Source organism: Mustela lutreola, chromosome 17 (assembly GCF_030435805.1).
Source record: "Mustela lutreola isolate mMusLut2 chromosome 17, mMusLut2.pri, whole genome shotgun sequence".
Classification (NCBI taxonomy): Eukaryota; Metazoa; Chordata; class Mammalia; order Carnivora; family Mustelidae; genus Mustela; species Mustela lutreola.
Window position 1 is genome coordinate 40655558 of NC_081306.1, and position 278704 is coordinate 40934261.

At 48.4% G+C, this 278704-nt stretch overlaps 15 protein-coding genes and 3 long non-coding RNA genes across 31 annotated transcripts; 9 read left to right on the plus strand and 9 right to left on the minus strand.

The window, feature by feature from the left end:
* Window positions 1-7361: 7361 nt before the first annotated feature.
* TRIM4 (tripartite motif containing 4) lies at window positions 7362-26698 on the minus strand. Its single transcript, XM_059153851.1, has 6 exons — window positions 26063-26698; window positions 19470-19565; window positions 18606-18836; window positions 13999-14021; window positions 13665-13762; window positions 7362-9338 (listed from the first exon to the last, which is right to left on the minus strand). Exons 1-6 carry the CDS (start codon window positions 26633-26635, stop codon window positions 8755-8757), a joined length of 1605 nt encoding a protein of 534 aa, XP_059009834.1. The 5' UTR covers window positions 26636-26698; the 3' UTR covers window positions 7362-8754.
* Window positions 26699-30757: 4059 nt separating this feature from the next.
* GJC3 (gap junction protein gamma 3) lies at window positions 30758-37925 on the minus strand. Its single transcript, XM_059153866.1, has 3 exons — window positions 37079-37925; window positions 31620-32398; window positions 30758-31313 (listed from the first exon to the last, which is right to left on the minus strand). The coding sequence occupies exons 2-3, from the start codon at window positions 32395-32397 to the stop codon at window positions 31306-31308; spliced, it is 786 nt and encodes a 261-aa protein (XP_059009849.1). The 5' UTR covers window position 32398; window positions 37079-37925; the 3' UTR covers window positions 30758-31305.
* Window positions 37926-39836: 1911 nt separating this feature from the next.
* On the plus strand, window positions 39837-40480 carry LOC131819122 (large ribosomal subunit protein uL22-like). Its single transcript, XM_059153874.1, has one exon. It carries the CDS (start codon window positions 39961-39963, stop codon window positions 40399-40401), a length of 441 nt encoding a protein of 146 aa, XP_059009857.1. The 5' UTR covers window positions 39837-39960; the 3' UTR covers window positions 40402-40480.
* Window positions 40481-51513: 11033 nt separating this feature from the next.
* LOC131819128 (uncharacterized) lies at window positions 51514-71553 on the minus strand. 2 transcript variants are annotated; one of them, XR_009349066.1, is made up of 3 exons: window positions 67382-71549; window positions 53559-57076; window positions 51514-51688 (listed from the first exon to the last, which is right to left on the minus strand). It is a non-coding gene; the product is annotated as an uncharacterized LOC131819128 (long non-coding RNA). The 2 variants fall into 2 exon arrangements; XR_009349065.1 differs by lacking the exon at window positions 51514-51688 and having other exon boundaries at window positions 53924-57076; window positions 67382-71553.
* AZGP1 (alpha-2-glycoprotein 1, zinc-binding) lies at window positions 60290-66182 on the plus strand. Its single transcript, XM_059153863.1, has 4 exons — window positions 60290-60446; window positions 62594-62854; window positions 64802-65077; window positions 65601-66182. The coding sequence occupies exons 1-4, from the start codon at window positions 60371-60373 to the stop codon at window positions 65954-65956; spliced, it is 969 nt and encodes a 322-aa protein (XP_059009846.1). The 5' UTR covers window positions 60290-60370; the 3' UTR covers window positions 65957-66182.
* Window positions 63600-67033, minus strand: LOC131819126 (uncharacterized). 6 transcript variants are annotated; one of them, XR_009349062.1, is made up of 5 exons: window positions 66795-67033; window positions 65376-65485; window positions 64133-65114; window positions 63711-63792; window positions 63600-63630 (listed from the first exon to the last, which is right to left on the minus strand). It is a non-coding gene; the product is annotated as an uncharacterized LOC131819126 (long non-coding RNA). The 6 variants fall into 6 exon arrangements; XR_009349064.1 differs by having other exon boundaries at window positions 64011-65114; XR_009349061.1 differs by having other exon boundaries at window positions 63600-63792.
* An 8792-nt stretch (window positions 71554-80345) lies between the features above and the next one.
* On the minus strand, window positions 80346-91480 carry LOC131819129 (uncharacterized). Its single transcript, XR_009349067.1, has 3 exons — window positions 90674-91480; window positions 82142-82242; window positions 80346-81976 (listed from the first exon to the last, which is right to left on the minus strand). It is a non-coding gene; the product is annotated as an uncharacterized LOC131819129 (long non-coding RNA).
* Window positions 91481-100120: 8640 nt separating this feature from the next.
* Window positions 100121-163336, plus strand: LOC131819125 (zinc finger protein with KRAB and SCAN domains 1-like). Its single transcript, XM_059153878.1, is given in 8 exon segments — window positions 100121-100629; window positions 110443-110958; window positions 111205-111358; window positions 113579-113670; window positions 113950-114076; window positions 116466-117303; window positions 146211-146815; window positions 161353-163336. Coding segments are annotated over 7 exon segments (2994 nt in total). The 5' UTR covers window positions 100121-100629; window positions 110443-110532; the 3' UTR covers window positions 162105-163336.
* On the plus strand, window positions 132438-146164 carry LOC131819123 (zinc finger and SCAN domain-containing protein 21-like). Its single transcript, XM_059153875.1, has 3 exons — window positions 132438-132597; window positions 143123-143611; window positions 145976-146164. The coding sequence occupies exons 2-3, from the start codon at window positions 143222-143224 to the stop codon at window positions 146009-146011; spliced, it is 426 nt and encodes a 141-aa protein (XP_059009858.1). The 5' UTR covers window positions 132438-132597; window positions 143123-143221; the 3' UTR covers window positions 146012-146164.
* On the plus strand, window positions 153104-165992 carry ZNF3 (zinc finger protein 3). 2 transcript variants are annotated; one of them, XM_059153877.1, is made up of 6 exons: window positions 153104-153243; window positions 154423-154543; window positions 157549-157661; window positions 158879-158970; window positions 159236-159362; window positions 165162-165992. In XM_059153877.1, the coding sequence occupies exons 3-6, from the start codon at window positions 157607-157609 to the stop codon at window positions 165188-165190; spliced, it is 303 nt and encodes a 100-aa protein (XP_059009860.1). In that variant the 5' UTR covers window positions 153104-153243; window positions 154423-154543; window positions 157549-157606; the 3' UTR covers window positions 165191-165992. The 2 variants fall into 2 exon arrangements, with proteins under 2 accessions (XP_059009860.1, XP_059009859.1); XM_059153876.1 differs by lacking the exon at window positions 165162-165992 and adding an exon at window positions 163642-163802.
* Window positions 165993-180445: 14453 nt separating this feature from the next.
* COPS6 (COP9 signalosome subunit 6) lies at window positions 180446-183142 on the plus strand. The gene is made up of 10 exons (XM_059153862.1): window positions 180446-180584; window positions 180806-180931; window positions 181139-181270; window positions 181605-181693; window positions 181784-181846; window positions 182150-182197; window positions 182274-182388; window positions 182474-182566; window positions 182674-182774; window positions 182882-183142. Exons 1-10 carry the CDS (start codon window positions 180461-180463, stop codon window positions 183020-183022), a joined length of 1032 nt encoding a protein of 343 aa, XP_059009845.1. The 5' UTR covers window positions 180446-180460; the 3' UTR covers window positions 183023-183142.
* An 870-nt stretch (window positions 183143-184012) lies between these two features.
* Window positions 184013-191253, minus strand: MCM7 (minichromosome maintenance complex component 7). 3 transcript variants are annotated; one of them, XM_059153842.1, is made up of 16 exons: window positions 190191-190340; window positions 189999-190095; window positions 189826-189905; window positions 189374-189538; window positions 189081-189205; window positions 188826-189006; window positions 188385-188522; window positions 187971-188120; window positions 187708-187822; window positions 187484-187615; window positions 187146-187229; window positions 186508-186901; window positions 186194-186277; window positions 185427-185595; window positions 184522-184631; window positions 184013-184379 (listed from the first exon to the last, which is right to left on the minus strand). In XM_059153842.1, exons 4-16 carry the CDS (start codon window positions 189506-189508, stop codon window positions 184178-184180), a joined length of 2019 nt encoding a protein of 672 aa, XP_059009825.1. In that variant the 5' UTR covers window positions 189509-189538; window positions 189826-189905; window positions 189999-190095; window positions 190191-190340; the 3' UTR covers window positions 184013-184177. The 3 variants fall into 3 exon arrangements, with proteins under 3 accessions (XP_059009825.1, XP_059009824.1, XP_059009826.1); XM_059153841.1 differs by lacking the exons at window positions 189999-190095; window positions 190191-190340 and adding an exon at window positions 191099-191253; XM_059153843.1 differs by lacking the exon at window positions 189999-190095 and having other exon boundaries at window positions 190191-190343.
* Window positions 191254-191385: 132 nt separating this feature from the next.
* On the plus strand, window positions 191386-195376 carry AP4M1 (adaptor related protein complex 4 subunit mu 1). 2 transcript variants are annotated; one of them, XM_059153859.1, is made up of 15 exons: window positions 191386-191601; window positions 191703-191791; window positions 192130-192236; window positions 192322-192418; window positions 192552-192662; window positions 192741-192821; window positions 193029-193091; window positions 193199-193265; window positions 193371-193424; window positions 193561-193667; window positions 193769-193863; window positions 194131-194175; window positions 194396-194446; window positions 194578-194689; window positions 194827-195376. In XM_059153859.1, the coding sequence occupies exons 1-15, from the start codon at window positions 191544-191546 to the stop codon at window positions 195046-195048; spliced, it is 1359 nt and encodes a 452-aa protein (XP_059009842.1). In that variant the 5' UTR covers window positions 191386-191543; the 3' UTR covers window positions 195049-195376. The 2 variants fall into 2 exon arrangements, with proteins under 2 accessions (XP_059009842.1, XP_059009843.1); XM_059153860.1 differs by lacking the exon at window positions 192130-192236 and having other exon boundaries at window positions 191387-191601.
* On the minus strand, window positions 195241-204320 carry TAF6 (TATA-box binding protein associated factor 6). 2 transcript variants are annotated; one of them, XM_059153844.1, is made up of 15 exons: window positions 204163-204320; window positions 200095-200310; window positions 199904-199990; window positions 199604-199757; window positions 199371-199427; window positions 199150-199269; window positions 198789-198934; window positions 198616-198693; window positions 198408-198509; window positions 198134-198316; window positions 197403-197477; window positions 197156-197281; window positions 196477-196650; window positions 196039-196236; window positions 195241-195803 (listed from the first exon to the last, which is right to left on the minus strand). In XM_059153844.1, exons 2-15 carry the CDS (start codon window positions 200248-200250, stop codon window positions 195423-195425), a joined length of 2037 nt encoding a protein of 678 aa, XP_059009827.1. In that variant the 5' UTR covers window positions 200251-200310; window positions 204163-204320; the 3' UTR covers window positions 195241-195422. The 2 variants fall into 2 exon arrangements, with proteins under 2 accessions (XP_059009827.1, XP_059009828.1); XM_059153845.1 differs by having other exon boundaries at window positions 204057-204176.
* A 134-nt stretch (window positions 204321-204454) lies between these two features.
* On the plus strand, window positions 204455-208709 carry CNPY4 (canopy FGF signaling regulator 4). Its single transcript, XM_059153869.1, has 6 exons — window positions 204455-204716; window positions 206527-206653; window positions 206751-206847; window positions 207080-207202; window positions 207710-207827; window positions 207922-208709. The coding sequence occupies exons 1-6, from the start codon at window positions 204602-204604 to the stop codon at window positions 208071-208073; spliced, it is 732 nt and encodes a 243-aa protein (XP_059009852.1). The 5' UTR covers window positions 204455-204601; the 3' UTR covers window positions 208074-208709.
* A 136-nt stretch (window positions 208710-208845) lies between these two features.
* MBLAC1 (metallo-beta-lactamase domain containing 1) lies at window positions 208846-212201 on the plus strand. The gene has a single exon (XM_059153868.1). The coding sequence runs from the start codon at window positions 209390-209392 to the stop codon at window positions 210140-210142; it is 753 nt and encodes a 250-aa protein (XP_059009851.1). The 5' UTR covers window positions 208846-209389; the 3' UTR covers window positions 210143-212201.
* Window positions 211708-237010, minus strand: LOC131819121 (paired immunoglobulin-like type 2 receptor beta). Of its 3 annotated transcripts, none has more exons than XM_059153871.1 (4): window positions 236764-237010; window positions 236049-236435; window positions 229454-229651; window positions 211708-211793 (listed from the first exon to the last, which is right to left on the minus strand). In XM_059153871.1, the coding sequence occupies exons 1-4, from the start codon at window positions 236816-236818 to the stop codon at window positions 211726-211728; spliced, it is 708 nt and encodes a 235-aa protein (XP_059009854.1). In that variant the 5' UTR covers window positions 236819-237010; the 3' UTR covers window positions 211708-211725. The 3 variants fall into 3 exon arrangements, with proteins under 3 accessions (XP_059009854.1, XP_059009855.1, XP_059009853.1); XM_059153872.1 differs by lacking the exon at window positions 211708-211793 and adding an exon at window positions 225755-226202 and having other exon boundaries at window positions 236764-237008; XM_059153870.1 differs by lacking the exon at window positions 211708-211793 and adding an exon at window positions 226144-227240.
* An 8948-nt stretch (window positions 237011-245958) lies between these two features.
* On the minus strand, window positions 245959-255453 carry LOC131819399 (NXPE family member 3-like). The gene is made up of 4 exons (XM_059154458.1): window positions 254663-255453; window positions 249911-249984; window positions 249592-249804; window positions 245959-247605 (listed from the first exon to the last, which is right to left on the minus strand). The coding sequence occupies exons 1-4, from the start codon at window positions 255451-255453 to the stop codon at window positions 247073-247075; spliced, it is 1611 nt and encodes a 536-aa protein (XP_059010441.1). The 3' UTR covers window positions 245959-247072.
* Between the last annotated feature and the right edge of the window lie 23251 nt (window positions 255454-278704).

The window sequence follows — 278704 nt, forward strand, 5'->3', positions numbered from 1 at the left end:
TTCCCCCATGGGACTTACAGATAAAGCAAATAAGTAAACAAATATTTCATGTTGGACTAAGAGTTTGTGCTAAGTGATATCATCGTGACCATACTCAAGTGACATAAAACAAAACTTATACTATAGTAAAGAAAGGGCACGGTATCATAGCAATGAATGGGCTAGAACTGACTTCAGAATCAGTTAGATTCAGTAACATGAATAATGTGTCTACTTTTCCCATTGTTCATCTTGGCTTGAGTCTCTGTGTTGATATTCACTCAGGCATTTTTATTTAGAGGGTATACATACAGCTGGAAGTATATATACATACTTTAGGCTTCCCATCCAATGTTCTACCACCTCCAATTCAGAAAAATTCAAGGGAAAATCTGTTCAACAGTTCAGCCTGGTGGCCACTCCCTGAAGTAATCACTGTGTGCCAGAGCCCGAAGTAAAATAATGCACTTGCCTAGGACAGGTGCCCATCTCTTACAGGGGCTAGAGAAGTAGGGTGGTAATGGAACCCAGAATCAAATGGATCTGGAGCAAAGTGATATCACAAAGAAACTATAGTTGTGAAGGTGTGACTTCAACAGAAGTAGGGAAAGAGTCTATAAAAGATAAAACAGTGCATGCCCCCTACTAAAGTGTGATAGGGAAGAATTCACTATGCTAGAGTAAACCAGGGAGGCCATTATATTAGAATGGGTCATATGGGAAAGCATCTTTAAAGAAGTGGCATCGGATCACCTAGGTGGCTCAGTTGGTTAAGTGTCTAACTTGTGATTTTGACTACAGGTCATGAGATCCAGCCCCATGTGGGGCTCACACTCAGCAGCGAGTCTGCTTGGGATTCCTTCTCTCTCTCTGCCCTTCCCTTCACACATGTGCACTCACTCTCTCTCTTTCTCAAATACATAAATCTAGAAAGAAAGAAAGAAAGAAAGAAAGAAAGAAAGAAAGAAAGAAAGAAAGAAAGAAAGAAAGAAAGAAAGAGAAAGAAAGAGAAAGAAAGAAGCGAGCCCCTAAGCTAAGATCTCTAAATCAGGGTAAGGCTTAACCAGGTAATCAAGAGCAAAAAGAGGTCCAGATAAAAGCCAAGACTTGTAAAATCCCTGAGCTGAGACAATTCATGGCGTGCTTGAGGAGCCGAAAGGAAGCCAAAGTGATAGGAGCTACAGTGAGGAGACAGAGGTAAGAAATGACATCAGGGAAGTATGCATGAGTCCAAAAAGAGAAAAAGCAAGACCTTGAGGATTTTATTCAGAGTTTTAAAAAATCTTCTAAACAAAGGAGTAGCAAGATAAAACTTAACACGTTTTAAAGTTCACACTAGATGATGCGTAAGGGATACGGACAGAAGCAGGGACAGAAGGGATACGGACAGAAGCCTCAACCATATATGAGGCTGTTGTTCTATCTCAAGGAGAAACAATAGTGTTTCAGACTAAGTTTGTAGTGGGAAATAATTTCATGGTATTTTAGGAGGGTGCCATTAACATAACCTGATGATTTATTTAATGTGGGAGATGAGCATAAGGAACTCTCACAATAGAAGACTGAAAAAACCATATCTTTTTTAAAAACCATATTTAGGGGCGCCTGGGTGGCTCAGTGGGTTAAGGCCTCTGTCTTCGGCTCAGGTCATGATCCCAGGGTCCTGGGATCGAGCCCTGCATGGGGCTCTCTGCTCAGCAGGGAGGCTGCTTCCTCCTCTCTCTCTGTCTGCCTCTCTGCCTACTTGTGATCTCTGTCTGTCAAATAAATAAATAAAATCTTTAAAAATAAAAAGAAAATAACAGCAGTTACAGAATGTAAGCAACAACACTTAATAAAGAAAATTATAGGAAATACAAGGAGATATAGAGAGTTGCTGGAGGAGGAAAACCTTAATCCACCGCTCAGTCTAAGAAAGATTAGGGGGACAAAGACATAAATCAAGACTAAAGAAAAGAGAAATACTTAACCAACACAAGAAGATCTCCCTCATCAGTCTCCTGAGAGAACCTGTGTGGTGCAATGATTCAGCAGAGGATTATAGGGCCAGAGACCCTGAGTTCAAATCCCAGTTCTACTACTTACTGGCTATTTCTCAGGCAAGTTTCTTCAGCAGCTGTTCTTATTCCCTCTTGAAAAATGATGGTGAAAATAATCTATACTTCACAGAGTTTTATGAGAATTCAGTAAGTTAAATGTCTAAAACCCATCGAATAGTTTCATGGTGCCTGTTGCATGATGAGTGCTATGTAACTGTAAGCTCTTATTATCCATGAAAATATGTCCTCTATGAGGACAGTGATTTGTCTGTTTCCTTCACTGATGTATTCTCAGCACCTAAAACGGGATTTGAGTTTTATGACCACAAAGAATTTCATAGAACCACATTACCAAGAGTGGTTAGGGAAAAAGCCAGAAATTTAACTTATCTGTTTGAATTTCTCTGCTCCTACAGCTGCTTTACTTTGTGATAATGTATATTACACATTCAAGTTACACAATTTAATTAGAATGTGACAAGTATTAAGGTCCTCAAGAAATCCAGTTATGTAAAACCTGTTGTCTAGTGAAAACAGAATCAGAACAAGAGGAAATGAGATGGTTCAAGCATAAGAAAAATCCTTTTCTAGTTGAGTAAAATATCCTTGTAGGGACTTCTGCTTCTGAAGATGGATTGACATGCGTGAGATTTTCCCTTCTGCCTAAAAGAACTAAAAAAAAAAAAAAAACTGCTCAAAATGTATGAAACCACAATTTAAGACAATGGACATCAGGTGTTTTTTTAAAAAGGACAGTGAGGGCACCTGGGTGGCTCAGTCAGTTGAGCATCTGTCTTTGGCTCGAGTCATGATCCCAGGATTCTGGGATCAAGTCCCACATTGGGTTCGTTGCTCAATGGAGAGTCTGCTTCTCCCTCTGTCCCTCCCTCCCCCACTCGTGCTCACTCTCTCAAAAACAAATAATCTTTTTTAAAAAATTAAAAAGGACATAGATCCCTGCCTTGAGAGTTTCAGGCTTCAGTGCTGGAAGAAACCAGTGGAAACAAGCCAACCCCCTGAGTTGAGAAGATAAGAGTCGATAATCTGAAAATTCCAAATTTATTGGAATTTTAGAGCAGAGTATGTGAAAGAGAAAAACTGCACAGAGAGTGAAACCCAGGGATGTGCAGGAGCTTTCCCTTGGATATTTAGCAGAATACTGATGAGCATTTGTGTTTGATGCAACTTCCTAAAGTTTGGAACCGTACTTGGACCTGGGCCAGGCCAGGAGTAGTGCCTGTTCTCACCACCAAACCGGAAAACCAGTTTCAAAGTATTGGTGTGATATGCTGAAGGCTCTTGAGGAATAATCAGGCATAGACTACACCCTGCTATGGTTCTGCCTAGAAAATCCTAAAAAGTAAGACCCCAAAGGATTCAATTCCCAATACCCTAACTGCGTTCCAGAATAAAGCTCAAAAGTATTTGTAGTAATACAAAAATATCCAGGACACAACAAGGTAAAATTCACAAGGTCTAGCACCCAGTGAAAAATTAGAAAGCATGCAAAGAAACAGGAAAATATTACCCATAATAAATGGAAAAATCTGTGACTTGAAACCAACCCAGAACTGATATTCAATATACCAATTTGAAGTATCTTATTGACTATGTTGTTTAGATCAGACAGAACTAGCAAAGACCTTAGACTTACTACAACTGTATTCTGTTCAAAATGCTAAAGGAAAGATTAGGCATGTTAGTAGAGACAAAGATAAAACACAAACACAAACACATACACACACACACTACATTTCTAGCAATGAAAGCTACAATGTCTATAATGAAAAATAATTCAGAATAACTAGCAGCAAATTGGACATTGCAAAAGAAAATATTGGTGTATGAAGACATAGCAATAAAAGCTATCCAAAATGAAATGAGACAGAAAAAAGTCTAAACTAAAAAATCAATGAGCAGAGCATCTCTGAGCTTATCAACCTTAAACAGCCTAATATACATATAACTGGAGTCCTGAAAGAGCAGAGAGAGAAGGGATAGAAAACAGAGTCAATTATCATATGGTTTCACTTATTTGTGGAGCATAACAAATAGCATGGAGGACAAGGGGAGATGGAGAGGAGAAGGGAGTTGAGGGAAACTGGAAGGGGAGGTGAACCATGAGAGACTATGGACTCTGAAAAACAATCTGAGGGTTTTGAAGAGGTGGGGGTGGGAGGTTGGGGGAACCAGGTGGTGGGTACTAGAGAGTGCACGGATTGCATGGAGCACTGGGTGTGGTGCAAAAACAATGAACACTGTTACGCTGAAAAGAAATAAAAATTTTTTTTTTAAGATTTTATTTATTTGATAGAGAGAAATCACAAGTAGACGGAGAGGCAGACAGAGAGAGAGAGGGGAAGCAGGATCCCTGCTGAGCAGAGAGCCCGATGCGGGACTCGACCCCAGGACCCTGAGATCATGACCCGAGCCGAAGGCAGCGGCTTAACCCACTGAGCCACCCAGGTGCCCCGAAATAAAAAAAATTTTTAAAAAAAGAAAAAAGACTTATTTTGCTAAGCATGATATGCTCTAGTTCCATCCACGTTGTCGCAAATGGCAAGATTTCATTTCTTTTGATGGCTGCATAGTATTCCATTGTGTATGGATGTGTGGAAGACCACATCTTTATCCATTCATCTGTTGATGGACATCTAGGTTCTTTCCATAGTTTGGCTATTATGGACATTGCTGCTATAAACATTCGGGTGCACGTGCCCCTTTGGATCACTACGTTTGTATCTTTAGGGTAAATACCCAGTAGTGCAATTGCTGGGTCATAGGGCAGTTCTATTTTCAACATTTTGAGGAACCTCCATTCTTTTTCCTATAATCTTTTGCTTTCTTGATAATAGCCATCCAAATAAATGTGAGGCAATATCTCATTGCAGTTTCAATTTGATTTTCCTGATGATTAGTCATTGGAGCACTTTTCCCATGTACCTGTTGGCCATTTGTATGTCTTCTTTGGGAAAATGTCTAGACCCAGACCCTTTGCCCTTTTTTAATAGGGTTATTTGATTTTTGGTATTGAGTGGTACAAAAGCAAAAATAAACTTTTGGGACTTCATCAAAATAGAAATTCCTTATATATTTTTGTTACTAACCATTTATCAGATCATGGTTTGCAAGTGTTTTTTCCCATTCCATAGGTTGCCTTTTCATTTTTTGATTATTTGCTTTGCTGTGCAACATTTTAGTTCTACGTAATCCAATTTGTTGTTTTGGGGGGGGGGGGTTATTTTGTTTGTTTTTGGTTTTGTTTTGCTTTTGCTACCTGTACTTTTGGTGTCATAACTAAGAAATCATTGCGAAGGCCAAGATTTTTCCTCTATGTTTTCTTCTAGGTGTTTTACAGCTTCAGATCTTACATCTAATTCTTTAAACCATTTTAAGTTTTTTTGTGTAAGAGTCTAATTTCCCAAAAACCACTTATTGAAGAGCCTATAATTTTCTTATTCTGTATTCTTGCCACCCTTGTTGAAGAAAAATTGACCAAAACATCAAATTTAAAGCCTTTTATTTTTTTAATAGAAGTATAGCTCTAAGGAGACCCAAAAGATAAAACAAAAATTCTAAATATTTTATCAGCTCAAAAGAAAGCACTAGAAGAGTAATAGAGAAAAACCAAAAGGGTTTTAAAACCAGCAAGCTGATAGATTTAAACTCAACTATATTAATAACTTCATTAAATGTGTGGCATGTATTGCATGGAGCACTGGGTGTGGTGCGTAAACAATGAATCTTGGAACACTGAAAAAAATACAATTACAAAAAAAATCAAAAAAATAAACACCAATTTTATACAGTGCAAGTGCAGTTTGAAAGATGGCCAAGATCATCTGGAGAAAGTGTAGGATAGTCATTGCCAAATTGTCTTCTGGGAAGTCTCAGTTGCTGCTCCCTGGGCTTGTTTCCATGGTGAGTAAGCTTGAGAAATCCTGTGTAAGTCATAACGTATTAACATGGTAAAGACTCAGAGAAATCCTTAGGTAACGTTTGAAAACTACTACGAGTTCATTCTCAATCCTGTTTGTACGTCAGAAGCATCATAAGAGTTTAGTCCACTTTTAGTAAATATGATACCTGTCTCCCATCCCATACCTGAGAGGGGCAATATCAAGACACCTAAGAGGAGAAAAAAAAAAATTATTAAATAGGTAGAGAAAGAGTATTTTTCTCAGTAAAAGATGCAAGTTCTTTAATAATAATGAAGGAAGCCAGAATGCGTCGGCCCAAAATCGGTCTCTCTGGCATAACAATCATTTTGAGCTAAAGGCAATTAAGAGCAGCAAACCCAGGAAAAGCTCCTCCTTTCCTGCCCAACGGCAGGAAATCAATTCCTTTCCTGGAGACCACGCCAACAAGGAATCTGCAAACATTTAGTCCATCTGTTTTCTCACCTGCATTTACTTTGCCGAACTCTGCCATCCTTTGCCGGCTAAGACTGTTTTTCCGGTGTCCTGCCATTTCTCCGCAAGTGTACTGTTCTTTGTTAAAAAGTATTACGTCAGCCAGAATTCGAAGCCTCCACTTTGAGTAACTCTTCATTTGGGGTTTTTTTCCTGCATGGTGTGTGCTGTGTGTGTTAATAAGCTGTCTTTCCCTTATTAATCTGACTTTTTGTTAGAGCCCCAGCTGCAAACCTAAGACTGGAAGTCAAGTTTGCCTCCCCACCATAATATGAAGGTGGGCTCATGAAGCCTTGAGAAAGGAGGAAATGGTTTGGAATCACTGCCACCAGAGATGTGAAAGGAAGTCCAGGGATGAAAAAATGAAGAAGTTGGTTCACCAAGCAGCTCAAAAGCCCACCTGAAGTCAGAGGGCAAGACTTTGTAATAGAACCAGTCAACCTGGCTCAACATCCCCAGAGGAGAAAGGTAGTGATGGGTTTCCCAAGGACTGGAAATGAGTATGCTAGATACTGTAAGAAGTCCTGAAGGGCGAGGGTACTGGTTTCCTAAGGCTCTGTAACAAACCACAAACCAGGTGGCTTGACATGACACAAGGTTATTGTCTCACGGTTCTAGAGGCTAGAAGTCTAAAAATCAAGGTGTTGGTGGGGCCATGCTCCTTTGGAAGCTTCTAGGGAAGGGTTCTTCCTTGCTTTCTCCAACTTCAAGCAGCCTCAGGTGGCTTGTGGTAACCTCACCCCGGTCTCTCCCTCTCCCTTGTGAGAAGCCCAGTTCAATCACTACCAGTAAAATTTACTGAAAATCTGGGAGGAAATCCATTACAGTGCTAGAAGTGGTGAGATTATCAATCATTTTCAGCTTCTTCACACTTTTTGTATGTTCCAAATTTTCTGTTATAAGTGCCTTTTACAACCAGAAAGAAACAATCTTTACTTTTATTTTTTTTAAGACTTTATTTATTTCAGAGACAGAGATACAGCCAGAGGGAATACAAGCAGGGGGAGTGGGAGAGGGAGAAGCAGTCTTCCCGCCAAGCAGGGAGCCCGATGCAGGACTCAATGCCAGGACCCCGAGATCATGACCTGAGCCAAAGGCAGATCCTTAAAAACTGAGCCACCTAGACGCCCACCATTATTTTTAAAATAATTACCCAGCACCTGTTACAATCTGCTGAGGGCTTATAATCTAAAGAAGGTAAAATGGGGGAAAGTGCATAGATTAAAAATGTGTAACAAAGACAATGCTGACCTATAATCAGTATTCAATAAATGCTTACAAATAAACACGGAAAAGAGCACACGGTTTTAGCTCAGATCTGGATTTAAGCCCAACACTCCCATCCGCCAGCTAACCTTGACTAAGTTACTCCAAAATTCTGTTTTCCTACTTACAAGAGGATTTTAATTTCCCTGTCCCACCAAGCTTCTGCAGGAAAGTGTTACCGAAGAGGCCAGCAGCACAGTCTGAGTCTGAGCCCTTAGCAAGTGCCTCCCCCTATTTTAGGTGTGACATTAATTCGTTGCATAAACAATGTAAGAATCTGACAGACGGGTGACAAAATGAACATAGTGAGGGCACAGACACGGCCAGGTGAAGAGGAGTAACCGTGCAGGCAGAGTAAGGGAAGATGTCCTCAACTTTCTGATCCAGAAAAGTAAGCGGTATCAGTACTTCCAGGACAGAAGAAGAATTATATGACTGAACAGAAATGGAGTCTACAAAGTTGTCCAGTTTCAGGGAAAGTGAGACAATCCTATACCAAAAGACAACCTTAATTCCCTTATATGATAAGAGAGCAATCATCTCCCATAGTAAGTTTCCGATTAAGGAAATTCCAACAGCCCAAAATGCCAACAGAGACCCTATTTCTTCCTCCTCTGCACTGTCACTGTGCTCTCCTCAGTTCCTAGACGGCTGCTAACATCAGAAGAGGGGCTGTGCCTCCTCAAACACCTTTTTTAAAGCTACAGAAAATCTTTCCCCAGAATCACCTGGAATGTCTCATTCCAGCTCACTGGCCAGCACTGCCGCCCAGGGGCCGCCCAGGGACGGTGCTCAGCCAACAGTTCCCTCAGGAAGAACCAGAAGAGAAGGTGAGGAATGGAGCCAGTGGCTGTTGGAAAAGCAGCCGACGGGGTCCGCCATCCCGGTGTGTGCAGAGCTCACGCAAAGAGCAGAACAGAACATGAAACTGAAATCCGAGCGGACAGGACGGGTGTGCCCCTGGGCCAGTATCCAGGAAATGACAGAAGAGGGCCAGGGGATGCCTGTCCCCAGGCCGGGGTACCGGGGGAGATTCCTGGGGCAGGGGAAGAAGAGGCTCATTTCCCACCCGTCACTGCCGGGATGACTAAAGACGCTAATGGACTCAACCAAAAAAATGGCCGGAGGCGGGAGACCGGACAGGAGAAGGTGTGCAGATGTGCGCCATCTACAGCACTATAGAAAGAGATGTCCCTGGCCCCGAAGTCTAGGAAAACGCCCACCCGGTGAAGAGCGGGCTCCTGCTTGGTAGGGCTTCCAGGAGAGCCTGTCAGGGGCTGACAGCCAGCAGAACCCCAGGAGAGAGCCCAGATGCCCCGATGGGGGCACATTTCTGAAGCATCGACGAGCCCCATGACGTCCTCCCGGCACACCCCCACAGCAATCTCCAGGCCATCTCGGCTCTCAACTTCCCAGTAATGTTTCCCTGAAGTGAAAATGTTTTTTCCCAAAACACAGGGTAAGTGCTGAAATCTGTCCACGAACGGTGCGTTCTTCTGAGAATTCCTCCATCCGCTAAAGTAGCTCCAGGCTGAGGAAATCAAGGGCCAAGAACTGGCTGATGCTCCATTTTTCACGAATCGCCCGTCCTGGGAGAAGACGAGCTTGGGATGAGCCGTGCCTTCAGCGACACTTACAGCCACTGCAGAGAAAATGACAGTGGCCATTTAGAACGTGACAGCTTCCCAGCAGCCCTCCTCCAGAAGCATCCCTTTCCCAGCCTCAGTGGTGTGCATCTCCAGACAAGAACTCTTAGCGATGAGACACCCACCCCCCCCACCCCGCAGCGCCTCTCAACTCATCCTTGGCCGGGCCTGGCAGGCCCCAGTGTGGCCTTAGCATGGTGAAATCTTCATTCCCTTCTTCTCCAAAGGACTAAGACCTAAAAACAGGCAGCTCGTTAGTTCGTGGCCCCGAGTCTTCACAATCAGCATCAAACTGGGAGAAACATGACCAGATTCTGACTTGCTCAATCAGGACCAGACCAAGATGGCGGACTGGCTGGTGCTTTGCACTGGGACACAGAGGTGACACTATTAACAAGTTTTCTCTTCATTCGTTCCAGTTGTTCACTGGGCATCTCCAAGGGGCCCCTGACCATTCAAAGTCCCCCTCCATCCTCTTGGGACTCCTACCCCTTCCCATGCAGACATCTTCTTGTCCTCTGTGTTCTCTGAGCAGCAAGGGCGCTACCTCTACCCGAACACTCACACCCTTGAAATCTTAAGGTTATCTGACTCCTATTTCTCTCTGACCCTGAACAGGTTATTCGTCACAAGTCCTATTAACGCCACCTCTGAAACAGCACTCAGATTCTCTGCCTCTTCTCCATCTCACTGCCACCATCTTCACTCAGACCTCTAGCACCCCCCGCTTTAACGGTCTCTCTGACCTCCCTCCGGGCCTCCCAAACCTCTTCCTCCCAGACTCTCCATGTCTCTCTAGTTTACCAAGCCGTATTTTTTTCATTATGTTCAGTTAGCCAACATATAGTACATCATTAGTTTCTGATGGAGTGTCCAACAATTCACTATTTGCGTATAAACTCAGAATTTTTAATTTTTTTTATAAAAATATAATGTATTATTAGCCCCGGGGTACAGGTCTGTGAATCGCCAGATTTACGCACTTCACAGCACTCACCATAGCAGATACCCTCCCCAATGTCCATAACCCCACCACCCTCTCCCTACCTCCTTTCCCTCAGCAACCCTGTTTGTTTTGTGAGATTAAGAGTCTCTTGTGGTTTGTCTCCCTCCCGATCCCATCTTGTTTCATTTATTCTTTTCCTACCCCCCAAACCTCCCACGTGGCATCTCCACTTCCTCATATCAGGGAGGTCATATGACAGTTGTCTTTCTCCGACTGACCTATTTCGCTAACATAATACCCTCTAGTTCCATCCACGTCGTCACAAATGGCAAGATTTCATTTCTTTTGATGGCTGCGTAGTATTCCATTGTATATATAGGCCACATATTCTTTATCCATTCATCTGTTGATAGACATCTAGGTTCTTTCCATAGTTTGGCTATTGTGGACATTGTTGCTATAAACATTCGGGGGCACGTGCCCCTTCGGATCACTACGTTTGTATCTTTGGGGTAAAGACCCAGTAGTAACACCCAGAATTTTTTAAATCAGGAATGGATATTAGGTTTTAACAAATGCTTTTTCGGCATCTACTGAAGTGATCATATAGGTTTCCTTTTTTTAGTTTGCTAATATAAATTACACTGGTTTTTCAAATGTTAAATCAACCTGCTTTTCTAAAGTAAAACCCGTTCAGTTATGATGCTTTATCTATAAATATGTTGTTAGGTTCAATTTGCTAAAATTACCTTCAGAATTCTTCTGTGTCCATGAAGGACACTGATCTATAGCCCTTTTCTCTTGTAATGTCTGTCTGATTTGGGTATCATGATAATGCAGACCATGCAGACTGAATTAGGCATTGTTCCCTCTTTAGTGTTTTGTTAAGAGTTCATGTAGAATGGATATTTATTTCTTATACGATTGGTAAATTCAGAGAAATGGGACATCATCTTTTTTTTTCATTTAACATGTTCCTTTCCTCTTCTTGCATCAAAAATGTTCTCTTTACCCTGGTTTTGGTGTAGTTCCCCTCATATTTCTTGTGCTGAGGGCTTATCAACCTTATTTAATCTGTGGACTTATGGTCTTCACCAAATTTGGAAAATTTGGAGACTTTTTTTTTTAAGATTTTATTTATTTGAGAGAAAGAGAGAAAAAAAAAAAGGAGTGGGACCAGGAGGAGCAGAGAGAAAAGCAGACTCCCCGCTGAGGAGGGAGCCCGACATAGGGCTTGATCCCAGGACCCTGAGATCATGACCTGAGCTGAAGGCAGCCATATAACTGAATGAGCCACCCTGGGGCCCTGGGGCCATTATTCCTTCAGATATAACTGAATGAGCCACCCTGGGGCCCTGGGGCCATTATTCCTTCAGATATTTTCCCCGTCTCATCCCCATCCTACCCGTCTCCTCAAGGACCCCACTTACCACCCATAAGCCTGCATGAGACTGTCCTCCAGCTCACCCAGGCTCTTTTCACGTTTTAAGGGTTTTTTTCTGCATTCGTTTTGAACCTTCCACTGGTGCACCTTCAAATTCAATCATCTTTTTTTCTATTAATCCCAACCAGTGGGTTCTTCTCCATCACTGTAGTTTTACCTCCAGAGGTTTGATCTGAGACTTTTTTTTAGATCTTCCACGTCTCCAAATACCTCTTATAGGATAGCTGATTAAAGTCCTTCTGTGCTTATTCTAACATCTGGGTCAATCCTGGGTCAATTTCAATCTATTATTCTCATCATGTGTCATACTTTCCGACCTTTTTGCATGCCTGGTCATCTTTGACTGGATTTCAGACATTGTGACGATCTCAGACATCAGGTACTCATTTTTAAAAATCTTCTTGAGGGGCACCTGGGTGGCTCAGTGGGTTAAGCCTTTGCCTTAGGCTCAGGTCATGATCTCAGTGTCCTGGGATCGAGCCCCGCATCGGGCTCTCTGCTCAGCAGGGAGCCTGCTTTCCCCTCTTTTTCTGCCTGCCTCTCTGCCTACTTGTGATCTCTCTCTCTGTCAAATAAATAAATAAAATCTTTAAAAAATAAAAAATAAAAATAATAAAATCTTCTTGAGCTTTGTCCTGGGATGCAGTTACCTGGAAATAATTTGATCCTTTCAGAGCTGGTGTTATGATTTATAAGGTGGGTCCACTAATGAGGCAATATTTTCCCAGGAATTAGGAGTTTTCTAGTCAGGCTGCTAGGACCGGACATTGTTTGGGCTCTGTGGGAGCACTAGGAACTGTTCCTTCTAATCATTTTGGAAACGTCCTTCCTCAGCCTAAGGTGGTTTTTCACAAGCATCTGCTGGTCAGTATTCTGCTAAATACTCAGGGGCCACCTCTGTAGATCACCGCCCCCAGGATGGCTCTCTCCTCGCCAGTACTCTGGCCAGTGCTCTCCAAGCTCTCCCAGCTCTGTCCTCCCTGGGCTCAACCCACTCCTCCACCTGGCTGCGCCTCCACGACCCCCCCCCCGCCCCCTGCGATGGCCCGGAAGCCCGTCAGGCTGGAGGCTGGAGCCATCCCAGAGCTCACCTCATCTGTTTTGCCTTTCCTTGTCCTGTACTGCCTGCCTGACATCCAGGGTCGGGAAAACAGTTACTTCAGGTGCTGTGTCTGTCTTGCTTTAGTTTGTGCAGCTAGCTAAGTTTCAGGCCGAAGCGGAAATCCGGGCCCCATTACTTCATCTTAGTAGACAGCTACCACCACAGGGTTCCTCATCAGTGATGCGCACGAGAGAACTGCCTGTGTCGTGTTTACAACACCGACAAGCCTCAGCATGTCCCCGGAGATCCAGTCACCTTATCTTCAGACTTTCCTACACTCACCGTATCCACCTCAGTTCCTGCCTTTCCCCACAACGTACCTTACAGTTTAGTCACTTCGGATACCCTTCCTCCGTTCTCTCCACAGCTTAGCTCTTGCTGCTCCCTCTGCTTACACGAGTATACCTCCATTTTCCACTTGGCAAACTCCTATTCGTCCCTCAAATCCCAGAACGATGTCACCTTTGTGTGAAAACTTCCCTACTTCATCCCCAACAGAGCTCTTTCTCTGACCTCCCATGGTATCTTACTCGTACCATGAAAAACAGGAAATCCCACTATGTTACGGCAAATGATAGGAGTCTCTCTCTCCAGTTTACTTACATTCTTAGAATAGGTCTTTTTCTTTCTGTATCGCTAGCAGCTAATAATGCATGGTTTACCTTAAGTGAATGTTTCCTGAATGAAGCATATAGCCAGGTATTCTAGTTATCATCATTTTTCCTGACCCTCCTGCTGGCCCTATGTTCTATTTCTTCTTTCTTTTCTAGACTCTTCTCAGTGCTTATTCTCTTATATTAAAGATTTCTGGGAGATGCAAGCTTGCTTACCTTGCAATCGCTTCAGCATTTCCTTCATCATTGGAATCTGGCACACATTCTTCACCATTAAAACTTCAGGGGAATAGTCCACATCCTGGTTCTCACTCCTAAGGAAAGCAGAGAAGGCTACGCTTTTTCGGAGACAACTCGGGCAGCCAAGGCCCCCAACTCCCACTGAGAGCTCCAAGCCCAAGCTTAGACCACCACGTGCCCATTCCCCCTTGTGAAAGCGAGCGGTGGAAATTCCTCCTCCACCGACTCTCAGGTGTGCCCAGACTGCTCTCTGGAGCCCAGGCCTGTCTCCCCTCCACTCAGGACCCCGTGAAAAAGCAGCAGCTCATACCTGGTCAACAGATCTTTTGGATTCTGTGAAGAGAAGAAAAACATAAGCAAGTTACGTCTCCTCCTCCCAAGATCTGATACTCAATTTTGTGAGCAGGTGTTTTACATCAGTCGCGTTTGCTAATGTCACGGGTGATCTCATGCTGCCAAACCCAATGGACTGAACACACAGTGTCTTTTTCCTCGCAGGACCCCTCTGCGCTGTTCAACAATGGTAACCAATCCCTTTCTTGAAACCCTACTCCTCTTCCTTTGGCACTTCGACACGAATTCTCTCCTGGCTTTTTGCCTACTTCTCCATCCATTCTCTTTCACCCACAGACAGTAACAAGTGTTGGTGAGAATGTGGTGAGGATACAAAATGGTCAGCCTCTTCGGAAAATAGTTTGGTAGTTTCTAACAAATTAAATATACGATACAGCCTGGCAATTCCGCTCCTACCGTCCACCCAAGAGAAACAAAAGTGTATGTCCAGACAAAGAGGGGCGGGCGACTGTTCACATCAGCATCATCCATTATAGCCAAAAGGTGGAAAAACCCAAATGTGCATCAGTTCATGAGCCAATCCACAAAATGTGACATATTTTATAGTGAAATACTATTCGGGAATAAAAAAAGGAATATAAATACAATACTAACGAATGCTACAACATGAATGAGCCTCAGAAACAGTATAAATGAAAGATTCCATACACAAAAGATCACAGACTGTATGACTCTATCTACAGAAATACTTAGAAAAGGAAATCTAGAGTCAGAAACCAGACTGTCTGAGGCTGGAAGCAGCAACAGAGATCAGCTATAAACAAGCACCATGTGGTCTTATTGGGGAGATGGAAATGTTTTAGAACTGGACTTTGGTAAGCCCAGTTCCACAACCAAGACTTCCACAACTTGGTAAAATCACTTACTTAGCTACAAAAAAGTACACCTCAAATGGGTGAATTATAAGATATGTACATGATACCTTAAGAAAGCCTTAGAAAAAAGAAGTATCAAAATGGTTAATCGCCACATGAAAAGGTACTCAAACTCTTGGTCAGTAGGGGAACGCAGCTACCGTTGGAGCGGGGCGCAGGGGTGCTGACTGAGGGCCTGAGCTAACATGCTGCTGCATCTGGGACGGCTGACATAGAAGACCTGACAATGCGAAATAGGGCCAAGCGGACAGGGCCACGGGCTCTCTCTCTCTCTCACTGCCAGGAACCATGGCAACTGGTGCAAGCACTTTGGGAAATGGTTTGGGACATGAACCAACATCCGCCCTCTGACCAGGAACTGCTTTCACAGACACACAACAGACAGAAAGGTGGACCACGTTCCTAACTGCTTTTCTGTGACAGTAAAAGCCGCCCCTGAGCTGTGACAACCAAAAATGTCTCCAACACTGCCCGTGGGGAGCACAAGATCTCTCCAGGCTGCAAAGTGCTCCGCAGTGATGGACAAACAACCATCGACAGTGACATGGGTTAGTCACACAACATGATGTCAGGAAAAAGCAGCACGTACTGAAGACTCTTGTTCAAAAACAGGCAAGACAAAACTGCATGAGAAGTCCAGAGGAAGAGCAGCCTCACAGAAAAGGGAAGGGGTGTTGATGGAGCCATGCGGGGGGTGTCTAGCACCCTGGCCCAAGCTACTCGTCCTATCACTTCATTTGGCTGGTGTTTCCATAGATGGGTCCCTTGGTGATAATCTGTCAAGTTTATGATTTATTGTATTGCACTGTATTAAAAATGATGCCATCTGAATCCGTGGACACAGTAATACTTACAGGGGAAAGTAAAGCTTAAAAACATTTACCAGCAAAAGAAAGGGTCAGTGTAGATGGGCTAAGCATGCCAGTTCTGGAGGCTGAGAAAGAACCAGAGCTAAAGAGCAACCCCAAGAACTAATTAAGAAAATAACAATTATAGGGGCACCTGGGTGGTTCAGTGGGTTAAGCTTCTGTGTTCAGCTCGAGTCATGATCCCAGGGTCCTGGGATCGAGCCCTGCATCAGGCTTTCTGCTCAGCAGGGAGCCTGCTTCCCCCTCTCTCTCTGTCTGCCTCTCTGCCTACTTTTGATCTCTAATAAATAAAATCTTTTTTAAAAAAAGAAAATAAGAATCATAAAAATTGGAAGAGCAGATGTTAATGATGTCATTGAAGCATTAATGGTAGTGGTAATGGTGTTAGAAGAACCTGGATTTCCATCACTGGAGGAAGGAATGGCAAAATGTGGTGGATGGACACATGGGTCCAAGGTACATACGGCAATAGAAATGGATCTTAAAGACACAGTGCCTAAGGAAAAAAGCAAGGGGAAGAATGCAGTAAGATTAAATCAATGAATAAATTAAAAACACATAAACCAAAGCAATACTGTAGTATTGTGCAAGAACACATTCAAGTAAGAGGTAAAATTTAGGAACAACGGTATTTTTTTGATGTTCCTATAGTTCTTTTTTTTTTTTTTTTTAATGTGTCTATAGTTACAAGAATGGAAGTGACTTAAAGGCTAAAAATGAAGGAATAAAGGAAAAAATGGATGGGTGAACACATCAGTAAAATAAGTTCTCTTAGGCCCTGAGATACCATGATCCAGTTCTATGTTCGTGAAACATTTCCCTACCCTTGCCCTTATTTTGGCTGATAGACGTTTTTTGTAAGCCTTCTGGTTCATGTGCACCTTTGAGGTTTCAGATTCTGAGCAGATATTAAATCTATATTGAAAAAACTATTTAAATGTGTTATTTCAAAGATTCTGCTAAAGTACACATTTGGATATGTAACCAGAACTTCAAGGTTCAAGCACGTTGAGAAAGTTCCAGACAATTCTTATAAATTATTACACTTAGATGGCATATAACATCCCGCTAGCAACCTCCTGCTGAAAGTAACTGGTGAGTGGGTTCCTATGTCTCTCTTCCTTAAAGGTAGAAGAGAATGTTGTCTCTTGATAAGCAAAAAAGGTAGAAAGTGGAGCACCTGGGTGGCTCAATGGGTTAAGATTGAAGCAGTGATCAAAAACCTCCCAAAAAACAAGAGCCCAGGACCTGACGGATTCCTTGGGGAATTCTACCAAACTTTCTAAAGAAGAAATAACACCTATTCTCCTGAAGCTGTTTCAAAAAATTGAAGCGGAAGGAAAACTTCCAGACTCTTTTTATGAAGCCAGCCTTACCCTGATCCCCAAACCAGGCAAAGACCCCACCAAAAAGGAGAATTTCAGACCAATATCACTGATGAATATGGATGCCAAGATTCTCAACAAGATCCTAGCAAACAGGATCCAACAGCACATTAAAAAGATTATCCACCATGATCACGTGGGATTCATCCCTGGGCTACAAGGATGGTTCAACATTTGCAAATCAATCAATGTGATAGAACAAATTGATAAGGGAAGAGAGAAGAGCCACATACATGGTCCTCTCAATTGATGCAGAAAAAGCCTCTGCCTTCAGCTCGGGTCCTGATACCAGAGTCCTGGGATCGAGCCCCTTGGGCCCTTTCTCTCTCTTTCTCTGATAAATAAATAAAATCTTTTTTTTTTTTTTTAAATGTAATCACAGATTGAAGGACCCCTTCAATAGTTCTTTCCTCTTCGGTCACATATGGAAGAAAGAGAGGTTCTGAGGGCTCTAAGACCAAAGGCGAATCAACCCAGCAGAAAAAAAGAGACCGTTACAAATGTTAGATCCTACCCGAAAATGGAAAGAGCTAGAAGGACATTTACCTGATGAGGATACAAAGGTAAAAGACTTACTGCTAATAAAGTGGCCTAGAAGTCCCAAATCTAAGGACTAATGAATTACTTTTTTTTTTAACTTTTTTTTCTTTAGGAGGCTCCATGCCCAATGTGGGGCTTGAACTCTCAACCCTAGGATCAAGACCACATGCTCTGCTAACTGACCCAGCCAGACCCTCCTAAGTTGCTAGATATTAGAAATTATTTAAATGAATGTTATCAATCAAAATCTGGGACTAAGAGCAAAGTTCTTATCAAGTTATGATCATAATGATTAAAAATTAGTTAGAGGGCGCCTGGGTGGCACAGTCAGTTAAGCGTCTGCCTTCAGCTCAGGTCATGATCCCGGGATCCTGAGATCCAGCCCTTTGCCGGGCTCCCTGCTCAGTGGGGAGCCTGCTTCTTCTCTCCCTCTGCCTGCCACTCTGCCTGCTTATACTCTCTAATAAATAAATAAAATCTTCAAAAAATAATAATAAATTAGTAAAAAAAGATAAATGTATCTTAAAAACTGTCCAGACAGTTATCTACTTTGTGATTTTTAGGTGTGCTTTGTTTTGCTACTCTAACCAAGAATTACAAATGGACAAATACGATGAATGGAAAAGTCTCAGATGCGCTTCAGATCCTAGACAAACCGTGGGCCCCAGTGAACCCTGGTGTCTCATAATACCTGAGCTCAGCACACCTGACTTTCACAGTCATTACCCTTGAAAGGTGAATCTTTGGTTCTTTGATGATAGTAGCAACATAATCACCAAAGGAGAGAAAACATTTCTTCTCCGACACCCACTCCCGAGGAAAGGCCCATAGCTCTGAAGACCAGCGGAGCCCCGGGAGCGCCGCTCGGAACCGCCCCCCCCCCCCCGGCCTCACCTGGAGCAGCTCCAGGGTCGAGCTCTCGCTCTTCTCCCTGACCTCCGAGATGAGCTGCTTCAGGGACGTGATTTTCTGATGGAGCTTTAACGTGTTCTCATTCTGCTTCTTCGTCGTCTCTTCTTCTTCTTCGCTCAGTCTCTGAAGAAACAGCTGCTCTTCTTCCTCCAGAAAGAGGTGCAGCTTTGCGAAATCGGCGCTCAGTCTCACCCGCTGGTTCTTCATCTTCTCCTACAGCCACAGGAGATGCGCTCAGCCCTGGCCCGGACTCGCCGAGCGCACGACACAGCCCATGGGGCTCCCATCCTGATCTCCGCCCCCAGAGAGCCCCAGCCCGGCCCACACCCCCCAGACTTCTGTTCATCTAGTTCTAGGACGTGGCATCTCTGCACTAGCCTGTAGAGTATGAGTTCGTGTTTCCTAACAGGGGAGGCTCTCCCACTGATGGCAACGCCTCGTGCGTATGCCCTTTGAGCTAGAATACACTTTCACATTCAGTATTTAGTTCAGCCTCCAGGACACCGACAGTTTAGTGTTGTTAAACCTTTCAATGTGCAGCAGAGCGCATCGCGCCTCCCAACTAAATGAGTCTCTCTCAAAGCAAAGCGCGTTTACTCTCCATGATGCTGTGGGCCCAAACCAGCAACGACCTAGGAATATAGTTAGGAGAAAGTGGGAAGCAGAGGGGCACTAGCTTAGAGACGTGGGGATAAAGCATGTGAAAGTCCCATCCCCCGAAACCACAGGTCAGTAGAGAGCCTGTCACCTGTTCTGTCACCTCATCGGCAAGGAGCCTGACAACTCTTCCCAACACCACCAAGGGGCCTCCGGGGCAAGCACTGCCCCCTCGGCTTCTGCTGTTACCTTCCACGCGGTGGCATTCTTCACCTCGATGTCCTGAAAGTACATGGCTTTCTTCATCTTGTCCTTCAGACTGCACTGAGCCTTAAGCAGCTTTTCCTGTGGCAGAAACGCTTATCAGAGAATTCCCCCTCTCCGCCAGCACCCTGCCTGTTCAAAAGCTAAAAGCCACTACCTAATCCAAACAGGGAACAAGATGGAGAAAATGTTCAGGACAGCTACAGACCGAGGCATAAAAAGTATTCCGGGCTGGGGGCGCCTGGGTGGCTCAGTGGGTTAAGCCGCTGCCTTCGGCTCAGGTCATGATCTCGGGGTCCTGGGATCGAGTCCCGCATCGGGCTCTCTCTGCTCAGCAGGGAGCCTGCTTCCTCCTCTCTCTCTCTGCCTCTCTGCCCACTTGTGATTTCTCTCTGTCAAATAAATAAATAAAAATCTTTAAAAAAAAAATTAAAAAAAAAAAAAAAAAAAAAAAAAAAAAAAAAGTATTCCGGGCTGAAACCTTCACAACACTATAAGAGTCACTATACAGAGTCTGCCTATTGGGTTGGAAAAAAATGAAAACTATTAAATAAAGGATTAATAAATACCTAATATCGGCAAGGGAAGCCTCTGATACTGCAGTGGTGACAGATTTTTGTAAAAAGGTGCCATCGTCCGTTCAATTGGCCAACATCTAGTACACCATTAGTAATTTTTTAAAAATTAATTAATTAATCAATTCTCATGCAAGAAAAAGACCAAAAACAAACAAAAGAAAGGTGCCATCTTTGTGAAGGGTAACCGAAAGGACTGAGAATCATTTAAAATGCATAAGCCTACTTCCAATAACCTGCGCGATGAAGCACTGGCAAAAATAATACGTGTTAATAGGTATAGTACTGTTCTCTGCAGCATGGTTCATTATCCATCAACGGGGAATTATTAAATAAATTATGGTGTTTTGCTACTCTAATGCCAATCTCAGGTAGCTCTCGATATACTGACATCGTTAAGTTAAAAAAAACTAAGCTGTTAGACAATAGTATTGTATAACTTTGTTTTGAAAAGAAAAAATATGAATGTATTTATGTGTGTTTTATTTACTTTAGAGAGAGAGAGTGGTAATGCCTGAGCAGGGCAGGGAGCAGAGAGCGAGCACGGCAGGCGGATGCCCCGCTGAGCGTGGAGCCCTCCACCAGGCCCAATCCCATCACCCCGAGACCAGGACTTGAAATGAAATCAAGAGCCGATGCTCAATCAACTGAGCCACCCAGGTACCCCTGGGTGTATGTTAGTATTTAAATAGGAGGAAAGGCTAGAAGAATACATACCTAAGTATTATTAACACTGGTTATTTCTGTGGAAGAGAAATGTCTTGGAAATTGGGGCAAGGGGACTAAAAATTTCATAAATTTCTGTTTTGCTTGATTTTCTACATGAGGCATGTACCATTTTGTAACTTAAAAACCTGAATGATGGGGTGCCTGGGTGGCTCAGTTGGTTAAGCCGCTACTTTTGGCTCAGGTCATGATCCCAGGTTCTAGGGATCAAGTCCCATAACAGGCTCCTTGCTCACTGGGGAGCCTGCTTCTCCCTCTGCCTGCTGCTCCCCCTGCTTGTGCTGCCTCTGTCAAATAAATAAATAAAATCTTTATAAATACATACATTTATACCTGAATGACCTGTTAAAAAAATAAAAGGAGTCAATCGGCATTAACAGGGTGGTCTGTGGAGGGGAAGCACCTGGTAGCAGAAGGTCAAACGTGACCTCAGACAGCAGCAGGCAGGTTAGAGGTGTACACACAAGAGGAAAACGGGCAGGTGGGGGGCCCGGGTGGCTCAGTGGGTTTGGCATCTGCCTTCAGTTCAGGTCATGATCCCGGAGTTCCGAAACAGGGATCAAGCCCTGCCTTGGGCTCCCCGCTCAGCGGGCAGTCGGCTTCTCCCTCTGCTGCCCATCCTCCAACCCCTCATGCTCTCACTCTCTCTCAAATAAATAAGTAAAATCTTTTTAAAAGGGGGGCAGGGCACACCTGGGTGGCTCAGTGGGTTAAGCCTCTGCCTTCAGCTCGATCGTGGTCTCAGGGTCCTGAGATCGAGCCCCACATCGGGGATCTCTGCTCAGCAGGGAACCTGCTTCTCCTCTCTCCCTCTGCCTGCCTCTCTGCCTACTTGTGATCTCTCTCTCTCTCTGTCAAATAAATAAATAAAATCTTAAAAAAAAAAAAAAAGGAAAACCAACAGGAACTGGTAACCAGATGTCTACAGGAGGAAGGAGTCCAGATTTAGCCTGTGGTTTCTGGCTTGACAACTAGAAGGAAGGACTGTAAGCTATTTACCAAATTAGGAAATACAGGGAAATGAGCGGTATGTAAATGAAATTAAAGGTGGGAAATCATATTTGACTTGAAAATTTGAGTTTGAGCTGTGTGGGGGATATGCCAATGGGTACAGTTAGTTAGCAGCTAAGGGTCAAGAAAGAGCTCCACAGGGCACCGGGGTGGCTTAGCCGGTTAAGCGTCTGCCTTGGGCTCAGGTCATGATCCCAAGGTCCTAGAATTAAGCCCACGTCAGGCTCCCTGCTCAGAGGAGGAGTCTGCTTCTCCCTCTCCCTCTGCCTCTCCCCCTACCCTCATATGCTCTCTCTCTCAAATAAATAAAATCTTTTTAAAAAGGGGGGGGGGTGCCTGGGTGGCTCAGTGGGTTAAAGCCTCTGCCTTCGGTTCAAGTCATGATCCCAAGGTCCTGGGATCGAGCCCCACATTGGGCTCTCTGCTTAGCAGGGAGCCTGCTTCCTCCTCTCTCTCTGCTGCCTCTCTGCCTACTTGTGATCTCTGTCTGTCAAATGAATAAATAAAATCTTAAGAGAGAGAGAGAGAGAGACCTGAGCTGCAGAAGCAGATTGCGGGGGTAGAGCACCGGCAGCAGCTGAAGCCAGGGTGTAAGTAAAATCCCCCAGTAAGAGTCTATCAAGAAGGGGGTCCAGGCTGGAACTGGGAACAACTGCATTTAAAGGAGGTGTAGAGGATGAAAATCCTGCCAAGAAGCTGAGTGGTGGCCAGTGAAAAACCAAAAAAGGATGGCTTCTTCAACACCAAAGCAATAGAAAATGTAAATAAAATCTGGCAAAGACTGCCAAAGGCCGCAGAGTGGCCTAGGGCAGCTTCCTGAAGAGTGAATGCGTGTCAAAATAAAAAGCTAAAAGAAAAAGAAATGAACAGAACTCAGAAATAAGCATGACAAGGTTTTTTTTAATTCTTCCCTAGGAAAAGCATGAAAACTAGTATGTATCACTTGTCTTCTGATCATTTTCAAAAAACAAAGGCTAAAACAAAGTGAGGTCACTGGAAAGAGCGACGGCTCCAAAGCTGGCGAGGCTGTGGTGCACCCAGGGCTCTCACAGGACTCGGGTGGCCATGTCAAGGGCAACAGCAGCTCTAGGCATAGGTCTGGCATCAGACTAAAGACACATCAATCCCAGGCCCAGCGGTTCTACTACTAGGTGTGCGTCCACAAAAAGACCTGTATGAGATACATCAGTTCTATTCCTAAGAGCCAAAAACTAGACACAGCTTAGGTACGCAGGGAGAGAAAGATGCGTAAACTGCGCTACGGTCACAGAAAAGAATACGATGCAGCAGTAAAAAGAAACAGGCTACTGATGCACACAAAATGGGTGAATCCCAAGATACACTGAGCAAAAGGAGCCTGTAGAGAGAAGTACAGACTATAAGATTCCATTTATGTGAAGTTCCAGAACAGGCAAAAGTCATGTTCGGTAGAAAAAAAATTAGAACAGTGGTAGGGTTGAGGGAGGGGGGAGAGATTAACTGAGAAGTGGGTGACAGAGCTTCTGGGGTGATGATACTGTTACCTTTTTTTTTTTTTTAAGATTTTACTTTTAAGTAATCTCCACACCCAGTCTGGGGCTTGAACTTGCAAATCCGAGATCAAGAAACACGGGCTCCACCGACTGAACCCATCAGGAGCCCTGGGAATGTTGCTTATCTTGAGAAGGATTTGGGGTGCCCAGGGATATGCATTTGTCCAAGCTCAGCAAATGTGCACTAAAGATGTGCATATTTAATTGTATTAAATGTAACTTCAAAAAATACCACAAACACATGTTAAGTGTGATTAATGTATGCAAGTGAAAATGTAGGAGGAAGTCTGCAATTAACTTTAAATGCCTCTGGGGTGCCTGGGTGGCTCAGGTCATGATCCCAGCGTCCTGGGATCGAGCTCCACATCGGGCTCTCTGCTCAGCGGGGAGCCTGCTTCCTCCTCTCCCTCTCTCTGCCTGCCTCTCCACCTCCTTGTGATCTGTCAAATAAAAAATTAAATCTTAAAAAAAAAAAAAAACTTTAAATGTCTCAAAAGGAAGTAAGAATTGATGGACACAGAGAAAAGATGGATAGGTAGGCAATACACAGTGTAAAATGCTAATGGCAGAATCTAGATGAGGGTCTACTGGTGTTATAAAATTTATGATTGCTTGGAAACTGCATATTAAAATGAGGGGGGGAGGGATGAAATTAGGTTGTGCATCACCAAATCACCTGTGCAGATTTCTTTCTAATACAGTGTCGTCTAACATGTAATCCATTTATTACCCTTAATTGTTAACTTAAATAGGTATATAATCCTGCTACTTCAGAAGCTATTTCCAGTAATTTTATTCCTTTATCAATGATATAACTGTTACTTTGTGATCACTGTCAAATCTGATGTATTGATCAGAGAGCTGTTTTGAATGGCACCAAGATTTCTTTTCAAGTTTTCACTTTTACTTAATAATGAAAAAACAATCATCTTTTAAATAGAATTTCTCAATTTTTTAAAAGCCCTTAACAATTCCAGTATGCATGAAATATCCCATATCGTTGGTTCTAGTCCAAGACTCTACCTAAGTCTTTTGGAATCCTGCCACAGTTGGAATCTGACTAGGACCCATGAATAAAACCGGGCATTCTAGGGACATTAGAAAACTCGTTCCCTGCAATAACAGAAACTGCCACAAGGTGGCAGGAGGGCAACACCAAGCAGTTCTTCAACACTAATTCCCAGCGCTCTTCCTCCCCCTACATTCCAGAAGAACTGAGCAACTTCCAGTCTTCGCACAATTATCACATGCCATTTTAAGCCACCATACCGAGGAATATACTGTTCCCTTGGCCTGAATATCCCCTCCCTACCTACTGTACTCACCCTTCAAGAGTGAGTTCACATTCAGCTCGGTGAAACCATTTCTGACTCCCCACTGACTCCTCACTGAGGAAGCCATGTCCTTCATACAAACTTGGATAATCCACTCACATACTGAAATTTTTGGTCTGCGTGCTGTGTCCCCTTCAAGACAAGGGCTCTTTCTTATCCGTTTATGTCCAGATCCTAGAACAATGCCTAGTACCTAGTACCTAGACAGTACAAAGGTACTGAGTGGACGTACACTTTGTACTGCCACTTTGCATATTGTGCCACTTTGCACAATTGATAAAACTGTGCAGCATGGGGCGCCTGGGTGGCTCAGCCTCGGGCTCTCTGCTCAGCAGGGGGCCTGCTTCCTCCTCTCTCTCTCTCTGCCTGCCTCTCCGCCTACTTGTGATCTATATCTGTCAAAAAAAATAAAAAAATAAAATCTTTTTTAAAAATCCTTTAAAAAAAATAACTGTACAGCATTTTATAGTTTATAAAACACTTTAACTTGTATCATTAAACCCGTGTATTCAGCCAGTACTTACTAGAAACCAATTCTGTTGGAGACCACTGGCGTTACACCATAGAAGGGGGTAGGACTACTCTGGAAAGGATGATCAAGGAAGGTCTTCAAGCTCAAAGCTAAAAAGATGTAAAGGATGGAAGGTCGGGATAGAGAAAGAACAGGCTTGAAACAAAAGCAAGAAGACAGTGGGGCTGGAGCAGAATACATAAACTGATTTATGCAACGGAAACTCCTTAACCCATAAAATAGGTAGCACAGATAATCTCCAAATTCAAACATTACGTGATTTTCCCCAACTGATGGAGGAAGCTGGGAACAAATCCCAGCTTCATCCCTCCATGCCTGACATTTCCCAAATCATCAGCTGTCTGTTACACCTGTAGGTATACACCTGCACGGTGCAAAACAGCCCCCCTTGGCCAGGTGAGCACCCCAAATGTGGATGGTCCCAACTGACACGTGCCATGCATGTAAACACAGATTTCAATGGCCTATTATGAAAAACCAAAGTAAAATATCTCACTGATAACTTTTCATAGCTATTAGCAACACCTGTTTCTTTGTACCACTAGGAAAGTTTTATTACATACGTGGCTTGCATCCTGTTTCTATCGGACAGCACGGGCATACACCCTGTCGGTGTGGCTGTCTTATTAAACTAGGAGCTGCCGGGAGCCCGTATCTTGAAAATTCTATGCAGACCCTCCCCATCCCAGTTTTAAGCCCCGCTCTGAGGATCTATGCGATGAGGATCTTAGCTTCTTTGCACCTGGTAGGCAGGGTGGGGGCTGTACTCTCAAGGGGAACAGCAGCCACCTCGCGGGTGCTTGGATGAGCATGAGGTCAACGGTAAGCCTCCCCGGGAAGAGCTGCAGCCCCGCTACGGCCCGCTCACCCGGTAGCTGCAGGAGGCCTCGTCGATGGGCGCCATGGTGTGCCCCTGGTGCTCCTGGGACTCCCTGCACACCAAGCACACGGGCCGCTGGTCGTCCTCGCAGAAGAGCCGCAGCGCTTCCCAGTGGCGGCTGCACTGGCCGGGGGGCACTGGGCCCTGGCGCTGGCGCCGCGTCCTCTCGATCAGCCGGGCCAGGGCCCAGTTGGGCCGTAGCGAGGAGAACGGCGACGGCTGGCGGCACTCGGGGCAGGGGAACGAGCCGCCGCCTGGCCCCCAGCTGCGGAGCAGGCAGCCGCGACAGAAGTTGTGGCCGCACTCGATGGACACCGGGTCCTCGAAATAGTCCAGGCAGATGGAGCAGGTCAGGTCTTCCTGCAGGTCCTCGGCTTCCATGCCGCTTCTCTGCGTCGGGGTCGGGGTCGGGGTCGGGGTCGGAGTCGCGGCGAGGCGCGGGCGCGGGCGCGGGCGCGGCCGACTCTCCGCGGGCGGCTGGTTGGGGAAAGAGCGGCGGCTCCCCTGGGGGCTCGGGACCCCGGTCGGGCGCGCGCCGGTGGGGCGGCGGCTCTTCCTCATGCGCGCGCTGCAGGTTCTGAGCGCGAGCACGGCCGCCGCAGGATTTCCGCGACGCGAGGGCGCGCCGGGGCGGTCCGGGCCTGGCCGCGGGGCACGACGGGACGCGCGCCGCGCCTCGGGCGGACGATAGAGCTGCGGAGCTCGCTCCCGAACGCCTAGAGAGGACGCGAGGAGCCCTCGCCAGCCCTCCTCCAGCCCTCGCTGGAGGAGCCAAGCCGGGAGGCGCCCGTGAGGCTGCGCGGCCCTTCACGCCGGAGAGGTGAGGTCCGCGTTCGCTTGCGGCGCGGGGAGACTTGAGTTCTGACTTCCTCGGCGAGCTGCAGCCCGGCGGTCGGGCATTCTGGGCGTGCGGCAGCCCCAGGGCTCGGAGGACCAGAGGGGTTTGTGCAGCTGGGCCTGGAGTGGGGGACGAGGAAGGCGCTGGGCCTGTTAAGCTTGCGCTCCCCCAAGTCCGTTCTTTTCATTCGTTCTTCGGTCTGCAAGACCTCCGGACTTCGTTCTCGGTCTCCAAGACCTCCGGACTTCGTTCTCGGTCTCCAACCGCAAGGGCTAGTTGAGTTCTTGGAAAGGCAGGATTCTCGACTTGCCCCCGTGAAGCCCACATATTCTGGTGTTGGAGGAGCTGGATACATTGAAGAGCCAGTGTTCGGAGAGGCGAGCCGGAGAGGGAGTGTTTAGCCCGCACGAGCTAGTGGGGAGAGGGGCTGTTCACCCTGTCACCTTGATTTCTCTCTTTCTTTCCAAGCCCAGGAGACCAACACCACGTCAAAGCAGCTCATTCTAGAGCGTGGGACACACCCAGCGCAGATAAGGCTACTGACAGTTAAATCAGGGTAAAGAATCTAGGGTTAGATGATCCTACCCGGACAGGAGACTTCCCACCAGTGTCTTAGGTTGTTCAGCTCTCGACAGGTCTGTGGGTATGGGATGCTTTAAGCCACCTCGGGGTGATCTGCGAGAGTGGCTCTTACCGAAGATGCTAGAAGGGAGCAGATCCTGTAGCTGCAGCCCTAGCTGCTGGAGCAATTCCCGACCCTCCTACCTGAGGAGGTTGCGCCCAGAACAAAGCCTGGGGAGTGGAGCTGTAAGTGTCCTAAGGAGGACATCAAGAATAATCTGATGGGACCAGAACGTGGGTGGAAGGGAAATCAGTTTTTTCTTTAAGTGGGAGTGGTTAGGATTGGGAGGCGTGCATAGATCCGTTTTGGTACCCAACTTGAACAACCACCACTTTGCTATCTCAAGAAACATGCATTGAGACTTTCAGCAAACAATATACTTGCCTATTTCAGGGAACTATACGTTTCCCGTCCTTGGATTTTTTTATTTTATTCTTGTCACTTTATTCCTTTTCTTATGAATGAAATTTTTAAATTCCTCCTCTGTCCCAATATCAGATACTGCCCTTCCCATAATATGCTCAATAAGTAGTTCTCAAATGTCTAATTAAGTGACTTGGAATGGGGTTCCTGTGATCTCTGCGTTGAGGGTTTTGACGAAAGACAGAATATCTACTTTTTTTAGATGTTCATACAACAAATAAATGCATTTTCTTTGAAAATTGAAAGCTGTATTGAGAAGGAATCTGAGTCTTATTATGGACCAAGCAGGAAGAAGTGCTCTCTTCAGTTGCTGATTTTTGCCGTGAATGTGATATTAGCATGAATGTGTCTGTATGTCTGCCTGTTACTGAGTGGCAAACATAAGGTCCTTTGACACCTTAAGGTCCTTATGGCGTCCATCCCGCTGTACTCCAGAGATGAACTTCTGTCTTTACTGAAAATATTGAGGACTGCTAAGTGACAATTTTATTCATATGGGGTCAGGACACCCCAAATAGCTGAACAACCTTGAGAAAGAAGGATGACGTAAGAGGATTCACCCTTCCCAGTTTCAGACCTTATTCCAAACCTACAACAATCACAACATGCGGTGCTGGGATAGGGATAAACTACAAATCAATGGAAGAGAATTGAGAGTCCAGAAACAACTGCTAAACATTGGCAAGCAATGGATTTGCAACAAGGATGCCGAAAATCATGGAAGAAAGATGGGCTTTTCAGCAAATGGTGTTGGGACAACTGGATATCCACATGCAAAAGAATGAAGTTGAAGCCTTATACCATATGTAAGAATTAACTGAAAATCAGATCTAAATGTAAAGCTGAAACTGTAAAACTCTTAGAAGGAAACATAGGTGTCCATCCACACCGCCTAGGATTAGGCATCAGTTTCTTTAAAATAACACCAAAATCACAAACAGCAAAAGAAAAACTGGTAAGTTGAATTTCTTCAAAATTAAAAACTTGTGCCTCGAAGGACACAATCAGCGAAGTAAAAGACAGCCCACTGAATGCGTGAAGGGAAATCCTATAGCCTATATAATCCTAAATACCCAGAATATATATCTGGAGCTAGTACCCAGAATATGTAAAGAACTCAACAACAGAGGTACAAACAACCCGATTAAAAAATGGCCAAAGGATCTGAGTAGACATTTCTCCAAAGAAAATATACCAATAGTCAATAAGCACATGAAAAGACCCTCAATATCATTAGGGAAATGCAAATCGTAGCACAATGGGACACCTCTTCACCCCCCTAGGATGGCTATAATTTAAAAAGAGAAAGGAAAAATGAGAGAGAAAAAGAAAAGGAAAGTAGGAAGGATATAACCAAGTGTTGGCGAGGATGTGGATAAATTGGAACTGATTTATACATTGCTCCTGGGAATGAAAATCCTGCTCCTGCTGTGGAAAATAGCTAAAAAGAGTCACTGTATTCACCAGCAATTCTGCTCTTAGGTATTTACTCAAGAGAATGGAAAAACATACATCCACACAAGAACTAGTATATGAATGTTAGTAGCACCATTATTCCTAATAGCCAACAAGTAGAAACAGTTCAAATGTCCATGAACTAAAAAGTGGACCAAAATGTGTAGTAAGCCATACAACGAAATCATTAAACCATAAAAAGGAGTGAAAGAAACCAGTCACAAAGACCAAGTATTGAATGACTGATTCCGTATATATGAAAGGTCCAGAATAGGAAAATTTATATAGAGAGAAATATACGGAGAGAAAGTTTATCAGTGGTTGCTTAAGTTTTGGGGAGCATGGAGGTTTGGGGGTAAAAAGGGTTGTAGCGTTTCTTTTTGAGTTGATGAAAATGTCCTAAAATTGTACTCATAAATGTACAACTCTGTGATTATACTAAAAGCCGTTGAATTGTATGCTTCAAGTGGATGAATTATGTGTTATGTGAACTAGATTCCAATAAAGCCGTTTAAAAAGGATTATCAAGAGTGAATTCCGAATGATGACATTTGCTACCTGCCCCCCATCCTTGGTCACTTGGCTGGACTCTGGTTAGAGTAGAGGAGGGATTCTTTATAAAAACAGTTGAGTAGCAGAAAGAAAAATTATTAATTTCCTAGTTGCTGGTCCCTTGAGGGACCAAATATCTTTCTTTAGGAATGAGCCTTCCTGATTTACTCTGGGATAATTTGGTACTCAGAAGGAGAAAACAAAACAGGTAACTGTTCTTTGTTGAGAATTTGAGGGCAGGAAGAACTGAGGGGAAAGCTGCTTCTTCTGTAGAAAGGTGGGGGGCTACAATCCCCTCGGGCAGATGGGACAGAGAGACTCAAGAGAAGAGAAGCTTGGGACACCTGGGTGGTTCAGTGGGTTAAGCCTCTGCCTTCGGCTCAGGTCGTGATCTCAGGGTCCTGGGATCAAGCCCCGCATCAGGCTCTCTGCTCAATAGGGAGCTTGCTTCCCCACATGTCTCTCTCTGCCTGCCTTTCTGCCTGCTTGTGATCTCTCTCTCTGTGTCAAATAAATAAATAAAATCTTTTTAAAAAGAGTAAGAAAAGAGAAGCTTGATATTTAGCTTTAAATTGTCTGTCGAATCATACTGTGATGCAATCATACTCCCTTCCTGTTACCCCTGAACCAGCAGGAAAACTCTCCTGTCTTTTCTGGATGGAAATGAGGGGTCTGCGTTTAAAAAGTAGGCATTTGGCCCTTCGTGTGAGTTGCTGCTGGGCTGGAGACAAAGCCAGCTGCTGTGCGCCAAGTGGAAGACAAGAATTGAGCAGAGGTCAAGCTGGCAGTGGCCCCAAGTCCTTTTAAGCCTCCGAATTCACAGTGATCCTGCCTACAGGATGCGGCCGGGTGTTCGAATAAATCAGATCTGAATGTTAAAGGATGCTAGATTAGAGATGCAAAGAAGGCTAGTCTGAATATGACAAACACTGTGGGGCTGGGGACATCCAGAGGTGACAGGACTTGGAAGCTGGGGGGGAGCTGAGAGCGTGGAACCAAGGGGAGGGGTAAGTAGAGTCACCTCGACAGGAAGGTGGTGTTGAGCAACAGGGATGCCAACAGCAACAGGTGTTTATTACAGGGGAGAAGCACAGTTTTATGGAGGCCTCTGCCGGCTGACTCTGGAACCAAGCCCGTGATAACTGCCTCCGACACCAGAAGATTCTGCAGGGAAGGCAGGAGCGGGAGTTCTCCCAGGAAGCGCTTCAGGCAGCATGGCCCGCCGTGGCCCTTGGAGATGCTTCAACAGCCTCTGCTTTGTCACAGAAGTAAATCCCCACTCACTGGATGTGCAGAAGAAGATCCAGTCTTAGGTTCCCTTCCGAGGTGAGGCAGGTGACTTCATAACTCTGCAAAGTAGAGAAGCAAGCAGGAGCTGAGACTTTTTCTAAGTATAAAGAGGCTTAAGTGGAAAGGCGGGAGGTAGACTGACTGAGCGCCCTGGTCCTGGCTGGTCGGAAGGAATGGTCAAACCGATGGGGGTGGGGTGGGGGATGGGCTGGAAACGGGTCAGAAGACATCTGCCTAGAACCTGGTTTTCTGTTTTGTAACACGCGGGAGGGGTGCCTCCCAGGGGTAGAGGGACCTGCCGTGGGAGATCATGAGGACAGAGACCTCAGAAGCAGGAAGAAGGGGGGACATCAGTGCCTTCTCACCTGCTTCTCGGAACGGTTCTTTGGCTTCCACTGGCTGGAAGCTATCAGTCGGTTCCTTGTGTTTTTTGGTGCTCTCTGCAGTTGGGCAGTAGTTAGAAGGAGGAGACTGGTGCTTCCAGGTCCTCCAGCATCTCCCCAGACCCAGGAGCACAAGCTCCAGAAGAGTAAACAAGAGACAGAGCCCGCTGACCCCAAACATGGTCCTGAGGAAGATGGTCTTCTCAAAGGGGCGGGACAGGTAACAGGTTGTACTACCCAGGCAAGGCTCCTGACGGCAGACAAAGGAGCTGGGCACCTTGAGCCCATACAGATGGTACTGCACCCCCAAGGCTGCCCCCTCCAGGACCAGCCGTACCCCCAGCTGTGCCACATAGGCCCAGAGCAACCTGGGGCTTCCCGCCCTGGAGGCATCTCTGCTCTTCTCCCCTTGGTGAATCAGCATCTCCTCCTTCACCTTCCCTGATTCTTCCCAATGCCAGATCAGATGATACAGAGTAAAACCCACATAGAGGGCGCTGGGCACAGCCACCAAGATGACCTGGAAGGCCCAGAAGCGCAGCGGGGAGAAGGGGCGGGAGGCATCGTAGCAGACGACCTTGCAGCCCGCCTGCTGAGTGTGGCACAGGAATTCGCTCTGCTCGTCGCCGTAGATCCCGGGCCCGCTGGCAGCCAGCAGCACGAGGCGGGATCCCAGGAGCACAGGAAGCAGGAGGCGCCCCACAGCGGTGGCATGCCGGCTCTCTTCAGCCAGCAGCTGCCTCAGGAACCTGCCGCACATTCTGTTAGAGAGACAGGATGATAACGAGGGCGGGCGTGTTGCTCCCGGTCCTTGGGAGCAGGGCAAGGCCACCTCTTCACTGTGAATCCAAGGAGAGGTAAAGCAAGCCCTCCTGCTCCTTCCAAGGACCTGGCTGATTTATTACCGAGACTGACCGCTCCTAGTTCCAGGTAACGGAGTCATCTCTGTAAATGAGTGGATGTGGGGACGGCTCTCTCTTCTGCCCCCTTATGTACCGTGTGGGAGACCAGGCTTGGTGTGCATCACCCTCTTTGCCTCCATCCCTCGGTCCCTTAACCAAAGGCTAGTCAGAGTCCAGAGAATTGCTTCCCCAGTTGACGGCCACCAGGCCTGGGCCGACTGTGGTCAGTGGCACCTGACACAGTCAGGGCTGACCCCAGGGGACCAAGCATTGTCATGCCCCCTGCTTTTCTCCGGCACCAAGCCCCAGCTGCTCGCAGGGGTGGGGGTCTGGCCTCTGCTCCCAGATGGAGATATAATCAGGGCAGGGGGCTCGCTGTGGATCTACTGAACAGAATGTCAAGGCCCTCCTGAGTCTGGTGTTCTTGAGACCCACCCCGCTTTGGAAAAGGAGAACGTTTTTAAGGAAAACCCAGCAGAATCCACTCAGTGAATGTAATTAGGTGTGAGGCCAGAGCCAGAGCTGGCTGGATAAAAACTTGAAATTCCACCTGCTTTGTGCATTGTTCCTTGGGCTCATCGCTCCCACGTGGCGAAAGGGGGCCCTGGTCAGGAACAGACTTCAGGAATCCCTCAGTCCTCGGGACAGACGAGCATCCGGGCTGCAAGCCCGTGCTTGTCACCCCACGGAGCCCTCCTCCATGTCTAGCCGCTGTTTCCCACCGTCCCTGTTCCGCCCAAACTCTTACACACTGATCCCCTCAGTCGCAGAAGACCCTGTGAACCTTTTACTCCCCACGGAAAATAGAGATTGACGGGGAACCAAGGAGCCCCCGCTCTTGGGCCTCTGCCTTCCATAGCATCATCATTGAGAGAGAAGCTGCCCTGCACTTGCCCAAGGCCATGCTCCCTCCCAGACCTGCATCCTTAGGCCCTTCTGGCTGCAACAAGGACTTACCCACCCTTGTTTCCGCTCTGCACTTGCTTAGGCACCTGTCTCCCCTTTGACGGAATTTCTAACTTTTGGACACAGGAGCAAATGAGACACACCTAATTTTGCATCGTATCAGCTTCCCGATTAAAACACCTGGAAAGACGTGCAAGGCCATTGAAATGGGCTTCGTTTTATAAATGGCAGTTGACCCTTGAACAGCGTGGGGGTTGGGACACTGACCCCTCTACAGTCAAAAATCCGCCTATAACCTTTGGCTCCTCCCCCAAACTTAGCTACTTAAGCCTTCTGATGAGCAAAAGCCTTACCAACAACATAAATAGTCAATTCACACACATTTTGTATGTTATGGGTACCATATGCTGCATTCTTACAGGAGAAGTTGGCTACAGAGAAGAAAATGTTACTGAGAAAATCCTAAGGAAGAGAAAATACATTCACAGTAGAGTATGTATATTGGGAAAAAACCCATGTGGAGATGTGAGGTAGGGACAGGGGCAGCTGCAGCGACCGGCCTCGCCCCAGGACAATGGTGTGCCACAGCATGGGGGCCTCCGCCCAACAGTGGCAGCTGCCAGGTGACTCCTCAGGCAGGGATGGCCACCTCCAGGAGCTGCCTTGAGGAGGGGTCCGTGCCCAGTGGGTAGGAACCCAGGGCCCACGCCTGCCCTGGCAAGTCTGAGCCCCACATTGGGCTGGAGATTACTTTTTAAAAAATCCACATACAAGTGGCCCAGCAGGGTTCACATCCGTGTTGTTCAAGGGTCACCCATATAGATAAGGACAAGCTGTTATGCTGATGCTTAGGCAGAATGGTCACTTCTGTGCTGTAGAAAGGGTCGGATTGAGATGCTTCCAAGGGGACCATTAAAAAGGGCTTAATTGACCAGAGAACCATGCCACCATCCACCAGCCATGAGAAACCATATTTGGAGCCACTACCAGTCGGAGTTCAAGCCTCTTCTACCTGCTTCTCAGTCCTAGGTTTCTACCTCCATCATAGACTATGAAAAATCAGAAGTATATCAAACCACTGAAGATTCTTCCCCATAAAATTGGGTTAAAATCTTTTAGAAGAAATCTATTTTCAGTCCTTAGAAAGGCAAAATTGGCCTCTCATGATTAAAGATGGCAGAATGAAGATAGAGATTTATCCCCTCTCATCCCTGAGACCCCTTGAAAACAAGAATGGGTGGATCTTTAAGTGTTTAAACTCACTACAAACAAGAGATATCACCAGTAGCACAAGGACAATCCACTTTGAAAGCAAATCAGACTGTGGTTTTGGCCAGCACAGCAGGTTATTCTTCTGGAATTCAGAGAAAGAAAAGGAATCATTGAAAATAAGAAAAGACAAATAGATACGGGAAATCTGTGTCCTAATTTCAAAATCAAGACCACAATAAAGCACAGTCACTAGCTTGTTTATTGGATGAGAAAACACTTGGTGACGTGCCTGGGAAAGAGAGCAGTTGCTCCATAAATGTTTGTGTTTGGAGAGGATCGGACACAACAAAAGGTTGTGTTTGGAGAGATCCTGAGTTCCACGGCGGACCAGAAGGAAGGCCGGCTTCCAATGCTGGCCATGGGTCCCAGCCTCAGCACCAGTGATATTTGGGGCCTAAGCATTTTGTTTGGATGCATAGTGAGACATTTGGCAGCATTCCTGGGCTGGGTCCACTAGATGCCAGCAGCACGCTTCTCCTCTCCAACCCCCAGATGTCTCCGGACACTGCTGAATGTCCCCTGGGGGCCGATTCACCCCTGGCTGAGAACCACAGCCTCAGGAGGACACTGGCCCATCACTGCTCCAGTTCTGAAAGGCAAGACCTCCATACTGGCACATCTCAGAGGGCTGGCATTTGATGGGACATGATGATCAGCCCGTTTCTGGGCTGCTTGCACATCCTCCCTCCACAAGCTCTGTCTGTGAGGAAGTCTGCAGCCCCTCCCTGCCTCATTCTTCCGCAAGGTCCTTGCACTTAGGGGAGGCAGCCCCGGCTGCTGGGGGGCTCCTGCCCTGGTTCTCCCGGAGCATTGCCAGACTAAAGACTAATATGGTAAATTCTCAAATCTGGCTCTCAGCCTCACTTCATTTCAAAGGGCAGACCCAGCACACTCTAAATGCATTTCCAGTATTCCCAGGAAACCTGGGATCTAACACAGAGCAGGCTTGGCATAGTCCGATGCTGGGAGATAGAGTAATTCTTTTTTTTTTTTTTTTTTTTTTTTTTTAAGATTCTGTTTATTTGAGAGAGAGAGCACAAGCAGGGGGAGGCAGAAGGACAGAGGGAGAGGGAAAAGCAGATGAGCAGGGAGCCCATGTGGAGCTTGATCCCAGGACCCCGGGATCATGACCTGAGCCAAATGCAGACACTCGACTGACTGAGCCACCCAGACGACCCGGATTTTGAGGCATTCTTGGAGGCCCTATCTCTGGCTCTTCTCTCTCTCCTGTGCCCACCACAGATCCATAACCAGACACCTAACATCTTCTGAGAGGCTCTGGGACCTGAACTGGGGTCTCCAGAGCTCACCAGAGAACTTGGAGATTTGGGAGGGAGAGAGGAAAAAGCAGGACTAAAGGACTTGATTTGAAGCTGCCATTTCTAATTCTGAGCCCCCTTCTGATCCTCTCCCCTGTGACACCACAAATTCTGGGACCTCGTGGAAGGTTCACAGAAAATCGTGCTCCATCTCCTAAAGTCTTCAGACCGAAGGGTTTTTCCTTAAAAATCCAGGACCTAAACACAGGCCTGTGTCCTCCCTCATCCCCTGCTTTCTTGGGAGCCCATGGTTCCCCCGTCTGTTAGCCCTCTGGCTTCATTCTCTGAGACCCACACTGGCTTCCCACAAACACATCTGCAGCTTTGCCCAGGGATCCTGAGCCCCTGAGCTAGAGCTGGACCAGGCAAGCTGAGGGCTCATTCTTCTTTTCAAGACTCACTCAAGGACACCACTCTGTTTCCAGGAGTGGACAAATAGTTTGAAAATAAATCTTTACGGAAGGAGTTGGAAGGATCTGAACACTGTCCAGATTTTAGTTGATAAAGCAATACCCATGAGCTCAAGATTTGGAGGAGGGTGGAAAGCCCAGAGTATGATGGGATTTTCAAACGTGTAAATAGTTTGTTTGTTTGTTTGTTTGTTTGTTTTAATTCCATCATGATTTTGCTAAGAATTTTTCTAAGCATCTCTATTCTTTGGGAGAAGAATTTCAGGATTCCGGTGGTATCAAAAGCTCTCTCAGCCAAGTAAGGCATGAGGAAGAGATGTGCCCCTGAGGACAGCACTGGACCCGGCTCATTGCTCCCATAGTTCCCCATCTGGCCTGGAAAACATTCCAGACTTTTTACCCAAAATGTGATCCCCTGATGCACTGGCATTTCCAGGAATGCAAGTTCTCAGGCTGCATTCCAGGCTTAGCAAATCAAATCTGAATTGTAGTAATACCCCACCACCACCACCCCGCCGGTCCCTGGCAGTTGCATTTGAGTTAGAGACACCCAGTGTAGCACCCAGGCAACCCCCACTCCTGCTCCCCGCAGAGCCCTGGGCCAGCCCAGCTGCCCTCTGCCCAGCACTCACCTGGCAGCACCAGCAAGAGCACCAACAGCAGGGGAACAGGCAGGCAGAGTCCTCAGGCTGGAGCCAGCAGGGTCCCGACTCTCCCCCAGGCCCTGCCTCCAGCCACCACCCACGTCTTCCCCCTCCCCTCTTCATTCCTGGCAGCCTGAGCGGAGGGTATGAGAGTGGCAGCTGGAGGAGCAGGCAGCCCTGCTGTTGAAAAAGGGGCTCTGGAAAATAACCCTCTTGTTGCGGGTGAGGCTACCTCTTCCAGGTATACTGAAGTAGGGGTTTTGGAAATCATCTGGAAGGAGAGCAATGGCCTCAGCAGGGGGGGAAGGGGCAGGGCTCACAGGCAACAACAGATAGAATTTCTAGAAGTTTAAATCTCTACAAAGCCCCCCACTCTCCTGGGCAAAGTATCCAAAGGATACGTTTACCCACAAAAGAATGTGCGTGTGCGTGTGTGTGTGTGTGTGTGTGTGTGTGTGACTTGGCTGGGAGAAATAGCCCAGGCTTCCCCTCAGCGTGGTGGGCGTCTGCTCCACGTCCCTCAGCAGTTTAGGGAGCCCAGCCCTCTCCCCCAGTCCCAGAGAGAACTGCAACACCTGCCTGCACCCAGTCCTGTCCCCATTGCTGGAGCCAGGAGCCCCTTCAGAGGAAGGAAGGGGCAAGGCTGGGTCCGCAGGCAGTGGGTAAGAGAACAACCCTTGACCAGAGCCAACCCTGCTCTCTTAAAGGAGAGCTGGAGGGCCCCTCGGTTCCAGATGCTGCCCCTGTGGGCCTTTGGGGCATCGTTCCCTATCTCCTTGACAGTTTGCCGAATGATTTTTCTTTTTTTTTAAACCTTGGAGCCTTTTCACTCCTCCAGGGGATTCCATTAAGCAAGATATAAGTTGGCATCTTTATGTTCACATCTGGTCCACAGGATATTTGCATACATCCTTAGAGCCAAAAAACTCTAAGCATACAGTTCCAATGCAGTCCCATCTCCTCCCCTTCATCTGCGGGAGAGCCTCTCTCTTGCCTTTTTCACTTTTCAGGCAGGAGTCGATGAACATGTCCTAGTTCCCCTTTCTAGGCTTAGGATGAAGGAAGTGACAGAGCTTGAGAATGACATAATCATTATGTATTCATCTATTTAGGGCTTTTTTTTCCCCTTGAAATATTTCATCTCAGGGGCACCTGGGTGGCTCAGTTGGTTGGGCGTCTGCCTTCGGTTCAGGTCATGATCCCAGAGTCCTGGGATTGAGCCCCACATCGGGCTCCCTACTCAGCAGGGAGCCTGCTTCTCCCTCTCCCTCCGCCTGCTGCTCTGCCTACTTGTGCTCTCTCTGTGTCAAATAAATAATAATCTTTAAAAAAATATATTTCATCTCAGATTAGCAAATCACATCAGAATATCATACATGTTGTATTTTTTAAAACATTATATCTCGAAACCCCAAGTTTCCAACTTAAGCCCTGTTACACTAACATTTATTCAGTACTTAGTAAGTAAATGGCGAATTTTCTAAGTGCTAGATGGCTACTAATTCACTTATCCCCCATGACAACCTCATGATGTAAGTCTGTTATCCTCTTTTACAGAGGAGAGAGGTGATGTATCTTATTCAAGGTTGACCAGCTAGTGAGTTGGAGAAGTTGGAATTTGAATAGACAGTGTGGTTACAGATGGCAAACCCTTAAACACTACAGTATGACTAGCTTCCCCATTATTCAAATCAGCACCTTTGAAAGTGCTTCTGACTGTAAACCCATTGTAATTTCGTACTCTCAAGAAAATTAAAATCTTCTCCTTATATGTTCTACACTTCACTGACTAACTTGACCATTCGTCCTGGATCCCAACCAAAAACTTGGGCATCATCACCGACAACCTCTCCTTCATAGACCAGCATCTTCTCAACTAATATTCATTGGGTGTATGTGTGTATATATCAAATTCTGTTCGTTCATTCATTCATCCACCAATGGAATCTGGATTGCTTTCAAACCTTCTTGGTGATTGTGAATAGGGCTGCTGTGAACACAGGTGTGCCAAATTTCCTTCTTCTAGAAACACAACCTTCTGTAGTTATTCTACCGGGGAACTGTCGGGGGTAAACTCTTTTCATCCTCTTTGGTCTTAAAGTGCTTTCATTTTATCCTCAATCTTGAATTATTATTTAGTTGGCTAGAGAATTCTTGACTGATGGTTATTTTCTTTCAGAACTTTAAAGGTATTATTTAATTGCCTTCTCCTATCTAGAGGGTTTTTGTCTTTTCTGTAAAATGCCTATAGTAGACCACATGATGCCCCCCAAGATACCCACATCATAATCCCCAGAGCCTGTGAATGTTGCCTTATATCGGAAATGGGATATGTGATTAAGTTAAGGATCCTGAGATGTGGGCACTCATGGATTGTCTGAGTGGGCCTGATGACACCACAGAATTCCTTATAAAAAGGAGGCAAAAGGGGGCGCCTGGGTGGCTCAGAGGGTTAAAGCCTCTGCCTTCGGCTCAGGTCTTGATCCCAGGGTCCTGGGTTAGAGCCCCACATCAGGCTCTCTGCTCAGCTGAGTCTGCTTCCCCTACTCTCTCTCTGCCTACCTCTCTGCCTACTTGTGATCTCTGTCTGTCAAATAAATAAATCAAATCTTTAAAAAAAAAAAAAAAGCTGTCTGTTCTAATAGAAATTATGGTAATAGAGTTGATTATATTAAGAGACACTTTCAGCCAATAGTGAATTTGGTAAGAAATTTCCTCGTGCTCTTCCTCTCAGCGGCCTGGGGTGACCTCTGAAAATCATTTGCTATCCGCTTGACCCGGAAAACCCTACGAAATCATGCAAGTCAAGAGGTTCAAATCTCCGTGTTCACTTTAAGAACACACATGAAACTGCTCAGGCCATCAAGGGTATGCATATCCGAAAAGTCACCAAGTATCTGAAAGACGTCACTTTGCAGAAGCAGTGTGTGCCATTCCGTCACTACAGTGGTGGAGTTGGTAGGTGTGCCCAGGCCAAACAGTGGGGCGGGACACGAGGTCGGTGGCCCAAGAAGAGTGCTGAATTTTTACTGCACATGCTTACAAATGCAGAGAGTAATGTTGAACTTAAGGGTTTAGATGTCGATTCCCTGGTCATTGAGCACATTCAGGTGAACAAAGCCCCCAAGATGTGGCGTAGGACTTACAGGGCTCATGGTCGCATTAACCCATACATGAGCTCTCCCTGCCACACTGAGATGATCCTTACTGAAAAAGAGCAGATTGTTCCTAAACCAGAAGAGGAGGTTGCACAGAAGAAAAAGATATCCCAGAGGAAACTGAAGAAACAAAAACTTACGGCCCAAGAGTAAATTTGCACAGAATAAATGCAAATAAAAATTTTAAAAAATAATAAAATTTCTTCATGAGGAGCCTGAGTGGCACAGTCGGCTAAGCATCTGACTCTTGGTTTCAGCTGTGGTCATCATCTCAGGGTTGTGAGATCAAACCCCATGCTGGGTGTGAAGGCCACCTTAAAAAAAAAATAAAAGTAAAAGTAAAATAGCCAGAGATGAATTTATGTTGAAATTTTGACTTTTTGGGAGCAGCTGGGTGGCTCAGTTGGTTAAACATCTGTCTTCAGCTCAGGTTGTGATCCCAGGGTCCTGGGATTGGTATTGAGCCCCGTGTCTGGGCTCCTTGCTCAATGGGAAGCCTGCTTCTCCCTTTCCCTCTGTCTACTGCTCACACTGCTTGTGCGCTCTCTCTCTCTGTCAAATGAATATATAAAATCATAAAAAAAGAAAAAGAAATTAGAACATTTTGAAATACAAGTCAATAATAATTATTTTAATCATTATATATTTATATATGCTCGATGCGTATATAGAGAGATATATAGATTTATAGATGTAAATTTTTAATTCCAGGAGAGTTAACATGCAGTGTTAATATTAGTTTCAAATGTATGATATAGTGATTTGACAATTCTATACATTATTCACTGCTAGTTATGATAAGGATTTTACACATATTTCTAACATTGAATCAGTTTGTATACTAATCAGATCAATAGCTTCTTACCACATAACAAAATCTATGTTATTTTGCTCTGCTAACTATACTACATCTGGTTCAATGGTTAAAAATTGAGGCTCCTATGGGCGCCTGGGTGGCTCAGTGGGTTAAAGCCTCTACCTTCAGCTCAGGTCGTGATCTCAGTGTCCTGGGATGGAGCCCCACATCGGGCTCTCTGCTCCGCGGGGAACCTGCTTCCTCCTCTTTTTCTGTCTGCCTCTCTGCCTACTTGTGATCTCCGTCTATCAAATAAATAAAATAAAATCTTTTTTAAAAAATTGGGGCTCTTACTGGGTTAATTTTTCAGTGGTCCACCGCTGTCTGTTATTATCCATTCTATTATCCATTATTGAGGGCCCAGACTAATGAATTCAGTGGGAATACAATGGAGACCACTCCCATGCATTTCGTAATTATTTGTAGATGCCCCTGATTTCTGCTATTTCTCCTACGATGTAATATTGTTTTCCATTTACTATCTTGGCCGAGTGTGAATTTGTGGGGAGAAGGGTTCATTTAGCCTTTGCGACCCACATTTGACCCTTGAACGGTGCATGGGTTAGGGACACTGACCCCTGTGCCTTTGAAAACCCATGTATAACTTTTGACTCTCCAAAAACTCAACCAGTAATAGAACTGCAAGAGATCATTTTTATTGCAATACGCCATTTCCTGGAGAGAGGAACTGCTCTCTGGGAGATGATTAGCATCTGATGTTTTATTTTTTTTTTAAGATTTTATTTATTTATTTGACAGAGAGAAAGATCACAGGTAGGCAGAGAGGCAGGCAGAGAGAGAGGAAGAAGCAGGCTCCCTGCTGAGCAGAGCCCAACGTGGGGCTCCATCCCAGGACCCTGGAATCATGACCCGAGCCGAAGGCAGAGGCTTTAACCCACTGAGCCACCCAGGCGCCCCAGCATCTGATGTTTTAAATGGGTACTCACACTTGAGTTCACCTCAGTAGCAACAGGAAGTGGTTATGAAATCATGACGGTAAAATATGTACTGCAGCTAATTTTGTGCAGTTAGGATTTAAGACCACATCTTTACATGTGTTTACATTTCTCTTGATTGCAAATAGCACCGTGTATAGTCTGCAAGTGTGTGTGTAAGTTTTGATAAATTTTAACTTTTTAAAATAAGATTTGTGGGGGCACCTAACTGGCTCACTCAGTGGAGCATATGACTCTTAATCTCCGGGTTGTGAGTTCAAGCCCCATATTGGGTGTAGAGATTACTTCTTTAAAAATCTTAAAAAAATAAAATAAAATAGACCCATGATTTTTCATGGTAGTAAATGATAAAACAGATTGTATCTACATATATGATATACCTTTTACTTAATATTTTCAATATTTCTAGGCTATATGGTTCATCTGTGACTCAAAAGTTTTCAAATTGTTTCAAATCTCCCCCAAAATGTTTCCAATATGTTTATTGAAATTATCTTCAAATAAGGCTAAAGACATCCTACTGAAGAGTGAATGGGTCCATCAGGAAATTAAAGAATAATTTTAAAAATTCATGGAAACAAATGAAAATGAAAACTCAACTGTTCAGAGCACTTGGGATTCAACAAAGGCAGACCTAAGAGGGAAGTATATAGCAATACAAGCCTTTCTCAAGAAATAGGAAAAGTCTGGGGCACCTGGATGGCTCAGTGGGTTAAAGCCTCTGCCTTCAGCTCAGGTCATGATCCCAGGGTCCTGGGATCAAGCCCCGCATCGGGCTCTCTGTGCAGCAGGGAGCCTGCTTCCTCCTCTTTCTCTGCCTGCTTCTCTGTGATCTCCGTCTGTCAAATAAATAAATAAAATTAAAAAAAAAAAAAGAAATAGGAAAGGTCTCAAATATACAACCTAACCCTACACCTAAAGGAGCTGGAGAGAGAAAAGCAAATAAAGCCTAAACTCAGCAGGGGAAGAGAAAAAATAAAGATTAGAGCAGAAGTCAATGAAATAGAAACTGAAACAACAGTAGAACAGAACAACGAAACTAGGAACTGGTTTGCTAAAAGAATTAATAAGATTGCTAACCTTACCCCAGCCAGACTTATCAAAAAGAAAATAGAAAGGACCCAATTTAATAAAATTATCAGTGAAAGAGGAGAGATCACAACCAATACCAAAGAAATACAATTATAAGAACATATTATGAGCAACTATATGCCAACAAATCAGGCAATCTGGAAGAAATGGATGCATTCCTAGAAAAGTATAAACTACCAAAACTGAAACAGGAAGAAATGGAAAACCTGAACAGACCCATAACCAGTAAGGAAATTGAAGCAGTCATCAAACACTCCCAACAAACCAGAGTCCAGGACTGGATGGCTTCCCAGGGAAATTCTACCAAACATTTACAGAAGAATTAATATTTATTCTTCTGAAGCTTTTTCAGAAAGTAGAAATGGAAGGGAAACTTCTAAGCTCTTTCTATGGTTTTGATCCCAAAACCAGACAAACATCTCACCAGAAAGGAGAACTACAGACCAATATCCCCAATGAATACAGATGCAAAAATCCTCACCAAAATGCTAACCAGTAGGATCCAACAGTACATTAACAGGATTATTCACCACAACCAAGTGAGATTTATTCCTGGGCTGGAAGGTGGTTCAACATCTGCAAATCAATCAAGGTAGTATACTACATTAATGAAAGGGATAAGAACCATATGATCCTCTCAATAGTTGCAGAAAAAGCATTTGATAAAGTATAGCGTCCTTTTTTGATTAAAACTCTCCACAGTGTAGGGATAGAAGGCACGTACCTCAATATCATAAAAGCCATCTATGAAAAAACCATAGCAAATATCATTCTCACTGGAAAAAAGACTGAGAGCTTTCCCCCTAAGGTCAGGAACACAGCAGGGATGCCCACTCTCACCACTGCTGTTCAACATAGTACTAGAAGTCCTAGCCCTAGCAATCAGACAACAAAAAGAAAAAAAAAGGGCATCCGAATTGGCAAAGAAGATGTCAAACTCCCACTCTTCACAGATGACATGATACTCTATGTGGAAAACCCAAAAGACTCCACCCTCAAATTGGTAGAACTCATACAGGAGTTCAGGAACGTGGCAGGATATAAAAATCAATGTACAGAAATCAGTTGCATTTCTATACACTAACAATGAAACAGAAGAAAGGGAAATTAAGGACTTGATCCCATTTACGATTGCACCAAAACCCATAAGATACTTAGTAATAAACCCAACCAAAGAGGCAAAGGATCTGTACTCAGAAAACTATGGTACACTCATGAAATAAATTGAGGAAGACCCAAAGAAATGAAAAAACGTTCCATGCTCATGGATTGGAAGAACAAATATTGTAAAAATGTCTATGCTACCTAGAACAGTCTACACATTTAATGCAATCCCTATCAAAATACCATCAACTTCTTTCAAAGAAATGGAACAAGTAATCCTAAAATTTGTATGGAACCAGAAAAGATGCCAAAAAGCCAAAAGGATGTTGGAAAAGAAAACCAAAGCTGGTAGCATCACAATGCCAGACTTCAAACTCTATTACAAAGCTGTAATCATCAATACAGTATGGTGCTGGTACAAAAACAGACACATAGATCCATAGAATAGAATAGACAGACCCTCAACTCTGTGGTCAGCTAATTGTCGACAAAGCAGGAAAGAATATCCAATGGAAAAATGACAGTCTCTTCAATTGGTGTTGGGAAAATTGGACAGCCACAAGCAGAAGAATGAAACTGGACCATTTTCTTACACCATGCACAAAGATAAATGGATGAAAGACCTAAATGTGAGACAAGAATCCATCAAAATTGTAGAGGAGAACACAGGGAGAAACCGCTTTGACCTTGGCCAGAGCATCTACTTGTTAGACACATCTCCAAAGGCAAGGGAAACAAAGGCCAAAATAAACTATTGGGACTTCATCAAGAAAAAAAGCTTTGGCACAGCAAAGGAAACAGTCGACAAGACCAAAAGAAAAACAACCGAATGGGAGTAGATATTTGCAAATGTCTTATCAGATAAAGGGCTAATACCCAAAATCTATAAAGAACTTATCAAACTCAACACCCAAAGAACAAATAATCCAATCAAAAAATGGGCAGAAGACATGAGCAGACATTTCTCCAAAGAAGACATCCAAATAGCCAACAGACACATGATAAAATGCTCAACATCCCTCAACATCAGGGAAATACAAATCAAAACCACAATGAGATACCACCTTACACCAGCCTGATGGCTAAAATTAGTAAGTCAGGCAATGGCAGATGTTGGCAAGGATGCGGATAAAGGGGAACACCCTTACACTATTGGTGGGAATGCAAGCTGGTGCTGCCACTCTGGAAAACAGTATGGAGGTTCCTCAAAAAGTTGAAAAGTGCTACCTTATGACCCATCAACACACTACTGGGTATTTATCCTAAACATACAAATGTAGTGGTCCAAAGAGGTACCTGTACCCCAATGTTTATAGCAGCAGTGTCCACAATAGCCAGACTGTGGAAAGAGCCCAATGTCCATTGACAGATGAATGAATAAAGAAGATGTGGTATATATACACAATGGAATACTACTCAGCCACCAAAAAAAATGAAATCTTGCCATTTGCAGCAACATGGATGGTACTAGAGAATATTACGCTAAGCAAAATAAGTCCATCAGAGAAAGACAATTATCATATGCTTTCACTCATGTGGAATTTAAGCAACAAAACAGAGGTTAATGAGGGGAACAGAGAAAAAATAAAACAAGATGAAATCAGAGAGGGAGACAAACCATAAAATTTATGCCTAATCATAGAGGCAAAAAAAAAAAAAAAAAGAAAATGTTCCAGTTCTGTGGGAGGATAGGGTAACTGGGTGATGACACTAAGGAGGGCATGTGAAGTAATGAGCCCTGTGTATTATATAAGACTGATGAATCACCGACTTCTACCTCTGAAACTAATAATACATTTTTGTTAATTAATTGAATTTAAATTTTAAAAAATATATATATTGCAATTTAAAAAAAAAAAAAAGAAAAGAAAAAAATCTTCATATAAGTGGACCCACACAGTTCAAACCCAAACAACGTAGGTTTGAAGGGTCAATTGTAATAGTATTACTCCATTGGTCAAGGAACCTATGTTGGATTTAGCCACACACTAAGCTTATCCATCCTAATTTTACATTCTGGAGCATGGAAAGTGGCTACCATATGGGACTACCATATGGGTAGAGCCAGTGACTATAAGATGTACTAGGAGAGAGAACTGGACCAGGTCTCCATTTATTGCCAGACCTCCATATGCATTATGGTGGAGTGTCCTCAGGCTTGTCAGTGTCACGTCGAATCATGTATCCAACTGTCCTCAGAAGATTTCAGGATTCCCCTTCCCTGTTGCATGGCTTCTTTGAGTAAATGGCCGTAGGTTACCATGGGGAAACACTCAGGGAATCACTACTACATACACCTGACATGACTCTGTCCACATGGAGCTCCAACTGCATCTTCAATCAATAGGCTCTCCGTCTAACTTACTTAAAATTAACAGTGCTCAGAACTAACTTGGCTCAGAAACCTGTCAAGAGCTTAGGATTTGCATGAAGGTGGCTTTTCTTGATCTCTCTTTTTTTTTTTTAAGATTTTATTTATTTTTTTTAAAGGTTTAATTTATTTATTTGATAAAGATCACAAGTAGGCAGAGAGGTAGGCAGAGAGAGAGGAGGAAGCAGGCTCCCCGCTGAGCAGAGAGCCTGATGCAGGACTCGATCCCAGGACCCTGAGATCATGACCTGAGTGGCATGACCTGAAGGCAGTGGCTTAACCCACTGAGCCACCCAGGCGCCCAAGACTTCACTCCTTTTTATTGCTAAATAATATTCTATTGCATGGATATACCATTTTTATTTATTCATTCATCAGTTAATGGGCATTTTGGTTGTGCCCCTTTTCAGATAATGCCACTGTGAATATTTGTGTACAAGCTTTTGTGTGGACCTGGGTTTTCATTTATAGAAAATTGATATTTAACTTTTTGAAGAACTGACAGATTGTTTTCCAAAGTGGCAGCAACATTTTACATTCCCAGTGGCAATGTAGATTTTTCATTTTCTCCATATACTTTCCAGCACTTTTTTCCCAACTATTAGGGTATAATTGACATATAATAGCATGCGATGTAAAGTATACTACGCGATGATTTAATATACATATACATTACAGAATGTTTACCCCAATAAGGTTAGTTAACTCATCCTTTACCTCACAATTGATAATTACCATTTTTTTGTTATTGTTGTTGATGTTATGGCAGGAACGTTATAGTTCTCCTCACAGCAACTTCCAAGTAGACAATACAGTATTTAACTATAGTCACTTACTCCTGTTATAACGGACAGTACCCTTTGACCAACATCTCCCCATGTCCCTCACCCCTCAGGCCCTGGCAGCCGCCATTCTACTCTCTGTTTCTATGAGTTCAGTGTTTTTAAATTCTGCATATATGTGAGAGCATGGAGTATTTCTCTTTTCTTATCTGGTTCATTTCACTTAGCATAATGCCCTCCAAGCCCATCCATGTCATCACAAACAGCAGGCTGTCCTTCATTTTCATGGCTGAATAACATTTCAGTATGTCCACATGCGTGCACACACACGGAGTGTGTGTGTGTGTGTGTGTGTGTGTGTGTGCCATTTCGCTTATTCGTTCATCCATAGATGGACATTTAAGTTGTCTCCACACTGTGGCTATTGTAAATAATGCTGCAGTGAACATGGGAGTTCAGAGATCTCTTTGAGGTCCTGATTTCATTTTCTTTGGATATATTCCCAGATGTGGAATTGCTAAAGAACAATGCACTTTGTTTTTCTTTGTCTTGTTTTGTTGTTTAGTTTTGAAAAACCATCATACTCTTTTCCATAGTGTTTAAATTCCCACCAGTGGTGCCCCAGGGTTCTCTTTCTCCACATCCAAACCAAGATTTATTGCCTCTTGTCTTTTTCATAACAGCCATTCCAACAGGTGTGAGATGATACCCCACTGTGGTTTTTACCAGCATTTCCCTGATGATTGGTAATGTTGAGCGCCTTTTGATATATTTGTTGGCCATTTGTGTATCTTCTCTGTGGGAAAAAAAAAAAAAGGCTATTCAAGTCCTCACACATTGTAGTTTATTTATTTATTTTAGTAATCTCTACACTCAGCATGGGACTTGAACTCATAACTCTGAGATCAAGAGTCACACGCTCTTCTGATGGAGCCATCCAGGCGCCTCCCTCTGCACATTTTTAATTTGGATTGTTTGGGAGGTGTTTTTGCTAGCAAGTTATACGAGTTGCTTATATATATTGGATATTAACCCACTATTAGAGTTTGCAAGTATTTTCTCCCATTCCAAAGGTTATGTTTCCATTTTCCTAATTGTTTCTTTTGCTCTACAGAAACATTTTACTTTGATGTTGAATGATGCTTGTCCTTTTAGTGTCATATCCAAAAAATCATTGCCAAGATAAATCTCAAGGAGATTTTTCCCTATATTTTCTCCTGGGAGTTCTACAGTTTCAGGTCTTATGTTTAGGTCATCAATTCATTTTCAGCTAATTTTTGCGAGCAGTGTAGTAAGACAGAGGTCCAGTTTCGTTCTTTTACAAGTGAATATTCAATTTTTGCAACACCATTTATTAACGAGATTATCCTTCCCTCATTGAGTATGCTTGGTTTTCTTGTCAAATATTAGTTGGCTATATATGCATGGGTTTATTTCTGGGTTCTTGATTCTGTTCCATTGGTCGCTGTGTCTGTTTTTAATGCCAGTTCTATACCCTCTGATTACTATAAGCTTTATAATGCGGCTTGAAATCAGGAAGTGTGAGGCCGCAAGCTTTGTTCTTCTCAAGATTGCTTTGGCTGTTTGGGGTCTTTTGTGGTTCCGTACAAATCAAAGCTTTGCTTTTTCTATTTCTATGAAAAATGCTGTTAGAATTTTGATAGAGATTGCATTGAATCTATAGACGGATTTGGGTAGTATGGGCATTTTAACAAAATTAACTTTCCCAATCCATGAACATGGAGTATATTTCCAATTATTCATCTCTTCAGTTTCATTTATCAAGACTTATTATAGTATTTTGTATAAAGATCCTTCAGGGGCACCTGGGTGGCTCAGTCGTTAAGCGTCTGCCTTCAGCTCGGGTCATGATCCCAGGGTCCTGGGATCGAGCCCCACATCGGGCTCCCTGCTTGGAGGGAAGCTTGCTTCTCCCTCTCCCTCTCCCACTCCCCCAGCTTGTGTTCCCTCTCTCACTGCATCTCCCTGTCAAATAAATAAAATCTTTAAAAATAATAATAAGTTAAAAAATAAAGAACCTTCAGTCCCTTGGTTAAATTTATTTACAAGTATCTTATTGTTTCTTATGCTATTATAAGTGGAATTGTTTATTTCTTTTTCATCCAGTTCATTGTTGGTATATAGAAACACAGCTCATTTTTGTATGTTGATTTTGTATTCTGCAACTTTACTGAACTCGTTGATCAGTTCTAACATGTTTTGGGTAGGGTCTCTAGGCTTTTCTATACACTAGATCTTGTCATCAGCAAATAGAAACAGTTTGACTTCTACCTTTCCACTTGGATACATTTTATTTCTCTTTCTTGCCTAATTGCTCTGGCTCCCACTACTATTTCCACTACTATGCTGAATAGGAGTGGTGATAAGATCATTTTTTCTTGTTTCCAATCTTAGAGGGAAAGCATTCAACCCTATCACTGTTGAGTATGATGTTAGCCAAGGGTTTATCATACATCGCTTTTATTATGTTGAGATGTGTACCTTCTGTACCCAACTTTTTGAGAGTTTTTGTCATGAAAGGGCACTGAATTTTGTCAAATGCTTTTTCTGTATCAATTAGGTGATCATATGATGTTTGTCTTTCATTCTATTAATATAATTTCATCACACTTATTGCTTTGTATATATTGCAGCAACCTTGCATCCCAGGGATAAATTCCACTTGGTCATGGTGTCCGATGCTTTTAATTTGCTGTTGAATTTAGTTTGCTAGTATTTTGTTGAGAATTTTTGCATTTATATGCATTAGGGTTATTGGTCTATAGTTTCTTTTCTTGTAATATCCTTGTCTGGTTTTGCTATCAAAGTAATGCTAACCTTGTAAAATTATTTTGGAGGTATTTCCTCCTTTTCTATATTTTGGAAGAGTTTGAGAAGGACTGGCATTAATTTTTTTCATTTTTGGTAAAATTCACCTGCAAAGCCATCTGGTCTTAGACTTTAATATTGGGGGATTTTTTGGTCACTAATTCAATTTCCTTACTTACCATTGATCTGCTGTTCAGATTTTCTATTCATGATTCAGATTTGGTAGCTCATATGTTTCTAGGAATTTATCCATTTCTCCTAGGTTGTCCAATTTGTTGTTATATAATTGTTCATAATAGTGTCCTATGCTCCTTTGTATTTTGGGTATCCATTGTAATATGTCCTTTCTTGTTTGTAATTTTGTGGAGTCCTCTCTTTTTTTCTTGGAAGCCTAGCTAAAGTTTTGTTCTTTTGATTTATCTTTTCAAAAAAAGCAGCTCTTAGTTTCACTGCCCTTTTCTCTTGTGTTTCTGATCTCTATTTCATTTCCTTCTGCTCTGGAAGAGGCAGGATGGGAGCTAAAGGTGACTCTAGGGTCAGAGTCTTCCCTCTCTGCCAAATAGCTTCTCAAGGAAGAGCACTGAGTTAGGTGGCTTTAGCACCTAACTTAGCACTGAGCTAGGTGCCTTTAGCACATCTTTGCTTACAGCATGTGATTGTCTCCTTGGAAACCAAGAGCTATGACCCTGCATTCAGGGCTATGCAGATGGTCCAGCCAGAGTGACCAAAGTCCTTGTCTAAATGTCTGAAGTGGGGGTGGGAAGTGGGGAGGTGCACAGAGCCCAAGGAATAGGGGCACTTTTCAAAGTTGGATGAATTTCTCCAGATTCCTCAAAGGCTCCATTTATAAATGTCCTCAGTGCCCGGGTCAGTGTGGGTATCAGAGGAGGAGGCTAAGTTTGGTGCCGGGGGGGTTGGGGAGAGAGGGTTTTTGCCTAGTTGTTTCTAAGCCTCTGATAAGACGCTAAAGCACCAGACAAACTTCTCTTTCACAATAAGTTTCTGAGGATTGGTGCCAGGAAAGAAGCCCCTGAGGGTAAAGAGAACTCGCATCCCACTCCTTTATTCCGCCAAACAGTGCGCTCTTTGAGACCAGCCTCCTCCCCCAGCCATACGGTGATGGCCTGTGCCCTGACCTGGAGCAGCAGCGTGCAGGGATCGCCCAAGGGTGAGGGGTAGAAAGAAGTGTGGAGGCCTGGCGTCTCTTTATCCACTAGGACCGGCAAAATCTTTCCTCCCTCCTTCCTTCCTTTTCCACAGCTGGATGTCTCTATCTGGTTTTGAGTGAGAAACAACTACGGGCAAGGGCTGAGGAGGGGTCAGCAGATGGAAAGCGGCAGAACAAGAAGGAAGACACCTGCTCAGAGAACGGAATACAGCAGCACTGCACCTGGGATACTGCCCGACCGGGAGCGCTCAGCCAGTCCTACACCCATCATCACATGAACATCTGGAAGAAACAAAAATATAAACTAATAATTTCTTAAGATTAAAAATCTGTGATATTATCAAATAGTCAACAAATGCATTTCTCACCAGTATGGCAAGAATTCAACTTAGCAGCAAGTTTACTCAAAGAACTGGTGATACAGAGGCAGCACCCTGGTCTTTTTTTTCCATGCTGAATCCCATCTGGCTCATTACCAGCATTTCTAGAAAATTCTCCTTCCTGAACTTTGTACCACATAAAGCTTTGCAAGCTCTTGCCCCATTCAAACATGCAATGCTAGGAGGCTCACAGGAAGAAAGGCCTGGAGACCAGAGGCCATGAATAGCTGTTGATCCCAAAGACCAAGATTTTCCTCCTTGACCTTCTGCTGCCCCACAGTGGGACTCACACTTGACCCATACGTCAAAGTGTTCTCCACTTCGGCAGGTCCTTAACCTGTGACTTCCATTATACAAGATTTTCCAGATCTAGTGAAGTCTTCCCCAGTTCTTAGGTCCTGCCCCACTCCCAACAATCAGACCTTCTTTCTCCATGATTATAAAGGCAGGAAGCCCTGGGGTCCTAGAACCAAGTGGTGGGGATGGAGGACAAGAAGAAAGCCAAGTTCATTCGACTAGGTTCATAAGACCATGATGTCTTTAGATATCATGGACTATTCCAAGGAGAGACGATGGCAGCAGACTGAGTACTATGCTATTTCCACAAGCTCAAGGAGCAATCCCTAGTAGGCATGAAAACAGGAGTTAGGAAAGAAATATCAGAACCCCAATGATCAACAAAAAACACAGGTAAAAATATGCAGAGACTCTGCACCCCACCCCACCCCACAATGCATCTCCGCCTTCCCTGTCATATTCCCTTCCTCACTTCCAGACTCTCAGCTCTCACATGGGAAGTGGTGTCAGAATCAGCACTCATCCAGGTAGATCTGACCAAACCCCCGACCCATCTGAGGCTGACCCCACTTTAGAAAGCATCAGACTCACCCCTGCGCAGGGTTGGTGGGTAGAAAATGAGCGACTTTGGGGTCATTCTGACCCCATTCTGGGGTCATTCATGTGGTGGCTCTGCTAGTCACTAGATACTTCACAGTGGCTTAATCAAGCGACTTAATCATCTGGACTACTTTGCATTAACAATTCCTCTTAACAGTTATTGTGAGAATTCCAATTTTTAAAAACTGGCCTGTGTAAGGTCCATGTGAACAAGGGATGGCATTTCTCTCGACCCATCCTGTTTCCCCCATTGCCAAGGACATTGCTCAGCATTTACAGTCTTCTCATTAAACACGGTCCAGAGTTCACAGTCCATTTAGAGTTTTCCCTGAATGAATTCCTTTCCGTCGACTGTTACAGCCACATGGAACCCGAAGGATCCTCCAGGCTATTTTACATAAGAGGAAGTGGACTCAGAATGCATCATGTCTGTGGGTCATACAAACTGTAAGATGCCAAGCAAGACAAGGGGCCAGTTCCTCAGACCCCATAAGTTGTTGATACCAAGGCACAAAATTAAGAGCAAAGAGTGGGATTCAAGAACAAAACATCCCCATAGCTGCAAAGAATCTCCAGGAGGATGAATCAGGGAAAGAGCCTGGACTATGTCTCCTACGCAGGCATGATTAAGGCACAGAGGACTGGAAAGGACTTTGCCTGGGACAGAAAAGTTGAGTTCAGAAGTCATTAGTGACAGAGGTGACAGATAAAGAGAGAAAGAGGAAAACACTAGGTGATTATAATAGATGGCATTTATCAAGGAAGGACTATGTCCTGGGTACCTGTAATCATATTTAATTCACACCCCGAAACACCTCTGTGACAAAGCTATTACTATAATTAGCAATGAGGAAACTGAAACACAGAGGAATTACCTAATTTGCTGAAGGTCGCAAATTTAGTAGGTGGTGGTGAGCTGGGATCAAACGCAGACAGGTTGTCCATGAAACCAGGATCACTAAGCAAAACTTCCACCGTGTTAAACGTTACTGTTTTGAATAATCAGAAAGAGTGAAGAGGCAGCCCTAGTTAGGGATCATATTGATCCCAGAGAGTGTCTGTTCAGAGAGGATAAAATAACGGAGTGTTATTGAAAATGGGTGGGGTTGATGAGGAGGTCTGGAAATTGGGAATGGGGGAGAATAGTAAAAGAATAAAGGAGCTCACATAATCACTCTACCACCCCACAACTGGACAGTTGAACTCTTCAGTCGAATGCAAAGAAAAATTGCAAGTAATATAAAGATTAAGAATAGGTTTTTATTTGGTTTTGGAACACCTACGAATATTGTTGTGTCGGGTTCCGTCAATATTCACAAGATATCCAAGGAAATAAATTCTGTTCAACTGACAGAGGAGCGTCCGCAGGTCTGATGTCTCTCTCCCAGCCACGCGTAAGCGCCCTCTTGTGGCAAATGGGATATCACCTCTAAGGCTCAAGAAACACCCATCTGAGTGGCAATGTCTGGCTTGGACCAGAAGTAAGGACACTAGGTGTGCAGGTCCGCCACAGCTCCAGGGGGCCAGCAGTGAGGGCTTGATCACCCTGTTCGCCCTGCGGTGGTAGACCAGCTTTCCCAAAATTGCACCAGCATATCAGTGCTGCTCACTTCCTTCCCTGCTCAACCCCCCTCTACCAAGACTGGAGCACACAGGCGGGTTGGTCACCTCGGCACACAGAAGCCCCCCTGCCAGCAGGGATCCAAATGCAGACGGGAGGGACATGGGACCATCCCCTCTGGCAAGGGCTTGTCAGAGTTTGGGATTTAACCCTACTGGAGCCCATATATTAACCTGTTATTGTTTCATGGATGCTGGCAGAAGACAGGAGAACTCTGGGACATAGACAAAGGACTGTGGGTCATGGCAAGGCAAGCAGTATGAGCATCATGTTGACCAGGGTTGCCCTGCACCCCTAAATCCCAGACAGTAACTCTAAAGGAATGCAAGCGGATGCTCCACAGGCAGTAGGCTTGGGGTACAGTCAAGGAACACTGACCTTGAGGAATGCATGCTTTTCCAGTGAGTTATCATGAATCCCATCTTTCTCCAAAAGTCATCTCTTAAGGTCGCTCACTGCAAACACTGCCCTGAGATATGGCCCAGATAAAGATCACACAAGGCTTGGCGTTGTAAGAACATGCAGGAAACTCAAGGCCCATGGCAGATTGCCCTGCCCCAATGCACCCTTGACCGTGCCACCCCCACCTCTGTGCTGGGTTAACCAGTTGTCGGTGCGAGCTCTGCCGCTCACAAAATGATTGCTCCTACTGGTGAGGCAGGGTCACATCCAAAAGGCGCTCCCACAGTTCTCTTTGGTGACTCTCTGCATGTGTTGAGACAAGATTAATATGATTGGTGAGGAGGTTGCTGTTGAATAGAACATAGAAAGGTGGGGCGCCTGAGCCTGGGTAACTCAGTGGGTTAAGCCTCAGCCTTTGGCTCAGGTCATTATCCCAGGGTCTTGGGATCGAGTCCTGCATCAGGCTCTCTGCTCAGCAGGGAGCCTGCTTCCTCCATTCTCTCTGCCTCTCTGTGATCTCCATCTGTCAAATAAATAAATAAAATCTTAAAAAAAAATTAGAGCCCTGAGATCAAGAGTCACGTGCTCCACTGACTGAGCCACCCAGGCACCCACTGAACATTTATTTTATTATTTTTTAAAAGATTTTATTTGTTTATTTATTTATTTAAGAGAGAGAGAGAGAGTTAGGAAGAGGGAGAGAGAATCTGAAGCAGACTCCACACTGAGTGCAGAGCCTGACTTGGGACTAAATCTCACAACCCTGAGATCATGACCCTCCACGAGTTGGATGTTCAACTGACTAAAGCATCCAGGCACCCCCGGAAATTTATTTTAAACAAAAAACTAACTCAACCGTCAACTGCTTTTATAGCTTTATAGGCTAAAATCACTAATAAAAAAATGTTAAGAAACACAGCAGAGATGGAAATGAGGCCAGACTAGCTGGCGGCGGAGCAGGGGCTACATTCAGGGTCTTGCTCCTTCTGCAGAATTTGAACTGAGAGCTCTAGAGTAAAAAATTTAAAAAGCAGGGTAGTGTTCTGGAGATACACCTACCCCAATGAATGGATTCATCAAATTCAACAAAGAAATCCTAGCCTGCATGACCTTGGACCCTGTAGACCTGGACGCCAATCAGAAGTGGGAATCTGAGAACATCCCAGTCAAGTGGCTAAGGCCTGCCTGGAGGAGGAAAGCCCTGATATACTCGGAGGGATCACCTGCTCCCGGGACTAAGTGTTCAGTGCTCCCTGTGTTCTACTCACCAGCAATGAGCAAGAGGAGGGTCAAGAAACCTTGACAAGAGGGGACATAGCATGTCAAAGACCCAGTGGAAGAGAAAGAGGGCTTCAAAGTATGGAATGATGTTCCTCAGAATCCTACTTAACCCACTAAAAATAATTCCTTTTTTTTTTTTAAGATTTTATTTATTTATTTGACAGAGAGAGAGAGATCACAAGTAGGCAGAGGGTGGGGCAGGGGGGAAGCAGGCTCCCTGATGAGCAGAGAGCCCTATGTGGGGCTCGATCCCAAGACCCTGAGCCAAAGGCAGAGGCTTAATCCACTGAGCCACCCAGGCGCCCCTAACCCACTAAAACTAATTCTTAAAAGCTCTGCATTCAGGACAAGAATGAGAACAGGGAAGGACATTGCCGGCTCACTCCTGACCCTCAAGGAAGGTACCTAAGTTCAGATTCTGTCCTTATCTTGAGCTCCCCAGGGAGAAACTTGCCTGGTTAAGCCCCATGGAACTTTTGCTTCTCTCTCTCATTCGTAGTTTTTCTCATGCCTAATTGGGTGCACAACATGTGAAAATACTGTCTTTGATACTTGGTCATGGAAGAGAAACCAAATAACTCAGAAGGAAACAATTCAGCCAGTGGTATTTCAAAGCAACTTCTGGCCCCTTGAACAAATTTGAAAAAACCACATGACAGGAGAAAAATTTCAGATCAATAACGAAACCCAAAGTCCACAGGAACAGACCAAGCTAAGGCAGACTGGAATGCGAGTTCCCACCCCCCCACAGCAGGAGAGATGGGTTGGGGTAGGCAGGGTGTGGGAACCTCTAGAGACCCCAGTCCTGGCCAGCTCTGGGGGAAGGGGAGAGGGACCCAGAGCCACTCAGACACCCAGAGAAGTTTCCTGGAGGGATTCAGATTTCAGAGAAGGAAGTGAAGGCTAAGACAGCTGCCAAAAAGAGAGAAAAGATTGTTCTTCACCAGTGGGGCGTGAGTGGCGGAGGGGAGGGCCACAGGGGCCTGACAAGGGACATGAGTGATGGTGGGGATGGGCGGTGGGCATCACCAGCCACACCAGGGAGGATGAGGGGCCTAGAGGAGCAAATGCGGATCCTTCCACGAGCACCTCCTGCCCGCCCAACAGAGAACCAGCAACAGATTCTCCTGCAGGCAGGACCAAGTTCAAGTGGGCTCTGAGAACACCCCACCCCAAGAGGACCTCATTGCCACAAACTGTCTTCTTCTTGGCAATTCCTCAGCCACTTTGGAATTGCATATCGCTCTATATTGGCGGACCACTCTGCAAACAGCCCATCAGCCCCAAGTGTACGTGGGAAGACCTGTGTTTCCATGTAATTGACTCCCTTCATATCCTCCGTATTTTATTTTATGCATTTAAAATTATCTTGGGGGTCGCCTGGATGGCTTGGTCAGTTAAGCATCTGACTCTTGATTTCCGCTCAGGTCTTAATCCCAGGGTCTTGAGTTCAAGCCCTGCGCTGGGCTCCATGCTGGGTGTAATGGAGACTACTTTAAAAAAGAGAAAACTATCTTGAAAGAAAATAAAGTTTTGAATTAAAAAAAAATTTTAATTATCTTGAGGTTAACTGGCAAGGGAGGAGATGACAGAAAAGGCCAAGAACCACTGAGTAGAGGGTGGGGTACGCAGAGCCCACAGGATGTTAGGGGCAAGACGCAGGAGTGGGATGTGGCTCATTCATTGGATGGTATTGGATATTCGTTGGATTGGGGCCCTCCAGAACCTGATTCCAACCTCCCTTTTGAATTTGTCACCCCACCTGTCCAACCCCTCAATCTTCATGAGCCCAGTTTGCACCAAATTGGCCTTAGTGACCCTCACATAGGTCTGGCACCATTTGCCTTTGCTCATGTATCCGTTGGTCTATTTTTGTAAGTGTTATTTGATTGTCTTTCTCTCTGTCAAGCAATGGGCCAAGCACTAGGGACAGAAAAACGAACACGACAGACACCATCCCTGTCCTTACACAATTTGTCCTTTATCTGCCAACAGAATTTGGCATTTCTGAGGCACCTCACTGGCTCAGTCGATGGAGCATGCAACTCGGGATTCTGGGGCTGTGAGTTCGAGCCCTGGACTGGGTGTAGAGGCTACTTTAAAATAAGATTTTTTAAGTAGTCTCCATGCCTAGCGTGGAGCCCAACCTGGACCTTGAACTCAAAACCCTGAGATCAAGACCTGAGCTGAGACCGAGAATTGGACATTTAATTGAACACAACTGACTGAGCCACCCAGGTGCCCCTAAAAATGAAATTTAAATAATATTTAAAATATTTAAATAAATAATTTAAATAAAATTTTAAAAATATGTGTGTGTGTGTATATATATATATATCCTGTTCCATGCCCTGTTCAACCACAACATCTCCCATGCTGCCTTTTTCCTGACTTCCAGATTTGAGTTCCTTCTCTAATAATGTCTTATTGGCATGATCATAGGAGAGCGGCAGGAAAGTCCTGACCCCTCTTAGTTATTAGATTTATTAGGTTTTCGGGGTGCCTCAGTGGCTCAGTCAGTTAAGCGTCTGCCTTCAGCTCAGGTCATGATCCCAGGGTCTGGGGATCGAGTCCCCCATCTGATTCCCTGCTCAGCGGGGGGCCCGCTTCTCCCTCTCTCTCTCTGCCTGCTGCTCTGCCTACTTGTGCGCTCTCTCTTTCTCTCTCTCTCTGATAAATAAATAAATAAATCTTTTTTAAAAGATTTATTAGGTTTTTGTAATTAGGTTATGCAACCTGATTTTCTGTTGTTCAGTTCTAATCATTAATCAGTGTTGGGTTTTCGTGTTTCATCGTTGCAATTGCAAAAGACAAAAGATTCTTTCCACACTGTCATAGAAAACTGCCTGATTTTCAGGCTGTGCTTGAAGTCAGTAATTCTTGCTTCTGAATCTACACTCTTTTTCTTCAGGCTCTCCAACGCTTCTGGACTCTACCCTCCCAGGCTTTGGTCCCTGATTTCCTTAAGCCTTTCACACTGTCCTATGGTAGCAGCTGCTTAGGACCTAAAATCTTGCCTTCATTGAGCACTTCCCTCTGGCCGACCACCAGAGATAACTCAGGTGTTTAGCCCTCCGCAGAGTAAAACCACAGCCTGCAAGAAAGTTCCCGAAACATCTGGATCGTGTCTTCATTCAGCCACAGTCCGGCCCCATGGTCAAGTCCAGTTACCCTTCCTCCATCTCCCTGTCCCAGTTTCATTATCAGTCAGGATCCTCAGTTGCTGAAACGGAATCTATTTCTGACTTGTAGCAGAAAATAAACAGATTTATCGGTTAGCCCTCAGAATCAACGGAGAGACGGGAAAACCCCGGCTCAGAGTTAGGCGGGAGAAGCACAGGGGAAAATCACGCCACAGAGCAAGTCCTGTGAACACACACCGCTGCCAGCTGTATGGACAAATGACACCCCCTCACCGGACGTGGGAACCCCTACAGCTTGTAGCCCCGCGGCTTCCAGGACACGGCAGTGACAGCCGCTGCTGAGCTCCCCAGAAAGGGGAACTTTGCCTTCTTCTTTGCTTCATTAATACCAGCCTCAGCATCCGGGGCGCCAGCGTCTGCTGGACCAAGCCCAAAGGGGAATCAGGCTTCTTCTGCCTCCATGATGGAAAGCCCTGGATTCCCCAAGCATAGAAAGGGGTTGGGGGGGGGGGCGGGCAGGGGTGCCTGGCTGGCTCTGTCGGTTGAGGATCCCACTCTTGCTTTCGTGATCTCAGGGTTGTACGATCAAGCCCCACGTCCGGCTCTTGGTGCTCAGCTAGGAGTCTGCTAGGGGTTCTCTTCCTCTTCCTCTCCCTGCGCCCCTCCCCCGCACGTGTAAATATACACACTCTCTCTCTCAAATAAATAAATAATTTTTTTTTTTTTTAAAGAAAACAGAAGGAAAAGGAAGGAAGAGAGGGAGCCAGAGATGTGGATGTGCTCTGTGCAGAACGCCAGTGTGCAGGGTGGGACCCCCTCTCTGGCCATGTGCAGAGCTTTTCCAGAGGGCGTCTGACAACACCCCAGTCCCCCCACTGAAAGGAACACACACCCCAGGCATCTGCCACTTAACAGCCCCCCTCCCCTCCTCCCTCACCCACTTGCATTCTGTCACCCGGGGGACGCACAAAGTCCCAGCCTGCAGCCAGCTGTTGTGGCTCTCAGTCTACACCCTGTCCATGAACTGGCTGAGGGCCACCTCTGCCCCGGGTGGCTTGTGCACCCTTCTCTGTCACTGTCAGAGGAGGAGCCTGTCCTGCAGGCTCATTGGCTGTGAAGTCACCTTTCCCAGGCTGGGCTCACAGCCCAACCATTCCTATAACTACACCTGGCTTTATTTCCAAGTAGTCTGCTCCGAGCTCTACCACCACGGCAGTCCAGAACCTTCCGGTCAGGCAGCATGGACACAATGGTGTCTGTCCTGCTGTCCCTGCTACTTCTTCTGGGGCCTGCAGTCCCTCAGGAAACCCAAGCTGGTGAGTAAGGAAGCCAGGGTGGCTCTGAGGGACAGATGGGCTGGAGAAGGACCTCTAGTGCAGCGGAGATTCCCAAGGATACTGTGGGAAGAGGTGTCCCAGGCTGTCACCTAACTCAGCTCCCAAACTTCAAAAAGGATTGAGGGAGCCTCTGGAGTCATGCTAAATGAGGCTTTAGAGAATCAGAAGCTAAAACCCTTAGCTTACAAAGGAGCAAAACCAAGACCAGAGAGGTGAAGTGACCTGGCCAGGGTCACACAGCCAGGACAGTGCAGGAGCCACACAAGTAGAACATCCTGTTCCTTCCTTTCTTCCAGTGGCTGGATGAGTCTGTCTGGCTCACAGAGAAAAAGGGAACAACCCTAAGCAGCAGATGTGAAGGCAGGTTAACTGCAGGGTTGTAGAAGGAAGTCTGTCCCCTCCCCCTTGCCATCAGACCACAGTGCTGCCCATTAGCCCTGAAGGCAAGTTAGGGGGAAAGAAGCCAGCTGGAATCTGGGAAGCACCAGAGTCCACACTAGAATAGGAAAACGGGCTGTTTCATGACCACCAATTTCAGGATGAAGAAATGAAAAGTAAACTGTGCATGTTTGAAATTTGTGACACTTAAAAACTATGAGAATATATGTTTTATTTTAAAATGCTAATCAGTGGGGCGCCTGGGTAGCTCAGTGGGTTAAAGCCTCTGCCTTTGGCTCAGGTCACGATCCCAGGTCCTGTAATTGAATCCCGTATCGGGCTCTCTGCTCAGCAGGGAGCCTGCTTCCCCCACTCTCTCTCTGCCTGCCTCTCTGCCTACTTGTGATCTCTCTGTGAGTCTAATAAATAAATAAAATCTTTTTTAAAAATTAAAAATAAAATAAAATGTTAATCGCATCCTACACCAAAATCTGTATTAGTCAGGGTTCTCCAGAGAAACAGAACAAAGATATATAGATATATATAGAGAGAAAGAGATTGATTTTAAGGAACTGGCTAGCACAATTGAAATCTGCAGGCTGGAGATGTGGAGAAGAGTCAGTGTTGTTGCCTTGAGTCCAAAGGCAATCTGAAGGCAGAAAGGCAGAATTCTTCTTTGGGGAACTGGGCTTCTTTCTTGTGGCCTTCAACTGATTAGATGAGGTCCACCCACTGCTAAGGGTAATTTGCTTTACACAAGGTCTAAAGTTAATCACATTTAGAAACTAGTCACCAAGAATAATTTCAGCACTTGATCTAGGAATCTGCCATATGACCTCCAATGTTATTAAAATCAATATGAATTGTATCACAAATTAATTATTGGAAATGCTCCCTGCTCTCCAAGTCCCTGCCAAAATGCAAGGTGCAACCCTGGGAATTCTGAGATCCAGATCCTGCTCTTACCTGTGCCAGTCCATTCTAAGTCATCTCCTGAGTTTTCTGGTAAATTCTTCCTATGCATTCGAATTCTATGTCTTAGACTAGGTTATGCTTCAGTAACAAAGTTTTTAGTGGCTTACCCTAACAAATGTTTAATTCTTGCTCGTGTAAAGTGAAAACAGACAAGGCAACTTTCCTGTCTTCCCTGAGGTGACTCAGGAATCTGGCCTATTTGCATCTTGGGACTCCTGTTTTCATCCTGAAGTCTCCACAGTCATCACATTAAAAAAAAAAAAGAAAGAGGTACCTGGGTGGTTCAGTCAGTTAAGCATCTGCCTTCAGTTCAGATCATAATCTCAGAGTCCTGGGATCGAGCCCCATGCCAGGCTCTCTGCTCAGTGGGTAGTCTGCTTCTCCTTCTCCACCTGCCTGCCTCTCTGCCTACTTGTGCGTTATATAAATAAAATCCTTAAAAATAAATAAATGAATGAGCAAATGAGTTCATAGGGCCTCAGACCAGAAAAAAGACCTCATTCCCTCTCACATCCCCAGAACTCAATAGCATGATCCCAACATACGTACAAGGAGGCTGAAAAATCTGATCTTGTGTGTCAAGAAGAAACAGTGCAGTGAAAACACAGATGGTGTCTAAAGTACCATCCCCAGGATAGACATAGGGCCCTTTTCACTTGAATGAGCTTCCAGAGGGGCCCAGAGGCCACGGCCCCCTCCCTGGCCTTCCGCTGCCCCATGTTGGGCCTCCCCTGCATGGACCCCACACCTCCAAGTGCTCTCCTCTTTTTCAGGGCCTTACTCTCTGAGCTTCTTCTACACCGGGCTCTCCAGGCCCAGGGACGGCTTCCCCAGCTTCCAGGCCACAGCCTACCTCAATGACCAGGATTTCTTTCACTATGACAGTGAAGACAGGAAGGCCATCCCTCAGTACCCCTGGAGCCGGATGGAAGGACTAGAGGACTGGGAGAAGGAGAGTGAACTCCAGAAGGCCAGGGAGAAGATCTTCATGGCGACCCTGACGGACATCATGGACTACTACAAGGACAAAGAAGGTCAGTGAACAGTAGACTGCGGGGGGGGGGGGGGGGTGTCTTAGCTCAACGGGCAGCCCTGCAGGGGTAAGTGGAAAGGGGTCAGCAGGATGGAAATAACAGAGATGAGAGTAGAAATTCGCAGGCACTCTGCATCCCCCCCACCCCCACGGCGCACCTGCATCCCCCCCACCCCACAGCGCACCTGCATCCCCCCCACCCCACAGCGCACCTGCATCCCCCCCACCCCACCTGCATCCCCCCCACCCCCACAGCGCACCTGCATCCCCCCACCCCCACAGCGCACCTGCACCCCCCCACCCCACAGCGCACCTGCATCCCCCCCACCCCCACAGCACACCTGCACCCCCCCACCCCCACAGCGCACCTGCATCCCCCCCACCCCACAGCGCACCTGCGTCCCCCCCACCCCACAGCACACCTGCACCCCCCCACCCCCACAGCGCACCTGCATCCCCCCCACCCCCACAGCGCACCTGCATCCCCCCCACCCCACAGCGCACCTGCATCCCCCCCACCCCCACAGCGCACCTGCTCTCCTCCTGCCTCATCTTATCCCCATCCTCACTCCCAGGCCTCGGGTCTCCCAGGAAGTGACGTCAGAGTCAGCGCCCATCCAGGCACCCGTCACCTCTCCGCCCCACACTCCGACCTGCCTGAGGCTGATCCTACTGTAGAAGGCATCAGGCTCCCCTGCCGAGGGATGTCAGGGAGGGAGGGAGCTAACCCCAGAGTCAATCAGATCTGGTTCGCATCGTGTCGCGGCCAGTCATTAGCTGTTTGACAGTGAGCATGTTCTTAATAACCTGGTCTGAACCCACGAACCAGAACCTCCAAGAGATTCCATAAAACTTACCTCTGCCAATTGCATGAAGGCTAGAACCTCGTCGGTCTTGGTCTCCCTGATCGTCCCATCACCTGGGACGGCCACGAATAACCTGCTCCGGTGAAATATATTGAATGATTGAGAGAAAATGCCTCACACAATCCGTGGCCCATACTGGGAGCTCAGCAGGGACTGACTTCAAAGCCACACACTGATAGAGTTACATGAAGTCCTGAAGACCTTCCTGACTGTAAGGAACAGACTCGGGAGGCCTCATGGACTTATGGTAGGAGGAAGATGGGGAGCCGGGACACCCCCATCCCCACCTACTGTGTGCCGGGCACGGGTGCTGACGCCGGCTGGTAGCGCTCCCAGCAACCCTCTGAACCCGTACATGGCCGCTGCTGTTGGCAAGCGGAGAAGACCAAAGCAGGGGGAGGTTAAATGCTCACGTTCAAGCCAGGTCGGCGCTCAGAGAGATCTGCAGTTTGAGCCCAGGGAGCTGGAGATCAGAGCCTGAGCCCACAGCGCTAATCGGTATCAGGTCCCCACCGGTCGTGTCCCCCCTCCCAGAGGAGGCCAGGTTCCAAGACTTGTGGCTCCCTGGGCAGAGAGGGGGCTCGGAGATTCCTGATGAGGATAGCAAACCCCAGGAAAGAGTTTACCCAATTGGTGACATCCGCTCCACTTAGAACAGAGGAAAAAAAGGAGAGATTAGGGAATCTGTGTTAAACTCCAAGTAATTTGTTTAACTTGGAGATGGCACTTCAGTGTGGTTCTGTGGGGTTCCTAAGAACCCCCAGGGTATTCGCAGTTCACTAACCGCGGGAACAGGGGAGCTGGGAACAGGGTATGTGGTCTGGTCTCCCTGACCCTCCCCGCCAGGAAGGATGCATTTTAGCCCAGAGGGGCCTGAAACACCAAACCAAAGCACCTTTCCGTCTTCTGCTCTATGACTGGCTCATAACTCATTCGCCAAAACATAGGGACCACGTGCTTAGATCTCCAAAACCTTGCTTCCTGTTGTTTCTGCAAACTGAGTAGCACTGAAAGTTATTAAAACACAGTGCAGTGCGTGCCAAGCTGACTAACTTCCCCGGGGGTGGCCGGGGAGGGTGCAGGGTCTCACACCTTTCAGGGAATGTTTGGCTGTGAGCTGCGGAATGACAAAAACAGCGGAGCATTCTGGAGGTATGCCTATGACGGAAGGAACTTCATCGAGTTCAACAAAGAAATCCCCGCCTGGGTCCCCCAGGACCCCGCCGCTCTGATCACCAAGCAGAAGTGGGAGGCGGAAGAAGTGTACGTGCTGCGGGCCAAGGCTTACCTGGAAGAGGAGTGCCCCGCGATGCTGCGGAGGTTCCTGCAACACGGCAAGACCTACCTGGACCGACAAGGTACCCCGCTTCCTCTGTCCTGCTCCCCCGAGCTGAGCTGAGAAAGACCAAGGTGATCTCAGGCTGGGAGTGGGGTTGGGGGGTTTGGGGGGGTCATCTCTGCCCAATCCCACGGTGGTGTCTCTAGGACGATGCCTCCAGGCAGAGCCGAGCATGAAGGCAGGTGTGGGAAATGCCTGCCTGTCACAGCCTGGTTGTCGCAAGCCTTGGGTTTGGGAAGCAGTGAGAACGAGGGCCCTGCAGAGCAGGAAGGGGTCTGATGGATAGAGCCACGGGAGGAGGCAGCCCCAAAACTCACCCAGAAGTCTGGGAACGGGACGGGGAGCCCAAGGCCAGTGGCGGTCATTCCACGATCCAACGGGAGGCTCCTGGGAACCCTCGGCCTTCCCTGATCTTCGCCAAGTTTCCCTGGGGAGACAGACACAGAGCTTGGAGTTCTGCTCATCACTGACGCCCAGAAAGGGGAGGGAGCAGGGAGCCATCGAGAGCAGGCTCTCGCTATCCACGCTCTGTCCCTCCACAGATCCCCCCTCCGTGTCCATCACCAGCCACGGGACCCCAGGAGAAACTCAGACACTTAAGTGCCGGGCTGATGGCTTCTACCCACGAGAAATTGAGCTGCACTGGATTCATGGGGGCGATACACAGGAGACTGAGTCGGGGGGAGACGTGCTTCCCAGCGGAAACAGCACTTACCAGTCCTGGGTGGTGATGTCAGCTTCCCCGCAGGACGGAGCCCTGGACTCCTACTCCTGCCGCGTGAAGCACAGCAGCCTGGCCCAGCCCCTCACTGTGCTGTGGCCTGGAGCGAGGGCTGATGGCTCCGAGGGCTCCCAGGGACAGGAGCCACCCCACCCCCTGGCAGGAGAGACGAGCTAGGGGTCCGAGCTAGGGGTCCGGTGGTGAGTTCAGACACTCAGAGGAGGGAAGACTCAATACCGGCCCCTGAGCTGACTCTGGGCTGAACTGACTTGCAAAGCCCCATGATCTGATCTGTCTGATCTAATCGAATCAAATCAACAGTAATCCCCTTGCCTAGCACCCAGTGTAGAAAAGCATTTTTAAAAGGACATGATATAAAAATGGGAGTAGATATGACCCTTCATCCTGTTTTCCTAAGCCTTCATTCATCTGAAATTCTTGCTATCAACTCAAAGCATCCTGCCCTGGGGGACGGGGGGTGGTCCCTCTGTGCGTGGCGTGGACCCTCGGACCTTGTTCAAGAGCCCACTGGGGACATCTCCTCTGTTGTGAAGTTATAGACCCTCTTTAACACAAACCCATGTCTCTTCTGTGCCTCAGTGGTCCAGACACACCTCCTCCCTGAGACGGAGCCCTCCTCCATTCCAGGGGCTTGACCTTCCGCACACCTTTGGGTCTTGGAAACTCCCCAGACCATAGCTAATTGGTTTCCTTCCAAATTCACTTGAATGTGTTTTTGTTTTGTTTTGTTTTTTAACCCAGTTACCCACCACCCTCCACGGGTTTAAAACCCCAAAAGACACAGCAGGGCTCCCACACCTGACCTTTCTATGGAGCCCATTTGTGGGCTTTCCCTCCCCAGCCTGGCCTCCAAGCTGAGCTCCTTAAGGAAATCACCCCGAGCATCCAGAACTCTGAGCCAACCCTTACTCTTTCTTGAGAGCCTGAATGTGAAGGTTCGACTTGTTATTTTTGATACTTTGACCCGGTACAGAAATCAAAGCCAAGGAAATACCTCCTCAGTCTGTGCGAAATCCACATTCCTCTCCTCTGGAACCGGATGAGAAGAAACAAAAAACAAAAAACAAAACTCCTGTTTGAACAGTAGAGGCTGCAGAAGGAAACAATCCACATGGTCAAGAAGGGAAAATATAGCCATGAACAGATAAAGAAAACCACATGACGGGAGAAGAATTTCAGATCAATAAAGAAACCCAAAGTCCACAGGAGCAGGCCAAGCTAAGGCAGACTGGAATGGGGTGGGCAGGGGGAGGGAACCTCTGGAGACCCCAGTCCTGGCCAGCTCTGGGGAAAGGGGAGAGGGACCCAGAGCCACTCAGACACCCAGAGAAGTTTCCTGGAGGGATTCAGATTTCAGAGAAGGAAGTGAAGGCCAAGACAGCTGCCAAGAAGAGAGAAAAGATTGTTCCTGATCAGTGGGGCGTGAGTGGCGGAGGGGAGGGCCACAGGGGCCTGACAAGGGACATGAGTGATGGTGGGGATGGGCTGTGGGCATCACTGGGCACACCAGGGAGGATGAGGGGCCTAGAGGAGCAAATGCAGATCCTTCCACAAGCATCTCCTGCCCGCCCAACAGAGAACCACCAGTGAGGGCATCTGGGTGGCTCAGTGGGTTAAGCCTCTGCCTTCGGCTCAGGTCATGATCTCAGGGTCTTGAGATCAAGCCCTACGTGGGACTCTGCTCAGCGGGGAGCCTGCTTCCCCCTCCCCCTCTGCCTTCCTCTCTGCCTACTTGTGATCTCTCTCGGTCTGTCAAATAAATAAATAAAATCTTTTAAAAAAGAGAGAGAGAGAGAGAGAACCAGCAACAGATTCTCCTGCAGGCAGGACCAAGTTCAAGTGCTCTTTGAGGATGTCCCACCCCAGGAGGACCTCATTGCCACAAACTCTCTCCTTGGCCATTCCTCAGTCACTTAGTACTACCTTGTTTCTCTCGAAGATTCCTCTGGAGACAATTCACCAGCTAGACATTAAGGATGGAGGGCTTGGGTTTATGCAGGAGATGTCACCAGGGTACAGAACTTAACTGTAGTCGCTGTTAAGGTCCTCTCCAATTTGGCTGAACGCTGCCTTTCAAACCGGCTTGTCACTAGAACTTGACAAACAGATACATTTAGAGTTCTCCATTTCCTTTGCTCATGTATTGGTGCATTCACTCAAGAATTCTATGTTGAGTATTTATTTTCTGCTTTGGTACTCTAATAAAGACCAAGCAGAACAAGTGGGTGCCTCCCCTCCCTGCATGGAGTTTACCCCACTTCTGCTTATTAAAACAATACCCTCCATCAAGGCTCAACCCACATCTTACCTCCTCCTGGGACCACCACCATGATCACTAGTTCCAACATAGACTCGTCCATGCTGTGATGTCTCTCAGAAATCTCAGGGAAGATTTCCAGAAAGACAGTGAGTAAAGCCAATGACCACACCATCTCAGCATCCCAGACCATTCTCCTTTTTGTTCCTTTTCCAAGCGAAAGGAAAAGAATCAAAGATGGGTGTATCTGGGGAAAGAGCATTTGGGGCAGAGGGCACAGCAAATGCCCAGTCCCTAGGGCAGGAACAATCATGGTGTTTGAAAGGCAGAATAAGGACCAGTGGGTGGGACCATCATGAACACGAGGAGAGTCAGAAGATGTTGAAAAGGCTGGTAATGGTCAGATCCTGTAAGGAAGGCATGGTTAGCCTTGGGAAGGAGTTTCTACTGCCAATGGCCTCACCTGGTAGGTTCTAACCAAGATGGCAATAGGATTTACTTTAGTTTTTTGGTTTTTTGTTTTGTTTTCTTTTTTAAAGATCTTATTTATTTGAGAGCGAGAGAGAGGAGGAGCAGGGAGAGGGCCAGAGGGACAGGGAGAAGTATCCTCCCCGCTGAGCAGGGACTCAATTCGTGGATGCTGAGATCATGACCTGAGCCGAGGTTAGAGGATTAACCCACTGAGCCACCCAAGCGCCCCTGCTTTAGGGTGTTAAAACATCGCTTTGGCTGCTGTGTGAGGAAGAGACAATGGTGACACAGGATGGAAACAGGGAGACCAGAAACAAATCCGGGGGAAGGACTAGCACTGGAATAGACTGGGATGGGCGCAGCTGTGCCGGTAGCAAGCAGCCAGAGTTCAGGATACATTCTGGACATCAAGCCTGAAGGATTCGCAGATGGACCCAACGAGCCCTGAGTTTGCCGAGGGGTTAGCCATGAGCTGCGCGGAGAAGACTGGAGCGGTGACTCAAATTCGAGTCCCAGGTCTTGGATCTGAGTCATTTCCGGAGGTCCCCTGCTGGCAGGCTGTGTCTCACGCAGCCTCCAGCCTGAGCCCCCCCGGGATGGCTCTCACGCCACCTGATCCCTACTGCCCCTGGAAGCTTCCTGCTTCTCACCTGAGGACACATTTTCAAGATGACCCACCCGGAATAGAATACTCCCAGTCCCCGCCCGGGTTCCCAGTGTAACTCCCGCCCAGAGCCAGCCTCCAAACCAGTCCGTGCTAGTCCTTTCTGCTGCGTCCTTCCTCGCTCTTACGGCTGAGATCTCTGTCTTCTCTCCCACCGGCCCTAGGGGCAAGCTAAGGTCCCAGTTTCGCCCCCACGTTGGCATCCTCCCCCTACCGGACCCCACCCTCCCTGCACACTCTCGGACGAGCAGCTCCTTCCAGACGCTTCTCCTCCCCCGCCCTCCAGACGCGGCTTCGGCGTGGTCCACGCGCCCCCTCGTGGTGGAAAGACAAAGGTGCAGGCTGGTCGCGCTCCCCTGGGCGGGGTCTCCCCCACGCCTGAGCGCGAGGAAACGTACAAGCACGCCTGGAACCCAGGAAGCCAAGGTGGCTGGGTTTATATTCCTGACAACAGCAGAGCTCCGAGAAGCAGAAATGCTTTCAACATGGTTGGTGAATTACTGCTTTCGATCAGAGAGAGGAAAAGATCTACTGAACGCTTCCGTGAAGCCCCCTTCGCCCTGCTCCTGCCGGTAGCTGCCCCAGAGTTTGTTTCCTTCTGCAGACCTGATCCGTTGCTCTCAGGCCTGCTCTGGTTCAAGGGCTTGCGTTTGGCTTTGAACTTCAAACCCCAGTGCCAACTTCAGGGAGTTACCTTACTTAATGAAACATTAGCACATTCCCATTAATGTCAAGAATAAAACAGAATCCCTATTTCCACAACTATTCAGGATTTTTCTGGAACTTCTAAGTTAATTCCTTAACACAAAAGGAAATGAGTACAAATATTAACCACCATGAAATGAACTGACGCTTATTAGCAGACGCTCTGCCTTCCTACCCACAACACTCAAGAAAATCAATGTCAGGGGCGCCTGGGTGGTTCAGTGGGTTAAGCCTCTGCCTTCGGCTCAGGTCATGATCTCAGGGTCCTGGGATCAAGCCCCGCATCAGGCTCTATGCTCAGCAGGGAGCCTGCTTCATCCTCTCTCTCTGCCTGCCTCTCTGCCTACATGTAATCTGTCAAATAAATAAACAAAATCTTTTAAAAAAGGTAAAAAAAATAAAGAAAATCAATGGCCAATTCCCTGAAGTAAGTCAAAGACTTCAGAAATGTGGGTGACAAGCAAATACACAAGATCAATAGATTGCATATATACCAACAACACATCGTTGGGAAATATTAAAGAAAAAAGGAAACCCAACCACAATCTCTTGAAAAGGAGTACAAATAAAGTGCCCAGGAATGACTAGATGTTTTCCTCCAGGTTGATGGGTCAGTGGAGCATGGCAGCTCTTGATGTCAGGGTTTTGAGTTCGAGCCACGCAATGGGTGTGGAGCCTACTTTAATTAAATAAATAGGGTTTTTTTTAAGATTTTATTTATTTATTTGGCAGACAGAGATGAGAAGCAGGCAGAGGGGGGTGGGGAAGCAGGCTTCCTGCTGAGCAGAGAGCCATACTCGGGGCTTGATCCCAGGATCCTGGAATCATGACCTGAGCCGAAGGCAGAGGCTTTAACCCACTGAGCCACCCAGATGCCCCTAAATAGGGTTTTTTTTTTAAAGAAGAAGAAAGAAGCCCAAAGCAAAAGCAAAATGTTTCCCAGGTAGTAATGTTGCTTAGGGACCATCCAGGTAGACAATTTCCTTAAACTAAAGCTGCCTGGCTGGAAAATTAAATATTAATAGCTGTACGTTAATAGTTGAAAGGAAATGTGGGAGCCTGAGGGTGACCCCAAAATAGTTTCCGTATACATGGTGTTCTCACTTCTCTATGGACCATTGACTGCCTTGCCTTATCTCAGTCATGCTGTCCCACAGGTGCCTCCTAGGCTCACAACACCTGCCAAGGAAGCAGTCCGCTTCCCTGGACCCTTGAGCACCCAGGCCTCACTTGGGCGAGTCAGTGTCAGTGTCAGATTTCCTTCTCAGGCTAAGCGGCAGAACTGTCCCCTATCAAGATTCAAAAAGATACTTTCTATCTAGGCGGTAGGCTCCGCTGCAGTTGCACCGTATTGCCACGAGAGGGCACTATGTGCCATGCTAACGGATTGGGAGAGGTTCTCCCAGGAGCTTTAAGGATGCGTAGGGCTCATGAGAAGCCTGGTTGGCGCGGCTCCTCAACTATGTTTCCAGATCCCTTTTATAATTAGGAGGTCATCTCACTTCGTTTTCACAGCTGCCCCCCAAACATTTCCACCTGAATATCCTGAAGACCCCCTCAGAATCGCGAATTCAAATACCAGCGTGATCTTCCCCCTCCAACCCTTCCCTAGAGGAAACCAGAACAATTTCCCCTCTTCCCCTACCCCCTCCCTACCCCCTCCCTCCTCCGTCTCCCCGCTTCTCCTCTTCCCTCTTCTCCCGCTCCTCCCTTTCCCCCTCCTCTTGATTTCTCCATCTCCATTGAGGGCATCCTTACCCTCCTAACCATCCAAACTAAGACCTTTCGTTCCTGTCCCCTCCCTTTCGTCCCAGACAGCCTAGATGTCACCAAAACCAAAATACGCTCTCACTCCCGACCTTTTCTCCACCCAGATTGCTCCTGTCTGACTGTGCCTCCCTGGGGTAGTGTGCAGTCCTCCCCAGTCTCTGGCCTTTCCTATCATCCTTGCTGCCCTGACAAAACAGGTGAGATCATGTCATTTCCTTCTTTAAAGGTCAAGAAAGGTGGAAAAACCCAAGTGTCCATAGAAGAGTGACTAGGTAAACAAAATGGGGTCTAGCTGTACAGTGGAGTATTACTCAACCTTTAAGAAGTAGGAAATTTCAGAGGCACCTGGGTGGCTCAGTCAGTTAAGTGGCTGCCTTGTGCGGAAGTCGTGATCTCAGGGTCCTGGGATGGAGCCCCACATCGGGCTCCCTGCTCAGAGGGGCATCTGATTTACCCTTTCCCTCTGCCTCCGCTGCTGTTTGTGCTCTCTCGAATTCTCTCTCTCATATAAATAAATAAAATCTTTTTTTTAGATTTTATTCATTTATTTATTTGACAGAGAAACAGAGATCACAAGTAGGCAGAGAGGCAGAGAGAGAGGAGGAAGCAGGCTCCCTGCTGAGCAGAGAGCCCAATGCGGGGCTCGATCCCAGGACCCTGAGATCATGACCTGAGCTGAAGGCAGAGGCTTAACCCACTGAGCCACCCAGGTGCCCCAAATAAATAAAATCTTAAAAAAAAAAAAAAGGGTAGGAAATTCTAACACATGCTACAACACGGATGAACCTTGAGAACATCATGCTAAGGGACAGCAGGATTGTCCCTTGGATTCTTCCAGAATGAACTGTTGGACCCAGATAGTTTTATCAATAGGCCAGGCTTTTGAGACAGCTGTCCCAGCACGTGGCCAAGGATGTGACAGAGGGATCTACTTCTAACATATGCTGGTTTGAGCTAAACCTTTACGTCACACTTCCCTGGTCTCTAATGTCCACTTTTTTTTTTTTTTTAACTTTACTCTCACATCATTTTTCAAATATACAATGTAATATTTTTTTAAGATTTTATTTATTTATTTGATAGAGAGAGTTCACAGTAGACAGATAGGCAGGCAGAGAGAGAGAGGGGGAAGCAGGCTCCCTGCTGAGCAGAGATCCTGATGCGGGACTCGATCCCAGGATCCTGAGATCATGACCTGAGCCAAAGGCAGCGGCTTAACCCACTGAGCCACCCAAGCGCCCCTAATGTCCACTTTTTTAAAGATTTTATTTATTTATTTATTTGACAGACAGAGATCACAAGTAGGCAGAGAGGCAGTCAGAGAGAGGGGGTAGCAGACTCCCCGCTGAGCAGAGAGCTGGATGCGGGGCTCCATCCCAGGACTCTGTGATCATGATCCAAGCTGAAGGCAGAGGCTTTAACCCACTGAGCCACCCAGGCGCCCCTCTAATGTCCATTTTTAATGAAGGGAAATTTCTGGGTTGAGTTTACTTTTCTGAGTAGATCTTTCTCCTGAAAGCAAGGGAAGTTCTCCATCTTCATTCTCTACTTGGGAATAGCTTTGCCTAAAAAGTAAAAGGCTGGCATTCAGGTTTCAAAACAAGGCTTTTTGGCTTTGGTTACTGCAAATTTGTGGAAGTTGCTTCGTGCCGCTAAGGGGACACACCAGTGGGGAGTTAGTCAGCTCCGGCGCCGCTGCTGGATCTTACAGATCCTATGTGAGCACTCTAGGCAAATTATTTATGCTCTTGGGTTTGTTTTTGTTTTTTAAAGACTTTATTTATTTATTTATTTATTTATTTGAGAGAGCACGAGCAGGGTTTTGATCAGCTCAAGGCATGATCTCAGGATCCTAGGAATCAAGCCCTTCTGCGCGGGGGGGTTTGGGGGGGTTTGCTTGCGATTCTCTCTGTCTCTCTCTCTCTCTGCCCCTCTCCTGCTTGCATGCATTCAAGCTCTCTCTCTCAAATAAATAAATCTTTAAAATAAAATAAAATGTCAGCCATCAACAAGCTTGTGGTTCTGCTGCTGCTGTCGTCAGTCTGATTAGCCCATCAGGACCCAAAGAATTAAAATAGTGCTTCCTGATGTAAATATAATGCAAGCACGTATGAAACATTAAATTTTCTGGTAGCCACATTTTGACAAGCGGGAAGACACAGGTGGAATGAACCTTAATGCTATATTTTATTTAACGTGGTATGTCCTAAATATCACTTCCACATACACATTTTAAAATTATTTTAAAGCTATTCAGTGATACACTTTGCACTTAAAATTAAAATATTTAAATTATTCATTTTAAGTGTTATTGATGTATCTTAGGTTTACCTCCCTTTTTTACATATGAAGTCTTTGAAATCCAGTGTGTGTTTTACGTCAGAGGACACCTTGATTGCAATTAGACTCATGTCACGCATTCAGTAGTCACATGTGGGGACCAATGCCTATGCTGTTGGTAAAAGTCGGATTAGAATCTTAAGCCAAAGAAGATATTAACGAAGAACATTGCCAAATCCAAACCCCCACTGATCAAACAGAATGCAATGACTTTTCACAAAGCTGCATTTCTAGTCCTACTGTGGCAAGAGCTGAGGAAAGAGGGAAGGAATTCTCACATATTTGGGTGACCGTTTTCCTCTGCTGTGAATTGTTTAAAGCCAAATGAAGTCTTTTTTTTTTTTTTTTTTTTTTTTTTTTTTTTGACAGATAGAGATCACAAGTAGGCAGAGAGGCAGGCAGAGAGAGAGGAGGAAGCAGGCTCCCCGCTGAGCAGACAGTCCCACTCAGGGCTCGATCCCAGGGCTCCATCCCAGGACCCTGGGATCATGACCTGAGCTGAATGCAGAGGCTTTAACCAACTGAGCCACCCAGGCGCCCCAGTCCTTTTTTTTTTTTTTAAGGTTTATTTATTTGGGGGGTGGCGGAGAGAGAGAAAGCACACGTGCATGAGCCTGAGTGGGAGAGGCAGATGGAGAAGGAGAGAGAATCCCAAGACCGCTCCGCACTGAGTACAGAGCCCAACAAGGGGCTCCATCCCAGCACCCTGAGACAGCTGAAACCAACAGTCCTACGCTTAGCCATCTGAGCCACCCAGGTGCTTCCCATTGCTCCAATGAAGTCTTGAACCTTCTTTAAATGTATTTTTCCCCAGGGTAGCTTTGCTAATGTTTCTTTAGGCTTGAGTTACAACTGGAAGCATCCCCCCATATGCTAGGATTTCTGACCAATGTAAAATCTTCAGATGTGTAAGAGGTCCTGATAACTGCCTGTGTGCCTTTAGCCACATTTACTATTTTCAGGCGGGTCCTGAAAATAGTAAATGTATTTTACTATGTAAAATGGCTAATTGGGTTTTCCTCCAATGTAATTTTTTTTTTCTAAGTGATCTCTACACCCAACATGGGGCTTGAACTCACAACTCTGAGATCAAGAGTTGCTTGCTCTACTGACTGAGCCAGTCAGACATTGTTTAATTTTTTCTTTTAAGAGAATACATAGATCCCCCTACCTCCATTGAGGTATAATTGACATATAACATCGTGTAAGTTCAGGATGTACAGTGTGATAGTTTGATACACTTATATATCGCAAAATGATGACCACCATAGGATCAGTGTCAGACTTTCCTTCCTTTTTCGGGCCAAGTAATACTCCATTGTATGCATAGGCCACATTTTGTTTATATCCATTGGTCAGTAGACACTGGGTTGCTTCTGCTTTGCGGCTGCTGTAAATCATGTTGCTATGAACACAGGTATACAGTATCTCTTCATGCCCTTGGTTTAAATTCTCTGGGGCATACACCCAGCAGCGGAATTGCCGGATCCCATGTTTTGGATCTTTTGAGGAGCTGTCCACTGTTTTCCACAGCGGCTGTGCAGTTCTTTACCTCCCCACCAGCCATGCACAAGGGTTCCAATTTCTCCATTTGCTATTTGGAGTTTTTTGGTTTTTGGTTTTTGGCTAGTAGCCATCCTCATGGGTAGGAGATGGACTTCTCTGAATTCTTGCACACACCATTTGGTCGATCTTGGTGTTTTGTTTTGTTTTAATATTTATTTATTTGACAGGCAGAAATTAGAAGTAGGCAGAGAAGCAGTCAGAGAGGAGGAAGCAGGCTCCCTGCCGAGCAGAGGGCCCGATGCGGGGCTCGATCCCAGGACCCTGGGATCATGACCTGAGCCGAAGGCAGAGGCTTTAACCCACTGAGCCACCCAGGTGCCCCTGTTTTGTTTTGTTTTTAATCTTTTTAAAATTTTTGTGGGTTTTTTTTTTTTTCCATTTGGTCGATTTTTGAAACTGTTCGATATTTCCTGCCATTTGAACACGTCGGTTTTACATTTCCAGGGCGTTCATTTCGGATGAGAGACAGCCCCAGGCAGGGGCAAGGGCCCCAGGCCGCGGTGGCACAAGTCCTGGGTTCTGACTCAGCTGTCGCCGGGAGACCCTGCGCAGCGGAGAAGTTTCTCCAGGGCTCGTTTGCTCCTCCTCTGCGGGAAGCCGGCAAGATCAGTAACTACATCGCGCTCCAGCCCCGCAGCGGAAACGCAGGCCCGGATACAGGTGAAGTGGACACTCTCCCCCACAGGTGAGTTCCTGGATTCCAGCTCCATTTTTTTCCTTTCGACTCATTTTGCTGCCCCAGGCTGGGGTACACGCCCCCACCCCGGGAGTACTGTCCGGGGTCTGGCGTGGTCCGGTCCCGGACGCCCAGCGAGCCTGGGGAACCACCGAGAGACGAGACCTCCCGGGTCCTAGAGAGGGCGCCGCTACAGGCCGACGGGGCCGCACTTCCGGCCTTTGTGTGTTTGCGGGTGACGGCGGCCCGGGGGGGTCAGTTCTCTGAGCTTCGGCCGCCGCGGTCCCTGCTGTCGCGTGGCTCGGCGCTCCTTCCCTCCCCCCGCCCCCGGGCCGAGGCAGACGCGCGGCGCGGGGCTCGGCGTCACTTGGGGGACCCCTGAGGAGGCCCGACTGTCCGCCGCGGGGGCCGCGTCTCTACCTGTCCCCGCGTACCGGCCTCGCCATTCAGTTGTGCCCTCGGCCGGCGAGGAACCTTCCAAGACTAGGGGTGCGGTGGGGGCGGGGCCCGCGGTTTGACCCCTCGTTCCGCCCCAGAATGCGGGCCAAACCCGCTCTCTGCCTGATCCGCGTTGCTGCGCAGGGCGGGTCGTTTTTGAAAAGAAACGGTTGTTGAACTGCGGGACGAGCTCTGGATCCCTCGACTCTGCGTTTTCATGGTTCCAGGCACACTTAGCACCCCGCGCTCTGGGCGAGGACGGGGAGGAGGAGTGAGGACTCCCTAGGCTCTCGTCTGTCCCAGCCGGGGGGACCCTAGCAAGGGAACGGACGGGTATATACGGACGGGTGTGTTCCGTGTATCTACGGACACGGTGTGAGATGCACCCGAGAGCGGGCGCGAAGCTCTCCGGGCATCCCGGCGGGGCGACTCGGTGAGGCGGCTGCTGTCGCGAAGGGGGGCTGGGGGCGCAGCTGTGGAACCGCCTACCGGCCTGGAACATTCCAGGTGGGGCTGGAGCAAAAGCCCAAAGGTGGAAAGGTGGGGGCGGGGGGGGGGGCTGCCGGGAGAGGGGTGAATATTTCAACACCATCCGGATCAATGTTAATTCTGTGCTGGGTTGTGGAGATTGCAGAATGTGTATGACCACAAGGCCCCACCCCGGAGATTGTTAAAACGCATCTGCTGGAAATAACCGAGACTCTTAAAAAATAAATAAATAAAAGTAAATAAAAACACCTGGTTTTGTTTTCTAGAGGTAGTGTGGATTCCGCTTAACAGGCTGTGTGACCTCGGGCAATTTTCTTAATCTTTCGGATCCTCAGGTCCTTGTTTCTAAAGGGGGATAATAATAGTATTTAATAGGGACCAGTGAATGCGGTAATAACTATAAGCACCTGCCTGAAATGTGTGGCAGGTACTCAAGGTTCTCCTAGGATAGGATGAAATAGGATAGCATAGGATCGTCCTATATCTTTCCGCACTTGAGTTGAAGTGATGGCCCTCCTTATTTTTTTCTTGTATAGCCCAGACATCTGGCACTTTTCTTGGTGTCTTTCTTTTTTTATTATTATTACTAATGTATAATGTATTATTTGTTTCAAGGGTACAGGTCTGTGTCTTGGTGCCTTTGTTTCTGTTCTGCTTTTTTTTTTTTTTTTTTTTTTAAAGATTTATTTATTTATTTATTTGACAGAGAGAAATCACAAGTAGGCAGAGAGGCAGGCAGAGAGAGAGAGAGGAGGAAGCAGGCTCCCTGCTGAGCAGAGAGCCCGATGCGGGACTCGATCCCAGGACCCTGAGATCATGACCTGAGCCGAAGGCAGCGGCTTAACCACTGAGCCACCCAGGCGCCCATCTGTTCTGCTTTTTCAAGACTTGTTTCTTTGACTAGACTTTCTCCTTTCATTTCTTTTTCGGGTTTGAACTCAAGTGTATTCTTCTTCTTCTTTGGGCTTATATACAGACCTTTCTGCTGAATTGTGATCTATGCGTTCCTAAGAACTTGATATTCTGCAAATCTTCATCCCCCCTCCAAATCACTCAAAATAGGTCCAAGGCTAATAGAGTTGGGGAGACTCCTCAAAACTATATATTTTGGGGGGTGCCTTAGGTTACACAGTTATCTGACTCTTTGCTTTGGCTCAGGTGGTGATCTCAGGGTCCTGAGATTGAGTCCCATGTTGGACTCTACGCTCAGCAAGGCATCTGCTTGAGATTCTCCCTCTCCTTCTGCCCCCTCCCACTCACATTCTCTCCATCTATCTATCTATATATAGATAAGTTTTTGTTTTTGTTTTTTGTAACCAGAACTTAAGAGAAAACAGTAACAAGCCTAATTTAGAGTGTTGGCACAGAGGCACCTGGCTGGCTCAGTCAATAGAATATGGGACTCTCGATCTCAGGGTGGTCAGTTCAAGCCCCATGTTGGGTGTGGAGCCTACTTCAAAATAAAATAAAATGTTGGCACACTTTAAAAAGTCATTGAATTCCTCATAAGTAAAGGGATACTGTAAGGTACAGGAATATATGTTTTAAAGATTTTTATTTATGTATTTGATAGAGATCACAAGTAGGGAGAGAGGCAGGCAGAGAGAGGGGGAAGCAGGCCCCTGGCTGAGCAGAGAGCCCAACACGCGGCTTGATCCCAGGACTCTGGGATCACAACCTGAGCCGAAGGCAGAGGCTTAACCCACTGAGCCACCCAGGTGCCCCAGGAATATATATTTTTTAATAAAGGGAGAGGTACCTGGATTGCTCATTTGCTTAACTGTCCAAGTCCTGGTTTGGGCTAAGTCATGATCTCATGAGTTGTGGGATCAACCCACACATCCAGCTCCTCACTGTGGGGCCGGGGCAGGGGAATCCACTTGAAAGTTTCTCTCACTCTGTCCTTCCCTGGGGCTCGAGCTCGCTCCCTCTCTCAAAATAAATCTTTTTTTTTTTTTCCCAAGATTTTATTTACTTGACAGAGAGAGACACAGTGAGAGAGGGAACACAAGCAGGGGGAGTGGAAGAGGGAGAAGCAGGCTTCCTGCCAAGCAGGGAGCCCAACGCGGTCCGATCCCAGGACCCTGGGATCATGACCTGAGCCAAAGGAAGACGCTTAATGACTGAGCCATCCAGGCACCCTCAAAATCTTTTTTAAAAATTATAAATAGGGGGCACCTGGGTGGCTCCATGGGTTAAGCCTCTGCCTTCAGCTCAGGTCATGATCTCAGGGTCTTGGGATCGAGCCGACATCAGGCTCAGCAGGGAGCCTGCTTCTTCCTTTTTCTCTCTCTGCCTGCCCCTCTCTCTCTCTCTCTCTCTCTCTCTGTCAGATAAATAAACAAAATCTTTTCTTAAAAAATGATAAATAAATAAAGGACGGGCCTGGCTGGCTCCGTCGATAGAGCATGTGACTGTTGATCTGAGGGTCAAGTGTTCAAACCCCATATGGGGTGAAAGATTACTTTTAAAAAATACATAAGTAAATAAAAGAGTAAACCCCCTACAAATGGCCAACAGGCACATGAAAAGATGCTCAACAGCCCTAATCATTAGGAAATGCAAATCAAAACCACAATGAGGCATCACACCACACCTGTTAGAATGGCTGTCCACAAGAAGATAAGACCTAACAAGCTGGTGAGGATGTGGAGAAGAGAAGCCTCATGCACTGTTGGTGGAGCATAAACCGGTGCAGCCACTATGAAGAATAGAGAAGTATGGCAGTTTCTCACAAAATTTAAAATAGCTACCTATTTTTTAAATTTTTTAATTTAAATACAATTAGCCAATATATAGAACATCATTAGTTTCAGATGTAGAGTTCAATAATTCATAAGTTGCATATAACACCCACTGCTCATGGTCTCTTTAATGCCCATCACCCAGTTACCCCATTCCCGCCAACAACCTCATGTCTAGCAACCCTGTTTCTTTCCTGTAGTTAAGAGTCTCTCACGGTTTGTCTCCCTCTGGTTTCCTCCCATTCCGTTTTTCCCTCCCTTCCCCATGATGCTCTGCACTGTTTCTTATATTCCTCATATGAGTGAAACCATATGATAATTGTCTTCCTCTGATTGACTTTTTTTTTTTAAGATTTTTTATTTATTTATTTGACAGACAGAGATCACAAGTAGGCAGAGAGGCAGGCAGAGAGAGAGAGAAGCAGACTCTCCACCAAGAAGAGAGCCCAATGCGGGGCTTGATCCCAGGACCCTGAGATCACGACCTGAGCTGAAGGCAGAGGCTTTAACCCACTGAGCCACTCAGGTGCCCCTGACTTATTTCTTTTAAAGATTTTTATTTATTTATTTGACAGAGAGATAAAGAGCACAAGTAGGCAGAAGAGCAAACAGAGAGAGAGGGGGAGGCAGGGTCCCCACTGAGCAGAGAGCCTGATGTGGGGCTGGATCCCAGGACCCTGGGATCATGACCTGAGCTGAAGGCAATCACCTAACCCACTGAGCCACCCAGTCACTCCTGAATGATTTATTTTGCCCAGGTTCATACCCTCCAGTTCCATCCATCTTGATGTAAATGATGAGTGTCCATCCTTCTGATGTCTGAATAATATTCCCTTGTGTGTGTGTGTGTGTACATACATATATGTATGTGTGTTGTACATACACACACACACACACACACCACAACTTCCTTCTCCATTCATTCATCAGTGGACATCTCGGATCTTTCTGTAGTTTGGCTATTGTGGAAATTGCTGAACAGCTACCTATTTTTACTATATGATCTAGCAATTCCATTTCTGGGTGTTTATCTAAAGGAAATGAAATCACTGTCTCCAAAAGCTATCTATACCCATGTGTTGTTCATCATGGCATTATTTACAATAACCAACACATGGAAGCAAACTAGTGTCCTTCTGTAGATAAATGGATGAAGAAAATGTCAGATACACAGACACACACACACACACACACACACACACACGTATATATGATGGAGTATTATTCAGCCATAGAAAAGAAGTAAATCCTGTTTGCAACAATACAACTGGACATTGAGTCATCATGTTAAGTGAAACAAGTCACACGCAGAAAGACATATTTATGATCTTACTTACATGTAAAATCTAAAAAAAAGAACAGAAACAAATCTAGAAACAAATCTAAAAAAGATCTAGAAACAGAACAGATTGGTGATCGCCAGAGGCTTAGAGATTGAGGAAAATGAGTAAAGGTGGTCAAAAGGTACAAACTTCCAATTATAAGGCAATTTCTGGCAGTGTAATGTTCAGTATGGTGCCTATAGTTGGCAATACTGTATTGTATATTTGAAAGTTGCTGAGAGAGTCAATCTTAAAAGTTCTTATCACAAGAAAAAAATTTTTGTAACTATGTATGGTGGTGAATGTTAACTTATTGCAGTGACTATTTTGCAATATATACATTTATCAAATCATTACATCCTACACCTTAAACTAATACAATGTGTCCGTTATATACCAGTAGAACTGGGAAGATCGTTTAAAAGAAAAGGAGCTGGGGGGCCTGGGTGGTTCAGTCGGTTAAGCATCCGACTCTTGATTTCGGCTCAGGTCGTGATCTCAGTAGCAGGGTAGAGCCTCGAGCTGGGCTTCATGTGCTCAGTGAGGAGTTGGCTTGGGATTCTTTCTCTCTCTCCCTCTGCCCCTTCCCCAACTAAAATAAATAAATAAAATCTTAAAAAAAAAAAAAAAAAAAAAAAAGAAAGGCAGGTGTGGAGTGCCTGCTTGGCTTAGTCAGTGGCAACTCTCGATCTTGGGGTGATGAGATCAAGCCTCATGTTGGGCACGGAGCCTACCTAAAATTAACAAGAAAAAAGGGGTATAATTAAAAAGGAGCAGATAGCTTGACTCATAGGCTGAGAGGTGAGGTTGAGGCCTTTGAGTTAGGGAGACATGAGCACATACATGGAGATCGGAGCCAACCGTGCAATAAGTCTTTCCAAAATAAAGCAGGTAGCTACCTGAGCTGCCAGGAGGGAAGAAGGGTGTGTGCTGTCCTCAAGTGGCCCACCGCTTGCCGAATTCAGCTTTCCTCCTGTGCTTTGCTTCCGGGTGCTGTTGCCTAGCAGCACAAGACGTTAATTAACATGCTGAGAAAACTTGCCCAGAATCAACAGGACTTGCCCTTTCGCTCACACCTTTCTCCCCCTTTACCAAGCGTCTGTGTGTTAATCACACCCCCCAGGAACATATTCTAGCGAAGCAGACTATCCCGCTTTCTTCTGCTCCTTTCGTAACCTCTCAAACTACTTTTTTTCTTAAATGCTTTTTTTTTTTTTTTTCTTAAATGCTCAGGAGGGGGTATGATGGATAATCAATTTTGCTTCTAGAGCGGAGATGCGCAGTGATCAGAAACTGGGAAAACGCGTGGGAGACAAGGGTGGGCGGATGAGATTGAAGTATACACTGTACGAGTTACCAGCGCCTCAATGACAGGTTCAGAGGACAGCAGCCCGACCCACCTGCCTCCTCCTCTCTCACCCTCCCCCTGCCGAGCCCCACCCCCACCTCCCCATCCCCTACCCCTGAAGGCTTTGGCCCAAAAGCAGGAGCTAAGCAGGATACAGCTAATCTGGCACCTCTTTGTCACCACCTCAGGGAAACACCCCCACACCCCCGACAGCTACCCCTCCCCCCACCCCTGTCCTCAGCGCCACCCTTTCCTGCCTGTCACTGCTCACCATCAGGCAGCCATGCGCACAGGCACACAAGTCCCTTCCTTATGTCCCTGCCACAGGGACATTTTCCATCACCCGCCTTTACCTTAGGAAAGGTGCTGCCCTCTACCATCTCATGCTCTTTCCCTGTTTGTGAATTTCAATATAACACTAATCATGCACGACTTGACCAAGGATTATCCAGAGATACAAAGGCATTGGGAAGAGAGAAGGCCACAAACACTCACATGAAATGACCGGGCGGGGGTGGGGGGAGCTACGAACACCTCAATCATTTATTTTATTTTTTTAAAAGATTTTATTTATTTATTTGACAGGCAGAGATCACAAGTAGACAGAGAGGCAGGCAGAGAGAGAGAGAGGGAAGCAGGCTCCCTGCAGAGCAGAGAGCCCCAATGCGGGACTCGATCCCAGGACCTGAGATCATGACCTGAGCTGAAGGCAGCGGCTTAACCCACTGAGCCACCCAGGTGCCCTCAATCATTTATTTTAAATAACCATTTATATGTTAGTATTTTACTCTTGTGATACTTTGTTGTGGATGTAATTTTTTTCTGCACGCAACCCACATTTATTGGCTTCTTGCTAATGTTTTGAGAAATAACACTTTTAATCACTCTGCATGGAAATCTGGCTAAAATTTATGACGCTTTCCTGTGGGGATGTGATTTAACTCATTTTTCCTGCCTCAGTCAACATGACACACAACCTTTACACAGTGACGTCCTCGGGGACATTGTGGGTTCTTTGCCCAACATGAAGTGATCCTACCTACATAACTTTCTTAGATTCTCTGTACATTTCTTTTCAAAGAAAATGTAAGCTGAAACCTCATATACTCAGAAAATTTGCTCAATTAAACATGAATCCTGCTTTCATGTCACTTACTACAATAGTCTCTCAGGTTTTTTTAAAAGTTATTTCTAGTGACTCAAGAAGTCTGAATTTGTTTAAAATTCAACCCTTGGCACAACCCTTTCCATATGCCCACCATTTTAAAAACATGGTTCAACACAAATATTTACCTTGTAATGTTCAAAGAGGAACCCCGAGCCTCTCTAAAAATAAAACAAATAAACTCTGTCCTTTGCTTGGAACTTAGTGCTTATTTCTCAAACCTTATTGCAAACTTCCCTGGTATTTCTGACCCTATTTATGTAGTCAGTGTATTTACAAGACTGAAGTGACACATGCACACTTGTTTTCCAATTTCCTTTTGGGCAGTGGTTATAAAAACATTATTCGGTGAATCCACTCTGTCCCCTGTCATGGCTTATCCCACTGGTCCCACCTGGAACATTAAAACGCCCTCTTTGTGGGAGCAGGTCTGTAATCGCAGTCTGATCTCCACCACGGGTTTCTGCTGCTGTAAAGGGACTGGAGGTAAAAAAAAAACAACCACTGGCAGATGACTGCTCTTTGAAGGAAGTTCCTTTCCCAAGGGCTCTGTCTGTGTTATAACATTGCCCAGTCATACTGTGCCCCAAAGGAGCAGTCCTATACTACTAGCCTATTGCGGAGCCTGGGTTTGTCTGTTTTTAATTAGGACATAATACTTGAGGGATCAGGGGCACCTGGGTGGCTCAGTGGGTTAAAGCCTCTGCCTTCGGCTCAGGTCATGATTCTAGGGTCCTGGGATTGAGCCCCACATCGGGCTCTCTGCTCGGCTGGGAGCCTGCTTCCCCCTCTCTCTCTCTGCCTGCCTCTCTGCCTACTTGTGATCTCTCTCCCTGTGTCAAATGAATAAATAAAATCTTTAAAAACAATACTTGAGGGATCAGTGAGATAGGACAGAGGAAACCCCTGTGGACACTGTGTAGCAGTAACACACATTAACAAACACAAAGTGTTAAGCACCTGCTGAGAACGAGGAAAGCTACTCCATACTTTGTATCCATGACACGATCACTTTTAAAACCCAGAACAACCCTGGGAGGTTGGCATATCATGCCCAGAACCTTAATGAGGAAACAGAGGGGCAGACAGCTCGGCCAGTGAGTCAAGCCAGCTCAGGTTCAAGGCTCGGGCTCTTTTTGCTAAAAGCCTTCTCCAGATAGAGCCTCTTCTTTTCCTCTCTACCCAGAATGAAGACAAGAGCTGTCTTTCAGATGCTTAACCACCAGCGGAGGGCACGGCAGGAATTCATCAGGGCTCCGGAGGCTGGCTGAGAGGCACGACATGTCTCCCAGACCTGCGCGTGCATTTTAGAACAAACTCCAGCCTGTCTGGAAAGCCCCTGAGCTGTGTGCATTTGGGGAAGTTTTGCTACGTAATGTAGAAGAGGAAAATTAAGGTGTTGGAGATAAAGGGTAGTATGACCTCGCATTCGGAAACAGCCAGAGATGACAGAATATTCCTTCCAAGAAGCTCTGTCTTCTTCCTCTTCCAAATGATAGATGACGTGGAAAACCTGAAGGACTTAATTGCTTTTTGAAAATTGCCGAATGATGCCGCCTCTTAAAATGATTTTAACTAAACTGACCTGTCGTCGGGACTAAGACTGGCTCAGTGAGACCAGCTATCTACCTGCTCAACTTGTAACATGTGGGACTTCCAGGGCAGTAGGGGTTCAGGGGGAGACGCCCAAAATGTGCCACTTGGGCATAAAGATTATTTCAAGTTAAGGGGCACCTGGGTGGCTCAGTCAGTTAAGCATCTGCTTCGGCTTGGGTCATGATCCCAGGGTCTTGGGATTGAGCCCCACATCAGGCTCCCTGCTCAGCAAGGAGCCTGCTTCTCCCTCTCCCTCTGCCTACCACTCCCCCTGCTTGTGCTCCCGCTCTCTCTCTGTCAAATAAATAAATAAAATCTTTTTTTTAAGGTTTTATTTATTTATTTGACACAGAGAGAGAGATCACAAGTAGGCAGAGAGGTAGGCAGAGAGAGAGGGGAAGCAGGCTCCCTACTGAGCCGAGAGCCCGATGTGGGGCTCGATCCCAGGACCCTGAGATCATGACCTGAGCTGAAGGCAGACGTTTAACCTACTGAGCCACCCAGGTGCCCCAAATAAAATCTTTTTTTTTTTTAATTGCCAAACAACAGCGACAAAACAAAAAAATGGGGGAGGGAGGCTTAAAAAATGGGGAGAAAAAAAGTCCTTTTTTTGTCTTTTTTAGTTTTGTTTTTAAGATTTTTTTTTTTTTATGTATTTGACAGAGAAAGAGGCAATACAAGGCAGGGAGAGTGGGAGAGGGAGAAGCAGGCTTGCTGCTGAGCAGAGAGCCTGACACAGGGCTCAATCCCAGGACCCTGGGATCATGACCTGAGCCAAAGGCAGATGCTTAACAGCTGAGCCACCCAGGCGCCCCTCTTTTTTAGGTTTTGAGAATAATTTGATCTATATCCCGAGCACAGCTATGTATTTTACTCTTTAGAAAAATCCTGGCATTCTTTTGGAGTGCCCGGCTGGCTTGGTGGGTAGAGCATGTGACTTTTGATCTCAGGGTTGTAAGTTCGAGCCCCATGTTAGGTGTAGAGATTACTCGAAAATAAAATCTTTTCAGGGCACCTGGGTGGCTCAGTCAGTTGAGTGTCCAACTCTTGATGTTGGCTCAGGTCGTGATCTCAGAGTCACGAGATCAAGTCCTATGTTGGGCTCATGCTGGCCTTGGAGTCTGCTGAAGATTCTCTCTCTTCCTCTCCCCCTGCCCCCTCCCTGCCTCAAATAAATAAATAAATCTTTTTAAAAAATGAAATATTTAAAGAAAAATAAAAGGAATGAAGAGGGGGTGGCAGGGAGGAGAAGGAGGAAGGAGAAGAGGAAAAAGAAAAATCCTAGGGGCGCCTGGGTGGCTCAGTGGGTTAAGCCGCTGCCTTCGGCTCAGGTCATGATCTCAGGGTCCTGGGATCGAGTCCCGCATCGGGCTCTCTGCTCGGCAGAGAGCCTGCTTCCTCCCCTCTCTCTCTGCCTGCCTCTCTGCCTACTTGTGATCTCTCTCTGTCAAGTAAATAAATAAATAAATAAAAGAAAAATCCTAGAGCTCTTTCTTCCTGCTCCAAAATGCCCAGGCTGCTATCCCAGCTCCGTCACACCTGTCACCTCAGGACATCTGTCTCCCATCAGCAGCACTCAGGGAGCCCTAGACCCAATGTCAGCCCCAGCTCCACCCCATGTCGGGTCTCCTGCTGCTGGAGCCCATCTCTCTCCCAAGTACACTTTCTTTGGGTGTCCCATATCCTTCCATAAGCCTCCCGAGACAGAGTGCCCACCGAGTAAAGAAATATTTTGAGATCTTGCATATCTGAAAATGTCCTTCTGCTCTCATCACCCTTTTTCCGGTGTGGGTATAAAATTCGAGTTTGGACACTATTTTTCCTTGGGATTTTGTCTTCTAACTTTCAGTGTTGCCGTTAAGAAATCCGGGAGCATTCTGATTCTTAGTTCTCCAAAGGAGACTGCTTTTTTTTGTTTTTTTTAAAGATTTTATTTATTTATTTGACAGAGAGAAATCACAAGCAGACGGAGAGGCAGGCAGAGAGGGAGATAGAAGGAAGCAGGCTCCCCGCTGAGCAGAGAGCCCGATGCAGGACTCGATTCCAGGACCCCGAGATCATGACCTGAGCCGAAGGCAGCGGCTTAATCCACTGAGCCACCCAGGCGCCCCCCCCCCTTTTTTTTTTGAAATTTCTGGAAACCTTTGGATAGTAAATTTCACATCCATGAGTAGGTGTTCTTTCTTTCTTTCCAAGATTCATTTATTGAAAAGATGGTTTTTATTTAGTTGAGAGAGAGTGCACCAGAGGGGATAGGAGCAGAGGGAGAGGAAGAAACAGACTCCCGGGTGAGCAGAGAGCCCAGTGAGGGATCCTGATCTGAGCCAAAGGCAGAAGCTTAACCGACTGAACCACCCAGGCACCCCCTCCACCAAATTCACTTTCACCGAGCATGCAGCAGGCTGTGCGTGTTTGGGATTTCTTTGACATTTTCCTAAATTCTTCTATTGCGGATTCCGCGCCCGCGCCCCCGCCCTCGCCGACTTGGCCTCCTCCGTTCTCTTTCCGAAATTTCGGAAACTCAGCTGTGGGAGCTCCTGGGTTGACTTCTTCAATTTTCATATGTTTTTCACTCAGACTTCCAAACTCTTGGCCTTTTCATTTTTCTTTTTCTTTTTTTTTTTTTAAGATTTTATTTATTTATTTGACAGACAGAGATCACAAGTAGGCAGAGAGGCAGGCAGAGAGAGAGGGGGGAGGAAGCAGGTTCCCTGCTGAGCAGAGAACCCGATGCGGGACTCGATCCCAGGACCCTGAGATCATGACCTGAGCTGAAGGCAGTGGCTTTAACCCACTGAGCCACCCAGGAGCCCCAAGTCCTTTTCATTCTAATTGCTGGCATATTTCCTTCACCTCTCCTAAGCGTTCATCTTTGCCTAATATTATTTCCCAAGATACTCCTTCTGTTTTCTGAATGTTCCTTTTATAGAGCATCCTGCAATTTCTTCTCCTATCTCTGCAGACAGAGTGCAGAGGTTTGGTTAAATGTTCCCTTCTGCTCCCGCGTCTGTCACAGTTTCCTGGTTTTTCTCTTCTGTGGCCTGCTGATACAGAAACGGGCTAAAGATGGCCCCTGGGTTGTTTACCTCGAGGCAGGCTCAAAGCCCACCAGCGCTAAACTCAAATTCTTACACATCCTACTGGTTTGAACACAGACACCCAAACGTATTTTTAGTCATGGAGAGCCTGCCTGCTTTGCAAAATTGCACCCAACATCCATTAGCTCTAGATAAGACCAACCCCAGGGCAATAAAAGCCCCCAAGCCAATCCTGCTTTTAGGATTTCCTGACCCAGAAGACCCCCCCACTGTGCTGGTGGGTGACCTCTCCTAGACAGGAAAGTCCTCTGTCCTAGTCCTCTCTCTCCTGAGTGCTCTTTTGCCCTACTCCCCATTCCCCACCCCCACCCCGTGCTGCCGCTGAGTCTGCAAGGTCCCTTTCATGCAATCCTGTGCACGGTCCACCCAGTAAAACACGTTGGAAGGCACTGTCACGTGGTGTCCTGTCTTCTGGATCAGCCCCAATCGGGGGCTCTCACCGCACGCAGCCTTAAAATAAGGGCTTTCCTCAAACGTCTTGGCTGTCCATTCACACATGTTGGCGTGGGACTCGTGGAAGCTCCCTTGCAAAGCTCTGCGTGTGGGCAGGCTTTGTCCCCTGTGAGCTTCCCTTAGATGATCTGGTGGGACCTTGACTCCCAACTGTCAGTGTCTTCATCCTGTCTCTTGGTCTGTTGGGGGGGGGGGGGGAGCGGGTACCATCCAGTCTCCCTCCCCAGGAGCCCAAGGCTGGCTGGATGCCTTCACTCTAGATTGGGGGATGGGGGCTTGACCTTTGAAGGGTGGGACCAGGGAAAGCAGGACCAATGGAGGGACGGTGGGTCTGAGAGGCCACGCCCATCAGGCTACCCACCAGACCCTGCTGGCCCTGGGGACACCAGGCCCAGAAGAGGGGTGGGTGCTACATCAAACACTAGGGAGTCAATGAATATCTACCTCCAGGACGGTGGCACCCTCCCCCTAAGCGCATGCCTCTTCCTAGAACAGGAGATGGCAAACTTTTTTTTTTGGAAAGGGCCAGATGGTGAATATTTTAGGCTTTTCAGTCCACATGGTTGATGTCACAACTACCCAACTCAGCCACCGCAGGGCGGAAGCAACCGCAGCCTCTCTGTGAATGACCGATCGTGGCTGCATTCCAGAATCACTTTATTTATGGACACTGAAATTTGAATTTAATCTAATTTTCACATGTGGCAAGAGTGCCTGACGACACAGGGCTCGATCCCAGGCCGAATCATGACCTGTGCCGATGGCAGACCCTTCCTCAACTGAGCCCCCAGGTGCCCCTTTTTTCAACAATTAAAACATGGAATTCTTAGCTCTCTGACTACAGAAACAAGTGGTGAGCTGATTTTGGCCCAGGGGCAGAAGTTTAAGGACCCCTCCCCCTTCCTAGAATATCATCATTAAGAGATTATCGTCAAAATCCTCTGACCCTAGGGGCGCCAGGGGGGTTCAGTCAGTTAGGCATCTGACTCTTGGTTTTGGCTCGGGTCATCATCCCCTGGTTGTGAGATTGAGACCCCATCGGACTCCGTATTAGGCACGAGTATGCTTGATAATTCTCTCTCCCTCTCACTCATTTTCTCTCTCTCTCTCTCAAATACATGAATCAGTCTTTTTTTAAAAAAGATTTTACTTATTTATTTATTTATATGACAGACAGAGATCACACGTAGACAGAGAGGCAGGCAAAGCTGGAGGAGGAAGCAGACTCCCCGCTGAGCAGAGAGCTGGATGCAGGGCTCGATCCCAGGACCCTGAGATCATAACCGGAGGGGAAGGCCGAGGCTTTAACCCACTGAGCCACCCATGGGCCCTCAAATACATAAATAAGTCTTTAAAAAAATCCTCTTTCCCTGTCTTACTCTTCCCCTTAGCGAAGCCTCCCAGTGCTCATTTTTGTCTGTAGGTATAAGGGTTACAGGTTTCCTCCTTCCCCCACGCATGGAAATTTAGACATTTATGAAATGCCTCGGAGTGGAAGCCGTGGTAACAGGAACTCCAAGACCCGCTGCCAAGTTCTCCCCGGGGTGGAACAAGTTGTTGATTGTTCTCTTTCCCTGGATTTTAACCAAGGTGATAAATGAGGATCCGGGGGAGGAGAGCTCTGGGAAAGGTGGAGGCTCGGAGCGAGAGCCCTGACTCCCAGGCCACGGGCTCATCTGAGTCAGAGCCTCTGTTTCCAGCAATAAAGCCTGTTCTAGGTAAGCCAGTACCTGTCTAGTCTCGACTTCCACATCAAGGAAAGATGTCCTACCTTTCTGAGTCGCAGGGGCAGGATGGAGTTTGGCACAGAGAAGAGGTCCTTCTGCCACTTGGTGTGTTTTTCTGTGCAAGTCCCTTCTGCTTGCCGAGTCTCACTTTCTTTATCTGGAAAGTGGGAGTAACCACTCCGACCTTGCTGGGTAGCAGTGTGCATTAATAGACTAACATACCTGAAGTTCCTGTCCCATGGAGGGAGCTCAACGAATGGCAGAGAGTATGATTCTAATTTATCCAGACAAGGAATCTCAGAGAGGTTAAGGCACCATCCAAAGGGCACACAGCTCATTGCAGGGTGGAGGCAGGAATATAATCTGTTTTCTCAACCTCCCAAGTAATATTCTTTCTTCTATCCTGAGCTGGAGGGTTTAGTCCCACCCAGGGACCCCAGGCTTAGTCCTTTTTTTGAAAAAAGTGTCGGAACTGCAGGATATCAGCCTTCATTCCCTCCCTGGTTTCTGCTGCAGGGGACAGACCCTTTCCTCTGGTGGTTAGACACAGCAACGCTGATGCCCCCACATCATACAGTATGGGGAGTTGCTGGGTACCGTCCCTCGGCCACCTCCGCTTGCCACCCTCCAGCACGTCTCTCTCCCCTCACCCCCTCCCGGATGCAGGCTCCCTTCCTCTGGGCTGGGCCACTCTGCTGGACAGTTACAAAGATTCTTTGTAATGTGTTTGCGTGGGGAAGAGGGAGAGCAGGGCCTGGCCGTCCTCAAACCACTTGGGCTGCCAGCCCTGTTTACACAGAGAAGGAGCCAAAACAGATGACCCTGTTGCTTGGGGGCCCAGATTGAAGACAGAGCCCCCGTGCAGAGCCCCTGGCTGAGGCTCCTTGTTTCTGGGCTACACCACACAGAAGCAGCATGGGGGCTCCTCTTACCCAGGGAGGCCTGTTTACTCTGCTGGGTGACAGATGTTTGCACAGGGAGGGAGGTGGTGTTGGCCATCTGGCTCTTCTCTAGCAGAGCCTTTTGGCAGGGGGAGCATTTGCAGGTCAGGCACCGGCTGTGTTCTAGGGCCTCTAGGGAGGCAACCCCCTGACAACAGGCTTTCTGAAGAGATGGGTGTCTCTTCTTTGAGCCTGAACGTGGACAATTTGGGGGAAAAATGTAAAAAACAGTACTGGGTTTGGTTTTTTTGTTTTTTGGGTTTTTTTTTTTCCTTTTAATTGAGACGTACACCAGACAAATTGTTCAGGATCTTTCCCTCAGTTGCATTTTGCAAGTTTGGGAGAAAGGCAGTTTTCAGCACGTAAAGAATGGTGATGTTTGCCACCTGTAAGGTGACTTGTGGTTTAAAAAGCATGGTCACGGGTGCCTGGCTGAGCTCAGTCAGTAGAGTCTTAATCACGAGTTTGAGCCCCACGTTGGGTGTAGAGATTACTTTAAAAAATGAATTTAAAAAACAATTTATAAAGCAATGTCATATCCACCATGATCCTCAGGACAGCAGAGTGGGTAGCTGTGGGCAAAATCACCCTGATTCTACAGAGAAGGAATGCACACTTTGAGAGGTCAAGTTGCTTGCGCAAAACCACACACCGAGCAAGAGGTGGAGGCCAAGTGACTACAGTTTGCATGCTCTTTTTTCATGGAGCGCACCCCCCTACCTCCCCACTTGGCTATAAATCGAGATGTACAGAGATCTTGTTCCAACCTGTAACCACATCATGGCAGGTGACTCCCGGGAGAGAGCATTGCATTTTGGGGACACGGTGGAAGTCTTAGCAATGAGCCTCAAGGGCACTGTGCAAGGACCATGGGTCTGTCCCGGGGTGTCCTGATGGGGCGTTCCGTGGGTGCCAGATGGATGGAGAGCCTGGGGACCAACCGCGTGAAACTGTGTAACATACACACCGTACTCGTCCACCAGCAGAGTCATGGAGGCGAGCATGCGAAGTACAGTATCCCTGAAATTTGCCTCCACGTCCCTCCCCAACCCCCGCACCCCCGTCTCCTCTTGGGCTGTGGCTCCCTCTGTTCAAACCCCAGTGTGTCTCCCTGAAGCCACTAGCTGGGCTCCACCTACCATCCTGGCTACTTCTTCCCGGCCCTTTATCCTCCCTTTGACAAGCCCAGACACCAAACTAGGGTTAGGTTAGCCCAGCCTCCTCCCTTTCTCTCTTCATCTCTGTCCCTTACGTCCAGCTCAAGCCAAATTGCTGTGCCGTGTGTGACTGATTGATACTCCTCAGCTCTGTCCCCGCCACCCTCAGCCCAGCCCCTGCACCTGACTCAGCCACCGGCCCCGCCCCCTGGGCTCCCCTTTCCCACTGTCCCACCCTGGCCCTCCTCTCTTCTTGCCAGTTTATCCTTCAGTGACCACTTTTCTAGAACGACTAGTGCGTCCCTGAGTTTTGCAGCTTGTAGAGCACATCTGCATGCGTACCCGCGGACATCCACTCGTCCTGTTCAGAAGTTAGCTCCTCCTCCCCACCGGATCTCCGCTCATCTCTGCCCAAGCCACCGAACCTGTGGGTTTTCTTTTTGTCTTTGCGTTCAGTGCCTCTCCCTCGGCCTGCCGTCCTCCCGCCAACCAACCTGCCTGTCATTACTTTCCCGATAAAATGCTATTTATAAGCGTTCAAGTATTCTTCCTAATGCAAATTCCTAATGCTTCGCTTCCTCCAAAAATTCCAACCCGCCCTCTCCTGGGTGCTTCCTTATTCTTTGCTGACATTCAGTGCCTGTCGTAGATTGTTAAAATCGGGCTGTGACTCCCTGGAACCGGAAGCTTTAGGGATCACCTGGCTGGGAATGGCAGGTCCCCGAAGTCTGTTCCTCCAGTGGGCTTCCTCACCCTGCAAGGTCCCTGCAAGAGTGAGGATCCCCTCCCTTGACAGACTGCTCTGAAGTTTAGAGGAAGCTCTGGGCTCTGGGGTTGGTTCAGCGGCTCTCCAGGCTCTGGCCTGACTCCGAGATGCATCTCTATGCGTGTATCTTTCTCCTCTGCCATTTGCCCTATACCAAAGGCAATTTGGGGGAGACCCTGTAAAGATTTTTTATTTCTTTTTTTCTTTTTCGAGAAAGAGAGCAGAGAGAGATACAGGAGTGGGGGTGGGCAGAGGGAGAGGGAGAAGCAGACTCCCCACATTGCTTGGAGGCCAATGCGGGGCTTGATCCCAGAACCCTGGGATCATGACCTGAGCCAAAGGCAGATGCTTAACCCACTGAGCCACCCAGAGGCCCCCTGGGAGGAGGCACTGTTATAAATGACTCTCAGTCTCCCTGTGATTGATGCTCCGATGATGATCGGAGAAGCCTTAGTATTATGAGGACATAATTTCAGAGAGGGTCGTGCAAAATTTGCATACGCCTTGGGGAAATGAAAGGCCAGATCTGGGAACACGGCCCAGTGGTATCAGTGTCTTCTTTACTTTGGCTCTTAAAGGGTGAGGAAGGCCACCCTGTTGCGGCTGGCTGCTGGCCAGAGCCACTGGAGTTGTAGTGAGCTCTCCTACAACCCTGCCCCCTCTGTGTGCGGTAGACAGGGGCTGCCTGTCGCTGACATACAGGCAGGAAGGGCTGGCGGTTGGGCCTACACGTGCAGCCTAAGCCCATGGGTCATTCAACAGTCCAGAGCCCTCAACCCATCTTGCGTTCCGTGTGAGTCCGGAAATATAATCATGATAGCAGAGGCGCTGCTAGCCACCTGGTTCACAGCATGGCACGGACTCTGCCTGTGGTTTGACGTGGATCAGTTCAGCTAGAGCCTCTTTGCAGCCTGATGCTGGTATAATCCCAGTTCTGCAGAAAAACTGAGGCTCCAAGAGGTCACATAACTAGCCTGAGAGAACACAGTACAGATAAGATTAGAACCAGCGCCATCTGAACCCTACTGTGACCTTCTAGAGTGACCTTCTGCTGGGACCCACTGGTCAGCTGGGTTCCCTTACATCCTTCCCTGATATGAATGGGCCTTTCAAGACGGGGAGCTCCCCTGCAGGAGAATCACCAGTGGTCCCAACTGAGCAAAACCGAGCTGGCCTGGACTTCCTCCTCCCTCTGGGTCACCTTGTTGCAGTCCAACCACTGTTCTAAGCATAAGGATCAGAATCCCTACATTTAAAATGTAAACACAGACTTGTACCCCCTGGGGCTAATAATACATTATATGTTAATAAAAAATTAATTAATTAATTAATTTAAAAATTTTACACTAACTCCAAAACATATCTGCTCTCCCATGTTCATTGCAGCATTATTTATAATAACCAAGACATGGAAATAACCCAATTTATTGATGTATACATATCATGTGCATTTATGTGTATATATTACATTTATGTATGTATATGTATATGTATTATTTATGTATACATAAATGTAACATATATAGTGTACATATATGTATATATATTTATATACACAGATAGATAAATATGCTCCTACAATGGAATACTATTCAGCCATAAAAAATGAAATCTTTCCATTTGGTACCACAAGGGTGAACCTCAAGGACATTATGCTCAGTGAAATAAGTCTGACAGAGAAAGACAAATGACATATGTATGAGCCCACTTATGTGTGGAATCGAGGGTTAAAAAAGGTTCATAAATACAGAGAACAGATTGGTGGTTGCCAGAGGGGGCTAAGGTAGGGGATTAAGCAAAATGGGTAAAAGAGGTCAAAGGTACAAACTTCAAGTTATAAAATAAATAAGGGGCACCTGGATGGTTCAGTTGGTTGAGTGACTGACCAACTCTTGATGTTAGCTCAGGTCATGATCTCAGAGTCGTGGGAATGAGCCCATGTCAGGATCTACACTCAGCGTAGATCTTTCTCTGCCCCTCCCCCCCAATTGTACATGCACACTCTCTCTCTCTCAAATAGATAAATTAATAAAAAAATAAATAAGTTATGAGGACATGATGTGCAGCATGGCAACTAATGTTAATTGCATGTATTACATATGTGAAATTTGCCAAGAGAGTAGATCCTAAAAGATCTCATCAAAAGAAAAACATGTAACTATGGTGGGGTGCCTGGGTGGCTCAGTGGGTTAAAGCCTCTGCCTTCAGCTCAGGTCATGATCCCAGAGTCCTAGGATCAAGCCCCACATCTGGCTCTCTGCTCAACAGGGAGCCTGCTCCCTTCTCTCTCTCTGCCTGCCTCTCTGCCTACTTGTGATCTCTGTCTGTCAAATGAATAAATAAAATCTTAAAAAAAAAAAAAAAAAGGATACAGAGACACAGCAGGAAGGCCACGTGAAGGTACATGGACGGGACAGAGAAGACAGCCATCTACAAACCAAGGAAAGAGGCCTCAGAACGAACCAGGCCTGCTGATACCCTCTCTCCCGGGCTCCTACTTCAATCTAAGCCAACCTCGCTCTTGCAGAACCTAGAGGACAAGCTTCCAAGGCTCCTTCCCTGTGTTGTTAATCTCCTTCTCCCTGTACTCTGGCTTGTCCAGGTGCCTGGAAGGCAAAGCCCTGTGCCCAGGTGTCCTAGTCTTTGCAGAGGAAGCCATGCCTCTTGCTTCATGTTTGGACTGTGTGCTGCTGTCCATGGCCAAGACTTGCTCAACTGCTATTGAACTACACTCTTGGATCATTCGGAGTTCACAGCCCCTGAGGAGCCCTGGGCCTTGCTCACCACTATTGCTGTCAAAAGCTCCATCTTCCACATCCAGTCCTTTCCTACCTATTTTTTCCAGATGTTCCATCATGGATGGTGGCTACAGAATGTGTTGTAGACTTTTCCATCTGCATGCAGAACATTTGGCCCTATTACATTTTAACTCACCCATTCCTTGTTTGGAGCATGGGTGTTGGGACAAGGGTTGCTTTTCCTCCTTCAACGTCCAAGTTAACGCTGTTGGCTTAGGGTCATGTACAAATCCAACTTTCTGTTCCCAACATTCCCATATATAACGTTGATAAAACAGGAAACAGTTTGCATAAAGTACCTATAAAAGGATCCTGTTGAACAGGAAATGGGAGAGAACCCAGTAACAGCTGGCTCTGGAGAGTACATTCAAAGTTGCTGGGAGTTTGTTAATATGATTTGGGTCTGTTAATTTAACCAACTAAAAATTCCGTCCAACTCTGCCCTTCCCTGGCTTCCATCCAATCAGCAAGCACTCATGGAGGGCTTGTCCCACCAGAATAAGATCCATAAACACATTATCTTCTCTATAAAGTAGTATCTCTAGGTATTTGTCCTTTGTTTTTTGTTTTGTTTTGTTTTTCGTTTAAGTCAGTGAATTAATATATAATATATTACTGGTTTCAGAGGTAGAGGTCAGTGATTCATCAGTCTTATAAAACACCCAGTGATCATGGCCTCACGTACTCTCCTTAATGTCCATCACCCACTTACCCCGTCCCTCCACCCTTCTCCCCTCCAGCAACTCTCAGTTTGTTTCCCGTGTTTAAGAGTCTATTATGGTTGGTCTCCTGGTATTTGTCCTTTGTACTCTGCTTGAGCTTTTTCATTCTAGTGTTCTAAGATCATGATCAAGCCTCTTTTAATCCAGCCACGCCATCTGTAATTTTTCAGACTCACAAGTCTTAAATATATATCCTCCTAGACTTCCACTTCTGGCCATATGGCAGCCAAGATGAGCAGAGAAACCCTCCCCATATAGCGCACTGAGAAATGATGGGTTTCATGCAAAAACCATCTTCTACTTACTCATGAATGAGCTGATGGGAAAGTAAGGGAATTCTTTGGAGACCAGAAATGACAAGAAAGCCGTCATCCAGTGGGATAAGCACATCCTCAGAGAGACTTTTCCCTGGACTGTCTGCTCTTCTCTGGCACCCAGAATATGGGTTTTAATAGGCCACATGTAAGGGGGAATGGGAGACAAAGCCAGGGATTGAGTCTTCTGCCTAAAGCTAGGAATCTCAAAGGACAACACCACAAAAGGTGAATGAAAGTAAAACCCACACCAGAGAAGACCATGGGAATATGTTGCTATTTTGGGTCTTGGAAAATTCCTAAGCACAAGGCCACCCTGACAAAGGTTTGGTACCTGAAATCACACTGAGTGACCAAAAGGATCTCCAAGTACATTTTTTAAAAGATTTTATTTTTAAGGGCATCTAAAATCTGTTAGGCATCTGACTTCAGCTCTGGTCATGATCTCAGGGTTCTGGGATCGAGCCCCATGTCAGGCTTCACGCTCATCGGGAAATCAAGTCATACCTCTCCCTCTCCCTCTGCCTCTCTCCAGCTTGTACTCTCTCTCAAATAAATAAAATACATTTTTAAAAGATTTTATTTATTCATTTTGACAGAGACACAGTGAGAGAGGAAAGAGAAGCAGGAGGAGTGGGAGAGGGAGAAGCAGACTGCCGGCCGAGCAGGGAGCCCAATGTGGGGCTTGATCCCAGGACCCTGAGATCATGACCTGAGCCGAAGGCAGAGACTTTAACCCACTGAACCACTCAGGCACCCCCCAATAAAATATTTTTTTAAAAGAGTTTATTTTTAAGTAATCTACACACCCAGCATGGGACCCGAACTCACAACCCTGAGATCAAGAGCTTTGTGCTCCACCAGTGAGCCAGCCCTCTAGCTACATTTAGCTAATAGTGACCCCAATGTATTCATGTTTCTGGGTACAAGAGTGAATCAAACAGATTCTCACTCTAGACCCAGCACCCACCTGGCTCCCACAGGGAGAACCCTGAGTAGCTCACAACAGGAAATCACTAGATACTTGAGAAAACACCCCAAGAGCCCTAGTGCCTGATGTCAGCAGCGCACTTGGAGATGTGTCCCCTTCAGAATTAACCCCACCAGTTTTCCCAAGCAAGAGCCCACAGTTTCTGGAGTGCCCTTCCGAAACTTTTCCTTGTTCTGGGCAACCTGCCAGGCCTAAAGTACATTGTTTCTTTGTAATAGTAAATCATTACATTTAATGGTACTTCGAGTTCTTTCGAAACTCTTATGCGGATGTCACCTGATCTCACTACCAGGGCTATTCTCCAGTAGGTGTAGAACCTTGGGGTCACCAGCACGATTTCATGTAGACCCTCTGACTACGTGTGGGACCAACAATCTTATTTCTTGGATTCTGTCCTTAGGAAATAATCCGAGATGTCTTTAATGATCATGGGCACAGATGTTTTGCTTTTCCCGTAATGCCACCACCACAGTGTCTTCTTTGGTTCTTGTCTCTTTCCCCCCATCCTGATGTCATTGCTGTGATTTCCTCTTCTGGTCTAGATTATGATATAAATAACAATAATCGTGGTAAGTAACATTGAGTGTTCACCATGTGCCAAGTGCTTTGCTGTGAACTTTATACACATTCAGTCATTTAACTCACACAGAGACATTGTGAGGTTGGCGTCACCATGATCAGCTACCAGTTATTATCAATAATTATCAAATATTGTAATTATTAGTAATTAACTATATCATTTTACAGATTAAAAAACTGAAAGCTTAGAGAGAGGTTATTAAAAAGCCCCAAACATGGGGCAGCTGCGTGGCTCAATCAGTTATGCGTCTGCCTTCAGCTCCGGTCCTGAACCCAGGGTTCTAGGATCCAAGCCGGCATTAGGCACCTCGGTTGGCAGGAAGCCTGCCTGTCTCTCTCCCTCTGCTTTCCCCCCTGCTTGTTCTCTCTCTCATGTCAAATAAATAAATAAAATCTTTAAAAAATAATAATATAAATAAAAAAGATATGACATATATCTGAAAGCGGAGCGAAAAGGGGTAAGTGGTGATAGGTAGATATTTAAAATCTTTAAATAAAGATTTTATTTATTTATTTGACAGACAGATCGCAAGTAGGCAGAGAGGCAGGGGGTGGGGGGGGGTAGCGGGAAGCAGGCTTCCTGCTGAGCAGAGAGCCTGATGTGGGGCTCCATCCTAGGACCTTGAGACCACGACCCACCCGACAGGAGCTGAAGGCAGAGGCTTTAACCCACTGAGCCACCCAGGCGCCCCCTGTAATTGCTTTTTAGTTTTCAAGTTTTTTGGGTTTTTTTCCCCCCAAGTGATCCCTCCCAAGGGATAGGAGTCATGGATCCACTGCTAAGTTCAGTCCTTCTCCTGAACTTGACTTGGAACACAGAGCAAATCTGCAGCCGTTAAAGCCCAGCGAGCCTTGCAGCACAGAAAGTGGAGCAAGGTTGAATTTCTCAGGTAAAAGTGAAAGCCAGGGTTGTTGTAGGTTGTGAAAGCACCCGGAGGGCGAAAGTTTTCAGAGTAAGCTCCTTTCAAACTGTTGTAGTAGCATATGCCACATGGACAAAACACGTGCTATATATATAGACATAATCAATCAATCAATCTATCTATCTATCTATCATCTATCTATCTATATCTACGTTGATTGTGGAAATACATCCTATGTCCACAGGCCAAAATATTTGAAAACACCACGCGCTCCATTGGACGACGTCTCCGGGGCCAGAGAGAAGCTGGCAGCGCAGGTTTGTGAAACCAGACACCCCGGCTTCATTTTGCTCGCCTTCTGTTGACACACCCTTGCTTCAGCGGCTCTGCCACAGGCATGCAATTACCAAGAATTATTATTGCTTGATAATAGCTATAATTACTGGATGGAAAACACAGGAGAAATCGAATTATCATATGGACTGCTGTGGGAGCCGGGCAGCCTGGTTGTCTGTGGGACTTCGGAACCCCGCCTCGCGTCGGTCCCCCGCGTTAACTCCCGGCGCACAAGCCGGGCGGGGGGAGCCTCGCGGCTGGGAGCTTGAGCCGAGCACCGAGACCCGGAGCCGGGTCCAGCGATTCGGCAACCGAGATGCAAAATCCTCCCGCGCTCCTAGAGAGAACCCGGAAGTGCAGCGCAGTCCCGGAAGGCGAGGTGCTGACACACTTCCGGCCTTTGTGACTCATTGTGTCTGTGTCGAGGCGTCGGGAGGGCCTAGGTCCGTGTGCAGCGCCCTTCGGCCGGCCTGAGCCCCAGAGTCAGCTCCCCTTTCTCGCCCAGCGCCCCCAGGCCGCTCCCGGGGCTCACGGTGAGACTTGGGGCCGGCCTCTGGGGAAGGCGGGCGGCGCCGCAGGGTGTGTGCGTGAGGGTGGGCTCTGCAGCTGCGGCCCCGGGGTCCCCTCCAGGAGGCTCGGACGGAATGTGGAGAGAGCCCAAGCCCCTGTCCGTCCCCAGACCCGGCGGTTGGAAGCGCCGTCCCCCGGGAGACGTCCCAATGCGCCCCAACCCGCTCCCCGGGCCCAGGCTGGGAGGGGGCGAGGGTCTAGGGGTCGGGGGTGCACGGAGACCTGGGGAGAAGCGGTCTGCGGACCCCTTCCGGGCCCCTCGCCCGCAGTGTCATCATTGTCACTTGACGTTTCTGAGAACCGGGTTCGCGATCGAGCCGACCCCTGTCTGATATTACTGCCATCCCTTCGTCGCTTTGCTTTGATTCCAGTGAAAGGGTTTGGGGAGTTTGTTGTTGTTGTTGTTTCTTTTTTCGGGGTCCTTCAGGACCTCAAGGTGAAAAATGCGGAAGGCTGAGCAATGGACACGTTCCGAGGTGCCGCTTACGTGTTTCCAAATCACCTGCTTCTCACCCCACCCCCACCCCCAAGCGGTTATTAAAAGAGTATTTGAAGCTTAGAGTGGATAAAGACGTGATTTGGATTTTATACATCCCACGCGCTTTCTGTCCTGCGGAATATTTTGAAGACCTTTAAAAATGATCTGTCCGGAAGATTAGGTGGATTTTTCTTTTCCCCGGTTCTGGATTACTCACTGCTTATCTTGGAGCGGGTGAAGAGTGAAGGGAGTTTGTGGAAATTGCACCAGGCCACTAGGAGACTGATGGCCTGAGTGACCTTGGATAGTACTCTTCTCCAGCTCTCAGTTTTGTCATCTTTGAATAAAATGAACTTGATTTTCTCAAAGGCCCTTCCAACTTTGAAAGTATTTGGTCCGTGTAACTGAAAAATTCAGCCACAGTTCAGCCTGACACGGCGCCCCTCCCCTCCCTTTCCTGCAGTGCCTCTGGCACACAATAAGATACTTTCATTATAGAGAGTGGCTGTTACATGGCCTGGGACCAAAGAAAGCATTTATTGTACAGGCCAGTGCAGGGCGGATTGGAGGTGGTCAGTAAATACTTGTTGAATGGAATTGTGGAGCATTCATTGTAACCAGATCAACGAAGTACTGTTGGTATATATGCTGGCCAAATGTGGAGAAATGGCTTACATTACATAGGGAACCAGAATGACAATTTGCCCCAGAATATATCTCCGAGTTTGTGTTGTCTCTGAATTATCATGCAAGATGCCTGTTAGTTATTTCAGGCCGTTTTCACCAGTGTTAATGTATAAACAAGGAAACTAGCTACTTAATATACATAGTCTTTTACTGATTCTCTGCTTGATCTAAACATTTAATTTTTTTCTGACTTTATATTGCATCTAAATACAATTAGGTGAGTGGTTATGTTAAATTTTACCTTGTCATTCTGAGGTACTCGGTATTCTTTGGGTAGGTGGCTGTCTTTTAAAGGGAGCCTTTTCATATTTAAAAAAAATATTGGGGGACGCCTAGGTGGCTCAGTCAGTTGTGTCTGCCTTTGGCCCTTCAGCTCAGGTCATGATCCCAGGGTCCTGGCATCGAGACCCGGGTTGGGCTCCCTCCCTACTCTGTGGGGAGCCTGCTTCTCCCTCTGCTGCTCCCCCTGCTTGTTTTCTCTTGCATTCTCTCTCTCTCAGATACATAAAATCTTAAATTTTTTTTTTTTTTTTTTAAAGCTCTGTTCAGAAATCGGGATGGGGTGGGATGCAGTTTGTTTAAACTTTCAAGACTGTGCCCTAGAAAAGACTGGCCTGTTTAGAAGACAGCCTTTGAAATAAACTGAGCTTGTAACTCCAAGCCCTTTTTGTAAGAAAATTGTTGATATTCATCCTCGGTGAAAACCAGTTGCTGGGGGTAATCTTATCTAAATCGGATAGGGTGTCAGAATGTTTTTCAGCTCGGAGGGATCCCAGAGGTAGTTTTCTGCTCCCCTCCCCCATGTGACAGATAAGGATACTAAGTGCCAGAGAGGTTAAATAACTCACTTGGGGTGTGTAACTTATTTTGGGAGACTAGAATGTAGGTATTCCAACCTTCGCTGCTTTCAGTATTATAGGACTTCTCCTGTTGCTTAGTCTTTTAAGCGGGCTGAGAATTGTAAAGCACAGTTATCTCTCTTACTATTTACTGAAAAAATTAAAGCACCTCTCTCTTGCCTACCAAATGCTGGACCCTGTTTTAAGTGCTTTATATCAGAGCGCATGGAAGCCTCTGCCTTCAGCTCAGATCATGATCTCAGAGTCCTGGAATCGAGCCCCGCATAGGGCTCTCTGCTCGGCAAGGTGTCTGCTTCCCCCTCTCTCTCTGCCTGCCTCTCTGCCTACTTAGGATCTCTCTGTCAAATAAATAAAATCTTAAAAAAAAAAAAAAAAAGTGCTTTATATCTGTTAACTCATGTAATCTGCACAACCCTGTGAGGAGAGGAACGTTTTATCCGCATTGCACAAATGCAGAGAGAGGTTAACCTGCCTAAAATTATCGGCTGGTAAGTGGTGGTTCAGCTTATTGAAACTCTTCCAGGTAGCCCCTGGGGCTAGAATTTGAGGGAAGTATTGAGTGCTGCAGGCGTGGGCACAAAAATAGTAACACCACAAATTCAGTCAATTAATTCTTAAAAACTAATGTTCGCAGGGAATGGTACTAAGTGGTCCAAGAGGTACAAAGAAGCCTGGCCTAGGGAGTCTGGCTAGCTCAGTTGGTGGAGCGGGTGACTCTTCTCAGGTTGGTGGGTTCGAGCCCCACTTTGGGCGTAGAGTAGAGCTTACTTTAGTAAGGAAACAAAGAAGCATACCCCTAGCACTAGTCCAGTTGAGGAAGGAGCATGAAAATTTAAATTACAGAGAAAGATAAGAACTTTCCATGGCAGATGCTTGGCAGAGAGCATTTGGGCCAGAAGTTTAGAGAGAGGAGAAAAGATTGTTTGCTGAGATTGTCTGAGAAACCTAAAGTAAAACCCAGCCCTTCAACTGCCATTGGGACTTTTTCTTCCCCAGCGCAGGAGCAGAAATGTCCAGAGTTGGGGAAGAGGACCTGCCAACAGGGGGAAGAGGGAATGTGCCCGCACCCTCATCTCTGTCCCTTTGGGTCTCTCTTCCTCTTCAGTCTCTTCCTTTTGAGTCCCACTGACTCCAGAAGTATCCCACTCTTTTTTTTTTTTATACCCCCCCAACAAGCAAGCTCTTGGGGGTTGAACTCACAACCCCGATATCAAGAGTTGCACGCTCCACCGACTGAACCAGCCAACTGCCCCCCAAAATATCGCACTCTTTAAAACTCTGGTCTAGGGACGCCTGGGTGGCTCAGTTGATTAAGCAGCTGCCTTCGGCTCAGGTCATGATCCCAGCGTCCTGGGATCGAGTCCCACATCGGGCTCCTTGCTCCGCAGGGAGCCTGCTTCTCCCTCTGACTCTGCCTGCCACTCTGCCTGTGCTCGCTCTTGCGCTCTCTCTCTCTCTCTCTCTCTGACAAATAAATAAATAAAATCTTAAAAAAAATAAAAAAATAAAAAATAAATAAAACTCTGGTCTACGTGCAACACAGATCAAGATTCCTTTCCTTTTTCCTCCTTAGTATAGCTGAGACGGGTAAAATTTTCATAAAAAGAGAGTTTTGTGATGCTAGGCTAGTTTCCGCATCTGTCCTGCTCAATTTTCCTGTTGGATGGTCCCCCCCCACCACCCCGTTAGATTTGACATGATTCCTACTCGCATCTCCTGCTGTGTCTCCTTAGCCACACTGCTCTCTGGTAAAAACAGCGGGTGACAGATGAGGCCCATTCTGGGTCATCATCCTTCCTCAGCCCCCCTCTTGAAAAGAATGTGTGTGTACCCAGTAGCTTTTGCTTACCGCACGTGTTGGGACAGAATGAGCTCGGTATGGTGGTTAGAGCTTGAACTGAGGGGTCCCACAGACGGAATTTCAAATCCTGGCTCTACCCTTTAATTGCTGTATGACCTTGGGTGTGTTCTTTAACATCAGTAAACTTGAGTTTTGGCAGTGTAAAGTGAGGTGATAATAGTAGCTGCTCTCTGCTGAGACTGTTCCGTGCAAAACTTCATATCTGGTCCACAGACAGCACTCAGTGAGCCCTTACTGTTAGGCCTCTGAGTGAATGTTCTTGAATTGAACAATGATGAGGGGGGAGTGGCAGTTCAGCTAAGCTCTGAAGAATGAGGAGGATGTCAAAAGGCAGAGGAGACTGGGAGAGGAAATGCCAGACGCTGCTGCACCGGGAGACATGGATGGCGATCAGAATCCAAGGCCTCATTAGAAGATGCTCGTTTTGTGGTTAGAAAAGGCTCACACGGGAGAGGGGAAGAAGTCGATGATGGACTGTGAACTGTGAGGGGAAGCTAGGACCAGGTACTGGGGGAGTGATGCCTGGAAGGCATCGGGTTTTGGTAAAAAATAATCTGAGAGTAAGGTAGGGCATGTAGTAGTGGGAAGGGGGACCTGATGGATCTTGATCATTCTCCCCGGTGCTTGGAGACCAAGCAAGGAATTCAGTTCTCCTTGAATCCATGTAAGGAGAGGAATCCAGGCAGGTGAGATCCTGGGTTTTAGTGACTAAGGTATTAGTAGAATATCTGATCACTAATTGCCACTAACGGGAAATAAGTGGCAGGGGGAGAGGTGCTATTTTGAGTACTTCTTGTTTTTGGAATTAAACTGCCAGGTCCTCTAACGGGTAAGTACAAAGACGACTTTTCCGTCTTCGAGGGGCTTAGAATTTAGTTGGGAAGTGATAGAAACTGCAGCCCAGATAATATGAAGAGAATATATGTGACATAAATAAGAAGAAAGATCGAGGGTGTTCAGAAGAGGAAGGTATCTTATTTAATTTGGAATATCAAGAGAGATTCTGTATTTTGAAGAGTAAGTACAAATTGGACCAACAAAGTTGTTATGGTGGGAAATTGTGCACAGCAGAGGCTTGAAGAGGGAACATCACACCTTGTGCGAAGGGAACATAAATGGCCAGATGGGCTGAAATGTGTGTGTGTCTGTGTGTGTGTCTGTGTGTGTCTGTGTGTGCGCGCATGTGCATGCAGAGTGGGGGAGTCACTACTAACAAAAGTCGTGGGAGATCAGACTGGAAAAGTAGACTAAGGTGTATTCTTTGAACATGAACTTGGTAGATTCACTGACTCTAATTGAGGGGAAGGAGGGAATGACCAGAAGCATTCTTTGACAATACTGCACCAACCTCGGTTAACAAATCGTGTTGGACTGGGGAGAAATTGCAGCTGGGAAACCAGGGGACCCTGTCACCAGTCTAGACGGGAGATGGGGAGCCTGAATTAGGGTGGTAGAAAGTAATCGTGGGAGGCATAGCAGGAAAAGGTAGTCTTTCTTTTGACTTTGCAGAATGAAATTAGAGAAACTAAGGCTCATAGGAATTATTTAGCCTCTAGTTGAGAAGAAGCTAGGAGTGATCTCTCGGCCTGCCCACTCACTGCCTCTTCCGGTGGAGGAAGCGTTCCCAGGGAGGTCTTGGCCATTCTGATGCCCCAGCTCCAGGGTGCCTCTTGCTAGAAGCTGCCTTGTTGACACATGAGTTATTTCGCTAGCTCCTCTAGCGCTGGTGTTGAAACCTCCTTAGAACGGTTGGCACGTTCTGCTTTGTACTATAATTATTTATGTAAAAATGGGAGTCATCTCTGTGTTCCCCGCAGTCTAGGAGGACACTGCCTACTGTAGATCTGGAGATGTTTAGGAATTTGAATGATTGTAGCTGGAAGGACTTTACAAAAGCCACTCTGAAGTTGAGAAACATCTGTTTTACTGCAGCAAGGACAGTGGGTGCAGAACTGGTCTGAAGGAAATCAGCGGGCAGGGCTGGAGGATGGTTTGCCCTGGGCTTCACCAGCTTAAAAATCATGGGGAAAAAAAGGACTGAATCCTCACATTCTCTCAGTTTATATAGAAAGCCTTTTTGGAGGTAGTGTTTTTTTTTTTTTTTAAATCATCCTCATAGTCTGCTACTTTAATAAGGACTTTAATTTTTTTTCTTTTTATTATTTATTTATTTATTTAAAAGATTTTATTTATTTATTTGATAGAGATCACAAGTAGATGGAGAGGCAGGCAGAGAGAGAGAGAGATGGAAGCAGGCTCCCTGTTGAGCAGAGAGCCCGACGCGGGACTCGATCCCAGGACCCTGAGATCATGACCTGAGCCGAAGGCAGCGGCCTAACCCACTGAGCCACCCATGCGCCTGAGGACTTTAATTTTTTTTTAAGGGCAAAAAAGTTAAGATAGAAAAACTAATCTGTGTGGTAAATCTCAGATTAAAGTCATAGTTTTTGCCACTGAAACAGTCCTCACTTTGGTGTCACGTATGCTAGAGCTAGAATGATACGGAGAAGATGAACGTGGCCTCCGCACAGGGATGCCCTGCAAATTCATGAAGTGTACTGCTAAAGACAAAACGAAACAAAAAACAGTCCTCTCCCAACCTGTTTTTGGACACACACTCCTATCTGTAAAAATTACTTTAAAAATTGTATACATGCACTCTTATCCCAGCATTTTGTATAATAAAACCAAAAAAATACATTAAATTGTGCTATTGAAAAATAATTTTTGTGCTTTAAATGCACGAGATTCCTTTTCCATCAAAATTATTTATAATCTTTTTCATGAGAGCCATGTAATTAAAATTTCCTTGCTAGTTTAAAATTCCTGACTTGAGGGGCGCCTGGGTGGCTCCCTTGGTTAAGTGTCTGCCTTTGGCTCAGGTCATGATCTCAGGGTCCTGGGATGGAGCCCTGTGTCTGGCTCCCTGCTCAGCGGGGAGTCTGCTTCTCCCTCTGCCCCTCCTCACCACTTATGTCGTCTCTCTCGAATAAATAAAATCTCAAAAATATAAATAAATAAAATTTCTGGCTTTGGATGGTACAGCTGTTGGATGCTCTGTTTCTAAATCTTGAATTTGGTGCTGTTGAATTGAAAAAGAAAACCACAAAGATTTGTCAATTCAGGTGGAAGAAAACACATTGTCAGCTCCGCTTAGTAACTCATGACTGGTCCTGTCCACCGTGCTAAATTTTGGTTGTTGAAATTCAGCTAGTGCATCTCCATTTCCCATACCTTTAAATCACCTGTTCTTAAAAACTCATCAAAAGGTGGGATGCCTGGCTGGCTCAGTCAGTAGGGCATGATCAATGGTTCAAGCCCCACATTGGGCATAGAGCCTACTTAAAAAAAAAAAAAAAAAATCAAAAGGTGTTTCATGTTTTAAAAACCAGATTTTTAAGATTCATAAAATTCTTCATTTGGAGGATTTTAAACAGTAGAAATTATTTACTTGTTTTTCAAATGTATAGATGATGAAGTTTTTCTGGGATACTGAGTATCATTTTTGGCAGTAAAAATTACATAACAGTGGAACTGTTTCCCAGCATAGGACTGTTACCATAATAGTCTTTTTATTTATTTATTTATTTATTTATTTATTTATTTGACAGAGAGAACACAAGCAGGCAGAGTAGTAGGTAGAGAGAGAGAGGAAGAAGCAGGGTTCCCACTGAGCAAGGAGCCGGATGTGGGACTCGATTCCAGGACCCTTGGGATCATGACCTGACCCAAAGGCAGTTGCTTAACCAACTGAGCCACTCAAGTGCCCCATAATAGTCTTTTGTAACATTTTTTCCAGCTACTTTGTTACTTATTGGTTGACATCTTGTTTGATTTTAGATTGACATTGGTTTTTACTTCCTAATCTGGGTGAGTAAGACCTTTCTGTAGATAGAAGCTTCATCTGTACAATTTGTTTCTTCACAGGTATCTGCACCATTAGCATCTCCTCAAATTGCCAAAGTCTTTAGGCTGCCAAAGTCTTTAGGCTGCTTGTCTTTTTTCTTTTCTTTTGAGCTGTAATCGACATATAACGATATGGGAGTTGCAGGTATACAAAGTAATGATTTGATATTTGGGCAGAATGATCATAGTTAATCTAGTTAACATCTAGAAAAAAATATCAGATTTTTTTTTTTTGCTTTTTTTTTAACATAAAGATTTTTTTTAAAGATTTTCCTTATTTATTTGAGAGAGAGAGCACAAGCAGAGGGTCAGCAGAGGGAGAGGGAAAAGCAGACTCCCTACAGAGCAGGCAGCTCGATGTGGGACTCGATCCTGGAACTCTACGATCATGACCTGAGCCAAAGGCAAACACTAAACCAGCTGAGCCACCCAGGCACCCAGAATGTTTTTTCTTGTGATGAGAATTTTTAAGATCACTTGGCAACTTTCAGATAACACGACACAGTATTACTAACTCTGGTCACCACTGTGTGTATTATATCCTGTGGCTCATTTATTTGAGACCCGGAAGTCTCTCATTTGACCCCCTTCGCCCAGCCCCCGTTCTTCTCTCTTATGAAAGCAGGATTCATTCAATGTAGATAAAATAATCTGTTATTCCACATAACCGGTCTCAGATAAACTGGGAAATGCCACAGTACCTAAGAGTGAGCATGCGAAACAAGAGCACTTTGGCAGCTCTCTGTGGGGGAGGGAGGCTCCCACTTTTTCCTTGGGATGCACTCAGTGACATGGGACCGGTCAGCATTGAACCAAGGGAGGGTGTTGGTGGCAGTCACAACGCGCCATCTGTAAAATGGCACTAGTGGTTGTGCCTCCTTGCTGGGGCTGCTGGGGGAGGAAAGAAGATGATGCGAGGACTGCTTGAAGCCTGATGCCTGGCGCCCGCTAAGGCTCTTCTCTCACCGGGCTGAGTGCTTAAGTGTCTGGTGTCCTAACCTGCCATCCCCCAGAAGGTTAGGTGTTCAGACTCACGCAGAGTCCCGAGGCTCGAATTGGCCTAGTGGAGGTTTTTCTCTGCAAACCATTTTTTTTTTTTTTTTTTTAAGAATTTCTTTACCCGAGGGACGCCTGGGTGGCTCAGTTGGTTAAGCAGCTGCCTTCGGCTCAGGTCATGATCCCAGGGTCCTGGGATCAAGTCCCACATCAGGCTCCTTGCTCGGCAGAGAGCCTGCTTCTCCCTCTGCCTCTGCCTGCCTCTCTGTCTGCCTGTGCTCGCTCGCTCTCTCTCCCTCTGTCTCTGACAAATAAATAAAATCTTTAAAAAAAAAAAACAAAAAAAAGAATTTCTTTACCCAAGGGGCACCTGGGTGGCTCATTGGGGTAAGCCTCTGCCTTCAGCTTGGGTCATGATCTCAGGGTCCTGGGATCGAGCCCCACATTGGGCTCTCTGCTTAGCAGGACCCTGCTTCCCCCTGTCTCTCTGCCTGCTGCTCTGCCTACTTGCGATCTCTCTGTGTATCAAATAAATAAATACAATCTTTTAAAATCATTTTCTTTACCTGAGAGAAATGGAGACAGCACAGGCAGGGGGAGGGGTAGAGGGAGAGGGCCTAGCAGACTCCCTGCTGGGCTGGGAGCCCAACACGGGGCTCGATCCCAAGACCCTGAGACCATGACCTAAGCCTAATCAGGCGCTTAACTGACTGAGCCTCCCGGGCACCCCTTTTAAGATTTTAAGTAATCCCTACACCCAGTGTGGAGCTCAAACTCAGCACCCCAAGATCACTCCCGACCGAGGCAGCCAGGAGCCCCTCTGCAAACCTTAATATATAAAGTGACCGTGAAAACAGTGCACCTCTGGAGGCTTTTTCTTTTGCCTTTCAGAGGTGTTTTCAGTGCCTCGATGTCCAGCTCTGTGTGAAGTGCTAATAACACAGGTCACTTCTCATAAAAGTACTAATAATTTTGTTTCCTGTGTCAGGAACGGCACCGAAACATACCAGCGAACATCTCCTAGGCCAGGAAGGAGAGCACAGATCCTGTTTGGATCAAGTCCACCCCCTGAGCCTGAATGATGACTGCAGAGTCCAGGGAAGCCACAGGTCTGTCCCCCCAGGCTGCCCAAGAGAAGGATGGGATCGTGATAGTGAAGGTAGAAGAAGAAGATGAAGAAGACCACATGTGGGGGCAGGATTCTGGCCTGCAGGAGACGCCGCCTCCCGACCCGGAGATTTTCCGCCAGCGGTTCAGGCACTTCTGTTACCAGAACACTTTTGGGCCTCGGGAGGCTCTGAGTCGACTGAAAGAACTTTGTCATCAGTGGCTCCGGCCAGAGATCAACACCAAGGAGCAGATCCTGGAGCTGCTGGTGCTGGAGCAGTTCCTTTCCATCCTGCCCAAGGAGCTCCAAGTCTGGCTGCAGGAATACCGTCCCGATAATGGGGAGGAGGCCGTGACCCTCCTGGAAGATTTGGAGCTTGATTTATCAGGACAGCAGGTAAGACGAGGTGAAACCGATTCTCTGTAAGTAGCGCCTGGGCTTTAAGCTTGGGGCAAAGAGCAGGTTACAGTGGAAAGCTGGCACTCGTCGTCCTTGTGGTGGTGACTTTCTGCTCTGCTTGGATGCTGAAAGGTGTGCCGGCCTCCTGCTCCTGCGTCCAGGGGTCCGCTTACCAGCTTTTGGTTTGTTTAAATTCCTGTTTTAAAAGTGATTTACCCACAAGCCCACCCTGTTTATCCTCAGGTGCCAGGTCAAGTTCATGGACCTGAGATGCTCGCAAGGGGGATGGTGCCTCTGGATCCAGTGCAGGAGTCCTCGAGCTTTGACCTTCATCATGAGGCCACCCAGTCCCATTTCAAGCATTCAGCTCGGAAACCTCGCCTCTTACAGTCACGCGGTAAGAAGCAAGGTTTCATGTGGGGAAAAAAACCAGCTGGGTGGGGGTGCCCTTACTGTGTTGCTGAGGGCCTGTAGTTAAAAAAAAAAAAAATGATGGGTTTTTTTTTTAAATCATTATACATTATAGTCAGTATTACTAAATATGGGGAGAATCTAATTTACAGACCAACCTCAGAAGATAATGTTACTGAGAAGGTAAATGAAATGTATGTCATGAACTTTGGTGGACATTACATTATTCTTGGAGTTGTTAGCATTTTGAATGTCCAGCAGTTTTGTTGTTTTTTTTTTTTTAACACAAAATTGCTGGGAAGAGGTATTATATTTCCAGCCTGGGTTTTAAAACACTGGCTAATATCATAAGTTACCTTGAAAAGGATCATTTTTAATTTTATTTTATTTTATTTTTAATTTTATTTATTTGTTAGTCAGAGATCTCAAGTAGGCAGAGAGGCAGGCAGAGAGAGAGAGATGAGGAAACAGGCTCCCTCCCAAGCAGAGAGATTGATGGAGGACTTGGTCCCAGGACCCCAGGATCATTACCTGAGCTGAAAGCAGAGGCTTAACCCACTGAGCCATCCAGGCGCCCTGAAAAGGATCGTTTTTTAAAATACATTTTATTAATGTATAAAAATGTAGTATAGCCTCTTTTTCTCTCTTTCAGAAATTTTAAACAGAAAAGGATGGAAAAAACATTTTGTTTTTGTTTGAGGAACATGAGAAAAATCATTTCAAGGTCATACGTAAAAATCAGTTTAAATTTTTTTTTCCTTTCAGGGAAATACTAACAATATCCTTAACTAATTTAGAAATCAAAGTAGGTGTGTAGACTGTCAGTAAAAATAAGAACATTAAAAATCCCATTGTTCAAGAAGCGTGGATAGATGCACATTTCTCAACCAGGGTTCATTTGTGATGACATTTAAGGCTGGAATACTAGAACTTCAGAAAATATTCTCCTCTTGTGCATTCTGGAGAAATCTGTAAATCACTGCGTTGTGATGATTGATCCACCACTGTCCATCCAGTCACGCTCGTGTCCTGTACAGGGTTTGGGAGGTTTTTCCATGCTCTGCACGGAGGGAATCAGAAAATTGAAGAGGATATTGGTAGCTTTCAGTGCCAGATTAGAGCTTCCTGTCCCCAGCGTAGCAGTTTTAGAAACCTGGGCACGGACCGTTGATGCTTCGTAAATAGTTTTGCAGGGAATTCAGCCATACGACTTTACCCCCAAATCCCTCTCAGGGCTGTTCTTCCAGAGTCTTTTTCCTAATTCTCAGAAGGTAAAAATGCTAACTACTTGGTCTTTCTGCACATTTTGCTTTAGCTTGCTTTATAACTGTATGGCTTGAAATAGTTACAAGGTTTAGTAATCAGTTTCAAATTCATTTCTCTTACGTCTTTGCAGCTCAGTAACATCATCTGTTTATCCAGTAACATTTCCAAATCTAATACAGCTGGGCAAGGGAAGATTTTAATTTTTGCCGTTTAAAAATCTGTATAGTTGTTCTTACACATGGCCTAGTGGATCGTGTGTGACCATCAGCAGTGATCGTCTGCTAGACATCTTGTCTTAGGTCAGTGCCGACCCACATTTCTGCGAACTAGCAAATGTCTCATCGACATTTGAACCTTATAGAACGTTTAGTCAGAAAACTGTGGCTAAGTGAGGGAGAAAAGTAGGAGGACCAAAAATGGCCAGAAAGGACCCACTCTTTGTGCCCTGTGTTTCAAGATATTACCACTAAAGATTGTTAACGCTCGTGTTATATTTTCCACAACTCAAGGAGATTGTGATGCTCTGGTGCTGTTCCTTGGACTGGAGAAAATTAAATGGTGAGCCAGACTTGAATCATGGACCGGAAGTTACCCACTTCCATAGATAAGGAAGACTAGGAAACCGGGTTGTAATTCTGGCTCTGCTACTCTTAGCTGTGTGACATTAGGCAAGTCATTGACTTTCTAGGTGTTTGGTTTCCCTCTCTTTAAATGAAAGGGATTGGACCAGGTGATTTTAAGGACCCTTTTATGACTCCTTGTGACGTGGAATAGCAGAGGTCATACTTTCTCTTCGTTAGCTTCTCTGCAGTTACCTACTCTGTAGTTGAACACTGAACATCACACGTGCTGGGACAGGAAAGAGAGGCCCCGGGCCCTTCTTGGAGGGGAGGCCCAGAGCAGAGCTGGTTTTACTCACAGCTCCTTTCTCCTCCCTCAGCTCTCCCTGCCACCCATGTTCCTGCCCCTCATCACGAGGGGAGTCCCAGAGACCAGGCGATGGCATCTGCACTATTCACAGCAGATTCCCAGGTGAGCGGTGGGCCCCTCTGCCTTCCTGAGACCCTCGTGTCTGCCTCTCTTCCTGGAGCTCTTTTAGCTCCCTCCACCCCGGACACCATCTTGATGCCCCTTCCCACAGAGTGGCCCCAGTCCCGCCCTCCCCATCCACCAGAACCTGGCATGATCACCTTTTCTTTCCCAGCATCCTGTAGGTTTGCAGTCAGCTCTGTCCCTGACTCCCAAGTTTGGGTGACGGGATTGTCCCTGAGCTTTGGGAGAACTGAGTGTGGGGATCTCGTATTATTTCAGGCAATGGTGAAGATCGAGGACATGGCCGTGTCCCTCATCCTGGAGGAATGGGGATGTCAGAACCTGGCCCGGAGGAATCTCAATAGGGACAACAGGCAGGAGAATTATGGGAACGTGTTTTCCCAGGGTAAGACTGATGCAGGACTATTGTCTAAGATTGTTTTGCATCTTCTTTTTTTCGTTAGTTTTGGGATTTCTGATGTGTTCACTTCAGAGTTGACAAGGATTGAGAGGCTACTGAGCCCCTTTTCTTCAGGCTAGATAGAGCGGGAGCACATTTGTGTTCGCTTAACCCTCAGAGCCTGAAACCGTGAGTCCCTGATTCCAAGTGGATTTTTTTACTTTTAGGTAGTTTTTGCTGTTCGAAATCAGAAATACTCTTTTAAGTTCTGAGTTCTCACCTCTTCAGCCATTCTTCTCCAGTCCCCATCAGTTGTAGCGTAGGCGCCTCTGTCAAGGGGATGGATTCTGTATTTCCTATTCTAGAGGTCCGAGTGAGACCTAATCATCATCAGTCTAATCCTAACCTAGGACCGCATTCTTGGACTTAACAGTCATCCTTCCGTGGGCTTTCTGTCTTCTTCCATCCCATGAGCACTGCTCCCAGGCAGCTTTGTGTTAACTCATGACTTGTCCCTTACAATTAGGATTCCCCATTTCCAAACCTAATGGTGATCTTCTGCGGAGAAGTCTGCTCCTGGACGTGTAGTAAGAACAAAAACAAGCTCTCAGAGGCATCAACCATATAAGACAAGGTGACACAACTGACACACATTCCCATTTGTCCCCTTCCCTCTATCCCCGGAAGATCGTACTGCAAAGCAGCTCTCAAATGAGTTGTGTCATGGGATAGCCACAGTGAGACTTCTGCCCGGGAGGACAGAGGGAGGGTGAGTGAAGGGAGCTGAAGAAAGAAAGTTACTAAAGAAGCCTCAGGTTTTATTTTGAACCATAGACCTAATCGAGTGGTGGTTTCTTGGTACTTGCTCTTTGAACCAGATTCTGAAAATTAAGCCCAAGAACTGATCTGTGTTTCTGAGCTGGGTATTACCTACCCCATGATAACTTCAAAAAGCAAACACTAGTTGCAGACGGTCTGGGAATTATCCCAGTAACCAAGGACTTTGGCTTGGAATTCAAAAGAAGTGGACAGATTTCCTTCTCTTATGACTGGTTCGGTATTTCTAGTGATTTCATCACTAAAGTCAGGGCGTAGGTACTACTCAGCTTTCCGTGGTTGCATTCAGGGGCCTCTGTGGGGTAGTGCAGGCCCACCTAGAAAGGGCTCTTAAAGCCTGCTAAACAAAGAATAGAATTGTAGTAACTTGGGTTTTTTCCTAGATAAATGTGAACGGCTATAAAATAGTGCATGTACATTGGACAGTTTTCATTCTCAATTTAAAAATAACAACAGATTGAATCTAACTGCAATAAAGATGTACTTCAGTGTTTTAATGTGCTGGTTTAATGACGGGATCAGCTTTGCACTTGTAAAATTTGGGTTTTTTACATCATCTCCTTCGTGGGCCATATCCAGAATTGTTTCCAGTTTCTTTTCTGTTCTCGGGTGTTCTCCCTGGTCTGTCAGTGAAGGTTTTAGTTACGTTTACTAATGCCCCAGTCAGCTGCTTCCTCACCCTCATCTGTGACAATGGAGCGCTGGCAGCTCTGTGCTACTCTCTCTGGAAGAGAGAAATTCCTGTGTCTGAAGACCGCTGTAACTTGCCAAGGCCAGAGCTCCTGTGCTGTCCACTCACTGTGGACTTGTTAAAAATCTCACAGAACCAGAGTATTCACTTTTCCTTTATTAACTATGTATATGTCTTCCTTTGTGGGCTAGTACCACTTACCGTTTCTACGAGGGACCTCTCTATTCCCTTTGTTCAAACTCATACTTAATATTAGAAACAGAACATGATGTTTTGTTTTGTTTTGTTTTGTTTTTTAAGATTTTATTTATTTGACAGAGATCACAAATAGGCAGAGAGGCAGATAGAGAGAGAGGGAAGCAGGCTCCCCGCTGAGCAGAGAGCCCGATGCAGGGCTCGATCCCAGGACCCTGGGACCATGACCTGAGCCGAAAGCAGAGGCTTTAACCCACTGAGCCACCCAGGTGCCCCACATGATTTTTTTTTTAATGTATATTCCTTATATTAATTACTGGATGATCAAATCCTACAACTGTGAATTGTGACCCCTTATGTTACTTTGTTCCTCTCCCTTCCTTCCCTAACTTGTTCTGCTCCCTCTGGTCTCCCCCCGCCCCCCTCCCATTTGTGCATTCCCACCCTCTCCCAGTGCTCCCTCTGCTGTCCTCCCATTCAGCCCGCCCTCTCCTTCCCTAACTCTGCTCCCTTTTGTCCCGATTCATTCCCCTGTTTTTCTCCGATTTCATCTCCGATTAATACTGCAAGGTCATTTTGCAGGCAAGTAGAAGCTTCCGGGAAAACAGTGTCAGTTGATTAACCCACATATTCAAAAGAAAATGGTGCCATTTGTATTTTCTATTGTGTCAGGTTGTGAAAACAGGAGTGAGAATGAGGAGTCAACCTCAAAGGCTGAAGTTGCAGAAGACTCAGCGCCACGTGGGGAGACAACAGGAAGATTCCAGAAAGATTTTGGAGAGAAACGTGAACAGCAGGGCAGAACAGTAGAAAGGCAACAGAGAAACCCTGAGGAAAAAACTGGAAGAGAAAAAAAAGATTCAGGCCCAGCTACGGTCAAGGAAAAAAAACCCACCGCGGGCGAGAGAGGTCCAAGGGAGAAGGGTAAAGGTTTGGGAAGAAGTTTCAGCCTGAGTTCAAACTTTAACACCCCTGAAGAAGCTCCAACAGGAGCGAAGTCCCACAGATGTGATGAATGTGGTAAATGCTTCACGAGGAGTTCAAGCCTTATTCGCCATAAAATAATCCATACCGGGGAAAAGCCCTATGAATGTAGTGAGTGTGGGAAAGCCTTCAGCCTCAACTCCAACCTGGTCCTGCATCAGAGAATCCACACCGGAGAGAAACCTCATGAATGTAACGAGTGCGGCAAAGCCTTCAGTCACAGTTCGAATCTCATTCTCCATCAGCGGATCCACTCTGGGGAGAAGCCCTATGAATGTAACGAGTGTGGGAAGGCCTTCAGCCAGAGCTCAGACCTGACTAAGCATCAGAGGATCCACACGGGGGAGAAACCCTATGAATGTAGTGAGTGCGGGAAAGCTTTCAACCGAAACTCGTACCTTATTTTGCATCGGAGAATTCACACCCGAGAAAAGCCCTATAAGTGCACTAAGTGCGGCAAGGCCTTCACGCGGAGCTCGACCCTCACTCTGCATCACAGGATCCACACCAGAGAGCGGGCCTCCGAGTACAGCCCTGCCTCCCTTGATGCATTCGGCGCCTTCCTGAAAAGCTGTGTGTAGAGTGAGAGTTCCAGAATTCGTCAACAAGCCATTTCCCCCTTTTGTTTCCAAAAACTGCTTCAGAGATGTGTGCCCACGGAGGGGAAAAAAAAGAAGGGCTCAACAGATTAAAAGGAAAAAAACTCACACTTCAGGATCCTTGTAGTTCCATCAGCAGTGTTCCGCCTTTGCATCGTCTGGTGGGCGTGTAATCCTCCCACACGATCCCTGCAGGGAAAAGCTAGTCCTATGGAGAATCCACACACTCTTTCCACACAAGATAAAAGCACACATACAGTCAGACGTCCAGCTTTTCAGTAATGAGGATACCTTTAAGGCGCTCTCGGACTCAGCAACCACAACATAGAATCGAAAGATTAAGATTGGCTCCAGGAAAGCCATACTGGGGTTTTTTAAGCTGCTTTCCGCAAACAAGCCCTACTTGGCCAACATCTTGGTATACCTTATTTCTCAAAAAAAAAAAAAAAAAAAAAAGAGGAATCGCTAAAATAAACTGCATTGGGACGTGCTGCTCAACCTAGTTATATATACACGTTAAGTTATATATATGATCACTGGTAGCCTGCCAAAGCTATAGAAATCTAGGACTGTGCTGATCGGTGTCAAACCAAAGATTTCTAGCTCTTCCTGAAAGAGGGTATGTGCACCAGTCTACAGTTCCAAAGGACCGCAACAAATGTAGATGGTTCTATCCTCATCGCTGAGATAAATCCTCCTGAAACGGCAACAATGATTCGAAACCCTTCTCCCCCTGCTTGAAATCCCGAAAGCACTGTCGCACTCCAAAATGCATTTCTCCACAAGTTAGCGCTTGATTGATCATAGACTGTCTTATACTTCTCTGTTGTCTTGTGTATGCGGGTTTTCATCACGCCCCCTCCCCAGAGAGATGCTTCGATTGTCAGGGGATCCGTCTGTATCCTGACAGCACTGGACACGGTGCTGAACACGTAAGAGGCACTCGTTCCACCTGACTTCCAGCAGGACTTCTACGCTTCCGGTGAAGTCCTTTGTCAATCGTGAGTACCTGAAGTAGGGTAGCCTGGCCCAGCTTGTGAAGCCGACCTTCGGAGTGCGAGCATGCTACAGCTCTAAGGTCTGACTCTCCTTTTGTCCTGACTAGAAGAAAGCCGCTGGCTAGCTGCCTGCATAGACTCTTCTACACACAGATCTGTGAATAAATACCATGGAATGTCAGAAACGACTCTCTTGTCATCATCTTCAGAAAAATAGCAACTGTTCCTAAGGCCGTGTCCTGATACCTTTCTGGGGCAAAAATATCTTAGCCAGAATTCTCTTCAGTCAGCTGATGGACAACGTGATCATTTAGGCACTTTCTGAATCCTTTGTAACTAAATAATACAGTGCAAAAGATGTGATTTTTTTTTTTATTGCTTTTCAGAACAAGGAAAGGTGTGGAGTGCGTTTTTCCACCCCCATACTTTCCAGAAGCTTTGCAAAGGTATTTGATGCCGTTAGCTGGCAATTACTGTGTTCATTGCTCCGAGTTCACCGACAAGCGACAAGCTGAGATGTGGTTGGTCATCTCACACCTGGACTGCACAGGGTCTTCTCTGTTTCTCATCCCTGAAGGCAGAAGGTGGGGGGAAAGCAGGAAGAAGCAACACGCCCCCTAGAAACTAATGACAGACGGTTTTCGGGTACACACCCGGGGGAGCCAGGAATCATGGGCGACGTAGGCAGCCCTCAGGGCCTTGGGTGGAGAGGTCTCTGCTCTTGAGAGTGTGTAGATGGTGGTGGACAGCCCCGCAGGAACTTAGAAGCAGACCAAGAGCAGACCCGAAGACTCTGCCCCTAACCGGAGAGCACCAGGTAGAGTTTGAGTTTATCCCTCAAGAAACAACGAAAACTCACCCTCCACCAGCTGTTCGCCGACCGACCACTCGAGCCCAGCGGCCTGCTGGGCTTTAGGGGGAGCCAGCGAGTGGGGGCAGCTGGGGCCTCAGCTCCAGACCAGACTTCCATTCTGCGCAGCAGCGAGTCTCTGGCCTCTCTCAGTGACTGGGACCATCCATGACCTTCCTGGAGCTCCGGAGCCGGTCCGCCAGCGTTGCCTGCGGAGGCGTCCAGGAGGTCCGGCGGCGGCGGAGGAAAAGCTCTGAAGGTGTGCAGCGGCCAGTGAGCCGCCGCGGAGGGTTCGCTCGCCACCGCCGACACTCGCCCCCGGGAAGCCCTGAGAGCTCTGAGGCGCCTCGGTCCCGGGGACCGCGCACAGCGCCGACTGTTCTGGAGAGGCAGCGAGCCCCGCCTGTGGCTGCTTCCACGTGGGCCTCTCCAGAGCCGCAGCCGCGCGCTGGCCTCACGCAGCCCTCGGCTGTGTTTTAGAAAGTCCAGCGCCACCTGCGCCTCGCGTTTCTGTCCCGCGCGCCAGCCACGAGGTGGTCCCCAGGGTTGCCCGGGGTCTGTGGCCGGCGCCCTCCCTTCAAGCAGCCACCCGAAAACGCGCTCTTTGAAGAAGCCAGGCTCCGGCTGCTCGTGAAAACCCGTTCACGTCGCGTCCATTCCTCGGCTGCCCAGTGCGAAGCGTAACTGGGTCATGGTCAGACGGGCTCGCCTCGGCTCCTCAGCGCCGGGATGTTCAGAAGCGCGTGACCGGCTGCAGTGTGTTCACAGCTGAAGAACTCCGTAGTTAACCATTAGCATGCTCGTTGACCTAATGGAAGTTTTTGAAGGTTCTTCAGAATATGCCTTATGAAAGAAGCCTTGCCAGGACAAGAAGTGCAGTTCTTCAGATTGCGGGGAATTTGTTTCTGCTCCGGCCTGGCAGGCAAAGCGACAGCCTGAGACTACAGACCTCTGAGGCATCCTGATTAGTAAGAACCTTAGTATTCAATCAAAGGCATAAAAGTGAGACTGTGCAAACTTTGTACAGAGAGTTCGCCGTGTTTGACGTGTGTGACAGTTGACATCTCACATACATCAGAGAATTCATTCCAGAAAGGAACCTCATGAATGCGATTCATGTGGCAAAGCCTTCCATGCGGTCTCAGCCCTTAGCATCAGAAAGCTTACGCTGTAAATATACTTTATTAATATTGTATGTGAGGGAAACTTTCACGTATACCACTTGTTGCTTCGGACAGAAAATGAATTCCGTTAGTCTGTTCCAATCATGTGATGACTTTCAGAAACACTGCAGAGGAAGCTCGATCTTAACCCCAGAGGATCCACAGAAGAAGAAAAAGAAGAAGAAAAAAAAGTGGGGAAATGCTAAAAAGAAGGCAAAAATTGTTCATGCTGAGTACTTCTGTATATTTTGTATGACCACAATGTCTGTGTCTGTGTTTTGTACCTCTGGCCCCGGTTGTTACTCTGTATATTCCCTGTAGACAGATAATGTATTTTATTTTAATCTATTTGACAGAACACATCACTCCAAAAGAGCAAAGTTTTGGAGTGAGTAGTGAAGGGGGTGGTGGTGGGCATAGACAGAAAGTCCATTTACAGACCTGAAGTGGGGGACTATGAGAGAAAACCTTCATAGTTTGGTGCTTACCAAATCTGGAGAGGAAATTAGGAAGTTTCCTTAGGAGAGACAGGTTAATAGGGCCCTCAAGTGGAACAGTTCCTAGAAACATACAGCTTCTTGGGTGTTTTCTCTTCAAAGCCAGAAAGCAAACCCCTTAGCTGCCAGCTCACCATTCCAGGCAAAGAAAATGGGTTCTCTGAGCTTCCGGGGGGGAGAGGGGCTTCTCCATGAATTGAGAATGGAGAGTGCCCTGGAAAGGCCAGTGGGACCACTTAACCTGACCAGTCAGTGGAAACCATAGTCCTGCTTCCCCTACTAACTCATCTTCATGCTTAGGAAATTTGGGATAGCAAAGCAGCAAGATGGGCCCTTTCCTGGAAAATGGGCATGGATACATCCACTTCCTGGCATGGCAGGAAGTTATTCTGACAAGGCTGGAGAAACATTTTTATATTCCCTTTGGCTGCGCTCCTGTGTACCTTCCCTGCCCCCAACTTTCTTCCCTGGGTTGTTCCTTCCCCACGACTGTTGAAAGGCTTTTGAAGATTTGTAGCTGTGAAGGAATTTTTTCCTCCTTTTTATCCTAGAGTTGATCGCCTTTTCTTCCAGGGTCTGGTCACCCTGAAGTCCTCATCAGAAGCTAGCTAGCCAGGTTCATCCTACCATACTCATGAAACATTCGTTACGCGAATTGGAGTAACAGTATTAAAACGTAGTCAGACAGTGACAGCAATACTTACCAGAGGGGCCATGGTTTTGTGTGTCCCACTCTGAGCAACTTCTCAGAAATATTTATGAGGGGGCTGGGTTCCCCATCTGGGAAACCAAATGAAGGTCTGCAGATTGCAAAGTGAAATGTAGAATCAGAGAAGAGGAAATTAAGTGGTATAAATAGATCTTTTTATAGAAGTTAGAGTAGATTTTTATTTCAACTACTACTGGAGAATTCAATAAACATTATTTGAAAAGCTTTCCTAACATAGGTTTAGGTTTTGTTTTTAGAATGGACACACTACTGTACATTTAAAAGCAGTTACTTATTTTGCTACTCAAATTAATTTTTTATTCTATCTGAAGATGAAATTATCTGTTTTACTTTTCAAAGCTTTGTAAAACAAACTTGAAGTTCTAGGGAGGCTAAGCCATCTCCAATTCTGCAGGTCACACAAAAGTTGGAGAAACACTTCGAACGTCTCATCCGACAGAATGTCTTAACGTGAGAACATAGTTTTCATATTGTCTGGTCCTGTTTTCACAGCGGATACCACAAACCTCATGTTTTTCTCTTTATCCTGAAACAGTGAAAGGTAAGGAGAGTCATTAGGTTGACTTCTAAGCAATGTTATTTCAACAGCTTTAAAAGAAATGTCTTTAAGATTTCTCCCCTCCATTAAAGAATCATGCCTCATCTAAGAGTTACACAGTGGTCAGCAGAGCTAATTGGTCCTAAAGTGAAACTTTCTCCCTTCCACAAGCACTCATTAAACAGTGAGGCTGAGTGTTTTAAGGTACTGGGGGGGGGGGGGGGAATGAGACCTGTGAGTGAAAGGTGGCATTAAAACTCGGATTTCATTCCGGTTTCAGATTTGGGTTTTAAGTTCCTTGGGTCCAGGGAAGGGATTAGACAGTTGCAGGCGCCCCCACTCAGGTGGGTCTGTGCTCGCTTGCCTTCCCCCTCACCTTAACCTCAACAGTTTAGGTAAGGTTTCTTTCTGCCCTAGCAAGGACAAAGCATGTTAGGCTTAGAGCTGCTTCTGCTAGTAGCCGGGGTTCTTCCGTGAGATCAAATAGATGGGGGGAGGGGGGACAGTGGACGGTGATTGTGCAGGAAAATCTTGGTCTAAAAATAATGAGTTTAAGGGGGGGGTACGTTGCAAGGAAAATCAGCGATTATTTTAAAATGAACATATGTATTTTTATTAACTTGTAGTTAAATATAGATTATTACAACCAGGTCGACATGATAAGCCTAAATCTATATAGAGAGCTAACTCAGGCATTGTCTTGTTTATCTGTAGACTGGGTAAGACAAACCTTTCCTGTGTTGTCAGTCCCTAGTTTCTTAGTTTAGAATAAATTAGACCAAAAGAAGAAACTCGTCTTTGTATACCTGCGAATTAAGTTATTACTGTTGAAACCTGGCCTTTCATTTCACTAGTTGTAGAAGAGTCCAGATGCTTGGTAGATGTTCAGTAGGTGATTTTTAAATTGAATCTGTTCATTTAAAATCCTCATTAACCTTTCTAGGAAGGCTGCTTTGAGTAATTAATGGAATCTTAGAGGAAAAGTGGTTTGTTTTTTAAAAAGCTAGGGGACTCCTCTATTGGAAATAATTTGAAAACTTGATGGAGGACTAAAGTTTCCATCACGAGAAATGGGAGCAAATTACCATTTACATGCCTTTATAGTCAATGGTCCATTTTAGGAGGCTGGTGGTGTCTGACAAATGTTAGAGCAGATGGGGAAGGAAATTGTGGGGAATTGTAATAAATATCTCTTTATGTCGTTTCTCTTCTGGGTCATGGTAAAACAATAAATTATCACCTTTAGGTGGCAATGTTGGTGGCTTTTGTTTTTTCTCACTCTTGGTTGCATAAATGCTCACATTTTGGATGAGGCAAAAAAAAAAAAAAAAAAAAAAACCACATAATTTCAAAGGTAAAAACTGGAACTGTGACCCACAGGCCCTCCTCGCGCAATGAACATGTTCTCCTTCCTGTGAGCTTTCAAGTTCTAGGTAGCTTCTTGGAAGGGGGCAGCCAGATCAAAAAACCGTGGAGTAAAGTAGCTTTCAGTGATTCCCCCCCAAATACAATCTTCTCAGAAGATGGAACCGTTAAAGTAAAACCTTTGACCGATTTATGAAACTCAGAAAAAAACAGAACACCCTAGTAGTCAGCCTGTGATCTGATAGTTCAAACTTGGACACTGACCTCTCACCCAATAACCTGGTTTTGTTATTGCATAATATAGTGAAACAAACTCCGATTGTTTTTGTTACTTTGTCTCATTTAAATAAATGATTTATTCGCCCTATTTAGAGACCAGAATCAAGGCACAAAGTGTTCTATCTGCTTTGGTTTCAGGGTCCTGAAGGAATACTAACTCTTCCCTGCTTGCTTTCCAGGGCATTAGTGGAATAAACAATTATTTTTAACTTGAAATAAGTAAAAGATGGCACGTTGGGGGAGGTTATTTTTCTGCGTTGATCTTCACAGTTCAGGGGAAGTTCACCTTTTCCTGGGCCACTGGCCTGGCCTGGGCCCCCCAGAAAGCAGAAACTAAAGTGAGGGCTTGTGTGCCTTAGGAAGTGATTCCAGAGAACCAAATTGAGGGACAGGGCAGGCAGAAATGGGGAAAAATCTAACACGTTCTTGAACTTGGTCACTGCTGTGGAGGATGGGGTCGGTGGCAGATTCTGGCCCTGAGCTGATAAAATCAGCCTTGGGGTCCCAGCTTCCCCACATGCCAGGGCAGGGCAGAGCGGCTGGACTCCTCCAGGAACCGGTTTAAAAAAAAAAAAAAAAAAAATCAGCCTTGGGCACAGAGAGGACAGTGCCTTAACTGCAGCCCTCAGGACACACAAAAGTCAAGGACTAGGGTTCCTTCCAGGAGCTTCAACTTTCCACTCTGTGCAGACCCACAGTCTCTGTGCAGTCAAACCTGGTGGCTGCCACCCCTGCCTCTATGCCTGAACCTTCCTCACAGCTGCCCGAGGGAAACGCAGATGTGGGTTCCCGGCGCGGGTGTCTCCCGATCGCCAAAGCCCCATGCCGATCATGGTCACTCTCCGCAGATGCCCCTCTGTGTTCCTTCCCAAGGGCCCGAGGTCCCTGGGAAACGCTTCACCCGCTGGTCCTTCCTGCTCCCTGGAGCCCCTGGCCTTGCTCTCTGGTGCCTCCATGCCCCTCCTCACCCTGAAACACCTGTAACCTTAAGGAGCAAGACAGTCTTTCGTTTGACTGTCCTTTCCTCTTGATGACCAAATTCCTTTCCCGAATGGACCATGACCACATCTCTCCACTGCCTAGCTCCCTCTTTTTTTTTTTTTTTTTTAAGACTTCATTTATTTATTTGACAGAGATCACAAGTAGGCAGAGAGGCAGGCAGAGAGAGGGGGAAGCAGGCTCCCTGCTGAGCAGAGAGCCCGATGCGGGGCTCGATCCCAGGATCCTCAGATCATGACCTGAACTGAAGGCAGAGGCTTAACCCACTGAGCCACCCAGGCGCCCCTGCCTAGCTCCCTCTTAAAGCTCCGGGAATTCAGCTCTTCCCCAACCACTTAAACCACGTCACAATAGATCGCGGGTGTTCTTGACAGCATTTTCTCTCATCTCCATTCTCCCTTTTCTAGAACGTTTGGCCATTTCCTTGAAACTCTTGTCAGTGGCTTTGTCCTTCAGCCTCTCTCTCTCCTTCACTCACAAATGATAACCATGAATTTTCTCTAACCCACACAGTTTTGCAAAGATGGTTGCCTCGTTTTACAAGTGCAGAAACGAGCCCAGGACATGAAGCAGCTTACCAGATAAATGGCAGAGCTGGATTTTATTGTATTTTCTGTAAGTTTACTTACTTATTTTTAAGCAATCTCTACACCCAACGCGGGGCTTGAATTGACAACCTAAGGTCAAGAGTCGCAGGCTCCACTGAGGCGGGCAGGCGCGCCCAGAGCCGGATCTTCGAGCGTGTGACTCTAGCAACAACCGGATTCTTTCCACTGCTTCATTGTCCCCTGTTCTCCTTTATGAGCTCAATTCTCCCTCCTTCATAAGTCACTTGCGTGATCCCACAGCTACGTTTATGGAGCAGCCTAGCACAGTGGTTAACTGTTCACAGGCATTAAGTGGACGATCGAATCCTTTACCCACCACGTACTCACTGTATCTTAGTTACCTCACTGCAAAATGGGCGCATTTTGCATTAAATGAGCCATTATGTAAAGCATGGACAACCGTGCCTGACCTAAGTGTGCCAAAAATATTACCTGTTCGTACTTCCTCTGGGGCCTCTCAATCTTCTCGATGTTTATTTACCCCTCACTAAAGTCTCATTTTTTAAAAATGAAACATGCTGGCATGTCCTCCATCCCACGAGTCCCTGAAACACATGTAACCTTGAAATCAGGTATTTGTGAAGTTGGGGACCCTAGCTCTGGGCCCATTTCAGTCCCAAATGTTAGGTACAAAATTTCACATGGCCTCTGGGCTTCTCTCAAGTTCCCCCCCCCCACCCCCTCAGCTGATGTGTGTCCCTTTGCAATCCCAGATCCTCCAAGGAGCCGGATTTCCCCCAGAATAATGGAAATTGCTGCCCAGGCTTAAGCAGCCTTACTTGTCCTAAGCCACCCGAGTCCCTCTGCTAGTAGTCACCGCAGCCCCCAAGTCTAAAGCATGGCCTCCACTCCAGATTCTTGAGTCTCCCCTACCTGCATTATCTTAATATTGTGTGCCCGAAACTTGCTTCTGGATTCCACATTTTAAAAGAGAAACGATCCAAGTGCAGGATAAGGAAAGCAAACCACCTCGTCTGTCCAACAAAGGATTTCCCTAGTGAGGAGAAAACTCACTGGGAACTTGGTCTCTGCCCTCAAATATCTGAAGAGGGATGCGAGAGGGACTCGGTTTGCTCTGCATGAGTCCAAGACATAGGAACAAAAGTCCTTTTCAACAAACATTATTGTCAGGCCATGCACAAGGAATAAGAAAAGGAAAGAGGTACGTCAACGAGCAGGGCAGATAATGGAGGCAGCTCTCGTGGCTCCCAGGACTCGGACAAATTAGAAAAAGGGACCCCTTGCTCAGGACACTTACTTGACTGCCTTGTGTTGGCAAGTTGTGATAACCATAAAGTTCACTGATCACTCCCTGATAAGGTGAATGGTGGCCCCGGGATGGTGCAGGGAGTTGCACAAGTGGGAGCAGCCTTTGTGGAAACCACAGGCAGAAGAAAGAACCTGGTGCAGAACCAGCCAGAGCTGCATCAATCCAGGCTTTGGGCTGGGGGACATCAGGGGACCCGCACAGGAAGGGATTTTGCATGAAGGAGGGCTGGGCCAGATGTCCTTCGTGATCTCCTTCTATTCTAAGAGAATGCAAATGTTTCCGGGTTCTTCCAAAAATGAGGGGAACAGCTTGCAACCTACTCTTGTAAAAGTCTTGGCAGGAAGCTTTACCCTCTCTTATTATTTTTTTTTTAATCTTTTTTTTTTTTTTTTTTTTTGGAGAGAGCCAGCACAGGGACAAGTGGAGAGAGGGGCGGAGGGAGTGGGAGAGAGACTGTCAAGCAGACGCCCCTCTGAGCACGACCAGGTCTAGGGGCTCAGAGGTGGGACTCCATCTCATGACCCTGAGATCAGGATGTGAGCGGAAGTCGAGTTAGAGAGGCTTGGGGCACCTGGGTGGCTCAGTTGTTAAGGGTCTGCCTTCAGATGGGGTCATGATCCCAAGGTCCTGGGATTGAACCCCACATTCGGGCTCCCTGCTCACCAGAAGCCTGCTTCTCCCCCTCCCACTCCCCCTGCCTGTGTCCCCTCTTTCGTTCTTTCTGTCAAATAAATAAATAAAATCTTTAAAAAGAGAGAGAGAGAGAGGCTTAACCAACCAAGCCACCCAGGCATCCCTAACCTCTCTTAATAAGGAAAAGGCAGGGGCTCTCACCAGAGAGGGCAGAACTAAAAACAAGGGTCTGTGACAGGTGGAGCCACATCTCTATCCCTGGGGAAGGGGGGAAGAGGGTAACATTAAACTAGAGAGAAGATCAGAAACAATATAAGAATGTTGAAGATTACAAATCTCTTACTGTCGGGGTAGTCAGTTACACAGCTGGTTCACTTTCATGTGATCCAAATGCTTTAAAGTTGTCAGAGAATGTGCAGCACCTGGCTGGCTCAGTTGGTAGAGCTTACAACTCTTGACCTCAAGGTTGTGACTTTGAACCCCACACTGCTGGTAGGGATTTCTTAAAAAGTTGTCAGAGGAGGTAGTGTTTTGTCTGTCTTCCAGGTAATCAAGTTGCAGATCTAAATTTCCCAAGGCTCACTAGCCACAGGGCTCTAGCTGTAAGCTACGGGTTGTCTAACTACATCACTCTGCTTGTATTCTCTTTTCCTTTAATTTTCTTTTTTTTTTCTTTCTTAATATTTAAATTTTTTTAAGTAATCTCTGCACCCAACATGGAGCTCAAACTCACAACCCTGAGATCGAGCATTGCATGCTCTTCCAACCGAGACAGCCATGCATCCCTCCTTTCATTTCTTTAGCTGAATGAATGTCTTTGCAGCTCCCCAACATGTGGTACATGCGGACTCCTTTTGGGAAATAAAAAAGCAAGTTTTCACAGCTGTCCTTGGTGAGAAGTTTGCCCGGCCCTGTTCTAGAAGAGGTCGAGGTACGATTACCCTCTACTGACCAAGCATAGTGACAGCAGCAAAAATAAGCAGGGCCAGAATGTGCAAGCAAGATCTAGAAAGCCACCATATGAGGGAGAAACATGACCACCACGCTGCTGGAAGGGGAAGGAGGAAGCTAGAGCCTACAGTAACCACTGGTAGATTTTTTTTCCTTTCCAGACTTCAGCCACAAGAGATGCTTTTTTCTTTCTTTTTTCTTTTTTTTTTTTTTTAAGATTTTATTTATTTGCTTGACAGAGAGAGAGAGAGAGTAGGCAGAGAGGCAGGCAGAGAGAGAGGGGGAAGCAGGCTCCCTACTGAGCAGAGAGGTTGATGTGGGGCTCGATCCCAGAACCCTGAGACCATGATCTGAGCTGAAGGCAGAGGCTTAGCCCACTGAGCCACCCACATGCCCCTCTTTTTCTCTTTCAAGACAAAAGACAGTTTGGTAGCGTAGAGAAAGATGGGAATGTGGAGGTCATTTAGAAACTGTGGACCCCCCAAGGGCCTTAGATCAGTTCGAATATTTTACAGTCCAAGATGAGTGTATGTGCCACCAAAGCAAGCGTGTATGGTCCAAGATTCAGAAGCAACCTTCAGATAAGATCATGGAACGGTGTAGGAGATCGCTGGGACATCATAGTGTTCAAATATTTTGAAGGACTGACAAGAAGAATGACTGCATTTTGTGAGAGAACAAGGCCGATCCAGACCAGGTTCAAAACTGCTCTGAAGAGGAAATGTAGTTAAGACACCACAGTGAGCCACTAGGTGAGGTAGCTAACGACTCATTTGCTTTCTTATGGTTGTACCATATGGTCATCGTTATATATATATATATTTTTAAAGATTTTATTTATTTATTTGACAGAGAGAAATCACAAGTAGATGGAGAGGCAGGCAGAGAGAGAGAGAGGGAAGCAGGCTCCCTGCCAAGCAGAGAGCCCGATGCGGGACTCAATCCCAGGACCCTGAGATCATGACCTGAGCCGAAGGCAGCGGCTTAACCCACTGAGCCACCCAGGCGCCCTGGTCATCGTTATATTAATGGAAGAAAAGAATAGCTCATCCTGAGTTAACTTGCTATGATATAGGATGATTTGGATAGCATATTGATCTTTCTGATGCTATTTTTTTTTAAAGATTTTATTTATTTATTTGACAGAAATTACAAGTACACTGAGAGGCAGTCAGAGAGAGAGAAGGAAGCAGGCTCCCTGCTGAGCAGAGAGTCTGACGCGGGACTCTATCCCGAGACTCGATCCCAGGACCCTGAGATCATGACCCGAGCCAGCGGCTTAATCCACTGAGCCACCCAGGCGCCCCACCTGCTATTTTTAAAAATCTATTGAGATATAGTAAGGACATAGGATTGAATCAGAGAATCTTGACCTACTCTCAGGTCCATTTTCCCCTCCTCTCAGGTCCACTACTAACTAGCTCACTCATGTGCCTTGGATCTGACCTCCCCAGGCACTTTGTTTCTTCACCTGAAAACCAGAGCTTAACCAGATCATCCTTAAGGTCTATTTTGGCATTAATATTTTCCAACTCTGGGCCTCTTTTCTTTTTTTTTTTTTTTAAGATTTTCTAAAATTAACTTTTTTGAGAGAGAGAGAGTGAGTGAGCGCACAAGCAGGGGGAGGGGCAGAGGGAAAAGGAGAGAATCTCAAGCTGACCCCCAGCTGAATGCAGAGCCCAATGCGGGGCTCGATCTCATGACCCTGAGATCATGACCTGGGTCAAAATCAAGAGCCGGACACTCAACAGTCTAAGCAACCCAGGCACCCCTCCTTTGCTTTAGAAAGAGCAACAAGGCTAGAAATGGAAAGATTTCTTTCAAGCCTCAACATCACAGCTCACTAGTTTCATGGCTAGGCAGAGACCTTTTTGACTAAGAGGCTGGATAGAGCACTATCAAGGCATCAACACACATGCAACTCACTCAAGTGATTCTGTTCCCTTCAACCATCTCTTCCTCCAGTCTAATTCTGAGACAGCAGAGTGCCTAAAAGCATAGGCTTTGGAGAAAGAGCCAGGTTTGAATCTTGCTTTCCCACAGATCACTTTGTATGACCCTGGTCAAGGTACTTACTTTTCTGTGCTGGTGCTTATAGTTTCCTGGCATGTATTTTACAGGGGAAGTATTCTCAGGACTGTAATATTTCATAGGATTGATATCATGAGGATACATGTGTATAGATTGTTTCCAAAGTTGGTCACTACATTATCTCCCATCCCCATCCCCTTTCGCAATGTGACCAAGAAATAGAGTCTGTCTTTTCTTCCCCTTGAATCTGGCCCAGTGGCCCAACAATCTAACATGGTGGAAATGATGTTGTGTGATTTCCAAGGCTGAGCCCTAACCATCGGCAAGTTCTACCCTGACCTCCTCAGGAAACCAGTCACATCATGAGGAAGCCCAGGGAGCCATGGGGAGATACTCACACAGGAACGCTGAACCCCCAGGCCGACATCCCCGGCTGAGCTTCCAATCTGTGGGTCACCATCAACTGCCAGCCCTCCCAGCTGCTTAGCTGACACCCCAGGAAGCAGGAGAACCCAGCCAATCCACAGATTTGTCAGCTTGTATGAGAAATGATGATTGTTGTGTTAAGTCACTAAGTTTTGAGTTTTTTAATGTAGCAACAAGGAAGCGAAACCAAGTCTTAGCAGTACCTTGCCCATAATAAGTGTTCTAAGGACATATATGGAGGGAACACGACCAGCGAAGGAGTGCTGTGAAAGGACTGAAAGTCAAGGAGAAACCAATAGGAGTATGGGGCAAGCTGTAGGAAGATGTTAAAGGTCATCTAGCGCAAAAATGCCCTCTGCAGTATTCCTGTCCTCCTGTCCTCCGGGCTCTCCCACCTCTCCAAGACAGCGCCAGATGATACAGGAGGTGGCCACTTTGAGTAACTCCATTAGGAGCTTCTTCCTTATACTGAACTTTTCTAGCATTTCCATTCACTGGTCTTAGTTCTGAATTCCGGGGTCCTATAAAACACATTTCTTTTGGAAATGACAACTCTTTACATATTTGGAAACTATGACTACTTTGTTCCCCATTTTCCCCTCCTCTTCTCCTACCTAAAGAAAGGAAAAATTCTCCAGATTCTCTCCAGTGAAATGGTATGGTGTTCAGATCTCACACCCTCCAATTTGCCCATTTCTGGGCCACCATTAGTTTTTGGGTGCCTCTTAACAGGTGGCAGCCAGAATCCACCCATCTTAGATGTCTGACCATGCATGGGGCAATGAATGAATGAAACAAGACTGACCATGTGATGACGGTTGAAACTGGCCAGTTGGTACATGCAGGCTAGCTGTCATCCTCTCTACGTCTTTGAAAAAAAAAAAGGGGGAGGGCGCCGGGGTGGCTCAGTGGGTTAAAGCCTCTGCCTTTGGCTCAGGTCATGATCTCAGGGTCCCGGGATCCAGCCCCGCACTGGGCTCTCTGCTCCGGCGGGGAGCCTACTTCCTCCTCTATCTCTGCCTGTCTCTCTGCCTACTTGTGATCTGTCTGATAAATAAATAAAATCTTAAAAAAAAGAAAAAGAAAAAAAAAGTAACGACCCCCCCAAAAAGAGGGGGAAATAATACCATGTTTCTATAAAGTTAGGGTGCATTTAGGAAGGGAATTTCACGTGTAGGCATGTATGCTGTCCTTCCGCATGTGCGCCTTTTGAGTGGATCAGGTCAAAATCAAACTCAGTGGGGGCTGGAGGGGGTGTGCAGAAATAAACATGGAATCTAGTCTGGACCCTGCGACCGAGCGGAAGCAGCGGGAGAAAGCGGTAGGCAGAGACTTCTTTCACAAGCCCCCCAGCATCAGGAGCACCTTAGAAGGCAGCAGCCTCTGAGATTTCTGCCCAGAATTCTGTTCCGATTGATGCCACCGGGACTCAAGTCTGACAGTGATCACTCAGTCTCTGGCTTCGTGAGCCAAACGTGGGGCTCCGTGTCCATAAACGTGGATCAAGTGACGGGCCCGGGTCAAGGGTGAACCCGGCTCTTAAGTCCAGGAGGGAACGCTCTCCCTGGACGGGGACGTCGGGGATCGCGTGGGAGAACTGCCAAAGCCTTGACCTGGTTGGCATTTCCTTGGTTAAAAGGGGGTAGGTGGGTGGAACTAGGTCCTTGTTTCCGTAGTGGAGCGACTCCTCCTGTCCCTAAGGCGCCTCGACCCCCGACGAACCCGAGACACCGAGACGAAAAGAGGACTTTCCCACTTCCTAGAGGGACCGCTATGGCCCCGTTAGACCCCCCCCCGCGGGGGCGGGGCTCTGACGCACTTCCGGCTGCGCCGGCCTCGGGGTGCGTCGAGGTGTCCGAGCGCTTCGAGCGGTTTCAAATCCGGTGAGTCTGTCGGTTCCTGGTTCGCGTGGCGGGCGAGAGAGGGAGCCTTGGCCGAAAGGGTTCGGGGAGGGAGGAGTAGGTTGAGCAGCTGTGGCCTCTGGAGAACCCCCGCGGACCGGTCCCGGGAGGTCTTCAGGGAGGAGCCGCGTGCTCCTGCCCAGCCCCAGGTAGTGGAGGCGCCAGCTCCCGGGAAAGCCTTTTTCTCCCCGCCCCGGGGGTTTCACAAAGAAACTGCCTCATTCTCGTTCCAGAGCTGTTTTTCTGTGCTCTGCCTGTCAGTCGGACCCGAGTTGCCTTCTCTTTTTTTTTCCCCTGGCTCTCCGTAGGAAATCCGAGCTCAGGACTAATCGATGAGAACATGCCTGAGGGGCTTGGGGACCTGCTGTGGGAAACCGAGCCTCATTAGAAGTCCCGGGTCGTGACTCCTCCAAGACGGGGAATAGTACCGTTGGGCTTTGTTCAGATTAGAAAGCACACACACAACAGGCATCTGCTCGAATTTGGAAATGCATGTTTACTTTACCGTTTATAAATAGTTGGGCGAGACCAAGGTGATCTGGTGGGTGAGGTTCTTGGAAACCTATGTTATGTAAGGAGCAGTTGAAAGAACTGTGAAGAAGGGAGTTGAGAGCCAAAAAGCAGTTATTTTCAGGGGTTGGAAGGCTGCTGTGAAGAAAGTAGGTGCTGCCACAGTAGAATTCTGTGCCTCAGTTACCAAATGTGCCTGCCTACGGGTTTTCAGGTACACAAGGTATGTGTTAAAGGCATTCTAGAATTAGTTGGTAAGTACCACTCAGTTGTTAGAATCTGTGATAATTTGTTTTATTTATGCCTCATCTTGTTTCATAATGGATTTGGGACACTATTTAATATTATTAGAGTATACATTTTGGGAAATTGTCATAAACAGAGGGGAAGAAACCCACAAGACCGTGGAAACGGAAACGATTCTCTTCTGGTTATGGTAGCACGAGTTCCTTTTGCTAAACGTTCTCGGTAGCCTAAAGAAAGTAGTTCACTGTGGGACACCTGGTTAAGCATCTGCCTTCGGCTTGGGTCATGATCCTGGGGTCTTGGGATCCAGCCCCACATTGGACTTCCTGCTCACTGGGAGCCTGCTTCTCCCTCTCCTACCCGCTTGTGCTCTCTCACAATTTCTATCACTCTCCATCTCTCTCTCTCAAATAAATGAATGAAATCTTTAAAAAAAAAAAAAAAAAGTTCACTGTGGTTGAAGACAGTGTGATTTAGTAATGAAGCTTTTTTTTTTTAAGATTTTATTTATTTATTTGACAGAGAGAGAAAGATCACAAGTAGGCAGAGAGGCAGGCAGAGAGAGGAGGAAGCAGGCTCCCTGCTGAGCAGAAAGCCTGATGCGGGGCTCGATCCCACGACCCTGAGATCATGACCTGAGCCGAAGGCAGAGGCTTAACCCACTGAGCCACCCAGACGCCCCAGTAATGAAGCTTCTTGTTTTCTATCCACATGCTTTTGATTTTATAAACACTTTGTTAAGAAGACTTCAGAAGCCTGGGAGCCTGGCTGACTGACTGTTAGTAGAACATGTGACTCTTGATCTCAAGGTCATGAGTTCAAGCCCCACACTGGGCTTGGAGCTTACAGTCAATCAATCAATAAATCTCAAAAAAAAAAAAAAAAAAAAAAAAAAGGAAAAATTCAGAAGCCAAGGCCTGGAGGGCATCCCTGAGTGAACCTTTAGGCACACCCAACATGACCAAATGTGAAATAACTGGCTTGCTGCGGGGCGGGGGGAGGGAATCAAGATTGAGCATTATTGCATTTTTTTAAAAAAATCATTGCCAGTCTGATAGATAGATGGAAGCATTTTGTTGAAGCTTTAATTTTCATGTCTTTTATTATAACTAAGGTTAAATAATCTTTTTGTGTATTTATTATTAAGCTGAGATTTAAAAAACAAATAGAAATCTGCCCTGAAAATTGAGCACTGATGAGACGGTGTGAGGAGGCAGAGGCCGGGCTGTGACTTTAGTGGGCCAAACAGGGAAATTAATAAAATGGTTGTAAACAGTTCTATGCAGATTTGTATGCTAAACCTCTGCTGGTACTAGACTTAACAAGTGTGAAACTTCGATTTTTCCGAGGAGGGAACTTAGTTGCTAAAGGCAGGCTGCTGCATAATGGGGCACTTTAGCATGAATGGTATTTTGAGTTAAAAGCAATTGAAACCCAGCAGATTCAGGGAAGGCTCTTCACCTTTCTCCTCAAGAGCCCGGCTATACCAGAAAGAGAGCTATTAAAAGAGATTGTTCTTTATATAAAAAACCTGTATAATAGGGCACCCTTTGTTTTCCAAACATCTCTCACCTTCCTGCTGATGATTTTCCTCATCTTAGTATCCTCAGACCCCCTTCTTAGCTCAGGTTGTTATTTAAGCCTCCATGTTGCCTGACTGCCTTCGGAGTTTCATGTCTATGTGAGTCCCTGTACATACAAAGCTGAATTTGATTTTCTCCTGTTGAATTTTTTTTTTTTTTAAGGTAAGCGCTATGCCGAATGTGGGGCTCATACAACCCCGAGATCAAGAGTCACATGCTTTTCTGACTGAGCCAGCCAGGTGTCCCCACCTCCCCAATCTTTTTTTCTTAATTTTTAATAAAAAATAAATCAGTAAACCTCTGCTGGTAGCCTTTGAGCTTTGGAGTTGGAGTTGCCAAACTGGAAAATGACTTGTGTGATTTCAAAGGAGGATAAGATTGTCATAACGTTGTCAACTAGTTAAAAGTGTTTGATAAAAGTAAAAGTAAACATTGTGTAATGTTAGAAACTTGATTTTCAAGGGTGTTTGGGTGGCTCAGTGGGTTAAGCCTTTGTCTTCGGCTCAGGTCGTGATCTCAGGGTCCTGGGATTGAGCCCCGCATCAGGCTCTCTGCTGGGTGGTGGGCCTGGTTCCCCCCCTATCTCTGCCTGCCTCTCTGCCTACTTGTGATCTCTGTCAAATAAATAAATAAAGTCATTTAAAAAATCACAAGTAGGCAGAGGGGGTGGAAGCAGGCTCCCTTCTGAGCAGAGAGCCCAAGATGGGGCTTGATCCCAGGACCCTGAGATCATGACCTGAGCCAAAGGCAGAGGCTCAACCCACTGAGACACCCAGGCACCCTAAGCAGGCACCTTTTTAAAAAAATAATTGTAAAAGAAAAACGCTTCATAACTTTTTAAAAACTATCTCATGAACTCTAACAATGGTCTGCTTCAACATCATAAGTATTGAAGTTAACAGCTAACATATTTTTCTTTACTATCACTCCGTAATAGAATAGCATTTATAAAAGCTGCTTTACCCCCACTTCCCCATATTTTAAAAATTTAAGTATTTTATTCTATTGTTTTTTAAGATTTTATTTTATTTTTAAAGATTGACTTACTTATTTGAGAGAGGGAGCGCACGCGCACACACAGGGAGAGGTGTGGAGTGAGAAGGAAGGATCTCAAGCAGACGCACTGCTGAGTGCAGAACCCGATGTGGGGCTCGATGACACAACCCTGAGATCGTGACCTGAGCCAAGATCAAGAATTGGCCGCTTAACTGACCGAGTCACCCAGGTGCCCCCAAAGATTTTTTTTTAAGTGATACCTGTACCCAGTGTAGGGCTCAAACTCACAACCCTGAAATCAAGAGTCACATGCACTGCTGACTAAGCCAGTCAGGCACCCTGTAAATGTTTTATCTTAGAATAGTAGATATTTCTAGGAAAGCTCAAAGATCGTACAGAACTCGCATTCATCTCTTCTCCAGTTACTCTTAACTGCTTACGTCACTGTCTACATTTGTCACAACCAGGGAACCAACGCTGGTACATTACATGAACTAAGCTGCACAATTTCTTGGAATTTCACTAGTTTTTCCCTAATATCCTTTTTCCGTTCCAGGATCCCATCTAGGGCACCACATTATATTTGTCTTCAAGTCCGCTTAGTGCCCCCTGATCAGTGACAGTTTCTCAGGCTTTCCTTGTTTTTGATGACCTTGATAGTTTGGAGACGTACAGGTCAGATAACCTATAGCATGGCCCTCAGGGCGGGTGTGGAGGAGGAAGGCCATAGAGGTAATGTGCCTTTGTGGCTGTTCTCATCAACAAAGCCACCGGTGATGTTGACCTTGGTGAGCCGGTTCCCCTTCCCGGTGAGTGCTTGCCTTCAGCCCCTTCCATACTCTCCTTGTGGAAGCAAGTTCCTAAGTGCAGTCCACCTTCTTGACAAAGGAGTATCCACGTAAATAAGTTCTGGATATGGTATTTGTCTCTTTTCCTGTTTTCATTCCCACCCCCCGCCCCTTACGGAGCGTGGACAGAAAATGACTTCCGCTTCCAGATTATAACCCAGTACTGTATTTTGTTGCTCAGATTGTTTCAGCTGGGATCATGGAACTTTTTGTCACCACAGGACACTCCAGGCTCATTTTATATGCTCCCCAGCCTAGAATCAACCATTTCTTCATTTTCTAGTAGTTTTTTATTGGAGAATGATACTTAGAAACCAAGACCAGGGCTCTGGGGGTGCTGATTGTGGGATGTCATTGCTTCTAAACCTTCACAGCAGACAGAGCTAGGAAATAAATGTCTGTATACTAACTCCTGTGCACACCTTTACCCAATCCTGTATTCACCTGCAACTGTAGTAAACTAAGCAGGACTTTATGCTGCTTCTGTATTTTTTTAGCTTAAATTTGTACTGGAAATTTTTTCTTAAGATTTTATTATTTGAGAGAGAGGGAGCATGAGTTGGGGACAGGGGGAGACTCCCCGCTGAGCAAGGAGCCTGATGCGGGGCTCAGTCCCAGGACCCTGGGATCGAGACCTGAGCTGAAGGCAGAGGCTTAACCAATTGAGCCGTCCAGGTGCCCTGTCCTTATATTTTTTTTAAGCCCAATTTTATAGTTTTTACCCCGTGAGTAGCCCCAAAGATCCAGATATGGCATTCATTCTTTCCACAGATAACTCAGTACCTGCAAATACTGGGCATATTGTAGGTATTTGGAAATAGTAGAAAAAGAAAACAGTTGAAAGTCCCCGCCCTCAGGAGTTGATATTCAAGAGGGAAACATGGTTTCTGTTTTTCGTTTTTGTTTTTCTAAAGGGTAGGAGCACCAGGCTCGCTCAGCCGGAAGAACACAGGACTCCCAATCTTGGGGTTGTGGGTTTGAGCTCCGTGTTAGGTCTAGAGGTAAGTGATATGGAGGGAAAGTGTCGATTAGGAGAATAAGGAGTTCTGGGGTGAGGGAGGGTTGTGTGTGTTTCAAAAGAGGGTGACCAGGGCTGGCTCAGCGAGAACATAGGAGTACAGACCAGCCATTTGTAGTCTGGAGGAAGCATTAGGCAGAGGAACAACAAATGCCTTGAGGTGCCTCACACGTTCGGGTAACAGTGTGGTTGCGGTGGAATGAACGAGAGAGAGGTAGATGAAATTAGAGACAACAGTGCTGAGACCTTTGACGCCTTGTTGGCCTCTGTGATGACCTTGCCTTTTCCTCTTGAGACACCGCCTTGGAAGGCGTGAGCAGAGGAATGCTGTGATCTGACTTGAGTTTTAACAGATCCCTCTGGCTGCTCGTTGGCAATACACTGAGGGCCCGGGAAGAGCTTCAGAGGCTCTTACAGAGCACGGGCCACAGCTGATGGAATGGGATGGCAGTGCTGGAGGCAGTGAGAATTGGTTGAGCCTTGGGTCTTTTGGATATAGAGCTCACAGGATTTGCTTACAAATTACATGTAGAATGTGAAGGAGGAGTCTGTGGAATTAACCAGGTTTTTTGGTCCACGAAAACAGAATGGTAGAGTTGCCATTAACTGAGATGAACAGTTTTGGGGGCGATGGTGGGGACTGCAGTTTGGGACACGTTAAACTTGAGGTACCATTGCACATGCTGGTGGCGACAGCAAGTAGTGGTTGGTCTTAAGAGTCTAGAGTTCAGAGGAGAGGTCCAGGCTGGAGATGCCCTGGCCGTGGGGATGGCAGTTTCTAGCCTTGTGACCGGATGAAATCTCCAAGCAGGATGAATGCAGTGAGGACAGAGACACCTGGCCCTTCGCTCATTTGTGGTCTTGCAAAGACATGAATTTAAATTGTGGGCAGCATCTATGGGAAACTTTCTTAAGATTTTTTTGTTTTCGAGTAATCTCTGTACCCAGTGTGGGGCTCAGACTTACAACTCCGAGATCAAGAGTCACACACTCGACCAACTGAGCTGGACAAGCGCCCCAACTTTTTCTTTATTTGTCTCTGTGTACATGTTTTTCAGAGGTCGTTATGTGATCTGTGGGTTTGGATATGCCCCTCTGGGAACAGAGGCCCAGGAATGATAGGTCACTCCCTCTTTTTTTTTTTTTTAAAGATTTTATTTATTTATTTGACAGAGAGAAATCACAAGTAGATGGAGAGGCAGGCAGAGAGAGAGAGAAGGAAGCAGGCTCCCTGCTGAGCAGAGAGCCCGATGCGGGCCTAGATCCCAGGACCCTGAGATCATGACCCGAGCCGAAGGCAGCGGCTTAACCCACTGAGCCACCCAGGCGCCCAGGTCACTCCCTCTTTAATGCCACCTGTGTTCTGGAACTCCTCGTGTCTTGCTGAGTTTCCCAAGCGTGATCCCAGAAACTGAGCAGCCCAAATGGATTCCAGGGTCTGTTGGAACAGTGTCCTGTTGTAGGTTTGCCCTGCTCTGGGTGGAGTGTGAAATTTTGTAACCGGTTACGAAAAAGCATTTCAGCACTTCTGAGCATTTCAGATGAATGCTTCTGGCACTGCTACCTCTGTTATTTTGAGGTTATTTTAGCCTTGAGTGCTAGTGCCTTTATTTTAGGAAACGAGCTGGTGTGCTCCTATCCCGGCTGTTGTCAAGTTATCCTGAACTTGGGCACCCCAGCAGTGTGTTGGGTGTGTGGGGCAGCAGGAGGGAGTGGGTGGTGCTGATTCTGGTTCACCCTATCAGGATCTCGGTTGACATATCATAGGATGCTTCAGAATGGGTTATGGTGGAGGGGAGTCCCAAGTACTGGCATCCCTAGAATTCTGAACTAATTATAATTAGCAGCCGATAATTACTGCATTTCTCCTAAGAGGTTACATACTGAGGTTCTAGTGCTAGGATCCCATTTCTTTTTTAATTACCAGAATTGGCAATTCGTATAAAATATATGTTTTTCATGTGTGTTTTCTAAAGGTTTGAAACTAAATAACTTAATACAAAACTCAATACAAAAGCTATAATGTACATTTGTGGTGGGGGTTTAATGTGGTGTGGCATTGCTTTTTTGTATTCTAGGGGTCGTTTTATTTTTGGAGGGCATGAAGTTTGGGCTTTGGTAGGAAAACCTGTTTTGTTTGTCTTTAATGATACTCTGATTTTCTGATAAGGAAGTAATAATACCCATTATAGAAAATTTGGGAAATAAAAAAAGAATCTGAAAAACTGAGGTCAGGGACTCTTGGGTGCCTCAGTCAGTTAAGCATCTGCCTTCCCCTCAGGTCATAATCCCAGGATTCGAGGGATCGAGCCCCACATCAGGCTCCTTGCTCAGTGGGGAGTCTGCTTCTTCCTCTCCTTCTGCTCTCACCCCCTTCCCGCACATTCTCTCTCTTAAAATCTTAAAATCTTAAAAATAAGTACATATAAAAAATAAAACCTGAAGTCAGCTATAACCCAGCAATATCACTATTCGCATATTACCCTTTATCCTTTGCTGTGATTATGGGGCCATATGTGAGACTTGATATCCGAGTGATACAAGCCAGATCTGTAGAAAACGATGTGCATATGAGCCATGAGCATACTCAGGTTTTTATTTGCATTTTTATTTTTTTCATACTCAAGTTTTTAAATGCTTTAGATTTAGATTATCTGTGATTCCTGTTTCCTCATCTTATTTCCTCATCTGTGAGCCATTTATGCCTCCTTGTTATTAGGGGCACTACCCTTGTTATCAACTTGTTTTGCATAACAAAAACCCACATAGGTTTTTTTTTTTTTTTTTTTTAAGATTTTATTTATTTATTTGACAGAGATCACAAGGAGGCAGAGAGGCAGGCAGAGAGAGAGAGAGGGAAGCAGGTTCCCCGCTGAGCAGAGAGCCCAATGTGGGACTCAATCCCAGGACCCTGAGACCATGACCTGAGCTGAAGGCAGAGGCTTAACCCACTGAGCCACCCAGGCTCCCAAACCCACATAGGTTTTTATCTGTTTGGTTCTTTGTTGAGACTTCGGCTGGAGTTTTCCTGCTGTCGGTTATCCATACCCAGAATGGGACATCTATGAGACATGACGAGTGCTGCTTACGGTTTGGAAACATGCTCAGGAAAGCCAATCACAGCATGGAGGGCTAATTTATGCACGTTTCTTTCAGAGTATGTGTAATGAATACTGATATTTACAGTCTGATTCTGATATCTCTTTACTCATGTATTTTCCGTCTCCCGCACAAACTTGCAAGCTCCGTGGGGGTGGGAGCGCGTCTAGTTTTCCCATCACCGCACCCCCAGCACCAAGCCCACGGCAGGCCTCCGAGTGGATGTTGAATGAATGGACTTCACTTGTTTGCCAAATGAGGAAAATTGAAGTAATTGTATTTACTGCACATATTTTTGATGTTCCAATGTATCAACTGACTGACATATTTAAAATATTTAAAATTTTATTTATTTATTTATTTATTTATTTGACAGACAGAGATCACAGGTAGGCAGAGAGGCAGGCGGAGAGAGAGGAGGAAGCAGGCTCCCTGCTGAGCAGAGAGCCCGATGTGGGGCTCGATCCCAGGACCCTGAGATCATGATCTAAGCCGAAGGCAGATGCTTTAACCCACTGAGCCACCCAGGCGCCCCTAAAATATTTAATATTTAAAAAAAAATACTTTTAAGCATTTTGTATTTGTATAATTTACTGAGTTTAATTTTTTTTTCCAGTTTCTTCTCAGCAATATATATCTCATTAAAATGAATACCTCTGTAAGAGTATAGGTTACTGTTAGTTTAATCTCTGTCATTCCAATTGTCCTTCTGTGAAACCTAAAGGTAAAGGACATTTAAAAACTTGCATGTGCCCTACTTAAAAGTAGGTCAGGTGAGGCTCAAAATTACATCATTGGGGCACCTGGGTGGCTCAGTCAGTCACTTAAGCACCGGACTCTTGGTTTCAGCTCAGTTTATGATCTCAGGGTCGTGGGGTCAGCCTTTGTAGGGCTCCAAGCTTAGTGCAGAGTCTGCTTGTCTCCCCCTGCCTCCTACATGCTCGCAGTCTCTCTCTCAAATAAATAAATGGAATCTTTGAAACAGATTTTTAAAAATTACATCATTAGTTATAATCAATTATTATTTTTTAAAAGGTTTTATTTATTTATTTGACAGAGATCACAAGTAGGCAGACAGGCAGGCAGAGAGAGAGGGGGAAGCAGGCTCCCTGCTGAGCAGAGAGCCTGATGTGGGCTTGATCCCAGGACCCTGGGATCATGACTGAGCTGAAGGCAGAGGGTTTAACCCACTGAGCCACCCAGGCGCCCTTATTCAATTATTTTAAAATACTCTAGTTAATTCCAGCCTTCTAGTACAATTCCTGGTTATGCTGACTCGCCCCATCATTTGACTAGCTTTTTTTTTGTTTTTTTGGTTTTTTTTTTTTTTTTTTTTTTTTTTGGTAAAGTAGGGGGTTTGATGTGGGGCTTGAACTCACAACCCTGAGATCAAGAGTCTCATGCCCTACTGACTGAGCCAGCCATGAACCCTTGGCTAGCAAATTAAATTTTTAGTATTGAAGCTCAAAGTTTTGGATTTAGAAAGGCTGCATTTGGCCTCTCGATGTTCTTTTGAAATCTCAGGAATTATAAGATTTTTTTTTTTTAAGATTTTATTTATTTATTTGACAGACACAGCGAGAGTGGGAACACAAGCAGGGGGAGTGGGAGAGGAGGAAGCAGGCTTCCTACTGAGCAGGGAGCTTGATGTGGGGCTTGATCCCAGGAGCCTGAGATCATGACCTGAGCAGAAGGCAGAGGCTTAACCCACTGAGCCACCCAGGTGCCCCGGGGTTGTAAGATTCTGAAAGTTTTTGGAGCAAAGTTAATTTAAAATCATTTTAAAATTATAACATTGTGCACTTTTTATTAGAGTAGAGACAAAGTAAGATTAAGTAGGATATCCCGAGCCGCCTCCTGAATGAGTTTGAACCGTAATTTTTTTTTTTTAAGATTTCATTTATTTATTTGACAGAGATGCAGAGGGGGGAACACAAGCAGGGGGAGTGGGAGAGGGAGAAGGAGGCTTCCCGCTGAGCAGGGAGCCTGATGCAGGGCTCGATTCCAGGGCCCCGGAATCATGACCCGAGCTGAAGGCAGCTGCTTAAGAGCTGAGCCACCTGGGCGCCCTTGAAAAATAATTTTTGTGATAGTTTTATAGTGGCCATAATTTCCACAATTTTGTCTGCTAAAGGTGTGGCTGTCAAGACCTAAAAGGCATCTTTTTTTTTTCTTTTTTCTGTAATTTATGGTAAATATTTTTTCAGGTTTAACGTGTAGCCCTGAAGAACCAGAAACCCGAAGGAACCGATACTGCTGCTCCACAGAGTCCCACCTGTAGTGAGGCTGTTTCTGGAATCGGTGCGATGACCAAGGTTTTGGGCACAGCTGCAGTTCGGGGCCCTCGGCCTCCACGGGAGAGGGGGCCTCTGGTGGTTAAAGATGAGGACGAAGAGGAAAGGCAGGGCCTTCCTAGTCTGGAGGTGTTCCGCCAGCGCTTCCGGCAGTTTGGCTACCATGACACACCTGGTCCCCGGGAGGCCCTGAGCCAGCTCCGGGTGCTGTGCTGTGAGTGGCTGAGGCCCGAGATCCACACCAAGGAGCAGATCCTGGAGCTGCTGGTGCTGGAGCAGTTCCTGACCATCCTGCCCCAGGAGCTCCAGGCCTGGGTGCAGGAGCACTGCCCGGAGAGCGCCGAAGAGGCCGTCACTCTCCTAGAGGATCTGGAGCAGGAACTGGACGAGCCAGCACAGCAGGTAGACTGGGGAGACCTCACATGCTGTGAGGCTGGGAATGGAGCACGCTGGGCAGGACTGGGCTTATGTGTCCAGTGGGAGGAGCTGAGTAGAAATTTCTGCTGACTTAGATCACGTTGCCTCCTGTTTCCCTTCTCCTGTCCGCTCTTGATCCTTAGCTGTGGACGTGTTTGCTTTCTTTTTCCAAGCGGTTGTGCTTTAGCTCTCCTGGGGCTTGCTTTCCTTCTGCAGTGGACCCTTGAACAACACAGGGGTTAGGGTTGTTAACCTCCCCCCACCTTCCAGCACACGTTCGTTTGAAAATCCCAGTTTAACTTTTTTGATTCCCCCAAAGCTTAACTTCTAAATGGCCTCCTGTTGACTGGAAGCTTTACCGATAACATACATAGCCAATTAACACTTATTTTGTACGTTATGTGTGTTATATGCCTTGTTCTTATAATAAAGTAAGCTAGAGAAAGGAAAACATTAAGAAAACCGTAAGAAGAGTAAGTACATTTACTGTACTGTTTGTATCAAAAAAAAAAAAAAAATACACGTATAAGTGGGCCTGTGTAGTTCAGCCTCGTGTTCAGGGATCACCTGTAGTTCTGAGATGAGCTGTGCACAAACCCCACCGTTCCTGGTTGTCTCGAGGTCTCACCTCCTCCAAAGGAACAGCAACAGGTGTGGGAGAAGAGGTCCTCAGGAACAGCAACGCTTCCAAGCAGCGCACAGCCCCAGTCTGCGGAGACCAGTCACAAAAGCGAGGGTTGGGAGCCCTTGTACATCCAGGAGACTGGGGAAGAGGAGGATCTCACTCCAGAGCTGAGAAAGAGTCAAGGTAGGGACTGTCTGCCATGCTGTGTGCTTGGTGCCCCCGCACCTTTGTGGTGGAAGAAACAGAATAATTCTAATTACTGGTTGTGAGGCACTGCCCCTAGACTGACTTGCCTGGTCTGGGTGCCTAGGCAGGACGAGTGCCTCCCCTTCCTCCCAAGTGCGTCTCACGCAGAGAGTCAGCGTGGGGACAGGATGTACTCTTAAAAGGGTTGGTCAGAGTGAGTTTAAAAGCAGGACTGTTTGGGGCACCTGGATGGCTCAGTCAGTTGAAGCGTCTGCCTTCCCATCGGGTCATGATCCCAGGGTCCTGGGATCAGGTCCCACATCAGGCTCCTTGCTCCGTGGGGAGCCTGCTTCTCCCTCTGTCTGCCGCTCCCCTTGCTTGTGCTCTCTCTGTCTGTGCCAAAGAAAAGCTGTAAAAAAAAGTTGGGGGGCACTGTTCACAGAGGTGTAATAGGTTGAAGGAACAGTGATAGGTGATGCTTGTTCATTTGTCAATGACTGAACGAAGGAGCTGTTAAAATCAGCATGGGATTGTGCAGAAATGGTCCCAGGTAAATTCTTTTCAGCTTCTGCCTCATAAGGTTATTTAAAATATTTTGCTTATTTATTGAGCTACTTATTTCCCACACGTAGTACACGGCCGCTTGAAGGAAAGTCTGTGCATGTAGCCAGGCGACTGCTCATCACCCAGAGTGAAAGGGACACGGATCTGTCGCTGCCGGTGGTCAGGACAAAGAGATGGTAGAGTGGAGAGGGAGCTCCAGGGACCAGGGAAGGGGCTAAGAGGAAAGAACTGTGTTGACAGAGACTTCTGTACTCCTGGGGGGGCCAGCAGGTCTCAGGGCGCCCCTGGTTCAGTGTGGATTTCTCTTACTCCCCTTTTTCGTGTGTGCGCTTGAAAGTGTGGCGGCCTCGTGTAGTGCTCTGAAAAAGATGGTTGGCTTCAGTCTGGTTTTAGCAGTATTAACTTGAGAACCGAAAGAGGCATGAGACACAGCCGCTGTCGGGTACATGCTGGGAATCAGACGCTTCTGGGAGGTGAGCACTTTGATGTAAAGACGATCTGGGACTAGCCTGGTCCTCTTTTGTTGCTTTTATAGTCCACTTCCGTGAGCACGTGGATCTCATGAGTTTGCCACTGGCCTCATCTCCCTTAATTACCCTGTTAATTTTCCTTAATCAACTTGGACCGTTCGGCACTGTTTCTTACCTGTTGTTTGTGCCTGACCATCACCCCGCTCCTTTGCTCCTGTCCCAGGAGGCTTGGTGTGGCCCTCCTGCCCTCTTTATGTGAAGCTCTTCTCCCGGCAGAGAAAGCTGTGTGTTCGTCATACTGTCGTAGCTGCTGCTGGACTGGGGGCTGGTGTGGAAGCCTCGGACTGCAAGCTTGGTCTGGTGGTGACTTGTGTCCGTGTCGTGTTGTGATGTGCCACCGAGCAGTACTTGCTCCCAACGTCAGCTGACGTTTCTGTTTCTCCTTCAGGTTCCTTCTCAGAAAATAAAACAACTGACCTGCCCTTACTCTGCTTCTTGTTTCAGATCGTAACTCGAACACCCAGAATGAGGACTCCATAGATGAGCAGAAAAGTTCTGAAGAGTCTCAGGAACTCAAAAGGGAGGTTACTCCCATGGTCGTTGCCAGTAAATGTGAGGCCAGGTTAGAAAGGCAGTGGGCAAACCTTGAAAAGGAAAGAGGAACAAAAACTCCTCTTCTAGACAAAGGTTCCAAGAAAGGCAGAGAATTGATTCCCACTAAACCTGCCCCAGGAGAGAGGCGTTACATCTGTGCCGAGTGCGGAAAAGCCTTTAGTAATAGCTCAAATCTTACCAAGCACCGGAGAACGCACACTGGGGAGAAGCCCTATGTGTGCACCAAATGTGGGAAAGCTTTCAGCCACAGCTCAAACCTGACCCTCCATTACAGAACACACTTGGTGGACCGGCCCTATGACTGTAAGTGTGGGAAAGCCTTTGGTCAGAGCTCAGACCTCCTTAAACATCAGCGAATGCACACGGAAGAGGCGCCCTATCAGTGTAAAGATTGCGGAAAAGCTTTCAGTGGAAAAGGCAGCCTCATCCGACACTATCGGATCCACACTGGGGAGAAACCTTACCAGTGTAACGAGTGTGGAAAGAGCTTTAGCCAGCACGCAGGTCTCAGTTCTCACCAGAGGCTCCACACCGGAGAGAAGCCGTACAAATGTAAGGAGTGTGGGAAAGCCTTCAACCACAGCTCAAATTTTAATAAACACCATAGAATCCATACCGGGGAGAAACCCTACTGGTGTAATCACTGTGGAAAAACCTTCTGTAGTAAGTCCAATCTTTCCAAACATCAGCGAGTCCACACCGGAGAGGGAGAAGGGCTTTAAGTGTCAAGTAATGCTCTCTCGGTGGCGTTTGTTTTTATTAAACTTTAGCCCTTGGATGCTAGGGAGAAGCCCAATAATTGCGATATAAACTCTAGTCATAGATTTTGTTTCACTCGACATCAAGGGGTGCCGGAGGAGAGGGTGTTCAGTGGTGGCACCATGGGAAGGTGGCGCTGGTGGGCCGCTGAGCGCGGTCCCCTCACAACGCTTTGGGTCCCATCAGCCAGGCCGGCACTGCTTCTTGTATAGTTGAGTATATCCCATATAATTAAGGAAGAAGCACTGAAACTGTTTAACCGTTTTAACATATATTAAAGAAATAGGATTTGTAAAGAATCGAACCACATGGAACGCAATTTAATCTGATTCGGAATAAACTTATAACATCTTGTAAACTTGCCTCCGGACTGTTTCATGGTGTGTTGGTTACTGAATACTGTTCTCAAGAGAGGAAACTATTCCTACTGGTTTTAGCTTCGGGGAGATTTGGATTTGGGGTAATTAGAATTTTTCATGCTCCTGAAAGTATGGATCAGGAAATTGGGGTAGAGCAGCTGCATCTTGGTCTACGTTGTGCTTTATTTTATTTTATTTTATTTTTTTTTTTTTCTGTATGCCAAACACATTGTTTTCATCGGGGAGGACATTTGTCAGCCTTGTGTGCGTTTTGATTGTATATGCCTCGGCCACAGTCTGAAAATCTGACTCTGAAGTTTCCTTCTATAAACCTCACACCTCATTAAGATCCAGCATGATTCCTTTAAGTCCATCCTGTCTGTCCCCTGCCTGGAGTCAGGTGAGATCTTTGCTTGGTCTCCAAGAAGAGCCTAATCTCCTATAGCAAGGAGGGGAGGGAGATGTGTTTGTTGGGCTGGAGGCTTCTGGAGAATTGGGGGCTTGAGGTACTCGAGCACACCTCCCCAGATGTCCCATGCATCAGCATCCGAGTCTATCTCCCAGTTGGGGCCCAGAGTTTGGGGATAAATGACTTGACAAGACTTGGCATTTAGCTGTCTCTGCAGTTCTGCCACCCTCGCAGTCGGCCGTGAGCTGGTGTTCAGGCCCGTCTGCTCTTGCTACAGAAGATGGGGATCTCTCTTAATCCCTCCTGTGGGCGACTAGGGCTTTCACAACATGCCCTGAAATGATAATTGGCCGAACTAAGCCTGTAATTTTCTTTCTTCAAAGCTTGAGAGAGAAACTGGAGTCCTCGTAATTGCCGCTATGCCAATAATGTTTCAAGTTCTAGGACTACTACAGAAGCTAATGCTTCCTTTTCTACCTGAATCTCATCCCCTGCCGTAACTGGTGGGAACCTTCCTGACAGGCTCCTCTTACTAACCTTCTGACCAGTGAGTGACCTGTTCCCGGGATCCCATCCTGAGGGCGCCCGTTTCTAGGGCCACTTCCAGCACCGACTGTTAACAGGTTGGATTTCCCCTGAAACAGCCCGTGGCAAGGGCTTAAGGGCAGATAGTTTATTTAGGGAGATGATTCCAGGAAGCCAGGTATGAAGGAGCAGGAAAGGAGGGAAGGATGAAACCCAAGAGCGGGTGCACTGTTGAGCCGGTGGCTTCTGTAGGCACCTAGTACTCGAATCTGGGGACCTTTACAGAACAACACAACAAACGGGAGCAACTGGTATACCCGAGTTCTGCTCCCATCTCAGTGACCAGCTGTGGTTAGGATGCAGTGCCTTCTTCGCTCCGGCAGAGTGGCTGAGAACCCCTGGTAGACAGGGAAGAAACTGTCCCCAGGGGCTTTGAGGCTGTTGGTCTGAAGATGCTGTGAGTCACGCCCCCCCATATCACCCAAATATGCATCTTCACACACATGCAGGCAAATGCACAAGACTTACATTTGGAGTCTACATAATACTGGGGGCATACTTACACAAAAAATGATTCAGTGTTTATCTGAAATTCAGATTTTTTGCTGGGCATCGTGAATCTTACAGTCCCGCCCCTGGCATCTGAAGGCAGCAGTGCTTCCAACGGTTTGTCTCCCCAAATGTGGTAAAATCTGATGAACTGAGGGGACTCACTTACACCTGTAAAATGTATATTTGTGGATGAGATGGCAGCTTTGTGCATCCCAGGAAATACACCGTGACTATAAAATCTAGAATAGCCCTTCAGTACTAGCCTGGAAATCAGAGCAGTGGCCCTTTCCTTGCAGACCGCCTCCAAAATTCTCTCTGGTGGAGATTGCCTGCTGCTAGGAGACAGAAGTGTCCGATCTAGCTTGAGATGGGAAATAACACATAGCTGTTTGCACATTTCTGTGTAATGGCTTAATTTCACCCCGTCCAGTCTGTCTACCATAACTTACATATAGTCCAAGTATATGATTCAAAAATACGATTCTAGATGAATAAACCAATTTTCACTCTTACTACTACATTTATAGTAATATCAGAGCTAATATATGTTCACATTTCACTTTTTTCAACCTTTTAAATTGTAAAATACACAACAAAATGTACCATGGTATACACCTTAAAAATATATAACTTATTAAAGACATGTAAGCTTTAAATTCATCCCAAGCTAATAGAAAAGATCTCATTTTAGGGGGTACCTGGGTGGTTCAGTTGGTTGGGTGTCTGCCTTCGGGACAAGTCATGATCCCAGGGCCCTGGGATCGACCCCCCCATTGGGGTCCCTGCTCAGCATGGAGTCTGCTTCTCCCTCTCCCTCTGCTCCTCACCCCCCTCCCACCCAGCTCATACTCTCTCACTCTCTCAAATAAATGAAATCTTTAAAAAAAAGAAAACATCTCGGGGCACCTGGATGGCTCAGTGGGTTAAGCCTCTGCCTTCAGCTCAGGTCATGATCTCAGGGTCCTGGGATCAAGACCCACATTGGGCTCTCTGCTCAGCGGAGGGCCTGCTTCCCCCTCTCTCTCTACCTGCCTCTCTGAGTACTTGTGATCTCTCTGTCAAATGAAATCTTTAAAAAAAAAAATCTCCTTTTAATTTTTTTAAAGATTTTATTTATTTATTGAAGAGAAGGAGAGCTGGGGTAGCGGGGAGAACAGAGGGAGAAAGACAAGCAGGCTCTACCCTCGGCACAGAACTCAACGCAGGGCTCAGTCCCACGACTCTGAGAGCAAATCAGGAGTTTGGATGCTCGACCCGCTGAGCCACCCAGGCGCCCCTGGAAATAAAATTTTTAAAAAGGGGGCAGCATTAAAGACAGTGATGGGGAAAAAAAGGCTAAAAATTTTACACTTTATTCAGTAATTGTATCATTTCTATGAATACTGTATTGTTATTTTGAGAACTATTTACTTGAAATGCCAGAAAAAATAAACCATTATATTTATTTAGTTTGAAATGAAGGGGGCATCTGGCTGGCTCAGTCAGTAGAGCATGTGACTCGATCTCAGGGTCTTGATTCTGAGCCCCATGTTGGGGGTAGAGATTACTTTAAAAAAGTTTTTTTGGGGGGAACACCTGACTCGATTAAGTGTTTGATTTCAGCTCGGGTCCTGGAGTCCCAGGATCAAGCCCCATGTCGGGCTCCCTGTAAAGCAGGGTATCTGCTTACCCTCTCTCCCTGCTCCTTCTCTCACTCTCTCTCTCTCAAATAAATAAATAAAATCTTTTAAAAGTTTTTAAGCTTTTTTTTTTTTTTTTAATGAAGGTTTACCCATAGAAAATAAAGGAGTATAGTTCTACAAAAGAATTCAAAAATGGACTGGCAGTATCAATGTAACTCATTCCTTTACAATAAGATACCTTTTTTTATTTCTGTCCAAGAGCAGTTGCCCAGAAATAATGTGAACCCCAATATGTTTGTATTTCCCCCTCCCACCCCAACTATGTGGCACCAGTGTTCCTCAGAGAAATAGCTAATTTTATATTTAGAAAAAAGTGAACCTGAGGATTTTGTGCCAAAAGGCTTTCAGATTCAATGAGGTTCTATTGGAATGACACTGGGACCAATCTGAAATGAGCTCACACTGGGACACCTGGGTGGCTCAGTCAGCTAAACATTTGACTTTGGTTCTGGTCATGACCCCAGGTCCTGGGATCGAGTCCTGCCTTGGGCTCCTCGCTCAACCAGGAGTCCCCTTCTCCCTCTGCCTGCCGCTCCCCCTGCTTGTGCTCTCTGTCTGAGCTGTCAGTTGACTGTCATATATGTAGTCTAAGAAGCCAGATCTGGGGTGGGAAACCGGACTATCTTCATCAGGAGGGAAGATGGCTGTGAAGGGCACCCTCTCCAAGGGAGCAATTTTAAAGGTATATAGATAAAAAATATAAGGCTCTGGCAATTGATTCTCTCAAAACGAGCTGTCTACACAGACACTCTGAGAATATTTGTGTTCTCCATCCCCCATCCCTACCTGGAATTTTGGTCATATCCTTGTCTGAAAACAGCTGTATTTTGACACAAGACCCCAGTGAGGACACCAGTGCCCTTCCTTCTATTGACTTTTTGTAGGCTTACTTTTTTACTCTTATTTTTTCCTTTTTTTTTTAGATAAATGCTTTACAGAAGTTCAAACACTCCCTTTCCCACTTTGGGGGATTGCCTCATGCCTCCCCTAGGTGACTTATGACACTCCGAAGAATAAGGCCATTCAGAGCATGGCCTTCGAGAACTTGCTGGGAATTACCCAGCTGGCTGGGCTCTGGGGCAAACAGCAACCATGAGCTACAAATTGACTTCTCAGCCCCAGAGTGAGAGAGTTAGTTGATAGCACGAACGTGCTGGGTCGTCAGAGCTGTTCCTTTCGGATTGTCATTAGGAGACCTTTTGCAGAACAAACCATCCCGCTTTGAGGAGACCATTTCCGCCCTGTTCTTGCCTCTCCACTGCCTCCTTCCTCGTCTCTGTTCTTCTTGTCCTGGAGGTAGAAGTGGAAGAAAAAGGAATTGAGGAGAGTTTAAAAACAAATAAAATATCAGGGTGGGGAGAGACAGAGAGAGAGAGAGAGAGAGAGAGAGTGTGTGTGTGTGTGTGTGTGTGTGTGTGTTGTGTTTTGGTGGAGAGGGGTTGGGTATGGAGTTTACTGAGTGGCTTGGCTATCCCAAGCATTTGCTCAAATTCTCACTGTGGTCTGCAAGGACTGCACACCGGTCCCGCCCTCACCCATCTCAGGCCACCCCTCAAGTGGTATTAGAGATTGTGCATTGCTCTGTCCTGCCCCCAGGCTTTTGTCCTGGCTGTTACCTCTGCCTGGCGGTCCCTTTCCCCCCCGCGGCCCTGCAGTACCTCTGGAAAGTCTCCTTTCCTAGCAGTTTCCCTATTTTGCCGGAATTAGTCACTTAAATTACTGTGCTTAGACTGCCGTCCCGGGAGAGTGAGAGCTGCTGCATTCGCACAAGGGACTGTCGGCGCCATCAAGTCGGGATACAGTGCAAGCGGAATAAATGGGAGGCAGAGCCGGAAGGGGCACCAGGAGCGCCCTCGTTACTCAGAGTATCACAAGATTTCATTCCGTACGTGCCCTGGAAGGATTTGATTCCGACACTTATGGGACTACTCCTGTGAGGGCATAAAAGTGAGCAAACCTGGGTGGCTCAGTGGGTTAAAGCCTCTGCCTTTGGCTCAGGTCATGACCCGCAGCACCGCAGCATCGGGCTCTCTGCTTGGCAGGAATCCTGCTTCCCCCTCTGTCTGCCTGCGTCTCTGCCTATCTGTGATCTCTGCCAAATAAAATAAATTTCTTTAAAAATCTTAAAAAAAAAAAAAAAAAAAAAGTGAGCAAACCACGAACCACGAAGCCTTTCCCTCTCGCCCCCAAGCCTTTCACACATTTGGCTCCAATTTCCCCGAGTTTGTTTTCTCTCATCGCTTGTATAGGATTTGCCCTCACGGGAACTCTCTGATGGGCTGGAACATTCTCTTCGGATTTTAAAGGGGGTATTTTTTACATGAAACAAACACAAAACTCGGTTTATTTGGACATTTCAAATAAAGGTGAATTTTTTTCTAGTGATGAAAACTTCGAAGTCTTCCTGCTGGCTGCGGGTGGGCTCGGTACCCCGACCGCTCTGGCAAGGTGCGTTTTCCTCTGCCCTCGCCGACACGCGGGATACCCACGCCGCCCCCGCCTCCTCGGGTCTGCGGCGCCCGAACTTGCGCCCTGAGGCCGAGGGGCGCGGCGCTTCGCCCCGCCCGGCCATCAGGGGGCGCGCGGCGGCGGGCGGGAGCTCCAGGGCGGGCGTTGGCGTCAGCGCGGGAGCCGCGCGGCCTAGGCCGGGAGTTAGCGAATCACCGAGAGGCGAACTCCTCCAGAGTTCCTAGAGAGAACAAGTGGGCGTGGGGGCTGCGGGGATGGGATGGGTAGTGAAAAGGTCCGACCCGGAAGCGAAATAGAGAGAACTTCCGTTCTTTGTTCTGTCCCGGTGTGTGGGTCTGTGACAGGGTCCAACGGGGCCTGGTCTGTGTCCGGCCCCCCAAATCTCCCGTCCCTGCCCCCAGGGTGAGTCCGGTGGCCCCCGGGGCTCTCGGTGAGACGGAGGCTGTGCCCGCCAGGGAAAGGGGTGGTGTCCGCGCCGCTGCGGCCCGCGGGGTCCCCAGGCCAGCCCGGAGCAGGATGCCGGGAGGCGCCGCTCCCTCCCCCGCAGCCGCTCCCCGACTCCGCTTCCCCGGGGACCTCCCTCTGCCAAACGGGGCCCTGCTAGGAGGGGAGGAAAGGGGCTCGAGTTCTGGGCTTGTGACTGCTCAGCTCGAGCCCATAAAAGTTCCAGTGTGGCTGCAAACGGGCCGCTGTCTTTAGAACAGCTGATGACAGCTCCCCTAACTTGGTAATTCTCCCAGACGCTTTTATTTGGTGTTAACACAGTGATTCGCGCCAGTGGCAGGAGAAGTCTGTACTTCGCCGGCTCTGAGATCTGAGTAGGAGTTCACGAAGTGTTCGCAGTTAGAACTAGGTCTGGGATGCGGGGCGGGAGCGGGGGAGTTTGCGGTGCAAACTTAGATCCCGGGAATAATCCCGCTGGCGCTCAATCGAGTTCCTTACGGGGAATGATAAAAGTCGCAAGTCGCGTCTGGCTCCCGCTTTCAATTGTGTTAGATCCCTGACGTGGGATTGAACGCAGATGGATGTTTCCGCTCCGAATGGCATTCATCAGCTCCAGGCGAGGCTAGGCAGGGTGATGAACCCGAAATATATGGGATAATGAGAGGAGCTAAAGGTTCTTATCCACAAGAAGAGACGAGTATGGACAGTGAGCATCATGTGGTTTGCAGGCGTTTGAGGAACGGTTGTGTGGGAGGAGAAAATTCTACTCTTGAAGCTTCTTATGGCAGGGTGCGGGGCCTCTGTAAGGTGGAGGGGATAGATTTTCACTTTACCAACCCAAAACCTTTCTGGTGGTGAAGCTTTACATCAACAGACCGGACTCTGTCCTGAAGTCGAGAGTTTCTCGCAAGTTAGGGGTCAAAACATTGAGAACTTGAGAAGGCATTTCTTTCACTTGGGTGAGAGGTTAACCTGGAGAACCTTCAGTGGCCTTTGAGCTCTCCAGGGTTGCAACACAGATAACCAGTTGTGTCTTAATTGTGTTGATTAATTGATGTTCTCTTCTTTTCCTTGTATTTGAGTAGAAATGAAGTTTACATGAATATTTTTAATTCTTTCCCCCCCTTAATCGTACAGCACTGCCATCAACTTAAATTAGAATTCCCAGCAACTTGCACAGAGGCTTCCAAATCCCCGATAATTGCTACTCTGGTCTTCTAGGACCTAACTCCAAAGAAGGAAGGAAAGATTCCAGCAGGTAAAGCTTTTCATGACTTGTTCTTACTGCCAGGTCATCTTTGTGAGTCCCTAGGAGCAGCTTTAGGGAGAGGCGTTGGCAGAGCAGGGCAGGGTAGGGCCCTGCCTGGACCTGAAGCTGTGGGGGCACAATGGAGATTTTTCTATGAGAAACATTGTGTGCTGATGCAGACACTGGGGACTTGTTCTTAACAATATGCCTTTGAGTTCCAGCTTTGGGTAACCCAGCTGTGAGGAGGGAGGCTTGCTTTTTCCCTCTGGAGTCAGAGCCTCTGAGTTTCCTTTCTAAAGAGAGTTTGGATTGAGAGCTGATTTGTTGGACGCGTCTGCTTATAAACAGTCCTGGAAATCGTAAAGTTGGTTGATAGGGACAAAAGATGGCTGGCTCTGAGACAGAGTGGAAGGGACCCTGGGAGGAGGGCGCTCGTGGCACCTTGATTGCCCCTGGGCCTGGCTCACGGCTCATTCAGTGCCTTTCTCTGTATAAAGGCATCGGTGGGCATTCTGTACCCCCTTGTTGCCCAAACACTAGAGGTCTGTGAACTCTTGACTCTCAGGGCCCCTCCCCTTTTTATGCTTATGTGAATGCAACTGTCTGTAATGATAAAGCAGATATGGTTCACGTACCTTTCAGTAGTGCTTTGCGATGTAGTGACACTCAACAGTGGTTTGTTACGTGAGCAAATAAAGAGGGAGGTAGACAAAATCCAGGGCTTTCTTTTCTTTTCTCTTGCCCAAGTGTAAGAAAGTTCTGGTGGCTGTTTTGTCTGTTCTTGGCCTGTTGATTCTTGTCACAGCATTCGAGTATGGAGTAGAATCTTCTACCTGAGATCCAAACCTTTGTCTAGATACTCACACATTCTGTTTTATTCAGTAGAGCCACAGAGAACAGACCTCTCTTGATTGTCATAGCATCTGGGGAATGGGGACATCAGCAGGGATAAAAATGGAGTAATAAGTAATTTTTTTTTTAAGATTTTATTGATTTGACAGAGAAAGAAATCACAAGTAGGTAGGAGGCAGGCAGAGAGAGAGGGGGAAGCAGGCTCCCCGCTGAGCAAAGAGCCCAATGTGGGGCTTGATCCCAGAACCTTGGGATCATGACCTGAGCCAAAGACAGAGGCTTTAACCACTGAGCCACCCAGAGGCCCCAATAAGTAATCTTATGTGCTTTTGTTTTTTTTTAAAGTGTTGGTTCCTGTGTCAGGGACTTCTATTCCTACCCAAGGACATGTATTAGAGAAAAGGGAGATAGAAAGAAGGCCCGCTGCTCCCTGTGGTGACACTGCACTGAGGCCCACAGAGGGGCCCCATCCCCCAGCAACATCCTGCCTTCGGCTGAGACTGGAAGCAGACAGCTGTCTCAGAAAGGGCAGGAAGCATTTCTCTAATATAATTAATAGATTGGAGCTATTTGCCCTAGTTCTGGGTGTCAACTCTTATATCCCCAGGGTTATTTATTTATTTAAAGATTTTATTGATTTATTTGACAGAGATCACAAGTAGGCAGAGAGGCAGGCAGAGAAGGGTGGGGGGGGAGGGCCGGGGAGGTGTGAAGCAGGCGCCTGCTGAGCAGGGAGCCTGGTGCAGGGCTGGATCCCAGGACCCTGATATCATGACCTGAGCCTAAGGCAGAGGCCCTGTCCACTGAGCCACCGAGGCGCCCTCCCCAGGGTTTTTTAAATGAGAGACGGAGAACTCATGAAGTTTCACTGATCTCTTTTTTTATTTGGGTGCTGTTTTGTGACCCCTTTTCTTCAAAGTGTTGTACACCCTCAGTGTAATACAACAGCTAATAACCTAATAAAGTAAATTTTTTTTTTCTGTTGGCTCTACTGTTTATGAGGTTAGTTTAAAAAAATCTGTAAACAGAAGCACCTGGGTGTCTCAGTCGGTTAAGCCTCTGACTCTTGATCTTAGGTCTGATCTCAGGATCCTGAGTTGAAGCCCCACATTTACTTAAAAATAAAAAAAAATTTTAAAGATATTATTTATTTATTTGACACAGAGAGATCACAAGTAGGCAGAGAGGGAGAAGCAGGCTCCCCGACGAGCAGAGAACCTGATGCGGGGCTTAATCCCAGCACCCTGGGATCATGACTTGGGCCGAAGGCAGAGGCCTTAATCCACTGAACCACCCAGGTGCCTCTACCACAAACATTCTTAACAGTTTATACAGTACAGGGCACCTGGGTGACTCAGTGATTGGGCGACTGCCTTTGGCTCAGGTCATGATCCTGGAGTCCTGAGATCGAGTCCCACGTCGGGCTTCCTTGCTCAGGAGGGAGTCTCCTTCTCCCACTGACCACTCCTCTCACTCTCTCTCTCTCCCTCTCAAATAAATAAATAAGTAAATAAAATCTTTTTTTTTTTTTTTTTTAAGATTTTATTTGTTTATTTGACAGACAGAGATCACAAGTAGGCAGAGAGGCAGGCAGAGAGAGAGAGGAGGAAGCAGGCTCCCTGCTGAGCAGAGAGCCCGATGCGGGGCTCGATCCCAGGACCCTGGGATCATGACCTGAGCCGAAGGCAGAGGCTTTAACCCACTGAGCCAGCCAGGCGCCCAAGTAAATAAAATCTTAAAGAAAAAAAAGTTTATACAGTACATACACATTTTGCAACATCTGTGTGTACATACTTTTACACTTGATCCTTTTTTTTTTTCCTCCAGATTTCAGTTGCTGGTTAGTATTTCATTCTGTTAGTGTCCTTGTCGCCAGGGTTCCATGTTTTCTTGTTGTTACAAATATCACTGGGTGTGTTGTGGGAGCCAAAGGTGGAATATTGTTCAGGAACAGGGGCCCTTTCCGTGGTGCTCATGGAATCTCACCAAAGGGAGCAAGGGCAGTCCTCACCAGGATCTGGAAGGCTGTCCTGGTTGCTGCGATTCCTCTTGATAATCTTGGGTACTAACTGAAATGCTAGCTCCGGGGAGGTGGGTTTGTTGTTGTTGTTGTTGTTTAATTTTATTTTTTTATCATTGAACCTTGGACTCTACTTCTGCAGTGCTTCCTGCTGAGTCTGCAGACAGTAGACCGGAGGCCCAGAACTTCTAGCCCTACTCATGGAAACTCAGGCCGATTGTGTATCTCAGGAACCGCAGGCCCTGCTTGAGAGTGGTAAGAAACAGATTCATTTATTCTTGCATTCAGCCATTCAGCAGTCGCGCTGCCCGTCTTGCTCACAGGGAACCGTGCTAACCCCTGGAATCCAGGTGCGGCTAAGACACAGTTCTTCCCAGCTTACAGCCTAGTGGGAAAGCTGACTGAGGCCAACAACGGATGTTGGTGGACTTGACAGCCGAGGCATTTGTGAAGGGCCGTTGGGATCTCGTGCAGGATTAAGAAAACCGTGACGCAGTCACAGAATTCCAGGCGCGTGGCAGCAACTGACCTGTAGTCCTACTTTGTGTTCTCTAGGAGCAGACTCTTACGGGAGGCTCTTGGGAAATCACTTTGTAGGTCACAGGCTTGAGGATGAAATGAGCATTCGTATTCTGCTGTCGTGGCCTATGCCATTGACTTTGGAGCCAATTGCCATCGAAGGGGTATACTAATCAGGAGAAAGCATTTAAGGATCTCTTTGTCCCGTCGATTATACACAGTCTTGTGTCTCTAGGGGTTTAGAGTCTCTCAGGGACAAATACGTTAATTTAAGAATTATAGAAGAAAAGATGTGATCAAGCCCAGAAACAGGAAACATTTGTAGTGTTTAGGGGCTCCTGGGTGGCTCAGTGGGTTAAAGCCTCTGCCTTTGGCTCAGGTCATGATCCCAGGGTTCTGGGTTCGAGCCCCGCATCGGGCTCTCTGCTTGGCGGGGAGCCTGCTTCCCCCTCTCTCTCTGCCTGCCTCCCTGACTGTTTGTGACCTCTGTCAAATAAATAAATAAAATTTTTTTAAAAAAAGGAAACATTTGTAGTGTTTAGATTTGACCTGGGGGTAAAGAGAAAGAATGGGCACTGTGGTGTTCAGTCGGGGTTGGGTGAGGCTGCTGGTTTCCTCTGGTCTAAGAGACCTTTGTGCACAAGTTCGAGTTCAGAGATGCGGGGAGGGGTGGAAGGGACGGGAGCGGGATTGTCTGCGTTGCTGGCCAGGCTTGGGAGAAAGAACAAGAAGGTGCTTCTCACCAGCGGGTGGACTGGGCCGGTTTCTGGGAGGGCACAGTGACCGGACAGAAAGGAAGGGCCCTGGAGCTTGAGAGCAGGATGCACAGAGCTTTGGACACCTCACCTCCCGAGGGAGTGAGTCCTAGGTTGTCCTAGGACCCTGTGACGTCTCTAGGTTGGGAGGCCACAGAGCAGATGGGTTCACTCGTGGACCCTTTTCTCGCCCTTTAGCTCTTCCTTCCTCGAAAGTTCCTGCATTTTCCAACAAGGACAGCCTGGGGGATGAGATGTTGGCAGCTGCGCTCCTGAAGGCCAAGTCCCAGGTGAGCTGTGGTTCCCTTTATCCTTCTTTTCCTTCCGTCTTCGTGGAAACATTTGTGCCGTGACATCCACTCTGTGCCCCAAACCGTGATTCCCTCCATTGGGAACATGGTCCTTTCTGCTGAATAACGGACCCCTCTTCCTCCGCCGTAACCTGCTTTCCCCGCCCTCTTAGATACTCCTGATTCCTCCCCATCCCCAATCATTTTTGGTGCTGCTGGTCCCGTCCCTTACCCTGAAATTGCATGCGAGACCGTGTTGTTACAGGAGTTGGTGACGTTTGAGGACGTAGCTGTGTACTTCATCCGGAAGGAGTGGAAACGTTTGGAGCCTGCTCAGAGGGACCTCTATAGGGATGTGATGCTGGAGAATTACGGGAATGTGTTCTCGCTGGGTAAGGAGTTAATGCTTTCTCAGTCAAACTCCCTTGGCATTTCTTTGTTTCCTTGTGGGCTAGGGACACTTGAGTCACAAAATGATCAGCCGAGGATTGACGTAGTCTCAGGAGATTCTGACGACAATACCAATAGTAACTCCTGCTTGTAGAGTAATTGGCAGTTTATAAAGAGCTTTCCTCTACGTTGTCTCATGGAAACCTCCCAATAACGCAGTAACGGAGGTCGCTAGTGTTCTGCTTGTGAGGAAAGAGAAGTCAGAGGTCCTCAGTGCTGCACGGGTGGTGCTAGCAAGTAGCAGGCCTCGAGCCCTGGTCTTCCAGCTCCAAATCTGCTGCTTTTTTGCCTTGTAATTTCTTCATGTATAATAATTCAGAGCCTTTTCCAAAAGATGAACATCTCAGGATCCCTAAACACGTGTGGTTCTGCTCTGTGCCCACGTGCACATTCTGGAACTCCTCCTTCCCTTCTCCGTGTACCACCTCGAGGAATCTGTGGCTTTGTTCAGAACCAGTGCGGCTGCAGCTCCCGGAGAAGTTTCTCTGCTTATTTCAGGGAGCAGCTGGCGTCTTTAACCTTTAGTCTGTGGACTTAACTCCTTGTCCATCACGTACCTCAGCGAAAACATTGTCTGGGCGGTCCGGGGCGTCTCCCTCACTCCCACTGGAGACTGCCTGCCCGTTTCCGTGCTGGCCCCTGACATCCAAGGTGCAGAACCCAGCTCTGGGACCACTTGGTATGAGCCGGACTTGTCCCATGGGGAGGATTTCCGTTTCTGAATTTTGACACAATCTTTGGGCTGCCCTGAGAGGAAGAGCTAGGGGTGCTGGGTTCCAAGGGAGCTGAGAACAGCAGGGTCCGGAGGGACGCCTGTTCAGGTGAGAGAGAAACAGCTGTTTCTGTTCTCTGACGCCCACCGCCCTGTCTTTACTTCTTCAAATATTGACAGACTAAAAATGCTCACTGTCTAGACCCTTTTCATCCTCCTCTGCTCAGAGCGCCCTTTGAAAACCCTAAAGCAGTGAAAATAAGGAAGTCAGACAAGAAGACGGTTTATGATCCTCACATCTTAGCCCAGCCTTTGAGGCCTCGGGCCCAGAGGCGGACTGAGTTCCGTCTTTTGCCTGTTTCCGTGGATTTGGAGTGTGTGGCTTGCTGGATGTCGTTCTTTTCAAGTGGGGCTGTGGCAGTCTCTGTGGCCTCCCCTTTGTCGCTTCTTCCTGCTCCGCGACTATTTCCCATCACCCTTCTGCGCTCGCTTGCTTATGTTTCTTCTCCTCTGTCTTCTGGAAGCCACCATCTCCGCACTTGCATTTCCAGCATCTGACCTCCGTGAGGAGTTTGCCACTTCGTTAAACAAGCATGTCCGTTCTCTTCTGTTTCTGGTTCCCGCCCCTGCCGGGTCTGTCTTCCTCTTCTCCCATCTCCAGCCTTCCCCATGCTTCCAGCTCTTTCCACTTTGATTTTGCTACTTGCCTTTCTCCTTCCTGATTTCCTCGACGCTGATCTCTCTGTGTGCTCCAGCTGGCCCCAGCCCGGGCAGGTCTGCACGCAGATGAGAGGCATGTGCTTTTAGCCCTGTCAACACCCTTGTCGTCATTATCCTGCCCGCTGGTCTCGATCCTTTCTTCCGCAAGGACCAAGTGATGTTTGTATTTTGTATTGTGCCAGATGGTGAGACCAGAACTGAGCACGATCAAGAAATTTCTGAAGATACAGGATCACATGGGGTGCTGTTGGGAAGATTCCAAAAGGGTATTTCTCAGGGTCTTAAATTCAAAGACGCCTATGACCAAGAAGTCGGTCTTAAGAGGCAACTGGGGAGCTCCTCTGGAGAAAGACTGACCAGGAAGATACAAGATTTCGGTCAAGTGACGGATGAGGAAAAGCTAACCCCTGTGGGAGAGAGAAGTGAGAAATACAATGATTTTGGGAACAGCCTCGCTGTGAGTTCTAACCTTATTTCGCATCAGAGACTTCCTGTGGGAGACAGACCCCACAAGTGCGATGAATGTAGCAAGAGCTTTAATCGAACTTCAGACCTCATTCAGCATCAGAGAATCCACACTGGGGAGAAGCCCTATGAATGTAGTGAGTGCGGGAAGGCCTTCAGCCAGAGCTCGCACCTCATTCAGCATCAGAGAATCCACACCGGAGAGAAGCCGTACGAATGTAGCGATTGTGGGAAGACCTTCAGCTGCAGCTCTGCGCTCATCCTCCATCGAAGGATCCACACCGGGGAGAAGCCCTACGAATGTAGCGAATGCGGGAAGACCTTTAGCTGGAGCTCTACCCTTACTCATCACCAGAGAATCCACACTGGAGAGAAACCGTACGCCTGTAACGAGTGCGGGAAGGCCTTCAGTCGGAGCTCTACCCTCATCCATCACCAGAGAATCCACACTGGAGAGAAGCCCTATGAATGTCACGAGTGCGGGAAGGCCTTCAGCCAGAGCTCGCACCTCTATCAGCACCAGAGAATCCACACTGGAGAGAAGCCCTATGAATGTATGGAATGCGGAGGAAAGTTTACCTACAGTTCAGGCCTTATTCAGCATCAAAGAATCCACACGGGGGAGAATCCCTATGAATGTAGTGAGTGTGGGAAAGCCTTTCGGTACAGCTCAGCTCTGGTCCGCCATCAGAGAATTCACACTGGAGAGAAGCCTTTGAATGTAATGGGAATGAGCAAAAGTTCTCTCAGAGTCGCTGCCGAGCTCAGCATCAGAGAGTCTACCTGAGAGAGAGCCGCGCACCTGTTTTTCTCACTTCCTCTGAGTCTAACAAGCTCCTGCCTTACTACATAAGGATGAACATCTTAGAACGTGTCCCTTCCGGCTCAGACCTTTCGCTTTAGAGAACGGGGCAGATGGGGGGAAGATCATCCCGGCACACCCTCGTGACAAGCTACCTGGTCACTTTCCCCCAGGAGTGACACCCGGAAGCGAGCGGCAGGTTGAGTGCTAGGAAGGCCAGGGAAGCTCTGGGACCGGTCACCTTCCATTTTGGAAGGGAGTTTGCACTAGCCCGTTTCTCTCACACCACAGGAGCCTTTCCTTCCGAGGTGGGGAGTGGAAGCACAGTAGGAAGAAAATTCCAAGGACTCCTCTGGTTGGAGTCCATGTAGTCGGCACCGAAGGCACTGGAAAGAATGTTCCGGGTCCTGCTGTTTGCTAACAAGGGGACACAGAGGCTGTCTTTCAAAGCCACTGTCCCTAATCCAGCTTTAGGTTCTGGTAAGGAACCTTTGCTATTTGTTGTTACTTTTTTTGTTCCATGATTTTGTCAATTAATGGAAATTTGGTGCGAGGGATTTGTTATTTTATTGGGGGGCTGTTCCATGAGGTTTTCTGGGATAACTGTATTTTGGGGGGCTCTTGGAGCAGCAAGCCCGTTTCCAAGAGCAGCGAGGCGGTTTTGTTGGGAGAGCTCCTGTCCTTCTCCACTGTGATGGGTCTGATTGGGAAATCCATCTGATGAAGAAAGTCTCACAGGGGAAGGATTGAAAGCATTAGCGTTGGCCTGCTTCTGTCCTCTCTCGCTGTTCCTCTCCCCGCTCCTGTGCTGAAAAGTGATTTAATCCAAACCCCCAGTTGCTAAGACTAGAATGCTTTCAAGGAGCTCACTCAGCCAGCTTGCCCTGCCCTCCGTCACCTATGACCTGTGACATCGGGCCCCAGCAGCCGGACCTCCCGTGACCCCATCTCTGACTTCGGTAGCAAAGGAAGTGCAAAGCCCAGAGAAGGGGAGTCTCTGGCCTGACCTGGCCACCAGGCTCCTTGCTGGGTTAGGCTGGAGCTTCCGAGGGTGCCCAGCTGAAGGGATGATCTTTCGTTCTGTTTTCCCAATCCTGCTCATCCTGTAGCATAAACGAAGTGCACTATTAAACAGAATAGTTTTCTAGAAGGAGAGATTGAGTGTGTTTCTATGCAGGAGCCAAATTTATTTGAATTAAAATAGGAAATCGTGAGTATAACTGGAATCTTTAAAATTTACTCGTAAGTTTTTTTTTTTTTAAACTGTTTTTCTTTCACACACATACGACCTCTGGCTGTCAAGACTCCTGTCCTATTTTAGGTACCGCCACAGACTCAGTCACGCACACATTTGCTCCCAGCTCGTACCCACATGTTGGATTTCGTGTGTGGCTTGTCATTCTGTGTGGACCAGAAACCCAAACTAGAAAGGAGTTACTGGGTGGGCGGGGGGGGGGGGGGGCTTACCAGCGTGTACTTGGGTTTTGGGTCGCAGGGGGCATATGTAGATTTCTTGTTCCAGCTGTGGGCGAGAGGAAGTCATTCATGGAGAAGGCGGAGAGGAAGGTGTTACGGAGAAGTTGGGGAACTGTCTGGAACTGCCGTCTGAAGACCTTGGAGCATATGTTGTGATCGACCTCCCAATATGTTTTTGATTTCTTAAAGCTGTAATGAAACCCCCCACTCTTTTGGCTTTTCTTTGAGATTCGGCCGTGGACTATCCCTGTTTACAATCACTAGGCTGCTTGTCAGTCATGCAGGTTTCTGAACCCCCAAATCAGACCTGTCAGCTAATTTCTGAGGTTAGAGCCTAAAAACGTCCACTGAAAAGGAAGAACCAGTAATGGAACAGAAAATATTTCTGGAAGGAGAGGAGCAGGGTCTTGTAAAATATTGTATGTTTTAGAGAAGAGGCTCCGGGCAGGACCATTTTTTGGAGTTGGGGGAGGCACTGAGCATGGCCACTGCCGTGGAGATTGAGACTGTGGAGGTCTAGGAAAGACCCCCGCACAGGTCAAACTGCTAGGCCATGAACAGTTAGCATAGACAAGAACCAGACACTTCTCTGCCCGCACGCTGGTCCCTCGTGCTCCTTCAGAGCATCTCCATGAGACCTGGGAATGATCTCAACCGCTGTATGAAAGTAGTATTTATTTTTTACATCTCTTTGAAGCTGCCAGAGCATTTTATTCATCTGGTTTTCCTGATTATTCCTGTCTCCCATTATGATTCTTCCTCTCAGTCCCTGAGTATTTTTTTTCTTTTTTTTTAGTCCCCGAGTATTTCTTTTTTTTTTTTTTTTTAAAGATTTTATTTATTTATTTGACAGAGAGAAATCACAAGTAGATGGAGAGGCAGGCAGAGAGAGAGGGAAGCAGGCTCCCTGCAGAGCAGAGAGCCCCATGTGGGGCTCGATCCCAGGACCCTGAGATCATGACCTGAGCCGAAGGCAGCGGCTTAACCCACCGAGCCACCCAGGCGCCCCAGTCCCCGAGTATTTCTTAATGCTGGGTTATGATACCCGTTTGTCTCTTCCTTTACTGTTACCCGTAGAACCACTTACTCCTGTGGTCTCAACTCTTATCTGTACAAATAAGTTTTAAATCTGTTCCTGTGCTCCTAACCTGTCCCAGGTTCCAGCCTTGGGTCTCCGGCAGACGGCTGGGCATTCGTACTTGGACCTCTGAAAGTTTCAAGTTCAGGTGTTTTCACAAACCAGATACATCTTTACCATAAACTGCCCCCTCTCAGAATTGCTGTAAACTCCGGGTCAGACGGCCCGAGTTTTCTTTGGTTACTGTCGTCCTGCAGCTGACCGGCGTCAAGTCCTGGGCAGGCGCGGTGGGCCGTGAGTGGAGAGAGATTATTGTCGCAGGGAGGGTTTCATCAGAGTTGAGGTCCTGGGGGAGGTGGGATTTCCAAGTGGTGGTAGCAATAGTAGCCGACACATGGCATGTCCCCTGCCTGGCCCTCTTCCAAGTGGTTTTCTGATGTTAAATCCTGTAATCCTCACAACCCTGTGTGGGGTACCCCATCTTACAGACGAAGAAACCATTGAACTTGCCAGATGAGACATGACCGTGAGCTCAGAGACTGGAAGACCCTGCGTTGCTCTAGTTGGCGGGAGGCTGCACCCCCGGCCCGGACGGCTCCCGTGTGAGGTGGGGAGGCGTGTGTGGAGAGAACCTCACCCAGGCGACCTCCTTGCCTTGTCCCTTAACGATTCTACAACCTCTGGTGGTCTAGCTTCCATCGCCGCTAAGCCTAGAGTACAGGCCCTTCTTTCTTCTCCCCTGGGTTATATAAATAATTTCCTCATGGATTGTTCTGTTTATTTTCTCTCCGTCTTCCTAGAGCTCTGCACCTGTCTTGTCACTCCTTCAGTGGCTTGTCCCTTAAAAGAAGAAAATTCGAGCTCCTGAGTCCTATAGTGAGGGCCCACCCCTCCTCGCCCACCTAACAAAGCCCTTTGCACCCCTGTGCACCTTTGCAAACCTCGAGAGCTTCACCTTCTCTGTGGAGCCTTTCCAGGGATTGTGCCTGTCCCTCCCCACACCCTCCACCCCTCAAGTTCATTGCCCACGAGCCACCTCTGTGTCTTGTGTGTACTCCTGTGCTTACTCGTTGTTGGGTCATGTATCTGACTCCCTCCCTGTGTTGGTGAACTCGACATTTTCACACGTTTCTACCACAAATAAGCATTGCTTTCTTAATCAGAAAACAGTAAATATTGGGGCGCCTGGGTGCCTCAGTGGGTTAACCCTCTGCCTTTGTCTCAGGTCATGATCCCAGAATCCTGGGGTTGAGCCCCACATCGGGCTCTCTGCTCAGTGGGGAGCCTGCTTCCCCCTTTCTCTCTGCCTCCTTGTGATCTTTGTCAAAACAATAAAAATAAAATCTTTTTTAAAACAATTAAAAAGAAAATAGTAAATATTAAGAAAGTGAAAATAGGGGCACCTAGGTGGCTCAGTTGCTTGAGCGACTGATTCTTGATTTCGGCTCAGTTCATGATCTCAGGGGCGTGAGATCGAGCCCCCTGAAGGGCTCAGTGCTCAGTGGGATGTCTGCTGGAGATCCTCTCTTGCTGTCCCTTGGCCCCTGCCGTCTCTAAAATAAATAAATCTTTGGGCGCCTGGGTGGCTCAGTGGATTAAGCTGCTGCCTTCGGCTCAGGTCGTGATCTCAGGGTCCTGGGATCGAGTCCTGCATCGGGCTCTCTGCTCAGCAGGGAGCCTGCTTCCTCCTCTCTCTCTCTCTCTCTCTCTGCTTGCCTCTCTGCCTACTTGTGATCTCTGTCAAATAAATAAGTAAAATCTTTAAAAAACAAAAAAAAATAAATAAAATAAAGTAAATAAATCTTAAAAAAAAAAAAAAAGTAGCAAGAGACAACATCCACTGAACACTTAGTATGTGTCAGGCATTGTTCTAAGTACTTTATGTCACTTAATTCAATCATCACAATTCTGTGACAGTAACTCCTTTTCTTGCCCCCGTCTCTATTCCCTTTCCTCAGGAAAGGAGGAAGGAAGGAGGGACAGCGAGGAGCCCCCCAGGCGCACAGTACGTGGTGCCGTGAGGCCCAAAGGCGTTTGGAGCCCCCAGCCCGGGCTTCATCTTCTCCCTCTCCCCAGCAATGTGAGGAGGAAGGTGCTGGCCGCCTTCCAGGACGAGCGGGGGCACTGCGATCTAGGAAGGAATCTGTGTTCTGGAAATCAGATCATCAGATGTGAGGGGCTCTTCTACAAAATCCTGGATCCTTAATACACTTGAAATCCTGATAGAAAATCTGGCTGCATTAAAAAAAAAAAAAGGAAAATTTGGCTGCCTTTAATACACAAGGGTACCTGATGGCATGAATCTTTTCATGTCAAGCCCCATCTGACCCTCATAAGCAGCCTCTCCTGAGCAGCAGCACGAGGGGCGCCCCGGGGACTCTCGGCTTAAGCCACCAGCTTTTGATTTCGGCTCAGCCCATCATCTCAGCATCGTGCACTGGGCGCTACCCTTGGCATGGAGTCTGCGTGAGATTATCTCCCTCTGCTCCTCTCCCTGCTCAGGCTCGCTCTCTCAAATAAATAAAATCTGAAAAAAGAAAAAAGAAAAGAAAAGCAGCCTGTGTAGACATTCAGGGGCCAGGGTTCACCTCAGTGTGGATCCCCGCTGCTCTACCGAGGCTCACCCCTTGGCAAAGGCTCTGTGTGCCTTACACTCCCTTAATTGCTTGATGGCTTGTGTTTATTTGTGTGTGTGTTTATTTACTTATATTTTTTTAATTATTTTTTTAAAAAGATTTTATTTATTTATTCGACAGAGATCACAAGCAGGCAGAGAGGCAGGCAGAGAGAGAGAGAAGAGGAAGCAGGCTCCCTGCAGAGCAGACAGCCTGATACGGGGCTCAATCCCAGGACCCTGAAATCATGACCTGAGCCGAAGGCAGAGGCTTTTAACCCCCTGAGCCACCCAGGCGCCCCTATTTTTATTATTTTTTTAAAGATTTATTTACTTGACGTCAAGCACAAGCAGGGGGAGCAGCAGGCAGAGGGAGAAACGGGGATCCACCCCAGGACCCCCAATCCTGACCCGAGCTGAAGGCAGACGCTTAACCCGCTGAGCCGCCCAGACGCCCCGTGTTTGTGTTTTTAAATACCCACTGTATTATCATCCATTCACTGCACAGTTTACCCATTGGAAGTGTACAGTTCAGTGGTTTTTAGTATTCAGAGCTCTCCAGGATCACCAGAATCAATTTGAGAACATTTTCATCACCCCAAAGAGACTCCATACCCTTTGGCTGTCACTCCCCCCTCCCCACCAAAATCCCTCAGCCCCTGGCAACTACCCATCCACTGTCCATCTCTCTGGATTTGTCTATTCTAGACATTTCCCGTGAATGGGATCGCCATGGCACAATAGGAGGCCTGTTGTGTCTGGCTTCTTTGGCTTCTCATGACGATGTCAAGCTTCATTCATGTGCGTTGCCATGTGAATCTACCCTCCATCCTTGTTAACGGCTGAACAACCCTCCATTGTATCCATTTGCCAGCCTGTTCATTCTCTCCTCCGCTGGGGGCCATTTGGGGCTGTTGCCACATTTGGGCCATTAAGAATGATGTGCGATGAACGTCGTGTACCGGTTTTTGTCCGGTTGTGTGTTTTTATTTCTCTTGGGTATAGACTCAGGATAGGAATTTCTGGGTCAAATGCTTTATTTAACCTTTTGAGAGAATGCCAGACACTCTTCCCAAGTGGTTGTCCCACGTTACATGCCCACCAGCAGTTAGTTATGGGCTCCTGATTTTTCTGTATCCTCCACGGCCCTTGCCACTATCCTTATTATATAGCGGTTCTACTTGGGCGCGAAGTGCTCTCATTCTGGTTTGATTTGCATTTCTCTGACGGCTAGCATCTTTCCCCTTGCTTGTAGTATCTTTTTTCCCCGTGGATTTCATTTATATGAAAGAGAGCCCCACGTGTGTGCGGGCAAGCGGCAGATGGCGAGGAAGAAGCAGACTCCCTTCTGAGTGGGGAGCCCGACGCAGGGCTAGATCCCAGAACCCTGCAATCCTGAACTGAGCCAAGGGCAGCTGCTTAACCAACCTAGCCACCCAGGTGACCCCCGTTTGTGTTCTTTTTTGGGAGAAATGTCTATTCAGACCCTTTGCCTATCTTTTAATTGGTTGGGTTTTTATTATTGAGTTGTAGGATACGGTTTAGGTGTAAGCCTTATCAGATATGCCTGATTTACAAAAATTTTCTGCCATTCTATAGGTTCTCCTTTCACTTTTTTTTAAAAGATTGTATTTATTTATTTGACTGAGAGAGATCACAAGTCGGTAGGGTTGGGGGGAAGCAGGCTCTCTGCTAAGCAGAGAGCTTGATGCGCGGCTGGATCCCAGGACCCTGAGCTGAAGGCAGAGGCTTAACTCACTGAGCCACCCAGGCGCCCGTCCTTTGACTTTCTTAATGGTGTCCTTTGAAGCCAGAAATTTTTAATTTTGGTGGTGTCCAGTTTGTCCATTTATCTTTTGGTTCCTTATGCTTTGGGTGTCAGTAGTTAGGGTTCTCCAGAAAAGCAGAAACGATAGGATATAGAGTGATACAGAAGAGGGGGGACTTGTCGTGGGAATTAGCTCCTGCGCCATGATATCCCACTTACAGTCTGAGTCCGAAGGGCCGGTGTAACTCCCAGAGACTGAAGGTCTGAGAAGCCAGGACAACCCCGGTGCCAGAGGGCAGAGGAGGGTTGAGATGGAGGGAGGAGAGAGGCACCTGTTCTCTGCTGCTTTGTTCTGTTGAGGCCCTCAGCCCTGAAGCTGATGCCTGTTCACACTGGCAAGGGCAGGTCTTCTTGACTCAGTCTGTTTGAATGCGAGTCCCTCGGCAGCCACCCTCACAGATGCACCCAGGAACAACTTACCAGCTCTCTGGGCATCCCTTAGCCATGTAAAATTATCCCTCCCCGTGTACCAAGAAACCGTCGCTGGTGGGAATAGAAAATGGTGCAGCAGTCCCGGAAAAGTTGGGCCGTTCTGCAGGGGTTCCGTGAATCTGTACACGTGCTAAAATTTGTAGAACTGGAAAACGGAAGAAAAACTCACTGCATGATCATTTAAAAAAAATTTTTTTTTCTTTAAAGATTATACTTATTCAGGAGAGACAGGGAGAGAGAGAGGCAGAGGCTGAGAGAAGTAGGCCCCCCACTGAGCAGGGAGCCCTGCAGGGGACTCATCCCAGGACCCTGGGATCATGATCTGAGCCAAAGGCAGATGCTTAACCCACTGAGGCAGCCGAATGCCCTCATTTTAAAACATTTTAAAATTTAAAGTAACTGCCTCATGGATTGTTGAGTAGACAAAATAATGTATGTCCAGTGCGGAACACAGTGCACTTGACGGGCTCCTGATGTTCAAGGGCAGGTTGATTTGGTGAGACAGGAAGCACGCTGTATGGGAAAGGCGGGGCTGACAGCTAGGGAAGAGGGCTTGAGAAGCCCTGGTTGGTGGGCAGCACTGATCAGAGGGGTGCGGAGCGGGTGATGGGGTCCCGCGAAGCCCACACGTCCTGCCAGATGGAGAGGCCCCCGCCCCAGGCTGGCACGGAAGCGGGAGACGGTCAGACCGACTGCTCGGGTGGGGAGCACAGGGATCACGGGGATTGCTGCGACAGCCCCTCCCCTGCCAGACCAGCCTCCAGACCCAGGGGGCGGGAGGTGGGGGTGGTGTGTGGGGAGGTGTGGCCCTCCCCAGCGACCCCCGTCCAAGCAGTGCGGGACTTGCTCCTCTGGCCCCCTCTGACCCCGGGAGGCTGCAGACTGTGGTGCCGCGCGGCACATGGGCCGGATTCCTGGATCCGAGCACACCCGCACACTGCCCAGGTGGGGTCAGGCCTTTGCGGGCAGGGCCTGCAATGCTCAGGTTCCCTACACACCCCCACCCCCACCCGAGGGGGACTTCGATGCATAACCAAGTTTGGGGACCCGGACTTCACTCCCCTTGCCGGCCAGCTGGCAGTGCGCACGGTGGATTCCGGGGGAAGTGGGAAAGCCACAGCGCGCTCGCTCGCTTCCCGGCCTGTTCATCCATCCAGTCCTTTCCCTGCCGCTTGCTCGGTAGAACACGCACCCCATTGGGGACGTTTCCCGACCCCCTGAATCCCTGCGGCCAGCGACTGAAAGCTCCCTGTCTAAACCCGTCACCTTCGGGCCAGGCAGGCTAGAGCTGACATGCTGGCCCTGGGCCAGGTCGCGGTTGGGGTCACGGCTGCAGGGAGCTGAGGCTGAGGCCCAGCTCCCGGGAGGACAGCGCGACTTGCCCGGCCTCTACCCACGGAAGTCCACGGAAGTTAACTCACCAAAGCGGGACGAGTGGCTCTGCTGGCCAGAGTGTGTCCCTGTACAGGAGACAAGCTTGCAGGATGGAGACAGGGGAGTCTTTCATGGTGGAGAAACCGGGGGTGCGCTCATCTCCGGCTGGAGAGGACCCGGTGTGTAGGGGAAGGAGGGCAGGTGGCCGAGGAGAGGGTGCCCCCGGGAGGATGGCGGGAGACCCTGGTGAGGGTCAGACCGGGAAGGGCCTTTCATGGCAAGCTGAGTTCTGTCTCACCTTCTGCCGGGTCTCAGCAAGTTGGAGGTTTACAAGCAAGTTGATCCTGTGAAAAACTCAAGAGTGCTTGTCTGTAGCTGAGCAAGATCCACTGGGCCTGACAGCAAAGCCCCCTGGGTCCGAGGTGGTGCAGGTGCGGCGTGGGATGTGAGAGCCATTGCACCCCGGGAGGGACAAGCAGGGAGAACCATGGGCTGGGGGGGCGTGGGGGCCGGGCAGTGGCAGAGGCCAGCCCACACTCCCGTGCTCAGGGAAAACGGGGAAGGGCCATGCCAGGGAAGGGAGACGAAGGCCGGTCACGGTCAGTGGCCAGAGACAGGTTCGGTCAGGTTGTCAGGAGGTGGAGGCCTGAGCAGAGAGCAGGCTGCCAGGAACGGGGGCGGGGAAGTTCAGAAAGAGGCCGAGGGTTAAGGCAGAGGTTCAAGCATTGCCTGAAAGGCTGCACGTACATTATTCAGTTAATATTTGTTAAGCAGCTTCCTGGGCCCTGGGGGAGGCCTGCGGGTACAGCCGTGAGCCCAGCAGTCCCTGGAGCCCCTGTTCAAATGGGGCCAGAGATAACCGGTCAGCAAAGAACGGGGTGAAGCAGGAGCAAGTCAGGTCCAAGAGGTAAGGGGATATGATGGTTTCGTGGGTCAGCTTGTTGGGATGACTGTTCAACCAAAGACTAAGGGGCGTGTCCCTGTGATCAGAGCTCTAAGCGCCATCGTCCTTGGTAACCTGGGTTGGACTGAGTCAAGCCCCTGGAAGCCTCAGAGCAGATCTCCTTTCCCACAGGGAATTCCGCCTGTGGGCAGCGGCTTGAGCATGAGCGGGTGTGCGGCCTCCCTTCCTGACGGCCTGCCCTATGGGTCTCGCACTCCCCTGGCCAGGCCCCAGCAATCCGCCAAGCCGCTCCGCTGCAGGAAAGCTCTCAGTCTGGTCTGCGTCTCTCCTCGGACTGACGTGGGGGGACTGACCACCCACCGCGGTTCAATCTGTTCCCCAAGTGAGCCTGAGCCACAAGAGGGCTCCAGCCAAGTGCACATGGTCTGTGGTCTGACTCCCGTGGGCAAGGGCTCCCTCTGACACCAAGGACTCATGTTGGACAGCAGCAGAGAAAAATCAGGATCAGGAATGAAATTGATGTGTCCTAAACATGGGCCGTTCCTTTGTTAGTATGACTAGCACAATGAACTCGAAATGTGATCGCGTCCTGGTGGAACTGAGACACCTTTTTTTCTTTCTAAGATTTTATTTATTTATTTGACAGAGAGAGATCACAAGTAGGCAGAGAGGCAGGCAGAGAGAGAGAGAGGAGGAAGCAGACTCTCACTGAGCAGAGAGCCCAATGCGGGGCTCCATCCCAGGACCCTGAGATCATGACCTGCGCTGAAAGCAGAGGCTTAACCCACTGAGCCACCCAGGCACACCCCCATTTTTTTAATTAGGCTCCACACCCAACATGGGGCTCAAACTCATGACCCTGAGATCAAGCGACACATGCTCTACTGCCTGAGCCAGCCAGCCAGGCACCCTGGAACTGAGACAAACTTTTGTCCAGTCAGATCCTGAACCTCGTGGCATTACCTATTCAGCCACTTCCCACTCGTCTTGACTCCAGAGACTGTTCTCGGTGCCCGACCTTACCACAAACCGAAGCAGACGCTGTGATGGGCAGCTTAACCGCTGCTGAGGATCGTTGTTCAGAGACAGGCCGAGTCTGCCCGGAGCCAGCATGACGGGTTTGAGAGTGAGATATTCCTAGCTGCGTCCCTTGACTTGCTGTGAGTGGACCCTTTGGCAGACAACTCGCCTTCTCGAAGCCCCAGCTGTCACTTCTGTGAATAGGAGTTACTTGAGGAAGAGTTCTGTGAGGCTTCGAAGCTGGCATTGGGCCAAGTGTTTGCCTAGAGGCTGCACGGGGTGTGAGCCCAGGACAGGTTACTAACCGTTCAGTGGGAGTCTCCCCACGAGTAGTTCATGGCTTAGAGGGACACCGGGCTGGTCCTGTGGTGTCTTTCTAGACACAACAGACATCCCTCAAGTCATTTAAAAAAAAAAAAAAAAGTCTTTATTTCACCTTTTTTTTTTTGACAGAGAAAAAGGTCATAAGTAGGCAGAGAGGCAGGCAGAGAGAGAGGGGGAAGCAGGCTCCCTGCTGAGTGGAGAGCCCTATTCGGGGCTCAATCCCATGGCTCTGGGATCATGACCCGAGCCGAAGGCAGAGGCTTAACCCATTGAGCCACCCACGGCGCCCCCTCAAGTCATTTTAAAAGAGCATTTATAGACTGTTTCAAATTTATCTCAGCTGTTATAAGAGGAATTCCCAGTTTTGATATACTTTTGAGCCACCATAAGGCATCTTCTGTCTTTAACATATTCTTAAATTTCCTCCAAAGATAGACTCCACAGTTGCCCAATATGATTAAAATATCGGTTAGCCTTTTTTTGTTTAAAAAAAAAAAAAGTTGGGGGGGATTCGGGGCGCCTGGGTGGCTCAGATGTTTAGGTGTCTGCCTTTGGCTCAGGTCACGATCCCGGGATCCTGGGATAAAGGCTGGCATCAGGCTCCCTGCTCAGCGGGGAACCTGCTTCTCCCTCTCTCTGCTCCTCTCCCTGCTCATTCTCCGTCTCTCATAAATAAAATCTTTTTTTTTTTAAATGGGATTTATTGTATACACCAAGCACAATACACTTTGGGGGGTTAATTTTATTTTAATTTTTTAAAGATTTATATACTTATTTGAAGGAGAGAGAGAGAGCACCCACACAGGCAGGGGGAGTGGCAGGCAGAGGGAGAAGCAGGCTCCCTACCCATCAGGGAACCCGATGTGGGGCTCGATCCCAGGACCCTGAGATCATGACCTGAGCTGAAATCAAGAGTCAGATGCTTGGGGCGCCTGGGTGGCTCAGTGGGTTAAGCCTCTGCCTTTGGCTCAGGTCGTGATCCCAGGGTTCTGGAATCGAGCCCCGCATCGGGCTCTCTGCTCAGCGGGGAGCCTGCTTCCTCCCCTCTCTCTCTCTGCCTGCCTCTCTGCCTACTTGTGATCTCTGTCTGTCAAATAAAATAAATAAAATCTTAAAAAAAAAAAAAAGATTCAGATGCTTAATCAACTGAGCCACCCAGGTGCTCGGCTAAGGGCCCTCTTGACACAGAAGTTTCTCTCGCACTGACCACGTGCCTGGGGCCTCTCTCTCGTGTGGTACTGATGATCATAGGACCCAAGCTCTGACTGAAGGTGGTCTCACGTGCGACATTTATAGGGTTTCTCTGTAGCCTGGCCCCTCTGGTGTCTGCTCAGAGCCCTGTTAGCACGCAGTGCTCTGTCATACCCGGCGCAGCCGCGAGGTCTTTCTCCAGTGTGGACACACTGATGGGTGAGAAGACTTGACTTTTGACAAAAGCATTTCTTGCTGTTTGCTTCTCTCCAGCGTGAGCACCGTGATGTTTGCACCATGAAGGTTTGCTTACACAGACGTGGCCTCTCTCTGATGTGAATGATTCAGTGTGTGATGATGAATTTTGACTCTGGCAGAAGGCTTTCCCACAGCCGCTGCATTTATGAGGTTTCTCTGCAGCGAGGATTCTCTGTCCTGTGAGAAGACCTGATCGCCAAGTTTTCCCACAGTGAACGCGCGTGTGAGGTCTTTCCCCAGTGTGCGCCCTCCAGTGTGTGATCAGACTTGGTTCCTGAAAGGTTTCCCTCTAGTGTGGAGCCTCTGGCGTTGAGAAACCTGTGAGCAATTCCTGAAGGCTTTTCCATGCTCCCATTTATATGGTTTCCCCAAGAGAACAAATTCTCTGACGTCAGTGAGGTGCGTTCTGCCTCGAGAATTTTCCACAGTCAATGTGCAGAAGTGAGTTCTCCCCATGACGGATTTTTCCAGAGCTGAGTAAGGGCTTCCCTCCTGCGTGTTTCCCCAGATGCTAGAATGTGTGGCTTCTGACATAGGCTTTCCCACAATCACTACATAGTAAGGTTTCTTTAGTCTGGGGATTTTCTGATGCTTACCAATGGCTGAGAAACCCAATTTACATTTCTTTTTTAATATTTTATTTATTTATTTGACAGAGATCCCAAGTAGGCAGAGAGGCAGGCAGAGAGTGAGAGGAGGAAACAGGCTCCCTGCTGAGCAGAGAGCCTGATGCAGGGCTCGATCCCAGGACCCCGAGATCATGACCTGAGCCGAAGGCAGAGGCTTAACCCACTGAGCCACCCAGGCGCCCAGGCGCCCTGCCGATTTACATTTCTTATAGGATCTTTCTTCTTTCTTCTTCCTTTTTTTTTTTATTATTTAAAAAATTTTTTTTTAATTTTATTTATTTATTTATTTGACAGAGAGAGATCACAAGTAGACAGAGAGGCAGGCAGAGAGAAAGGAGAAGCAGGCCCCCTGCCGAGCAGAGAGCCTGATGTGGGGCTCAATCCCAGGACCCTGAGACCATGACCTGAGCTGAAGGCAGAGGCTTAACCTACTGAGCCACCCAGGCACCCCAATTATTTAAAAATTTTTAAAAGATTTTTTCCATGCCCAGCACGGGGCTTGAACTCACCACCCTGAGATTGAGACCTGAGCTGAAATCAAGAGTCCGACACTTAATCAACTGAACCACCCAGGCGCTCCCCAAGTTGTTTTTTTTTTTTTTTTTTTCAAGTGGGCTCCATGCCCATCGTGGGGCTTGAACTCACAAGCTCGTGATCAGGAGTTGTATGCTCTACAACTGGACGTCCTATAAGATCCTTCTTATGAGACATTGACATTTCTGTCGGCTTTCCTCTGCTTGCAGGCTTTTTCTCCAGTTGGGGGTGGTTTTCTGGGGAAGACTGTAGCTCTGCTTGAACACTTGGGGGAAGGGGATACTTTCCTCTCTTTCTTGTGGAATTTTGCTGCTGTTTCTAAACAGCTTGCAAATTTAGAATACTCATCAAGTCTTCCTTTTATATCCGCTCCCCCTGGAGTACTCCGCTTGTTCCTGGTTGTCAGTGTTTGGTCTAAGAGAACAGAAAATAGAAAAGGCAAATGTCATTAGTCTCTGTGGTAAAGAAAAGAGACATCCCACAAAAAGTCTAGAATGAGTTACATGCCTCTGAGATAAAGGGGCAGGCAGCCCGGACCCTCAAGGCCGACAGAGCCGCAGCGAGAATTCTGACTCCCCCCTGAATTGCTTGGAGACCACTGGGTCACGGCACTAGGCACTCCCCGGGACAGTGAACCCCTAATCCCGGGCAGGGAGCCCTCCGCATGGTGACACCCCAGAGCTGCCGTTGCCATGGGGAAGTGCCTGGTAAAGGGGTGACCCCAAGGAACTAGCACAGCGCTTCTGACCCAAAGGTGAGGATTAAGAGACCCCTCTTCTTCCACGGCTCAGCTCGCAGAGACCATGCTTGCACAGTCTCAGGGCACTTGGTTTAAAGGGGAAAGAGAACTGTGGAATCAGGCATCCATTTCCAATAACAACTAAAACCGAGCTGGAGTATCGCCGTCATTCATTCGGGGTCCAGAAGGTCCCCAGTGCTAGTGCTCTCATCCGTAGAGCTATAGCGGAAGGATGTCCAGACGTCCTGTCTGTCCCTCTCCATCGCTTCGGCCTGCTCTGTCCCCACGTGCCCGGGACTCCCCAGTAGTCAGATGCTTCTCTTGGGCTCTGCCCTGGGATGTTAGACAGGAGGGGCCGGGCAATCAGAGGAAACTGGTCCCCCCCAATGGTGGGGGTTCCTGAGCGGGAGGCTGGAGTGGAGGAAGGCCGCCCTTGCTCCTGGGCTGGCCTGGGGACAAGCACGGGCCAGCTGCCCGCTCTGCTCTACAGTGTGTCTCTCAGTGAACCAAATGGGTTCAAGTTCTTTTTCACTCCTTCCATCTCCGTCTGGACTGCCCTGAAGCCGTGGAGATGGGGCAGCTGCCGGGTCAATCATCCTGTAGGGTTGGGGCTGCAGCCTGAGGAAAGGCAGCTGGGAAGCATGGTCAGATCTCTCCCGGAGGAAATGCCAAGTGCATGAGCTCTATTATTCCCAAAGCCATGCTGGGAGTGTGGTTGTGGCAGCTGGTAACCGGCTCCAGCAGCTACTTCGGGAGCCCAGGTGCCCCTCGCAGTCCTCGTCAGGCCTCGGAGGGAAGGCAGCCCTCCTAAACTAAGCTTGGGGAGAGAGCCTGTCACAGAGAGCCAGGAGGTACCCCCACCCCCACCCCAGGGCAGAGGCAGTACGAATTGTGGCTGTTGACCCGGGAGCTTGAGGCCAAAGTCAAAAAACCAGCCTGAGCGTTCAGTTTCCCCTTAGGGGCCTCCATCAGGCCCTGCCCTCGATGTCTGGTCTGGAGGATTAGTCTGGTCTCCCGCTGGTTGTTGTTGTAACCCCTGACAAACAGGTTAAATTCCTTGGTCCTTGTTCCTGTAGGGGAAGACATGCCTGAATCCAGCCGCAGGGTCTGGACAGGGTTTGCGGTGGAGAAGCCAAGCCCCAGTGATCTTGCGTGCGGCCAGTGTCTCTGCTGCTTCTGCACCTAAAGATGTAAGTGGGAACTGGAGGGGGATATGCCCGCAATTTTCCAGCCCCTTAAGAGTTAGAGGGGATTTTCCCATTCAGGGCCTGCTGTGTGCTGCTGGGGACAGTGGGACCCGCAGATGGCTAAGCAGAGGAGGAGGAAGGGAAATCACAGCTTGCCTACCAGGTGCCGTCAGTGTCGGTGCAACAGCGCCACCTGCCCTGCAGCTAGGGGCACACCTGCTCCTGAAGGACTCCAGACCCAGGGGGCTTGGTAATTCTCCAACACAATACTCCCATTTTGGGGTGAATCAAGTCAAAGTTGATGGATGGCAAGATCGGCAGAGCCTAGCAGACCTCACTGGTGATACAGGAATGGTCTATTTAAGGGCACAGTCCTTGTGCTCCCGGAGGGGTCTTACATGAAGTGGCACTACGGCTTTGTAAGGAACTTGAACCCAAGACGTGGATCAGTAGGGACTGGAGGTCTCAGAGTCTCCCCTGAATGCCTGGGCTTGGTTCCCTGATGGCTCCTGATGAACCCTGATGGGGTGAGCCCTGATGGGCTCTACTGGGGAGCTGCTGCTGCCCAGCTTCAGGGCCAGCTGCCCAAAACTGAAAGACAATGTCACAGCTCTGCTCAGTGGGCAGAACTCAACGCTGTTCTCATCATACATCTGGCCAGCACTCCCCACGAGGAAGCTGGTGACATTTCGCTGACTTGGGCTGTCAGCCAATGGCTGGCTGCTCGCTTGGCCCCTTGAAGCTGACAGAGAAGATGAAAATCATGTGCTTTGGGAGCAGTGAACACACCTTAGCTCTGACAGTCGAGTCACTCGTGTGCTTGCCCATGGTGGGGACCTGGTCTCTGGTAAGACTGGCACTTTTAAGATGCTGATCAAGCCTGTGCTGGCCAGAAGCTCCTGCCCACACCTAAACCAATTCCATTGAACTTTCGACACCTCCTCGGGTCTTTCTTGGTGCTGATGTCCCTGTTCTAGTCTGATCCCCTGACTTAGGCCACATCATTATGGCCCTTGAAACTAAACCGTGTCATGTTTTAGGTTTTGCAGACCATCTACAGTCTGACATTGGGGTGCATGAAGCTTTATCTCACAAAAGCTACCCAACAACGGGTCAGTAGTCAAGGTGTTGCGTGGACATCCTACACTCTCCACCATCCTCAGCATCTGAGTCCCAAGGGCTGGGACGGCCTTCTCCAGATCATCCTGACCTCCCTTACCTCCTCCTGGCCCACAGACCTTAGTAAGACATCCTGGTTGCTAAACGTGGCTGTTCCCTGAAAGTGTTCATCTCCTCCTGCTCAGCCATCTCTTGGGTAACAATCAGGATGAAAGGAAGGCTTTCTAGACTTGTTTTGAAAATTAAAGATTCTGTCCTGACTATTTCTTGGTTTGACACTTCTCTCCCTCCCCCTGCCCCCCACTGCATGGCTACCCCGGGACCAGCCTGGTGGTAGTCAAAAGGGAGCCTAGGGAATTCCAATCCTCTGGGTACAGCCCAGCCAAAAGGGAGCTTAGCGAATTCCAACTTAATTCTGCTTCAGCCACCAGGATTCTCTTCATGGACTGACATAATGCTAGATCATGAAGACAATGCTCTCCAGCTCCCCCACAGTGTGCTGTGGTGGGCTGAACAGTGGCCCCCCAAACAGCCAGGTCCCAATCCTTGGAACCTGTGAATGTTACTTTACAGGGAAAAGAGATTTTGCAGATCTCATTAAAATATGGATCTTCAGATGGGGAGATTATTGTGGATTTATAATTAAGATCTTCAGATTGGGAGACTGTCAGGGATTTATGATTAGGTTAAGGATCTTCAGATGCGGAGATTATCCTGGGTTATCCCAGTGGGCACTACGTGGAATGCAGGGGGTCTTTATAGGAAGGAAGCAGGGAGGCAGTTTTATTACCGAAGGTGATGTGACAAAGGGAACAGAGGGACAAAGAGAGTTTCGAAGACGCTGCTAAAAGACTGGACTTGAAGATAGAAAGTGATAAAGCAGCACACATCTCCGGGTACCTGCTGCCTGTGGGCACTGGGGTGGGCTCTGCGGGGTCGGGACACAGGTGTCCACCTGCTTTCTGAGGGCTTACACTTTGGGTGTGGCACGGACACACAGTAAAAGAGCCAGCGGGACAAACTGTAGGGGCAGCAAGGGGGGTAAACGCAGCCCTCAGCCTGCAGGAGTGGGGGGAGGTCTGGAGAGGGCGAGGTTTGCCACAAGCCAGTTTTGCTAGGCTGCTGGAGACAGAGGGTAGAGAGGTCGGGAAGGCTTAGAGTGCTGGGGATGTCCCTAGTCCTGTGGGGAATACGGTATTTGGAGGAAAACCACTTCAAAATAACCATCCGCTGAGAACTACTTGGGTTCCTGTGTGTCAGGTGTGGCGTTGGTCACAGAGGCCCTCACGTGGGAGCGAGCGAGAGCCCGTGCGGCTGCAGCAGGAGGACCACGGGGCAGAGCAGAGGACAGGCCGGCTGGCAGGCGGGCCCGGATACTGCAGGGCCTTGCACGCGGCTTGGATTTCATCCTGAGGGCAAACACATGATTTTTCATTCCTCCTGCAACAGCCTTAGGAACTAGGCCGTTTTATTCCAATTTTACTGACGAGGACGATAAGGTTGGGAGGGATCAGAGTTAAGCTGTTTGTTCCAGGGCTTCCGCAGCTGCAGGTGACACCCAGGACCGGGTCTTCCGGAGCCCGGCGGCCTCGGGGCAGCACGCCCCGTCCGCCGAGGCCTCGCGCCCACTGAGCATGCGCCGCCGACCTACGGAAGCCGGCAGGGAGGGGGCGGGGCCGAGGCTGGCGGGCGCGGGGAAAATGGCGGCGGCGGCGAACGGGACTGGAGGGAGCAGCGGGATGGAGGTGGATGCAGCAGGTAACGGGCCTCGCGGGGGCCTCCTCTGGTGACGCCCCTCGGGGAGCGACAAGGCCCCCCTGGACTCCCGGGAGGAGTCAGCAGGCAGGACGGCAACACCTCCCCCTGGACTAATTTGCGGGAGGGAGGTCTGGCTCCGGCTCCGCGGTCTTCCGCTCGCAGCCCCGGGGCAGAATGTGCCGCGCCGAATCCGACTCGCCCTCCTTTTCCTCCACCCTCAGTAGTCCCCAGCGTGATGGCCTCCGGCGTGACGGGCAGCGTCTCCGTCGCTCTTCATCCCCTCGTCATTCTCAACATTTCAGACCATTGGATTCGCATGCGCTCCCAGGAGGGGCGGCCTATGCAGGGTGAGTGTTCGGCGTAGTTCTCCCACCTCCTCTCGATCACCTCCCCCAAATAGGGGTCTTTGCCCATTCCGTCCCTGAGACCGGTTCCCCGGCCCCCAGGTCACCGTGGCTCCACGGTGGTTCACACGGACCTCGACCCTTGGGCTTGTAGTGATGAGGGCCAAGATTCCTCACCCTCAGGTCTCACGTGTCGTTCTCTCCCCGCAGTGATCGGGGCTCTGATCGGGAAACAGGAGGGCCGAAATATCGAGGTGATGAACTCCTTTGAGCTGCTCTCCCACACTGTGGAGGAGAAGATTATCATTGACAAGGAATATTACTACACCAAGGAGGAGCAGTGTGAGAGGGGAAGAGGCTTGGAGGGGGAGGGAGGAGTGGGAGTAAGAAACAAAGGCAGAGTCGGGGAGATGCCCGGGTGTTGGGAAGAAACAGAATGGGACAAGAAGGGGCGGGGGAGTGAGAGTAGTGGGAAGGATCTCAGAAAGAGACCGCATTTAGGCATTCCCCCCAAATGACAGTAAAGGACAAGAGAAGATAGAAGGGATTAATTATTGTGAGTTGAGCCAGGAGTTGAGTGCGGAGGGGAGAAGTCGATGAAAAATATACCAGGCGCTTCCAGTTACGGGAGGGTGGTTTAAAGAAAGAACCCTGTGCTCTGGTTCTTTCTCCGCAGTCAAACAGGTGTTCAAGGAACTGGAGTTTCTGGGCTGGTATACCACCGGTGGGCCGCCTGACCCCTCCGACATCCACGTCCACAAGCAGGTACACGTGCTCACACGTGCGTGCTGGGGGAGAGTGACGGGAGGGAGGAAGATGGGCCTTGACACTCGTGCCCACCATCCCCTCTTCCAGGTGTGCGAGATCATCGAGAGCCCACTCTTTCTTAAGTTGAACCCTATGACCAAGCACACAGATGTGAGTAATGCTGACCCCGTGCCTGTTTGGTAGCCCCACCCCCACCCCCGGCCTGTCCTTCCTTTCCCGTCTCCGTCCGGCTGAATCTTCACCTGAGGGGTATTCTCCCACTCAGCAGCTGTGACTTTGGGTTAGTCATTAAACCTCTAAACTGCTTTTTGCCTCACGTGGGAGATGGGGATGATCCTTACTTCAGTGGGTCTTTGGGAAGATTGGATGGAAAAGTCTACGGTGGAAGAGCCAAGCCCAGCGTTTGGCCTGTAGTAGCTCAGGGACACTTGATGTCACGCCGTCTCCTTACAGCTTCCCGTCAGCGTTTTTGAGTCTGTCATCGATATAATCAATGGAGAGGTAATGGCCTGCCCTTCAACCCTCTGATCCTGCCCCGGGCCTTTCCTGCTTCTGACTCTGCCTTTGTGCCCTGTAGGCCACCATGCTGTTTGCTGAACTGACCTACACTCTGGCCACGGAGGAAGCTGAACGCATTGGTGTGGACCATGTAGCCCGGATGACAGCCACTGGCAGTGGCGAGAACTCCACGGGTAAGGAAGGGGCTTTCTTGGCCGTGGGGCTGGAAAGTCTGGCCACGTTCATTTTACACGTTGGCCTGTTCCTGTCTCCCTGCAGTGGCCGAGCACCTGATCGCGCAACACAGCGCCATTAAGATGCTGCACAGCCGGGTCAAGCTTATCTTGGAGTATGTCAAGGCCTCCGAAGCGGGTAGGACAGTGTCTCCCTGGCACTCCTCTCCCTCCTGGGAGATCACTCCGTCTCCCTCCTGGGGAGGTGACAGCATCTACATTAACGCAGTCCTTTTGCGCCTTTAGGAGAGGTCCCCTTCAACCATGAGATCCTGCGGGAGGCCTATGCTCTGTGTCATTGCCTACCAGTGCTCAGCACAGACAAGTTCAAGACAGACTTTTACGATGTGAGTAGAAAACCCAGGCTGGGGAGGTGGGGCTTTTGTACATCATGTCTATATGCAGGACATGGGACAGTCCGCTGTCCCCCGGACAACTGGTCTTTTCCTTCCAGCAATGCAATGACGTGGGGCTCATGGCCTACCTTGGCACCATCACCAAAACCTGCAACACCATGAACCAGTTTGTGAACAAGTTCAACGTCCTCTACGATCGACAAGGCATCGGCAGGCGGATGCGGGGGCTCTTCTTCTGAGAGGGTATTTGAAGGGACGACACACAGGTCGGACAATGGTCCCACAGGGGAGGGGTGTCACACTACCATAGAAAAACCTCCTGTCGATAATAAAAGGGGAGCAGCCCCTCAGCACCCCTTCCCGTGGCTCTGTCCTCTCTGTTGGGCACCACACAGCCTTCTCAACTTGGATCTTAAGGAAGGGCCTTGGTTCCAGCCTTGCTCAGGCAGGACAGCCTGCAGTGGTGGGGAGCTTGCTGCCACTTGAGGTGACCCCAGGTCTGGTCAGGTGAAGGAGTCTACATTTGAGCCAAAGGCTGCCCGCTTCCGCCTAAGCGAGCCGTTTCTTAAGGTCTCCCTAGGACAGCAGTGCAGAGACCAACTCTATACACTTGACTAGTGACTGATTCTCCAAGCTGAGTGAATTGGTCTTTTTTGGACAACCCGGAAGCTTTATGGGCCCGGTCTACTGCCAAGAGGAAGTTTTCTCTTCACGCTAATGTTCAGTGCTTATGACAGCGCCACATCTGACCCTTGGCACCTCACCCCTAGCAGGTGGAGGGGCTCCAGTCACCACACTAGAGAGCCAGGTATGAATGTGGGGACTGGTACCTGTGATCACCTGTCCGTGGTGTCCCACCTCCCTGTGCCACCCTGCAGCTCCCTGTCCTCACCCCTGAACAAAGCTTTAGAGGGAGAGTTGGCAACAGAAGGTCTGAGCATTGAGGCATTTCAGGAAACAGACAAGGGGAGGAGTTGCCTGAAGCCTTGTGGTTCACCTCTGCAAGGTGAACCTCCAGAGCCGGGAGGCACAGTAGGACAGGGAAAGGGACTGGAGACCAATCTTTCATGTCATCTCCGCACAGCGGACTTACAGGCTGGGGACGCAGCAAGGAGTAACCGTGCCTGGCAGGTAGAGCGGGCGCATTACTTAGTCAGTTTATGGAGTGAACCGGGTAAGAAGCACGAAGGGAACAAGGTAAGAATCTAGAAAATTCTTAAAACCCTGTCTGAATAGAATAAAGCAACCTACAAACACTTTATTAGCAAAAAGAATAAAACGAGTGTAGTTCAGGAGAAACGAGGGGGTCCTCTTTTCCCCTCAAAGGCACCATGGGCTCTTTTGGGGGGCGGGGATCACCACACGGAACGCTGAGTCTCACCAGCAGGATGGACTCAGACAAAAGTGATCCGTGTCCGGGCAGTATTAACCTGCCAGACGTTTAACTCCTCGTACTCATCGAGCGCCGCTTGGAACTGGGCAGGGGTGAAGCCCCGGGAGATGCAGCGCTGCTCCGCCTCTGCAAAGCGCACGCTCCGGCCGTCGGAGACCAGCTCCCGCACAGTGGCAAATATCACATCCGCAGGCCTCTGGGTCCTGTAGGGAACAGCAGGGCGGTGTAAGGTCAGAGGACCATCGGCCGTGTTAGCGCCGAGGCCAGCACCACACACGTGAGGATGCGGGAGCCGTAAGGCTAAGTCGCCAGGGCAGGTGAGGCACGGGGCCTGGTGTGGCTCACCTCGCCGCCTGCCCCTTGTCGCCCAGCAGGGAGTCCTTGGACATCTCCATGAGCCTGATGGCTTCGTTCACATCTTCCTTCTCCACCGTGTCCACCATCCGCAGCCGCGCCTGTGGGGAAGGGAGGGAGAGATGGGCACGGGAGGAGGGGAGGGAACCACCTCAGGGGACCCCCCCACCCCGCTCCAGCTTCAAAAAGGGCAGCCCCGAAGACGAGAGGAGAGCCCCCCGCCCAGCAGCCGCAGTGCGGGGCCGGCACTGTCAGACCGAGACAAGTGCAATGCGCGGGCAGCGTCCAGCAATTGCCCAAGTCTCCGCCTTGCAACGCTGGCCAGTCCCGGGCTTCCGCTGTCCTGTGAGGGAGACCAGACCCTCCGGAGCACCCCTGGGCTCCCCACCACGACAGACAGAGCAGGGGGAGCTCGGCCAGGAAGGCGGCTGGCAGAGAGGTCGCGTCCCCGGGGCTCGGGAAGTGCTAGCTCAGCAGTAGGTCAGGTAATCACACTACCTGCACGAACAGCACTTTGGAGCCCCCGGGACCAAGGTCCAAGGTGTGCGGACAGAACTGCAGGTTTCTAGCAAGGACGGAGGACACGGGGGAGCGCAGGCGACCCCCCCCCCCCACCGCTGTGAGGCTGGAGCAGCGGGGCAGGCCTCTCCCTCCAGGGACGCCGTGCGTGCCCTGCCGGAGCAGCAAGTACCCACAGTGCGGTAGCCCGCAGGACCGCTATCTGCACTGTCAGCACTTTAGCACCGGCAGGGCCTGAGCGGGAGGGAGGCGGCCGCGGGCACAGCGGGGCCGGGGTGCTGGGGGGGGGGGGGTGGGGGAGGTGGTGAGGGGGGTGGGGGCTGCCCGGGGAATGTTGGAACGGCCCCCCCGCCGGCGGAGCGGGCCCGGGCGCTCACCAGAGCCGTGGACAGCCGCAGGATGGCCAGCAGGGTCCGGGCGGAAGTGTAGGTGGCGTCCTTGCTGGCCCAGGCCTCCCGCCTCATCTCCACGTACGCGGCCGTGATGTAGTCGGCCAGAGACTCCGGCACCGTGGGCTGCTGCTCCCGGCACGTGGCGATGTAACGTCTGCGGAACAGGTTGGTGGGAAAGCAAGAGTTCCCCACTGAAGGCAACACCTGCTCCCCCAAGTAGGAAAAACAAATTCGCTTGAGCACCCACCGCTGGAGTTCTCCCACTGGCACCTTCCAAATGAGTTCAAAGTTTTCAGAAAAAGGATTTTACAGGAAAAATCCACCAGTCATAAAAGATGGTCAAGTCCCCTCTCCTGAACCTAGGACAGGGGCCCTACTGTGCTTTGTTGACTGCAATAGAACAAGACAACAGGGACAAGACTAGGAGAACTGGGGGCGCCTGGGGCCCCTCGGAGCAAACCCATCAACTCCACGGAACAGGGTCCAGCCACTCCTGAAATCTGGACCTGCCTCCACCCGAGAGGTTCACCCCTCGGGTGCTAGGTCTGATGCTAGGTCGAGAAAGGCTCTGATGCTAGGTCTTGTGAGGCCACCAGCGGGGTGGGGGTGGGCACAGACTCCCTGCTCTCAGCCCCAGAGGGGAGCGGGGCGGTGGTGAGAAACACCCGATTCCAGGAGACGCACACACGGCCCAAGCTGCTGCCACGTGGGGGGACAGGCCAGGCACGCTGGCCTTGCCCCCGCTGTCCTACCTCATCAGCTTCATGTCCAAGGGTTCAAACTGGGCTGGGGGCTGGCGGCTGTGCTGGTGCACGTAGGTGATGTGCTGGGCCAACCTGGGCAGAGCGGAGGCAAGCAGACACGTTCTCCTTGGGGCCACATACCCTGTGCCCCGTGCCTCTACCCACGGCTCAACCCACCAACTCTTCACAGTGTGGAATCCTCACTGGGGTTTTAGTCCCGACTCCCTATCTCCCGTAAGCAGGAACTGGAGGGGTTTCCAACACCTCCTCCCTCCCCACGGAGCACTAGGGCGGTGTGTCCTGGAGCGCTGAGCTCCACTTACCGTAAGTCATTGTCCCGGTCAGGCCGGTCCTGGATCAGCCACAGGAGGTCGAATCGGGAGAGCAGGGCAGCAGGAAGCTGTATGTTCTGCTCCAGGCTGCGGCGAGGGTTGTAGCGCCCATAGGCAGGGTTGGCGGCAGCCAGGATGGAACAGCGGGCGTTGAGCGTGGTGAGAATGCCGGCCTTGGCAATGGAGATGGTCTGCTGCTCCATGACCTCGTGGATGGCCGTGCGGTCGGCCTCCGCCATCTTGTCAAACTCGTCGATGCAGCACACGCCCTGGTCGGCCAGCACCAGGGCCCCGCCCTCCAAGGTCAGCTCTCCGGTCACCGAGTCTCTGAGCACAGCTGCTGTGAGCCCCACTCCCGAGGAGCCCCGGCCCGTGGTGTACTGGCCTGAAAGACACCATCAGGAAGAGGGAAGAAGCAGACACGTTGAAGAGGAAAAGAACAAGGGAAGAAGCAAGGACAGGACGGAGGTGGGGCCCGCCGGGTCCGGGGCTTCCCGAGGCCTCTGAAATCGAGTGTTGGCTCCGGAACCACGTGCCCTCCCCGACCCCCCCCCCCGACCCCCCGAGGAACAGAGAAGCATAGGGCCCCGAGGTCTGGTACATTCACCCCTCCCAGGGTTGTTACTCACTGCGGGGCGCCAGGCGATCGATGTAAGACAGGAGCTGAGACTTGGCCACACCGGGATCCCCCATCAGGCAGATGTTGATGTTGCCTGGAAGAAGGGTTGAACTCCAGCTGACCCCTTCTCTCCACGCGCGCTGCCCGACAACACGTACTCCTGAGGTGCTCCCCGACAGCCAGCGCTACTTCTCAAACCCCCACCCCGCCCCGTGCCCACGAAGCCCGCATGCTCTCTTATTCTGTGACACAGAGGTCCCAGATTTGACTTGTCACAGAACGCTGGACCCTTGACATTCTGGCTCCCTCCCACCTGCCCTGTCCCCCCCTTCCCTCCTCCAGGCTTACCCCTGATCTTCATGCCCCGAGGAGACTGGTCGACCCCTCCCACCAGCAGAAGCAGCAGAGCCTTTTTCACGTCTTCGTGCCCATAGATCTCTGGGGCGATGGAGGCCGCCAGCTTCTCATAGAAATCCTCCTCTGCGGGGAAGTTTAGAGTAGTTGCTGGGGGGATTGGGGGGGGGGGGGATCAGAAAGAAAACCCTGTTCCCAGGCCCGCCCAGGCCCCGCACCTGCAATGTGCCTCAGCTCCTCCGCGCTCAGCTCTCCTGCCACAGCCTCGTCGTCGTCGCTCTTGTTCATCTTCACGACCCGATGGGCCTCCAGGTAGGTTTCAGAGAGGAGACCCTTGGGTGGGAAAACGCCAGGACACGGATGAAGGCCCTTTCACTGGCATTTGTGCTACGTTGCCCCTGACGGTTCTCTTGGAGGGGGGTGGGGGCGAGAACGGAGGCAGAGAGAGCGCATCTTTCCTCCTTTCAAGCCCCTTTCCTACCTGTACTACCTGTCGGAACCCAGTGCGCAGGATCGGCAAGAAGATACCAGTGACACTGACGTGGTCCCCGGGCTGGGCGAGCCTCGTGTTCTCGCCTTCTACCAGCACCGTGATGCTCCGAGGGATGTTTCCCACAGGCACTTGGTCACTCTATAGGGGAGAAAGCCCGCGGGCAAGGAGGAAGGTACATGAAGCCGACGAGGCCCTCATCTTCTGGGCTTACGCATCCCACCCCGCTTCTCAGCCTGAGGAGCCAAAAGAAGGGACCCCGAGATCATCTTTGCCAAATCTCCCTCCTGCTCTAGGTCACCCCTCTGCCTCAGCCTCTTTTTCTTCCTTCCGCTCTGCGAGTGGCTGCGGAACCTGAGTGGACACCTCAACTCTCTTTCCCCAGGCCCTGTACCCCAAACTCACATGTTCCTGCATCTTCATCTCCTGGAATTTGATGAATTTGGAGCCGCGTGTTTGCAGATACAGCCGCCCTCCTGAGCGGTTGGTCTGGCACTCTTGGCTCGGGCACATGATCAGAGGCATGAAAGTAGGGGACTGGATCTGGGATGTGAGGAAGGAAAAGCAGAAGGAAACGAAGTCAGTCACCTGAGTGAACACTTCCTCCCCACAGCACCCACCACAAATGGTGAAGGAGGTCTTGACCCGTCCTGAGCAAAATGATGATACGAACAAAAAACACAAAATAGATGAAACGACCACTACAGACCAGAAAAAGACCAGCAAGTGAACACAGTCACGTTTTACAAGAATAAAATAAACGACAAATAAATATCATCACACAAACTAGTTCTGGGCAAAATCACCAACAATTAAATGTGTTTCTATTCCTTGCTCTGTACGTACCGGCTGGTAGGTCTCCGCCCCACACTGGTCACAAGTGTAAGTGGCCACCACCATTCTGGGTTTGACTTCAGAGACACGAGTGACAATTCCACGCACAGTGACCAATTTCCCCACAGAGTCAGCCCGCACTTCCCGGATCACACGAGGCTTGTTACTGCTTGGGCCTTGAAAGTACAGCTCGCTACGTGTAGAAAATGGTCACATTAACGTCCTGGAGAACAAATTCCCATAGCACCCCCCACGGAGACCACTCACAATCTGCGCATGAGCTCAGGGGGGTACTGGTTTTGCGGGCTTCGGGCTGCCCCAGGGTCACGGCTACGCTGCTCCATCATCAGCCGGTGCTCGATGTAAACATCCAGAACATCTTTGTTTACCACCTAAAGAAAGATGAGAAAAAGGAGGAGCTGAATGAGGTAAGCAAAGACCATGAAGGGCACGAGGCAGAACTGACTGCTCTCTTTCTGCCAGCAAGAAAATCACCAGTATCCGAGAAGCTTCCCAAAAGCAACTTGTCCCTCGCCCTGCGGTATTCTGCAACCACTAACCTCCCTCTCCTTGTACTGAGGAAGCAGCTCCTGCACAGCGTCGGCGAAGAGCCTTACATAGCGCCTGGCGTTCTCACAGATGGAGTCCACCAACTCAGGGTCGTCCTCAGCTACATCGTCTAGGTCTACGTACATTGCCACTTGCTCCCGATGAGCCAGTCGAACCTGCGGCAAGAAGAGACAGCAACGGAGCCACGCTTTACCGGACCTGGCAGTGTCCACCCGCCATAGCGGGGAAAGACCAAGCAATACTCCCTTCTCAGCCCCCCAAAGACATCCTAACTCGTAAAGTACACTCTGATCTTTAAACATGTACAACTACACCCACTTACTAAGTACTAAATAGAACACCCCAGCGATCATTTACAACACATACTTAAGAAAATCAACCCGAACACCTTTTACAACTCCTTAAGCAAACACCCATTCCCTCCACTTTATCTTAAACTTACCAACTGGTTCCCATATTTGAACTGTTTCTTGCCAAATTCATCATCCTGATAAAACTCCTGTAGGAATTTCTTAACCTTTTCTGGAAAAAAAATGTAAAACCACCAGAATCAGTCTTTCAGATACTTTGCCAAAAAACCCCTTGATGCAAACCTAAAAAACTCGCTTCGCTTACAAAATGTATGAAGTAATCAGTTTACATGAACATCGAAGAAAGCCTTTGTAATTCTCCCCAAGTAGAACAGAACTCCTTCTCACAAGTCCGTTCTTACCTACGGAAGAAGGGGCCCTGGGCAGTTAGAGCATTACCCAAAAACCTACGCCCGCCCCCAGGGAATTCCAGGCTCTTAGTTAAAATTCTCAGTACCCCTTTCCCAAAGGGCTCCCGCACTCCGCCACACACTCCGAGCTCAAGGTTCTCAGCTTTTCTTCCACGCCCAAGAGTCCGCCTTTTCTTTCGGGCTCCTCAACCTCTCCACTAGGCCCGTGCTCCACCCCACCCCCTCTCCCGCCACTGCTTCCGCTCTTAGTAAACAAAGAAGCACATGGGCCCAGATGCAGCCGCCTCACAGCCCGGGATTCCTCCGCCCAGGGCGGGAGCCCGTCCGGCGATTGGCCCGCTCGTCCAAGGCCGCGCCGTGCCGCCGCACCTCCTCCTCCCCGGGGCTTCCGCGAAGCCCCCCAGTTCCAGGCACGCCCCCGCCCCGAGCAGCTCTCTCCAGGGCCGCCGCGCGGAAGGACACTGTTTACACACGACACTCCCTCCAGCGACGTCGCGCAACTTCCGCCCGCCTTCACTTCCGCTTGGAGGTTGGCCTAAACTGGCCAATCCCGACGCGCAGCGGCCCGGGCCCGCCCGCCCCCGGGACTCCGGCGCGTCTCCGAGGGACGCGGGCGCTCCGAATGCTTAAGGGCGCGGAGTTAAGCGAACCCGGGGTGGCCGTCCCTGCGGACGCGGGGCCCTTGGACAGGGTCTCCTGAGCTCTTGGTTTTTCCTGGGCGCGACCCTCTCCTCTGGAGCCCCCAGCCCGGCTATCAGACCCCCCACACCCCGCGAACCCCCCACTCCTTCCCCAAACAAGATGACCGACTCTTCTCCGACCTCGGTGGCCCGCGCGCCTCTCAGGCACCGTCTGCCTCGGCCCCGCCGCCTCCCGATCCTGCCTCTGGCCTCGCGCACCGACCCCAGACCCCCAGGACGCCGGTTCACACCAACAGGTGTTGGCCGGAAGGCTTCCTGCGCAGGACGCTTCTCCCAAGTTTGCACACCCTAACCTTTCTCGAGCACGTAGTCCTTAACTGCCATTGCCCGTGCGGCAGCAGTTGGCGAGTTCAAGGTTCTCACTCCTGGGACGGCAGAAAGCGTCCGCGCGGCGGGCTCCTCGGGACCAACCGAAATTGGCGCGAAACGTCGCGCCCCACGTGACCGGCGCCGCTGCGAGCAGGCCTATCAGAGAGGAGGCTCTTCGCCCCTCCCAGGCCCCAGCCTCGGCCAATTACCGGGCGAGCGTGGACTGAGTGACGGGGCAGCATCGCGGGCACCGGGAGGAAAAGGCGGGACGGGGCGGGGCGGGCGCCGGGTTTCCCGCGGTCCGAGCTGGCACCGGCAGAGGAGAGATCGCTCTTAAAGGGCCAGCCTCCTCGCGTCCTTTTGTTCCGGGGCCGCAGGGCGGGGCAGGCCAGACTTTCGCTGTCTCCTTGCCTACTCTCCGGAACCGCCATGATCTCCCAGTTCTTCATTCTGTCCTCCAAAGGGGACCCGCTCATCTACAAGGATTGTATCCTTGACCTGCGGGGCGGGAGGAGGGGCCTGGGTGGGAGTAGCGCCCCAGAGCCAGCCTGTGTCGCTGACTCCTTAGCTGCCCTTCCATCCGGTCAGTCCGCGGGGACACTGGCGGTCGGGATGTGGCCGAGCTCTTCTACCGGAAGCTGACGGGACTGTCCGGAGATGAGTCCCCGGTTGTCATGGTAACCAGTGGCGGGGCGTGGGGTAGGCTCCCGTCGGGCTGGGAGTGGGGGGCGCCTCCTTCCGCCCGGCGCTGTTTCCCTGAGAGTTTGTGCTTGGTGGGGGGTACACGCTACCAAATAATCCGAGCGACAGTTTCTCGAGCGCTAACGCTATACCGGGCACAGCTCCGCCACTCCGGAGTAGGTGCTGGGGACTCCCTCCGCCGACACATTAAGCAGCTGGGTCCCGGGCGGGGGTGGGGGTGTCCCTGGCTCACCCCAAGGCCCACCGCTAGGAAGTCTCGCGGGCCCTTCGCACAATTCTGTCCCTAACGCTCTCTTCCCCGCCTCTGCCTCAGCACCACGATGACCGTCATTTCATTCACATCAGACACAGCGGCCTCTATTTGGTGGCCACGACTTCAGAAAACATTTCTCCCTTCAGCCTCCTAGAGCTGCTCTCCCGGTGAGGAGGGCAGGACCGGGCACCGGGGCGCGGGGATGCGCGCGCGCAGGAGGATATGCACACTCCGACCGCCCTGTTTTCTCAGGTTGGCCACTCTCCTGGGCGATTACTGTGGCTCCTTGAATGAGGGGACCATCTCCCGCAACGTGGCTCTTGTCTACGAACTCCTGGATGAAGTGCTGGTGAGGGCCAGGGGGTCTCCCCCACGGCACTCCACACCCTGCTGATGTGTGCTGGGATGGGGAGGCTGAGTACATTCATTTTCACCCCTTTCCTGCGCTGATCACCCATTGGCTGTCCTTCCTCTGCCGGCAGGACTATGGCTACGTACAGACCACGTCCATGGAGATGCTGCGAAACTTCATCCAGACAGAGGCTGTGGTCAGCAAGCCCTTCAGCCTTTTTGACCTCAGCAGTGTTGGCTTGGTTAGTCAAGGGGAGGAGGAGGAGGAGGGTTGGTGGGTGGCGTTGAACCTGAAGATTGTTGCTTTGGATGCTTTCCAGTTCGGGGCCGAGACGCAGCAGAGCAAAGTGGCCCCCAGCAGTGCAGCCAGCCGCCCCGTCCTGGCCAGCCGTTCTGACCAGGTGAGGACAGGTGTGATGGGTTCAGACCCTCTGATTTTTTTCCGGGGACGCCAGAGATGGAGATCCTTGCGTTGCTAGATGTGGATTATCTCTTCCCTAACCCCCGTGTCCCCACCCCGGGGTTCTAGCCTCCACTGCCCTGTCCTGTCTGTCCACTTGAGGACACAGGCTGTTCAGCCTCCAAGCGTCCAAATCTCTCTTCCTCAGAGCCAAAAGAACGAAGTGTTTTTGGATGTGGTTGAGAGGTTGTCCGTGCTCATAGCCTCTAACGTAAGTTTGGGCCCCCAGCCCTGAAGCTGAGGACAGACGGCATTTGGAAAATGTCTGGGGCATTGCGGGGTGTCACCTCTGGGCATTGAGCTCTCTGCTATTCTTAGGGCTCGTTGCTGAAGGTAGACGTGCAGGGAGAGATCCGGCTCAAGAGCTTTCTTCCCAGTGGCTCTGGTGAGAAGTGTGTAGGCTTGGCCCAGGGTGGGTTCTGGGACAGGCTCCTTGGTGCCTTGTACGGTGGTATCTGGCAGCCTTTTCTGACATTGTTTTCTCTGACAGAAATGCGCATCGGTCTGACGGAGGAATTTTGTGTGGGGAAGTCAGAACTGAGAGGTGAGAAGAAAGTAGGTCTCTCGCTCCTGCATCACCAGCCGGAAGTGGCGTGGGACAGAGACACGTTCTCGCCCAGCTCGCCCCGGCTGCTCCTCTCTCCCACACGTGGGTTCCAAGAGACTCTCTCTCCTTCCAGGCTACGGACCGGGGATCCGGGTGGATGAGGTCTCGTTTCACAGCTCAGTGCTTCTGGAAGAGTTTGAGTCTCATCGAATTCTGCGCCTACAGCCCCCTCAGGGCGAGGTGAGGATTGGGCTGGCCTAGCGTGTTCCATCCACTATGGGGAAGGGAGGCAGTTCAGGGGTGAGGAGACCAAACTGATCTCCGTTCTTGTCTGGTCCCAGCTGACTGTGATGCGGTACCAACTCTCAGACGACCTCCCCTCCCCGCTCCCCTTCCGGCTCTTTCCCTCTGTGCAGTGGGACCGAGGCTCAGGCAGGTGAGACCATTTCCCTGTTCTAGAACTTCTCTGAAGTCTAAGCTAATACCAAGATGCTCCCGAAACTCATTACGGAGGAGTGGTGGTAACAGGATAGAAGTCAGAAAAAGACACCCTCCCCCCAACGTGGATTCAGCCCTTAGTGGATCCGTTGCTTGGGGCACGACCCAGCAGCAGCCACGCATGGAGGCCGCGGGGTTGTGAGGGGCAGGGGGGTGAGAGGGAGGATGTGAACTGCCAGTAACCCCACCGTGCCCTTCCACCCAGGCTCCAGGTTTACCTGAAGTTACGATGCGACCTGCCCCCAAAAAGGTACAGGCGGGGGTTAGCCTAGCTCCTTCTGGGGGGCGGGGGTTAGGACACAGGGCCCACATACCTACTGCTCCTGCCTTCAGGTGCATCCGCCAGCTTCAGAATCCTGTTTGGTTAGAGGCAGGAGGGCTGGGGAAGGGGACGGGGGAGCACTGGTGCTGATCCCTAGTTGTGACGTGAATGAAACACGGGGCTGACTCTGTTCCTTTTTCCTTTGCAGCCAAGCTCTCAATGTCAGGCTGCACCTTCCCCTGCCACGAGGGGTGGTCAGGTTAGTGGGCGAGCCATGGGGGCTCGGGCAGTTGCACCCACTTCCCTGGATGAGAGGGTGGCCCCGGGAAGGGTGGAACTGGCCTGCCCCGGGAAGGCAGGGACTGAGCCCAGCATTTCTCCAAATTCCAGCCTGTCTCAGGAGCTGAGCGGCCCCGAGCAGAAGGCAGAGCTAGGGGAGGGCGCCCTTCGCTGGGACCTGCCTCGGGTTCAGGGCGGCTCCCAGCTGTCAGGCCTTTTCCAGGTACAAGCTGCGGACTCTCAGATCCTCCCCTCCGCCTGCACGTTTAGCCCCAACCCGTCCCTCCTCCCGCGGTGGGCCTCCCCGCTCTCCATCCTCTCTGGGCCTCAGTACCTCTCCCCGGCCTCTGTCCCTTCTAGATGGATGTTCCAGGCCTCCCTGGGCCTCCCGGTCAAGGACCCTCCACCTCGGCCCCTCTGGGTCTGGGCCCTGCCAGCCTCTCGTTTGAACTTCCCCGGCACACGTGCTCCGGCCTCCAGGTTCGCTTCCTCAGGCTGGCGTTCAGACCGTGCGGCAACACCAACCCCCACAAGTGGGTGCGACACCTGAGCCACAGCGATGCCTACGTCATCCGGATCTGAGGCTCCCCAGACCGGGCCCCAGGCAGCAAAGGTGGTCGTCTGGGCAGCTGGAGAGGATGACCCTATCTTGTCCACCTTCTGGCCCGTGGCTGTGGACCTGGCTGGGGCGTCCTGAGAGGCCCGGAGACGAGGCGGGGTTGGCAGGCTCCACCTTCCCGTGGTACCTGACACAGGAAGGGCCGAGGTGGATCAGAACTTACAAATCAGACTTTTATTCTGAGGAACTGGCTGTACAATATCTAAAAAAAAAAAAAAAAAAAAAAAAAGGAACGCGAAGGAAGCAAACTATTACTTCCTTCGACCCCGCACGCGCGCATGAGAGAGAGAGGCACACAGAGTTGAGACAGAAGAAAGTTGGCAGATGTGCAACAGCGTTAAGGCGCAGGCTGAGGGGAGCCAGACCCAGGGGGCTGGGAGCCATTAGCTTTCGGAGTCCCTGGAGCCGGAGGGGGGCTATCCCCAGCTTCCTGTTTCCCCCCACACAGGGCACTGCCCCCCAGCGGGGAGGGGGCTGAGGACGGGGGAGGAGCCGGAGAAGGGTGGGAGGCGGGGCCTCCTTTGCCCTCCCCCGTAGGGGGGAGAGAGACCACGATGTACTTCTGGACGCTGCCGGGCCCAGACGGAGCCGTGCTGGGGGGTGCGGTGGTGGCAGTGGAGACCAGCTTGACGATGGGCTGCACGCTGGGGACTGTGGTGGTGACGGGAGAGGTAGTGGTGGAGCCTGAGCCAGGGGCTGAAGTGCTGAGGGACAGGACCTGGGGGAGGGAAGGAAAGGCGCTGCCTGGGGGAGCCTGGAGGCTGCTGCCAGCCCGAGCGCGCTGCTCAGGGACGAGCGGCCATGGCCTCGTGGGCCTCCTCAGAGTGCCCCTTCCTGCTCTCGTCTTTGGGCCCAGAGGGAACTGGGCTCTACTCTGGGGCCCCCAAGGTACTTGGAGGTAACCCTGGTCATGCTCTCCCCCTCTCCCCCCGGTCCCACATGGCCCCCGGTACCTGTTGGGTGGACGAGGCGCTGGAGGAGGACGACATGACAATAAACTTGGTCGGAGGAGGGGACGGCTGAGGCGGGGCGGCAGCTCGCGCGGACACCAGCGTCTGCACCGGCAGTGCGATGGAGCCTGGGACCTTCAGCAAGCCAGGGGTGCGAGGGCCGGGCTGAGGGGCCTGTGAGAGGGTCAGCGTGGGCCGGGGCTGCAGGAAGGAGAAGCGGGAAAAAAAGTCAACGTCTAAGAAAAGCAGGGTCCCCTGTTGCTGCTCCTCGGCGGGTCTCCCTGGGGTTGGGGAATCATCCACAAAGGGGGCCTGGATTCTCCCCAACACTGCTCTCTCAGAGGCCCTGTGTTTTCCAAAAGCAAGCTCAAGTCTGTGTGAGTGCCGCCCTCCACGTGTTTCTTCACCAACCCCCGCCCCCTCACCGCCGCCATCACAGACCTGAGTGATGGTCAGAGTGGTCCTGTTGACCTGCTGAGCCTGGAGGGCGGCCTGGGCCCGGGCCTTGACAACATGGGAGCAGAGGAGGGGTCCGAGGGACCCAAATTCTGCCCGATAAGCATCCTGATTGTCAGGTGGCAGGCGCAGCTTTGCCAGCACAGGGGCACAGTGTTTCTGCAGAGAAAGCAAAAAGCCAGTAGGTGGAGGCCGGGCCCGCGGGGAAGGGGAACAGGGAAGGGGTGAGGAGGAGACGCCTGATATCTCAATATGCTCCTGGCGCAGGCCGGACTGCTGGGGTCGCCGTGTGTGTAAGGGCCACTGGCTTTTCTGCAGAAGAAAACAAGCACCCACGGGTGTGACTGGGCGGCTTGCTGAATACACTGGTGATGTCTAAGGGGTGGTTGGTCCATAGGGTGAGGCCTTGCACGGAACAGAGCGCAGTGACGCAGAAGCCTTGGGCAGTCCCTACTAGGGGACGTCCTGGGCTGAGAGTTATGATCTCTTTTCTTACTTAACCTCTCGGTGCCTTGGTCTCCATCTGCACAGCAGAACTGGGCTCTGAATGTATGAGGCAAGTACGGGACGAGGGAATAAAAGCCAACCCTGGCTGAAGATAGTGTGTGTGTGTGTGGCGGGGGATAGAAGTGCGGAGAAGTGCAGGGATGGGGGCTCTGGTCACCAGGAGGAGGCTCTGCACGTGGTCCGCTCCGATGCGGTCAATGTTGCTCAGCACAGGGCCGTCCAGGACGCTGCGGATCCGCTCCCCCTCCTGCTGCAGCCGTGGCAGAATCAGAGTCTTAATCACCTGTTGGAAAGGTGAAGTCAGGAACCCGGGGTCACCATGGGGTCTCCCGGGTGGGGCTCTTGCCCACTAGGACCCAAGATAGCTCCTTTCTTCCACGCTCCCCCTACTCCCGGGGCCTCACATCGTGTCCCAGCTCTGCCAGGCCGGCGATGGAGCCGTAACGCGTGGTCCACGGAGTCTTCTCATCCACCCAGCTCTGTTGGGGAAGGAATTAAAAACCTGGGTCAAGGGGCCTGAAAGGAGGCACCTGGGTGGCTCAGTGTGTTAAAGCCTCTGCCTTCCGCTCAGGTCATGATCCCAGGGTCCTGGGATCGAGCCCTGCAGTGGGCTCTGCTCAGCAGGGAGCTTGCTTTCCTTCCTCTCTCTCTGCCAGCCTCTCTGCCTACTTGTGATCTCTGTGTCAAATAAATAAAATCTTTAAAAAAAAGTGGGGGGCCTGAGAGACTATTAAGGACCGAGTCTCATGAACATGCTTTTATTGTGAATCATTAAGGCATTACAGAGAAGGTCCGAGTTCGAGGCCCTGCCCCTCTGCCCTGTGTTTTCAGTGTCCTTTCCTCGCTCCACACTGACTGGCCTCTGGCTTGGCTGAAGACCTTTGTCCTGGTCACCACCCTGGGTTGGAGGGATGAAACTGATTACATTCCTCATTCTTTAAGATTTATTTACTAATTTGAGGGGGAGTAGTGGGCAGAGGCAGACGGAGAGAGACTCTCAGGCAGACTCCCTGCTGAGCACGGGCCACCACAGATCAATTCCACGACCGAGATCACGACCTGAGCTGAAATCAAGAGCCCAGCGCCCAGCCCGCTGAGCCACCCAGGCACCCCCACACTCCTGTTTCTTGCTCACCTTGGTGAAGGTCTTGGTGATCCGGGACTGGATGTTGTTAGTGGTTGTGCTGAAATGCTTGCAGATCTGGGCCACGAGGCGGGCAGCAAAGTCCCGAAGGGCCCAGTGATTGTCCACATCTGGCCGTAGGCACAGCTGTCTGCTCACAATGCATGTCATCACAGCCGGAATCAACTCGTGCACCTAAGGAAGAAGGCGAGAGCTGGCGGATTCAGACAAGCGGATTCTCGCTGGCGGCCCTGGTGGGGCAAGGGGGGCGGGCAGGGCGGCTCACATATTTCTCGAGGTACAGTGTGGGGTTGTCCATCAGCGCCTTCACCATGCGCATCAGGTAGATGAGCAGGGCCAGATTGTTCTGCACCACGTTCACACGGACCTGTGGGGAGACGTGACGGGACAGCAAGGCCCTCGGGTGAGCTCCCCCAGCGCCGCCTCACCACCCGGAACCTGCTCCTCCGTCCCGGCCATCTGCCTGCGCTCACCCCCTCCGAGATGAAGGTGCTGAATCGTGGCAGCATCTGATAGAGCCCCGGGTCCGTCGCAATGCTCTGCAGAGCCTCCTGTGGGGGGAGGGCGTGAGTGGGGAAGGACGGGCAGGGATCCGTGGGGCTTCGGGGAGGAAGGGACCCGGGGGGCGGGGGCAGTGGGGCCTCACCGCTCTCTTGGCCTCACAGGAGCCCACGCAGGCCTCGGTGATCTCCTTGTAGTACAGCTGCTGCTCCACAGACAGCTCGTGGATACTGCGCGGCTTCAGCCGCAAAGGGGCGCCCTCCAGCAGGGGTGGCGCCTTCTTCTCTTTCCCTGGGTGAATCGGGAAGACAGGTTTGAAAACAAAAGCTCCAAGAGAGGCCTTGGACAAGACAAACCTGTGCTCCCCACCCAGTGAGACCCGGGCCTGGCTCCTTTCAGGGCTCCCTCGCCACAGGTCTCGCCCCCTGCCCAGCCCTCAGCCGCCTCACAGCTCACCATCTGGCTCTGGCACAGGAGCCGGGGAGGCCTGGCCTAGCAGTACTGACCTTTGCCGTCGGCTGGAGCAGCCCCTTGACCTTTGCCTTTCAAGGGCCCATCTTCCTCCTGGCCTGGCTTCGCTGACTTCAGGGGTTCCGTGGCCTCAGCCTTCTGCTGTTCTTTGGGAGCTGGTGGCAAAGCAGTCACAGCAGGGGTGACGAGAGTGGCAGGGGTTGGAAAGGAAGGAGAGGGGAGGGGAGGTGGAGGGCTGGGCTCTGGACAAGGTTACCTGGGGGCGGATTTTCTGGGATGGCCGGCTGGCAGCCTTCGATGCTCAGCCAATGAGCTGCAAGGAAAGAAGGTGTCAGATTGAACTGCGGGCTGGACGTGGACACTAAGGAGCCCCCCTGTGCTGCTCCCACTCCCTGCAAGTCACAAGCCATCTCACGCAGCGGGCTTCCCCACTCGCCACCCCGACCCCCTTCCCCTCCTCCCCACCACCTTGCTCTCCCTGCCCCTGACCTTTGAGGCAGACGTCCAGGGGCACCCGGGGCAGAGGGGTATTGATGATGTCGCTCAGATCAACCTCCTTCTCCTCGTAGAAGTAAAGTTCCCGGCCCCCGCCAGAGGCGAAACGGAAAGGAATGAACTCCTGAGCGTGGAAGCCGTAGAGTGGCTAGAGGAGGAGAGAGACACCGGGGTAAGAAGGGAGCCCGAGGAGGCACGGCTGAAGGCAAACGCAGCACCGGAGAGGACGGGTCTCACCACCCTGCCACCGCCCCTGGCCCCCGCGCCCGCCTCAACCCTACGTGTCCCGGTCACCTCGACATTCTTTAGCTTCAGCGCGTAGTCAATGTCACTGGTGGTGAGTTTCTGCCGCTTCCCCATGTGCATGAACTTCAAGGCATCCTGGGGGGTGGAAGGCAGACAGACATCAGCCTGACAGCTTGAAGAAGGGTCTTGGGCAGCGCGACCTTGACACGATGCATGGCTGGGTGGACGGGTCAGGTTACCTGGGCAATCTCCTTGATGCGGTAGCTGACCTCATCGGTCAGCAGCTGGCAGGTCTCCTCCTGAATCTGGGCGATCCCCATGGACTCAGCCACCACCTTCATCGACTCGGAGGGCAGCACCGTGTTGCTGAGTTTCAGCTTCTTCTCTTCGGCCATTCTGGAGCCCTGCCTTCCCTCCCCCAAAGAGTGACACCCCAGGGTGGAGAGATGGAGACCCTGGCAGGTGGATGCGGCGGGCAGAAGAGATTTAAAAAAAAAAAAAAAAAAAAAAAAGTCAGCACCAAGGGTGACAGAAGCAGGTAGCAATCCGCAGTGGCACACAGTGTACTGAGCTCCGATCCTGTGCCCGGTGCTGGGCAAGGTGAACAGACGTGGCCTCGGTGGAAATCCTGGCCCTCGATTCCCTAGCTGGGTTATTTGGGCAAATTACCGACATTCTCCCAGCTCTGGCTTTCTTCCCCATATTTGGGATGCGGAACGGGCCTGGTTTCCTGAGGCGGTTTGGTGTACGCCTGCGCCTCTCCTGCCCCTTCTTGCACCATTATTCGTGCTTGACGCACACGCAGTAACAGATACAACGCTCCCACTCTGAGCCCATACACCCGTACAACTGAGTGTGACGAGAACACACACAACCACCCCGACCAGTTCTTACTTTAAACTCATGGCCGTGAACTTCGAACGAACCCCTCATGCTGCTGGACAACCGCTCTTCATCTGCTACACCTCTGTGCCCTCAGTCTCCCTCTGTCCCATGTGACACCTCCTCTCCTCCTTATTCAGGCCATCAGAAGAGACCTCCACAGATTCCCACGACATCTACCGACCTAACAGCACCGGCACCCACATCCTCTGCCTCCTCACCTGCTACCTTAAATATTTATTTATTTATTTTTTATTTTTATTTTATTTTTTTTTAAAAGATTTTATTTACTTATTTGACAGAGAGAGATCACAAGTAGATGGAGAGGCAGGCAGAGAGAGAGATAGAGGGAAGCAGGCTCCCTGCTGAGCAGAGAGCCCGATGCGGGACTCGATCCCAGGACCCTGAGATCATGACCTGAGCCGAAGGCAGCGGCTTAACCCACTGAGCCACCCAGGCGCCCCCTACCTTAAATATTTAAATAGGCTCTACACCCAGCACAGAGCCTATTATGGGGCTTGAACTCACGACCCGGAGATCAAGACCTGGGCTGAGATCAAGAGCTGGACACTTGGGGTACCTGGGTGGCTCAGTCGCTAAGCGTCTGCCTTCAGCTCAGGTCATGATCCCAGGGTCCTGGGATCAAGCCTCACGTCTGGGATCCCTGCTTAGTAGGGAGTCTGCTTCTCCCTCTGCTTATGCACCCTCTCAAATAAATAAATAACCTTTAAAAAAAAAAAAAAAAAGGTTGGATGCTTAACCACCCAGGCATCCCCAACCTAAGAGAAGCTGCTTGGGCCTCTCACCAACTCCCAACACTGCTTCCTCCCGGCATCTCCACCAAGGTTTCAACCTACCCAATCAGTCATTCCGGCCAGCCTACAAAATGTGGTTACTTCTCCCATCTTAAGAAAACAAAACGGTGGTCTATCCATGCAAAGGAATGGTTTTCAGCCTTAAAAAGGAAGGAGATTTGGACCTGTGCCATACCACGGATGAACCCTTAGGACACGATGGTGAGTATAATCAAGCAGCCACAAAAGGAGAGATGATGTACAATTCCACTTACGTGAGGTTCTTAGAGGAGTCAAATTCACAGACTCCGCAAGTGGAAACGGGTTACCGCGGGTAGGGCAGGGAAAAATGGGCAGTCAGTGTTTGATGGCAACTGAGTTCCAGCTTTACAACATGAAGAATTCTGGAAGGACGGATGGTGTGACAGTTGTATAATGAGGTGAACATACTTAATCCCACTACGCTGTATACTTGAATTGGTTTAGAATGATGAGCTTTTGTGTATTCCACAATTACAAATATAAAACAATTTTATTTTTTTCATTCCACTTTCTCTCCAATATATACCCCCGGTTTCCAGCTCCTCCTTGCAACCAAACTCCCTGAGTTATCTTAACTTTCTAATTCCTCTCCTCTCTTCTCCTGCACCTACTCCAAGCAGGCTTTGGACACCACCAGGTCCCTGAAACCACTCATCAAGGTCACTGATGACTCCACATTGTTCAATCCAAGGTCCACTCTCCCTCCTCATCATACTGACCTGCCAACAGCACACACTCTAGCTGACTACTCCCTCCTGAAAATTCCTTACTCTGCTGCCTTCTGGCTTTCTTTCTACCCCAACTGGCCACCTCCTCTTGGTTTCCTTGACCAGTTTTTCCTCTTCTCATCTGCCTAATGCTGGAGCATTGTAGGCTCGATCTTTGGTTTTCTTCTGTAGCTGCACGTGCTCCTTTGGTGATGTCAACTACCCTCAATTTTTAGTACTGATAATAGGCTGACAGCGGCCAAGTTTATATCCTCAGCCAAGAATGTTCTTTCCTAACGTCGGACTTGTGTATCAATCTCTCGACTTAAAACCTCTTCTACAACTAAGCTCCTACAATTTCTACAACTAAATCTCCCTCCCATCTGCTTTGTTTTTATTCTTCTTCATGAAAATGCCGTCTATCCAGGAACTCACTCTTTACATAAGCCCTCACATCAAATCGGCCTGGTGACCCAACCTGATTCTCCCCTCCCATTGCATGGCCAAGTTGCCATCATCTCTCGCCTGGCTACCTTCCACAGTCTCCTGAAAAGGTCTTCCTGCTTCCATCCTTGCTCCCCACATCTATTCCCAACACAGCAGCCAGAGCGATTCTGACAAAAGAGAAGTCACACGAGGTCATTTCTCTGCTCAAAATGGCTCCCCATTTGCCACAGAGTAAAATCCAAAATTCTAATTACAGTCTATAAGGCCCTTCATAATTTGCCCTCTCTCCCTACATCTCTGGTCTGCTTTCCTTCCTTCTTCCATCTTGTTCCAGCCCCAATGTCCTCCTACTATTCAAACCTCCCAGGTAAGCTCTTGCTTTATGACCTTTGCTCTTTTCCTTCTGTCTCGAATGCTCATCCCCAGATGCCAGCTTGGCTGCCTATACCCATCACCCTATTTAGCACCGCACTCCAATCCCACTCTGGTTTTCCCCTTCAAGGTATTTAACATCGACTAACAGATAATGTATCATTTCTAATTATTTATCACCACCACACCTTCCCTTTCCACACCCCCCCCCCCCCCCGCCCAACTGTGTGGACAAAAATCTGTTATGCTCACCGATGTATACAAGATCCCACACCGGTACCTGAGCATCTGTACTCAGTAAATCATTTGTTGAAAAAATCAGTGAATTATAAGCCTTAGAGATGTAGGTGTTCGATAAATACACGGTACCACGATTGTCAAGATGAACAAGATACAGGTCCCAGCTTGGAACCTGATTTGTGGCCAAAAGGAAGGTGGCTCGCTTGAAGTTGGCACTAGGAAGACTACTGTCAAAAGTGTTTAGGACTGACTGCGGGGTGTTGATGGGGGCGTGCTGGAGGGGTGAGCGCGGGGGCGAAAGAGAATTTGGTCTCCTCCTCCACTGTGCCTTATGTTTAGGGAACACATTTATTCCACGCATACTCTGTGCCTGGCGCCGGGTATATAAGACACTGTCGTATCCCAGAGGTCACTGGCGAACTCTTACTAAGCCTTCAATACCCTCCGTACCCTCTGCCAGTAACAGCTCACAAAACACGCTACGACCTCAGGAGCCCCTCGGGTCAGTGGAGCCGGCAGGAAAGCTTCACAGAAGAGGGCTAATTTGAACTGGATGTGGGTAGTGGCTTCCCCAGCAGGGAAGCGAGTCGAAGCTCCCCGAGCAATGGGGTACAGCGTGGAAGAAGGTGCTGAGAGCCCACCTCATCCCCCCAACATCCTCCAGTGCAAACACACACGCACACAGAGAGTCCGCACGCGAGCGGACACACAACCCACCGTCCTCCTCCAGGCTCCCACACAGACCCCTCAAAGGGCCTAGTCCCGGGTGGCACTCAGACCCGCCCCCGCCAGCCGAACGCCCCACGCAGAAAAAGACTCTCACCGCCGCCAAAGCGCCGCTCACCCGGCGCTCGGCGCCATGTTGGCCCCGCCCCCTCCCAGGAGCAGGTCCTGGCAGAGACGGAGAGGCAGTCACTGCCCCTTCCCCGAGCCCGAATGAGTCTCTTGGGCTCACGGCCTGAAGTGGAATTAAAAACGGATTTTTCTATCTACGTGCAAGGAGCACACCCTCCTGCTAAAATTACTTCAGTTTATACTTTTACTACCCGGCGGCCAGGACCCTAGGAAGCGCCACAAAACCTAGGCGGGATAGCCAGGAGGGCAACGAGGCCCCACCCACTTCCGGCCCGGAACTGCGCGTGCGCCTCCCAGGCCAAGCTGGATGGAAATTCCCGCCGACCCCCTCGGAATTTAAAGGGCCCGCTGCCTTCCCGAAGTTGGTCTGAAGGCAAGGGCTTGTTGGTTGTGGACAGCACTTGGTCATGGGACCTGTACGGTTGGGGATGATGATTTTCATTTTGGCTGTGTATGGCGCTTGGGTTGCGACGCCGAAGGAGGAAGACGATGACACAGAACGCTTGCCCAGCAAATGTGAAGGTATCTAAAGGGAGTGGCCCCTATTCGCATCCCTCAGCCCATCTCCTTAGTCGGGACAGGACCAAATGGACCGTGATTGGCGGGCCACTCGATCTCCTTGAAGACCTGAGGGAGATTCTGGTGGAGCCTGGCTGAATTCGAAGGGGGTCAAGGGAGGGAATGCATAAAGCAACCCCACAGCTGTGGCACTACAATTCCCACAGGGCATCCAGAGGAAGTCCGCTTTTTCTTGCTTGCGTAGCCGCATGGATCTGTGGGAATTGTAGTTCAGGGACTATAGGCCCGGGATCACCCACTCTACTGAGCATCTAAAGTGTGTCCCCCCCCACCCCGCCATGACACTAAACCTAAGCCTGGGGAGCCTGCAGGAGCTGGGTGTGAGGCTCATACCTGTGGATATCCTGTGCTCCACCCCTGCAGAGAAGCTCTCAAATTACAGGCCCCACGCTGTAGGGAGGGTTTGGGTGTATGCAAATAACGCCCTGAAGCTCATAAAGAGGCCAAAGAAATGGAGGAGGTTCCCCATACGTGTGAAGTTTTGCGAAGTGTGTGTACTTATGGATTTTACTGTGAGCAGCTGTGGCTTCATGACAGTGGTGACTGGGTGGGGGGGGGGGCACCAGGGCTGCACCACTGAGTTTCCTGATTCCCTGGTTTGTTGCCTTCCTGACTTTAATTTCTTCCCTGTATTCTTTTTCCCCTCAACCCACCCCACCCTGCATTTCCGGATGACCTGAGCCTACCTTGCCTCTCCTCCTTGCTGTAACACCTCTGCAGGCTTCCTGCTGCAATCAGAATACACCCGTTTCGGGCACACTATAGACGTCTCTTTGCTGTATGGCCCCCACCGCTCTTATATTTCTGTACCTCCGCTCCTGTCCTCAAAGTGCCCATGATTCAGCCACACTGAACTTCACAGCTGTCACGGAGCCGGCCTTATCCCCTTGCGCTCTGTGGCTCAGCACACTTTTTCCCTTGGCCTGAAATAACCCTCTCCCTTCTATATTTGACTCTTCAAGACCGAGTTTAGATGTCAATTCCTTTGGAAGCCTTCTTCCTTTTCTGTCACCTCCCACTATATTGTAAGCCCTTGGAGGGAAGGAGAGTACCTGTGTCTCCAAGGTCCTAGCATAGTGCCTGGAACATCTTAGGCACTTTTGTTACCTGCCCTGTGTTGAGCTTGCTTGGTACTTCTTTGTAGGCCACTCCCTTTCTTGAGACCCACCTCATACCAGGTCAGGTGCTAGTTGCTAGCAGACAGGGTGGCACCAGACGCAATGCTCATCCTTAAGGAAATCACAAGCTAGCAGCAAGTCAGTAAAAGGCCACTGAATGCATTTTGTGTTTCCTAAAGAAACCGAATCTCTTGTTAACCTCTAGTGTGGGGCCCATCACACCGCACTGTCATCATTTTTACCCAGCTACATCAGCAATGTCCCGTGGATAGGGACAGCGGGTCTTATTGCTCTCATGCATAGAGGAGCTCAAAAGATAACTGCAGAATAAAAGCAAACATTTATACAGTGCCCACTATATGCCAGGCATTATTCTAGGGGCTTTACCGAGCTTGATTTATTTAATCCTCACCATACGCCTACGAAGGAGGTTCTGCGCTATTGTTATCTCAATAACAGGTGTGAGGTTTTGCGGAGGGCACATAACCAAGGCACAGCAGAATTGCCACATAGCTATTAAGTGGCTGAGTCAGGATTCTAACCCAGCCAGTCTGGCTCGAGTCTGCTGCTTTTGCTCACCGACAGAATGAGTTGTGGGAATGTTTTTTATCTTTCACATCCTTGTGGACATCTAGTGTGTAAGTTGCTGAGCCTGGAGCTGCAGGAAAAGCTGAGTCGCACTGGCCGATCTCGGGAGGTGCTGGAGCTGGGGCAGGTGCTAGACACTGGCAAGAGAAAGAGGCACATCCCCTACAGTGTTTCGTGAGTTACTCTTGTTGATCCTCTACCTTCTAACCCCGAGGGATGCCTGGGAGCTCCTACAGCATCTAAGAAATCTTTGTTTCCTCTCTTCTCACAGAGAGACAAGGCTGGAAGAGGCCTTGGAGAATTTGTGTGACCGGATCCTGGACTACAGTGTTCATGCCGAGCGCAAGGGCTCACTGAGATATGCCAAGGTCAGACTCTTCCCTAGGGCAGCGTCCCACTTTTCAGAAACAACAGTGGGTATCCCCTGGGACCCATATCTCTCTGGCTCTGGAGAGCATCCCCTCCGCATTGTTAGACTCCCTCACGTCGCCCTCATGGAGTTCACCCCTCAGTCTATGGTAGTTGACACAATGCAGCTGTGGCAGAAGGGGAAGGAGGTGGGGCAGTGAGCTGGGCTGATCCCAGATTCCCGTCTCTCAGGGTCAGAGTCAGACCATGGCAACGCTGAAAGGTCTGGTGCAGAAGGGGGTGAAGGTGGATCTGGGGATCCCTCTGGAGCTGTGGGACGAGCCCAGCGTGGAAGTCACGTTCCTCAAGAAGCAGGTAGGACATGATACTGCACTGCCCAGGGCAACGAGAAGGGAACCTAGATCCTTGGGGAGTCCACCTGCTCCAGGCTGAGCAGGGAGAAGGGGACAGAATGAGAACTCTGTCATTGATTAAAGTGGGCCCAGAAACATATCAAGGAATAATAATAGAGGCTGATAATATCTACTACCACATAGTGAGCACCTACTATGTGCCAGATTTGGACCCACATACTTTCCAGCTGCTGCCTCATTTTACCCTCACAACAACTTTATGTGGTAGGTACTGTTACCATGTCCCATTTTATAGGCAAGGAGCTAAGACACAGAGTGTTTAATAGCCTACTTGGCAGAAGAGGTGCTAGTAAACGTTTGGTTGAATGAATGAGGATCACCGCCTCAGGAAGCCAAGTTTAGCTTCCTGCTCTTCAGGGTGGGGTGGGCAGGCAGGAGTGAAGAGCAGAAAGGAGGGTTTCCAAAGCCCAGCAGAGTAGACTCCCTTCTGACCCTTGTACTTGATCAGTGTGAGACAATGCTGGAGGAGTTCGAAGATGTCGTGGGAGACTGGTACTTCCATCATCAGGAACAGCCTTTACAGCATTTTCTCTGTGAAGGTCATGTGCTCCCCCCTGCTGAAACTGGTAAGTGTGTGGGGCTGGCCCCTTTGCCGCCAAGCCACAACCTCCCCTACCCCCCAGACGAATATCTAAATTGTTTTTCTAACACCCAACCTAGTGTGTCTACAGGAAACTTGGACTGGAAAGGAAAAGATCACAGATGGGCAAGAGAAGACAGAAGGGGAGGAGGAACACGATCAGGAGGAGGAAGAGGAGGAAGAGAGGATCAACACACCAGGGCACTCCAAGCATGACCCTGAGGATCTTTGACTCTTGCCTTTGAGCCCCCAGGAGGGGCAGGAGTCACAGAGAAGAACCCTCTGAAATCTGAGCTCTCTGTGCTCCACATAACGGCATGTGTGTATGTGTGAGTGATCCCACCCCGGAGCTTGTAGCTGTTCTCACCTGTCTGGTCTCAGGTAGGATCCTGGTGGTGCAGCATAGCAAGGCTGTGGGGACAAAAGCAGGAGCAGGAGGCAGAAGGTCTGCTCCAACAGACGAGTCCTCTGCCTGCCATCTAGCCCCTTAACTGGCAGGTGTGTGTGTGTGGTGACAATGCTGAAGGCTTTCCCCTTTAAATCTCTCTACTACTTCCCACCCCACCCAGAGGTCAGTGAAGCCATTGGAGCTAAGGGTCTAAGGCGAAAGGCACTTTGTCCTTCGGGTCCGTTTTTAGATCCCTACAAGAAGCCAGCTTGGATATTCTCTACGACCTATACCCACAGCCTGCGTCAAGGCTACAACCCAAGAAACTGAACAAAAAAGGGGACACTATGAAGATGGGGCGATGTTAAGTTAGGTGGGGTAGATATTTGGTCTACTTCATACAAATTTCACCGAGGGCCCACCATGTAATTTCACAGGCGCCAAATTTTCTACATCGCTAGTAAATTTTTTAAAATATCACCTGGGCCCCTAGTTTCAAACAACTTCCCTGCACACATCATACCTGGCCGATATAGCAGCGCCCAGAGAATGGGGCCGTTGGTCGCCCGCTGTTGGAAGCTAATGGTGGTTTGTAATTTGCAGTCCAGGGAGGCTGGCAGGGGTGCCCCGGCTGATAACCATTTAGGCGCGGGGCCGTGCCACGCTCTCGGCGCGCGCGGGGGAATGCACCGGAATTAAGAAACCGCGTCCGGCAGCGCGTCTCGGCCACCGTACTCTGGGTTTACGGGAGCTCGCAGAGGACAAAATTTCGCGCGCTTTTCCGGGGGCCAGTCTAACCTGGCAGGGAGGGAAGAATTAGGAGACGCGGTGAAACTAGGTCCAAGGCGGGAAGCGCCTCGGTTAGATTGAGGGAAATAAAGAGGATGTCCTTTGGGGGATGATGGGTGAGGACCTACCACAAGAGAAGCGCGGCGACGGCCGAAAACAGAGCGACTGGCGGGGTTCACGCTAAGGGCAGCTTGGGCGATACCATCTACGGATAGGGGGTTAGGGCGATACCATCTTGAGGGAGTTAGGGGGTGGCAAGGAACAGCCTTGGAAAGGGCTACTTGGAGGAGGCGGGGCGCACGTGGGAACCCAAAGGGACCGGGCAGTCGCCCACATCCGCACTTCCCTTCCCCAGCCGTCCCGATCCTGCCATGAGCGCTGCGGTGCGGACCGAGCCGCTGCGCGGGGAGCCGCCTCTGCTGGTGCGCGGGGACCCCTACTCGGTGGTGGTCCTGCTTCAGGGCTACGCGGAGCCGGAGGGGGTCGACGACGCGGTACGCGCCGACGGCTCCGTGACGCTTGTGCTGCCTCAGGCCTGGGGTTCAGCCACCGGCCACCAAGAGTCCCCGCCCCACAGCGGCGGGGCGAAGACCGCCCTGGAAGAGGCGGCCCGTGGCCCCATCCTCGTGGACACTGGGGGCCCCTGGGCTCGGGAGGCGCTCCTGGGGGCCCTGGCGGGGCAGGGCGTGGCCCCTGGAGACGTGACGCTGGTGGTGGGCACCCACGGACACTCGGATCACATCGGAAACCTGGGGCTTTTTCCTGGGGCGGCTCTGCTGGTCTCGCACGACTTCTGCCTCCCCGGAGGCCGCTACCTCCCCCACGGGCTAGGCGAGGAGCGGCCCCTGCAGCTGGGCCCCGGGCTCGAGGTGTGGGCCACGCCGGGCCATGGGGGCCAGCGGGACGTGAGCGTGGTGGTGGCGGGCACGGCCCTGGGCACCGTGGTGGTGGCAGGCGACGTGTTTGAACGCAGCGGAGACGAAGACTCATGGCAAGCTCTGAGCGAAGACCCGGTGGCCCAGGAGCGGAGCCGGAAGAGGGTCCTAGGTACTGCGGACGTAGTCGTGCCTGGTCACGGAGCCCCCTTTAGGGTAGTCAGAGAAGCCCCTCAGCCACGGAACTGATGTCCAGAAGACCAGAGGTCAGTGTGATCGCTTCCAGCCCCCTTGCAAGAGGCCGGTTTTCCAGCGAGGACAGTCATCTCTATCACTGGTTCTGCAACCAAAACTAGGACCAAAGACTGGCTCAGCCGTGTGCCACCCCTTGGGGTCCCCCGTAAAGTAGGAGAATGTTCTTGGGAGGGTCGTCCAAAATAAAAATAGGCAACTGCATGGAAAATCATAAAGCCCTAAGGTAAATGCGAATCCTTAATGGAGATAATCCTGCAAATTTGGTAATTAGCAACCGCAACAGAGGGGCACTTGGGCCAATTGCTTATTTCTCACAAGATGCAGGCTTGCTGAGAGAAGGTGCAGGGCACAGAAGTAACACCTTAGTCACCTGCCTTTGATCCATCTGCTCATTGGAGGAATGGTTCAAGCACTGCCCTAGGTCGTGGGGATGCGACAGTGAGTAAGCTAGACAAACTCCCTGTTCCTTATGGAGCTTAGACAACTAATAATAGTGAACCAGATAATTACAGATTGTGTTTAGTGATATGAAAGAAAAGGAGAGCAAGACCGTGGTAGAGTTCCTGGCTGGGAAGATGGCTTCTTTTATTGAAGGTGGTCAGGAAAAGCCTATGAGGAGACGATTTTTAATCAGGGAGCTGAATGGGAAGAAAGCCAGCCATATGAGGGTCTGGCAGATGTGCCTTCCAGGCACAGGAACAGCAGGTATAAAGGTCCTGAGGCAGGACGACTTGACTTGCTTGAGCAGGAAGAAGAGCATGGGGTTGGACGGCAGAGAGTGACAACAAATGATGTAGGGTTCGGCCGGGCCATCACGGACCACAGTTAGGGCTTTGGATTTATACTGAGATATAAATTTGGCTTTGGCTTTTGAGCAGGCTAATGAAGGTCTCATTTAAAGTAACTACTCTTAAAAAAAAAAGTAACTACTCTTGTTCTGAGTAGAGAAGTGGACAGAGTAGGACGAAAATAGAATGGGCTGGACTGGTTAAGAAACTACTGTGGCCTCTCAGGCCAGAGAAGTCAGTGACACCCGCTTTTATCCTAGAATTCCTATGACTCTGGTCCTCTTCACAACTGTGTCCCAGGCCCTCCATCCACACAGTCGCAGGACCCACAGAAGCACTCAGATGGGGCAGATGAAGAGGAGGAGCAAATCCACCTTGTGGCAGATGAACCACCCTGGGTGAGGGGTGCCACGGGGCAGGGCCTGATTGGGGGTTATTTCCCTGGTGTCCAGAAAGGCCAGGTGGAGGTCCCCAGATGCAGCGCAGAGGGGCCGGTTCACCTAGAGGGGAAACCAGAAGCTGCCCTACGCTTAGACTTGGAGTCGGTGTTGGCCAATTTGATGACCACAGAGTGCAGGGTTCCCAGGCCAACAGTTCAGCCACAGCTTGTCCAGATCCCTGCCAGTCACCAGGTAAAGACAGATGGAGTGAAGGTGGCGATGTAGCGGACCCAGCCTCAGAACTACCATGCCGTGGGGGCCCTTGGGCAGCTCTTCTAGCTTCTGGGCCACGCAGTGCCAGGAGGCTACTGGTGTGTGGAAGAGAGTACGGGCTCCAGCTGTGGGCCCATCAGTGCAGCACTGTGGCCTTCAGGGACCCCGGCTGATATGTGGAGTGCAGCTCCAACACCTTCAGGGCTGTAGGGAGGATGGAAAAGGGGCAGATGGGGGTTATGTAGAACAATGCACTTTCAACGCATACAAGTAAAAACTCCAGTCCTGACTTTCTTTTTCCAGAACATGCACCTCTTCCCATGACTCAGGTCTGGTCATGTAGAGAGCAACACATCTCTATGGCCACACTGATTGTTTCCAGGATGGACAGGTCACCTAAGCTAGTTGAGGCGCGGCCATCTGAGGGGTTTTGCTGGAGTTAGTGGAAAAAAGTAGTTCTTCCCTGAAAGACCGACGTGGGAAAGTTATGGAACTGTTGAATCCCTATAGTTACATATATCATGATGTGTACACCTGAAACTAATACTCCACTGTTAGCTAACTGGAATTTAAATAAAAACGTAGGGGCGCCTGGGTGGCTCAGTGGGTTAAGCTTCTGCCTTCGCCTCAGGTCATGATTCGTGGGTCCTGGGATCAAGCCCCGCATTGGGCTCTCTGCTCAGCAGGGAGCCTCCCCCTCCCACCCCCCGCCTCTGCCTGCCTCTCTGCCTACTTGTGATCCCTCTCTCTGTCAAATAATACATAAAATCTTTTTAAAAAATTAAAAAAATAAAAACTTAAAAAACTGACATGAGAAAGTAGGTCATATGCCACCTTGTAGGAAGAGCCCATGGGCCCTGAGACCCAGTGGAGGCCGAGGATGAAGCTGAACAGTAGGGGGCAGAAGTGAGCAGTTCAGAGAAAAAGATCCGGAGAGAGAGTAGCTAGAGCTCTGAAAGCCAGACCAACCCCAGCATTCTTCGGTCACCTGGGCTAATCCCCTCCTTTGCTGCCTGAGCTGCTTTCTGTTTCAGTCACAGCAAGAGGATACAAACACTTGTGGAAATGACCCATTAGAGAGGCCGAAGGAACTGTGGGAAGGCAGCCTTGGAGGGTGAGGCCCAGGGTGATGATCCTCTTAGACGTTTTTCCCAGCTTCCCTTTTGTGTAAACTCTTGGGAAAACTTGACCCCTATGGTTAGATGCTTCTACTCACAGATATTCAGGGGCTCCACCTTGCCTGCAGAATAACCCAAACTTCCTCTCCCAACCTAAAACCAACTCTGCTCTAGCTGGGCTGGGTCTGCCTGCCTGTGTCACCGCCTCTGCCTTCTCCTGCAGGCCTCTGATCCCGCTCTCTGTCCGGCTTCCTCCCCTCCTGTACCATCCCAACCATCCAGGCTTAACTCAGCTCATCCCCTACAGAAAAATGCCCTCTGAATTTTCCATCCATACTTTAAACTCTTGTAACACATTCCCTTTATTATTCACGTAGCAGTAGATATGCTGGTGTTGGTTCTTTTCTTGCCTAACGTCCTTTCCCGACTGTGTCCCTTGAGAGCAGAAACTGAGAAAAATGTTTCTCTGAATGCTCCAGAACTTGGTGTTTTCTCTGTAAACACCACGTGATAAACACTGCTCATTTCCTCACTTCTCTGGGCATCTGTTCCCTGTGGCCCAGCTCTGATTCCTTGCCCAGGACTTCAGTGTCTGACCTGCCCAGCCTCCGGAGAAGTTCCAGTATCTTGTCTGCTCTGCAAACACAGGGGCACCACTCAAAGTCCTCCCCGATCCCGTCTTCCTACGGGAAGCTCCAGGTGTCTTGCCAGGGGGCTTTGGAGCAGGGATCCCAGGGTGGGATGAGAGTTATGGGTCAAAGCTGTAGGAGGGAGAAAAAATAATCGGGCTAAAAAACAAGAAGTTCCCCAAAGCAAGCAAGCAGCTTGTCTGAGCCTGACCCCACCAGCTCATCCCTGGGGCCTGTCCCATGGTGGGGGGAGGGGAGGGGAGAAGAAGGGCCGGGACCTAGGAGCCATAGCCTCAGGAGGCTGGAAGTGACCCGCTGACGATGACGCCTCCAGTGACCTGGACCTGGAGCAGTTCCTGGAAGATGTTGGGACAGAGCCAGAGCAGCTGGAGGAGCCGTGGTGTGGAGATGCCGCCGGGGACTTCACCTTGGCCTTCTTCGAGGAATAGCTGTGTGCACCTGGCTCCCTGCGGCTCTCTCGCCCCTTCCGTGCCGGCAGCAGGGGGCGCCCCTCAGAGGGTCCCTGAGAAGCTGCTGAGTGTGCGCTTGGTGACAGGCTACAGGTCAACTGGCCGAAGTCCTAGCTGTGCAGTTCCCGTGATAATAAAACAGGTTCCCGCTCTCCGCAGCTGGTCTCTAACCCCGAGCTTCCCTTCTGCTTCCCTCCCTCCCCTCGGCTCCCGGGGCACGTCCCTGTGTCTGTGGGAGGCTGGCACAGTCTGAGGGATCAGGGAAGGCCGGGACACCTGAGTCCTGGGAGAAGGCCGTCGTCGGGGAGGGCAGGTCTGGGTTCAGACCGTGGCTCAGCCACTTACTAGGCGCGTGGCCTGGAGAAAAGCGCTAACCCCTGTGGTCCTGTTCACGGTTCGGGTGAGCGCATCCAGCCCGGGCACAGCGTGTTGGAGGCGCCTAAACGAGGTGGTGCACTGGGCAAGTGCGTGCTCGTTCTGATCAGAGGGGAAGGGGTATGGGCAGAGGAGGGGCAGCCCCTGGGCTTCTGGGCTGGCTACCAGCGTCATAAAAACCTTTCAGTGTCACGCCCCTCTTTGTGTCATTGCTCAGTCGCTTGCACAAATTAAAATCCTGTGAATCTAAGAATCGAGTCCAAAAAAAAAAAAAGCAATTGAACCAAAAGCCATGTGGATTGGAAAGAAAGAAAGCAAAGCTCTTCATTTATAGATAACTTAATTGTTTATGTAGAAGATCCAATGGAATGGGAAAAAAAAGCTACTAGAGCTATAAGTGATTTAAGCAAGTTCACAGAATACAAGAGCAATACATGAAAATCAATTGTTTACCTACAAAAAGTGGGAGTCAAATGAAAATGGTAACACAAGAGCTTCAAAATACGAAATAGTTGGAAATAAATAGAAAATGTACAAGATCTGAACATGATAATTAGAAAATATTCCTGAGAGAAATTAAAGATTAATGAATAGAGATTTCATACATACGTATGACCGTATTCAATACCGATCAGATGTCAATTTGCCCCAAATTAATATGTAGATAGACACAATCTCAGGGCACCTGGGTGGCTGAGTGGGTTAACGTCTCTGCCTTTGGCTCGGGTCGTGATCCCAGGGTCCTGGGATCCAGCCCCATGTCAGGCTTCCCTTCTTCTCTCTCTGCCTGCCTCTCTGCCTACTTGTGATCTCTCTCCGTCAAATAACTAAATAAAAATATTTTTAAAAAATGGACTCAATCTCAACCAAATCTCAGTAGGCTATTTTGTAGAAATTGACAAGCTAATTCTAAAATTCCTACAGAAACTCAAAGTGCTAAGAATAGCAAAAAACTGAAAATGAAGAACAAAGAATACACTACCTGACTTTAAGACTTACTATAAAGCTACTGTCATCAAAATGTATTGGTGTCAAGACAGAGAAATTGTTTCAATGGAACAGAACAGAGTAAAGAAAGAGATCCACAATTCTGGGGTCAGTTTATTTCTAACAAAGAGGCAAACGCAATTCAGTGGAGAAATTAGAGTCTTTTGAACAACTGGAAATTTATATTTAAAAAGTGAGCTTCAATTCATATTTTGCACTATCTATAAAAATGAACTCAAAATCAATCATCAGCCTAAATGTAAGTCCTAAAATTATTTACATCCAGTAAAAAAAACAGGAGAAAATCCTTGTGACTTTGGGTTAGGCACAGATCTCTTAGACTCAAGCATTAAATCAAATATTGACACATTGGAGCCCCTCAAAATGAAATCTGTTCTTCAAACGATGCCATCAAGAAGATGAGAGATGCTACAGACAATGTTGACAAATCACGTAACTGACAAAGGCTTCGTACCCCAAATATTCAAAGAACCCTTAAAATTTGTGGGAAACAAATCCCATGAGCTAATGATTTGAAGAGATACTTTGTCAAAGAAGAAATACAGCTCACGACCACATGAAAACATGGGTAACCACAGCCCTGGGGCAAGGACACATACTTGGAGGACCTGTCTTGTCTGTTACCTTCCATTTTCAGTGCCAACCTGTGGGATAAAGGATTTTTTTTCTTTTTAAGATTTTATTTATTTATTTATTTGACAGAGAGAGAGAGATCACAAGTAGGCAGAGAGGCAGGCAGGGAGAGGGGGTAAGCAGACTCCCCGCTGAGCAGAGATCTGGATGCAGGGCTGGATCGCAGGATCTTGAGATCATGAGCTGAGCTGAAGGCGGAGACTTAACGCACTGAGCCACCCAGGCGCCCGAAAATACGGAATTTTATTCCCATCCATCCAAAGAAGAAACGAAGTTCAGAGGGGTCACCTCACTTGCTCCAGTTTCCTCTACTGGGCAAGCCTAGAGTCTGGACGATGCTCAGGACTGTGTGCCTTGTGAGTCTGGGTCTTTCCCAAAGGATGGTCCTTCTGCCAGCTCCTCCAACAGCTTAACTTCCCCAACCTCCTGTCTCTTCCCACAGCCCTTCCTACCAAAGCCATTCATCAGTGCTTACCTCAGAATGCAGCCTACCTTGCCAGCATCTTGATCTTGGACTTCCTGGACCGCAGAACCAAGAGAAATTCCTGATACTTAAGCCGCCGGGTCTGTGGCATCTCCTTATGGCAGCCCGAGCGGACGACTCCCCGTCCCAGGGTGAAGTCACTGAATTTGAGTGACTTCAACAAAATAGCAGGTGTGTCTACCTCATTCCCAGGGTACAGACACAAGAGCAGGAATGACCTCAAGAGCATAGGTCATAGTAGTAAGTGGTAGAATAAGTATGGAGGAAAGAAGCTAGCAGGGAGGGATGAGCTTCCTTCTTTCTAAAGATAATTTATTTGTGAGTTTGTATTTAACTCTTTTATTTTTTATTTTTAAAAATTTGACAGACATCACAACTAGGCAGAGAGGCAGGCAGAGAGAGAGGGCGAAGCAGGCTCCCCACTGAGCAGACAGCCTGATGTGGATCTGGATCCCAGGACTCCTGGGATCATGACCTGAGCCCAAAGCAGAGGCTTTAACTCACTGAGCCACCCAGGCGCCCCTGTATTTAACTTTTTCTTGATCATAATTTTTGTGGTGATAATAGATAGCTAGCAAAAAAATTTTACCATTTGAACCATTTTTAAGTAGACCGCTCAGTGGCATTAAGCTCATTTACAGTGTTGTGCACACACTTAACTTTTAGGAATGCCTGTGTTCCATAAGGGCCGCACAACATTCCCCAGAATGTCCCAGTCAGCTCCAGGACCCTTCTCTCTGTGGGCTTCCGGTGGTCATCAGGGAATTTAGGAGAAAAAGCCACGAGATGATTCTGATTCTGTGATTTCACAGAATTCTAACTGAACATAAATTACGGTGGCCACGTGGGTCCTCTTCATCATTTTTCCCTGCCTTTATCTGTAAAAGGGTTTTAGGAATCCGAGCTGAGCATGGGCTGGCAAGGGAACTGGCCGATGCATCTGAGCTGAGGTGGGGGCTGCAGTCCCCGTCAGCCCCTGAACTTCGTGTCGCTGTGGTCCCCGCCGGCCGTGTTTATGCGGTTTGGGTTTGCAACAGCAGACGGGCGTTCCCTCCCCATTCTGGAGGCCGGAGGTCCACACTCAAGGTGTCAGGGGGGTCGTGGCCCCTCTGAAGGCTCTGGGGAGGGTCCTTCCCGCCTCTGCCAGCTTCTGGAGCTCACAGGGTCTCCGGGGTCCTTGGCGGTTGGCCCCGGGCAGTCCCTGCCTCCCGCGTCTGCCTTTCAGCGGCCAGACGGGTGACCCCGAACTACCAGGTCAGACGCGGAGTGTGTCAGGGCTGGGGGCGGTCGCCAGACGGTGAGCTCCTGTGAGGAAGTGGTTTACAAAACGTTTACACAACACAAGCCTGTGCTGCGGGTGAGGACGGGAGGACCCAGAGAGGGGGAGCTCGCATCTGAGAGGGGTGCATGGGGGCGGCGACTGCCGCCAGGACCCCAGGGGGAAGGGGCTTCTGACATCACTTTCAAGTATTATATATTCATGTTGTAAAAATTATTTTGTCTCTCAGTAGAAGCACTAAATGTGTTGTTATAATCAATATTTCCAAATAACTTATTTTTTTTTTACGACAGCAATGCCAAATTAGACAACATTCCTTTGTCTCTGTTCCCAATAGGTCTTGGAAAAAGTCTATCACACCACGAACCCAGGAACACTCCTTTTAATTTTTTAAATTAAAATATAACTGACATATAGCACTGTATGAGCTTCAGGTATACAACAGAATGATTTGATATTTGTATTTTTTTTTTTTTTAAGATTTTATGTACCTATTTGACAGAGATCACAAGTAGGCAGAGAGGCAGGCAGAGAGAGAGAGAGGAGGAAGCAGGCTCCCCGCTGAGCAGAGAGCACCATGGGGGGCTTGATCCCAGGACTTCGGGATCATGACCTCAGGGGAAGGCAGAGGCTTTAACCCAATGAGCCACCCAGATGCCCCTGACATTTGTATTATTTTGAAGTGATCATCACAATAAGTCTAGCTGACCCCCATCTCCAACATGGTTAAAAATGTTTTTCTTTCTGTTGGGACTTTTAAGAGCTACTCTTAATTGTGTTCATATATCCAATACGGTATTATGAACCATGGTCACCATGATGTACCCTATATCCCCAGGACTTATTTATTTTATAGCTGGACGTTTGTACGTTTTGACCCCCTCCACCCATGGTGCCCCCTGCCTCACCTCTGGCAACCACTGCTTTGTTCTCCCTATGAGTCTTTTGGTTTTTTTTGTTTTTATTTTATTTTTATCCCCAGATTCCACATGTAAGTAAGATCATTTGTCTCTCTCTGGTGTATTTCACGAACCATAACGCCTTCAAAACCCAACCATATTGTTGCAAATGGCAGGATTTCTTTCTTTCTTTCTTCCTTTCTTTTGTTTTATTTAAGATTTTATTAATTTATTTGACAGAGAGAGACCCAGTCAGAGAGGAAACACAAGCAGAGGGAGTAGGAGAGGGAGAAGCAGGCCTCCTACCAAGAAGGAGCGTGATGTGGGACTCCATCCCAGCACCCTGGGATCACGGTCTGAGCCGAAGGCGGACGCTTGACGACTGAGCCACCCAGGCGTCCCGATTTCTTTGTCACTTATGGCTGATTAATATTTCATTGTGTATATACGTTACCAGACTCGTTACCAGATTTGGGTCCTTGAACCCAGCTACAATAGAAACCAAGGCTGGACCCCAAATTTAAAGGTACAGGCAAGGCTTTCGTGGGGCAACAGCCGCTGCTGAAGGGAGACACATCACGACTAAGGTGTCACCTCTGGGCATGTTTTTAGTATTAAAATGAGAAGGAGAGTCAATGAAAATGTCAATGAGAAGTCAAATTTGGCGACCATCTGTCTGGCATCATTTTGGGAAAAATGGCCTTGGCTTGAAAATAACCAGGCCTCCAATATCCTGACAGTCTTCTTTACCTGGTAGCCCTTCTGAATATCCCCTTTGTCCTCACCCATCACCGAGTCCACCCCAACTCTGCCTTTAAAAACTCTGCCTGTGGGCACCTGGGTGGCTCAATGGGTTAAGCCGCTGCCTTCGGCTCAGGTCATGATCTCAGGGTCCTGGGATCGAGTCCTGCATTGGGCTCTCTGCTCAGCAGGGAGCCTGCTTCCTCCTCTCTCTTCTCTCTCTCTCTCTGCCTGCCTCTCTGCCTACTTGTGATCTCTCTCTGTCAAATAACTAAATAAAAATATTTTTTAAAAATGGACTCAATCTCAACCAAATCTCAGTAGGCTATTTTGTAGAAATTGACAAGCTAATTCTAAAATTCCTACAGAAACTCAAAGTGCTAAGAATAGCAAAAAACTGAAAATGAAGAACCAAGAATACACTACCTGACTTTAAGACTTACTATAAAGCTACTGTCATCAAAATGTATTGGTGTCAAGACAGAGAAATTGTTTCAATGGAACAGAACAGAGTAAAGAAAGAGATCCACAATTCTGGGGTCAGTTTATTTCTAACAAAGATGCAAATGCAATTCAGTGAAGAAATTACAGTCTTTTGAACAACTGGAAATTTATATTTAAAAAGTGAGCTTCAATTCATATTTTGCACTATCTATAAAAATGAACTCAAAATCAATCATCAGCCTAAATGTAAGTCCTAAAATTATTTACATCCAGTAAAAAAACCAGGAGAAAATCCTTGTGACTTTGGGTTAGGCACAGATCTCTTAGACTCAAGCATTAAATCAAATATTGACACATTGCGGCCCCTCAAAATGAAATCTGTTCTTCAAACGATGCCATCAAGAAGATGAGAGATGCTACAGACTGGGAGACAATGTTGACAAATTACGTAACTGACAAAGGCTTCGTACCCCAAATATTCCAAGAACCCTTAAAATTTGTGGAAAAAAAAATCCCAGCTGTAAACATGAGCTAATGATTTGAAGAGATACTTTGTCAAAGAAGACATACAGCTCACGAGCACGTGAATACATGGGTAACCACAGCCCTGGGGCAAGGACACATACTTGGAGGACCTGTCTTGTCTGTTACCTTCCATTTTCAGTGCAAACCTGTGAGATAAAGGATTTTTTTTCTTTTTAAGATTTTATTTATTTATTTATTTGACAGAGAGAGATCACAAGTAGGCAGAGAGGCAGGCAGCGAGAGGGGGTAAGCAGACTCCCCGCTGAGCAGAGATCTGGATGCAGGGCTGGATCCCAGGATCTTGAGATCATGACCTGAGCTGAAGGCAGAGACTTAACGCACTGAGCCACCCAGGCACCCCGAGATAAAGGAATTTTATTCCCATCCATCCAAAGAAGAAACGAAGTTCAGAGGGGTCACCTCACTTGCTCCAGTTTCCTCTACTGGGCAAGCCTAGAGTCTGGATGACGCTCAGGACTGTGTGCCTTGTGAGTCTGGGTCTTTCCCAAAGGATGGTCCTTCTGCCAGCTCCTCCAACAGCTTAACTTCCCCAACCTCCTGTCTCTTCCCACAGCCCTTCCTACCAAAGCCATTCATCAGTGCTTACCTCAGAATGCAGCCTACCTTGCCAGCATCTTGATCTTGGACTTCCTGGACTCCAGAACCAAGAGAAATTCCTGATACTTAAGCCGCCGGGTCTGTGGCATCTCCTTATGGCAGCCCGAGCGGACGACTCCCCGTCCCAGGGTGAAGTCACTGAATTTGAGTGACTTCAACAAAATAGCAGGTGTGTCTACCTCATTCCCAGGGTACAGCCACAAGAGCAGGAATGACCTCAAGAGCATAGGTCATAGTAGTAACTGGTAGAATAAGTATGGAGGAAAGAAGCTAGCAGGGAGGGATGAGCTTCCTTCTTTCTAAAGATAATTTATTTGTGAGTTTGTATTTAACTCTTTTATTTTTTATTTTTAAAAATTTGACAGACATCACAAGTAGGCAGAGAGGCAGGCAGAGAGAGAGGGCGAAGCAGGCTCCCCACTGAGCAGACAGCCTGATGTGGAACTGGATCCCAGGACTCCTGGGATCATGACCTGAGCCCAAAGCAGAGGCTTTAACTCACTGAGCCACCCAGGCGCCCCTGTATTTAACTTTTTCTTGATCATAATTTTTGTGGTGATAATAGATAGCTAGCAAAAAAATTTTACCATTTGAACCATTTTTACGTAGACCGCTCAGTGGCATTAAGCTCATTTACAGTGTTGTGCACACACTTAACTTTTAGGAATGCCTGTGTTCCATAAAGGCCGCACAACATTCCCCAGAATGTCCCAGTCAGCTCCAGGACCCTTCTCTCTGTGGGCTTCCGGGTGGTCATCAGGGAATTTGGGAGAAAAAGCCATGACATGATTCTGTTTCTGTGCATTTCACAGAATTCTAACTGAACATGAATTACGGTGGCCATGTGGGTCCTCTTCATCTTTTTTCCCTGCCTTTATCTGTAAAAGGGTTTTAGGAATCCGAGCTGAGCGTGGGCTGGGAAGGGAACTGGCCGATGCATCTGAGCTGAGGTGGGGGCTGCAGTCCCCGTCAGCCCTGAACTTCGTGTCGCTGTGGTCCCCGCCGGCCGTGTTTATGCGGTTTGGGTTTGCAACAGCAGACGGGCGTTCCCTCACCATTCTGGAGGCCGGAGGTCCACACTCAAGGTGTCAGGGGGGTCGTGGCCCCTCTGAAGGCTCTGGGGAGGGTCCTTCCCGCCTCTGCCAGCTTCTGGAGCTCACAGGGTCTCCGGCGTCCTTGGCGGTTGGCCCCGGGCAGTCCCTGCCTCCCGCGTCTGCCTTTCAGCGGCCAGACGGGTGACCCCGAACTACCAGGTCAGACGTGGAGTGTGTCGGGGCTGGAGGCGGTTGCCAGACGGTGAGCTCCTGTGAGGAAGTGGTTTACAAACGTTTACACAACACAAGCGTGTGCTGCGGGTGAGGACGGGAGGACCCAGAGAGGGGGAGCTCGCATCTGAGACCGCCGCCAGGACCCCAGGGGGAAGGGGCTTCTGACACCACTTTCAAGTATTATATATTCATGTTGTAAAAATTATTTTTTCTCTCAGTAGAAGCACTAAATATGTTGTTATAATCAATATTTCCAAATAACTTATTTTTTTTTATCGACAGCAATGCCAAATTAGACAACATTCCTTTGTCTCTGTTCCCAATAGGTCTTGGGAAAAGTCTATCACACCACGAACCCAGGAACACTCCTTTTAATTTTTTTTTTAAAGATTTATTTATTTGACAGAGAGAGATTACAAGTAGGCAGAGAAGCAGGCATAGAGAGAGAGGAGGAAGCAAGCTCCCTGCTGAGCAGAGAGCCCGATGCGGGACTCGATCCCAGGACCCTGAGATCATGACCCGAGCCGAAGGCAGCGGCGTAACCCACTGAGCCACACAGGCGCCCTCTCTTTAATTTTTTAAATTAAAATATAATTGACATATAGCACTGTATGAGCTTCAGGTATACAACAGAATGATTTGATATTTGTATTTCTTTTTTAAGATTTTATGTACCTATTTGACAGAGATTACAAGTAGGCAGAGAGGGGTGGGCAGAGAGAGAGAGAGAGGAGGAAGCAGGCTCCCCGCTGAGCAGAGAGCACCATTCGGGGCTCGATCCCAGGACGTCGGGATCATGTCCTGAGGGGAAGGCAGAGGCTTTAACCCACTGAGCCACCCAGATGCCCCTGACATTTGTATTATTTTGAAGTGATCATCACAATAAGTCTAGCTGACCCCCATCTCCAACATGGCTAAAAATGTTTTTCTTTCTGTTAACAGGGACTTTTAAGAGCTACTCTTAATTGTGTTCATATATCCAATACGGTATTATGAACCATAGTCGCCATGATGTACCCTATATCCCCAGGACTTATTTATTTTATAGCTGGACGTTTGTACGTTTTGACCCCCTCCACCCATGGTGCCCCCTGCCTCACCTCTGGCAACCACTGCTTTGTTCTCCCTATGAGTCTTTTGGGTTTTTTGTTTTTATTTTATTTTTTTCCCCAGATTTCACATGTAAGTAAGATCATTTGTCTCTCTCTGGTGTATTTCACGAACCATAACGCCCTCAAAACCCAACCATATTGTTGCAAATGGCAGGATTTCTTACTTTCTTTCTTTTGTTTTATTTAAGATTTTATTAATTTATTTGACAGAGAGAGACCCACTCAGGAAACACAAGCAGAGGGAGTAGGAGAGGGAGAAGCAGGCCTCCTACCAAGAAGGAGCGTGATGTGGGACTCCATCCCAGCACCCTGGGATCACGGTCTGAGCCGAAGGCGGACGCTTGACGACTGAGCCACCCAGGTGTCCCGATATCTTTCTCACTTATGGCTGATTAATATTTCATTGTGTATATACGTTACCAGACTCGTTACCAGATTTGGGTCCTTGAACCCAGCTACAATAGAAACCAAGGCTGGACCCCAAATTTAAAGGTACAGGCAAGGCTTTCGTGGGGCAACAGCCGCTGCTGAAGGGAGACACATCACGACTAAGGTGTCACCTCTGGGCATGTTTTTAGGATTAAAATGAGAAGGAGAGTCAATGAAAAAGTCAATGAGAAGTCAAATTTGGCGACCATCTGTCTGGCATCATTTTGGGAAAAATGGCCTTGGCTTGAAAATAACCAGGCCTCCAATATCCTGACAGTCTTCTTTACCTGGTAGCCCTTCTGAATATCCCCTTTGTCCTCACCCATCACCGAGTCCACCCCAACTCTGCCTTTAAAAACTCTGCCTGTGGGCACCTGGGTGGCTCAGTGGGTTAAGCCGCTGCCTTCGGCTCAGGTCATGATCTCAGGGTCCTGGGATCGAGTCCTGCATTGGGCTCTCTGCTTAGCAGGGAGCCTGCTTCCTCCTCTCTCTCTCTCTCTCATTCTCTGCCTGCCTCTCTGCCTACTTGTGATATCTCTCTGTCAAATAAATAATAAAATCTTTATTAAAAAATGTTTTAAAAAAAACGCAAGAAACTGTGACTGTAATCTGGTTCGGGGTCCAAGTCCCTACTCCGCTGTGTCGGGTATACTAGGGCCCAAACTTAAGCTTGTCAAATAAACCCTCCTGTGATGATATCGGTGTTGGCTCCTTGGTGGTCTCTGGACGCGAAAACTCGGGCGTATCACTTGTAACCTATTCCCTGCATTATCCACGTAGCAGTAGATACGCTGGCGTTGGTCATGTTTTTGGGTAACGTCCTCTCCCCACTGTGTCCCTTGAGAGCAGAAACTGAGAAAAATGTTTCTCTGAATGCTCCAGAAGTTGGTGTTTTGTCTCTACCACCATGTGACAAACACTGCTCATTTCCTGACTTCTCTGGGCATCTGTTCCCTGTGGCCCAGCTCTGACTCCATGCCCAGGACATCAGTGTCTGACCTGCCCAGCCTCCGGAGAAGTTCCAGTATCCTGTCTGCTCTGCAAACACAGGGGCACCACTCAAAGTCCTCCCCGATCCCGTCCTCCTACGGGAAGCTCCAGGTGTCTTGCCAGGGGGCTTTGGGGTAGGGATCCCAGGGTGGGATGAGAGTCGATGGGTCAAAGCTGTAGGAGGGAGAAAAAAATAATTGGGCTAAAAACAAGAAGTTCCCCAAAGCAAGCAACCAGCTTGTCTGAGGACAAAGAAGCTAGAGTGATGCCCAAGCGCCCGACCCCATCAGCACATCCCGGGTGTGGGTCCCATGGTGGAGGTGGGGGAGGGGGGAGGAAGGGCCGGAAGCCAAGGAACCCCGGCCTCAGGAGGCTGGAAGTGAACTCCCTGCCGGTGACGCCTCCAGTGACCTGGACCTGGAGCAGTTCCTGGAAGATGTTGGGACAGAGCCAGAGCAGCTGGAGGAGCCGTGGTGTGGAGATGCCGCCGGGGACTTCAGCTTGGCCTTCTTCGAGGAAGAGCTGTGTGCACCTGGCTCCCTGCGGCTCTCTCGCCCCTTCCGTGCCGGCAGCAGGGGGCGCCCCTCAGAGGGTCCCTGAGAAGCTGCTGAGTGTGGGGCTTGGTCAGGGGCTACAGGCTACAGGTCAACTGGCCGAAGTCCTAGCTGTGCAGTTCCCGTCTTAATAAAGCAGGTTCCCGCTCTCCGCAGCTGGTCTCTAACCCCGGGCTTCCCTTCGGCTTCCCTCCCTCCCCTCCGCTCCCAGGGCACGTCCCTGTGTCTGTGGGAGGCTGGCACAGTCTGAGGGATCAGGGAAGGCTGGGACACCTGAGTCCTGGAAGAAGGCCGTCGTCGGGGAGGGCAGGTCTGGGTTCAGACCGTGGCTCAGCCACTTACGAGGCACGTGGCCTGGAGAAAAGCACTGACCCCTGTGGTCCTGTTCACGGTTCGGGTGAGCGCATCCAGCCCGGGCACAGTGTGTTGGAGGCGCCTAAACGAGGTGGTGCACTGGGCAAGTGCGTGCTCGTTCTGATCGGAGGGGAAGGGGAATGGGCAGAGGAGGGGCAGCCCCTGGCTTCTGGGCTGGCTACCAGCGTCTGGGTTTATTGTGTCCCACCCCGAGGCAGTCACCCAACTCCAGTACTGGGGGAGGGATCTGGGGTGTGACCTTTTATTATAATTCATTCGTGGTGAGAAGGAGAAGACAGAAATGGAAGGAGCCATCAGTTTTCTCCTTAGATGCCTTCGGGCAAATTCCACCAGCCTTTTCAATCTCCTGGGCAAGGGCTGGGAAGGTGGAGAGGGGGTGGAGCAGATGGCTCTGTCTCTCTGTGGTCCTTGGAGGCCTTCCACACCCACTGGCTTCTGAGTCTGCCCGTCTGGCCGGGGTCATTATCAGAGGCTGTGACCCGCTGGGCAGCTCAGTCTAAGGCATCATCCTCCAGTCCCACTCGTCAGGCCTTTACGAGAGAATATAGGGTCTCCTCCTGCGGGACCTCCTTGGGATGGAGGCGGGGAGGTGCTGTAGGTGGCGAGGAGCTGGGGAAGGTGAGGGAGGCATAGAGGCTGGGGTTGTCGTCCTGGGCTTCATCCTGGCCAGAAGGAAGGAGAAGGGGGTGAGACTGTGGACGGGGAAGGGCAGCTGTTTCTCTCCTGCCTTGTGAGCCTCATGGCTGGGAACCGGTTCTGAGCTGCGGCCCGTTCCTGTCCACCCTCCGCCCCTGAACCCCGCCAGTCTCCCCACCAACCCCTTCCCTCCTCCTCCTCCAGAGTCTCTTTGCAGCATTTCCCAAGGATTGGCCCCTGCATCACAGACATGCCCTCCACCGCCCAACACCATCTAGGTGGTCCCACCATCCTCGGAGACAATCCTCTGGACACACGGGAGTCCTACATCTCCCAAACTCCAGGACCCTCTATCCCACCATACCCTGGACTTTTTTTTTTTTTTTTTTAATCCCTGGGACTGAGAACTCCGCAATATTAAACGCCAGCATCATTTTTCTGCTACAACTTTCTTTCCTTCCAGCTTTCTCCTGTTATCATCCTGCTGGCTATGCCTGCGCTTTGACCCCGTGAACTCTTGTCCCTTAATAATCCACTTTCTTTCCGGCTGTCCAAGCTCCCTGCTGACCCTCTCCTCTGCATTCCCCCTCTCACGAGCTCCTTGACCTGTTCTGTTCCCCTGTCCTTAGGCCACACTTAGCTGACGCATCTCTAATTCCGGATGAGGCCTATAACAGCGGACGCTCTTTGCTTACCCAATTTCCATTGATTTCTTTCTACTCAGTTACAGAACCTTGGTTTTATTTGGGGTGGCAGCGTGCTCCCCTACTGACAGATGTGGGGAATATGACTGCATCCTCGCCAATATGATTCAAGGGGAAGTTGTGGATACGATTTTCAGGAAGACTGAGTAAAGGACAAACAGCCGAGCATGGTCTTTTTGTCCTTTTTCCTTCCTCCTGTTTCCTGCCTGGATTCAGAAATGATGGCTGGACTCCAAGCAGCCATCTTGGATCACGAGGCAACCTTCAGGACAGAAGCCAGTAGCTAGGACAGTGAGCAGGAAGCTAGAAGCCTGAGTGCCCGAGGACAGCAGCCTCTGCCATCCGCCTTCTCATCCTTTTCTGTGAGGGGAAACAAGGAACTCTGTCTTAGGTAAGCCCTGGTACTTTTCTTCTGTGGTGCCAGCAGGGGAACATAACTTCTAACCAACATGTTCTAGAAGTTTCTACACCTGCATGGGGGAGACATGATCATGCACAGTGATGCTTTTACAGAGCTCTGGCTTCTCATCTGGGTGGAATCCTGAAATACCATCTTCTGTTCCCTCAGTGACTGTCACAGCTCTTCCTCTCCGACCCTCAGCCTCACTCTAGAGACAGCCATTGTGACTTTTCCTCTGCAGAACGAAGAGCAATTTGTATATGTTGAGTTTGTCAACATTTTTCTTCATGGCTTTTAGGTTTTACGTCATACTTAGGGAGGCCATCTCCACTGCATGGACATGAGATGGTCTCACGTGCTCTCCTCGAGTACTGGGGTTATTTTCCCCCTCATTTAACTCTTTGGTTGATCTCGGTGGAATTTATTTTGTTGTGAGTTATGAGATAATATTATTTTCCCCAGATGGCCGCTCACTCATTCCAGCACCGTGTACTGAATGACTCTCATCCTTCCCCATTGATTAGAAATGCTGCTGATTAACCTATTAAATTCTGAATATATTTTGATCTGTTTCATCCTGCCTATTTTGGGGCTTTTCTCTTCTTGGATACTGGTTTATCTGTGTTTCCATAGGAAACACAGATAATCATTTCAATCATTATAGCTTAAAATTGCAGGCGCTAATGCTCATATGGTCCTTATTCTGTGCCGGATTCTAGTCACGATGCGTTACATGTGATTGTCATGACAACCCCGGGGGAGTGTAATTACTCTTCTCATTTCACCGACGGGTGAGCTGGGGCAGAGAGTAATGGTACCATTGCACCGGCGTTTCCGCAGCCAGGACCTGACTGCAGCCGTCCGGACTCTGTGCTCCTCACTCTGTGCTTTAGTATCTCCCGCAGCTCACCTCCTCTCGCTGGACGTTTTCTTCAGAGGAATTTCAAATCAATACTGGAGGCTGGTGGGGTGTAAATGATGAACGCCTCTAGCCCTGTCCTCTTGAGCTATAGATGCGGACACCCACACTGCTCAGGGACATCTCTCCGCAGAGGCCACACTGGCACCTCTCCAACATACCCCCGACTAAGGAACCACCGTCCTCCCCCAAACATGGTCTTGACCTCCGTGTTCTCTAATTTGCTTGGTGGTTTCCCCAGGACTCATTCACCCGAGTTCTTCCCACTCCCTCACCTCTATACCAGCCCAATCCCCAAGTCTTACTGGTTTTCCTTCCTTTTTTCTTTCTCTCTCTTTTTTAAAAACTGTTTTCCTTCTTAAACTGTTCCAGGATCTGGCTCTTTCCCTCCACCCACTGCCACTGCATTAGACTGGCCCCGCCTCTGGCCCCTCCAGCACAGACTGATGGATCCGGAAGGCAGAGCTGAGGTGGCCACTTCCCTGCTTCACGTTGCCTCTGGGATCACAGGCTCTTGGGAGTCATCTAAAAGGTTCTCTTCTCCTGCTGCCAGCCTCCTCCACAGCACTGAGCTACCTACAGTTTCTTCACTGACTTCCTGCCCCTGTATGGATAGTGACCGTTTCACCACCCTCACATTGTACAGGGTCACTTCCTATGGGAAGTCCGCCTTGATTCCCCTCCTTTCTCCAGACCTACACAGCTCTTTGCAAGTGAGGCAAAGAGCTCTCCTGCCTCCAGCTCTGAGCTCCTGGAAAGCAGGACCTATGCTCTCTTTCCATTTGTTATCTCCAGTCACCCTGCTCCAGGGCGTGGAGCACTGGTTCTCAAACTTGATCACGTGCACAAAAACACTTGACTTTAAAAATGCAGTTTCCAGGGCACCTGGGTGGCTCAGTGGTTCAAGGCCTCTGCCTTCAGCTGGGGTTATGATCCTGGGGTCCTGGGATGGAGCCTGGAATTGGGCTCTCGGCTCAGCGGGGAGCCTGCTTCCCCCTCTCTCTCTGCCTGCTGCTCTGCCTACTGGTGATCTCTGTCAAATCAATAAATAAAATCTTTAAAAAAAAATAAATAAGTCCTATTAAAAACATAAAATTGAAAATACTAAAAATGCAAATTCCCAAGCCCAGACCTCAAGCCCAGCAGGGAGCTGCATTTTTCAAAGTAGAATGACCTGGGGTTATTCTGATGCAGGTGGTTCTGAGAAACACTCAGTAGGGAAGTTTGGTGGGACCATGGCCCTGAACAACTTACCTTTGCTCCTCTTCCATCTGAGGTAGAGTATCAGTCCCAAAATTGCAATTTTGAGCACAATGTCAGCCAGTGTAACTATGACCATAGGTCCTACACCCATTGAAGGTGCTGAGCTCCAGTTGCCTTCCAAGACACCACTGGTGGGGGCAGTGGTCATGGGGGCAGCGGTCGTGGGGGCCGTGGTGGTCATCTCGAGAGCTGAAAAGACATGAGAATTTAGCAGATTCTCCCCTGGAGGACTGGAGGTTTCTGGGTGAAACCATCATATCTTGTTCCCTACTTTGGGGAACACTGGGGGTGGGGACCACTCTCTGAAGCTCTCACACAGGGAGCAGGTAATGAATCCACATCACCCGGCATAGATGCTGATTGTACCTCCCATCAGTGGTGTGACCTCAGAACCTCATTTCATAGCCAACAAATAGGGATCCCTCAACTCTAGCCTCAGGCACAGCAGAGGTAATCCTCAGGGCTGGGAGATTCCCAGAGAGGCCAAGACCCCATTCCTTGTCCCCTTGGAGGCCAATGTACAGAAGCCACGCTGACTAGAGCCTGGGAGAAAGTACTTATCTGCTACTGGGCTGGGAGAAAGTGCTTGTCAGCTACTGGGCTGTAGGATCTGTTAGGATTTCTGGATCCTTTGGGGTTTCCATCAGAGAGATTTCCCAGAGAAGAGTCTCCTGATTTCTTGCCCCTCATGGGATGGGGGACACCAGCTGGGTTGCCTGAGAACTGGGAGGCATCTAAGGGGGCTGGGTGTTTAGGGTCTCATCAGTTCACCAAATCTCCAGTTTTAAGGACTGATCCCTTGCCCCCAGTACGCCTGGGGTAGTGCCCCCAAAGTCCCTCTGGTCCATCCTTTCTGGAAAGCAAATCTCCAGTCTGCTGGGTGGGTAGGGGACCCAGAGGTTTCCCTGCTTCTTAAATAGATTCTGGCCCAATCCTCCAGCTTTCTGACGCTCTTGCACTCCCACTGTCAGGCGTTCCGGGGCCGCCCTTGCTGAACCATCAGGGGATTTTGTAGTTAAAAAAGTGCCTTTCTTCCAGGTCTCCCCACTGCTGGTTTAGGGCTACGCTCCCCTGGTCTCCTAGGCCAGGTAATTAGGCTATGTGTTTCTAGCTTCCCAAATACTGATTTTGACCACATGACTCACATATTTTTTTTGTCCTTGGGCATTTTGTCTTAAAATTCCCTTTGCTAGAAAAGGTCAAACTTTTTAAAAATCCTCTTTGCTAAAAGAGGTCACTCTTTGCAGATGACATGATACAATATGTGGAAAACTCAAAAGACTCCACTCCAAATCTGCTCGAATTTGTACAGGAATTTAGTAGAGTGTCAGGATATAAAATCAATGCACAGAAATCAGTTGCATTTCTTTACACGAACAAGACAGAAGAAAGAGAAACTAAGGAGTCAATCCCATTTACAACTGCACCCCAAACCACAAGATACCTAGGAATAAACCTAACCAAAGAGGCAAAGAATCTGTACTCAGAGAACTATAAAGTACTCATGAAAGAAACCAAGGAAGACACAAATAAGTGGAAAATGTTCCATGCTCATGGGTTGGAAGAACAAACACTGTGAAAATGTCTATGCTACCTAGAACAATCCACACATTCAATGCAATCCCTATCAAAATCCCTTCCAGTTTTTTCAAATATATGGAACAAAGAATCCTAAAATTTATAGGGAATCAGAAAAGACCTCGAATAGCCAAAGGAATATTGAAAAAGAAAGCCAAAGTTGGTGACATCACAATCCCAGACTTCAAGCTCTATTCCAAAGCTGTCATCATCAAGACAGTATGGTACTGGCACAAAAACAGACACGTAGACCAATGGAACAGAATAGAGAGCCCAGAAATGGATGCTCAACTAATCTTCGACAAAGCAGGAAAGAATGAGCCTCCTCAACAAATGGTGTTGGGAAAATTGGACAGCCAGATGCAGAAATGTCGGGAGCGGGTACAGGAGGCCTACTCTAAGAGCTGTAAGGGACTGAATATGATTGGCTGTTCATTTAGGTCCACTCTCGCGGGAGGTGCATGAGCACTGCATTGTGATTGGGTAACACTGCCTGTATAAAAACGCATGCGCCGAGGGTAGAGAGAGAAAGATAAAAAGCGATTAAAGAAGAAGGTTCGCCGCTACGTGAGTCTCCGAGTCGTTCTTGCGGGCCGAGAGCGACACAGAAAAATGAAATTGGACCATTTCCTTACACCACACATGAAAATAGACTCAAAATGGACGAAGGACCTCTATGTGAGAAAGAAATCCATCAAAACACTTGAGGAGAACACAGGCAGCAACCTCCTCAACCTCAGCGGCAGCAACTTCTTCCTAGGAACATTGCCAAAGGCAAGGGAAGCAAGGGCACAAATGAACTATTGGCACTTCATCCAGATCAAAAGCTTTTGCACAGCAAAGGAAACAGTTAACAAAACCAAAAGACAACTGACAGAATGGGAGAAGACATTTGCAAATGACCTATCCGATAAAGGGCTAGTATCCAAAATCTATAAAGAGCTTAGCAAACTCAACACCCAAAGAACAAATAATCCAATCAAGAAATGGACAGACGACTTGAACAGACATTTCTGCAAAGAAGACATCCAGATGGCCAACAGACCCATGAAAAAGTGCTCCACGTCCCTCGGCATCAGGGAAATACAAATCAAAACCACAATGAGATACCGCCTCACACCAGTCAGAATGGCTAAAATTAACAAGTCAGGAAATGACAGATGCTGGCGAGCTTGTGGAGAAAGGGGAACCCTCCTACACTGTTGGTGGGAATGCAAGCTGGTGCAGCCACTCTGGAAAACAGCACGGAGTTTCCTCCAAAAGTTGAAATTAGAGCTACCCTACGACCCAGCAGTTGCACTACTGTGTATTCACCCTAAAGATACAAGCGTAGTGATCCAAAGGGGTATGTGCGCCCGAATGTTTATAGCAGCAATGTCCATGATAGCCAAACTACGGAAAGAACCTAGATGTCCATCAACAGATGAATGGATAAAGAAAAGGTCGTATATATGTACAATGGAATACTATGCAGCCATCAAAAGAAATGAAATCTTGCCATTGCGACATCGTGGATGGACCTAGAGGTATCATGCTTAGCGAAATAAGTCAATCGGAGAAAGACAATTATCATGTGATCTCCCTGATATGAAGATGTGGAGATGCAACGTGGGGAGCTTGGGGGGTTGGAAAAGAATAAATGAAAAAAGATGGGCTAGGGAGGGAGACAAACCATAAGAGACTCTTCTCAAAACAAAATGAGGGGGGCTGGGGGAAGGGGGGTAGAGAGAGGGTGGTGGGATTATGGGCATTTGGGAGGGTATCTGCTATGGTGAGTGCTTTGAAGTATGTAAACCTGGCCATTCACAGACCTGTACCCGTGGGGCTAATAATACATTATATGTCTATTAAAAAATAAAAATTAAAAAAAATTCCCTTTGCTGTCATTTTAGTAGAGTTTGGTAGGAAGGAAAGGTAAACATGCATATCACCCAGCATTTGGCCTGAATTTATGTAATGTTTTCTAGTGAAAATTATAGAAAATGAACATTCAAAAAATAATGTTGCATATTAGTTAAAAAAAAATAGAGGATTTAGAGGAAAGCGTCTTGTGAGATATTTACATGGTCCGTGGAAGAACACTGCTGAGGTTCCCGAGGGATATAAAATAGCGGCCATTCTGGTCGGAGGATTGGACTCACACTGATTTCCGTTTCTATCAATTGCCTTATAGGTTTAATGCAAGTCTGGTTTTAAAAATACCTCTAAGTGTTTTCTTCAGAACTTGGTGAGCTTATTCTAATATTCATGTGACACAACAGACCAAAACAATAGTGAGGTTTTTAGGGAAGTAATGTGGTTCTGCTGGACATACACTTAGCAGCCACTGAACTGTGACATAGTGCCAGCCACAATCCCTAGAACAGTGCAGTAGCGACAAGGGAAAAGAAGGGGAAATGGGGTTGACAGACCAGAAGTGGGTGCTCTCCTACAAAAAGGCCAGGCCTATGAGTCAATGGAGAAGAGAAAAAAAGATTCCATAAAGCTAGCTGGGACGATTGATTTGTCTCTCGCTATGAAGATCAATGTAGTTCTTGAGCTCACACCATATAGCAAAAGAAATCCTCACTAGATCAGTGAGTTTTCCTGCCAAAAGAAAGCATACAAAAATCAGAAGAAAATAAAGTATTTTCAGCTCCTAGTGGAATACCGGATTTTGGCCTAAGACATAAAAAGGAATTTACAGAGGAGAATACAGTGAGACTTGGATACAAAAAGAAAACATCTGTATGTAAAAAGCATGGTTAAGCCAAGCACAGACTTCTCAGTTCTATTTGCTGCCAATTTCCCTTAGGGGGATGTTTTTGTGTGGTGATAGTTCACTTAGGTAAAGACTTCTCTTTTTATTACTTCCATGTATTTTAAAAAATTATGCACATGAATATCCAATTAATTGTACTAACAAAAAATTAATTTATTGATGAAAAACTCATAGTGAATGTGACTGAAACTGAGAAATGATAAGAGTTAGGAGAATTAAGGAAGGAAGAGGAGGAGGGTCTGAGAAGAGCCCAAATCTCCCCAAAATGGCCACTTAAGGGAAGATGCAGGAGGTGCCCGAAATATAAACCCAAGCCTGTCTGGCTAATTCAGTCGTGAGCCATTTTCTGTTTGCTCTAAAACCAGCGCAGTGGTCCTGTGGGGCAGTGGGTACCAGGGCTGGGGACACAGACAGTGTCCTTCCCGCCAGGAGCAGTGATGTATGGTTTGGAACTGATGAGGGAGCATGAGGCTGGCTGAGGACAAAGCAAAAGCTGGCGCCTTGTACCCCCTCCTCCATCCGCTCCCCCTCAGTCCTATGTGTAGCATCCCTCAGGCAGCCCTGACTGCCCTGAACAATAAGCAAATAGTCAACTTGCAGAGCTCACAATCCTGCTAGACAGGAGTCTCCCTTGGCTTACAAATGTCCTAAATCTCACTAACAAAGACGATAGCTAGCAGGACTGTGACATCCCACCAAAAAGTCTCCCAACTGTCTTAATGTTAATGGCTGGTCTAAAGACAACATTGATCAAGCTGCAAGGGCAAGGCCTCCGGTAGGCCTCTGACATCCTGGCACCTTGTAGGCCCTCTTTAGCATGAAAAAACTCCGTTGAAACCCCCCTTCCCCTCCCCTTCCCCCAACCACAGGGTACAGAACCTGCCACCCCTCACAACCCCGGGGCAGCAGCTCTTCCTGCCCACGGGTCCTGTCCCCGTGCTTTAATAAACCACCATTTTGCACCAAAGATGTCTCAAGAATTCTTTCTTGGTCATCGGCTCCGGACCTCAGCCCACCGAACCTCACCTAGGTTCTAGAACTTCATCAGAACTGCTAGCGCGAGTAGCTGTAAAAAGCAAACCTACGGTTTTTCATTTTTAAGGAAGTCTACAGACAGCGCACCCCCTACTGCCTGCTCCTAGGAGAGATGCCCTCCCCACCCTGCTGTGGGGACAAACCCAGGTTCAAGTTCGCAAGGGCTGCTGAGTTACATGGAGGATCTAGTAATGTAGAGGATCCCATTATTCATGAACAATAGGTCAAGACAATGATAGCCTCAGGTCAGCTGGTGAGGTTGAGCAGTTACTGCTCAAGTGGAGGCTCCGGGGTTAAGCTGGGTTCAAGTCCCACCTGCACTAAGATGGTGGCTTTGGGAGGGTCCTTAGGCTGTTTGAGCCTCAGTGTCCCTATCTGTAGCAGGAAGACGACAGCATTATCTGCTGTTACTGTAGGGCCATGGGGCAGGTTAACTACGGTGACACATACGAAGCTGTTCACCCCACAGGGCACACTGAGCGGGAGCGGCTGTACTTGTGCCTCTCAAAGGCCAGCACGGAGGGGCGAGATCGGAGGGGACAACGGGGACAGGACAGGCAGAGGCGGGGACTAGGGATGGGACAGCAAGGAGGGTAAGGAGGATGGAGGCAGGGGAAGAGGGAGATGGGGAAGGAGAGGAGGGATGGGGCTGGGCGGGGAGCACTGCGGTCTGGGTTCCGAGGAGCAGAGCAGGAGGAAGTGGGGGATCGGGAAAACAGGGCATGGGGCGTCGCCAGGGGACTGGGCTCTCGGATGGGTCATCTCTGGGCACTTGCTGGGTGCGCTGGGCTGGGCCCATGGCTGGGGAGACGCAAGACTGGGGCTGGCTGGGGCTGCGCACGTGGACCCATGACAAAGGGAAGGCGGCCCACATCCTGGATGGATGGGGGCAGGGCAGGGAGGAGGCTGGAGCCCCCGCTTAGGGCAGGAAGGGAGGGAAACTGGGCAGCCCAGAAGGTGCTGAGGCTGGGGGCGTGGGGCTGGGTCTGGGGGGAGCCGTGAGGGGGTGCAGGGAGGGCAGCCCGGGCCTGGGGACATGGCGGAGAAAGAGTCAAGTCGGCAGAGGGCTGGGGAGGAGGTGGTGTGGGAGAGGAGTTTGAGAGAAGGGCGCCCAGGAAGAGGGGGGCCTGGGCCAGGCCTGGGGGATGCGGGCGCCATGGCCTTTAGGAGCCTCAGGGCGAGCGTGGTGGCTGCCGGGGCAGCTGGACTCACCGGGGGTGATGGTGAGTTTGGTCCCGTTGAGGGCCTGACACACCCTCTTGCCGCATCTTAATGTTTCCACTTGGATCCGGCAAAAGTACAAATTCCCATCCTTCTCCTGCAGGTTCGATATCTGCAGGGAGCCCAACCTCCGACCCGGTGATAATTCAAGGGAGATCCGGTTCCTGTAGTCCTTATGGATGAAAGGCTGAGTACTGTTGTAGATGACCGGCCCATGGAAGTGTGTCCGTCTCAAGGCTACACTCACTCTGGGATCCGGGGCTAAGTCCCAGTCGTGATAGAAGGCGAAAGGGATGCGGACGGAGCCACCCTCGGGGGCTGAGAGGCGGTCTGGTTGGTTGATTCCGTAGTTAGTTGAATCACACTCTGCTGATCTACCTGCAGGAGCGGGGAGAGGAGCGACTTGAAGCCACGGGGAGAGATGAAGACGATAAGCCCAGCCCTTCTGACAGCCTCCCCGACGGGCAGTAGTGGGACAGATGGTAGGACTGGCTCCCTGGCCTGGGTGTTCCCCTCGCCCGGCATGGGGTAGGGAGGAGGGTGAAGGGTTGGGGCTGACCAGCACTATGGGACCAGCCCGTCCCTTGCTGGGGCTGGGAGGCCTGGCCAGCTCCCCCAGCAGACCCCCTGTCCAGCTGCCCAGCCACAGCCCTTGCTGGGGACTCGCTGGGCCTCGGGGCAGAGCCTGGGAGTCCCGGACACTCACCAGCCTGCAGACGTGACGGCAGCAGCAGCAGAGACAGCAGCAGGAACAGACCCATTGTCTCACTCTCCTCCCCGGGGAGGAGGCATCAGCAGCTCAGTCAAGGCCAGAGGGAGGCCCTAGGAGGTGCCTCCTTGGGGAGTCGGGAGACACCCAGAGAGCGAGGATCAGGCTCCTTCAGAAGACTAAGGGAGGGTGCGAGCCTTCCCCAAACTCACCCGTCTCCAGAGTGACCAGCACTTCCTTTATCAATCTGGTTTCTTCTTATATTGCAAAAGTGCTTCCTTGTGGTCAGAGCCCAGAGAGCTATGAGGCCCCAGCCTCTATCTTCCTGCTGAGGGCCATGTTTCTGACCTTGGCCATGTGTGGCCTCTCCTCTTCTGCCTCCACTCCTGGCCACTGCCAGCACCTCTACATCTCCTTAGGAGTCCGTCTTAACTGCTCCTGGCGGGGAAGGGGCGTGAGCAGATTCAGCTCCAGGTCTGCCAGCGAGAGGACAGGCAGCCAGGAGTCTCTGAGAAGAGAGAAGGAGGAGGGAACCACTGGTGTTGAGATGCCCTCGACCTCCAGCCCCAGCACCAGGAACACCCACTTGCTCTCGGTCCCTGTCCTTCCTGGCCTTGGTTCCCCTTCAGCCCCTCCCCTGCTGTCCTGTCCAGGACCCAGGCCTACCAGACCCCTTCCCTGCCCTGATCAGATCCTTTTGGGCAATCTCACACCCTGCCTTTGGTTAAGAGGCTGGGTGGGCCTTCTGGAGGCCATTCTTTGACTCCCCATAATGCAAGACCATATCTGTAGGTCCTTCTGTTCTCCGCTCTAGGTGAGGAGACCAAGGCTCAGAGGAGACCTGCCCTAGGTTTTATGAGTCTAAGGTAGGAGGCCCATGACCGATACTCTAGACTTGCTGAGTCCACAGAGCATTCTGCTCCTTCTGGATGCTTCTGTCTGGTTGTCCCACAAAACCTCTGGGCCTCAGCTCCTGAGTGCAGAGTTCTGGAGGGTGACTCTCTGGAGGCTATAGTTTTCTAATGCTCCTCAGGTGATTCCCTCCAGAGCTGGGAGAGTCCTGACTCATCCAAAGCCTTCCTTGACTAGGAGGGATATTAGGCCCAGAGCAACAGAGTCACCCTGGTGACAGTCTCTGGACCACCTGCAAAGGAGCACACTGCCAGCTTGTGCCTGGTGGCAGTTGTGGGTGAGAGCGTTGGGTTGGGACCTTTGCTGACTCACTGGGTAGGTTCTAGGAGGCTCTGCTCCCTCCCTCCCCACGATGAGGTTGGCATTGGCTTACTGCGTAGACGGTGATGGTGGAAGAGCATGATTTCATCACAGGAAGTGGCCTCCTCCTCTGGCAGTGGAAGCAATGAGAGGGACCAGTCATCAGCCTTGAGTAGTGGCTCTACTCATGGAGGGGGTTTCTGAGAGCAGGAGGAGGGCCTGGAGTTCTGATTCATAGATGGGCCGATCCTAAATATAGCTTTTCAGCCCAGAAGGTGATCATATGGGAGGGGTCAGAAGCGGAGAGAGAGAGAGAGAGAGAGAGAGCAAAGGCTATGAGTGGTGGGCCACATTTTGAAAATATCACCTCAGAGCTTCTCCCCAATTCTCCCAATTTTCTGTTCTCCCCTCCTCACTGGCCACATCTATCACTACCGCATTCCCTTCTTACTCCAGGGTACCTCACCCTGCTCCTGCTCCCCCCGCCCCAGACCAGGAATAAGACAAATATGCCTGGTCTCACTACCTCCATTTATTGTGATGGAGGTTGTAGCCCTTACTGTCTTGCAGTAAGGCAAGACAAAGAGGCAAAAGTGTTCTGTGTTTTCTAGATTTTGTAATTATGTACTTGGCATTCATTCATCCAAGTCAATTTATTAATTTAAAAAAAAACTTATCTGCACTCTTGATGCTCTGACACATGAGTCCTTGCTGACTGGGGAGAGATGGCCCCTCCTAGGGCTAGCCTGTTCTTAAAGCAAAGGGCATTCCTAGGGCATTTCTAGTTCCTATGCTAACTAAATAATCCAGGGCCCATCCTCTAAACCACCTCCTTTATCTAACTCTCACACACCAAGTCACTATTTCCTCTGCCCTGACTCAATCCTGTGCCAGGTGCCAGAGAACTTGAGGTAGTACTTGTAGCCCAAAACCCACGAGAATTAGTCAAACTAGCCAATCCTAAGCTGTTTCCCCTTCCTTGCTTATCTTGCCAGGGGAAAACAAACTAAAGGCTATGGTCTGTGTGTTTTCCATGGTCTTGCTTCTAACTCCTCTAGTGCTTCCCCAGGTCGCCCTCTGTGGCATGGCATTTTCATTCTCTGCAGGAAATGTGAGTTCTAAAAACCTTCTTTCACTGTTATTACCTGCTCTGTGTCAACACTCAGTCACCTGTTCAAATTAAAACCCTGTGAGTATAAGAATCAAGCCCAACCTCCCCCAAGGAATTGAGCCAAAAGGAATCCAGATTGGAAAGAAAGAAGGAAAAGCTCTTCATTTATAGATGACGTGATTGTATATGTTGAAGATCCAATGAAATGGACAAAAAAAGCTACTAGAGCTGTAAGTGATTTAAGCAAGGTCACAGGATACAAGAGCAATACATGAAAATCTATTCTTTTGCTATATACTAATGAAAAAAATGGAAGTTAAATGAAAATGGCACCACTTACAATAGCTTCAAAATATGAAACACTTAGAAATATATACAAGAGAAGATGTGTAAGATATGAAAACAAAAATATAACATGTTACTGAGAGAAATTAAAGATTAATGAATGGAGATGTCATACATATGTATGAACAGTATTCAATACCATTCAGATGTCAATTCTCTCCCCATTCATATGTACATAGAACACAATCCCAACCAAATCTCAGCAGGCTCTTTTGTGGAAATTGGCAAGTCAATTCTAAAATTCCTATAGAAATTCAAAGTAGTTAGAATGGATAAAAACTGAAAATGAAGAACAAAGTTTACGCTACCTGACTTTAACACTTAGTATAAAGCTACTGTAATCAAAATGTATTGATGTCAAGACAGAGAAATAGATCAATGGAACAGAACAGAGTAAAGAAAGAGATCCACAATTCTGGGGTCAGTTTATTTCTAACAAAGATGCATACGCAATTCAGTGGAGAAATCAGTCTTTTGAATAACTGGAAATTTACATTTAAAAATGAACTTCAATTCATATTTTGCACTATCTACAAAAATTAACTCAAAATGAATCATCAGTCTAAATGGAAGTCCTAAATTATTTAAGTCAAGAAAAAAAAAAAACGAGAAAATCTTTGTGACTTTGGGTTAGGTACAGATTTCTTAGATTCAACACCGCAAGTATTAAAGAAAATATTGACAAATTGGAGCCCCTCAAAGTGAAATCTGTTCTTCAAAAGATGCTGTCAAGAAAATGAAAGGAGATACTACACCCTGGGAGATACTGGCAAATATTGGCAAATCATGTAACTCACAAATGATCTGTATCCCAAATATACAAAGAACCCTCAACATTTGTGAAAAAAAAATTCCAATTGAAAACATGAGCTAAAGATTTGAAGAGACACTTTGTCAAAGAAAACATACAGCTCACAACATTAGTCATTAGGGAAATGTGAATGAAAACTACAGTGAGATCAGATCACATATCTGTTAAATGGCTCAGACTGAAAGATCAGCCAATGCTAAGTGTTGACAAGGAAGTGGAGCAACTGGGGGTGTTATCCACTGCTGGTGGGAATGCACAGAGGTGCAAATATTCAGCCATTCCTTACAAAGTTAGACCTACTTCACATCCACACGCATGTACCTCATATCACAGTATAGACCAGCCGCATGTGGGAACTTGTGAAAATGAAGTCTTGGGCCCCACTCCAGACTGTTGAAGTTTGAGAACCACTGCCCTGGGGCAAGGACATGGACATGGAAGACGAGTCTTGTGTTTACCTTTCCTTTTCAGTCCAATCCTGTGAGATAAAGGAATTTTTTCTTTTTAAGGTTTTAACTTGCGGTCTCTGGAGAAAAGGAATACTTTGGTCCGAGCAAAAGTCACTGTTTCTTGGTACAAACTGGAGAATGTCGTTTCTGAAGGCAGAGACGGGGATCATCTCTGCTTGTGGGATGGGACGCGGCCTGATTAATGAATTGCTTAGGAAAGCCGATTCAAAAGGAAAGGCGGATGGGGCGCCTGGCTGGCTCAGTCGGTTAAGCTTCTGCCTTTGGCTCAGGTCATGATCTCAGGGTCCTGGGATCAGCCCGGAGCCCCCCATCCGGCTCCCTGCTCAGCGGGATGTCTGCTTCTCCGTCTCCCACTACCCCTGCTTGTGTTCCCTCTCTCACTGTCTCTGACAAATAAACAAAAATCTACCAAAAAAAAAAAAAAAAAAAGTAAAGGTGGAGATGATACCAAAACAGGCGGCGTTACTCAGAGTTGGGCTTCCTGTAACAAAGCAGGGCCCACGACCTCGGGTGGGATGTGGGGCCCATTCTCCCTCCTACCCTGGCCTGAGCCCCAGGCGCATCTGCTGTACCCAGTTTGACCGACAGACGCCCTTGTGCTCAGCCAATGGGAGCAGCGTCTGGATCTTGTTGGGGGGCGGGGAGATGCGGTCACGTGGGGACGCCTGGGGTCCCTAAGGCCAGAAGGGCAGCACCCTGCAGGCTGTGGTCAGGTTCCCTCTGGGCCCAATCACCTTCCTTCTGGATGGTGGGTTTGCGCCTATCGGTTGGGTGAGACCCGGGTCAGAGCACAACCACAGCCCCATGCCTTATGGAGACTGTTTGCCCAATAAGATCTCTCTGCCCTGAGGAGTCTACCATCCTCATACAGAGCTGAGAAATATGTTTTTACACAAATAAAAGTTAGCAAAACAAAGTCAACAGTACTGATTATTATTACAAGATCCTGGATGATCTGTTTTAGGTTGACAATATTTGCAGGACGCTAAAGATGTGGAATTTCAAGTATTACACATTTATGTCGTAAAAATTATCTTTTCTCTCAGTAAAAGCACTGAATATGTTGTTATCAGCAATATTTCCAAATAACGTATTTTTTTTTTTTTTATCAACAGCAATGCCAAATTAACAACATTCCTTTGTCTAAGAACACCAATAGGTCTTGGGAAAAGTCTATCACACGGCTAACCCAAGAAACACTCCTTTTAATTTTTTGAATTAAAATATAATTGACATATAGTACTGTATTAGCTTCAGGTACACAACATAATGATTTGATATTTTTATTATTTCAAACGATCATCACAATACGTCTCGTTGACTTTCTCTGTGTGTTACAATCTCATTGGCCACCTGTGTGTGGCCAGGCTCAACTACATGGCCTTTGCTCTATAAAAGTTAGTCTGTGGGGTGCCTGGGTGGCTCAGTGGGTTAAAGCCTGTGCCTTTGGCTCAGGTAATGATCCCATCGTCCTGGGATCAAGTCCCCCATCGGGCTCTCTGCTCGGCAGGGAGCCTGCTTCCCCCTCTCTCTCTCTGCCTGCCTCTCTGCCTGCTTGTGATCTCTGCCTGTCAAATAAATAAATACATTTTAAAATAAAATAAAATAAAATAAAAGTCTGTGAGGATGGGAGGGGTCGCCCTCTCTGTAAGAGGCGGCCCCAACCGGTTGGTTTGATTCTCCATGCTTGGTGGGAAATAAAGCTTTGCTTGACCTTCACTTTGTATCAGTCTCACTCCTTTGATCACGGACCCTAACATTTGGTGGCTCATCCGGGATCAAACCACCAGACTGAGCCAGCATCAGAATTCCTGGAAAAAGCCTCCAGAGGTACGATCTCAAGATTTTATTCTGTGAGATCCAGTCTGTCTGTGTGGTTGCAGAGCTCCAGGGTATAGCCCACTGGAGAGAAGTTGGATGCAGCATTGCTCCCTAGGGCTGGAGTGGATGCGGGGATGCCCCATCCCTCCTCTGGTAGATTGCCAGGGGGTTCGAGTCCCCCTAGGTGGTCGGGAGACTGAGAAAATCCCCACCAGTGGGTTTTTGCAGGGGACCAAGAAAATCCCCACCGGCTGTTGGGTCTGCGGTTGTCTGTCTTGTCTTTTTGTTGTCTGTTGTGTTGCTTGTTATATTTATAGGGGACCAAGAAAATCCCCACTGTCGAATGTTTGTAGGGGACCAAGAAAATCCCCACCAGCAGGAGGTTCTGGGTAAGGGTCGCAGGGTCTGCGGTTGTCTCTGTCTTGTCTTTCTGTTGTCTGTTGTGTTTGAAGAAATGGGGTAAGCAGAGTAGGGGGACTCTGACTTTCATCTCTCCATTCCTCCAAATAGATGTGGGGCTTCTCCCTTACTTATTTCTTGGTTAATGGCTATAACTGGAGACAACTGTGGTTAGTCTAACTCGAGACAGAGACTTTAAGGAATATTCCCAAGCAGCTGCCAAAACTCTCTTTGTTTTGGGGAAATTTCTTGCCTTCTCTGGCCCGATGTGGACTGCCTAGCCCCTCCCCCTTGCTGGTGGGAAAGCATGGCGTCTGCTCCTCTGTTGGAGCTGATGAGCTCTCAACCTGGTAACCCTTTCTCTGCCTTCTGGTGGCACTTTGTTCTTCTGTCTCCCCCTTCTGTTTCTGCCCCAACTTGGCTGCGGCCTGCATAACTGGCCTCTAGACCATTCTCGGTGCTTCCTGCACCACGACTCCTTCCCTCTTCACTCTCAAGGAGCAAGAAGAGCACCCCCTGGACCTAACACCCCCCACTCCAGACCTTCCCACCATGTCTCAGGTAAACATTCAAAGTGGAGTGGGCCCAGGTGGAATGTAAATCAGTATTTGAACTAAGTTAAGTTTGTTGGTTTAATTAGGATGAACATGTCTTTTGAGTTAACAGCAGTAAATGTGAAACTTCAATCAAAGTTTATTGAGGGTCAAATAAGCTTGTGTTATTTGTTGACATCTGTCAGCAAAGAGATGACTAAAACTAATGGTTAATTGTCTGTCTCAAAGTTTTAATGGTTAATTGTTAAAGGAGCTTTCAGAGTCTTTGGTAACCTGAAACATTAAAGTTTTGCTTGGCTGACAAATGGAATTAAATTTGTTGGACATCTAGGTCTTAACCAAATGGGATAAAATGCTAGAGTGCTGGTTGCTTGAACCAGGTTTGTGCTTTTGAAATCTGTTGGTAAACATGTTTTGGGCTTAACTGATTCATAAATTTGCCTTCTAAGATTTCTGTTGTAACAGTTCACAATTGGTTAATGTTTAGTCTTCACTAGAGATGAGATGTTTCTCAGAAGATTGTAAATGGTTTTCTGTTTGCCTGCCCAGAATTGTAAATGATATCTCTTTGACTCATATGACTTTTCCTTGATATGCTAAGTTACTCAGGAAGTACTGCTAAACCAATGATAAACCTTGGGTTATATTGGGTAAATGCTGTAACTACTCTAGAGGTTCTATACACTTCCTAAAGTTTTAATGTTTTGATAGGGTCATCAGTTGATATTTAACCATATCTATTCTGAGTTTTTGTCATTTTTAATTGTTTTAATTCTCTTGTAAAATGAATTCTGCCTTAAAGGAAATTCATATGGGAGACTTTCAGGACAAATTCAGGTCTTTGATATGTTGAAATCCTGGAACTGAAATGGGTAAGAATTTCCAGAAGTAAGAGTTGCATTCAGACTAAACCAGAATTAGTTGCATGGGGCTAGATGAACTGAAAGATTGTAATGTTGTGTCTCTTAATGTTTTGTCTTATTTTAAACAATTACTCGTTCTGTAATGTTTGTTCTTCCAGACTAGGGAAACTTTTCCTTAAGTTGTCTGTAATTTACAGAGATGTAAAAGTATTCCAAACTGCCCACACTGAGACAGAGAAAGAAGTGGAAACACACCCTTACCAACTCGGAGACTTGGTTTGGATATGCTGCCACTGAGTGGGAAACCTAGAGCTTCACTGGATGGGACCATTTACTGTCATCCTGACCACGGCCATGGCAAGAAAAGTAGAAGGCATCAGGGCCTGGATTCACATGGGTCTTGTCAAATGAGCCGAGGATGAGGATGTACCCCAGGATGGATGCCACTGCCAATGGACCCAACAGATCATGGACTAAAGCTAAGACTCAAAAAACAATGAGTTTATTGAGTTCATTGTTGCTCCTATTGTTCAAATATAGGTGGGATATATAGACAATTGCAAAATAGAGGAGGGCTTGAAATACTATTTCTAGAAAAAGGGGTCTCTGCATAGCCCTAGGAGAGGAATGCTGTTTTTGGGTAAATCATACTGGAGTCATTAAAAACAGTCTGGCAGCCATTAAAAGAGGACACAGACCTGGCTGACAAGTCAAGGATTTGACTAATATGCAAAGAAAAGGGAGGAAAGTAAGAGCCTATTTAGCCAGAGTGATTTCATCTCCGTTAAACAGGGATTTTGTCGTTTATGCAGTAAAACTTAAACTGATCCTGCCCTTCCCCCAACCAGAGGAACTTACTTAGAAGCAAGTCTGGGAAACCAGTAAAATGTGGTCCACCAGTCCCTGATAAAAGAGCCCAAATACAAGGGTGGGTGAGGTGAGGTGGAGATAACACAGCTCGAATGCAGGGATGAGTCTGGCCAGATGGAGACATCCAGTCAGTGGGGCGTGCATACTGTCTCCCTAGCTACCAAGGAGTGTGGGTCCTGCCTGTCGGGCACCTTTTGGGAGCCAATTCTGACCAAGGTGAAAGTCTAGTTCAAATAGCTACTATGGGGTGAATTGGTGTGTGGCCTACTATGACTATGCAACTTTCTCTCTATGTTGCAATCTCATTGGCCACCTGTGTGTGGCAAGGCTCAACCACATGGCCTTTGCTCTATAAAAGTTAGTCTGTGAGGCTGGGAGGAGTCGCCCTCTCTGTAAGAGGCGGCTGCGACAGATGGTTTGATTCTCCATGCTTGGCGCAAAATAAAGCTTTGCTTGATCTTCAATTTGTATTAGTCTTGATCCTTTGATCACGGACTAACATGACCTCCTCCACCCATGGTGGCCCCTTCCCCACCTCTGGCAGCCACTGCTTTGTTCTCCTTATGAGTTTCTCCACACCCCCCCCCCCCAGATTCCACATGTAAGTAAGATCATTTGTCTTTCTCTGTTGTATTCAATGAGCATAAGGCCCTCAAAAGCCAACCACATTGTTCCAAATGGCAGGATTTTTTTTCCTTCTTTCTTTCCTTAAAAGATTTTATTTATTTGACAGGAAGAGAGGAAACACAAGCAGAGGGAGTAGGAGAGGGAGAAGCAGGCCTCCCGCCAAGCTGGGAGCCCCATGTGGGACTCGATCCCAGCACCCTGGGATCACGGTCTGAGCCAAAGGCAGATGCTTGACGACTGAGCCACCCAGGCATCCCGATTTCTTTCTCTCTTATGGCTGATTAATATTTTACTGTGTATATATGTTACCAGACTCTTATATACAGACTTGGGTCTTTGTACCCAGCTACAGTAGAAACCAAGGCTGGACCCCAAATTTAAAGGTACAGGCAAGGCTTTCTTGGGGCAGCAGGTACCGCTGAAGGGAGACACAGTCACGAGTAAGGTGTCACACTGGCTCTCTCAACAACAGCCAGGGCAAGCTTTAAAGGGGCTGAGGTGGGAAAAAGGAATGATGCCCGGCAGGCAGGAGCAGGGACTCCCAGGAAAGTGGGCGGTGTCTGCATCTGACACAACCTGCTCCTTCCTACCCTGGGCTTTCATTTGCATGAGGAGTCTCCACCTCTGGGCATGTTTTTAGCATTAAAATGAGGAGGAAAGTCAATGAAAAGTCAATTTTGGCGACCACGTGTCTGGCATCATTTTGAAGTGGTCTGAGTTTGCTCCTTGGTTCGCGCACTGCAGGAAAGGGAGGGCCTTGTTCCCAGGGTCCTTCTCCATCTCATCTAGGCCACATTTCCTTTATTCATTTATCCACTGGTGGACACTCAGGTTCCTTCCGTGTCTTGGCTGTTGTAAATAAAGCTGCCGTCAGTGAAGGCGGGGGTACAGATACATTTCTGAGTTCGTGTTTCCCTTTCCTTCAGATAAATACCCAGCACTGGAATTGCCGGGTCCTATCTGTAATCTCTTGTTTGACTGAAGTTTGACTTGGAAGGCTCGCTGACACTCTAAATGGAGACTCCGGCACATAAAATGACAAGCCTCGCAGGCACGGATGTGACAGATGTCGCTGGACCACTGCCAGGCTTCCCTCGCAATTCTTGCTGGCCTGGGCATGAGAAAAGTCTGCGAAGAGTTGAGGACAGCTGAAGGGAAGGATGTCCAGGCTTGATCATCCCCTCAGCTTCTCCGTCCACCCAGCCCAGGACCCGCAGCAGCGCTCAAAGGGGACAAACCAAGGACAGGAAGACGTTGACTTCATTGCGGACGATAAGCCGGCCTGGGTGGATCCTGTCGGGCAGGCCCAGACTGGAGGTCATCTCCCAGGCGTCCACAAAGGCCACACGGAGGTCAGCAAAGGCAGCTCGGAGAAGCCGGTTCACCTGGAGGGTGAACCAGTCACTGCCATACACGGACTTGTAGCCGGTGTTGGCCAGCTTGATGACCACGAGAGTGCGGGGCTCCCGGGCCAGCAGCGCTGCCACCGCCGCCCTGATCCCTGCGAGGCGTTGCACAAAGACAGACGGGGGAAACGTGGTGAAATGGGCGCCCAGGCCCAGCACCACCACGGTGTGGGGGCCCCCGGCCAGGCCCCCCAGTTCCCGCGCCACAGAGTGCAGGGAGGCCACCGGTGTGCGCAGGGAGCGCAGGGGCCAGCTGTGGGCCCGCCAGTGCAGCACGATGTCCCGAGTGGTCTCCACGGCCATCAGGGGCCCCGTGTGATACGTGGCATGTAGATCCACAGGCTTCAGAGCTGTGGGGAGGACAAGAGGAGGCTTAGGGGTTAATCTGGGCCTGTACTTCCTCATTTAAAAACACAAAAGATCTAGCATCACTTTCCTCTTAGGACTCAAGTCGCTTCTGGCCTTAGCAGCAGGTTGTGCTCTCCCTAATCTGTAAGATCGCCAGTGACCTCCCGGTTTCCAAGACCCCAGACCTCTTGGGGGTCCTGGGCCTCCCTGGCCCCCTGGAGCATTTTGTCTCGTCGATGTTCCTTTGGCTGCCCCCCGCCTTTCTTAGCAGTGTGTGTGGTCACTCTCTGCGGTCTCCCCTCTCACCCAGCACTTCAACTCGGATTCACCCATCAGCTCCCTTCGGCCAGCCCTGGATGAAGCCTTACCCTAGGTGAGACAGTCAAGGCTGTCCGGTTTCTGTCCTTGTGCAACGGTGGCCAGCTGGGGGCCAGAGGCTCCTGACATCTGGTCTGTCCCCTCAACCGTGTGCCCTGATAGAGAGCCAGATGCACCTGCAGGGAAAGGCCCTCCTTTCTCTGCACACAGTCCCTGCCTGTTGGCCCAACCTTGTGTTTCAGGGCTCTGTGGGCACAGGGGTCCCTTTTTCTATCTCACAGGAAGGTGCCACATCGGCTAGCAGAGGATCTGGTTTTCCCCACTTTCTGACTCGAGCTTCTGTTCATCTCTAGAGACATCTCCTGCTTAGGAAAGTCACCTGCTCCACCTGCCATGCGCATAATTGTCCCAAAGTGACCCGGGGGGGCAGGGGTCACTTGACGTTGCTTACACATCAGATTAGTTGGAACTGGAGCCCTTTTTTTCCCCCAAAGGAAGGGGCTTCACCCAGGCTAATCTGCCTGGGAGGCAAGGGCCTTCGGTTCCTGCAGCAGAAGGGTACATGACATCCCACAGACCTTAAGGCCTCTAGGTGGGAGCAGTGGGTGCTTTTAGGACTTCTGTAAGCAAACGGCGGCTCACATCCCTCTTGTGCCCTGTGGGCTCTGCACGCTTCTCTGGGGTGATGGCGGGACAGGGAGGGGAGGTAAGGTTTGGTGCTGATGTTCCTTCTTTCCTCGGCTGTCATGTTGCCCCCACTCCCCAGTCAAGCATCCTCGATAACCCATGTCACGTTACAGGGTAGGATCTGTGCACACAACGTGGAGGCTCTGACGGGACTCCGCTTGCACGACACTCACCTCTTTTAACTTTTCTCCTCCGGGGAATAAACATGAAACTCTATCTGAGGATCAGACATCTCCATTCAGTTCCAATCCCGTGTTCAAAAGTGTCATGCACACCCTCCCCGGAAGACCCCTCCTCACCTGTTCAACCCAATGTGAAGAATATAAAATAAAGACACCATCGCCTCGCACTGCTGCTTCTTGCTCCCACATCTAGTCAGGCCCGCCAGGAACTCCCATTCTGAGTCCGTTTCCCGTTACCCCTAGTTACCTGGGCACCTCCCCCCTCTCTAGAAGCAATCAGTCAACAAGCTGTCGGTTCCTTCAGGGTGGTGGTTCCTGGACTGCTGACCCCGGCCTGCATACTGACCTCCCCTAACGAGGAACTGGTCTTTGGACTTTCCTTTTTCAATCCAATCAATCCAACAAACTGAAAACTCTGCAAACATTCAGCGTCTCCCCAGTGTCACAAGATAAGTCCCTGGTTTCCCTACAATATTTTTCTTAAGTTGGAACTCGATTCCTTCAGTATCTACTGCCCGCCCCCCAGCAAATCCTCACTTCCGGCGAGGGTTATGGGGTTATGTATTCATCATTCTTCAAACCCATTCCCCCTCCTGTGAGAGCCTCCCATCATCAACCTAATTGTTGAGATTATGTGTAACTGGGCATCCTGTTCCCTATCCCTGTTTCTGCCCCAAACCCAGGCATCTGGTGCTTCCCCAGGGATCCTTCAGGTCCTTGTCCTGAAATCTTCTGTGCCTTCTCAAAGCCCTGGCTCTTCTCTCCTCCAAGGAGCCCCCTGCTCCCCTCACAGCCACTCACAGGGCACGGTGTCCCGCAGGTACTCCCACCACTGCCGGAGCGTGGAATCCCCCATCATGTGGACGATGCGGCCAGCCAGGCAGCCCAGGATGCTGACAGCGGTGGAGAAGGAGCGGCCAGAGCAGGACAGGGAGTGCCACTCAGCTCGGTGGTAGAAGCCAGAGGGCCTCGGGCCCGGGATCCCAGGGCGGCACGGTTGTTGAGGGGACACAACTGTAAATAATTATTTGTAAGCAAAGCAATCTGGGGGTACAGAAGAGTCCAAAGCCACGGCCACGGAAGAAGTGCTGCCTTTTCTGCAAGCCCCGGTGTCACTTACCCAGACTCTTGTTGCTCTCCTTGGCCACCCAGATTGGAGAAATACCCTGAGGGAGGACCTTGTCTGTCACATTCCTGAAGAGAAACCAATTGGCGAGAGGGGAGCCCTTAATGGGAATGTGTGATGGGAAGGAATCCTGGGCTGAAGTGACATGGGGCTTCTTGGACGAAAGGATGTCCTCAATGTCAAGAGCATCTGTCCAGTGTCAGGGCTTCTGGGAGACAGTGCGGGTCTGGGGCCAGGAGAGGATTGGAAGCTGAGTTCAGGGATCCAGGGACCCGGGTTCTTTGCCTTGGGGATTCCGTCAGTGCCGAAAGCAGAGCTGTTTTACAAAGTACCCAGGATTTTGGTTTTATTTAGGTATTGCGGAGGCCAACGGATCAGGAGATGATGCCATGAGAAAGATAAGGGATTTCCCAGAGTTCCTGAGAGGCAGGGGCACACAGAGAAGCACCAGGGTCAGTCAGGGGCAGAGGGAGCAGGGGCAGAGGGCAAAACCTTTGTTGTGATTTTCATAGGAAGGAGCAGGAAAGGAAGGGCAGGCAGCGGGTGGGGTGGGGTGGGGGGAGTTAGGATTGGATCCTTTGAGTAATGTCAGCAGGCTCTGGGCTATAGAGGGAGATTCCAATCGTCAGTACAGGCCCTCACCGGCCGGGGGTGTTGGCTTGGACTGTAAGAGCCGGAGAAAAGGAGGCAGGGTGGTGGTGTGCACTTAGGAGTGGGGGGTTGTGCTGAAGGCAGGTTGTTTGCTCTCTCCAGGAGCTAGCTAACCTGGGGAGTGGCCACCCCTCCTTGGTCTACAAGGCTGCAAGGTGTCAAAGCATCACAGAAGTACAGGAAATTAAAAGCATGATTCAGGGCGCCTGGGTGGCTCCATCCGTTAAGTATCCAACTCTTGATTTCAGCTCAGGGCATGATCTCAAGGTCATGAGACTAAGCCCTGATTCGGGCTCTGCGCTGAGTGTGGTGGAGCCTGCTTAAGATTATGCTCCCCCTCCACCAGGCATGGAGCTCTCTTAAAAACAACAACAACAAAGAACAACAACAAACAAACAAACAAACAAACAAAACCCATGATTCATAGGCTTGGAACGTTTTTTTGCAAGAAGTGCTGACTCTCCTCGTGGTCTCACTGAGCCCCCTCCTGTTGGATTCTCCCTGACCATCATCAAGCCAGCAGTTGCCCCCTGGTCCCTGGGACCTCTCCCTCCCCTACTAAGTAGCCTGTTGTGGGAGCCCCTTCTTCCCAGGCTCCAGCCACAGCCCTTGGCTCCTCTTTCGAGATCACACTTCCTCCCTTGGTGGTCTCACTCAACCAAGATCTCCAGCCCAGTCTTCTCTGCCGAATTCCAGGTTTGTGAGTCTAGTCATTTGTTCAACATCCCCACTTGGTGTCTAATACACATGACCAAACTCCCCCTCTCCAGCCCCCTACACCCCACCTGCCACTTTCTCACTCCAGATGATGGCAACTGTCCTTCCACGTGAGCAGGCCCCAGACCCCACACTCATCTGTGAGCTCTCACTTTTTGGCACGTTCCATGTTCTCTCAGGACATCCTATAGGTACTGCCTTCAGAGTATACCCAGAAATGAATCACTTTAGACACCTTGACTACTGCCACCTGAAGCAAAGGTCTCCCACCTTTCAGTCTCGCTGATTCTCCCTTAACCTGCAATCCATCCTCAAAACAACTGTCTGAGAGACCCTTTAAAAATGTGATCAGGGGGGACGCTTAGGTGGCTCAGTTGGTTGAGCAGTTGCCTTCGGCTCAGGTCATGATCCCAGCATCCTGGGATCGAGTCCCACATCGGGCTCCTTGCTCCGCGGGGAGCCTGCTTCTCCCTCTGACTCTGCCTGCCACTCTCTTTGCCTGTGCTTGCGCGCTTTCTCTCTCTCTCTCTGACAAATAAATAAAATCTTTAAAAAAAAAAATGTGATCAGGGTGCCTGTCTTCTGCTCAAAATCCTGCAAGTGACTCCCTTTTCACTTACACCCAAAATTACGTTGCCTACAGAGCCCTTCCTGGTCATGCCATGTCCTTCCCTTAATGCTACTGGTCTTCCCCTGCCCCTTCTCAGTTATTGGACTTCCTTGCTGTTCCTTAGACACACCAGGCACACCCCGGCATTTCCTCTGCCTCGAACCTCTTCTCTCGGGTATAGCCTGGGTCTCATCCCCTTCAAGTCTTGGCTCAGGTGTCACCTTCTTAATGAAGTCTACCCTGACCCCCTATTTAACATTGCAACCGTACTCCTAACCATACAACCCACCATACTCCTAATCCTCACCTCCTGTGTATTTTAATTTCCCCCAGCCTGTATCTCCTTCTTTAAAAAAAAAAAAAAAAAAAAAAGTTTGTATTTATTTATTTGAGAGAGAAAGCTTGAAAGGAGAGGCCAGAAGGAGAAGCAGCCTCCCCATGGAGCTGGGAGCCCGATGCGGGACTCGATTCCAGGACTGCAGGATCATGACCTGAGCTGAAGGCAGCTGCTTAACCAACTGAGCCACCCAGGTGCTCCCGTATCTCCTTCTAACATTCTATACACTACTTGGGTATTGCCATGTTCACTGTTTCTGACCCTCCCTCCTGTCGTAAGGAAGCTTTACGGGAGCAGCGTACACGTGGTTGCCTTTCCAGTGCCTCCAGCAGGCCCATGCAGGCAGACGTGCTCAGCTTGCATTTGCTGAATGAAGGAACGGACTGCCTGAAGGGCTGTGTCTGAGGAGGAGAGAAGAATTTGCTTCTGGGGAGAAAGGGTTGAGAATATTCCTACAATCTAGAAAAATGCCTGTGGATGGCCTTCCTTGAACGTCAGGGCTCTAGCGCCCTCTAGAGGCAAAAGCTTCCGGAAGCAGGTGAAGGATGGTCCCAAACTGGACCCAGGTGAGGTTGGCTGCTCTCCCAGCAGACCCCAAGGTTACACAAGTCTGGACAGTGGGCACCTTGGGGTGACCAGAGGGCCAAGGAAGGATCCCAGATGGCCAAGGTGTCAGTTTCTTTGCAAGACCTTAGGTGAGGGAGCTCTTGCCACCAGCCCAGCTGCAGGGGTCCTCAGATGGGATTAAAGTTGATGTAAAGAAAACACCTGACCTTGGAGCTGCAAGTGCATGTCAACTACACATATGCCACATGTGTACACGTGTGGTTATCTCTTTAACGCCCGTCTTCTATCAGCACACTGGGGCTCCCGCGGGACGGGGCCACTTCTGCCCTGCTCTCCCATCCCCAGAACCTCCAGGCCTTTGGACAATGTCCAACAGAGCAGGGGCCACTCGACAGCAGCAAAATACTTGGGACACGATTGTAAGAGCCATCAGAGCCGCTATATGCTGTCCCTGTACCAAGCACTTTACACACATTCATTTATTTGTTCTTTACCACAAGCCTCTGAGGGAAGTTCTATTATTATTCCCCTCTACGGATGAGAGAACAGAGAGGTTAAGTGACTTCCCAGAGGTCACACAGATGGAAGCTGGCAAGTCGGAGCAGGTGGAGCCGGGATCAGAACCCACACACTCTCCCTCCAGAGACTCCTGGGCTGTACCCCGAGCGCCATCCCGAGATGGTTCCTGTAATTTCATCTTAGAATTACTTTTAATCGACCAATGCAGAAAGGGTGTGTGGTTCTCCTTTTCTGACCAAAGGGAGCATAAGAATTGGTCTGGAAAGACCAAGGTTTCTTGGCACTAAATTCTCATGCCAGGAAGTCAGTGTTAGTGGGAATTCCCCAGTCTGAGCTCCCGAGAGCCTCCCAGAGACGAGCGTCTTGTGGGGCCAGCAGGCACCCCCGTAGCTCGGGCATCTCCAGCTTGGCTCACCTCATGGCAGCCCGTGAGAACTTCCGTGCTCCTTGGGGCCACGGAACAGCACGCATCCCAGCTGCCAGCCCTCGCCGCAAACACCTCTGGCTCTTCTCTCCCCGCACTCAGTGAGGGTGTCCCCGCACCCCTGCCTTCTTCTGGGACCCTGTTTTTGCCTCCATCTCCTATTCTCCCTGCTGGGGACCAGATGCCCATGTCTCCTGCCTTAAAAAAATGCCTCCCTCTTTCTTGGGGTCTCTCAAAATACCCCTCTCCTCCTTGGGATCTCTCTGTCCCCACCCACCACGCCTTAGATCTCAGGGACAGTAAGGCTCACAGTGAGCCATGTCTTCCCTCTCTCCCATTCTCTGTCTCCCCAGGGAGCCTTGCTCCCCCCAAACCGAGGACAGTTCTCAGCCCTTCCCAGCTTCCAGGCTGCAGGCTCTGCTCCCCTCTCACTCAGGGAGGTCACATCTATCCTCCATACTCCCTGACCACACATGCTGGTGATTTCAGCACCACTTCTCTCCTCCCAAGAGCCCTCAGAAGAGCAGTGAGGCCTGGAATGCTTTTCTTTTGCCAGAGGTCCCTGGTTCTCCTTGAAGCTTAGCTAAGTTGCCACCTGCCTGACCTACCAGGTGGAGTCCCCCTTGTCCGTGCCCTCACCTCACTCTGTGAATATTACACTTAAGTACTCATCACACTGTGGGTTTTCAAAAGCCATGAGTCTCTTCACTGAAAATTTGGAGAGGGCAGCGATGCCAACCATTGCATGAAAGTAGCCAGCAGTTACTAGGAGACCTGGCCCACAGCAGGAAACATGTTTGATAGAAGGGGACAGATGAATAAAGGTAGCTTTATGAATAAAGGTAGCTGGGGCAGAAAAATCACAGGGACCAGGGTTTGGGGGTGCGAGGCCGATATCCCAGATGATGTTGGGTTTCTTACCACGCCAGCAGGGCCTCCTCGTGTGGTGTGGTCACATTCCAATAATGTCCACTTGAATGGCCCACCAGCGAGTCGCAGGGCAGGGTGGGAGGCCGAGCACAGAACCAGAGCTCACCAGTGTCTTCATCCCTGTAGTGACAGGTGGATTCTTCTTCCCCAGTTAGTAGGGGGTTCACATTGCAAGTCACAATTTCTTCATGTCCTGTGGGTCCTCGAAAATAGCCCGTGAAATCGACCGTGGCCCACTGGTCTCTCCAGATTCCCCGCAGGACCCCAACGGCCTCACTGGAGTGGATCAGCCGCACTTGCACCTGGACCTGTCCAGCCCAGAGTAGAGGGAAGGTCAACAGGTAGGTGCCGTTCTCCAGATCTTGGATATCCCCAGGGACTCCTGCCTTCAGGTAGGGACTCAGGAGCTGTGCCCGAAACAGATCCCCACCATGGGTCTTGGGCCTGCCCTGGTGGTCTCTGGCGACAAGAATGGCCTCCAGGTAGCCGCCCAGGGTGTAGCTGGTCTGGGAAGGTCCCCTCAGGTGGTAAGTGGAGGTCTGGGGACTGGTAGAGGACAAAAGGTTCCCTCCATCTCCTGGGGTAGGAGGCCAGTGCAGAAGATGGGTCAGGTCCGAGAGCTCCTGGAGGAAAGAGCCAGAAGACTTGCAGGCTGGGTGGGGCTGTGGGGGCAGAGGAACGGTGCCATCACGCCAGGAAACTCTGATGTACAAGATCTGTGGGTAGAGAAAGAAGAACCTGTCAGACATTCGTGTGTCTTCACCTTTCTTCTGGGAAGGCATGGTCAGCCCACCAGACCTAGTTCTCTTACCTGCCCTACCTCAGGTTGCTTCTGAACCAAAGCTGGTGTCTCAGTCACCACCAAACACGTATGCAGATACCAACTCATGTTTAAAACCATATGTCTGTGGGTTTTGCTATATTTCTCAAGGTTGGTCATTTACAGAACCCACACCTTACACAGCAGTTGGATATCAGGACCGTGGAACTTAAAGGAGAACAGGAAATTGAGATGTTTCAAACATACATGATCTGGGGAAGATGGACCCTTCCAGTAAGATCTGACGATGACGGTTTTGCTATTACGCATTTCCACATTTTTCAGAATGTCCCACACCCTACTGTCTGGAAGAGGAAGAAACAGGCAGACGTGGTTTTTTCCCTCCTGCTAGAATATGCACAGGACAGTCACCCTCAGTGCGGGAAATGTCCCAGCAGAATTCAAGTTCATAGGTTGTGGACTTCAGACAATCAGTGCAGACCAGCCTCTGGTGAGGCTGAAACCAAGAAGCTTTTGTCTTCTCTGCCTACTGACTTGCCTTCAGCTACCTCTGAAACCCAGCTTTGTTCTTTGCCAAAACCAGAGGTTGAATTGTATTAGGCTCTGGGAACATTGTTTCTTGGGCTCACTGCTCAGAGGAATGGGATTTTGCTATCATTTTCTAACTTTGGTGGTTGCGGGTCTGGCGCAGTGATAGTTTGGGAGTCCCGTTGGCCCTGAAGGCCCTTCTTCCTTGTTCTCTGTATTCCTTCATTCTAAACTCTCAGGGCATGTGTATGTGAGACAGCGATGCTGTAGGAGTGTGTCTCTTGTGCAGATCTGGGCTCTCTTTCAGGCAGGTTTCCCTAGGTCTAGACTCAGGGAGGGTGTTTGTGACAGACACTGTTGGTTGCCTATCCAATACCCCATTTTTATTTGGGACATAATACAGCCAAATGAGCTATGCTATTATCATGTGGGGTATTATTACTAGCTTGAGCCGGTCTCAACAGTCACATTCCACACTTAACCTTCTTTTTTAAATGCAATGCAAGCTTTTCTTTCTTTCTTTCTTTTTTAAGATTTTATTTGAGAGAGAGACAGACAGATAGAGAGAACAGGAGTGGAGAGAAGCAGGCTCCCCATTGAGAAAGGAGCCCAATGTGGGGCTTGACCCCCAGACTCCTGGGATCATGACCCAAGCCGAAGGCAGATGCTTAAGTGTCTGAGCCACCCAGGCGCCCCTACACTTCCCCAGTGTTCTTGAGAGTTTCTCAGTTCTGGCTAATAAGATACAAGGAGAGGTCTGAGGAGAAGTATCTGAGACAGCTGTCATGTACCAACAAAGCTGGGGTCACCCCTATTTTATTTCCACCTGTGATGGGGATTCAGTCTCTGGAGGTGTGTCGGCCATCTTGCAATATGCTGTTTCTAATTTTGTTTCTCCTCCAGTACCTCCACTATTGGTGCTGGGGGTCACAGGAAGCATTCATACCATGAGAGGATTTCTGGCTGCTTCTTTGTGTCGTGATGCTGGGTTGGCACAGTGTGGGGAGAAGTAGTCCTGGAAGCCATTCCTATACCGAGACAATTAGCTACAACTTAGCTATACCCAAGAATGACTGCAAATCACATTACATCAAAACTAAATTGTTCCTCCACTCAAATTTCTCTTAACAGGCTCTAGGAAAATGCCTGTGATCTACCCCTCCAATATCACCTGACATGGGGGAAGTTGTAATAGGTACATGACCTTAACAGATGGAGGTCAAAATACTTTACTACTGTAAAATTTACAGAATCATGTGACATTGCTAGCACGCTGCCAAAGCAGGTTGCAGGCTGAATTTTGTTTTTCTGAATTTTGTTTTTCCCTAGAAAAACAAAAAAGTCCTGGCTTAGAGGTTCTGTTCTTAGAAAAAGGTGTGTTATAGATAACTGACAGTCCCTTCCTATACGAGATATCACCCCTTCAGTGTCCCAGCAGGCCCAATCACCCTACATTGAAAAGCCACCACTCATAACAGGTTAATGGAGTGGAGAGTCAACATTGTAGATGACTTATACTTTCAATTATGGATGAAGAGATGCTGAAATTTCTAATTGTGAATCTGTTTATTTTTAAAAAATATTTTATTTATCTATTCGACAGACAGAGACCACAAGTAGGCAGAGAGGCAGACAGAGAAAGAAGGGGAAATAGGCTCCCTGCTCAGCAGAGAGCCCAATGCGGGGCTCAATCCCAGGACCCTGAGATCATGACCTGAGCCGAAGACAGAGGCTTAACCCACTGAGCCACCCAGGTGCCCCTGAATCTGTCTATTTTTATCTGAAGTTTCGTAAGTTTTTACTTCGCATATATTGAAACTCTGCGATTAGGTGCATAAACAGGTCTGTTATGTCCTCTTGATGGGTTGGTGGGCTGCTCCTTTTTTTTTTTTTTTTATTTGACAGAGAGAAAGAGATCACAAGGAGACAGAGAGGCAGGCAGAGAGAGAGAGGAGGAAGCAGGCTCCCTGCTGAGCAGAGAGCCTGATGCGGGGCTCGATCCCAAGACCCTGGGATCATGACCTGAGCCAAAGGCAGAGGCTTAACCCACTGAGCCACCCAGGCACCCCTGAACTGCTCCTTTTTAACGTTATAAAATAACTCTGTTTATCCCTTCAATTCCAGGCCAACACCTCAAGGTCTGTTCTAGTCTTCCCTTTTCCATTATCTGTAACTCCTTCAACAATGAGAAGCTCGTTTCTCCTTATCCCCAATGAATTTACTTACTTGCGTGATTTCCCTGGATGAAACCAATTTCCCGACCTTTTCCTGCTCTTGCCAAGCAACATGAACCCAGCATCATGGGATCAAGCACTGTATCAGGCTCCCTGCTCAGCGGGGAGCCTGCTTCTCCCTCTCCTTCTGCCTACCACTCTGCCTACTTGTGCTCTTTATCTCTCTGTTGAATAAATAATAAAAATCTTTAAAAAAGAAAAAAAGAAGAGATTCTCAGTTTCACCAGAACTAGTCATAGCAACAACATAAACTCATCCCAGGCTAAATGACAAAAACTTTGAACTGATGCCCAGAAAAAAGGAGCTGTGGAAGCAACTCAGTTTGAAGACAACTGTTATCTAGCATAACATAAATGATTTGTGGGTCCCCTGGGTGGCTCAGTCGGTTAAGCACCTGCCTTCACCTCAGGGCATGAACCCAGGGTTCTGGGATCGAGCCCTGCATCGGGTTCCCTGCTCAGCAGGGAGCCTGCTTCCTCCTCTCCCTCCGCCTGCTGCCCTGTCTACTTGTGCTCTCTCTGTCAAATAAAGAAATAAAATCTTTAAATACACAAATAAATAAATACACAGATAAATAATTTGTTCTTTGTAAATACATAGATGTATATCTTTAAGGTTTCTTTTACTTTTTCATCTATTTATTCTCGATAAAGCTTCTTTTTGAAGAATTCGACTATTTTTCAGCGGAACCAAGAGGAAAAGAAAACTTTTACATATGCACAGAGGTAGAGAGGGAGAGCAAGGTATCCTCAGAGACAAGGTATGGAGGCTATCTCAGTTTGATTAACTAGAAAGGAGCCAGGTGGGCTGGAGCGGAAATACAGCACCTTGAGAAAGGAGAAAGCACGGAGAGCTCAAGTTTCCATGCTCCCCTCAGACAAACTGCTTTTTGGGCTAATGTTTTAGACTCCATTACAGCTACCCCTCCCTGATATAATATGCTCATTGTTTTTCTTTTCTTTAAAAAAAAAAATACACACACACACACACACATATATTAGATTTTATTTATTTACTTGACAGAGAGAGAGATTGCAAGTAGGCAGAGAGGCAGGCAGAGAGAAAGCGGGAAGCAGGCTCCCCACCGAGGAGAGAGCTAGATGAGGGGCTCGATCCCACAACCCCGAGATCATAACCCGAGCTGAAGGCAGAGGCTTAACCCACTGAGCCACCCAGGCGCCCTGCTCATTGTTTTTCTAAGAGCTTGTCCCTCTTTGTCACTTCTGTTTCTGGATTAGAAAGAGGAAAAAAGGAACAAAAAAAATGGAAAGCTTCCCTCAGCCTCCTTCTCCTAGATGGAAAGCAACTGGTTCAAGCTTTAGAGACAGAGACAAATGGAAGGAAATATACTTACACAAATTGCAACAACTGATCCCACAATCATGGTCATGTGCCACTTGAACTGTCTGATGAACAGGTCTGTGGGAACCTGGAGTGGTTTACTAGTCATCTGGTGCGTGATCAAGAGCCTAGGTAGATAAAGAGTGTCATTATGGACATGGTGAAGCAAGAGTTTCCTACAATCTCTCCTACAAAGAAGACCAATAATGACAATGACTGTGGATGAGAAGGCTTCTGCCCAAGTTCAGGTGTCCAGTGGAGAAATTCCAGCAAGTCCCTTGGACCAACTACGATCCAGCAATTCTATTTATGTCCACAAAAAAACCACATTGGAATGTTCATAGCAGCCTTATTCATCATATTCCCAAATTGAAAAAGAATATAGAAATATCCACCAATGGAAGATTAGATAAGCACGTTTTGATATGTTCCTACAACTGAATAACAACTAGCAAGAAAAAGAAAACATGATGAAAGAAGGTATGGATTAAAGGGTATCACATTTCAAAACCAAGGGGGGAAAACCTATCTAATTATTTATAAAATATATACATATTATATAAGCATAGATATGTAAACATACATATATATCTGTATGATGGTAATAGGATATGAAGAATATAGAAGGGCACACAGCAGATAATAATATTGATCATATGTAGGACAGAAACAGGGAGACAGGGTGTTCATTTAGGAAGAAGAGATAGGGAGAGAGAAAAGAATCCATGACTTAAAACGTGCGCACGCACACACACACACTCACACACACAAAGGATGTGTAATATGATCCCATTCATGTAAAACTATACCCAAATATGCCTAAATGCATAAAGAGGTTCTTGAAAGGATGGTTACCAAATAATTAGTTATCTCAAGGTAATGAGATTTCAGGAGTCTTTTATTTTCTCCTTTATATTTCCATGTGTTGTTCAAATTCAAGTAAAAAGCACGTGTTATTTATATGATCACTTTTTTTTTTTTCCAAGAGAAAGCACTGGGGGAGGGACAGAAGGACAGAATCTCAAGCAGGCTCTCCCAGCCCGGGGCAGGGCTCAATCTCATGACTCTGAAATCATGACCTGAGCTGGCGTCGAGTGTCGGATGTTCAACGGACTGAGGTACCCAGGTGCTCCTATACGATCACTGTTTAACTGTGGAAATAAAAAGCGTACTTTTGGGGAGGAATTCTCTTCCTCCTCTGCTAAATCCCAAGAAAAGACAGGATTAAGTGAGGGCAAAGACAGGCATAGCCCTAAGTACTGCCTCGGTGACATGTTAACGTAGGAGAAGACCAAGGACTTGAGTCAGGAGCTAAGAAGGACCTAGTGGCCCAGGAGCAAAGCCAAGGGAGGGCCCAGAAGACTACTTCTATAGGGCACACAGGCTTGGGGGTTCTTTCAAGCGGTCTACAGCCAGAAGGAGATACCTCCACTAGAAACCTGGCCTGGAGCTTGAGAACTAAGCCTTCCACTGTCCAGCATGAGTCCTGGGAATGGCAAAGAGCTCATTTTGCCAGACGCAGTGGCAACCTGGCTGTTGGGTAGGATGGGGGACCATAAAGCTGAGGATAAACCAAGACTCCTCTTGGCCTTCTGCATTCATTTCTTATTCATTCATTCATTCATAATACATAGATACATACACAGGGCTTTGACACACCACCCTGAGATCAAGACCTGAGCTGAAATCAAGAGGTACATGCTTAACTGACTGACCCACTTAGGCACCCCAACCATCTGCATTAATTTCTGCCTGTTCTCTAATCCAGAAGAGCAAAAAGGCCTGGGCCAAAGCAATAAAGCCAGTAAGTGGTGTTACCAATGCCATTATAATTTTCTATATTATGGTCTCCAACAGTGCCTATGTGGAGACCAAGTAAATATACAACATGCAAATGCAATTAAAATCATGAGGTCCCGGGGTGCCTGGGTGGCTGAGTGGGTTGGGCCTCTGCCTTTAGCTCGGGTCATGATCTCAGGGTCCTGGGATCAAGCCCCACATCGGGCTCTCTGCTCAGCGGGGAGACTGCTTTCCCCTCTCTCTCTGCCTGCCTCTCTGGCTACTTGTGGTCTCTCTCTCTCTCTGTCAAATAAATAAATAAAGTCTTTTTAAAAAAATTACAAGGTCCCAGAAGTGCCTGACTGGCTCGGTCAGTTGAGCACCCCACTCTTGATTTTGGCCCAGGTCATGATCTCAGCGTCGTGAGATCGAGCCCCACCTCAGGCTCTGTGCTGAGCTTGGGATTCTCTCTCTCTCCCTCTCCCTCTGGCTTCCCCTCTGCTCTCTCTCTCTCTTTCAAAAAGAAAAAAATTATGAGGCTCCATAAAAATGTGAAGCGATAATGACAGCAAGAATAGTAACAGCAACACAGGACACCCGGGCAGATTTTTAGCTTCTGCCCCAATGAAGATGGGAGGCAGGGGGAAGATTTTCAGTTCCCCAATGGCTATTAGCAAACTGCAGAGAACATTCCCATTCCATTTCATTCCTTTTTTTTTTTTTTAAAGATTTCCTTTTTTTTTTTTTTTTTTTAATTTGAGAGAGAGGCAGTGAGAGAGAGCATGAAAGAGGAGAAGGTCAGAGGGAGAAGCAGACTCCCCGTGGAGCTGGGAGCCCGATGTGGGACTCGATCCCGGGACTCCGGGATCATGATCTGAGCCGAAAGCAGTCGTCCAACCAACTGAGCCACCCAGACATCCCCCATCTCTTTTCTTGAAATGTGAGGACTTGACCCCAAGTTCTACTCACCTACTCACCTCCATCAAGCACCGAGAAACTCCAGCCCTGCTTTCTTGCACCTATAACACCGGACAGACTTCCTTAAAAATCTAAGAACTGGGCGCCTGGTGGCTCAGTCGGTCAGGTGTCTGCCTTTGGCTCAGGTCATGATCCCATGGTCTGGCATCGAGGCCCCCGTCAGGCTCCCTGCTCATCGGGGGAGTCTGTTCTCCCTCTCCCTCTGCCCCTCCCCCTCTTGTGCATGCTCTCTCTTTCAAATAAATAAAATCTTTTTAAAAATTGAAAAAAATGTCAGAGCTGCTGGCACTGCTGTAATAAATGCAGTCATCCTACGCTGTCGGGTATCTGCTTCCAGATTATTACCACATCATGTTTATTCAACGTCTTATCAAAGCTAAGGCAAATACTAATAGGAGAATTTCACTTGAGATGGAGCCAGGTATCTCTTTCCCAGCTTCATAAAGCAACTGTTGCCTCCCCTTTGATTCCTCCCCTTCCAGCTCCTCCTTTAAGAAGGAGCTATGTCCTCCTCTCAGCACTTACTTGTTGGGGCTGTTGAAAGACGTAGGAATCCAGACCACCCTCCCTTAGAAATTCCAGACATTCTACCCCTCAGTTTCTCCTTTTCACTCCTGGGACTAGGTTGTAGGCTCCATATTTTCCCCAACACAGCTCTGGGACTTAGGCAGACACGTTCAGCTAGGGCAGACCAAGAGGAGGAATCAATCTTCCTAATTATAAACGTTGCCCAGGGATGAGTCAAGTTGATGTCATATTTCAGTCCCCAAAGGGGTGCCAGCAAAGTATGTCAGAGAAGCTTGTTCAGCTAGTAGATGAGTAAGTCACTACTGTACCTAGACTTGAACATACTTTTGAAATTTGGGTGGCAATCAGCAGGCATGGTTCCCCAGCCAGCACTGTATTCAGGACCACCTAGATGATTGCCACGCATCAGGCAACGGTCGATAGGAGCAAAACGGGAAATAAGAACCATGATGGTCCCCTGCCACCCAAAGCCACCTCACTTCACCTTTCACCCAGTTCATGAATGAGAATGAGCTTGCAGGGAAACCATGAGGTAGGTTACAGAACCACAGGGTCAGCTGTGGAGTGTGTAGCACCACACTCCAAGATGGCTTAGACATTATCCTTGTCTTTGTACAGTTGGAAGCTGGCTACTGGCTTTCAGGGGTGGACATCTGGTATCCTATCCTAGAGACACTCCAATCTTCTAGAAATAAAAGGTCCATCTCACTACCACCCCCAACCATGAACCCTGCTTCGAGTTCTCCACAGGATTGCCAGTGCTAACTGCCATCTCTGAGGTCTCTTTCTCCACTAGCTTTCTCAAGTTTCCCAGCAGTATAGAAACTGTTGACTACTTTCTCCATCCTGAAGCCTTACCAGAGTCTCCTGTATTCTTGACCCCTTGGCATTGCCCTTCTGTGGTCATTACCCAATGTTCTAGTTCAATATATCACTTTCTCAAAACCAGGCACCATAGCTTGTGTATTCTTTTATTCCACAAAACATTAAAGACAGTAATTTGCCCAGATCATGATTTGGGCAAATCATGCTTGACAAGTAGCCCAAATTCCCTGTTCCCTCAACCCGAGTCTGCCCATGTGTCTACCTCCTTTGCTCATATTTCCTTTCTGAAGCGCAAGCCCGCTTACCTCATCTCAGGATACCTCCCAGTGCTTCTGACTCTTTCTTTCCTTCCTCTACAAAGCCCCCAAAGTCTTGTTTCCTCTCTTCATAGCGACTCACAGGGTAACATCATGCCAGTGCTTCAAATATTTCCAAAGTACAGCGTCTCCACACATGTGGATGATGGAGCCAGTCAGGCACCCAGAATGAAGCCCAATGTGCAGAGACACCGCTGTGGTAGGAAAGACAGCCACGCTTTGCAGCAGAATAAACTTAGAGTCTGAGAATGCAACAGCAAAGAAGAAATGTGGGAATAAGTCTGCAGGCAAGAGGTGCTTAACCACTGTAGAACACTATGGTCCAAACCCCCAGACAAAGCATAATGACTTCCTCTTCCCACTCACTAGAAAGCCTTTGCTACTGACATCTGTAGAACAGAGCAACATCCTGGGGAGAGGGCCATGTTTGTGTCCTTTTTAAAGAGAAACTAGGCTTGAATCCCATACCTAAGCAGATGTAGGGAATTGTCAGGGGATGATATCCTTGCTTAAAGACTGAGTGCTGGGGTGCCTGGGTGGCTCAGTCATTAAGCCTCTGTCTTCAGCTCAGGTCATGATCCTGGGGTCCTGGGATCGAGCCCCGCATCAGTCTCCCTGCTCAGTGGGAAGCCTGCTTCTCCCTCTCCCACTCCTCTGCTGTGTTTCCTCGCTTGCTGTGCCTCTCTCTGTAAAGTAAATAAATAAAATCTTTAAAAATATATTTAAAAAAAAAGACTGAGTGCTTTTTTCCTGAGGGTGAATTTTCATTGTCTTCTAGGTAGCACTCAATCACTAAGAGGAGAAAAAGAGGCTCAAGCTGGGAGAAAGGTTCCCAATGCTGTGGCTAGAGGGAATGCATGGAAGGTTGGGGGGAAAAAAGAAACTCTGAAATCCACAGTTTGTATAGGAAAATATTATTTTGATTCTACTTCCAAAACACATAATACAAATTATTTGACCAGACGAGATAAGAAAGATTGATTTACAAAAAGGAAAACTTAGGAAGCAGAGAGGAAAGTATTCGGGTCAGGGTCTGGTAAGGAGACAGAAATCCCACCGGATCACACACAGAATTTAATATAATGAATCATTAACCAGGTACACAGAGTCGTGCAGAGGTAACTGGAAAAGCAGAATGAGAACACTGTGTAGTGTGGATTCCAACCGCAGGAAGCAGCCACCACCCTTGGGACTGAGGGAGCCGAGAGAGGTTGTTAGAATGATGAAAATTTAGAAACATAGGAGTCCATGGAGATAACACTCTGTAGAAGGGCACTGTTCAACTCATTCTGAAAGTGGTGGGAAAAGCACCACTGCATCAGCCTCTGTGCAACGATCAGGTGTTGTCAGCAAGACGAGGGCAGCTGATGCTCATTGGAACGGGGCCCAAGCAGCGATCCCATAAGAAGCAGACGGGAATAGCCAGAGGAAAGGAATCTACATACAGATGAAGGTTAATAGTAGGCAGTAAATGAAAATAAGGCTATGTTACATCAGATCAGGTACTTAAAACACTCAACCTCTTCAGCTGGGGGAGCCCCGTGGAAACAGCCAGGCTGGCGTTCCGACGGAGAGGCCTGGATGGGGTGTCCTCTCGTCGGGTGAGGCTTCCAACTGGCCACCCCGCAAAGGGCCGTAATTATAGGGGAAGTAACAGGGTTTGAAATTAAACATTTGTTGGCCGATGTGCAGTTTGGAGCGAGCTGCATTTCCTTGTTATCATTTTTCTGTATTTTCAAGGAGCCTGGGTTATGTGTGTCTGCCTCCCCTCCTGGATTCCATCCCGGGGGTCCAGCCCAGCCTGGAGCAGGAGAGGATATGAGACAGATTTATAGCTCTTGGCGTCCAGAACAGAAGAACAGTTCTGATCTGGAGGCCAGATGATATATCTCAAACCGTCAGGCTCCCAAGGTCATTCCCATGGCACAAGTCTCACAAACAATATTCCTTGGCCTGCCTGTGTACATGTGGTCAGTTCTGGGGGACAAATCACAGAAACATCTATCCATATAGAACAATAAGATACAGCTTTAGAGAAAAATGCTGTTAACTACTCTACAGAAGACATGGGGAGGGAGGAAGCTTGTCTGGGGGAGAACTTGAGGGAACGAGGTCTCTAAGGGCATAGAGTTTGGCTGACCTGGTTCAGAGCTGACATGGGGAGGGGAGTTGTGCTCAGGAGTTCGGGTCCAGCATTCTGGTTTCTTTCTGGGTCAGGCGTTTCCATCACGGGCTATGGTCACTTTCAGCTAGCTCTTTCCTGAATTTTCAGGCAAGGTTGAGACCTGAATACAGAGTACGTCCTCATCTAAAAATCATAGCCAGGAAGCGTCAAGCATCTACCTTTTCCTAGGGTATACGTTCCAAGGCAAGGGCTCAAGCCGTGCTACTTGTCCAAGAAACCACTTTGGGCATAGTATATAAATCCTCAGGGATCTTCTTCTTGCTTAATTCTCCTCTCTTACCTCTTCCCTCACCCTGTCCCCATCTCAGAAATGTTGCCATGTGATTTATATCATCCCTGGGCTTCTCTGTTTCCCAACCTGGAATGCCCTTTGATCTAGAATATCCTAGAATGCTCTTTGTGCCTGGCTAACTCACAATCCTCTTTTTTTTAAATCTTTTTTTTGTTTTAAAGATTTTATTTACTTATTTGACAGAGAGAGATCACAAGTAGACAGAGAGGCAGGCAGAGAGAGAGAGAGAGAGAGAGAGAGAAGCAGGCTCCCTGCTGAGCAGATAGCCAGACGCGGGACTCGATCCCAGGACCCTGAGATCAGGAACTGAGCTGAAGGCAGCGGCTTAACCCACTGAGCCACCCAGGTGCCCCTTAAATCTTTTTTTTTTTTTTTTTTTAAGATTAAAAAAAAAATTTATTCGAAAGAGATAGAAAGCACACAAGCAGGAGGAGTGGCAGGCAGAGAGAGAGAGAAGGAGAAGCAGACTTCCCGGTGAGTAGGGAGTCTGATGTGGGGCCCGATCCCAGGACCCTGGGATTGTGACCCGAGCTGAGGGCGACGCTTAACAACTGAGCCACCCAGGCGCCCCACTCGCAGTCCTCTTTTAGAACTCACTTCAAGTATCTTCCCTTTGTGGAATTCTTCCCTATGCCTACCCTGTATACTCTCATAGTTCACCCCTTACCACATGACACTGTAATTGCTGGTCACCAGGGGCAGTATGATTGCTTACTCTGATTAATCAGAGTTCTTACTTTCCAGAAACAGGAGTTAATTTGCCCGAGTAAAGAATCATGGATGTTAATAGGAGGATTCTGGGTACCCCAAATACTGCTCAGAGACTCGAAAAGCAAGCTTGAATGCAAAGCTTCTAGGAATTATACCCCACACCATGCTCTGGGGTATTCACCGCCACTGCTACCGCCTGCCTAAGCAGTAGGAGAAATCCCCACTGTTGTTTACACCAAGGATGCCAAATTTTTAAAAAGATTTTATTTACTTATTTGACAGAGAGAGAGCCAGCACGCAAACACAAGTGGGGGGAGCGAGAGAGAAAGAGGGAGAAGCAGGCTCTCCATTGAGCAGGGAGCCCGATGCAGGGCTTGATCCCAGGACCCCAGAATCAGGACCTGACTTGAAGGCCACCCAGGAGCCCCCAAGGGTACCATTTTTGTGTCAGGAGCCTGACCTTGCAACCACCTCTACTCTTGAAAGCCATGAAAGGAAGGAAGAATCAGCAAAGCCACCACCAGGGGACACCCTACAGAAACACCCGTCCATGCAGGAAGGAAGCCCGTCCGCCAGCCACATACCTCTGATGTCGCTCTTCCCAGCAAAATGGACTCTTGTGTGGACCTTATTTTTCAGGTCACTCATGTCTGAATCGAAGGATGGGATATTATGGAAGCTGAGAGAAAAGAGGGTTTCATAAAGGAAGGAGCGTTCCATGACCCCTGTTCTCTTGCACTGGTGTGTGTATGTTTTCCCTCTTAAATATTTGAGAAAGAGAGAGAGAGGACAAGCGGGGAGGAGGGCCAGAGGGAGAGGGAGAAGCAGGCTCTCCACTGAGCAGGAAGCCCAATGCAGGGCTCAATCCAGGACCCTGAGATCATGACCCAAGCCTAAGGCAGATGCTCAACCAGCTAAGCATCCCTAAAAGTAAAATACTTCAAAAAAACCAACTAGTCCTACATAAACAATAGAACTATTAATTGCAGAATCCGCATGTGGAACATTTACAAAAATTGATTGTATACTGGGCCAAAAAGCAAGGCTCATCAAATCTCAAAAGACTAAATTATATGACATATATTCTCTGGTCACAATGTAATTACATCAGAAATCAATGACAAAAATAGTACCAGTGGAAAGATGTTCATTGTATCTCAGCTGAAACCAAACTGAACTACAAATTCAGTATAATCACAGTTATTCAATATAATCACAACATAATCCAACAGGAATTTTCTTTTCAATTTCATAAATTGGTTAAAAGATTTCTACGGAAGCACAAAAGGCCCAAAAAAAACACACAAAAAACCACACACACACACACACACAAAACCCTGCCCAGACCCCTTTAAAGAACAAAAGTGGGGGCGCCTGGGTGACTCAGTGGGTTAAGCCGCTGCCTTCTGCTCGGGTCATGATCTCGGGGTCCTGGGATCGAGTCCCGCATCGGGCTCTCTGCTCGGCGGGGAGCCTGTTTCCTCCTCCTCTCTCTCTCTGCCTGCCTGTCTGCCTACTTGTGATCTCTCTCTGTCAAATAAATAAATAAAATCTTAAAGAAGAACAAAAGTGTAGGTTTTGTCCTGTAGAAATGCAGAATTACTCCAGAACCTCAGTTATGAAGACTGGGTGGCATTGGTGCTGGTACAGACAGAACAGTAAAGACAGCCCCAAAACAAACCGATAAACCAACACCTGATTTATGAGGCAGAGCTACGGGGAATGGACGGATTTTCATTCAACATGCCAGGCCATCAGGTATCCAAACATCCTAAACTCTTTTTTCTTTTTGTCTTTTTAAATTTTATTTTATTTATTTATCTGACAGAGAGAGAGAGAGATCACAAGTAGGCAGAGAAGCAGGCCGGAGGGGGGGGCGGCGGTGGGGAAGCAGGCTTCCTGCTGAGCAGAGAGCCTGATGCGGGGCTCGATCCCAGAATCCTGAGATCATGACCCAGGCCGAAGGCAGAGGCATAACGCACTGAGCCACCCAGGTGCCCCTCTTTTTTCTTTTTTAATGTTCTTTTATAAGTAATCCAGAGAGATTCAAATGAAAACCACCTAAGTCGTTATTACACACCCACAAATTTTGCTAAATATTTAAAAATGATAAAATCTTTAAAAATGATAATATCAGATGCTGGCAAAAATATGAGACAACTAGAGCTGCTTATGGAAGAGTAAACAGGCAAAACCACTTTTGAAAAATTGGCAGACTCCAGACGTCAAAAGATACATCTACTCTCTGATCAACAAAGCCACCACCAGGGGACACCCTACAGAAACACCTGTCCATGCAGGCTATAAAGTCACAGGCACAAGAATACAGCAATTTTTCATAATAGCCCATCAACGGTACAATGTAAAAATATAGTGCGATATAATCATACAACGAAACATCGTATGACAGTGGAAATGGATGGTTTGCAATTACATGGAGAATCCGGGTGAATCTTAAATACTATATTTGAGCATAGGAAGCCAGACAAAACAGAATTCATAGTGTATGTTTTCATTTACATGAAGCTGAAAATCAGGCAAAATGCACATGTATTGTTTGGGAATGCCTTATACGTTGGAAAAACTTATATTAAAATATTATAAAAGAATAATGAGTACATCTAGCGTAACAGGAGAAGGGGAGGGGCTATAACTCCGGAGAGACATGGTGTCAGAAGCTTCTGGAGTGAGGGTCTTGTTCTCTTTCTTATTTTGGGTGGGGATTATATGAATGATCATTTTATAACCATTTGTTGAACTGTTTTATACATTTTCTCTGTTTTATTACATTTTCTAAAAAAATTTTAAGTAAATTTATGCACACCAATTTTTATATATGCATTTAAATCCTTGTATTTGTAAAAATCCTTATATTTATAAAAAGGAGCATCTGATGCATAAATAAACAAAATAATTGCCTATAGATGGAAAGGGAATGGAGTCTGAAGGGCAGGTATGGAAACAAGACTTTTCTTTGCATAATTTGCTGTACAGTTTTGCCTTTTGACTCATATATATGCAATACCTATTAAAAATTTAAATCTAGGGGCCTCTGGGTGGCTCAGTGGGTTAAAGCCTCTGCCTTTGGCTCAGGTCATGATCTCAAGGTCCTGGGATCAAGCCCCGCATTGGGCTCTCTGCTTCGCAGGGAGCCTGTTCCCTCCTCTCTCTGCCTGCCTCTCTGCCTACTTGTGATCTCTTTCTCTCTCTGTCAAATAAATAAATAAATAAATAAATAAATCTTTTTTTTTTTAAAGATTTTATTTATTCACAAGTAGGCAGAGAGGCAGGCAGAGAGAGAGAGGAGGAAGCAGGCTCCCTGTTGAGCAGAGAGCCCGATGCGGGACTTGATCCCAGGACCCCGAGATCATGACCTGAGCAGAAGGCAGCGGCTTAACCCACTGAGCCACCCAGGCGCCCAATAAATAAAATCTTAAAAAAAAAAAAAAACCTAAAAAGTGCAGCCCCTGAAATTGGGAACACAATGAGCAATTCGAAATAATTATCAAATTACTAACCACCACAAATAGAACAAATTTATTTCAAGGGACTTGACAACCCAGTTCTTTGTACTTGGTTAGGGGGATGCATTCTAAGGACAAAAAAAGTTTACAAAGGAGTATTACAGTTGGTTCAAATCATAGAAACTTTGCACGTGTGACTGGCGGCTCTCTCTTCCAACTTTTTCAGTCTACCTGCCCCTCTCCTCCACTTACCCATCCCCCTGTTTGCAATTATTGGTTGAAGAAACCAGATTGTTCTTTCTGTAGAGTTTCCTATGGTCTGGCTTTTCACGTCAATACTGTTTAACATTTTCTTTCAACCTCTGTATTTCCTGTTAATTAGTAATTATATCTAGAGGCTTGATCAAACTCAGATTCCATTTTAGGGGGGGCACGGAGCTTCAAAAGTAATGACTCTGCTTCCCTCAGGAACAATATTGTCAGGATATCTCTATTTTTTCATGCTATGAGCTGCTATTGATGATTACAGACTAATTCTATCAATTCACAAGGAGTTATGAAATGATAATATTCTAGTGTTGTCATTCTTTCCGGATTTATCAGCTGGAGTACTATTGTAGAGAGAAATTTCCCCTTGCCCACCGTTTGGTTATGGAAAGACAGGATAAAAACTTGATTCTTTTCCTTTACTTTTTAGTTTTCAAAATAATGACTTGATGGCCTAGAATTCTCCAAAGTGTTACAAGTTCGTGGATTTAAACATGTCTCTTGTGTTTCAGTCCGGCACAGCAGTTGACAATCAAATGTCCTTTATTTATTTATTTATTTTTGGTCTAGTGGAAGCCTCTTCAGGTTGGATTCTGAGTCTTTTTGATACAACCCTGGTCATCTATAAACAGATCTTTAACTTCATTCAGTGTTTTTTTTTTTTTTTTAGATTTTATTTATTTATTTATTTATCTATTTGTCAGAGAGAGAGAGAGCACAAGCAGGCAAAAAGGCAGGCAGAGGCGGAAAGAGAAGCAGGCTCCCTGCCAAGCAAGGAGCCCGAGATGGGACTCGATCCCAGGACCCTGGGATCATGACCTGAGATGAAGGCAGAGGCTTTAACCCACTGAACCACACAGGCACCCCTGTTGTTTATTTTAATAGTGATATTGTTACTTTGAAATTACTTTTTCTAATATGATAGAATACAGCAAGTAAGGGGTTTTTTTTTAGTTTTTATTTTATTTAATTTTTTTAAAAATTTATTTGACAGAGAGAGATCACAAGTAGGCAGAGAGGCAAGCAGAGAGAGAGAGAGAGCGAGAGAGAGGAGGAAGCAGGCTTTCTGCCAAGCACAGAGCCCGATGTGGGGCTCGATCCCAGGACCCTGAGATCATGACCTGAGCGGAAGGCCGAGGCTTAACCCACTGAGCCACCCAGGTGCCCCTAAAAAAGTTTTTATTTTAATTCTAGTTAACATGCAGTGTTAGATTAGTTTCAGGTGTACAATCTATTGGTCCAACAATTCCAAATATCACCTGGTGTGCATCACAGCAAGCACGCTCCTTAATCTCTGTTACCTATTTCTCCCATCTCCCTACCCCATCCCCTCTGGAAACCATCAGTTTGTTCTCTGTAATTAAGAATCTGGTTTTTTGCTTGTCTCTCTCTCTTTTTTTCCCTTTGCTTATTTGTTTCTTAAATTCCACACATGAACGCAATCATGTAGCATTTGTCTTTCTCTGACCTATTTTGCTCCATTCGTGTCATTCCAAATAGCAAGATTTCATTCTTTTAATGGATGAATAATATTCCATTGTATATATACATACCACATCTTTTTTCTTTTTAAGATTTTATTTATTTATTTGTCAGAGAGAGGGAGCATGCGCGTGCAAGTACGAGGGCAGAGGAAGGCAGAGGGAGAACAGGGCTCCGTCCCAGCACCCAGGGATCATGACCAGAGCTGAAGGCAGACGCTTAACCGACTGAGCCACTTAGGCGTCCCTATAAATACCACATCTTCTTCATCCATTTATCTATCAATGGACACTTGGGCTGTTTCCATATCTTGGCTATTGAAAACAATGTTGCAATGAACATGGGAGTGCATGTATCACTTTGGATTAGTGTTTTTCTGTTCTTCGGGTAAATACTCCATACCCAGTAGTGTGATTGCTGGATGGTAGGGCAGTTCTATTTTTAACTTTTTGAGGACCCTCGGTACTATTTTCCACAGTGGCTATACCAGTTTGCATTCCCACCAGCAGTACATGAAAGTAATTGTGTTTGTAATGTTAGATTTTCAGTGTAAGAGAAAAGAGATACAAATATAAACTCAAATAAGAAAATAAGCCACTGGGGCGCCTGGGTAGCTCAGGCATTTGCCTTCAGCTCAGGTCATGATCCCAGGGTCCAGGGATCGAGCCCCATATCGGGCTCTCTGCTCAGTGGGGAGTCCACTTCTCCCTCTCTCTCCCCACTGTCTGCCTTGCTTGTGCTCTCTTACTATCTGTCAAATAAATAAATAAAATCTTAAAAATATTAAAAATTAAGAAAATAAGCCACTAACTCGAAAATAAATTTGAAATATCAGTATGAATTTGTGATTTTTAGTCTGTCTGTGATATCTATTATCCATCTGCATTCTCTTCGGTTAAGTGCCGTAGAAACAATGTTACCCCAATAATCGTGACCACTCACAGAGACCAGATACTCATTTCTAATTTCACTCTATTCACTTCTAATTCCATGAATTCTTGGAGAATCAACAAATTCTAGATCTGGAGCAAAATAGTACAAAGTGAGCCTAGGATATCTTGAGCCAGAAATCAAGGATGCTTTCTAGTGTTGGTGGTATGTCAGAAAGGACACAGGAATCTATTTGGCAGAAATTGTGAAAATTTGAATATTAAAGAAAAGAATGAGAGGGAATGATTAGGGAAAATGATAATTTTATTAAAAAATTAGTTCAGTCACACCAAGTTGATAAAAATCTATATATCCACAATGATACTAAAAAAAAGGTAGTCACTTTTTCTTTGCAAATTGGCCATTAAAGGGAAATAGCTGAATGTTTTCTTGCCTTTCCAGGAGACGCTATCTTTCAACTAACCTATTAGCGCCAGTTAGTGAGAGGAAACTTTATTTTTTTTTAATAAAAGTGGAGCTGTAACTATAGAAAGAACAATGGAGTTAGAAAATTGCCCTTTTGGGGGCGCCTGGGTGGCTCAGTCATTGGGTGTCCACCTTTGACTCAGGTTGTGATCCCAGTGCCCTGGGATCGAGCCCCGCATCTGGCTCTCTGCTTGGCGGGAAGCCTGCTTCTCCCTCTCCCATTCCCCCTGCTTGTGTTCCCTCTCTCACCATCTCTCTGTGAAATAAATAAATAAAATCTTAAAAAAAAAAAAAAGAAAGAAAAGAAAAAGGAAATCACCCTTTTGTAGGTTACTTGGGTGGCTCAGTTGGTTAGGCATCTGACTTTTTTTTTTTTTTTTAAAGATTTTATTTATTTATTTGACAGACAGAGATCACAAGTAGGCAGAGAAGCAGGCAGAGAGAGAGAAAGAGGGAAGCAGGCTCAGGCCCAGGACTCTGAGATCATGACCTGAGCTGAAGGCAGAGGCTTAACCCACTGAGCCACCCAGGTGCCCCAAGGCATTTGACTTTTGATTTTGGCTCAGGTCTTGGTCTCAGGCTGTGAGATCAAGCCCCTGTCTTGTTCTGCGCTGGGCGGAATGGAGCCTGCTTAAGAGTCTCTTTCTTCCTCTGCCCATCCCCACCCTCTAAAAATTTTCAAAAGAAAGAAAATCACCCTTTTGTAACATGTTTACAATGATTCATACGGCAGGCAGTAATTATCAGCAGGTGTTAAAATCATTAGGAGAATGGTTAATGGGAATTCATACAAGATTTCATACAAGACCAAAATGATACCATTAGATTCCTTTCTGCTCCCAAGGGGAAAACATAACTGTCGTGGAGAGATTAGGCTTATATAACCTTATCCAGTGGTCACTCATGGTCATGGTCATTGATGGTAAGCAATCTGATACTGTGCATATCCCCCAGTACACTGCAAAAAGAATTTACAATATCCCTTTGCAAATGCCTTAGTTAAATCTACCAAGTCTTTAACTCTTGATTTACTTTTATCAGGAACACAAGAAATAGAGGACTAACTAAATGTCACCATCAGGAAGCAATCAGAAATATCCAGAAGGTGGGACATTTGGCAGGACAACTGGCCCTGACTTTTCCGTTAAAAAGGATAAGGAAAGGGAAGGACTAGCCTGAATTTAAAGAAATCAAGGGATTGGGTTTTAAGAAAATCAAGGTATTGGGCCGCCTGGCTGGCTCAGTTGGTGGAGCATGTGACTCTTGATCTTGGGGTTGTGAGTTCAAGCCCCATGCTGAGTATAGAGATTATAAATAAATAAGCTTTTTTAAAAAATGAAGAAAGAAAGAAATCAAGGGATAAATGACCAGGTTCTGGAATAAATCTTGACTTTTAAAAAAACAATTGTATGGATTCCTGAAGAGCAATGGAAGAAATTTGATTTTGAGCTGCATATTAGATTTAAGGAATTATTACTCATTTTGTTCACTGTAATAATCTTATTTTGGTTATGTGTAAACATAGTCTGTTTCTAAAATATTTTTAAAGATATTTTGTTTATTTGACAGAGAGGGAGCACAAGCAAGCACAAGCAAGGGAAGTGGCAGGCAGAGGGAGATGAAGAAGCAGGCTCTCTGCCAAGCAGGGAATCATGACCTGAGCTGAAGGCAGACGCTTAACCAACTGAGCCACCCAGGCGCCCCTTTTAAAATATTTATACTGAAATATTTGGGAGTGGAACATCACGATTCTGAAATTGACTCAAATACTCAGGCATACGAAAATACAGTAAAAAGAGACAGGTATATGCCACAGGAACGTCTTGGAAATAACACTGTGGAAAGGGAAAGTGATCCAGGAGGGAGGAGAAATTGGTGGAATGATGTCCTTGAACAGGCGAGAGGGGACGAGAACCAGAGCAGAAGCGGAAGGACCCGTCATAGATAAGGGCAGGGAGGTAACTTTACAAAAACCGGTGGGAAGATGGAGAATTCTGGTACAGTCTCCAGGAGGTAAGGAAATGTGGTCGTGGGAGAGTCTGCAGCCTCGCCTCCAGTTGCTTTGTTTTGTTCAAGAGAATATGTTAGGTCATCGGCTGAGGGTGAGGCTGGGGAAGGTTCCAGGAGAGAGGAGACACGGGGGAAGCAGTCAGCTAGGAGTGGCCCAGTGGAACTAGGGCAGTGGCTCTCCGGCTTCCGTGCACAGCAGCAGCACCTGGATGACAAAGACGGGCTCCTCCCCAGAGGTTCTGACTCAGCGGGTCTGGGGCTGGGCCTGAGGAGCTGCATTTCTAAAAAGCCCCCAGGTGATACTGATGCGACCCATCTGGGGACCACATTTCGAGAACCACAGTGATCACTGTGCTTCCCTAGGGCCCCCCTGAGGTGTATGGTCTAGCATTTCAAGGGAGAACTGTCAGCAGGGTGGGACGTTCTCCTCCAGGTGTGTTCTGCTGCCCAGGCCGACTTGCAAAAGAGGCAACTCTTTTTTGAATGAGCTCGAGTCAGAGCCAGAGATGATCACCAAAATAATCATACAGGGGGCTCCTTCTTGTCATTCTGGATTTGGCTCCAGGGACACTGTTCAAGAAGCGCCTTCTCTGACCTTTTAATCTAACCATCTTCCTCCTCTTCACCGTCCTGCACTTTCATGCTGTTTTCTCTCACAGAACTTCCCACTGTCTAGAGTTGTATGTGTATGTGTTTATTTTGTTACTTGTTTCTGGGTCTTTCCACTAGAGTTCACGCACAACAAAACAGGAATCTTGATTTCTTGTTTCGGTCACTGCTACCTTCCTAGAGCCTGGAACAGTGCCTGGACAGCAGAGGTTCTCAATAATTATTTATGGATGAAAAACAAGTGGGTGTGAAAAATAAGAAGGAAGAAAAGGAGGAACAAACAAGGCAAAAACCTAAATAATGACAAAAATAGAAACAGTTCACCAATAAGTCTAAAATTAATATAAATACATTGGAAAAATAGGGACCTAGCTAGTTGCTTACTGCCCCATTTTCTCTTCCTGAAGACTTTGCTTCCTAAATTCTGTGAGTGGACTGTGGACACTGGAATTTGGGCAGCAAAGATGTGTAACACTTCCCTGCCTGGGCATTAAACAGCCCATATAATCTTCTATTTCTCGCTTTTTCTTTCAATCTACCAGTGGGCCAGATGCAGAAGATCCAGTAGGGACCCTGGGGGGCTCTGACGGACAGTGGGGGCTTCGGATGAAAGAGACCTTGATCCTAGAGTCACTGCTTAAAGGACAGCAGTATGGAAGGTTGCTTCCAAACACTGACTAGACTTCAGATGAGTTCAAAATAAAATTGTGTATCAAGCCATTGAAATTGCAGGGTTCTTTTTATTTTATTTTATTTTTAATTTTTTTCCTTCTTTTTTAAAAGATATTTTATTTATTCATTTGAGAGAGAGAAAGAGAGAGAGAGAGAGCACAAGCAGGGGGAGAGGCAGAGGGAGAGGGAGAAGCAGACTCTCTGCTGAGCAGGGAGCCCCATGCGGGACTCGATCCCAGGACCCTGGGACCATGACCTGAGCCGAAGGCAGACACTTAACCGTCTGAGCCACCCAGGCATCCCTTTAAAATTTTTTTTTCTTTTATAGATAAGGGTTCTTTTTATTATGCAAAAAAGAGGAATGTCAAAAATTGAGTCATCAGGAATTACTAGTGTATCAGTTAGAATCCAGTGAGGAGAAAGACACACACAGGATTTAATCTGAACAGGCAAAGTTAATGTAAAGAATTACTAATTATAACAGGGTAAAGAGAATTCTGAACAACACTATAGAGTTGAGGGAGAGAATCTGAATTCTAGAATAATCTTTTAGCTTACTAATTTGCTCTAAAGGGTATCCATTCTATTTGTTCCATCTACTGGGAGTTTCCAAAGAATATTTCCACTTGGAATATATCTACTTGGTCCTTTGTAGTATGTAAAGAATACAAGGTAACATATACATGGATGAAGATAAAATTGACTCCAGGAGGGATCTGCGCTTCTATTCCCACCTAGAAGCAACATGGCGGACAAGGTGACGTGAAGAAATGCTCGTTGCCCCGGGTGTCAGTAGGCCAAAGTGTGGAGCTGAACTTCCACCTTCACCCAGTGGCAATGAGACAGGGAGAGTTGGTGCTCCATGGTCAAGGCTGGCATCAGGAGGGCCCCCAAGGCAAGAATATACACCCACCTCGGTCTACACACCACACCTAAACAAGGTGACTGCCTGCGAAAAACAGCAAAGGTAAAATAAGACCCAGAGTCTCACAACATAATACCCAGAATGTCCAGTAAATGATGGAAAATCATTCTTCACACCAACAGCCGGGATAATCACAACCGGAATGAGAAAAGAGCATCACCAGGTGCCAACATCAAGAGTACCGAGATGTTGGAATTATCTGACTAGGATGTTTAAAGCCGCCATCATAAAAAAAATGCTTGAATGGGGAGTGCCTGGGTGGCTCAGCCCCTTAGGTATCAGACTTTGGCTCAGGTCATGATCCCAGGGTCCTGAGATCAAGTCTCGCATTGGGCTCCCTGCTCAGTGGGGAGTCTGCTTCTCCCCCTGCTTGTGCTCTCTCTCTCTTGTCAAATAAATAAATAAATAAAGTCTTTGAAAAAAGAAAGAGGTTTTGGGGTACTGGGTGGCTCAGTGGGTTAAAGCCTCTGCCTTCAGCTCAGGTCATGATGCCCCGCATCTCAGGTCATGATGCCCCGCATCGCCCTCTCTGCTCAGCAGGGAGCCTGCTTCCCTTCCTCTCTCTCTGCCTGTCTCTCTGCCTACCTGTGATCTCTATCTGTCAAATGAATAAATAAAATCTTTTAAAAAAATGCTTGAATGGACCATTATGAACGCTACATATCTGTTAGTACAGATACAACTTGAAAGATTGATCCTTCCAGAGGCACTTAGGTGGCTCATCAGGTAAGTGTCTGTCCTTGGGGCAT

Excerpts from the sequence above, each read along its gene's own strand:
- MCM7 (XM_059153841.1), bottom strand. The coding sequence starts at position 191,129 with ATGGCAGTTAAGGACTACGTGCTCGAGAAAG. Across the intron at positions 188,121-188,384 it reads AGATGAAGATGCAGGAACAT|AGTGACCAAGTGCCTGTGGG; the intron begins GTGAGTTTGGGG and ends TCTCCCCTATAG. Across the intron at positions 185,596-186,193 it reads TTGGACATGAAGCTGATGAG|ACGTTACATCGCCACGTGCC; the intron begins GTAGGACAGCGG and ends CCTGTTCCGCAG.
- AZGP1 (XM_059153863.1), top strand. The coding sequence starts at position 60,371 with ATGGACACAATGGTGTCTGTCCTGCTGTCCCTGCTACTTCTTCTGGGG. Across the intron at positions 62,855-64,801 it reads CTACTACAAGGACAAAGAAG|GGTCTCACACCTTTCAGGGA; the intron begins GTCAGTGAACAG and ends GGGAGGGTGCAG. Across the intron at positions 65,078-65,600 it reads GACCTACCTGGACCGACAAG|ATCCCCCCTCCGTGTCCATC; the intron begins GTACCCCGCTTC and ends GTCCCTCCACAG.
- ZNF3 (XM_059153876.1), top strand. The coding sequence starts at position 157,607 with ATGGAAACTCAGGCCGATTGTGTATCTCAGGAACCGCAGGCCCTGCTT. Across the intron at positions 157,662-158,878 it reads GCAGGCCCTGCTTGAGAGTG|CTCTTCCTTCCTCGAAAGTT; the intron begins GTAAGAAACAGA and ends CTCGCCCTTTAG. Across the intron at positions 159,363-163,641 it reads CGGGAATGTGTTCTCGCTGG|CTGTGGGCGAGAGGAAGTCA; the intron begins GTAAGGAGTTAA and ends TTCTTGTTCCAG.
- LOC131819122 (XM_059153874.1), top strand. The coding sequence starts at position 39,961 with ATGCATATCCGAAAAGTCACCAAGTATCTGAAAGACGTCACTTTGCAG.
- GJC3 (XM_059153866.1), bottom strand. The coding sequence starts at position 32,397 with ATGTGCGGCAGGTTCCTGAGGCAGCTGCTGGCTGAAGAGAGCCGGCAT.
- COPS6 (XM_059153862.1), top strand. The coding sequence starts at position 180,461 with ATGCGCCGCCGACCTACGGAAGCCGGCAGGGAGGGGGCGGGGCCGAGG. Across the intron at positions 181,271-181,604 it reads CTACACCAAGGAGGAGCAGT|TCAAACAGGTGTTCAAGGAA; the intron begins GTGAGAGGGGAA and ends CTTTCTCCGCAG. Across the intron at positions 182,198-182,273 it reads TCGATATAATCAATGGAGAG|GCCACCATGCTGTTTGCTGA; the intron begins GTAATGGCCTGC and ends TGTGCCCTGTAG.
- TRIM4 (XM_059153851.1), bottom strand. The coding sequence starts at position 26,635 with ATGAGGAAGAGCCGCCGCCCCACCGGCGCGCGCCCGACCGGGGTCCCG. Across the intron at positions 19,566-26,062 it reads AGGCCTCCTGCAGCTACCGG|GAAAAGCTGCTTAAGGCTCA; the intron begins GTGAGCGGGCCG and ends TTTCTGCCACAG. Across the intron at positions 14,022-18,605 it reads CGACCCTGGAGCTGCTCCAG|AATCCAAAAGATCTGTTGAC; the intron begins GTGAGGCCGGGG and ends TTCTCTTCACAG.
- TAF6 (XM_059153844.1), bottom strand. The coding sequence starts at position 200,250 with ATGGCCGAAGAGAAGAAGCTGAAACTCAGCAACACGGTGCTGCCCTCC. Across the intron at positions 199,991-200,094 it reads GCATCAAGGAGATTGCCCAG|GATGCCTTGAAGTTCATGCA; the intron begins GTAACCTGACCC and ends TCCACCCCCCAG. Across the intron at positions 198,935-199,149 it reads TGCTCCAGCCGACGGCAAAG|GGAAAGAGAAGAAGGCGCCA; the intron begins GTCAGTACTGCT and ends CGATTCACCCAG.
- MBLAC1 (XM_059153868.1), top strand. The coding sequence starts at position 209,390 with ATGAGCGCTGCGGTGCGGACCGAGCCGCTGCGCGGGGAGCCGCCTCTG.
- CNPY4 (XM_059153869.1), top strand. The coding sequence starts at position 204,602 with ATGGGACCTGTACGGTTGGGGATGATGATTTTCATTTTGGCTGTGTAT. Across the intron at positions 206,654-206,750 it reads CACATCCCCTACAGTGTTTC|AGAGACAAGGCTGGAAGAGG; the intron begins GTGAGTTACTCT and ends CTCTTCTCACAG. Across the intron at positions 207,203-207,709 it reads TCACGTTCCTCAAGAAGCAG|TGTGAGACAATGCTGGAGGA; the intron begins GTAGGACATGAT and ends GTACTTGATCAG.
- AP4M1 (XM_059153859.1), top strand. The coding sequence starts at position 191,544 with ATGATCTCCCAGTTCTTCATTCTGTCCTCCAAAGGGGACCCGCTCATC. Across the intron at positions 191,602-191,702 it reads CCCGCTCATCTACAAGGATT|TCCGCGGGGACACTGGCGGT; the intron begins GTATCCTTGACC and ends CCATCCGGTCAG. Across the intron at positions 193,668-193,768 it reads TACAGCCCCCTCAGGGCGAG|CTGACTGTGATGCGGTACCA; the intron begins GTGAGGATTGGG and ends GTCTGGTCCCAG.
- LOC131819121 (XM_059153870.1), bottom strand. The coding sequence starts at position 236,818 with ATGGGTCTGTTCCTGCTGCTGTCTCTGCTGCTGCTGCCGTCACGTCTG. Across the intron at positions 229,652-236,048 it reads CAAACTCACCATCACCCCCG|CTCTCGAGATGACCACCACG; the intron begins GTGAGTCCAGCT and ends ATGTCTTTTCAG. Across the intron at positions 227,241-229,453 it reads CAGATGGAAGAGGAGCAAAG|AAAAGGATGAGAAGGCGGAT; the intron begins GTAAGTTGTTCA and ends TTCCCCTCACAG.
- LOC131819123 (XM_059153875.1), top strand. The coding sequence starts at position 143,222 with ATGACCAAGGTTTTGGGCACAGCTGCAGTTCGGGGCCCTCGGCCTCCA. Across the intron at positions 143,612-145,975 it reads TGGACGAGCCAGCACAGCAG|ATCGTAACTCGAACACCCAG; the intron begins GTAGACTGGGGA and ends TTCTTGTTTCAG.
- LOC131819399 (XM_059154458.1), bottom strand. The coding sequence starts at position 255,453 with ATGCCTTCCCAGAAGAAAGGTGAAGACACACGAATGTCTGACAGGTTC. Across the intron at positions 249,985-254,662 it reads GAGGAGGCCCTGCTGGCGTG|GAATGTGACAGACAAGGTCC; the intron begins GTAAGAAACCCA and ends GTTTCTCTTCAG. Across the intron at positions 249,805-249,910 it reads GGAGAGCAACAAGAGTCTGG|TTGTGTCCCCTCAACAACCG; the intron begins GTAAGTGACACC and ends AATTATTTACAG.